This window comes from Hoplias malabaricus, chromosome 5 (assembly GCF_029633855.1).
Source record: "Hoplias malabaricus isolate fHopMal1 chromosome 5, fHopMal1.hap1, whole genome shotgun sequence".
Lineage (NCBI taxonomy): Eukaryota > Metazoa > Chordata > Actinopteri > Characiformes > Erythrinidae > Hoplias > Hoplias malabaricus.
This window is the reverse complement of record NC_089804.1, coordinates 10,249,484-10,472,016: the sequence shown is the minus strand read 5'-3', so window position 1 is coordinate 10,472,016 and position 222,533 is coordinate 10,249,484. Positions and strand designations below refer to the sequence as shown.

The 222,533-nt window shown below is 40.4% G+C and overlaps 5 protein-coding genes across 16 annotated transcripts; 3 read left to right on the top strand and 2 right to left on the bottom strand.

The window, feature by feature from the left end:
* The first annotated feature begins 4,477 nt into the window (after positions 1–4,477).
* Positions 4,478–35,211, top strand: cacnb3a (calcium channel, voltage-dependent, beta 3a). 2 transcript variants are annotated; one of them, XM_066670162.1, is made up of 14 exons: positions 4,478–4,831; positions 6,174–6,266; positions 22,364–22,483; positions 22,936–23,058; positions 23,403–23,518; positions 25,432–25,508; positions 25,817–25,836; positions 27,031–27,111; positions 27,211–27,269; positions 27,667–27,767; positions 27,945–28,096; positions 28,610–28,705; positions 29,675–29,845; positions 33,992–35,211. In XM_066670162.1, exons 1-14 carry the CDS (start codon positions 4,751–4,753, stop codon positions 34,388–34,390), a joined length of 1,689 nt encoding a protein of 562 aa, XP_066526259.1. In that variant the 5' UTR covers positions 4,478–4,750; the 3' UTR covers positions 34,391–35,211. The 2 variants fall into 2 exon arrangements, with proteins under 2 accessions (XP_066526259.1, XP_066526258.1); XM_066670161.1 differs by lacking the exons at positions 4,478–4,831; positions 6,174–6,266 and having other exon boundaries at positions 22,431–22,483; positions 25,432–25,514.
* A 2,430-nt stretch (positions 35,212–37,641) lies between these two features.
* ddx23 (DEAD (Asp-Glu-Ala-Asp) box polypeptide 23) lies at positions 37,642–48,653 on the bottom strand. Its single transcript, XM_066671905.1, has 17 exons — positions 48,525–48,653; positions 47,500–47,681; positions 47,267–47,380; positions 47,050–47,143; positions 46,900–46,965; positions 46,552–46,690; positions 45,763–45,896; positions 45,462–45,574; positions 44,963–45,106; positions 44,634–44,859; positions 44,397–44,542; positions 44,097–44,274; positions 43,628–43,870; positions 43,352–43,503; positions 43,145–43,253; positions 42,878–43,052; positions 37,642–42,218 (listed from the first exon to the last, which is right to left on the bottom strand). The coding sequence occupies exons 2-17, from the start codon at positions 47,679–47,681 to the stop codon at positions 41,995–41,997; spliced, it is 2,439 nt and encodes an 812-aa protein (XP_066528002.1). The 5' UTR covers positions 48,525–48,653; the 3' UTR covers positions 37,642–41,994.
* A 1,789-nt stretch (positions 48,654–50,442) lies between these two features.
* Positions 50,443–59,572, top strand: birc7 (baculoviral IAP repeat containing 7). Of its 7 annotated transcripts, XM_066670942.1 has the most exons (8): positions 50,443–51,193; positions 53,417–53,516; positions 54,071–54,149; positions 54,247–54,292; positions 56,139–56,357; positions 56,515–56,583; positions 58,135–58,199; positions 59,505–59,572. In XM_066670942.1, exons 1-8 carry the CDS (start codon positions 50,653–50,655, stop codon positions 59,511–59,513), a joined length of 1,128 nt encoding a protein of 375 aa, XP_066527039.1. In that variant the 5' UTR covers positions 50,443–50,652; the 3' UTR covers positions 59,514–59,572. The 7 variants fall into 7 exon arrangements, with proteins under 7 accessions (XP_066527039.1, XP_066527038.1, XP_066527036.1 ...); XM_066670941.1 differs by lacking the exon at positions 59,505–59,572 and having other exon boundaries at positions 56,142–56,357; positions 58,138–59,264; XM_066670939.1 differs by lacking the exon at positions 59,505–59,572 and having other exon boundaries at positions 56,142–56,357; positions 58,135–59,264.
* Positions 59,573–59,692: 120 nt separating this feature from the next.
* nkain4 (sodium/potassium transporting ATPase interacting 4) lies at positions 59,693–131,938 on the bottom strand. Of its 3 annotated transcripts, XM_066670946.1 has the most exons (7): positions 131,620–131,938; positions 105,442–105,579; positions 100,938–101,018; positions 93,055–93,252; positions 74,533–74,593; positions 66,224–66,308; positions 59,693–63,273 (listed from the first exon to the last, which is right to left on the bottom strand). In XM_066670946.1, exons 1-7 carry the CDS (start codon positions 131,671–131,673, stop codon positions 63,264–63,266), a joined length of 627 nt encoding a protein of 208 aa, XP_066527043.1. In that variant the 5' UTR covers positions 131,674–131,938; the 3' UTR covers positions 59,693–63,263. The 3 variants fall into 3 exon arrangements, with proteins under 3 accessions (XP_066527043.1, XP_066527044.1, XP_066527045.1); XM_066670947.1 differs by lacking the exon at positions 66,224–66,308; XM_066670948.1 differs by lacking the exon at positions 100,938–101,018.
* A 7,378-nt stretch (positions 131,939–139,316) lies between these two features.
* Positions 139,317–205,341, top strand: LOC136696925 (phosphoprotein associated with glycosphingolipid-enriched microdomains 1). Of its 3 annotated transcripts, none has more exons than XM_066671708.1 (7): positions 139,317–139,554; positions 175,910–176,099; positions 186,639–186,693; positions 187,286–187,373; positions 189,197–189,714; positions 195,610–195,738; positions 200,788–205,341. In XM_066671708.1, exons 2-7 carry the CDS (start codon positions 175,990–175,992, stop codon positions 201,292–201,294), a joined length of 1,407 nt encoding a protein of 468 aa, XP_066527805.1. In that variant the 5' UTR covers positions 139,317–139,554; positions 175,910–175,989; the 3' UTR covers positions 201,295–205,341. The 3 variants fall into 3 exon arrangements, with proteins under 3 accessions (XP_066527805.1, XP_066527806.1, XP_066527807.1); XM_066671709.1 differs by lacking the exon at positions 139,317–139,554 and adding an exon at positions 154,462–154,503; XM_066671710.1 differs by lacking the exons at positions 139,317–139,554; positions 186,639–186,693 and having other exon boundaries at positions 175,973–176,099.
* The last annotated feature ends 17,192 nt before the right edge of the window (positions 205,342–222,533 follow it).

The following is a 222,533-nucleotide window of genomic DNA, read 5'->3' as shown; positions in this document are numbered from 1 at the left end:
CTTCATCCTGATCAGGGTTATAGTGGGTCAGAAGCTTACCCAAAGGAGAGGAACACATACTCGACCGGACAAACCCGCAATTACTGCAATTCATTACAAAGAGAGCAGGATTTAGTGCAGCAAAGAAAGTGAAATATTAAAATATATTTTTTAGGTTTTTTATAGCATGTTCCTTTGTGTTGCACTGTTATTTTTTTCTTCTGCTCAAGCTTATCAAGGCATATTTTACACAGCAAATTCACCAGTGTTAAATCAACACTATTAGTGTTATATTAACACTGAGAGTGTTGACAAGTTTACATTTTTACACTAATGGTGTTGATTTAACACTGCTGAATTTGCTGTGTACAAGCTGTGTGTGCATAACTGTACATTTATGTCCACACTGGGTCAACTAAAAAAATAGGTAATTTCATATATAAGTAAATGTGTCTACAAATTTTTGGAAATATATGTCAAAATAATCATCAACTATTGACTAATGAGGTAAGAGTAAATAAGTCCCAGTGTTTTTAATGGCCTTTTGAACCTCATTTTCTATTATTATTAACATTACTCTTAAGTCAATTTTATCCAGTGTCCAGATATATAGTTGCAACATATTGCAATATAATAAATTACATTTGTATAAGAGGAAGCTTTAAATAAGGTGTCTTTAAATCTGTAAAGGACCTTCAGTGTGTGTGTGTGTGTGTGTGTGTATGTTTGCTGCTCTGTGGGGGCCAGTTGTTGCTTTACTGTGGAACAGCAGAGTGAAACGTTGAAAGGGTAAAGTAAATACAGCAGTATTTATCTACTGTTCAACTGACAAATGGGTCTGGATAAGCTGCCAGATCTTTGCCCTTCGTGGGTTCCCTGTTGCTTTAAGGTAATGTCGAGGAAGCCATGTTATTGAACTTGTAGTGCCTATAAGAAGTTAGTAACAGAAATACAATCTAATTGGTCTAACTTTGCACTGGGGATTGTAAAATATAATTCTTAAAATATTACAAAATGAATGGTTAAACAGTTTCTTGTTAGGAGCTATGCAACTTGCATTGTAAGTGTTCCTATAGTACAGTTAAACAATGTGGTAAATATATAACAGCACAACATTTAAAGGTATATACACTACATTGCCAAATGTATTTGCTTTTCTAACTTGAGAGGCATGCCACTGTTAATCCATATGGTTTAATATTATGTTGGCCCACCCTTCGCAGTTATAACGGCTTCAACTCTTCTGGGAAAGCTTTCCACAAGGTTTAGGAGTGTGATTATGGAAATGTTTGACAATTCTTCCAGAAGCGCATTTGTTAGGTCAGACACTGATGTTGGACTCGAGCCTGGCTCGCAGTCTCCACTCTAATTCATCTCAAAGGTTGTCAGGTTCTGTCAAAATCTGTCAGGTTGAGGTCAGGCTAGTCAAGTTCTTGTACCATCCCCAAACTGTTCCCACAAAGTTGGGAGCATGAAACTGTCCAGAACCTTATGATATGCGGAAGCATTAAGAGTTCCTTTCACTGGAACCAAGAGGCCGAGCCCAGCATCTGAAAAAGCAACCCACACCATAATCACTCACCACCAAACTTTACCGAACTGTACCAGACAGGTACAGTTCTCCGGTCAATCGCCAAACCCAGACTTGTCCAGAGTGCCAGAATGAGAAATGTGATACTTCACTTCAGAGAAAACATCTTCACTGCTCGTCTCAACAGCTCCACTATGACCCTCAGCATCCGCTTTCCCCGCTCGTACACTTACATGGCCTACCACTTTATGGCTGAGTTGCTGTCATTCCCAATCACATCCACTTTGTTATAATACTGACAGTTGACTGTGGAATATTTAGTAGCGAGGAAATTTCATGACTGGACTTGTTGTCCAAGTGGTATCCTATCATGGTACCAACCTGGAATTCACTGAGCTCCTGAGAATGACCCATTCTTTCAATTTCAATTCAATTATTTGGATGGTTAAGTGAATACTTTGGGCACTATAGTGTGTAATACTGATGAGAACATTAAGAACATCTGCCTAAGTTGTTATTTAGGTGGTATTAGTCAAAATAAATCACATTAATGTCCAGACCCAAGGATCTGTCTTCTTTCTGTGGACCTGGTGTAAAATACAGATTTGGCCAAATCCTTCATTGCTCCAAGGTCCTGTCCTGATGCTTACAGGTTTATGGTAGGTGATTTTGACAGTGGGCAGAAGTTAGCACTGGCATTCTGATTAGTCTGTGGCTATGCTGCCTGTAAACACCAGGGTAAAGAACACTGTGTATCTATCACTAAAAATTGATTTGACTTGTGTAACATTCACCCTTCTTTCAGCTGAAAAACACCAAGATATCTTTGTCAGTTTTACACATGTCTACTGGCCTCTCATAGCAGTGCTACAGTGTCCCAAAATCTCCACGATTAAAGACTAGAAATTCTCTTTTCAAGTGATTCATCTCATCTATTATCCCTACACTGTAAAGAATGTCTGTGAATTTTACGGTGGAAAACTGTAAAACCATGACAGTAAATGACTGTAAATTCCAAAAAGGTTGGAAACAGTTTCTGTAACAGTGAAATACCGTAAATATATTTATCAGCCAAAATACAATTTTTTACATCTCTTTACTGTAAAATATACATTATTTCACTGTTAAACACACAAACCATTAGGGACAGTACAAGTGTCCAAGGACTGGGAGGAGCTGAGACTCATTAGGGAGCTCCCAGCATGCTTTGCTTCTCCATATTTTCTGTGATTTTCAGAGTTTCTTTGTTTTTTTCTTTGTCTTTTTTTTTCATAACAGAAATGTACTGTAAACAAAACAATTCTTAAATGTAAAATTTATTATTGCCAACCTTTGTCAGAGGTGTTCACATTTGGAAGATTGACCAGATGTGACAAAATTATTGTCAAACAGGAGGGCTGAGCTTTAAAGGCAATATCTACAATTGTGGGGAACTGCAGTTCTCTCTGGTTTGTTTATGTTCAGAAGCTCCATGTCTTTTAAGGTGGAACAGTATGTTTGAGGACAACAATGCCTGTTGTTTGTACGTTGCTTAAGTTGAGATTGTCTGTAAGGTTTTATCCACTGTTTGAATTATCACAGAGAAGCGTTTGTACCTCGAGCTGTTTAGCTTTGTAGCAGTCTCTGGAATTTAGAGTGGGTTCAACGTTTTGAGGGCTCTTAGCCATTTCTCTGCTGTGAGCAGAGAGTGGACTCCTAGCATGTCCTACTGAGCAACTTTGTAGTTTTTCTGGTTTACTGACACCGGGGCTTTGTAAACACATTAGAACAGCTCTCAGTGCACAGACTGGAGAGATAGCAAATGGGGAGGAAACATTTTCTAAATTTTATACAAACCTGAATGTCACATTTAATATTAAAAAGATATTAAGTTACTTTACAAAGTCACACAAAGTTTGGCTCACCGTTGTGAGCGAAGTCCAAGGTTCCTGTTCCCCTACACAAAGGGGGAAGTATCACAATAATGTGGTTTATTTATTCCATAAACTTTTCATTCTTATTTTACCTCTGTTTGAATTATTTGAATGTGCTGCGTGCATCAAACTAAAACCTTGTATCATGTTTATATTTATAAAATGATATGTATAAAATACAATCAAGTTGGCTACAGAACTCAAATGAAAATCTTTATTTTGTTCGTTTATGAGTTATTTAAAGATGTTTGTTTTACTGTATACAGGAGTGTGAATGAGAAAATTGAGAAGCTGATTTTGAGGTTTGTAAGAACACTGGCAGCAAGTGGCAACTTTTCAGTTTTGCTTAATTATCATATTATTATACTATCATAAATTAAATTTACAGTTAAATTTCACTGATTAAAATTCACCTTTTCATGTCCATTCATCTCTGGACTCAGAAATGCAGCCCCATTCTTTCTCTTTAGTTTCTGATGTAGGCGTTTTATCTTTTCCCCATAAAGTGTTTTAAACATTGCTGATGTGTAGCCCTGTAAAGCACCTCGTGAAGGTGTTCCTGCCTTTCACCCAATGATTCTGGGTAGGGTCCGGACCCACCACTACCCTGAACTGGATTAGTGGTTACAGATAATGAATGAATAAATGAATGAATGAAAGGATGTGTATAGTTTGTTACTGTCCAGTTAAGTCATGTGTTTCTAACATATTCGATTACATGATTATCAAAATAATCAGTACCTTATAAATATACTAATATAATGAGTGGTGACAACTCTACAATTGATGCTGGGGCACCCAAGTGACAAAAATGTACTTGTGCCTGAATATTACACACACCTGTGTATTGCCTCTGTGCACTCAACCAACTGGATTTAAATGAACACAGACCAAATAAAAATGTAATCACTGCTATATATGTTGTAAACTAAAGGGGGTAAATTCTATAAATCCTACCCAGAAGAAGAGAATACTGCAACCAACCTATTCTATATATACTATTCATCTCAATACAAATGGTGGATGAGCAGGTGTCTACAGACTTTTGGCCACAGTGTGTGTGTGTGTGTGTGTGAATGAGAGAGAGAGAGAGAGAGAGAGAGAGAGAGAGAGAGAGAATGCGGAGCTATCACACGGCCATCTCTCTCACGGCGCGCTCTCTCTCTCCTGACCGGATCCCTTCCACAGGGTTTTTAATGGTTTCTTCAGCGTCGAGGACCGGAGCTCCTTCTCATCCTCACCTCCTCCTCTCCTGCTGCTGTTCTCCGATGCTCCCTGTCGTCTCTCTGCATGTGTTTTCTCTCCTCGCTCAGCCTTTCGCACATACATGGTGCAAGTGAAAATGTCCAAATCGGCCGCAGACCCGCTGCCTGGCGCCGAGAGCGGCTCTCAGTCTCATTATTTCCAGGTAGGTTTCACCCGCTCTTCCGCCGCTTAACACACAGCTAGCGTTAGCGCCGCCGTCTCGCTCGAGCGGGGCTTTTTTTTTTATTCACACTAGCTCTGCAGCGTTTCCTATCACCAACAACATCGATAACTCCGGCCAGTAAACCCAGCTAATCGCGCTCTCGATCAGAGTACGGCCCATTAACGGCCGTAATGACCGCGATAAGACGCCTCATAGCGCTGCCGAAAAGCCTTGATTCCTGCCTCAATTCACTCAGTTCAATTCGCACAGATTTCTCACCGCAGTCGAGAGCCCCCCCCGCCCCTCTCTCGCACATTGCTGTAAACAATGAACCCAGAATTGACTACTTATTCCAAATTTTCGTTCCACCTTAAATTCTACTGCTGTTCCATTGCAACAGGCTCTTTGTTTCCTTAATTGACTCGAAGCTCGTTCAGGTCAACACAGGCCGAGGACTCCCGAATTCAGAAACGACGACCAGCTTCACTTCTAACCGACGTTCACCTGTAACCAGCTTTGAGACACACAAGCCCAGACCGTCTATTACTCCATTAGCACCCCTAATGGTTGCTTAAAAAGTGTCGTTTTGTCACATTTTGAAGTAAAACATGAAGCTCTACCGGCTAATTAATCGATAACAGACCTATGGTTCATGTGAGGGCCTTTATTATTATTGTGGCGCGTAATGCCTGGTCCCTGGGTTTGGAAAATGGCCCTTGTTTGTTTGCCTCAGTTTTTAGATGATTACTGTGGTAACAACACTGTAGATACCCTAAAAGAATAGCTTTTATACCCTTCACAAGCCTGTTGAGAAACACTGTTCTCAAACATCAAGTACATATACTGTTGATAAATGTATCTTAATTAATTTTATTTATTTTATCTGAATCTGTTTAATTTAAAAATGCCACCTGCTTTTCTTTATTAGAGTCAGAATTGCTGAGGGCCAAAAAGCAATATAGAAAATGAAGAAGGCTGGGTTTCAAATATAAATATTGATATATATTCTTTTACCAAAATACTTGACAAAATGGTGAGTTTAGTGTGTTCAGCATAAGAAATGTGTTGGTTCTTGTGCGAGACAGTGTGGTTTTCCTGGTAGGACTTCTTATAGTCTTCTTTGGCCCACAGACTTCAGTTCAGACAGCCCTCTCTTTGAGAATGTGCTAGACTTTACCGGTTTGTTTCACTAGTAAGACCTTAGTGGGTACTCCAGTAATCAATTTATACATAAAATATGAGAAACTTCTAATGTCTAAAAGTCTATGTAAAATGAATAAGAATAAATAAAACATTTTTGAAGTCGTGTCATTGTCAGTAATATATCTTTATTTTTCTATAGCTGCCAAGAAAGTTACCAAAGCGCAAAAGCCGCTTTAAACGCTCAGATGGCAGCACATCTTCTGACACCACGTCCAGTTTCATTAAGCGCCAGGTAAGGGCAAGCACTTTATCAGCTGCAGTGCAGATTTACTCTGTGGTATGAGAACGGTTTGGTAACGTACTGAATCTGTAATTGAAATATTATCAGCCTTTGATATAGAAAGAATCCTGAGTGTCTAAACAGTGGCCCTGCAATTGGGAGATTCAGAGTTTGATTACCGGTGATGCCTCAGCCACGAAAGTCCAAGAGAGTGCAGATTACTTCTATGATGCTGAGGGAGAAAGATGGCCATCCCTCTCCCTCATTACTCAGCACAATTGCATGAGTTACAATAAGAAAAGAAGCAATTTCTGGCTTCTCAGAGGAGTAGACGCCTTGGAGGAAGTGTGGTGGAGGAAATGTGTGCTAATCTTCACCCTCCAAGCTTGGATACATCATGTGAATTGGGTGAGACTTCGCTCCAATAGGTAGAACTGACTATCAATACACTGGAGGTGAAATTTGGTAAGAGTGTTTAAATATTTTGAAGTAGAGTAGTGAAGGATTATTCCACTCTTTAGTGTATGACTCACGCTTATGACACTTGAGAAAAGTAAACCTCTGAAATCCCTCTTAAATATAAACATGAGCAATGAGTTCAGATTCATTGCATTGCTAGTTTCAAATAATATCACAGAATTATAGTTTACATTTTGTAGGGTTATTATATAATATTATCAATTGTCAAAGTCACAACTTGGTTTGGTCACGTTACTCGTGAAGGTTTTTTCTGTTCCAAAGAAGACTTGTGCATAATGAAGTTAGACACACATATTGTTGTGTTTATTTCACATCTGAAACACGTGTATGTTGCTGAAGATAACAGGTGTGTGGTGATATTAGCTGGTAACCTACCCCAAAATCAGGTTCTGTTGCAATTCCAAAAAGAGAGGCTAGATGGCAGCAGCTGCCTGGCCTTCTGTTTCTTTTACAGCATCTTGTTACAGGAAAATCCTGTTTCAGCCCAGTTTTTTAATTAATGTTTTCAGGTCAGCCAAGCAAGCAGCAAGGGTGGTGAGATCTGGTGTTATTTAAGAGCATGTTGTGAAGTGGTTAGGAAGGAAAATGGGTTGCAGCAAGCTCAGAAAGTTCACCATGGCATGGTTCAAAGTCTTTGCCGCTCTTATATTTGCATCAGCAGGCTTCTGAAATGTCTCCTGATTGCCCATGTTTTAACTCCCTTGCCTCATGCATCTCAAATGCAAATATAGGATTATGTGGAAAGGCTTGTGAAATGTGGGCCTATTTTGGACTTCCGCTTTTGATCACAAAAAGTGTAATACGTTCATACTGTCAAAAAAGGTCCTGTGTTCATGTGCAGACGATTAGACGATGTCTACATTTCTATGTTAAAGGACTTGAAGGAAAGTGAATTCCACTTATTTTCAAATATTCTGCACAGTTCTGACTACATAGATTGCATATAAATCCTCTGCATTGTCACAATAATCAGAGTGGGTAAGTCAGTTAACTTTGATGGACACATACTCAGCTAGAATTCCTCTGAAATAAAGGGTATGGACAGTGAATTTGTTCTTCCTTTACTCCTGTAATATCCTCTCCTATTCTGGGAAGACATTGCTGTGAGGATATGAGGATATTCTGGATTACTAAAGCCATTCCATTTAATCCCAAAAGCACTGGGTGGTGCTCCATTATTCCAGAGAACACAGTTCAACTTCCCCACAGCCCAAGCTGGGAGGGGGGCAGCATTGGAGTGCAGCTGCTTTGGAGCCTTCCATTTCATTTCATGCTTTTCTATGGAGATTATACAAGCTTAATGTGCACAATTAAATGCCTGTGTCAGCAGTGAGTGCATGTTAATGTAGCTGGATTCCCTCATTATTAGGGATATTTTTAGAGAACCTAAGAACATACCTCAGTATTTAAAAATGGTGCATGATCCATGCAAAACAGCTCAGGTTAAGTGCGTTAACCAAAATGTCAGTTATAAAGACTATAATGAAAAAGTAAAAAAAAATGAACTGGTGATTTATATGGGGAAGGATGTTAATTATCATAATCAGGAGGTAGGAGGAAATTTCAATTTTCTCCCGGAATATCACACCGCCTAAAATATTAATGGTGCTCATTTCGAACTGGAGCCTGTTAGTTGATGTTGACTTGTTCACTCTCCCTGTTAGCTCTCACTCGACTAGCACTCAGTCTAATTTATTGACTTAGATCAATAAACTCATTGGTGCATGTAATAGAACACATGTAAATGAGAATGTAGCACATTAAAAGAACACCTGTAGCAGCTTAGATCCCTATAGATATGTTACCGTGATAACGCTTTTGGTCATTTGTAGTTTTACCATTATTTACAAGGTGCAAATTTCATTAACAAGGTTTGGGCATGATCTCTGAGCTCATTCCTACTGATACAAGTTTTCATGGTCCAGGTGATGTGTTGACATACTAGTGAACATGCTCTGTTTTTGCAAAAGTGAAGACACCTTATACTTAATTAACACAACACCTTTCAAATGCAACCATTGTGAACACAGGCATTCAGTTGTGCATTCACAGCGTGTACAATCTCTGTAGAAAACCTCTGAAACAAAATGAGATGCTCTGGAGATGCTGTAAATGAACCTAAGCTCACTGTGCTCAGTTCTACATTTGGACTACAGTGGTATAAAACCCCCAAGCAGTGGGCTGTGGAGCAGCCTAATCAAATTAATCATACAACATCAATAGCTTACTCCGCTAATGTTCTCATGGTTGAAAGCCCACACCAAAACGTTTCAACATCTAGTCTAAAGCCTTCTGAGAAGAGCAGCAGCTGCTAACGCCCTTAATTTTTATAAGAACTGTTGGACAAACTGGCCATTTGTGGTAGATTTGTGTGATTAAGCCCATAGTAATATATGGAAAATCCATATACATGCACATTTCAGTAGCAATATCTGTACCATTCTGCAAGATCTCTTTTGTTTCATTTTTCTGGGCAAAAAGCTTCATGCTTAGTGTGGAGTCTTGAGCGTACATTGTCACAAACTGGATACACTTAAAGCAGATTCAGCTTATTTGTGAAGCTGCTTTGTTCTCAGTTTTCTGATTCTCAGTTCATTTAACTAACTAAATAAATAAATAAATAAAAAACCTTGCTTCTGACTCAGGTGGGCTTGTCTTGGTGGATTATGACTCATCTCTGCAGGAGAAACAGTAGCATCCTCTTTTTATATGTATAGTCTTCTGTTTCTATATCTAGACTGTGTTAGTTTTGTGTGCTTCGTCAATTCCTTCTTTGAGAAAAACGGCTCATAGGCTTTAATAATACCACAGTTGTTTCTCCCCAGAATCCGATACTCAAATTAACTCTTGCTAGAACAAACGACACAACTTTAAAATCAAATACTTGTAAGTGTAATATTTGTTTATTCGCAAACTATATTCAGACACCAGCACATCTTTGTATTTTCATGTGATAGTATCTTGTGGATACTGGTTTTATAACTTAACTGACTGAACTGCATTTTTCTGCTTCCCTCAATCTAAGTAAGGTCAATGATGTTGAGTCCTGGGCTCTGGGCTGGACAGTCATTTATACTGAGAACATTACCAGCTTCTTTATTGGATTTGCAGTTGCTTTTTTCCTTATTGTCATGTTCAAAAACACATTGACAGCTACACATCCTTTCAGACCTACACCTACAGCTCTGAAGCTTGTTTCTGTTGATCAGTTTTAATCATATTTTCCTTATTGTGGAAACTTCAATCTGTCCAGTGAATTACTGTCCTACAGGGGTTAGACAATGAAACTGAAACTCCTGTCATTGTAGTGTGGGAGGTTTCATGGCTAAATTGGAGCAGCTTGGTGGCCAATCTTCATTAATTGCACATTGCACCAGTAAGACCATGTGCATCCACTGGTTCAAACATTGTGTCCTGAAGGCGGTGCCGTGTATCAGGACGACAATGCACCAATACACACAGCAAGACTGGTGAAAGATTGGTTTGATGAACATGAAAGTAAAGTTGAACATCTCCCATGGCCTGCACAGTCACCAGATCTAAATATTATTGAGCCATGTGATGATGTACAGTACCTGTGACACATCACCAAGAGAAACCATTGTATGTATACTTACCTGTACTTACTCACCTGCATACGGGTCATGTGAGAGGGAAAAGAGTACTATCTCTTGATGCTGAGTTTTACTTACCTGGTTGAATCCATTCTCCACAGAGGGAAGGGAGAACTAGCATCTAGAAGAGGGAAAATATATTATCTAATAAATATTGATATTATGAATGAATGTTAAACATGCCATGGCCGTAGTTGAATCTTGGTACAGTTGTTAGTTCATTGTTAATTTTTATTGTTTATGAAACTTGTGTATCCAAGATACAATAACTTTTACCTCTTAAGGGAATGGTATATTCTAAGGGGCGGGGCTACCTATATATATACCACACAAGGGTAAAAGAGGAAGACTCTGCTAGACCGTAGCGAGAGGAGCATAACCTAAGGGCATAATAAGACTCAATTGATTTAGTTGTCTTTATCCTTTTTGTCTCTGCTTATAGAGAATTTTGTTTTGTTAATTTTTTTGTTCACAAGGAGCGCGCGTGTATATATATTGTAAATAGTAATTTAAAGTCTGGTGTGTAAATAAAGGTGGAAGGGAACCAAAAATCGAACCTCTCGGTGTCATTTCAAGTCGACCTTATAACATCTCAGGCCTCTCGCCCGACTCTACCCATAGAGAACACCTCCCACCATTTCACTTTGCGATGGTGTAGGGGTGAGCTTTATCACAAGCCACTTTGGGGTGTTTTGGAGGAGCGAGTCAGGAAACGTTTTCCTCCACCAGCATCACGTAGAGACCTGGCCACTATCCTGCAAGAGGAATGGCTTAAAAATCCCTCTGACCACTGTGCAGGACTTGTATATGTCATTCCCAAGACGAATTGACGCTGTATTGGCCACAAAAGGAGGCCCTACACCATACTAATAAATGATTGTGGTCTAAAACCAGGTGTTTGAATGAAACATTGTCCAAATCCTATATTTGCATAATATGATGGAGTGTAGGTTTCCATTTGGATAATGCTTTGGAAAAAAAACGTTGGAAAACGTTGGAAAACGTTTTTATATATTCATTGTATTTATTTAACATACAATACAACTACAATGGAACTGCAACACACAACTTAGCAATATAGCCAGACGCATTGTGTTTAGTGTTCATTAATTACAGCATTTATCCATAGCACAAGCTCTTATTATAGCTACATTAACACATTTACTGAAAACAATCATATTGTATTGCCTTTCCATCTCAATGTTATAAAAAGTCTGTTACAAAATGTACTATACAAATACCAGCAGAAACTACTCCCCTTCAGTGAATGGTCATTTAAGGACACCATATGGATGTAAAGTCAAACACAGTGATTCTACTGTTGTTGGTCATGGTCTAGTCCTTTATCAGTTGTTTTCACCCACAGGACGCTGTTGGCTGGATATTTTTGGTTTGTGGACCATTTTTCTGTACAATACTGACACTGAGGAGTGTAAAATCCACTCCTGATCCACTTCTACCATCACAACACATACGGACACAGCATTGCCATGTTAGTGTTGAGAATGGTCGACCACCCATACTGCTTTGTGGTGGTCTTGTGGGGGTTCTGAGCATTGAAGAACCGTGTGAAAAGGCGGGGAGGAGAAAGTATGTAGAGCAACAGGTTAAATGCACTCTGTGATTGTAGAACTGTTTGGTCAGTGGATTGGAGAGGATGGACAGTGTATTACGTGATGAAGCGACTGGCTCAGATCCTCAGAGTGTGTTGCATTCTTTACAAATGTTAGAATAAGTGAGAACTAAAAACATCTTGACCCTAAATATTATATAATGTCTGTGTGCCTGAAAAAGCTCCACACGTTCTCTTGCCAATCGCACTCCAGAGCGTTTAAGGACATTATCTGGTGCAAGACTACAAGCCAAACAGAAGGCATCTAATGTGTGAATTATTAAATCTCTGACACCTAGCTAAGCATGCGTTGCATTACAAAATGCTCATGTGTTGCGATTGTATTCCACTTTTGGGGCTGGAGGAACAGATGATACTGCAGCTTGTGGAGAGAATAACCGATGCTTTGTGCAAGACATAATCAGTGTTAGTGAGCCACTGTTATTAAGTCTGTCATAATATTACCTGAATGTATTTGTTTTTGTCTCATATCAGTTCTTTTCCCCAGCTGTTAATATTTTAAACATATGTTGTTTACTTCAGACGAGTTGAAGCAAATACATCTACAAAGAAAGCAAAAAAAAGAAACATTTAAGACTTAAAAATGTATGGGTCCTACTTTAAAACACACACAAATTCTGGTTCTGTAACACACAAACCAACTGACATAAACGTTTCATACAGGAATTATAGGTTGTTCAAAATGATTTCAAATATTTTGTACACTTTGTCATCAACAGTAAAACCTCCATTCTTTTGAAAGGGCTTTACGTAAGATGCTGAGCTATTTTGAATTAATGTCTCATTAAAGATTTTATTTGAAATCGGTTGCAATTTCAACAGCTTGGTACTACATGAAGTACTTATTTAGGTTACATACACACACACACCCCTAGGTCCCAGGAGAGGCAGTTAATGATGTGAAGAGGTAGGCGAGATATATAAGGGGGCTGGGATAGCGATCAGTGACAATGGAGGTAAGAGGGAGAGTAGGTAGTGATTTTTTTCCTGGGTGGAAGGACCAGGGAGAGGGAGTGAGCATATTGATATTAGAGCATTCTTAGGAATATTGCTGATATGCACATTATGAGTGCATGAAAGATTGCTGAGGAAGAACACTGTGTACTGTGGACACAGAGTGAGTATATCTTTGTGTTTTACTTTCCATCTGTCTGTTCTTTGAAAAATTAACTACATTTTATTTCAGATTTTCTGATAATTTGCCTGGTTTACTTTAAAACAGACGGTTTATATTTTTTAGTGGCTTCTGATTATTATTTTACATTACAGACGCTATACTTTACACATTATACTATAAAGTTGGATAGAAATTTAGTGGGTTTTTTTGGGTTGTTTGGGGTTAAAATTCATTCATTCATTCATTCATTCATTATCTGTAACTGCTAATCCAGTACTGGGTCGCGGTGGGTCCAGAGCCTACCCGGAATCTCTGGGCGCAAGGCAGGAACACTCCCGGTATTTTTACAGTGAGATGTAGGTTATTTAAAATTGACACAATGTGCAGAATATTATATTTTATTGTTTGCCTATATATTTTTTTCTTTTCGAATGATGTCATAGACTATGCCCATATATTTGTTGTTACCTCTTTGCTTCTACTTTAACGTGTACCCAGTGCTGACAAAGGCATTCAACTGTGCACACAGCTTGTTTAACCTCTGTAGACAAACAGAGTCCAACAGAATTGAATGCTCAGAAGCTACACATGAGCTTTGTTTCCCCCTGACCAATGCCAGGTGTGGCCCAAAGGAGCACAAAACCTCCAGCACAGTTTTGTGAAGCAGTGGAACTACATTTTCTGGAGTGCAGGAGGTCTGGCAGCAAAGGGATGAGTTGGAGTGGTGTTTGTTTTCCAGAAAAAAAAATCATCTCACATCCGTACCATACCACACCGATGCTCTTTTAGTTGAGTGCAATATAATCTTCACAGAAATGTTCCAATATTTACCGTAACGCCTTCCAGGAATCACAGAGCCTGTTACGTTCAGCAAAGGAAGGTCAGGGTACCTGTTAATACTAAGACTGGCCTGGATAGCATTTCACATAAAAAAACCCAGTGTTGTCTCCAGTTATTGAGCTCAACTGTGGAGTTAATTGATATTTATATAATTTCATAATGTACTTTGGATATGTTCATTCATTTTTTATTGAATAACATTTTACTCAGCTGAATATTTAATTAAATGTAACTTTTGTTTTATATTGGTGAATGTGTGAGTGTGTATTGCCCTGCAACGGACTGGTGCCCCCTCCAGGGTGTGTTCCCGCCTTGCGCCCAGTGACTCCAGGTGGACTCATGACTCACCGCAACCCTGAATTTGAAAAGCAGTTACAGACAATAACTGAGTATTTAATTTTTTTTATTTGTACAACAAAGCTTTTACACGTTGATACAGCCATTTTAAAAGTGCATGTCTTTATGGTTGAGATTAGACCGATCTACTCTACAATGCCTGAGTGTTTTGTTATTGTTAGTTAAAGTGAAATCAAAGTCATATTCCAGTGCTAAAGTAGTGCCCAAAATTTAAATTCTGTTGTGACAACTTCTCTTGTGGCAAATCTCTTTGAAATTGAAGATGCAGTGAATTATTTCCGTGTTTAATGTGCATGTAGTCCACAGTAAACAACTAAGACATTCAGCTAGCCTTTTCAGTGTCTCCAGTGAGTCCCAAGCAGCTTCATAATCCCTATGTAGTGCTCTATGTAGGTCATGAAATAACGAATGGAGAAGCCATAGTTTCATGCCGTGTAGGGCACTATGTAGGGAGAAGGGATTTGAGATTTGACTCTCTCAAATAGATTCTTCAACTTTTGAACGGTACAATATATACTGACAAAATTTTAATAGTTTATTTGAACAATACTTTCCAATAATTTAGGAACTGCTTAGATTTAAGAAAAAAAAAACAGTTCTTAATCCATTAACATATCAAAGTCCTCACTGTCCATTTGTACATAAATATGACTACATGGACTAAGGAATATTTTGGAATTTACGTTTCTTTCTGCAGCAACCCAACCCAAGAAGAAAGGCATACATTACTTTAATGCAGAAATACTTCTAAGTCCTCTGAGCCCAAGCTAAAAGAAAGTAGAAATGTGCTGTGGAGATGATTCCTTCTTTCAGCTTTGAGGCTGAATTTGAATGGAGAAGGAATCCATTAGCAAAAATGCAACTATTAATATCCTCAGTTCCCAAATGATTAAAAAGTGGAATTGAATTGAAATGCAAAAAGGTTGAAACCAGCTTCTGTCTGGAGTTCATCTGGAGGAATCAAGTTCTTCAGTGAAAAATCATTTCTATGTTTCTACACTTCAAGAGAAAGTTTTGTAATTTATTGTCATTTATTGTAATTTTCCATAAATATGAGGAAATACTTGTTTGTAATTGTCCAAAATGTCAAAATATTGTATTGTACCTACCAAATAATTAAATATATGAATGTCATTCTTAAACAAAAATTACAGCCACACAAGTCTTCACACACATCTTATGTACACGTGAGCATTTGGAATACAACAATGAATGAACTTCTTATCAGTTTGATACATTTTCCCTTTCATCCTCCCACTGGTTTCACTCTGAATACTTAACGAAAGTAAAGATAAAATGTAAAATGTTAAAATGTGTGTTTTTGGTGTGTAAGGCAGAATCTAGTGAAGAGAAATACAGTTCTGAGAACAGAAGTTGGGGGAGGTGTGCAAGAAAATGAGTGTGAAGCACTGTAGAGCAGCTTTTGAAACAAGTGCATGAATAATGGATGTGGAATGGCAGCTCTGACAGTTCACAAACAGCCATAACATCATTAAGGATCACTTAGCCCCAGCACTTCTGATCCACACTGTCCATAAATGCAGGGAGGGGCAGTGTGTGTGTGTATGTGTGTGAGAGAGAGAATGCAATCTGACCTGGGTAGTAAAAGGCTAGAAGATTTCCATGTCTGATTCTAGTGCCACACTTCTCAGAAAGGTAAGATTGTGTGTGTGTGGGTTAAGCCTGGACAGTAATATAAATAAATATTCATTATTGCAGTACTTGAAATTGTAGTATTTAATAAATGTATATTTGTATGAAGTATTCTCTTCTGATTTCACAGTACAAACTCATCACTGTTCATCAAAATGACTAGATTCAAAGTTGATGTCCCAGAAAGATTTCCCCAGTGCCTTAAAAATGCCTCGCTCTACATCTGCATTCAGTATGCGCAGATCTTTGCTTATTATTCTCTGCCTCTACCTCCATCCTCGGCAGAACACCTGCAGCTCAGGTTTGTGATGTAAGAAACCCTGGCTTTCTGATTTCACGCATTTGAGGCTGTGTATATATTTTGTCTTGCCCTGGTGCACGTCCACTCTATGTCCAAATTAATTTTAGACAGCTTTTCATCTGGTGTTTGTTCTGAAATATATTATGTTAATAGCGAAATCACTTCTTTTCTGCAGCCACAGTTCCTTTGAAGATTTGATTGCTTTCTGCTACAAGAGCAATAAAGAGGTCAGGCCTGACAAGTACCACTTCAGATTTTCTGTGGACATTTGACAGCGCTTCATCATTCCAGGGCCCAAGGTGTGGGCACCTTATATACGTCTAGTCTGAACTTCACACCAGGAACCCTTAGACACCTTGTGCGGTTGCTGAAGAGCATTACATTTTCTTGCAATTGCTTTTCCTTGGGGCTTGTACAAGTTGTGTGTGTTCTCAAATGAGCACTTGTACCAGGAAAGGGAACATCTTAAAGTAGCTTCCTGATTAGAAGTTTATATCGATTATTTTTATTCTGTTATGTCCCCACTGTGTGTTCATGTACTTTTCCTTTAAAACCACGCTACCAAGCTTTAGTCATGTGATCTGCCACATGGAATCAACCTAAATGCAGAGACCGACCAAGCGACACGAGCAGCTCGTACCAAAAAAAACACAGCATCTGTGGTTTGGACGTGCTGTGTTTTGACTATAATTTAAATGACACTGAACAAAAAGAACTCAAATGTAAACGCTGAGTAAAAACAGTTTCAGTGACCAAAGCACAATCACACACCAAATATAAACAGTGCTCAAAGAACAAGAGAGGAACAAGCTGAAAGCAACATTAGAAAATATATCCCATGTATAATACTGGAGCACATTTATAATACAAGCCTCGTCACTGAACTATGAGGGTCAAAAATGCAAACACAAAATAATCGTTCATTATTCGTAATTGTGGGAAAATCTACAATTAATCGTGATATTGATTTGCGCTCATATTGCCCAGCTCTGGCCTGTATTATGTGTGTGTGTGTGTGTGTGTGTGTGTGTGTGTGGTATGGTATGACAAATATAGTAAGATCTGGTGGAGTTCTGTGAGTGATTCTAATGTCAGTGAGATCTGTGTGTGTGTGTGTGTGTGTGCCCTCCCAGTGTGCCCAATAGACTGTTTAATTCACACCTGTGTCTGGCACTGTTTGTTCTCCTCTGCTACTGTAGCCAGGCTCCTTGTCTAGATGTTCCATTACACTCATTCCTGCTCCTTGTTTCTCAACACATTTCTCTCCACAAATTTGTGCATAAAAATTATTTGTTTCTAAGTTCACTTCATGTCCTTCTCTCTCTCTTTTATTTATTTATTTATTTATTTATTTATTTTTTAGATACTTCTACTTTAAAGTTTCTTACAGATTTCACTTACTTTCCCCTGGCTCCCTCCCTGGGCTTGTTACTGCAGTGTTGGCTGTTGGAGCAGAGAGCTGGTGAGAAACGGATCCCTCATGTTGTCTAGCACACAGACCCTGAGGAGAGGATGCTCTCTCTGTTGGCCGTCACCGCCACTGCAGGAAACTTGCCTGGCCTCACTGCTGCAGAAGAAATAAGGCGTTCTCTGGCCATTGACTAGGGGTGGGCGATATTGTTTTTATGAAAAGCGATCGATAATCAGAATAAGGTTTTTTTTAAGTGCTCCACGTGGGCTCCTGTATATGGAGGTGGAGTTTTTATTACCAAGATATTGCCGGTTCCCGTCCTGACAAACTATTATGGGAACTGATCCTGCTTAGCTGGATGTATTAAAAAATGCATTGTGTGTCCACATATTTGTAGACATTCCGTATAATTATAATGTAAATTAATTCCAGCAATATTGTTTTTAGCTGAGTGATCAGTTTTGTAAACTTTTTTGCCCCAGCCCTTTCTTTAGGAACTGTGCTGTTTTTTCCGAGTCACAGATTCCAGAGTGCTCAGTGTGCTCATGAACAGTGAGAGTTGTGTTGAATTGGCACAGCCTTTATCTTGAGGCATTATTTGTGTTGGAGTGACATGAAATGACTCTCCCAGTACTATTTTCTTTGTTGGATTGCACTAGTACCTGAAGTAGTATATTAGGACATACTTGCTTTCAGCAGGCATTTGCTGAGAACATCTTGGAGCATTTGCACTCCTGCTCTCTCTCTCTCTCTCTCTCTCTCTCTCTCTCTCTCTCTCTCTCTCTCTCTCTCTCTCTCTGTCTCTCTCTCTCTCTCTCTCTCTCTCTCATTTCCTCCCCTCCTTTGCGCTGTGCTGGCTTTGTTTGAGGCTGTTATTTAGAGCTGACAGAATCAGGGCTGAGGTTCCTCTCTAGAGCCAAATATAGGAGAGAGTGAGCATCTCTACCTAAGGCTCCCCACCAACACGATATAAGATTTCAGTTTCTTCCACCTCCAACTATCCATACGTTCTGGTGTCACAACTGGAAATGGGCTGCCACAATTTGTCATTATCATGTGATTTACCAGTGCGATCAGGCAGTTTGCATTTTTGTTCATTTTATTCATATTGTGCATGTATTTTGAGTCGTATTCAGGAGCTCATCGGATGCTGCACAGTTGCGCTGGTCATCCTTTCATCCGTCATCACTGGGCTCAGGATACAGTTGGCTGGGTGTTTTTGGTTGGTGGATTTTTATCCGTCCAGCTGTGACATTGAGAGGTTTAAAAACTCCAACGTCACTGCTGTTTCTGATCCAACCTTACCAGCACAACACACACCACACAACCACCACATCAGTGTCAGTGCAGCACAGAGAATGATCCACCACGCAAACCATACCTGCTCTATGGTGGTTCCTTGAGGGTTTTGACTGCTAACAAACATGCAAAGTATGCAGAGCAACAGATGGAATACAGTCTGTCGCTGTAGAATTACAAAATGCTCTTATGTGGAGAATGGGGGTGGCCATAATGTTATGGCTGATTTGTGTATGTTTCACTCTAAAAAAACATTTTGGTTATGTCTTAAATACCGTCTGAATAGACACACTGGCAAAATATGGGTGATTATTAATTAATGACTAACCCTCAACAACTCCATAGCCTTGGTGCTGTCGGTCACATTAATCATCACTCTGATTGTTCTGAAGCAATGCCCTAGGACAGTTTTATTAGAAGCAGTGCATGTGCCTGCTTGTCACCTATTATAGCTGCTTTTCAGCCCTCACACAATGGTACTGTAGTGTTCTGTAGTGTTGTGTAACCTCAGGAGTGTACTCATGTTAGAATATATCTGCAGTGTGTTTGCCTGTAAGAAACTCTACCGAGATTAGCCGGGGAGACGTGAATGATCTATGTGTGTGTAAGGAAAAGGTAGAGGGGGTTGATGGTTTTGTGCTATATTTGGCTTTGCAGAGAGAACAAGTGTGGGTGTGAAAGGAGCCACGGCTGCCACAAGAGGCTTACTGCCACTGCCTCTGCTTTTAGAGAAACACGGAAACAGAAATCTAGCATCCTCACACAGCTGTGTCAGGGCTTGGGGGAGGCATCGAGGGGTTTCATGCTTGATTATGCCAGAGACACTCAGTAGGATCCTTGTTAATGAACTTCAAGCCCAGAGTCACCGTAGTGTTAATTAATAAACTTGTGTTTTATGTCAATAGCAGATCGCTGAATGCTTTTACAGGCACAATAATCACTTAACATCTCACTATAGTTATTTAAGTTGGCCACAACTCTTTTTTTACTATTACGCTTTACAATTTTATGTTTGTTATGGCAAACAATTAAAATTGAGGAAAAAAATGATGGTGTGAATATACCTCTAGAGGTCAGCAATGAGTAATGTTTATTTAACTGAGCTTAAGCTGTTCTCAAAAGTAAATGAATTGAGAATGATGGTGGTGATAACTACCTTTGGCTGTTTTATGCATTATTACGCAGTTTTATAGGCCGTGCTGATGGTGGCTTTCATTGTTGTAATTAATTAATAATTTGAGACTGTCACATAAAGTCTAGCATGATTGATTTCCTTCTGAAGTGAAGGTAAATATTGTGTGATTCTGCAGCTGAAAATAAAGTACCTTATTTTAAATGACTTATGCTAGAAGTGATGGATATGACAAAACAACATATCAGAGGAGCTAAAAGTATTTTTATCGTCATCTTCGTCTTTTCCACGTGATCCATTTCAGGGTCACGGTTAAAGGCATTTTCACAATACTCAATAACATAATAAATTGAGACACACATAGAAATGGTGAACAAAGATTTGCATTCAGCATTTCATATACTGTGAAACACAAATTCAACATGGCAAAGAACTGCCAACTACTGCAGGAAAAGGAAATTTGACTGACACACAAAAGGACCAATCAGAAGTTTGCAATTTTGGCATGACATGTAAAAGGAGGAACTTTGGACCAATACCAGAGCCAGCTTTAAACAATACATTGAAGTGCGTATATGCAGAGGTAGAGAGCCAATCGGAATGCAACTGGCAGAACCCTGACTGTGAGGCCAAATTAACACACTGAAGGTATCAGACTCTCTGACTACTTGTGGGTGGAGCATCTGTGGCTGAGGCTAATTTAAGCCAAATGTAAATACAGGTTTTGTAAATATCAGTGAGTAATGTCATGATTATATTTATTATGACAAGGATAAGAAATCACTATATTGTAACACGAGTTATAACACGTTTAACAAGTTTATTTTTACTAAGCAGTCTTTTTTTAGTTCGCACCAGGTTAGGAATTGTTTGCAAGCATTAAACAAAACAATAAGCAATCTTTGTTTTGTGAACAGCATAAAAAGTTTGATACTGTGCTAAATTCATCAAACCATGTTAGGGCAATTATTGCTTGTGATTTTCGTTCTTTATGCACAAACTAGCACTAAACACACTTCATATTCAGTGAGAGCTGCATGAGGGATGGCACTGTTAAACACTGTTTAGTGTTAAAATATATTTCCGGTCCATGACCTGTGTCTTTGTCAAAGATGTGTGTCAAATATATTACTCTAGTCAAGCGCTCAAAGGAAAGTGAGAGGAAATGATGGATGACCCGCTGTAGACGCTGCCCAATTAACGGCCCCCGCTGTGCTTTCTGTGGAGCTGAAGTATGTGCGTATGCAGAAGAGCAGTTTCTATAGTAAATCTAAATGTGGCATGGTGCTTAATGCATGTTAGTAAACATACTGAAAACACTGCATATACAGCAACATCAGCTGTTTACAGGCATGGTACTGTTTATATTGTTAAGCGATATTAGGATCTCAGTTTACAGGCCCATTAAAATGACATCCTTAAGTCTGTCATCCAAATATGCTAATCGTTTACATCTGATGTGTAGATGTGCTATACCTTACAAACACTCTGCCTGGTTACCCAAGATGTCAGCACATATAATGGCCTCAGTCTTTGTTCCACCACTCAAACTGTATCCTGCCCTCAAATTTCCCTCTTCTGTTTTCCTCCCACCTCCATCCGTCCCCACTCTCCCTCCTTCTCTCTCTCTCTCTCTCTCTCTCTCTCGCTCTCTCTCTGAGGGCAGGAGGATGTTTGTCGATGTGTGTGCTGATTCTTAGTGCTGTGCTGTGTTTGCTACATTGCTGCAGCAGATCTAGAGAACAAAAACAGTCACAATTCAAAGAAGGGTGGCAAACACTTAGCATCTTTGCAGTCACATATGCATCTTTTTTAAAGCTTGAAGATATGTAGGAGAAGACAAGGCAATACTAGAAAAACGCTGGTAATCTACTGGCACGGTAAGAGACGGTGCTGACCATGCTGTAATGAAGGCTCCGAAATGAACGCGAGGTTTGTTATGTGGCATAATAATTGTAGTGTATTGGCAGTGCATGGGTGTTACTATAGATGAAGCGACTTCATTTGATGAGTTGATCAATGAATACCATCATTGCTGTTGGTTCTGTTAAAGTGGATTTTTGCTGCTGAGGATGATAATGTGTGTTTCCTGCTTTCTTAACTCATTTACCTTTAGATTTCCTATTCAAATGCAATTACAATTATATTTACCTCATGTTATTTTTTGTCTTTTTTCTCGTTTTGTTTAAACATATCAATGGAGCATTTTTGAAATTTGGAACTTTTTCTCTCTTTCTTGCTCTCCAACTTTTTGGATTTTGTGTTTCGATAGGGTTCAGCCGATTCGTACACAAGCAGACCTTCGGATTCCGACCTGTCAGCAGAGGAGGACCGCGAGGCGTATCGGCGTGAAGCCGAGCGCCAGGCCCAGCTCCAGCTTGAAAGAGCCAAGGTCTTACTCTCTTTCCTAGTCCTAAGCTCATTTCATAATATAAAAACCCATAAACCCACATGTCCTTCAGTAGGGAAAATAATATATTTATAACAGTGCCACTAATCTATAAATATCACAGTTAAAGCATACTGTATACTTACAGTATTTTATTGTGGATTTTTTTTGTTATTGCCAAAAGCATGCCGGTAATGAGTGTGTGTAATGTTGATTATTTCTTTGTTACATCGACCTTGTCCTAATCAGCAATATTTAGAAAATTCTATTTCACTTTTGCTCTTGTTGTTATAAAAATATATACAGTTAATACCTTCTTTTGCAGTGTAAAGATCGTGGCATGTTAAAATTGATTTTAAAATGATATTGAAATGAAATGACATTTATAGTTTTTGGAGTAATTCATTTTTTGTTAAACCTATATTTTTCATATTAACATAAGTTTTCTGTTGCAGTCAAAACCTGTGGCTTTCGCAGTGAAGACTAATGTAAATTACTGTGGAGCTCTTGATGAGGACTGTCCTGTTCAAGGTGCTGCCATAAATTTTGAAGCCAAAGATTTTCTGCACATTAAAGAGGTAAGACATGTAGTCTGTTAATAGTAAGTGCATTGAAAAGCAGTTACACTGATGTTGTGTAAACGGCATGGAAGTTTTCCAACTTGCACCTCTTCCATAGAACTTAATATTGCAGAAAACAGATTTTAAATCATTTAAAGTTATGTAAAATATAACACAGTGGTTTAATGTGTTTTTTTTACCATGTAATAACTCTTTCTAACTATTAATTTTCGTGAAACATTTAATTTTGTAATAATGTATAGGAAGATTAATACACTGTGAGTTCAGTAATTCAATTAGTTTAATAAAAGTTCCTGTCTCTATTACGAGCAAATCTAACACAGGATATTGTTCTGCTGTAGAAGTACAATAATGACTGGTGGATTGGGAGGCTGGTGAAAGAGGGAGCTGACATCAGCTTCATCCCGAGCCCTTTACGACTGGAGGCCATGAGGCTCAAACAGGAGCAGAAACAGAGGTGAGAACCTCCATTCATTCATTCATTGTCTGTAAGCGTTTATCCGGTCACAGTGGTTCCGGAGCCTACCAGGAATCACTGGGTGCTAAGCGGGAACACGCTGTGGAGGGGGTGCCAGTACTTTGCAGGGCGACACCCACTCACACCTATTGACTTTTTTTTTTTTTTTTGAGTTGCCAATCCACCTACCAACGTGTGTTTTTTTTGGACCGTGGGAAGAAACCCGGAGCACCCGGAGGAAACACACGTGGACAAGGGTAGAACACACGAAACTCCTCACAGACAGTCACCCGGAGCGGGAGTCGAATCCACAACCTCAGGTCCCTGGAGCTGTTAAAACCTCCATTAGTTTCCTTAAATCTAAATGCTGATTTAGCTGTATGTATGAAGAAAATATGAATGTTTTTAGTAGTATTAAAAACATTTTTTTTGTGTAACAATAAAAGGCTCCATCAACTTGCCAGTTTCTGGTGAGAGCAAAAGTGGCAGTGTGTAAGACAAAATAGTGTCAGCCTTCCTCTCCTCTCTAGTGTTTTTTTTTTTCATAGCATTTATTAGATTTCCATCCATCCATTATCTGTAAGCGCTTATCCAGTTCAGGGTCACGGTGGGTCCAGAGCCTACCTGGTGTCATTGTGCGCAAGGCAGGAAAACACCCTGGAGGGGGTGCCAGTCCTTCACAGGGCAACACACACTCACACATTCACTCACACACTCACACCTACGGGCACTTTTGAGTCTCCAATCCACCTACCAACGTGTGTTTTTGGACTGTGGGAGGAAACCGGAGCACCCGGAGGAAATTTATTTGATTTTAAATCATTTATTTACTACTTTAGAATTTTGGAAGTGTATAACTCCATTTTATTTTTTGCTTTTTTTATGTATTTATTTATTTTTTATGTAGGTTTCCCACCTACTGTAACTACATATCTCACATCTGTTTTTAACTTACATAAGACTATAAATAGCACATTTCACCCAGTACTCTGGCTGATGATGAGGTGTCTGTCATACTATAAGGTTTAACTCCACACAATCCTGCAGCATAATCTTCTGTAAATAGTAAATCTAATAAAGAACAGTCTGAGTGTCTGTTGAGTAGCTCAGAATTCCCAAAAAAAAAAGTCCTGAGGAGAGTACAGATATCATACCATGCCCCAGAGTGAATGGTAATGCAGACATTCAGTTAATTACTTTTACTGAGTGTGGTTACTTTAAAGTGCGTTTGTTGTGGAAACACACATTCAGTTTCACATGTATAGTAAATGCTAAATGTGACACATGGGCTAGAGAAGGGTATTAAACCCCTAGATTTTGAGCTACATGTCTGAATGATGGAGCACTAGTCATTATTCCTTAAATGAATTGGAGTGGCTTTTGTGATGCAAAATTAAGCATCCAACAACTGTAACCTCATCTCACTAAGACACTCGTACAGGAATGCCATCAAATTCTCACAGACTTGTCCCATTCTCTAGTGTAAATCCTTCCCAGAATAGTAGTGGCTGTTACTGTATCAAATAAGCTTAAGGTTCCCTCTTAATGTAATTGATCTTAAAGAAATATAGGTGGAACAGGTTTCCACAAATATTAAGAGGAATACAACGTGCACACATATCAATTAAGAGCATACATGTTATAAATGCATTAAGAACAGACAAATAAGCAGATATTAGGGATCCAGATGAGAGGAACCAAAGCACACGAATAACATGAACATTGTGCTAATTGCAAATATGTATTTGTGTGGTTGTGAACCCCTGTAAGGATGGGTATGTGAAGATGAGTGTCCAATGAGGTTGGTTTTCAGAGTGACTTTAATACAGAAAGATGTACTTCAAATGTTTTTTTTTTTTTTTTCATTTTTAAACAAAATTAACATTTCTGAAAAAGTATTTGGATTTGTGCAGGAAAAGTGGAGGTAATTCCTCTTCCAGCCTGGGGGACATGGTGTCAGGAGGCTGGAGACCCACGCCGCCCTCTGCAGGTGAGAGTGAGTATGACGAGGCATGAGCTCTATGCTGCTTTGCAGGGGGATGGGTGTGCCTGCCAAAGTTTCATCAAAGGGCAAATATTTGTTGGGCTGAAGCTCGCTGAGTGAGTTTAGTCTTATTTTGCTTTCCTTTTCTTTATTTTTCACTCATTTTCATGCAGGGCTTGTCAGTCAGTTCTAGCAGTTCTACCTAAAAATGTTTGAACCTTGCAGGAACAGGTCTATGACTGTCACAGCTATTCAAGGTATTGCCAAATCACTCTGTAAGTTGTTTCTGATTTGTGTTCTCTCATTTTTAAAAGCCAAACAGAAGCAAAAACAGGTAGGTTTTTCATGCAGCAACATTATGCATGGGATGGCTGAAACGTTTGTGTGTAACTCTTATGGTTTTCATCCCCCCATCCTTCCTTTTAGGGTACCACAGAATCAATGGTAAACTGATCTGATACATTACAGTCCTCTGCAAAATTCAGAGACCACTCATTAAATTTTTCAGGATGTGTAGCTGTCAAGTAGGAAGTAGAAAAAACAGTAAAATGCGCATATAAAACAAACTATTGAATTTTTCAGAACAATGGACTAATGACTCTGTTTGCTACATCCCTGCTTGTGCAGTTTGGCATCAGGGGCCAGAAACTAAGGGAAGCTGTGAAGGAGTTATCAGAAACAGCTGAAAGGTCTAGTCAGTGGTTGTGGATATGGAGAACACAGACTAGTTGGGGAAATGCACTGTAGAGATGCTATTGTGGTTGTTGGTGATGTAGCACATAAAGTTCACATGAAACTGGTGGCACTAAGCATGCATTAACGGTGCCAGTAGGGCTAGGTACAACCTTAGGCACCAGGGAGGCCAGTGTGAATTTACGGTTGTTGATGGTTAAGGGTAAGATAGGACTGTAAAAGTAGCTCGGAACGGGGTGGGTCTGAGATGCCGGACTTCACTGTTGAGCCTTCTGGAGGTGTCATGGGCTTAATTCAGCGAAACACAAAAGACGAGAGGAGGTGCCTACATTATGATCCCTGTGAAGCAGTGGGTGGTTTGGGTACTCATGTGCTGGGCTCAATGAGTGACCATAGTTGTTAAAGGTTTCAGATCATAAACATGTAGAATTTAAACAACAGAAATTGTGGCTGCAGGTAGGACGAGAGTGAGCTGGGCCCTATGTGAAGCTCTAATGGATTGGCATAGGATATTTTACATCTTATCCTGTGAATAATGATAATAATGTGTTTTTCCTGATTCTGAAAAAGGAATTACTTAATGATGAAACACTCAAGAAATGTATTAAATAAATGGTCCCTGAAATTTGCACAGCATTGTACAAATGTGCATCAGGCCAATTTCATGGTCTTCTGTACCACTGTCAGGGTTATGTATTCTATGTAAAGTAGTACATTGTAGTTAATATTGTACCATGCATCCTTTCAGATTCTTATACTATGTTTTATATTTTTCAGAAGGTCTTTAATAAAATACATTTTTGACATCTTTTTTATACCTTTTTTCTCCTGCCAGGCTGAACACATTCCTCCTTATGATGTGGTGCCCTCTATGAGGCCTGTGGTTTTAGTTGGACCTTCACTGAAGGGCTATGAAGTGAGCGTCCCTATTGGCCTCAAATATGATCTAATACACTCTAAAACACAGCTAAAACCGGCTGATTTTATTTTTAAATTATATCTGAATTTATTTCAGGTTACGGATATGATGCAGAAAGCTCTCTTTGATTTTCTAAAGCACCGCTTTGAAGGAAGGTAAGACAGACGTGTAGGATATTTTGGGTGCAATTTCTTAAAAAATCTGAAATCATCTGTAATGACCCTAGTAGTGGATAGAGGTATAATATATAAGCAAAAGTCTTCAGACGTCTTATAATAAGTATATTCGGCTACTTTAAGGTGCACAAATTGAGAATAGACATTTCCAACTCACTACATGGCAGTAGGAAAGCAGTAAATGTAATGCATGCTCTAGAGCTGCTGCATACCTAAGTTGCCAAGCATGGGCTAGAAAAGTCTAAAGCACCTTCTGTTGTGGAAAACACCTATAAATGTTGTGTAATATAAGTTCAGTCATTCATACATTAAATAACTTAAAATGCTTTTTGTGCATTAACTGTATTTTCACCTAAAATACCGTTTGTTCTGATAGGATTTCTATAACACGAGTCACTGCTGACCTCTCACTAGCCAAAAGATCGGTCCTCAACAAAAGACCTATCATGGAGAGGTCAAACACACGTTCCAGTTTGGGTAAGAAACCAGCACAAAAATACACACAGGATGTATATCACTTGGACCATGCTTTTACTGTATAGTGTTCATGCCTTTAAACACTCACTGGCGACAGGTCAGCTTAATTGTACATTAAGTGAGCTTTGTTCCTCTGATCCCTATCATTAAGCTTGTTTTTTCTGTTTCTATTTACAGCTGAGGTGCAGAGTGAGATAGAGAGGATATTTGAGCTGGCAAAAACTCTCCAGCTGGTTGTTCTGGATGCAGATACAATTAACCATCCAGCCCAACTGGCCAAAACATCACTAGCCCCCATCATTGTATATGTTAAAGTCTCTTCACCAAAGGTAGGTCCTGTTTTACAAACTTATTGTTATTATTAGTGTTGGGCAACGTGTTTGTTGTACTGAAGTGTGCAAAATTTAGAGACCACATTTCATTGATCAAATGTCCATTTAAAACAGCTTTTAATTAGCATTTATATTTAGAGAAATTTCTGTGGAGAGTAGAAAGGCAGCCACTTATGTAGACTAGTAAAGATAAAATGCAAGACCTTGTAGTAAATAAACAAAATGGTATTTACCATATAAGTATTAACCATTTTATTTTATTTCCTTAAAAAAATGTTTTTAAAAATATAGAGCAAATTTAAAAACAAGTTATCCTTTGGCTCTGTACATTTCCCCATTTCAGGTTTTAAGAAACCTTAGAAAAAGTAAATACAAGTACCATGGTTTATATTTTTGTGTAATGTTAGTATAGGCCACTGTACATTATATTAAAGGCTATATACAGTGTGTAGACAATGTCTGCAAATCTGCAATGTCTGAAACGTCTCCTTCCCCTTGTCCTTTTCTCAGGTATTACAGAGGCTAATAAAGTCAAGGGGTAAATCCCAGAGCAAACACCTAAACGTTCAGATGATGGCTGGAGATAAACTGTCCCAGTGCCCACCTGTGAGTAAACACATTTTCACTGTACATGCAATTAAATTCACAGCGCCATTATCTCAGGTCCTCCACATTTGCCCTAGAATCAATCACTAGGCACATGTGGATTTCTCAGTCTAGAATGAGGTTCAGAGTAGAGATATTGTATGCAAAAGTCACCCTCCTAATGTCACAATGCTAGCTTGAGTACCAATTTGTGACCATCAGATACATGCCCCAGAACAGTCTGCTGTCGTTGGTCAAGTTTGGCAATGTAAGATGAAGACATAGTTTACCATTCACAAAGCGAACTGTTCTGAGCCATGAGTGCGATTGTGATTCTGTGATGGTGAGTTGGTACTCCGGCTAATATTTTGACAATAGGAGTATGGGCTTTACTTCAAACATAAAAGGGCTTGTGTTTTATAGCATAGTGGATAAGACTGCCGCTGTCCATATTGCAGTTAGTTGTTTGAAACCCAACCTGGGCAAGCACAGAATGTAATAACAATATGAATTAATGAGCAAGGCTCCTACTGCTACATCTGCTTATGTCTGTATACTGATTAAGGTTATAAGTTGCTCTCCATCTGCCAAATATCATAAAAGTAAGTGCTAGTTTGAGTACCGTCTCCTGCTGTATGAATGGTATGAAAATTGCAGAGTTGGTAAATTACAAGTGATGGCACACTGACCGTCTGATTGTTACCGAACCATGTTTAGAGTGCACAGACTTGTAAATGCTGTCTTCAAAAATCCAAAGTATTTCATCTGAATTTGTTGGCCTTGGCAAATTTCTAGTGATTAAGTCTTTTGCTGTTACAAACCCCATTCTGACAAACGCTGTGCTGCCTGTTGTTCCATAGAGCCATTTTCCTACCTGTCGCTCAAACCCCATCTCCTGTCACCAGACGTCCATCCTAAGATATTTAATATAATATCTTTTAACTCCATCCCCCCACCTGTCATCTCTCCTCCACCCTGTCTCCCCATCAGGAGATGTTTGATGTCATTCTGGATGAAAACCAACTGGAGGATGCTTGTGAACATCTAGCCGAGTACCTGGAGGTCTACTGGCGTGCCACCCACCTGCCAGGCACCACCCCTCTGAACCCACTGCTGGAGCAAAATTTGATGACTCCACCCTCAGCCATCTCTAGCCTTCAGGTATGTTTCACATAGCATAGCATTGCATAGCATTCATATACTTTTTCACCTTTTCAGATATACAGTAAGGAAATCTGAAAAACAGAACACTTAATATTAACGTAAGGGTATTAAAGGCAACAATTATGATTTTAATTTTAAAATCCCTTTTTATAGACTTCAGAGGTTGTTTCCTCACCATTTGCTAGCTGTCCAGATGTGTTTACAAAGCCCTAGTGTCTGTAAACAGGTAAAAAAAAAAACCAAAGGGTCTCATTCTGATATGCTAGGTTTTCTCTCTGTCTGCTCATGGCAGGGTGAAGGCATCTGGAGGTGTTTAGATGGCAGAGATTGTTCAAATGTTAAAAATCATGAAAAGAGATGAGGATTTTGCTTTATTCCTGTTCCATAAGTGGGTAATATTGACTTATTTATGCTTTTCAGATTACTTAAGCTGGAACTGACTCTAAATTTGGGAGACCGCAGACCGATAAAAAAACTAAACAACTGGAGTTACAAATGAGTTTCTGTAGTAACTCAAACATTTAGTAAAAAGCTTACAGATGAGTTCAACTTCAACCACAAACAAACAGCTGTTGTTTTTTTCTTTTTCTCAAACATACCGTTCCACCTTAAATGTTTTAAACTTCCGAACATAAACAAACCAGAGAGTACAGCAGTTCTCCACTATCGTCGATGTTGCCTTTAATCGGTGGGAGCCCCCTTTGCTCCAGTAGCAGCCTCTCTTCTTTTCTGTGAAGATTTTCTGGGATTCAGTCATGTTTACACTAGCTAGGTCATGAAATGAAGTTGGATGTCTAGCTCACTTTGTCACTCATTGGGTACCACATAAAGTAGTTATGGCATAGTGGGACCTACAAATTTTGACCATTCACTCTAATTTTTAGATTAGATTAAAAGGCTAGTCATGTGTAACCAGGAAGCAAGACAAACGTATAACTCACACTTCTAGGATTTTCAGGGTCATTTGTGTCAACTAATGTGAATTGTTTCAAAGTAACTGAGAACGCTTTGTTCGTTCTTCCATTCTGTCATATTCCAGTCTATGTCTTGTCTACAGAAGCTTCTCTTGTTGCCATCTTGTAAGTCTTTCTCAATCTGTCTTTATCACTTATCCATGCCCCACATTTTTGCAGTTCTCTGAAACACAGGAATTAATTGAATGATCACTTACAAACTGTGGGTGAGTAGGAGGGATGCCTTTCATGCATTTCCCACTCTAAGTGCAAAAAAATATACACCCTTATTTTTCCTAACACCCACCACTTCACCTTCACCTCTCTAACCTGTCCCTGCCCCAACCTGTAAATGAAAACCTATGGCTGAAAATAATACTGAAAATCATATGTTAATGTATGATTTTGATGTACTATTGTATCAACAGAAGCATGACAATTGCCTGATCTATTCATATAACATGGAGACATAGTTTACTGTATGATTTAGGTATTTCGACATGTTTCACCTGGATACACTTAAAGAAATAGTTCACCATTTTATGAAGATGAAGGTGAATGGAACAGCATCCAAATGTAAAAATGTTTAACAGAATGATGACCAATGGATATTATGTTACTTACGTTTTCACAGAAAGAGCTTAGTGTATTGTTTATCTCTGCGCTTGATAGCCAGTATATTAGTAGTACTGACTTCAGTTACGTAAGGAAAATAAAAAGAGATAATATAGAAAAATACATCACTACCATAACAGCAAATATTATATAAAATCACTGATTTAGTTTAAACATCAAGCTGGAAAATAACATATGAACAGAATTTAGTCATATGACTGCTCGTGTTTCTGTTTTTGGTCAGCCATACCAACAATATGTACCAGAAGGTGGCGCATGGTTATTTGCTTGAATTTAATTTCTTAGATGTCTCCTGCTTACTGTAAGTGGGTTTGTTCTTTATCAGGTGCTACCATATGATGGAAATGAAATCACAGCAGCTTGAGAATATTGCACTGCTGTGTTAACAATAGAGATGGCAGGATACTACTTTTTCCAATACCACTGCTACCAAATGCTGTATTACCCCTCTATCACATGCTCTATTAACCCTCTAGAAATACAGAGAAATCAACACCACTTTGAGTCATTTACAGTGAGATTTGCTACAGGATTTGATTTGAACCAGATCTGAATGAGCCCCATACTGATATTAATTGTTACTGATATGCCAACTCTGATATGTCAGAATATTGCAGTTTAAAAATGGAATTGGTCTTTCTCTGTATCCTGAAATATATTAAAATAATAATATCTGGGAACAAGGTTTTTAAAAATTTGTTAAAATTCCTAGTATTAATTTTATCCTAACAGTGCATTTTAATTGTTAAAAGCCTTTTCACATCATAAAATGCAAACCTCCTGTGTCAAACATTTATGCTAGAATTACTTTTCACCATAGGCTATACTTATCTTTCACACATGACCACATTGGAATGTAACTCTGAGTAAAAGTAGTGTATAAGGTTGGCTAATGTTTTAAAGATTTTAAGTAGGCTTAAATACTAAATAATAATTAGGGAATGATAAATAACACATTATCTGATGATTTTCATAAAGTAATTCTTTAACCTAGCCCCAGTTCTTATACAAGCTGCTGTGAATGAAATGCACCACCACTATCCTATCCCTTGGCTGGTTTTCACATAGAGTTCTTCATGAACTCCATGAGATCAATTCACAAAGCAGGTACAGTGATGGATTTTCCACTGGGAAAAACTGTATCAGAAATGAGAAATGAATGCTTTGTGAATGTAACCTCCCTGATGATACCTCCTTTACGCAGTTGTCTCAAGTGCTAATGAAACCCCTTTTGCTCCAGTGGAAGGTTTGCTGCATCATACTGATTTTGCAATTAATGCTTGTTCAGTTGATCATGCAGATACAACTCATGAATGATGTAACCTTAAATCAGTGTTTCTAAGCCCTGGTCCTAGAGAAACATGCTCTGCACATTTTTGTGTTTTTCCTACTTCAAACATATAAACTCATTAACTGGACCTTACTAAGATAAAACATGTGTGCTGAAGTAGAGAGCGCTCTTAAATATGCAAGACAGTGTGCCTCCAAGACCAGGCTTGGAAAGCACTGCCTTAAAATAATTGCTGTATTGGTGATGCATATCTGTTCTTTTCACTTCATTTGTCTGTATGTATGTTTTAGGGCCTGACCGATGTTATTATTTTGTCACTAGAAGCTCCAAACACTGGTAATTTGACCACTGTGATGTCTTACTAGAAATGCCATACCTAATTGACCTACTTGTACCTAGTAGGAAGAGCACTGGTCATTTGACCGCAACGACTCGCTCATTTTGGCCAATATTATTTTATAAAGTTAACAATGTATTGGACTCAAACAAGTAATTAGGGATGCTTGCTGGATGTAACTGGACAATGCTTGTTAATTTGTGTGCAGTATTTTACCTACCAATCTTATGGTGCAAATGATCGAGTATGTTACTTAAATGTCTTTTTCAGATGTCTCTGCTTTTGGTAAGGAATATGTGGTGTCTTTAGCACAACACAAGAAATTGCATATAGGCATTAGTGAAAATTCGCACTGCATTGCAGTGATGTTTTGGTGAGCAAAATGTACTTAAAGATTTAAATATTTTAAACATACTGTCTTTATAATACAGTGGGAAAACAATATTAAATGCAACTAGTTATACTATTATGTATACAATTTGTCATGTACATAATTAATGTATAAATCCTAAATCACATACATAAGATATATCATAAATATTATGTATAAAGTACTTAGTGAAAGTATGTATATTTGTTATAGAAAATGTTTATGTTGTCTGCATTTTATAGATGCCATGATGTAACCAGCAGTCAATATTTTAGCCCTAATTTAACACTCAAAAGTCCTTAAGTGTGCTCAACATTGCAGAGAAATTTGTGGAAGTTTAGTATTGGCCAATTATAAGAGCCAAACCATATGTGTTGGTCAGGCCCTAGTGTATTTACACCTCTACCTAATGTATCTAGGTCTTGCCGTCTAGAAGTGAATAGTTTTTCTTTGGAATAGAAATAAAAGCTTCTGTAAGGTGGCCTGGATACCTATTTGGATGTCTCACTTTCTATTGTTTCCTTCTTTTCTCTCTCTCTCTCACACTCTGCCCCAGAACCAGAAGCAGCAGCTGTTGTCAGTGGGGGGTGCCGGGGGTGTGGAGGAAGAGGAACAGGGGGAGCAGGACAGCCTCATGCCATCAGATGAGGCTAGTGAATCGCGCTCACTTCGCCGCGGTGCCTCTCGCTCCCTGCACCCCCCAGAGGACGAGGAAGATGAGGAGGAGGAGGAGGAAGAGGAAGGTGAGGAGGAAGAGGAAGAGTACGAGCCCCCCCGCCACTCCCACTCATACCGGGATGCGTACCCACCTAACAGAAACCACCCCGGTGGCGTCCACATTGCCAATGGACACGAGGCACAGGACAGGCTACTCCAGCAACGAGACTCACATGACAGCCACAATCACCGTGGCAACCGGCAACGCCCACGGGCCTGGCCGAGAGATAACTACTGAGACAAGAGTGGAGAGATACTAGAGAAGAAAGGATGAGTAAAGGGTATGAGTGCATGGAAGTGAATGAATAGGCAGGAGGAAAGGGGTGTGTCTGTGCCGGTGGAAATGCTGCACAATTTTCCAAATGCTGAGGAAAGTATACACTAACACGAGGCATTGAACTGACCTGATGTGTAAATCATTTCTACAAATGTGGTATATATTTAATTATACAGTTATATGCAATTGGACAGTGCTCAAAAAAAGTCATGATGTTTTTTGGCTGGCTGTTATAATTAATGCTGTGTAGAATTGCTTAATTTTTATAGTGTATTCCTAAAACTAAAAGTGTGAGAAATCTTTCCTAGAAAATCCATTCTCCAACACACTGGTTTTGAAATTTATTTGCCTTCTGATATATGGTACTATATGAAATTACACACAGTCATAAAGTTACCATAGAAGTGATAAAATGTCGGAAAGAAAGATTCAACACACTGTGAAGTTATAGAATATGACGGGAAGTCTTTGGAAGCTGCGACACTCTGGCGGACCAAAAGTGAAAATCTCCCACAGAGAGAATGAAAACTCCACCCCTGGCCACATATGGGAGTGACATCATCAGTAATCAAACACTTCAGAGCCCACTTATTATTTGATTTCTTACTCAAATCATGAACTTATCACTGCTTGTTGTTATAATTTTGATAGCGGATATGTATATGTATAGTAAACGAACAAGGTCACTGTATATATATATATATATATACAGGAGGTCCTCGGGTTACGTAAGTCCCGAGTTACGATCTTTCGTGATTACGACACATCTCCCATTTACTGTATAAAGCCTTGTTTCGACTTAAGTGGTTTTGCGTCGTAAACTTCGTGTTTGGTGTGCGCGGCGGAAGAATACACGGTAACGCGGATAAGTGCTTACAGTATGTTATTTACGTAAAGTATGTACGTATGTTCCGACTTACACTGAAAATCGGTTTACAACGCGACGTAGGAACGGATCAACTCGTAAGTCGAGGACCCACTGTATTATGTATTTTTTATATAATTGTATTTTTATTGAATTTTACAAGAATACAAATAATAAAGAAAATATATAAAAACCAAAACAGAAATCTCACTGCAACTGTAACAAAGGAAAATTGATACACAGTATAAATTCTGATGGATAATTAAATTGTAGATATAAAAGTGCAAGATAATATGTAATATATAATGTAAAAATAATTTATCACCCAACAATTCCCAGACTGATAACCAGATTTCACAAAATTTTTGACGTCTGTTATGGATTTCAAAAGTGAGCTTTTCTATTGGGAGAAAATCTGAAATTTGTGACAGCCACATTTTAAAAAATATATTATAAATAATCATTTGTTTGCCAAGACTACTTTTGAGCACCATAGGCGAACAGAAAAACAAATTGTGTTGATGTAATAAAATGAACAGATGTAGAAATGGTATACACAGTTATATCAAGTTGGTTTGTTGCCTTTTTTCAGTGTATGACTGATATGTTGTATAGTCTCCACAGCATTGTACTGCAATTAATTGCAGTGGTTTATTTACAACAAGGCAGCTCAGTTCTAACAGGCCTAACTTCCATCTAGATTAAACAATTTGATAGTTTTCAACCAAGTCCAGTACTGGTTAACATACTTTAATCCCTGGACCCAATGAGGACCCGAGACTAAGGGGAGAGGAGAAGCACCTTTTAGCATGGGATGGAAACCAACCTAGTGAAAATATCTGTAGCATTTTGATGCATCTTAACTTTTTACGAGAGGTTTTCAGTTGAGGTGGTCCTAGCTAGTTTTAAAAGCATCCAGACAACTTTAAGAATGCAAGACATGCACATGAATTGTCACCTTTTCTCTGTGTTTATTCAGAGATGTAGCATACAGTGTTTGCCCCCTTACTAAAGATACCATGTATTTACAGATGAATATGAGACATTAATGAGGAGAGAACCAGAACAGGGTAGCCTTTTTGAAAAATGACGGATAGCAAAAAAGATGCTGTCATTTCCATATAGCCCTCCTTCCAAGTTCTTCCCACATTTGTTTTCTTCTCTCACATACCCCCCCCCCCCCTTTTTTTTATTTTATTATTTTTTTTTTTTTTGCTATGGAGCCTTCATTTGCAATGCTAATATAGCATGTGATGAATGTAAGAATGTGGTGAGTATCTAGGCCAGTTTTATTTGTGCAACATTCCATGGCCTGTACAGAAAATCGAATGGAGAAATGTTACTGCTTAATATCAGGCCAACTTTTCCAGTCCTATTCTTTAAAGCAGCCAATGTAGCCTGCAACTGTTCCATATCATTTTTATGAGAGCAAAAATATTCAGAAGCAGTTCTGAAAACTGAAACTGCTTTAGAATGGTAAAGAAATACTCCAGTGTTTTCAACTTAATGTCTTCTGCATGAAACTTTGGCATATGTTTACACAGTAGTTAGCTTATGAACCTTTAGAAAACAGTTTGATCTCATGGGCAGTGTGTGGCAAAATACCACAAAGACCAAAGAGCACAGCACCGTTCTCTCCCTGTCTGAACAGCCCACCCTCAAGCATATAGCAACAAGATACTCTGATTTTTTTTTTTTTTTTTTTTGTTGTATTTTTGCAGTATTTCCTCAGTCCTATTTTCTTCTCAGTTTTTATTTATTTATTTAGCCATTTTGTTTGTTTTATATGATTTAACCTAACTTTTGTGCTCACACAAAAATACAGGCCCAGGGCTGTTTATTGATATTAGGGTGTGGTACAATTCCGATGTCTCCAAATTAAGAACAGCCCTTTGAATCTATTATTTGTACTTAGACGGTCCACAAATAACTGGTTTATTTTCATTCACAACTTGTGGGTGGGTAGGCATTCCAGATCCCCAAATTAATGTGCTATTAATGTCCCCCTTAAATGAAAAAGATTATTTTTATATGTTCCTCTAGCCATATTTTAGATGTTGGAGATAGATTTGTTTGAAAAACTATGGAGTATTTCTTTTAAAAGTCTTTCAAATATTTTTCACCAATTTTATGCCTGATTCAGTCATTGAGATAAAAACACATTCATCCAGAGTGATTTGATAATGTGTTATTTTGGAATTAAAAAATTAAATAAGCATTCTTTGTGTCGTATAAAACCCTTAAATATAATTCACTGTCATATATAATATTTTTAAATATACACTATATTGTCCACTACGAAAAGGTTTGTGGATATTGACTCATTCAAATTTTTTTCTTAAATTAATTGAAAGCGTCCCATGTACTTGATCCAGAGGGTGGCTTTATACCCCTCTAACCAACATGACCTTAGGCTCGTGTACAGATGGTCCAGAGAGTCTAATTCTGTTTGACATTGCTTATGTATCTGGAACCATTTTGTGTAATTGTGAACAATTGACGTTACAATTTTACTCCAAAGGTGCATTAAATCTCAAACCACTCTGAATGATTTTGTTAATATCTTAGCCCTATCGTTTTTGTTGGAATTCCTTTAATCAGTGTACCGACCTGTTCATTCTTACTGCAGAATGTAGTGCATATTTGTTAGAGAGAGAGCTTACTCCTTCCTCTTTTTCCTCCTCCAGTGGAGGGTTGGGAACATTCAGGCTTTTGACCTGCTGAAAAAGAGGATGCTGTGGGCATGGAACCAAATGAAGCATTACTTGCAGGGTAGCTAGCCTCTTGTCTACTACTTTAATAAGCTTGAGTGTCTTTAAAGTAGCATGCGCAAAATCAAGGCTAATCCCGTAATAAGGTAAAGAAATAATAATTAAAAAAAACAAAAAAACAAAGACAATATCTCATTACCGTGACTCAACTTGGATCTTACCTGTAGCAACTCAGGCTAAGGTTTATCCAGAATAGGACAACTTCAACTGGCCTTAACTTTTATTTCTGTGTATCTTTAACATTGCATGGTTAATATATCATTATTTATAACTATTTGCACATTAGGGTTGGAAAAGGACCTTAAGAAAATGTATGAGTATATAATAGAGTAGAAGACTCTATTCTGTTTTTGGTTTTGTTTTTTTATTCAGGATAATAGTAATGCATCTGTGTATGCGCAAGTAGTGTACATACTGAATGGGCACATGATATCAAATATGATTCTTTAGTAAGTCATTTTACTTTGTTCTTATGGAACTGCACCTGGTTTCGAAGGGATGTTTGCAATGTTTACACATTCAGAATTGCTCTCAATCAAAAGTACTATAAGGTGAAACAAATCGGGACGTGTGTCACATCAGATGTTTTGTGGGCGTATAAAGTCATGTAAAGATGCAGTACACTTTTGTCATACTTCAAAAGCGCTGAAATGTGTTTTCCAGAGTAACTTTGAAGCTTTCAGCGCACTTTTCATAAGTAGTTCTATTGTGTCCTTCTCTTTGTCAATCAGGCAACCATACAGGGTGAATGTTCTGTTGCATGCCTTAAAAAAAAACCCTACATCAGTGTGTAATACTCCAGCACTGAAGGGGCTACCCAAGATATTCCCACATTGATTGTCCAAAGCATTTCTGATTGTACCGTTTCCACAAAGTCCATACTTTGTCTGCAAAAACTTCATTCTTCGGAAGAGTGTTCACTGAAGAATCAGCCGGATAATTTATTTGAATGTATCATAATGTATCCTAAACCACGTTTGGGTTTAAATGAATACTCCAGCATTTTTAAAACCCACTTTCCCCCCTAGATTTATCCATTAATCCACTTGATTCTGTATATTTTCAGTCTGCTGATAATACAGTGCAATTGGGCAGCTCTAAGCTAGGCATAGAACAATTAAAGAGGGTTTATTGTTTTGTTACATTAACCTAGTAGGGGTACATGCATGGTGTTATCAGTCCTATGCTTTAAAAACATTAAGCATTTTAAAAAATATATATTTCAACACTATTTCAGTCTAGTACAGTGGTTCCCAATTCTGTAGATGAGAATATTTTTGCACCCCCCACCCCATATTTGCTCCTAACTGCTTCCCTGCACAAAAAAAATTACAACACAGATTCCTGAGGTAAAAAAACCTAAAACCTGCACATTAGCTCTGCAAAAAAGTATACATTTAATCCCCACATCTCTTCAGTGACTGGTATGAGCTTGCTTTGACATATGCCTCATCATATTTTCTTGTTTTCCCTTTGAAACTGTGGCTTGAGAAAACTCATCTGCTGCATGTTTACCTCACAAACTTGGCCATGTTTTGCTAGCAGTGCTCAAACGTGCTTAGCTCATTTGCCTTGCCGCACCCTCCACTGCAAAAGCTCCACGTCCCCCTTTGGGAACCACTGGTCTAGTACTTGATAGTGTGTTTTTATACTTTGGCTGACCAAGAAATGTTTTGTTGATACTGGGCCACTTTACACTTTTGTCCCTTTAATGCTTTTCTAACCCTCCATGTATACGGAAATAAAATAAATATAGAAATAAAATTCTCTGAAGTGCTAATCCAGGTCGACAAGCTCCAACTCCAAAGCACTGGCAGATACGTAAATTTTAATAAATAAGTTTTACACATCAGAATTGGCCCAAACGTGCGTATTGTTGCAGCCCTGAATGGTTTTCCTTTACTATACAGAGCTGCACTTCCAGTAAAAACAGTGACCTCTAGTGATCACTTTCTTTTCATTACATTGGTATTAGAGATGACTTTTTTTGCGCGACATTTTGTACCATTTTTCCCCAGTCAAACATAATTATACAGTACACTTAATGCGATGGGGTGATCTGTTAAATGTAGGTCAACTAAAAAAAGACCATGCAGTTTTCCTAATCTTGCCTTTGTAATAAAGTCTCAAGCTGAATGTTTACCACTCTATAATTCACCATGGACGTTTTTACAAACCTATGTGCACTTACATGTCATGGTGCTTGGTGAATTGTCCCTCATCATTGTGCTTGGTGGTAAACACCACATCTTCACGAGTTTAGGAACAGGGTTAAACTGTTCTTCGTAACTGATTTAGTCACAATCACCGTCAGTGTACTGCAACTTTATTTGCCATCTCCGTGTCTCACTGGTATCTATCTATTGTTCTGTATTTTGGGGAAAAAAAGAAACTTAGCATGACTGGAAAAAAATGAAAAAAATCTATGCAAGTGTTGCATGAGACCTGATTGTTTGTTTCTACACTTTCTGATCTACTTTAGTAATGTACTGATTCTTCTTCTTCTCCTCCTTGTTACAGTTCTTATTATAATCCATTTTGTACTGAGCACAGAAAGATGGGGAACATTTCCCTAAAAAGCTGAACGGATGGGACTTGCTTCTTTTGAATCTCATGGTTTTAAATAGTTCAACCATTATTTTCAGTTATTTAAAAAAAATGGTGCAGTAAGTTACTGAAAATATAATAAATTCTGATCAGGTACAAGGTATGTTCAGTGTGTTAATTATGGATATGAACCTATATGTAATAACTTTTAATTGAAATTGTGGTTTAAAACACCATTGTTTACAAGAAGGGACGATGGAAAGCAGTTTTTCCTGCTGTGCTTCAGATTAAACATTTAATTTGAGACTGTCAAATGAGGGCATGCTGTTGAATATGGGCATGATGTGGTCCTGTTAAAAAGACGCCTTGCATGTCGTACACTTCAGCACATGCCAAGAGGTTTATTTTCTGCATTTAGGCTTCATTATTTTTCTCACAGACCAATACAGCACCTACAACGATCCATTTCTTTTCCTCATTTTTGGGGTATAAGAAGCACAACTTTTACAATGGGTATAATTTGATTGAATTCTTTTGTCTTCTATTCTGTATGCAATACCAATGTGGAAAGATACCGCCTTAGAACATCAAGACTTCCTTTTTCTGTGTAGTTAGAGAAAATATAAAAGATATATAAATATATTGCACTATTTTTTTTTCTTTTTTTGATGTCTGCTTTGTAATGCAATAAATGCACTAGCTATGACCCCAACAGACACTACAATGGTCTTCTGGCGCTGTCTACATGCCCTCTCACCCCATCTTTCTGAAGAAAAAAGAAATCTGCTTGATGCTGTATAGAATGCTTTCTATTTAAATGAACCTTAAAATGCTAATAGTTAAATAAACATAACATTTTATGTACTTTTCATTTAGCGGTGGTGGCCTTTTTTCCTTTTATATGTGCAGCATATAAATGTCTCACTTCTCAGAAAATGAGCAGATAGGACACTGACTCCAAACAAGCTTTAATTACTAATTCATAGAAATGAATGTAATTAGCTTTACGATTCTAACAGGTTTAGTAGACTAATGGAAGTCTAATTGACTTCTTATATTTTTTTTTTGCACAAGTTAAAACTAGCATTAAATTTCAAGTAAAAAAAAAAAAAACAACTTTATATTTTAGTTTGAAACACTGTCCATGTCCAAACTATGCATTAAGAATCCCTCCACATGCACAGTGCCAGTCCAGGATATTGGTTCTGCTCTCTCTGAATACAGCATTTACACAAGATAACCCTTTCACAGCTGAATGAGAGTTTTCGGTTGGGAAGGTACAGAACATCAAGAGACAAACATAAAAAAAAATTTGCGATTGAAAGTGGGGATGGGAAGTCACCAGAAGGAAAGACGGCCCTGTGAGCTGACCGTGTGGACCCTCAGGCAAAAATAGTTTCTTCTCTCCTCTTTTTGGTGAGAATGGTCCCAGGCTTGTGCTGAGCATCTGGATGGTTTGCGAGCTCTGGTGGGCATGTGGACACAGGGCTTTCCAGGATGGCCTGCTTCAGGTCGTAGAACACAGACGAGTCTTCTTTTGTCAGGAAGGTCATGGCCACACCACTCTTTCCAGCACGACCCGTTCGGCCAATACGATGGATATAATCTATGAGCAGACAAGGAAACCACAGTTACTCATAGGATAATTTCATGTTACTCAATGTTCTAAGCATCATTACATTTAGCCTTGGAAAAGATTGAAGACTCATAGATCATCTCCATCCATTGTCTGTAACCACTTATCCAATTCAGGGTTGCAGTGGGTCCAGAGCCTACTCGGAATAAGTGGGAACACACCCTGGAGAGGGCACCAGTCCTTTGCAGAGCAACACATACTCACACCTATGGACTACTATACTTTTTGAGTAGCCAATACACCCACCAATGTGTGCTTTTGGACTGTGGGAGTAAACAAGAGCACCCGGAGGAAACCCATGCAGACACAGGGAGAACACTCAGCTCCATCCATTGGAGTGTAATTTACCAGGACAGTGCCAGAGATTATTCAATAAGATATTTGTTCGGTTCTTCTTAATCAACCATTCCAAATTAATTAGAAATGAAATGCATTCACACTATAAAGAGAAATATGAGCTAAGTCAATTGCTAAGACAATTCTCTACTGTTCTTGACTTGCACCTCAGTGACTTTCAATTCAGCAACATACATTAAATGTGTTCAATTCAGTGTCACACTGTGCCACAAAGTATTAAAGAATGGATATGGAATTCATGAAATGCACGGAGCGTCTGCTGGTAGACTCACCCTCGATGTTCTTGGCCATGTCGTAGTTGACGACCATGGAGACGTCCTGGATGTCAATACCTCTTCCGGCCACGTCAGTGGCCACCAGGATGTCTTTGGCTCCAGCCTTCAAGTTAGACAGAGCGAACTCTCTCTGCTCTTGTCCTTTGCCACCGTGCAGTGTACAAGCATTGTACTGAGAAAGAAGGGAGAGAAACAGAGAAAGTCTCTAAACAACTCAATGCGCCCAAGTGTCAAGCTGAAGAAGACAGTGAATTTGGCTCTTACACCCATTTTCTCCAGAGACTTGGCCAAAACGTCGCAGCCCTTCTTTTGGTTGACGAAGATGATGATGGGTGGCTCGAACCCACATGAAAGCACTTCCAGAAGTTTCTTCCTGTTTACAACATACACGGAAAAACATAGTCGTATGAATTACGGACACATCCACTGATCAAACGAATGAAAATGTGCAAGGGTTTGGTTTGTTCTGACCTCTTCTCAGCTTCCGACATGAGGATGACCTTCTGTTCCACTCTCTCATGTGGTTTGCCTGCAGAGCCAATATACACCACCGCAGGACGCCTCAAATAACTTCTGGCCAATCGTTCCACAGCCGGAGGCATGGTGGCTGTGAACATGACCGTCTAAAGAATTGAAAAAACAAACAATCAGAAAATAACATTTTTAAAGGCCTACTGTTAATGTGAATGAACTACAAAGATGTACTGCGATTTTATTCCTATATGAATACTTTGAACATTTTATTACCTGTCTGTATTTGTGTTTGCCAGATTCAAAGTTCAGTGTCATCTTTTCTGGATCTTCAGCTTCATCTGTGTCCGGTTTCTGATTGGTCACTGGGATGTATTCTAGAATCTTCTGGACATCAGGTTCAAAACCCATGTCAATCATTCTGTCAGCCTCATCCAGAACCACGTATGTGCATCTGCTGAGCACTAGGTAGCGATTCTCCAACACGTCAATCAATCGACCTGGTGTAGCAATCACTATCTAAAAACAATCAAAACAAAGAAAATCCTTATATCTAGAGCAACATTAAACAATATTATTTAGGTTTTATTTTTGTTTTTATAGCAACTTTACAATTCACCTAAAGCTAATATCTGAACTACTGACAACAAGTGAACTACTGTTTAGGTGTTATATACATCACAACTTTCTACGATTTTAACCTAAAATTAAAGTAAGACATAAAACAGACAAAATGGCGGCTAACCTCACAACCCATTCTAAGTCTGAAACCCTGGTCCTCTCTGGAGATTCCACCAATCACAGCCACAGTCCGGATGCCCAGTGGTTTTCCAAACTTGATGGTCTCTTCTTCAATCTGCTGCGCCAACTCACGTGTGGGGGCTAAGATTACTGCATACGGTCCTTGATCTGAGTCTTCGATCCTGGTGGCAACACATACACACAGTACATGAGGTTTTTTTTTTATTTACGCTTTTGTATACAGTTGTGGTCAGGGTCATAAAAAGCACTCAATATCCCAGATATGTTAGCAGTCTGAACTCACCTGTCAATCTTTGGCAGAGTGGTGATCCAAACCAATAAGGGAATGAGGAAGGCTGCAGTTTTACCGCTACCAGTCTCAGCCACACCAATGATGTCACGGTTCTGTAAGCCAATAGGAATGGCCTGCCTCTGGATGGGTGTTGGTTCCTATCAGAATAGGATCACATAAGATGATGTTAGACAACTAAGAAAAAGGGCTATTTTTACTGTTTCAGCCCCAATGTAGTATAAGACCCACCTTGTAGCCACACTTGTCGATAACCTCCAGGATGTGGGGCGGCAGGTCGAACTCTTTCCAGTTGCGGATAGGGTTGGGGATTTTTCCTCCCTTGGTAGTGATGCTGTAATCCTCCCGAAAGATTCTCCAGTCTCTGTCTGTCATCTCGTCTAGTTTCTTTTGAGACCAGTGCCTGTCGTCCCAGCGCTGCTTGGCTTCCTTCTTTCGCATCTTCTTTAGACGCTGCCTGCAAACACACAGGAGAATGTGCTCGTTGTAGAATATTTCATTTGTGAAGCACCACAGTCAGGAAAACAATTCGGTTTAGAAGAAGAGATGGAGTTACTTACTCTTCCTGCTCTTTTTCCTCCATGGTGCGACGCTTCTCCATGAGGTCACCATAAAAACGAGACTGATCCCTTTTTTGCTGTTTGAGGTCAATGCCTGCAATGAAGCCACGACCATACAACTGAACTTGATGCTTCTCTTTATACCTTAAAAAAAATAAAAATACACATAAATACAAACTGTAAAGAAACAAAAACATCATTTACCACAAGCAAATAGAAATTATAATGAGATGTCATTTTTAAAAGCCGTTGTATACTATTAAAATATTGAACTGTAATTATTAGCTCACTAAATTATCTATGAATTGGTTTCAATACATCATCCCCAGTTTCTCTTACTCAATGTTGGTTACAAAAACTGAGAAGCCATGTAATTTATCACAATTAGTGATAAATCTATGTGAAATACACGAGAAATTCCAAAATTGTAAAACAAATAGGACAATGGTACGTTTCTTTTGAGCAGCACGGATCGTGGTGTCTTAACTTTGACACTTACAGCGGGTTATAGTCAATTGACGTGTCCTCAGAAGCATCCCACTCAAATACAAACTTCCTGTCATTCAGGTGTCTTGTGCGACGCCGTTTTTTCATTCCACCTAAATAACGCTCCTGAGAATCAAGCAAATGTATTCAATATTAAACATAATGACACAAACGCATGTTAGTGAAACATATCTTCACTTTCAGATGTGTGTTTCTGTGTACCTTCTTTAGGTAACGCTAATACATTATATACTTTACAGGTATCTCTTACACATTTTATTAATGTAAGTATTTTGCTAGGAAGAGAGCCTCACTTTGATGGCATGAAGTTCTTTACTCTTGTCCTTCTCCTCTCGTATCTTCTGTCGTCCTTCATCATCTTCATTGCCATTGTTCTCTCTCTCCATTCGTTCCCTGCGTTCTCGTCGCTCTCTCTCTTGAGGATCCTCTGTGACAAGCAAAGACATTCGTATCACAAAGAATCACCACAGACTCTCACTACTCAACTACAAGTCATGCTTCTACTACGGTATCTTTTACATCACAGTGAATCATGCCTTTTAAAATTAAATGAATGTGATTAATAGAATCATTATTTTATATAAACAATAATTTGCAGAGAAAGTACATATTTAACTCAATGAGATGACTTTCGAAATTGAATAACTTTATTGGCCACTGAGCTTGTAGAGAGGAATTTGTTCTAGTGACATTAGGGGGCACTGAGCACACACGCCCCGAGTGGGGGGGCAGCCCTAGCCATGGCACCTGGGGAACAGTTAGGTCTTACGTGCCTTGCTCAAGGACCTGCTGACTCTGGGGATCGACAGGTTACACGCCCAGTTCCCTAACCTTCAAATTTTACCACAATAAGAACTAAATTACAGCAAGCATCATTCTAAAAGGATACATTTTAAATAACAATTTAATTTTCTTTCTTACTGTGAATGAACCTGTCTTTGTTGTTGTTTAAAATTCTAATCCCATTTATTACTGATTATTAACAAATTAAACAAAATACAGAACAGCAATGTTTTTCAAATTGGGAGGAATAACTCACAGCTTCTAATAAAATTCACTATACATTGACTTGTATCACTCACCTAACATCTTTCTGCCAATATCCTGGAAAACCCTCCTCTTCCTCCTCTCCTCATCAATTAGCCGGCGGCGTTCTTCTGTCTGTAGCTCCCTGCGTTTCAGAGCTTCTGCCTCTCTCTCAGCCTTTGAAAGGAACTTAGGCTACAAAAAAATACACCGTTAATGTAAATACCACCAGCCAATGTGCAAACTGCAGATTTTGATATGAGCCAAACTTAAAAGATTAGAGCAAAGCTCAGTTAAACTGTCAGAAACAGACGTGATTGATCATTTGGTGGAAGTCAAACGTGTACAATAACACACTTACTGAACAAATCCATATTATAAAGATATCACTTTTTCCCCTTTACCTTGGCCTCTGCCTCCTCCTCTGCTTTTTTCTTAGCCAGCAGCTCCTCCAGAGACAGAGGCTGCACCTGTAGCAGAAAAAAATATAAAATCATGTAAAAGGCATTTGACATAAGTCTAAATCTAAAACGTTGTATTCTCTAATGGAGAACCTTCTCTTTCTTCTTTTCTTCTTCATCCTCTTCCTCTTTCTTCACATCTTTTTCTCTCTTGATTCTTGCATCTTTTGATTTAGGAGAAGTGCTCCTGGAAAAAGAGGGCAAATTTGTAGATTAAGTTTGGGACTCTAAATAATACTTTTACTTCACTTTCTCAGTTATGCAGACCTACAATTATTTAGACCACAATATATATAAAATAGATTTTTACCTGGATTTCTTACTCCGATCTTTGTCGCGTCTGTGACTGTCCTTATCTCTGTCCTTACGACCTTTGTCCCGGTCCTTGTCTCTGTCTCTTTCTTTGTCTTTCTGGCGGCGATCTCTGGAGGCAAAAATAGTAAACAAACAAAAAAATTTACTTCATTTAACATAAACATTAACATAAAATTAAAACTGCTATATCTTCTAGCCCATTAACAGCAAACTATACAGACTGAATACCTGTCTGCTGATTTGGAACGACTGCGAGAGCGTTTCCGTTCACGGGAGCGATGGCGCTTGCGTTCCTTCCCTGGAGAACCTTTTCTATCTCTCTCACGGGAACGTGAGCGACTGCGCTTTCTCTCTCGCTCTTTGGCCCCAGAGCCTTCCAATTCTCTTTTTTCAGAAGAGTCACCCGCCATCTGCAAAAATTAGGAAAAAAATGTAGGCAGACATTTTCACTAAAAATCCTCATGTAAGTCAATCTATATTCCACATATATGTATAGAATTACCCTTGTAATTTTATCTTTATGACATACCACTGTAACCCTCTCTATTTTGTGTATTTATATCTGATATTGTTCAAGGTCAGATACTGCGTCACTGCAAAATCTTTCAGATAACATACAATCTAACATCACTTAGATGTTACTGATAATTGATAATTACTGATAATTGTGTTGGTGTAACAGAGGAAGGCTACAGCAGGGTTAAGAGTCTTGCCCTAAGAGACTAACTGGTAAAGTGGAGAGTTTCTATTTGTTAATAAGAAGTAATTATAGTAAAAGTAGAAGTGGTTGTATTAGTAGAAGTGGTAGACGTGGTGGTGGTAAAACTAGTGATAGTTGTTGTATTAAAGTCATATATTACAGCAAATATTTATACACACACACACCGTTAATCCTGCATTCTCAACGACTCAACAATGTTAATAACTGTACAGTACACGATGTGCAAGGATTCAGGAAACCTGAAACCAGCGTCAGTCGCCGCAAAAGTAACCTGTATGTAAAGTAACAGCTTTGCTCGAAATGTTACAAGATTGTTTACGAGTCTTGTTTTAGTCTATTCTTATTATACCGAAAATCAGACCTCCCGCTAACCGTCCGATCTCTTGATTAATAAAGCAGCACACTCTCCGGGTCCACAGCCCGCTCAGACTCGGGTTTAACAGCAGATACTACGCGGGTTAAACATGAACACCGAGAAAGGTGCTCCGCTGCTCTGCGACACGTTTGTGCTGTTCTTCACACCATTACTCACCCTCTAAACTCAAACACAGGACGCTTACGAGGCCCAGACGTTTCACTGAGTCGCCATATTGAACGACATCAACATGTGACGAACTTCCTGTAGAGGATCACGGGAGCGGTAGTTTTACAGAGAAAGAACGCCACAAAGTCTCGAGCTACAACTTTTTTCTTTTTTTATTATTATTGAAGGTATAAAGACATTAATGCTAAAAAATAATTATGAAAGACAGAAGCAAAAAAAGATTTCTCTCTCTCTCTCTCTCTCTCTCTATATATATATATATATACTATATATTGGACAATGAAACTGAAACACCTGTGATTTTATTGTGGGAGGTTTCATGGCTTAATGGGACCAGAGCCTGGTGGCCAGTCTTCATTAACTGCACATTGCACCAGTAAGAGCAGAGTGTGAAGGTTGAGTTAGCAGAGGGTAAGAGCACAGTTTTGCTCAAAATATTGCAATACACACAACATTATGGGTGACATACCAGAGTTCAAAAGAGGTCAAATTGTTGGTGCACGTCTTGCTGGCGCATCTGTGACCAAGACAGCACGTCTTTGTGATGTATCAAGAGCCACGGTACCCAGGGTAATGTCAGCATACCACCAAGAAGGACCAAACACATCCAACAGGATTAACTGTGGACGCTAGAGGAAACTGTCTGAAAGGGATGTTCTGGTGCTGACCCGGATTGTATCCAAAAAACATAAAACCACGGCTGCCCAAATCACGGCAGAATTAAATGTGCACCTCAACTCTCCTGTTTCCATCAGAACTGTCCGTCGGGAGCTCCACAGGGTCAATATACACGGCCGGGCTGCTATAGCCAAACCTTTGGTCACTCACGCCAAAACCAAACGCCGGTTTCAACGGTGCAAGGAGTGCAGATCTTGGGCTGTGGACAATGTGAAACATGTATTGTTCTCTGATGAGTCCACCTTTACTGTTTTCCCCACATCTGGGAGAGTTACAGTGTGGAGAAGCCCCAAAAAAGCGTACCACCCAGACTGTTGCATGCCCAGAGTGAAGCATGGGGGTGGATCAGTGATGGTTTGGGCTGCCACATCATGGCATTCCCTTGGCCCAATATTTGTGCTAGATGGGCGCATCAATGCCAAGGACTACAAGGACCATGTGCATCCAATGGTTCAAACATTGTATCCTGAAGGCGGTGCCGCACCAATACACACAGCAAGACTGAGGAAAGACTGGTTTGATGAACATGAAAGTGAAGTTGAACATCTCCCATGGCCTGCACAGTCACCAGATCTAAATATTATTGAGCCACTTTGGGGTGTTTTGGAGGAGCGAGTCAGGAAACGATTTCCTCCACCAGCATCACGTGGTGGTGAAAACATTGAAAATATCAGCCACTATTCAGAATAGTTTTTTTCTTATTTTTTGTCTGTGTTAGTGTTCCTGGATTAAATATTAATTCATTCATTCACCCTGAACTAATCTAGATTTATAATTTATAATAAAACACTGATAACAGATATAACACATGGGAAATAAGGGTAGAAATGGGAGGGTCCGTTTGTCCATCACTATTGTTATTATCAAACTGCCACCAAGAAATAAAGGATTTAATAACAAAAAGATTAATGTTTGGTTGTAATCATTCTAAAAGTGTTTGTGCTGAACAGGTGTATTCCTGCACGTATCTTCAGATTAGGGAGGGGTCTTCTTGTTCCTCTGCCTTAACCTGCCTTGGCCTTTTAATAAAGACATCCGCCCTTTTAGAAACGACCTGTAGGTCTTGCTGGTTGTGGTTTGGTTCAGTTCTTTTTCTAACGTAAGGTTTCCTCTTGGATTCCTGACATAGTATTTCGCCTTCCTGACTTAAAGTTTAGCTTAGTTTCACTTCGCCTTTTCAGTTTTATTTCGGTGTCAGATCTCTGGCTTTTGGACACATAAACGGTGGGTTTTCTCATGTTCACGCAGAAGCAGTCGTCATATGTAAACAGACAGTGAATGTAGGTCAGCAGTGCCCGGGGGGCTGTAGTGGGTCAGCAGGGACTCTGTTATTGTGTTTGTTGTAGAGCGCTGCTCCTCTCGGGAGGTGGGAGCTATTCTAGAAGCGGGGAGCTGGAGAACAGGCAGCTCGCCGCCGTCACAGCGCTGAGTGTAATCTATGGCCAGCGGAGGCTTCGAGCCGCACCTGGGGGGTCCGTTATGGAGTGGAATGGTCACGGAAGAGTACCTGCGCAGTGCTACGCAGAGTCCGGGGATGTGCAGTGAGGAGGAGAGACTACGCTCCTACCGACAGTGGCCGGGGGACGCGGTGGTGCGTCCAGGAGAACTCGCCCGAGCGGGCTTTTTCTTTCTCGGACACGGAGACACCGTCCAGTGCTTTTGCTGCAACGGTGTACTGCGCTGCTGGGTTCAGGGAGACGACCCCTTCGGAGAACACCAACGACACTTCCCAACGTGCCCCTTCGTACTGGGACGAAGTGTGGGGAATATTCCTCGTCCCCCCGGATCCCCGGACTCTGTGGACGGCCAGCTGCTGAGCCAGCTGCAGAGGATTGGGGTCGACGAGCAGGGGTCGGGCGGGCAGGCCGTCTACCCCGAGATGGAGTCTGAGGACAGCCGCCTTACCACTTTCCACAACTGGCCGACGGAGGCTTCAGTACAGCCGGACACTTTGGCTCGGGCGGGCTTCTTTTACACAGGTGTGTTTATTTAGCAGCTCTTTAACTTCTGTCTGTGTTGTACGGTAGGTCTTAACAGGTCTGAACAGGTTGATGGAATATCTGAGGGTAACACGTCTGATAAAGTTTCGTTTTATCCAAATGGATTATCCCTTTCGTTTCAAGCACGAAGCGACGATTCGTGAACGAACCCATCAGCGAACAGACTCTTTTCTATTGCGGAATCGATTCACTAATTCAACTGAATCGATTCGTGTAGCCTTCACTGAATCATCCAGGGGCCGATTAATCGCTCGTTGGAAACGTGTGAGAGGGAGAAAAGTTTGCGTGCACCCCTAAAAAACGGGTTGCAGAAGGTGAATAAAAAACAAATATCGACATTGCATTTTCATTTTGACGAACATAAACAGCCCAGTAAACATTTTGCCGTTGATTCAACGTTGAAATAACGTAATGACTGCCGTCTAATCAACCTATTATTAAGGTTGAAAATGAAAGTTGAAAAGACGTCCCAACACAGACATTGAGAAGACGACTATTAGACGTATTTTGGACGTCCATTGACGTTATTAATTGGTCCCGAAATAAATGACTTGTTTGAAACGCATTTTGGACGTCCACTGACGTTATCAATTGGTCTCCATTTTTAAAATAGATTTTGGACGTCCGTTGACGTTTAAAATATGTCCTTGACGGACAGACTATTTTTAGACCTATTTTGAACGTCCAGGGACGTTCCTTGTTTACTGGGAGGAACCAAACTACCTCTAGCTTTTTAAATCTTTGCTTCAAATAGTAAATCAGTGACTTTTTTGACTGTCTGCATTTTTAACAATTAAAAATATACACATCTTCACAGTAACATATGAAATACAGTCTCATAATTTGAGATGTGCTCTCTGTGGACTGTTACTGTGTGTTCGGTGCATCATGCATTTGGGGTCAGGGATCGCTACTCAGGCTGGGATGCAGTCTCTGAGAAGACAACAAAGCACAAAAATGCCATATATGTAAATGTAGGATCCCAGTAAACAAGAAACGTCCCTGGACGTTCAAAATAGGTCTTAAAGTAGTCTGTCCGTCAAGGACATATTTTAAGCCTCAATGGACGTCCAAAATAGGTCTAATAATCGTCTTTTCAATGTCTGTGTTTGGACGTCTTTTCAACTTTCATTTTCAAACTTAAGAGAACGTTGATTAGACGGCAGTCATTACGTTATTTCAACGTTGAATCAACGGCTAAATATTTACTGGGAGTATCATCAGACCTGCTCACTGAGGCGAAAACTAAAGAATCAAGGAATTGTTCAGTTGAAGGAGCCGATTCTGAATTAAGTGACTCAATCTCTAGTGGAAATGAAACTGAGGCCAGTTTTCTTTTGTGTGTGTTGTAACGTGGTCATGTGTAGAGAATGCACGAGACCTAGCGGGGTCTATCACCACTGAGCGACTGAGGCCCAGTTCCAGCTTGGAAAATCAGCTCTGTGCCTTTCACTGGAACTGAGGGAATGTGGGGAGAACACTGTACACTGTAATGCTGTTTATATTTATTGACCTGCATAGTGAAAGCCACACTACAATATTCCTTATAAGAATACAATAACACTTGCACTTGGACAGAGTTATGGAGCACTTACAAATAAAGTTTCCCATTTCCTGTCGGCTGAATGTAGTGTCCTTGAGTCATACAAACATTCAACAGAGATTTTATACACTGTAATAACCTCAATGAAATTTAAAAATGCTCAAATAATAAAATTAGCTTATTTTCCATGAGTTTCTTGTTGGACTTTCGTACACTATACTCCCAGTAAACATTTAGCCGTTGATTCAACATTGAAATAACGTAATGACTGCCGTCTAATCAACGTTCTCTTAAGGTTGAAAATGAAAGTTGAAAAGACGTCCAAACACAGACATTGAAAAGACGACTATTAGACCTATTTTGGACATTCATTGACGTTATTAATTGGTCCTGAAATAAATTACTTGTATAAAATGCACTTTGGACGTCCACTGACGTTATCGATTGGTCACCACTTGATAACTAACTTATTAAGATGGATTTTGGATGTCCATTGAAGTTTAAAATATGTCATTGACAGACAGACCACTTTTAGACCTATTTTGATTGTCCAGGGACGTTCCTTGTTCACTGGGCTGGGAGTCAGAATGTGTGTAAGATTCTCCTCTTGTCCGGGTTGCTCCATGTCCAGTATTAATGCATATGGATGTTTCTTTTAGGGCACAGTGACAATGTGAAATGTTTCTTTTGTGATGGTGGTTTGAGGAACTGGGAGCCTGGAGACGATCCGTGGCAGGAACATGCTAAATGGTTTCCACGGTAAGATATTTATTCTTGTGTCTCTCACCAAAGAAAAAGCATGTACCAAAGAATGCATAAATGGATGTAGTTTCTCAATAACCCAACAACTCAACATAATTGCTTTATATTTGCCATGTAATGATTAAAAGTATTGCTCTTCTTAATAAGTTGTAATGTTGATAATTGTATAGTTAAAGCGGTGAATACATAATTTTACTTATAACAATGTAAATTTCTAACCAAAGACTGTCTGCAAAAGCTGGGACATGGACATATAACTGTATATGTATAACTCCACTTTATACGAGCATTTTATTTACCATTCATTAAGCAATATTTTATGAGAGGAAGTTTTAAAGTGCAGCTACCATTGGCTTCAGGATTGTAAATAAAAGACATAGAAAATTGCTGTAGCTCTGTGCTTCACACAGCATCACAGCAGTGCTGATATTCAACATAATGGCACACCCTCACATCTGATAATGCTTTAATACAGCTTATGTCATATTTGTTCCGAAATACATGTTCACTGCTAATATACATTTGTTTTCTTTTGGTTTTTGCCACTTTAGATGTGAGTTTTTACTTCAGTCCAGAGGACGGGAATATGTGAACAACATTCAGCAGTCGTACTTCAACATGTCGGAGACGGTAATATGAATAACATTCTCAAACATCGTTTTCATTTAAAATTCTCAGCTGTTTGTTCTGATCTTGGATTGTAAATATAAATGTGTGTGTTTTACAGGGCGAATCTCAGACCTCTACGGCAGCAAACATTACTTCAGGCAATGGTAAGTGAAGGCATGAACATGTGATGTGACATGGCGAACAGTTTGTCTGGAATTGATCGTGATCACAATGTTACTAACATCAGATTATGAGCTTAAATGATGTAAAATGTTGTCATGTTTAGATCCAAGAATTTAAATGTCTATGTTGTCCTTGCCTTCAGCAAACGAGGACGTGTCTGCATACATTAAGAGTAAAGTAATTTCACACACTGCAATCTAAAACATATATTGTTGTAATCATGTTCCTCCCAAGCAATGTAAAAATCGTTTTTACCAGGTTAAGTTTCATGTTGTTGTTCGTGTAGACATTTGGAACTATGCTATGGACAGTGTACACTTATGTAGGGAAATGTACAGCTTCCCTCTTCATCTAAGTCATTACAGAACCGCTTTTTCTGAAATGGCAAATATCTTGGAGCAACAGAAACATAACTATTATAACTCAGTGCCCTGATCAACTGGGAGTCTCCAGACACCTCACAAAATCATCTGATTACAGTTCAGATTTACAGTGATTCTCAGTGCATTTTCATTCATCTTGATTAGGGCTGAACGATGAACAGTTTTTATATCACAGTCGCAATTTCCAGTTCTCAGAGCACACTTTACCGTAGCCTGCGTCATCAACGATGTCATTCCAACAAGTTTTAATTTAGGAGATAAACCAAAGGGCAGCACAGTGGTGCAGCAGGCAGAGTCGCAGTCACACAGCTCCAGGGACCTGGAGGTTGTGGGTTCAAGTCCTGCTCCGGGTGACTGTCTGTGAGGAGTTGGTGTGTTCTCCCTGTGTCTACGTGGGTTTCCTCTGGGTGCTCCGGTTTCCTCCCATGTTCCAAAAACACACGTTGGTAGGTGGATTGGCGACTCAAAAGTGTGTGTGTGTGTGTGTTGCCCTGTGAAGGACTGGCGCCCCCTCCAGGGTGTATTCCCGCCTTGCGCCCAATGATTCCAGGTAGGCTCTGGACCCACCGCGACCCTGAACTGGATAAGGGTTACAGATAATGAATGAATGAAATTAACCAAATAAGACACAGTTTGTAAACTCCCTGCCGATGTGTTGCATCAGAAGCAAAAAAGACACCTATGTGCTCAAAGACATCTCATCCACAAAACAGATGTAATTTATATATTTATATTCCTTTATGCCTACATTGTTTATCATAACATAAGCTGTAAAGGTTTATTCCTTGATAAAATCAACTGGATATGGACTGAAACTGATTATTTAATGTTAGATTTAATAATGTAATGCAGAATAATATTGGAACATGGAATATTCTTTCATTCCTGGTTTTGAACTTTCTCACAACACATACTTAGGATAACAATCATTCAACTCTTCTCTCTTTATTGCAGACAGTCAGAGGTGTCAGGGCAGTTGAAACTACATTATGGGAAAGATTTTTATTTCGGGTCCTGAATATATCACCTGTGTATGCACAAACAAACTTGCCTGCTAATAAGTCCCCAAAGACATGTTTATGTGTTTTATTTATTACAAAACAAGGTGTTATTCTTTTTAATAATGGCAGTATACTGTACAGCAATAGGTGGCTGTGTCAATCTCCAAAATGTTATATTTTAATTTGAAAAACATTATGATTTAGAGTGAAAATGCCAGGCTTATATATAGACCAGATTATGCTGATTTGGGGTATTGTGAGATATCTGAGAACACCCCCCTCATAGCTAGACTTGCCATAATATGAGATATTAAGTGGCTCTGTTATTGATATGTTACTGCTTTCAATGTTTACGTAATGTGTGTTCTGTAAATAATTTTGAATGTATTTACAAGACATTACAACTGCACCCACATGCCCTCACTGTGTGCTCTCCCTGCTAGTAGAGGTGCTGAGTGGACAGAGTGCTGTGGCGACTGCCATGTTGTCCCCTGAGGTGCAGGCCGTCCTGCAGATGGGTTTTCAGCGAGCGCTAGTGGAGAGTTTGGTGCAGTCGCGCTATCTGCTCACTGGCTGCCACTACACGTCTGTGTCTGACCTGGTGACGGATGTCTTGTATGCCGAGGAGGAAGAGAGGAGGCAGGGCAGTGAGTCCAGACCAGGTGCGCAGAGCCATCTGCTTTCTCCCATGTGGGTGTGGATTTGTAGGAGTAGGACTGAGAGATAAAGACAGTCAGACAGTAAGAGAAACATGCAGGTGCAGGTTGGTACGTCCCTCTCTCTCTCGTCTCTAACCTGTGGATGGTTTGTTTTCTCTAGAGCCTGTGGTGAGGCAGGGCGGTACTAGTGCTGGAGGAGTGAGAACTCAGGCCTCAGTCGGGGAGAAAGGTTCAAGTTTAACTCTGTTTCACTGCTTTCTCTGTGTATTTGTCTGTGTACATGTTACTGTTTATAAACAGGGCTGTCACTGTTGCTCAGTTAAACTCTGCCTTCTCAGTTGTCTGGTACAGATGAGCCTATTCGCATGATCAAACTGCATATTTTTTATTACGTTTCGCATCTGATCTCTTTCCCAGAGCCTGACTGACACGTTCATTTATTTGTATTTTTGCCACATGGGGTTTAATGCTATTCATGGAGTTATCTGAAAGGCTTTACCAGGGGCTCCTGACTGGAGCAACCATCTATTTGTTGAGAGAACGTAAGGTCGACCCCTGATAATCATCAACCCTGTGTCAGATGTATCCCAGTGATATAACCTGGTGATTCTAGCTGTGGGTCCTCCTGGCTTCATGTGTTTTGAAGCATGTGCTAGGTTTTACTCTCCCGGCCTGGTACAAGTCATGATTCGCCAGACCACCATCAGCTGCAAAGAATTTGATTTGAAGCATCACCAATATATTTTAGTTATGGAGAAGTCATTCATATGTGTCTCAAATATACATCCTCCTTATTAGAAGCCCTTGACTGTAATCCTTTGTTTCAGCTAATGACATAAATCATCTATAAATGTCATGTAACATTTTATATGACTCTGCTTAATAACGGAGACGGGACTGTTCCTCAGAGCCTGAAAATGCAGAACACAGATCCAAATGGACAGGGAGGAACCCTTTTGAAGAAGTAATTTATAAAATGTGTCATTTGTTTTATGATGTTAAACTGGAACATAGTCATTCACGTTTTATTAGAATTATTTCACAAGAAAAGATGTACAAAATGTATGTAAAAAATGAAAGGAATAAGAGGGTTTCAATTTAACTTTTAATTCATTGGATTGTCTCAGTGCAAAGAATTGGTGGAAAAAACATAGTTCATGAATCACAGAGCATTTAAATCTCACTGTGTTTGTCCTGTGAGCTCTGTGGAATAATAAACCTTGTTTGCAAGCTCTTTTAGAGCGGTGTGGAGAGGTTTAAAAATGCCGTGCCCATTCCGCAACTAAGATTTTATATGATTTGAATAATCACAGTAGTAATGAAAAGATTTGTGCATTTAACATATGTCAGACTGGTTGTTCCAGTATTAAACGTTAGCTCTGAGTTTGATGCCGCGTTAGGCAGGAAATCCATACAGTTGTTGCTTGGCTATCCTCTTTAGCCTGTCAATAGCTAGTGAATGAACTGACTATGGACCCCCAATCATTTAATATCTGATCCCACCTCTCCGTTTGGCTATACCCCGTTAGGCAGCAGTAATACAGATATAACCTTCACAGTTCCACTCCAGTGTATGGTATAGTACAGTAGTGACAGCCCTATTCATAAGATTATTATCTGACATGAAACTGTTGCAGTTTCTATGTCACAGAGGTGGGCTTCAGAGTCAGATCATGTGCGCCGCGCAGACACAGAAATAAACAATCTTTTCTCCTGTCCATAAAAAAACCTCATATCTGTGTAACATCCTCACAGTACTGTGTGTGTGTGTGTGTTTCAGCAGTGCTGCCAAACCTGAGTGCGGAGGAGCAGTTGAGGCAGCTGCAGGAGGAGCGCACATGTAAGGTGTGTATGGACAAACTGGTGTCCATGGTGTTCATCCCCTGCGGTCACCTGGTGGTCTGCACAGACTGTGCAGCCAGCCTGCGTCACTGTCCCATCTGCAGAGCAATCATCCGGGGGAGCGTCCGCGCGTTCATGTCCTGAGACACACGTAAACGGCCTCTTACGCACACACACACGTGGCAGAGCATTCAGAAACACACTTTGGCAGAGCATTCCCAAAGCTGCGCTGTGGGAAGCATTAGCTACAGAATAACCTCTAGTGTCTTCACCACAAAGGAGCCTCTCTTTAACCCTTTAATCTCTAATGACAAAGTTTATACTGTAAATATCAGTTTATATTAATAGTTTGGTCAAGTTCTCTGCTTTGAGAATTGGTCGGCACTTTCCAAACAACGAGGAATTCTCTACATTTATATAATTACTTAATTATCAGTGTATTACAGCTTACTGTGACTTTATATAATCTTCTACAACTCAGAAATCAACACAGGTATAAACTTATTTACAGTTCTCAGTGATAGAGTCATAAGTTTAAGGCGTGACATTGCCCAGGACTGACATACCATTTCATAAAACTGTTTACAGAGGAAAAATAAGCCTGAAGTTTAAAGGTTAAACAGGGCAGCTGCCTAAAAATCACTCACTTTAGCGCAGTGTGGAAGTCAGAAGTCTGAAACCAAAATGTTTATTTATAAAGATGACATTAAGAAGTGCCCTGTGATTATTCTCTGGGGTGAAAAAGAACTGACTTTCATAGTAGATGAAACTAACAGATGCTTCTTTGTACGACAAGACGCTACTTACGTTATTTCACAACACTGCCAGAGACAGAGCTTTCAGAGATGAGGTATATGTTCCCTTTGATATAAAGCAGCTATAAAGATGTGTATTTATTTTTACTTAATTATTTTCCAGAAAATAGCTCACCTTCTTTAGCGCCATGCGTTACGGTTTTGAGTGCATTTATTTAGAACTTTTCTTCATAAAAGGAAATAAAAATACACAAAACTACGAGAAAAATAGTTTGAAAGTGAAACTGGAGGGTCATGATGCTTTAAAAATAACGAAAGTGCTTTTGTACAAATGTATTATTTTCTTAAATTAAAGTTTTGAATGAAGTCACGGTGTGTGTTTGTGTGTCTGTGTGTGCACACACATGGGGCAAAATTTCCAGGTCAGCAACTGCTCAGTAAGTGAATAATCCCAAAAACAAATGCATCAAAAGCTCTGTCAGATGAAATTTACACTTTTTTTTATTAACAAAGGCCTATTTACATTCTGAACAGCAAATATATGTGTTGACAGATAAGATAACATCATCAGCGCGGCAGAAATGGAGAACTATGGAGAATGGGCAGCACATTGGAGAGAGATACAAAAGAAGCCATTGTTAACAAAGAAGTCATCTGTAAAAAGCGACAAAAGGGGAGTGCAACCAGAGAGAGAGAGAGAGAGAGAGAGAGAACATAGGAGAGAAAGAGGAAATATATTCATTTACAACAATCATGCACAGGTGCTCAGCAATAGACAACAGTCACATGTCCACCACAGTTTGCCTAAATACAACGTCCAAAACAGGTTTACTCTAGAATTACAAATGTACACAAGTCTCATCTCAATGTAGTAAAAAAAGAACAAAAAAATAAAGAAAAGACAATCATTCTGGTCCCTGTGTTAACAGATACAGCTCAAATGCCTTGAGAGTTGCACAGAAGCATATTAAACACTAGAGGGCAGTATAGTATCTAACACTGACCTTGTAGCGTACTGACGTACAGTGCTAGTCGTACGCTATTCGTGAATGTAACTGATACGTGAAAGTTATATTTTTCATTATGTATCTGAACTGTCAGGTTTTCAATGTGGATAGAAGCCCCCAGATTTCTCTTACATACAGCACTGTGAAATGACGAGACCACACATCTATTTAATTTCCAATCAAAATTCCCATTAAATAAATGTTTTACATATTCAAACAAATACTGAAGATCCAGTCTGGTCCGAGTAGAAAGTTAAGCTTCATTCTAGGCTTAAACGGTCAACAGCCTGAACCAGTTGTGAACATGGATAACTTATAGCTAATAGCCATTTTGACTGGAAATCAATCAGGGCTGGGTTTCCCCAACGCATCTTAAAACAAAGACAGTTCTTAAGTGGTAGAGTGAGCATCACTGAACACTCTCTCTCCCTGTAAAGATCTTAACATTAGGATGGTGTTGGGAAACTGAGCCCAGCTTCTTAAGCGAGATGTGCTTCGGTTGATTTGGTCCACAGTTCCCTCCTGACAGCTCATTTCTAATCCAGTACAGTAGCTTCGCATCTACAGTGAATAGGACTGACAGCAACTCGAATGTGAACGCGTATTAATTAATGGTCTAAGCACAAACACTAATAAGAAGTGATCAGAGCCCAGAGACAGACGGAGACCCTCCCTCTAATGTCATAGTAAAACACAAGGGTATGCTATTTAAACTTTCATGGAGGGATTGATTAATTAATTAGCACGAATACCAACCCCTTCTGACACACATACACACACACGCACACACACACAAACTGTTTAACACTCTACTCTTTCATCTCAAGGTTCATTAATTAAAAAACACTTGCTTTGAAATATTGATCATTAAAGAAAAAAAGAGAGCGCTCATCCTTAGAGAGCTTTGTTAAAACACTTGTGAAACTCTTTAAGTGAATTGAAATACTGATATAAGACTTTAACATACAAGAAACAATCACAATTTTTTTGGATTTAAAACCTAAAAAAGGACAGGCTCCTACAATTAAGACTTCAGACCACACACTGTCTTTCCATTCGCGGAACATGTAACGATAAAGACAGCTTTCCGAACGGTCGTCCTCTCCTTCTCTTTAAATCTCAGGTCCATAAGGAATGCTCTTTCCATCCCCAAACTTGGCTTTTGTTGTTCTGTTATTGGCTGTGCAGTTTGGGCTGCTTTGTTTGTGGAACATAACCCTCCCTCCTCCCCCACTGCTGAGTCCCCTAACTCCCCCACTGCTTTCCTGCTCAGCCAGTGTATCTGCGCAGATCCTGTACAGATGTAAACTCCCACAACTATAAGTCAACCAAATTTCAAAGAACTCAGAGGCGCTGTCCACAAGGGGAACGGATATATACACCATCTGCACTATATCTGAAATAAACACTTAAAGTTGGATTTTTACTCTGTTTGTGTTTCGCTGCGCATACTTTGTGATTAGAGCATATGACACTGCACAGTGACCCAGACAATATTCGCTGGTAAAATGGGAGCTTATGGGAGATAAACGTGACTGTCTGTTTGATACCGTGTTACAGATGATGATTACAGCTGATAACTTCCATTGTTAATTTCAGCTGCAGTATTGTTAGAGGCTCCAGATAAATAGAGAGGGTCTGATAATATCAAATTTACTTACATACAGAAGAATGGGACTGTGTACAATGTCATGTGTCATATGGCTAAGGTATGGCGATGTAAGAGAAATCAATGATCCACCCTTACATTTCCACCTGGTTTACACTTAATGCAAAGTGGATTCTAATGAGAAGTCTAGGTCTGTTCCCAGTTTCATCACAGACAGTGAATAAAAAGTGGTTGCACTGTCCAACCAATGAGTGTATGTGTTTTATATGTAATACACCCTATATGGCCAAATGAGTGTGAACACTTGCTAACATTTAATCTGAAACCAGTCGTACTTAAACAACTTTACACGACTTTACACTAGATACTGGAACATTTCAGTGTCTGCGTAATGAGTGCACTTTAAAAAAAGCCAGATTCACTCTTTTTAATAGGTTTTTATACCCTACAATATTTGATCTCAGCAGCATACAGTGAGCAGACTGGGCTTCAGCTTGTGCAGCTACAAACGGTCTGATGTCTTAAACTAGAAGAGGTTGATCATTGAAGTATGTTAACCCTTGAACTCTGACTTTAGTGAACTGTAAATGATGAGTTACTAACTAGAGTCTCACAGTGAAGCGTTAGCAATAAGAAATATTAATGTATCCCTAAAGCCCAATTTATACTTCCTATGCCGAAGGCAAAGTGGCGACGCGATCCCTACGCTGTAGCCTGACCCGCACCTCTCCAGGAATGTAACTATGCGTCACGTCGAGGCAAACCGCACAGACTGTGATTGGTCAGTAGTCAGACGGACATTGTTTATGTTGAACCAAAGAATTACAAATATATGAACTCCTCCTCTCTACAGAGACCGCAGACAGCAGCAAATTCATACCATGAAATTTCCTCAGATATGGTACGGGCCTCAGGGATGAATAAAAATACGGATGTCTCCCGAAAAAAATAACTCAACGAGGAGCAGGAAAACGCGGGAAAAACATGCCGGCTTTGTATTTGTTACTTTCCTGGCACCTCATGTAAACTTTGCTCTGTCCCAAACAATGACCTCCTTTCTAAATAGTGCATTTTAAAGATTTATAAAAGTAATTCTACTGAACCACTGCATTGTTTGCAACATAGTGTAGTGGAAGATGTTTGAGATTCAGCCCTAGTGGTGTGGCAGTGTAATGAAGTATAAATTGGCTTTAACTATGGTGCTTTCTAAACATAAGACGTGGCGTACTTTTGCAGTAGTTCTGTGGTTAAGTAACACATTGGTGGTTGGTGTAGCACAGTATATACCCTCTAATACCCTCCACATGGCAGATTAGAATTTGATTTGCATTCTGGGCAGCACACCGCACTACTCAAAAAAAGAATCCCTGGGCAAGACTCCAAACACTACACTCAAATCTATTTCTAATGTGATTAAAACTGTCAAACTGTAAAAGTCAAATTCTAGAACAATAAATGTACAGCTGGAGCGCTTACTTCACTTGTTCCCAACTTTTTCCCAAAGGACCTTTAACTAAATGAAAACTAGGTGACAAAGAAGGTTGGCAGTGGGACCGACAGCAGGGCAGCTGGATGCAACTGGATGCAGCTGTGGAATGTAGGGAAGCAGGTAGGGATGTGAGATGAATGAGGAAGGAATCTGGAAGGATTCAGCAGAGAATTACTGTTGTTTTCTCTTTGAAGCACACAACTTCACTTACGTAGACCTAGAACAAACACACACACAAACACAAAGCCATTAAGATAGTTACTCAAAAGCAAGGTTATATAGACACAAAGTAGCAAAAAATCTGTGCAGACACACACATGCACACACACACACACCTGCCAAGTGATTTATTAAAATCCCCTCAACACCCCTGTGGCTGGTGTGTGTCAAGGGAGAAGACAAGCACCTCATCTCATTTGCAACTAGCCTGATTAAACTGTCAGAGAAAATGTCCTTGGGGTGAGTATATACATATACGGCTGCTTCACGAACAAGTGATTGAAATTAAAAAGCTAGTTCTGCACATGCTTATTACACATCCTGCATAATTTAAGGTTAACTCAAAAATAAAGCACTGAGAGTGGGTACTGATGATCTCTCCAGAAAGAGATGCATGAGACCTTAGAATGGAAGTCTTTGGAGTCGAGACACAAAGGGTATTTTGGATTTTGTTTTTTCAATGTAGTCAAAAGTCAGTAAACACCCACAAATTCATGTCTTTTCCAAAACGGAAGGGTATTAAGAGGTAGTTTATCTCACTCTGCAGCAGTTACAACTTCAACACTTCAGAGAAGACTTTATTCTAGATGCTGGAACATTGCTGTGAGGATTTGACTGAATTTGGAAAATAAACTCCAGCAGTACTGCTGTGTCTGATCCACTCGTACCGCCTCATCAGTGTCACTGCAGCACTGAGAATGATCGACCACCCAATCATACCCGCTCTGTCCTGCAGTCCTGTGAGGGTCCTATCCATTAAAGGAGAGGGTGGATAAGGGACAAAAAGTATGCAGAGCAATGAATGGACTGCACTTTATTACGGAACTATATATATATATATATATGTTGCTGTAAAATTAGGGTGTTCATAATCCCGCCAGCTCAGTGCAGCTCAGAAACAGAACCAGTAGCGGGGCTATTCTTAATCAAATTAGTGCTGTGGAACATTTTAATTCTCTGGTCGGCAGAGTGTCACCGTGTCTGAGCTGCAGGGAGAGGGCTTTCAGTGGAGGTCGAAATTAGTCACAGCATGCGAGCAAATGAGTGAAGAGGAGCTGGTGTGGAGCACTCTCATTTTCAGCAGAGCCAGGGATGACTTTTGCAATGTCTGAAACTGCTCTATTCACTGTATTCTACACTATTTTGGGGCTCCATTTTGTAGAGTGTCAGAAAAATAGTGGACACTTTTCAGTGCACTCATTCCCACAATGCACCACGTGTGGATAGCAGATACATATAATGTACATATATAGTTCCCTATAACAGAGCTCGGTATAGTGAGTTACATAGGGAAAAGTGCATAGGGAGCCATTTTAGACGCAGGGTCTGTTAACACTAGTGTGCTGGAGTTTTGATTTATGGAAACCTTTTGCAAACTTAGGTGTTAAAGCAATGTTTTTGCATTATATTCAATAATTCTTAGAATGTACAGTCTTCAAACCTGTAAAGTATGTACTCCATATAAAACCGTAACCAAAGTAAATTCATAGACGTGGTTTAGCATTTAGAAAAAAATAATCTTTGACTGCCAGTGTTTTTTTTTTAATCTGAACATGGCAGAGAAGATAAATTAACCAGGTCATATTTGTCCCCCAAATTTTAGTTTTTCAAATTAACCACTATTTCATCATTCCCAACACTGCATAACGTACCCAGAAGACACAAACAGAATCACTGGTCATTTCAGAAAGTTAATTAAATGACTCTGTTTGTGGTGTGTAGTTACATCATGACCCCTGGTTCCAATTATCAACACTGTAAAAAAATGTTTCTCTACAAAGCATCATTTCACAGATTTCATGAGGTCAATGGTATCTCAAAGATTCAATTATGCAGACATTTAAACAAACACGTGATTCCTTATTAATGTATTGAGGCCATTTCAGACCATTCACATTATGGCGTGCTTCAAAAGAATAAATAAGTAAAAACAGTTATAAAATGCTGATAGGACAGTGATGAAGAAGCAGTGACTCAGAAGCACAGAGAGCTGAAGAATGGCCTTGAGGTCTTTGTTATCTATTTTCCAGTCTCATCAAATTTTGAAAAAGAACACTCTGTACAGGGAGCAACACAAGCGCTAAACATGGGATCTAGAACGTTTGGTCTAAAAATGATATGCAGATTTGTTGAATTGTTAGTACTTTAATAGTTGTTTGCAGAGAAAACCTGTGAATTTTATTTCTGCTTAATTTGGTAAAAGGCTGAATAAATTGGGGATGTATCTATTTGCAACTTACAACGGTTCAAATTAGCAATAATTTCTGCGTTTTTTGGCAGATGAGACCAGTACGTCCCCTTAGTCTGGCTTCAGAACAAAGTATTTCTGGTGGCCGGTTGGTTGTGGCAGTCCCGTACATCTTGTGGGCCTTTGAATACATCTAACTCATCCACAGGCACTTCACGATCACGATCTGTGCTATTAGGTTAAATATTTGCTTGTAAAATATGCAAGTTACATTTTAAATTCCAGCTTTGTGATTAAAAACTGTGATGCTAATACACACACATAAAAATCCCTATAAAATATTTCAAGGTTAAATGTGGCAATGAAGCAAACAGAGTTTAAAAGTGCAATCAGTCATTTGTCGTGAAGTCAGGTAAGCTCTACTTGATAAACTTTCAAATCACTTTCATCTCATTCCCATAAACTGTGCTAGATAATGGTGGGAAAAGAACTGCTTCTTTAAATAGCATGTATGGTCTTCATCCTCATTACAGCGTATCTGAATGGACTAATAAAATGCCTAATTAACACAGAGATAAAGTTTAATTACTATGTGATGGACAAAGGGGTGGTGTTTGTTTGAGGGCTACAGCTGCAGGGTGAGCTACAGCACCGTGACAGACAGGTGCATGTAAAAGAATAGGAATGTATGAAAATAAATATGAATATGTGCACAAATGCAGGCACACACACACACACACACACACACACAGGTACTTACTGATACATGGGCTTTAATAGAAGATGGGATGGTTTCTCATTGACATGGTAGAGAGGGAATGGATCAAATCCACCAATAAAATCAACTGAAAACCAAAAAAAAAGGTTCAAAATTAAAATATGGGGAAAATATGACGTAGAACAATGAAAATAAACAAGAAAACAAAATGATTTGAACAAATAGGGAAAATAAAGATCAATAATGATACATAAAAAGATGGGTTTTCCTTTGGGATTGAAAACACACTTGGAGTCATGCTCCAGGGCGGAAACAAAGGTAGTTTAAATGATTAAAAGTGTATATAAAGATGAGAATGTGTGATGTGATAAGTGGAAGCTTTCTAAGAGATATAGAGGAACAGGGGAGAGAAGATAAAGAGAAAAGAAAAGAGAAGAGTGGAATGCAGGGAGAGGAGAGGAGAGGAGAAACAAAGACAGCACATGAGAAAGAAAGGGAAACCTTAAGCTGGGTTTAAACTTAGACATGACCTTGACCTCATGCATTCAGCCTTCAAACTTTCAACAGCTGCATGGAGATGCAATAAATCACACAGTGAGCCTCCAACTTCACCTCCACTGCCATAGATAGCTTCTTTTCAAATGAAAATACCTTGAATACAGTTCCCATATTTAAATGATTTTTCTCTGAATTCATAATATTCATAACATTTTTCTGAAATGCACGTTATTCAGAGTCTCTTCTGTTCTCCTCTGAGAAAGCTTTACGCTAGAAAACAGAACACTGCTGTGTTTATCTGATTCCATTCAGTCACAAGAACATAAGCAAGGTCAGGTGTGGATGTCGGATGATTAGTTTTAGATCTCAAACATGACCTTGACTCATCTCAACTACTTTAACTGATGTGCCATAATCAAATGCTAGGAAGCTTTTTGCCTATTTTTTGGAGATTCTACAAACTATGGCCTTTAAAAACTCATGTCATAAATGAGGGCACTGTAAAGCAGATGAATATTGCACTAATATCTGAACATATCTCCTATATTTAAGCAACAAATCAGAAAAGGCTAACAATTCTAACCTCTCAGCTTGGTGGTGTTGTGTAATGGGCAATGGGTAAGATTTAAAAGGAGGTAGACTATGCACCATGTGGAGAATGTCATATTTAGATGTGTTCCTTGTGAGGTTTGTGTACATTTGCATATGACCCTGTATATGCATTCAAAATGCTGGTGTTCCTGCTCTAAGAAGAAATACTGCCGTTCTCTTTAAGGAACACGTGTGATACTCCTAAATAGCAACACAGTTCAAACGCAGGAGCGTTTGAGGCTCCAGCATTTCTTTGCCAGTGTAAAAGACAAAGCTTGCATTCTGGCTATGTTTTTGCTAATCCCAGAGTCGTGAAGAAATTCTCCAAATTCAGCTGGAAGCAGCCAAAGAGCTTTTTATATTCTAATGGAGGAAAAGAAGAAGGATAAAAGCGGTCAACTGCCACAGAAAACACAGTCTGCTTAAAGTTTGTCCTCAGCAACATTTTCTTTCTTTTTTTTTTTTTTTAGTTTTTCTCTTCTCTCTCTCTCTCTCACACACACACACACACACATACAGTGTGGGAGAAATCTATAATCCATGACTCCAGAAATACTGGAAGACTCTAAAAATGCAATAAAAATAAAATGTACTTCTCTAAATTGCTTGTTTTTAACAGATAAAAGTACAAAGAAAGCATTTCTCTGACTAAAATAAGTGCATTTTTTAAATATATATAAAAACTGAACTGCATCATTGAAATTGATTAGGCTAAAAAAGATGATTGTGATGATGATGTTGATAAAACAACTGAATATAAATCCTACAAACACCAATAAATAAATAAATAAATAAATAAAATTGGGGCGGCACGGTGGCCCAGCAGGTAGTGTCACAGTCACACAGTTCCAGGGACCTGGAGGTTGTGGGTTCGATTCCCGCTCCGGGTGACTGTCTGTGAGGTGTTGGTGTGTTCTCCCTGTGTTCGCGTGGGTTTCCTCCGGGTGTTCCGGTTTCCTCCGGGTGCTCCGGTTTCCTCCCACAGTCCAAAAACACATGTTGGTAGGTGGACTGGCGACTCATAAGTGTCCGTAGGTGTGAGTGAATGTGTGTGTTGCCCTGTGAAGGACTGGCGCCCCCTCCAGGGTGTATTCCCGCCTTGTGCCCAATGATTCCAGGTAGGCTCTGGACCCACCGCGACCCTGAACTGGATAAGCACTTACAGATAATGAATGAATTAATGAATGAAAAAAAAATCTGGTACAGGTGCAAAAATAAGACTGAAAAGTTTATACACATAACAGTGTTCTGGAAGGTTCCACGATTAACAGTTCAACTGGTTACGAGTGAGATCATCAAGTCTTAGTCTCAGGCTTAGTCTGTGCAAGCAAGGGTGGGCCGTAGTTTACCATTTTGTGTCAAACACTGTGAGAAAATGGTCTGTCTTTTCGAAGACAAAGTTTCTCAGCACAAGACTGCAAAGACTAGATTCAGAGAGAAATCTCTGTGCGTAAAAACCAGTGGCAGAATCCACTGCTGAATTGGGCAATAGTTATTGTCTGCTACTTTAATGAAATAAATAAATGTAGAAATGTGGAAATTCAGAAATGAACCCAGAGATTTAATTAATTATGCATTTTTCCATTAAATATTTCTTTATTAACTTGCTTGTTTGTCGTTTTAATCCTTCACACATGGGCTTGGGAGTACTCTGAAAAACTGTCACATAACAAACTTTACAAATGCCCCTGCATCAAGAAAAATATTAATTAAAGCCCAGAAATGCCGAAGAGCTCTGGGCCCGACAGACTGTGGAAACAATGATTTATGGTCAGATGAGTCCATGTTTCGGCTTGTTTTGGGGAAAAGCAGATATCAGATTCTACATGCCAGAAATGAAAAAGACCATCCAGACTGTTACCAACGAAAAGTGCAAAAAATTCAGCAGAGCTATTTCAGCAGGACAATGCCAGGCCTCATTCTGGAGGAGTTACAGCAGTGTGGCTTCATAAACACAGTGTGTGTGTTGAGTGATCTGCCTCCTGTCCATGTGTCTCATACTGACAGCGCATGGCGTATCATGAAGAGGAGAATCAGACAACTATGACCACAGACTGTTGAGCAGCACAAGTCTTGTACAAAGCAAGAATCACAAAAAAACAAACTTGCAAACGTGCAACAATTGGTATCTTCAATTCCCAAGCAATTAAAATAAAAGAGTGGTAAAATATTAGTGGTATTTACGCCCCACTCGTTTTAATACAGGACTCTGTAGTACAAAGCACACACAAACTAAAAGTAAAAGTAAAACTTGTACATACTGCCCCTGCTGGGTGACTGTTCCCAGTACAGAGCACTACAGCTGTTCACATAAGTAGCTTCAACTTATCACTCATTATTGGTGTCATTATAGAAAGAAGCTGTGTGTTGTGGGCTAATGTGTTCACTTTGTAAATGTGGCTCTCCTGTTGATCCTTCTAAGATATGAATCTCCTGTGGAGATGTTAATCACACATTTATCAACCTCAATTTTCCTTAGCTGTTTCTTTTTCCTTAGCTTTTCTTTTTTGGACGGGGCCGGATATGTTTGGATCCAACAGTCACTGTGGTGTCAGCAAAGTCTCCAGACCCAGAGCAGAAAAAACCACTGGGTTTTTGCCAATCGTGCCCACACACTCATCACGCTAACACACACACACACACACCTTCTGTCTACAAGATTATGTTGGAGCGTGACTCAGCTCTGTGCTAGCAGGTGACATTCATGCTAATGTTCAGCACTACAGCACTTTGACCTAGTTTTTTTTTTTTTTTTTTAAAAGAGGATTTTCCCTTTCAGTTACTGCACATGAGAGTCTGCACAGCACTGATAACCACACACACACACAAACACACACACAAAACTGGATCTATAAGCTGAGTTTTCACTATCAGAGACGATGACAGTGCAGCAGGTTATCAGCTGTGTGTTCTCTCATAATGACGAAGGTCGGGATTTAGATTCATCACTGATACACTTCCACAGGAAGAAGTTCAAATAAATGAGCTCAAATTAAGAGATTAACAAAGACCACACGGTTATTAAAGGGTGAGAGCAAGTGAGACAGATAGATAGAGAGAGAGAGAGAGAGAGAAGAGGAGAGGAGAAGCAGAGGAGAAAAAGAAAGTGAAGAAAAGTAGAGGAGAGTAGCAAACTCAGAAAGTGGAATAATGATGAAGTCTGGGAGGCTCTTGGGGAAATATAATCCCCCAATTCAAATGAATGTGCAAGTGAACCACACACACACACACACACACAAATACACACAAATACACAAACACAAAAAATGTGTGGACTTTAATACACATAGACATAAACCCACACTCTCAAACACGAGGGGGAAAACTGCTTGGCCAAGAAAACGCATACATTTTCTCAGTCTGTCTGTGTCTCTTTTACTCAAACACACATACATACACAGACACGCACACACATTCCACACACACACTGAAAAACAGACCCACACACAGATTACAATGACAAAGCCTTTAGCAGCTGAAACCTCAGCAGGACCCAATCTCACAGGCCAGATCAGAAGAGAATGACTAAAAACAGTCCACTCATAAAGGATTGGTCAGGCGAAAACCAAACTGTGGTTTATTGCACCACGACTTCCAGAGAACTACAGACAACAGTAGAACTCTCACAGAGCAGCTGAACGCTGAGGACATTTTATAGAGGTTTTGTGTCCTTTAGAACCAGGCTCTCTAGGGTGTACATGAGGCTCTCTAGGGTGTACATGAGGCTCTCTAGGGTGTACATCAGGCTCTCTAGGGTGTATATTACAAACAATAACATCACGTTGTCCAATCTGTGCTCATATTTCCAAAACTCTAAACTAGAGATGGGCGATATAACGGTAATACTGTTTACCACAGTATTGTTGTGTCTGTATTATTGAGTACAAGGCCAGAGTTCATTCCTGAGCATTTAAGAGAGCCACAGGGAGGGGGCGCTGTCGGAGCTCAATGACTGCTTATATAACACTCTGAAAATGGGTGGGGGGAAAAAACACAAACCAAGGAGCCCATCACTTTAGTGAGTTTAGCGCTGAGCACTGAAAATTGATCATGAGGTCGACTGTAGGTCATATAACAATTGGTCAAGGGAGAGACTGACGATGGCTTTAACCATAATCATATACAACATTAATAAATAAGCATCATAGCCTTTTGCTGCCTCAACAAACAAAAGATTAGGCAACCCTGAAATGTACAGCACCTTCTAAAGTTGCAGTGGATGCCTTTAAACGCTCCCTAAACAGTGACTTTATGACACATGAGTAAGCATTCAAATTCTTATATAAAGACAACATTCACACTTTTATTTATAAAATTCCAAGGATGTTTCCTCACCATTTGCTGTAGATGGAACTGACTCTAAATTCCTGAAAGTGCTAACTGCAAACACAGTAAACACAGACCGAAAGTGCTACAAAACGAAACAACTTGAGTAACGATTGAGTTTCTGTGGTAATTCAAACAGTGAATATTCTTGAAATGGAATGTCAAACAAGCTGATAAGTTGAGTAGAAATCCCTATGCTAGTGCTGGGTGATGTGAGTGCAAATCAATATCACGATTAACTGTACATTTTACCACGATTAATAAACAATTATTTTCTGTTTGTATTTTTGACCCTCAGAGTTCAGTGATGAGGCTTATACTATAAATATGCTCCAGTATTAAGGGATTTTGTTTATGTTGCTGGGAGCTTGTTCCTCGCTAGTTTTTTGAGCACTGTTTATATTTGGTGAGTGATTGTTTGTTTTCAGCGTTTACATTTGACATCTTTTTGTTCAGTGTCATTTAAATTATAGTCAAAACACAGCACGTCCAAACCACAGACGCTGTGTTTTCTTTGGTACGAACTGCTTGAGTCACTTGTTTGGCCTCGGCATTTAGGTTGCTTCCATGTGGCAGATAGTGGCAGAATCACATGACTACAGCTTGGTAGCGTGGTTTTAAAGGGACAGTACATGAACACACAGTGGGGACATAACAGAATAAAAATAATTGATATAATTGATACAGACAAAATGATGTCAATTAGAAGTTCTGAATGTCCATGTTTATGCGTATGTTATGAAGCCACTATGTAGGAAGCTTTTTAAAAAAAAGTCTTACCAGATTTTTCATCTTAAAGTAAAAATTAGTTTTTTATTTTGACCAAGTAATGTATTAAAATATGTTTAGGTTTGCTGCATCACTCCACTCTTCTCTGGCATTTAATGAGACTCAAAAGGGCACCTCACATTGATTGTCAGCTTCTCAGGTGCAACAGCAGTTGATTAACTGCCAGAAACATTTACCCAGAAACATTCTATTGTAAACAGTCCATTGTTTACAGAAGTAAACAGTCTATTGTAAATCATATGAATTAAATGATCAAAATGCAACATTATTTTGCTGCCACTTCTCAGTTGCTTATTAGTGAAGAACTGCAGACAACGCAAATCAGCATGACAATGGAATTAAGCTGCCTACAAGCCGACGCGTAACCCATCATTTTCTACTGACATTAATTTTAATTAATAGCACTGATTATAATTTATTATTCATTTTAAATTCATGCCTCACTTTACAATTTATATTCTTTGCCTCAGTTAACTTTTTTTTGTCTGAATTAATGAGGGCCACAACTCTGGACAAGTTCCACAGTGATAATAAAAATGTACACTTTATTCCCACAGGCTGAACTCTGTTCTTGAAAGAAAGCCCTTGTTTTCTCACAGAACACCTGCTGGACACTGGAAAACTTTTACACATACACACATAATCACTAGGGCTTTGAGACACAAACACGCACACACACACACACACACACACACACACACACACACACACACACACACACACACACACACACACACAGATGACCAGACAGACAAGGACAAACCAACAGCTGGAGGCTCTTCTGTGCAAGACCTGCTGTCAATTAGAGGGAAAATAAACTGAGAAAAAAGGATAGAGGGACAGGGAGAATCAAAGAAAAAGAAAGATTAATCCGGGTCAGACTAAAGTGAGACTGCTGCGTGTATATAATTGACAGCAGGAGGCAGTAAAAATGCATCACAAAGAGAGAAAATTTGTCAGAGAAAGAGAAAGAGAAAGAGAGAGAGAGAGAGGGAGAGAGAGAGAGAGGATAGCCAGCTCGTAAAAGTATATGCTGTTATAAGTATTTAAATACGCTGCTGTTGTATTTATTTGGAATATAAAAAAAGAAGATTTGTGGGAAAACTAGCATTTAAAAGAAGGAAAACAACAAAGTTAAGCTGTTCTAACTGGATGATTTTACTTGGCAACATACTCCTGTGAAATAAAGCAGTGTTAGTCGTTAGTTCTGACAGATTAAACATGAACATTAAAAGGTTGTCAAAGACATTCCAAGTGTAACAGAATTTACACATTTACAGTGATTAACTCAGTAAAGAGTCATAATATATAGCTCCTTTTCTAACAACTAACTGACATCGTACAGTGTGTGTGAGGGACTGGTTCCAGGACCCCCCGCAGATAATAAAACCCCTGGATACTTATAGAAAACTGCATGGTATTTGCATATAACCTACCCACATCTTCCATATGCACTAAATCATGTCTAGATTGCTCATAATACAATAAAACAATACAATGTGAATGCTGGGTACATAGATTTTATACTCTATTGTTCAGAGAATAATCCCAACACATGCTGGAAAGAGACTGAGGATTGGCAGAAGTGGTGTGTGGCTACATCTCACTTAATATGCGTGGATTCAGCTCACAGCAAATTGAAGTTTTCTGGAACTTTCTGGAGTGTTTTTCAAATTTTTTTCAAACAATGGTTGGGTGAATCCACAGATTCAGAACATTTAGATATGGAAGGATTTTCTTCTAAAAGAAGCTGATTCTTCTAAAGCTATGGCAGGAGGGACGTCCTTACTTTGTGGAATCGTAGTTAATCTATAAATACTGAAAACATCAGTATTGTTGAGTATCACTAATATCAATACTGTGGTATAGAGGACATGTTGCCTTTATTGAGTGTGTGTGTGTGTGTGGGTGGGTGGGTGGGAGTGTGTGTGTGTGTGTGGGTGGGTGGGTGGGAGTGTGTGTGTGTGTGTGTGGGTGGGTGGGTGGGAGTGTGTGTGTGTGTGTGGGTGGGTGGGTGGGAGTGTGTGTGTGTGAGAGAGAGAGAGAGAGAGAGAGAGAGAGAGAGAGACAGAGAGAGAGAGAGAGGGAAGGCAAAATAAATTCAAGACGTTCAAGTAAGATAGAAAAATACAGGTTGTTGTACTCACAGCTGTCTTCCTCCTCTGTGATGGAACTCACTACATAGCAGGCGTACACAAATCCCAGCAGCTGAGGAGACAAAGAACAGCACATTAGCTTCTTAGAGTCTTTGTGAAAAAGACCAGACAGAGACACAGAAAAGGAGAAAAATGGAGCATGTTAAAATTCGCTTAGACTCTTACAGAGCTAATTCGGGAGAATATCGTGTTTTCCACCATAACATCTCCCTTCAGTGTGCATGTGTGTCCCAGACTACATGCGGCAGAAAATAACTAAGACACTTGTTAACATAAAAACGCAGTCAATACAGGAAAAGAACAAAGGCTCCCAACATAAGTCGGCTCTCGCACCAGTGCCAAGTTAACAGATCAGTGAGAGCAGAGTATGTACTCTGGCCATATTGATGGGAATGCCATGGCACAGAGGCAGATGGCACAGCTCTGTTGTAAAATACATAAAGGAGTGGGGTGGAAAGGCTCGGCCCAAAACTACGAGTGGCACTACGCCTGAGCGATTAATCCGTCGTTGGGCATGCTGCCATAAATGTACAGACTGGGTGTTGGTCTGAGGACATACCGCTATAAACCATCCTCTGTATGTAGTGCTGCTTAATGATATGAAGTATGTGAGCTATGTGTTGCTCTTGGAATGTATTAAACATTTTTATATGGTTTGTATCATGTTTGTGGACTGGTTCCAGAGATGGCACAGAGGCACTAATATGACATAGAGAAATTACAAAAACAGTTTGGGTTAAGCCAAATTCACAGACATTTGTAAAATCCAATCAGATTAACCCCTCATTCCCTTTGAAAAATCAAGAGTGTGCTAGCAACACCACTGACAATTTTGTCATGGCAACAAGCATGTAGGAATCATAATCAACCTTCTATAAATATGAATTATTTTCTCATCAAATTTATTATTATTATATTTACTATATGTGTTGTTAATAATTATTGATGTATTATGTTTATAATAATACTCTGTATATAAAAAAATAGCAGTGTGCACGTGGGTTTACTCCGGGTGCTCTGGTTACATCCCAACGTCCAAAACCACGTTTTTGCTACTACGGATTGGCTACTTAAAATTGTGCATAGGACTGGCGCCCCCTGCAGAGTGTGTTTCCGCCTTGCTCCGGACCCACCGTGGCCCTGAACTGATAAAGCAGTCTGGAGCCTACCCAGAATCACTGGACACAAGACAGGAACACACCCTGGAGGGGGCTTCGCAGGGTGACACACACTCACACATTTTTCCAAATCGCCAATATGCCAAACCGGAGCAACAGGAGGAAACCCACGTGGACACGGAGAGAACACACCAAACTCCTCACAGACAGTCACCCGGAGCAGGACAACCTCCAGGTCCCTGGAGCTGTGTGACTGCGACACTATCCTGCTGCACCACCGTGCCACCCATAAGGTTTATATATAATTATGTTTAGGTCACAGTGCCCACCATTCAGTGAAAACACAATAGAGGAAATGGCTGCTGGGCCAAACTCTGCTAAAATAAAGTAAAACTTGTTGCCTTTTGACACATCTCAAGTTAGTTTTGACTGATCTGGAAATGCCACTTCCATCACGGAAAATGTCAACAGCCAAAAATTACAGTGTGTGGAGAGGAGTGTGGTGGCTTAATTAACACCAAGTGTTCACCTTGATTACTTTAAAAGATGGGGCAGGGAGTATTTACGTGATCTCATGTCAGAGCTAATTAACACAAACCTTAAGCCAGGCAGGGAGCCTTGATTTCCACCTTTGTTGCAGTAGCTCTGTGACTCTGGGAATGATTTTTATTGAATGTTGAGAGACAGATGGTAAGAATTTGATGGTATTCAGTCACATAAATAGTAAGGTCAGGAACTGATGGGGTATGATTAGTTCTGGAACACAAACCTCACTCCAACTCATCCCAAATGTATTCAATGGTGCTCCATCACTCCAGAAAACAGAGTTCCACTGTTCCCATGGGTGGGGGTGGGGGTGGGGTCTGTACACCCCTCTATCTGATGCTTAGCACTGAACGTATTGAACTTACCCATTTTATTAGGAATGCATTCCTACTGAGATTCAACACCTCTGTCAGAAAGTAGCAGAAGTCACTAATGAAAAGAGGTTTCTACATAGTGTCGGACATGAAGAGAATAATGCTGTCATACAAATGGAAATTACCAAGGCCATATTTCCTTAAAGTGATGAAAAGTGAAGAAACTGAAAAGGGCATTTTAAGCGTTCACTCCAGCAAGAGCTGAAAGTAAACACAGGGTTATCTCCGTTCTTGTAAAAGCCTTGACAACCCAGCCATCCTTCAGTAGCACTTATTCAATAAAGCCTATTTCCTTTAATGAGGCCAATTAATGACTAATTCCTCTTTAGGGGATTGAGGCAGGGGGGAGGCACAAAGAGGACCACCCTGAACTTTAAACATTACAGTGCCCTCACGTTCATCTCCTCTGGAGAACCCTTCTAAACCTCTTTCATTAAAGCTATTAAAATGTAGCCACTCAAGGTCTTAAAGTCATGCTCCATTTATTTGACTGTGACACTGCCTCTCGTGCTTTTTACTAACTTGCTTTCTTCGCTTTTCTAAAGCTGAGAACAGCAGACTGCAACAGTGTCAACACCTTCTTTCTCCATAATTTATCCCTCCTTTTTTACTGCTCTCTCTCTCTCTCTTCCTCTCTCTGTCCCTAGCTTCAATTACTGCCTAACTTGTACAGATACAGCTTTGATGTAGGGGTCTTCTTGGGTTCAGAGTTTCTTATCTGACCTGATCCACACCTCTGCCCTGCTTTAAACTCAACAAAAATTTTACCGGCGCCAGCTCCAGAACTCTGGAAATAAATTAAATAAGCCGTGGTATCTGCACCGCTGATGTATCTTTGCTGCAAAGTATTCCACTCTTCCACACCTCAGTGAAAGAGTTTTTGCCTGCTCTTCTGAGACAAGATCTTCAAACTAATTAAATATGAAGAAAAGGCAACCTCAGTAAACGTATTCTCTCTTTGGAACGTAACCACTCCATTTATCAAAAGGAAAAGTATGTCCAAAGCCAAATGTTTTTGAATAGTCACTTAACCGAACTGATAACTGGGATTAATTTAACTAGACGTTCTCAGGCTTGATTACGGTCAACCACTTAATAAGAATGTTCCCAGCAACGTGAACACTGTGCCTTTAAACACGTGAGACAGAAAGTTAATAAAGTAGAAACATAAAAGCCTTAAAAGGGTTCTAAAGCCATGGCTATAGAACTCAAGCAGACAATGAGGAGGAAATAATTTTTCATGGTACCTATAAAAATCTCTACACCAGTAATTAAACCCATTTATGAGGATGAACAATGATTCGTATTTTATAACAGAATCCCAGTTTGTCATTTTCAAATTTCATTTTAGAGCTAACTTCTGATTTATTACTGAGGAATTCATAGGTTCAGATTTTTCTGATGGCTCTGAGCGGCGCAAATGCCTTACTGTCATTGGCCCTGTACTCAGGATATTATTAGTTCAAACCTGGCTGATGCCTATGCCATCTGAGGCTCAGTCTCTCTGGGTGGACAGTATGATCCTCCCCCTCCAACTCATCATCCCTCCACCACTGCCCCCAATCACCAGTATGGGTTTCTATTAGCAAATATATTAAAACTGGGGAGTAAGTGTTTGCCACTTGATGTCTCCATACTCTATTAGTGGCAGTTTGAAAAGAAGCAGTGGCTGGTTTCACATGTATCTGAGAAAAGCCTGTGCTAGCATCACCCTTCTAGCCTGGTAGCGTCATGTGACTGGGGTGTCCTTCTACATGGTATCAGCAACTGCAAATTGAGCAGTAAATTATAAAATAAATAAATCCATACACATATTGTTCTGGAAAATGTTCTTTATTAGTTAACACTTAATAAAATTGTAAGATGCGGGTAATTATCTGGTTTATTAGAGGCTAAATTACAGCATCACACAGCCATCTGAATGCACCACTTTCTTTTGCTTGCTCCTTTGAGCTTCGTTATTTTTGAGCATAAAGAAACAAATCCAATCCACCCTGAGGAGGGAAGACAAAGCCTGAATCACAATCTACTGTTCCAGTCTGTTGCTAAGTTCAACTCTAGGTTAAGCCTTTCTTCAGCACAAAGGACAATGGTGCACCACCATTTAGAATCAAACAGCCTTATCAGGCAGAGACAGGAGTGTGACAGACAGACTACTGCTGATGACTGCAGATTCCATACAGTTTAGGGTTAAATTCACAACAGTAGAGTATTACTTAGCCAGAACATCTCTCCAGTAGCTCCAGTGTATAACCAGTATACAATATGAGCCTGAAGTCCTAGCTCTTAAGCATAACATATGCACAAAAAAGGCACTTTCAGTATACTGCTCTTCATTATTGGGGCAGGTTAATTACTTGGCAGTGCTCCCCTGCTGTGCCTGAAATTAGTGTAAATGAAGCAGTAGCCTCAGACACCCATCTGTCCCCACAGACACATTCAGTAGAAGATACTGACACAAAGACACATAATTAGTCCAGCTACACAATTACACACATCCACAGCATGAACAGGATCGTTTTAATATTGTCACCCATATCTTACAATAGCATTTCATTATAAATATACTTTATGTTTTATAGTGAACAGCCAAAAAGTCTGGTCCAAATTTCATTCACTGAATAATTCATTCATTCATTCATTCATTCAATCATTCATTCTCTGTATCTACTTCAGGGGTGCAGTGGGTCCAGAGCCTACCCAGGATCATTGGGTCCAAGGCAGGAACACTTCCATTGTAAGGCATCACACTCAACCAGTGTGGTAATGAATGAATGAATGAAGCCATCTGAAATATTTTTAGAGCAATATCCATCAAATTTCCTTTTGTAAAACTATGTCATGTATGAATAGGCATGTCATTCATTCATTCATTGTAACCCTTATCCAGTTCAGGGTCGCGGTGGGTCCGGAGTCTACCCGGAATCACTGGGCACAAGTCAGGAACACACCCTGAAGGGGGCGCCAGTCCTTCACAGGGCAGTAAATAATTCAGTTTAAGTGAATACAATGTGGGATAAAAATTAGTGGTAATTTTGGGCCAATTTTATTGGCATATTGAAATTTTAGCAATTAAAAAAAGCTTTAGGCAAGTAATATATATATAACCTGATTTATTTTGGATTGAAACAATATATTAGGTGTACAAATATGTTTCAGAGAATGTCGGTGTGACAGCAATTCAAACATCAACACATTAACGTCAAAATCACCATTTTTCAATCATCTATTCCAAAACTCACATGTCCTTTGGATACAATATTATCCCCAAGAACAGAACAAATTCATGCACATGCTTTTGCAACGCTTTTACCTGATGCATTTTTTCCTAAATGCAGTGCTGAATACATTCTTCTTGCATTCCACTTTCAAATTACTGCTTTTTAGTTCAAATGGTCATTTTTAAAACAATGTAACAGTTACCAAAAATGACAAATGAGTAGGAGAATGTTCAAATTGTGTATTACAATTAAAATTTAAAGCACTTTAAAACTAGTGTACATTTAATGCACTCAGGCACACACACACTACACTGAAGTGCACAGAAGAGAAGTAAGTACATTTAAGTAAGTATCTGGCTGAAGTCTCTGTATCTTCCAGTCGCCTGAAGGAAGCACTGTCTGCATCACATCAGACCCAGGACACTCACATACACTCACACACACACACACACACACACACACACACACACACACACACACACACACACACACACACACACACACACACACACAATCAATCGAACAATGGAGCTCTCACTGTTCCCAAATAAACACTAAAATACAGCAGACTTTACACAGGCTTATAGAGTTTCACAGCACACACTTACACACCGACTGCAGGTAAAGAACTACTGAAACCTGAAACAGGGCAATAATGTTCAACCCCATCTCCATCTGCCTAACCGCTGCTGAGATTTTCCTGCAGATTTAAACTAACCACAAAATGTGTGTAAAAAAAACTCAAACAGTTAGTAATTTACCTCCCATCTGAGGTCCTTTGAAGTGAAATACAAAAGAGAAATTACCTCATGCTATTATGTTCTAAAGGAATCATCACTGCAATATGATAGTGCTGTGAATCACCTTAAATCTGTGATTTTCCTCATTACTTCCATGTCATGAATTCAAGTCCTTCTAATGACGTGCACAGTGTCTGTTTATATATCTGTATATATCTGTTGTGTTTACATTAATCTGAATTCACTCAGATGAGTGAAAAAAACCCAGATTCCTTGCATTTAGTGAATGGAGCTACTTTAAGATTCGTTCACTGTGTACACTGATGTTCAGTTGTGTATGCAGAGATTATATCATCTCAACTGAATGAAATAAATAGGACTGTAGCAGCTGTGTGTGAGCCTAAGGTCACCAGTGCTCAAGGCCAATGGCACATCTGTCTACAGTTATGCTCTGTCATCAGTTAGGTTCACTGTGTTGTTATAAATGGTATATTAATGGAAAAATATTGGCCTGTGCTGATAAGACTGCTTGGCATTACTGGCAAACACCCACTACATTCGTCTACATCCACTACCGGTCAGTGTTACTGGCCAGCGATATGTAGACAGGCTTCAGGCTTCACTTCTGACGATACACATAAAACACAGTGGGGTCACTGTGACAGTACTGCCTTGTTTCCGCTGACAAGATTTCATCAGCCTACAACCAAAACCAAACTATCACTAGAGAGAGAGAGAGAGAGAGAGAGAGAGAGAGAGAGAGAGAGAGAGAGAGAGAGAGATTTAAATTCACTTTATTTAACAATTAACCAACAGATCTCAATTTAACAAACCCTTAGCCCATATAAGAAACAATAAACAAACACGCACACACACATACACACACACAAACACACCATCACCACACCATTACATTGCCTGATCAGCACACCCCATGTTCAAATACTAAACAAAACAAAAATACATAATGTCCTTCAGATTCAGAACACTCCAGTCTCTCATCCAGCTCAAAGAGTCTGAATCCCCACTCTGTTTCTCCAACAAATGAGAGTCCAGTGGAGGTTCCTCAGACGAGGCTGTCATAGTCCGTGTTAAAAATCCAAAGGGGACAGTCAACTGTGAGCAGTCAATACAGAGGCAATGGACAGGCTCCGGCTGAGAACAACAGCGCCGGCCTGTCTCCACTTCCCGGACAGTACTCACCCTGGCAGCAGTAGCCCATGTCTGGTACGCCACCATGAGGCTACCGTTTCTTAGGGGCCGTTGATCCAAAACAGCACCTACCTCCAGAGTCCAGCAGTGCTCCCACCACACGAACAGTCTGTAAAATCCACTGTGCTGTGTGCGCTGTACACACTGTCGATATCCATCAATCCATTCGTCTTTAACATTCTCCACAGTGTTCACAGGGAAAAAACGGTAGGCCTCAGAGACACAGATGTGCCATAGAGACCTACTCAACGGAAATAGACAGACACTTCCGTGCAGTCGTCAGCCACTTCTTGAGTCTGAACCGTCTCTTAGGGGACAGTGACATGTAGTTCTCATGTTTAGAGGCGTACTGCACAGATCTGATGAACTTGTCAGTGTCAGAGAAGTAGTTTGTCAAGCTCACATTCCTCTTGCCTTTAGTGACATTCAAAAACCGGTTAATCTTCGCGAGAGAATACACATCCATTGGGGGGTCAGTCATTTCAGACGAGGCCTCAGACGGACCGGCCTGGGTCAAAGAGCCCAGTCTACAGGACATACTGACAGGTAACTCAGACATCCCTGAACAGTCTGACACCACGCTGTCCTCCTCAGAGTCCATCACAGCGTCCACCGAATCGCCGAGACACTCATCCCGCACACGGCCCACGATAACGTCATCTTTCTCCAAAACTGACTGTCCATCGTCCTCCACGGGTTTATCAGTTTTATACCGGGCCTTTCTGTGGGTGCTGACACTAGGCCCGACCGAGTCAGTGGGGTCACTGGGTGTGTTCACAGATGCAGTGCTAACATTCACATCATCCTCACCACTGTTAAGAGTTACATTCATGGAGGCCTCAGTCCCATCCCCATCTACCCCCTCCCCACCTGCAGAGCTGACGGGTTCAGGCCTCCTCTCAGGCCCAGAGACCTCAGCTACCACCTCAGCTACCTCCTCAACCACCTCCCCACCACTATCCCCTACCTGCTGCTCTTCCATCAAACCATTCCGTTCATTCTTACCACCCTCCTGCTGCCCCTCCATTAAATCGTTCTGTTTGTTCCTATCCCCCTCCTGCTGCTCTTTTCTGTGCGGGCAGCCGAACTGTTTATGGCCGATGTCTCCACACTCAAAACAGCGGAGTTTTTCCGTACTCGCGAACACTATGTACGAGCCCTCCTCGTATCTAACTCTAAAACTTACGTTTAAAGTCTGATCTCGGTTATTTAAAACCATGAAAACCTGCCTCCTAAAAGACATGACATGTTTTATCAGCGGGTTTTTAAAACCGATCGGAATTTTTGTCGTGGCACCGGCGAATTTGCCGAACCGAGCCAGTTCTCTCAATAACGCCTCGTTAGTAATGAACGGCGGGACATTTGAAACCACAACGCGGGTCGCGGGTGCACGCACAGGGCTGACCTGCACCAGCTCTCCCCTCACCCGGATCCCCGACTCAATCAGGCCGCTTACACAGTTCTCCTTCAACAAAAACACCACCACCGCTTTGTTCATTCGAGAAACCGATTCAATGTTCTCGTATCCTACCTGCTCCCCGACCGCTAACACAAACTCCGCTAACGTCGCCTCACTCTCCGGGACACACCTGACGCCATGGCGGGGAGTCGGCGTCTCCACACCGGCCTCAGAGGCCATGACTCCAGCCACAAACTCCTCACCACCGGCCAAAAACAGTTCGGTACCAAACACCTCACTAAGCTCTCATACAGAAGGTGAAATAAAGGATAGAAAGTAGAAAATCAAGAGAATTAGAAAAAGTTGGCAACAAACGCCAGAAACCTCCACACGCCACCACGGACAAACCGCGCGCACGCGCAGAGAGAGAGAGAGAGAGAGAGAGAGTAGAGAGTTCTAAAGAATATTTGGCAGATGTCATTGCATGTTATGCTGGTTTGAGATGTGTAATGTGCATGCATCAGATAAAGTGAGGAAGAGAAAGAGAAAAGTAGAGAAGCAAGTGGAAGCTAAAGAGAGAGAGAGAGAGAGAGAGAGAGAGATAGAGAGAGAGAGAGAGAGAGAGAGAGATAGAGAGAGAGAGAGAGAGAGCTAGTCAGTCAGAACAGCCTAAAGCCATCAATTGAAGCTTAAGTATCAATATTAGATTTCATAACAACAGTTTCTCTGTGTGTGTGTGTGTGTGTGTGTGTGTGCACAGTCCTGTGCCCTCTCTCCTATAACAGAAATGATATTCAGGGCAAGTTTTATTTGTCATCTCATCCACTACAACGTCTAACTCTTAAGGTCTATTAGAATTACTTGTGTGAAATGTTGAAGAGTCCACAAGCAGCTACTTATCTCTTTAAACACCAACATGCCACAGATCAGTGACAACCTAAATTCAACATTCCAAGCTGCTCCCATACAGTTTACTGCATGATACATTATAGCAATAAACATCCCACCCTGCTTTGTGGAGTGTATCAGCATGCTGACCAGGTCCGGCTGACCTCAGAGAGGATAAAAGATCCAAGTCACTTTGAAAGAGGGATCATTGGGGCATGAATAGTTGGAGCTTCAGACACAGGTATAGATCAGCTGTCTAGTGTTTCAAACGAAGCAGTGACTAAAGTGACACCTGTGTTTAAATCTATGAGTAAGACATCAGTGATTAGAGAAAACAGAAGAGCAACTGTTCTTCAGGCGACTGAGACCAGGTCGGCAACAACACCCCACCCACTAATGCACAGAGGGGTGTTAAACAAGGGTCACAACGTACAAACCTCCACAAATGATGAAGGCTCATTTGAGAGATCAGTCTCTTCTAAAGACGTGAAAAAAATGTCAATTCAAGCTTTCCTACGGCAAGACACGTATAGTCAAAGCATTTTCATATTTTGGCCACTTTGTTGTCAGTAGAGGGCGCCACGGTGGTACAGCAGGTAGTGTCGCAGTCACACAGCTCCAGGGACCTGGAGGTTGTGGGTTTGATTCCCGCTCCGGGTGACTGTCTGTGAGGAGTTTGGTGTGTTCTCCCTGTGTCCGCGTGGGTTTCTTCCGGGTGCTCCGGTTTCCTCCCACAGTCCAAAAACACCTCCAGGGTGTATTCCCGCCTTGTGCCCAATGATTCCAGGTAGGCTCTGGAACCCCCGTGACCCTGAACTGGATAAGCAGTTACAGATAATGAATGAATGAATGAATGAATGTTGTCAGTAGTCTGAATGGCCACATGCCCTGGAGAATTTTATTGATTTATTTATTTAAAAGGGGATGTCTATGATTGTAGGGAAACAGTGTTCTCTCTGGTTTGTTTACATTCAGAAGCTCCATGTCTTTTAATTTGGAACTGTATGTTTGAGGAATAAAAAATGACTGCTGTATGTACATGGCTGAAGTTTAAATTGTCTGTATGTTTTTATTCAATGTATGACTCTTATATGTAAGTTCTGTTGTTTAGTTTTTTTTAAGCATTTTTGGTCTGTTTACATTTTATAGTTAGTAGTCTCCCAAATTGGTCTATATCTGAAACAGCAAAAATAAGTCAATATTACCCAACTATGAAGCAGAAATAGAGCAACATCCTCATCCCAGTTTGTGCTTTGAAACTTTTGGAGTTCTCTTTGTTGTCTAAAAAACAGATGCCTTTCACTGCCGTGAGAAGAGAGAGGGAGAGAGAGCCTAGCATACTGGACTGAGACCCTTTGTTTTTTTCAGCCATTTACAAACACTGGGCCTTTGTAAACACACTGTTCAACAAATATCCGCACCAGTGTAATTTCCATACATTCACAAAACACAATTTATTCATTCATTAAAAAATGTCTTAAAAATTTAAATGCCACAAAGGTTTTGTCAGAATTCATCAACTAGAAAACAAATCAGAAAACGATGAAAAATGAAGGAAGTTTCAGGGCCAAGTGAAAGAACAAATTCTTGTGGCTCGAGTATGATTTGAGAAGGATGTGATGGAGAGAGGGCTGCCAGGTTCTGCAACAGGCAGGCACTACGAGCTCCTTCTTTACTGACACAATATTCAGAAACACAGCTGCAGCTTTCAACACAAGCACAGTTTCAACCCTGTGATCTTCAGCAATCCAAATAAAACCCTGAGGCCCAACTGATCAAAGCTTTATGAAAATGAAGGTGGGTGAAAAGGATTGAATGATCAATTTAATTACTGTAGTGTGAAAAGACATCATGTGATGGCTTTTTGATGTTTATGTCTGTTTGTTGAGTGTAAATATACACATTAAAACACACACACACACACACATTTAAACATATAAACATGTCAACATTTTTGGCCCCAAGGCTCGCTTATTTTGTGGCCTGAGTTTTTAAAGAATATGTTTATCGTTGTCTGTGGCAGTACAGGCTGAAAGACTGACCCCAACAATGAGGGGGTAAAATATATTACCAATACACTCTGTAGACAACAATGTTTGATAACAATTAACAAAATATGAGCCGGGGCGGCACGGTGGTGCAGCAGGTAGTGTTGTATTCACACAGCTCCAGGGACCTGGAGGTTTTGGGTTCAAGTGCAGCTCCGGGTGACTGTCTGTGAGGAGTTTGGTGTGTTCTCCCAGTGTCCAAGTGGGTTTCCTCCGGGTGCTCCGGTTTCCTCCCACGGTCCAAAAACACACGTTGGTAGGTGGATTGGCAACTCAGAAAGTGTCCATAGGTGTGTGTATGTGTGAGTGTGTGTTGCCCTGTGAAGGACTGGCGCCCCCTCCAGGGTGTGTTCCCGCCTTGCGCCCAATGATTCCAGGTAGGCTCTGGACCCACCGCGACCCTGAACTGGATAAGTGGCTACAGACAATGAATGACTGAAAATTATGAGCCAGATCTAGTCTGCACATATTGAGTTATTCCACAAGAAGCACTTGTCAACAAGAGCACATAACAATTTGGCACAGTACTCAATAATTTGTATCAACATATTTTTAATGAAGAAGAATCTGTTCTGGAAATTACACAAAAAGCTGATCACCTTCTGCCTGTTGGAAAGGTGTTCCTGTTCAACAACAACAACAACTAACAAACAAACATCCATCATTTCCTCACAATTCAGCACCTCCTCCTCTGGGACTAATTTCCTGCAACACTCTGGTAGAGGCAGCATTCCAGAAGAGAATTCCAAGTCAAATTCCCTATGTAAACTAACAGAACCGTTTCTTTGTCTCTGAGGAACTGTCTTACCTCCCCACAATGCATTATTAAAGAGGAGTGTGTGTGTGTGTGTATGGGTGTGAGAGAGAAGAATGGTGAGCGAGAGACAGAGACAGAAAGATGGAGAAAAGAGGAAGAAACACCAAGAAAGAGAAGGAATGATGTCATTCAGAAGACAAAAATAAGCAGTGCCGTGGAGGGAAATATTTACTAGGAAAAACATGAATGACAGAGAAAAAGAGAGAAACAGAAAGAAAACCTGACAGTCAGAGGGAGATGCAGTTGCTCCAGGCAGGGTAGAACAAGAAGGGATAAAAAAAAAGATAGAAAAAATAGAGGAGGTGAAGCCTGAAGGTCAGTTATTATGAGCTGTCTCAGGTAGCGTCCCACAGCACTGAGCTAATGGGAGAATCAGTCTCTCTGTCTGTCTCTCTCTCTCTCTCACACACACACACTCACACACACACACACACACACACATACAGGTGATGTCTCCAAACCTTGAACAACACAAGACCTTCAGTCTTTCTCACAACATCTAGCCATCTCACCCCTCTGTCCATCCTTTCCAATTACAACTCTCTCTCTCTCTCTCTCTCTCTCTCACACACACACACACACACACACACATTACACACACAGGTGATGTCTCCAAACCTTGAGCAACACAAGACATTCAGTCTTTCTCACAACATCTAGCCATCTCACCCTTCTGTCCATCTTTTCCAATTACTTCTCTCTCTCTCTTTCTCTCTCTCTCTCTCGCTCTATCTCTTTCTCCTTTTCTCTTCTCTCCTTTTCCTTTGATGGTATGAACTGCTGGAGCTGACGCTGATAAGCATAAAAAGTTGTTTACAGTTGTGGTGGGGGATTGACCTAGTTATATAGACACACAACACACCTTATATGGAATATTTATGACCTCCCGCAGCACCCTGTAGCATGCAGTAAAACGTTTAGTCACACAGCTCAAAAACCATTTTCTGTTCCAAGAGTTCAGACAACAGAACACATTCATCAGCTATATCCAAGCTATAACCCATCCAAGTTTAATAGCAGCTGTGTAGCAACTGTTACAATTTTACTAAACTCTGACAAGAATATCATTACAGCTAATAATGTTTAGCACTAATGCAAAATTGTACAGCTAAATATGTAGCACTGACCTCCAGATATCTAAAATTTCCATGTTATAATATTCAAATGTAATAAAACAATGTGGCTGGATACACAGGTTTAGCTAGCTAAGCTAAAACTTAGCAGCTAGCAACAAGAGAAACATGGCTGCGGGACGTAGAGGCTGAATGTTGGGGCACAAAGAACACAAAACAGGAAATGCTTTCTTCAATTATTCTTTCTTTCATTATTATGGTTAATATTACTACTCTTCGCACTCTTTATACCATAATGTCAGTCATTGGTAGGTAATTAAATTAGTAGGGTAATGCATGTGAAAATACAAATGTTTTACTACTATGTAGGAAAAACATCTTTTTAAGTTGAAATGGTCTGTTAATAATTTCATAACACGTTCTAGTTTTGGACTCAATGTTGGGACTTGACCTGAGACTTTCCAAGTTCTGGACATGAGACTTGTATAAAGTTTGTCAACACAGTTTAATGTAGAATAATATTTTTGCATGAAAACATAACTTTACAGAGAAAAGACTGCTATAAAAATTCAGAAAGTTTCATGGAATTTTTGCCACTGTTGTGAAAAGCTGTATTCTGTCAAGGACACATTTGCAGGCAGTGCCAAATTCTTTATAGGAAAGTCTGTCCACTTGGAGACCATCTTGGCAGTCTCCATGGGCAGTTATTTCCACTTCTACAACACCAGGCTCCTATCTCTTTGAAATAAAAGAGACCTTTAAACCCAAAATTGAAAGCCACTGTGGTGTTTTTAAAAACACATTTGAGCATTGGCTCCAGTAAAACACATGCACAAAAATGTTTTCTATGGTTATGGCTAGTGTGCATGCACACATCTTCATAAGAACAAAGAGCTTTTTCCCATCTGTGTCTGAACGAGGGAGCTGACTGGCACTTTTATTCAAGGGTGAGCCATTCTTTTCCAAACAGATGTCATGCTGAACTTTAAAAGATTTCCCACTCTTTGTTAAACCCCTGAAATGTCTCCTCCTTTATAAAACACCTGGCAGAGCACAGATAGGTCAATTACAAATCAGTGCAAAAATCACAAAAAGTGGAATCAATGTGCTTACAGTTCCAACAACCTTTCTCAGACATGGAAGAACACTGCAACCCTTTGTGTTTCCTGCCAAAGAGCGGAAAGCAATGCTGTACATCTGTCACTGAAAAAATATTCGGTTTAATCTTTGGCAGGCTGAAAATAGAGAGTAGGCCAGAGAAAGACAATAGCATGGAGACCACCATCCACAGCCAAAGAGAAACTCACAGAGAAATGTAAGAAAGTAGTCTTCGGTGCCTACTCTGAGCCAGTTCCTCAACTTTATTAAAAACGTTTCTCAGTGCACTGGAGATTACAGCTGGAGACGGGAATACCACAGAGGGATCATCAGCAGATAAAAATGGAGTGAGTTTGAGAGAGAAATAGAGAAAGAAAAAAGACTCTCTGTGTCAGGATCAATTCATTGCTGCATGCAGAATGTACTGTGCTTCCCTACTGTATCTGGTGACTAATCTGTTCTCATGCTTTTTAGGGGGAGCTTGTAGGAACTTGACTGAGGTATGTGTGTGTTTGTGTGTGTGTTTGTGTGCATCCTTGAGCTACAGAAGAGGCTAAGTTACTCAGCTCTCTCCCTGGAGTGGGTTTCTCATTGTTGGGGAGGGAGAGGATAATGATCGCCCTCGAGAACCTTCCGGCATTTGTCTGAGAGCTCTGAGAACAGCTTTGCTCCCTTAAACATGTAACTCTCCTGTTTTGTGATACACATTCTCTCTGTACCATACAAAAGCAAACAAGAGCTTTGAAAGAAGCATGAGGAAGTGTTAGCCTTAGCTGTAGGTAAACAGAATATAGCCAAGTGTTTGCTGACACCTGCTCATCCTTTCTTCTGAAATGAAGGACGAAAAAAGGAGATTTGTTCTATTTTGTTGCAATAACAACCTCAGCTCTTTAGGAAAGGCTTTTCATTGGTGTTGGATAATTATTTCTGGAGCACAAATGTCACTCCAGCTCATCCCAGTGCTATTGGAAAGAGCTCAGTCACTAAAAAGAAGGCAGTTCCAGTGCTGAGGTTACTTTATACCCTTCTAGCAGACATTTTGCACTAGGCATAGTGACCCTCATGTGCAGCTACTCCAGAACATCCCATTCCAACTTATACACTTCTGTGAAGGCTCTTCATGCTGTGCGTGCATAACTGAACGTGAGTTTCCACAGGGGGTGCACCTTATAGTAGCAGAAATCAATAAGTTCCTCTTCTGTATAATTTCACACAAGGCATTTAATGACCTTAAGAAAGCTTTGGGAATATAAACAGAGCAGGAACACATGGGTCTAGGGCCACCAAGCCTAATGCTAAGTGTAGGCTAAAGGGGTATAAACCCCCCAGAATTTAAGCCAATAAACTGGGCTCAGGGTTGGCAATCCTATTGTTCTAAAACACATATAACTTTTTTAACAGATTTTTTTACTTAGTAAATTTCCTTTTTTTCCCATTTTCTTTTTACAGAAAAATCTTCAGGTCTGTAGAAAACAACAGCTTGATGCTCTCCTGGCTCTCAAGAAGGTGGTTATCTGATAGTGAAGGTTACCATCAGCCTATCAGGCCTTTAAATGCATGGTTAAGAGGGTTTCTCTGTTAATCTTTAGTTAAACCATAGTTCGGTAAAATCTTTATTCACTTATTTTCATCAGATTTTTTCCCCCATTCTGCTTTTACTGACATGCAATCAATCTAACAATTCCCTTCCCAGATTACAAAACAAATCAGCCAGGCAAAAAATTAGAATCTGCAGACAGTCTAAACTCAAATGCCCACTGCAGCCCAAAATGACAGAGTGCACCCCCAGCTCCCCTAAATATCTATATATACCCAGCACAGTATAATCATGTGGCTGGCTGCGGAAAAACACCACTTCATCCTAAAACTGCTACCTATCTTTTAGGTTACATATAGTGCAGGGTATCTGCAAAACCTGCATTTGGGTGACACTCCCTCACAGCTCATGCTATTCACAGTGGATGTTTTATAACTGTGTAATGTTTGTGGCTAACTCTGTAAGATTTTTTTCAAGGCATCAGTTATTTATTCTCACATCTGTGGACTCTAGACCTGCAACTACACAGACAACATGTATTACAGGGTCATATAACCAGAATAAGCTATCCAACTGTTTCTGAGAAGAACAGAGCAGCAAAATACAGCTTCATATGAGTCTAAGATGGCCATGCCCAAGGGCATGAGTCAGCCTGTGTAGTATAGAGCTCCCAGTACTGGGCTGTGGAGCAGCAGAACTGTGTTCTCTGGAGTAATGGAGCTCCATACACTAATTTTGGGAAAAGTTGGAGTGATATGTATATGATCCAGAACTAACAAACATCAGTAATTGAGCTCATTAATATTCTGGCTGAATGCCATCAAATCACGCCCAAGGGTCAGCAATGTGTTTCTAATGGATTTGAAGCAGAGGCCATTGCTCTAAGACTGCAAGGGAAGCTCAGCTTCCCCTAAAATGTCAAAAAATAAGTGATCAAATATATACTGTTGTGTGTACATGTCGGTGAATAAATATGCACTACAACGCGATTAACTTTTGTTCAGAATCAGCTTCTTATCACTGGTAAAGACGCGGCCTTCCTCTCAATCATTCCCACGGCTTCACAGTGCTTTAGACGGTGTGGACGCTGAGCGTCCACAGAGTTCAATAGCGAGGCAGCGAAGTGCAGCGAAACGAGACGAGTGATTGGATAAATGCTGGGCTTTGTCCTGCCCATCGGACGCTGCATGATGATTGGATGATCTGTCTGAGGCTGAATCCCTTTTTGATTGACAGTGAAATGAGCAAATCAGCAATCCTTTGGTGTAGAGATCCGTGGGAGCATTACATTTTCATTCTGTTCTGCGTTGAACCGGAGACTTTCTTAAACCTCTTAGCGGCATTTTCTTTGTTAAAAACGACTAGCGACAAATCGAGCTTCTATTTCTGGTGGGGTTTTTTTGTAGCTGCTTGGACTTCTATCGCAGTTTCTGTCCAGCGGGTGCTGCTGAGCCCCTCCACCGTCACAAAGCACTCACAGGCGGACACACTTCACATGGGCCAAGGCCGTTTAAGCAGCCTAGCTCTGCTGGCCATTGAGAGGACACTAGTCAAGTCCCTGGAAAAGACGCCTTGTTGGTACGACAGGGTCACAGATCATTTTCTTGAAAAGGAACGGAGGGTAGAATTTACGTATAAATAAACCGACACATTTTATGATGTAGGCCGAAATTGAGCTTCCCCTCTTTGAAAGACCAGCATCCGCCACTGATTTGAAGGTATATGACAATTGCATTATATATTAACAATCACAGTATTTTTACTGCTAGGAAAAATTATCTTCGTCTAGGATTAGTTCATTTGCTCCAATTATTCTCTCCATTTATTTTTCAAATTTTGCAATGTTCATCACAAATATCAAATCATCCCAAAAGTGTTCTGTACCCACCACTTAATAACCACTTTTTTTGCCCAGTACAGAATATTATATACAAGAAAACAACATACATAAGGCTTTTAGTATGTTTTGTTCATTCCCTCTATGCTCAAATGTTTGTTCTTTCCCATCTTTTCTGCTGAGGTTAAGTTTCAAATAAATAATTTCCTGTGAAATCTTCTCATTTCTGTGAGGATCCGAAGGCATTCAGTCTCGAAAGCACTAGTGATGTCAAAAACAGATCCAGGGGTCACTCTTACTCATCCCAAGTATTGGATTGTACTCCATCACCTTACAGAATGCAGTCCCACTGCTACAAATCCAAAAGCTGGGGAGTTCTCAAGCCCTCTGACCCACACCTGACCCCAGGTCCAGCGATCTTAGATCATGTGCAGTTGCTTCAATGCTACCTAACTTGTTTCAATGATGTTAAAACAAATGCAGTATGTGAGCATGTGAATATCGGTGTACACCTTAAAATTCATTTCATAATTATACGGGGTTTCTCCAAACTTTTGTGCATACGCCATACTATGTCTGTGTTTGTCGACGTGGTTTTCACTTACAGAGAGGAGGATCTGAAATCCGCTGTGTAGCACTTCAATATACTGATATTCCAGCAGGCAGCCCATCACCGAGACGTAGGAGTGCGTGTCCGCATTTCTCATTCCGCTAGGGGGCATCTCACGCCTCACACACCCTGGACCATGCTCACTCCACCACGAGTGGTGAGCCGAGATGTTAAAAGTCAAGAGGTCGCTGTCCTAAAGGAAAATGGAGAGAGAGGAATCATCATCACCATTGGAGAGACGTCAATATTCCTGACAGGAGCTACACAACACTGGAACATGGTAATGCAGCACATACATAATTTAACAACAGCGATTGTGCTGACGGAGAAAATCATGTTCCACTACACACACACACACACACACACACACACACACACATATTCACACTCACAAGCAATATAACATGTAAAAAATTGCTCCAGCTCTAGAACTGATTTAGTTTTGGGGCAGATTTAATGAGAATCTGTGAAACAGCATGTTGTGAAAATGCAGACATTTAATTTGAATTCAGGAGGAGAATTTGAATTCAGTTTCAATGGCTGTGTGAGTTTATTTCGTCCTGAGTTTGTAGAAAAGTGCCAAATTACTCAGTAATATCTGCAGTGGGATTATACTTTTAATCAAACCACCAGAACTGCTGTAACAGACTCTGTAGTAAGGCCTGTGCCGTGGGTGCATTACAGCGCTTTAATAACATCATTCATATTGCTGGCAGGGTTGAATAGAGCTTGTCAATCCAGAGCATTCAGGAAGATGAATACAGACTCCTAAAGACCATCGTACTTACACTTCTGGCCTCACACTGGCTATTACAATGCTGGTCAGTTGTTACTCTCATCATCATCATCATAAACATAAATGTAACTTGTGAGAACATATATCACTATATACACACTGTTCAGAAAAACAGCTAAGAAAAGTAATGTGAGTGTGTGTTGTCAGAGAAGAGGTCGATAGAGACTGCTTTGTCTGATGGCATAATTAATCATGACTGTGGTGTGACGGACAGCTGCAGCTTGCAACCACGCATGAGAGGACCACCTAACCATAACACCTCAATCAATATGAGACAGAGAGAGAGAGAGAGAGAGAGAGAGAGACCCTTACAAACTGTTGTACCAGACATTACGCAGATTGTATCCTGCTAGCACCCTAGTACGAAGCCTGGGTAATCTTCGAGAGAGCCCCAGTGTGAACAGGGCTGGTAATGTTTTGGGAAATCACAGTGAATTCATGCCGTGCTTCCTGCACACGCTACAGACTCTGCTCGTGCCTAAACCGCATGGAACATTTCCAGCTCTAAGTACCCATCTGACACAGAAAATCTCTGGCTGTATGATATATGTGTGAAAAGGCTACTCCAGATTGCCGAAACCGGTCTGATTCTCTGGACATTTTCCGGATTGCATATGCATTAATGGCTCTAGAGCAAGAGAGAGTGGGGGTGGGGCTCCAAAAGCAATTAACCTATCCCAGCTCTTTTCATTTTCTTTTTTTTTTACTTACTCTCACTAGGGTTACAGCACATTAGGCTTAAATCCCATTCATCCTAATGAGACGTGTGCAGGAAATGTCTTGTTGTCAATAGAGTTATTTTTTAAGGACATGATTTACAGACTAAGCAGAAGTTAGCCACGATTTCCTTCATGTCCTTGTCGTATAATAGCTGTAAAACTGGAAAAAACAGTTAATAGTTTTCCCCATTAATCTGGGGATCTGCAGCCCACCAACCCACAAAACTAAAACAACAGTCATATTGTTTTTTGATGTCGTGTGGAGATGTTAGAATTGAAACATCCCCTCATCTTAGTATCTCCAGTCACTGCATCACACTCACATTTTTGGCGCGCACAAAGAAGAGGTTAGAGTGCATAAAACAGAGAACTGAGAGAACCAAGTGAAGATGGCACAAATGAGAGTGAAAAAGAAGAAAACAGAGCAAAAACAGAACATAAAAGTGAAATCAAGGACTTCTGTGTGCCTCTCATGACTCTGCTGCTTGTGTCTGTGTGTGGCTCAGTGTCAGATAAAGGACCATGCTGTGAAACTGAAAGGGTTGTTTGGATGGGGGGGGGGGGGGGTGGGGCGCTGTTGGGGCAGTGCTGTGTTGTTTGATCCTTGTGGTGTTTAGACAGAAGCATGTCACAAATGACAAAAAGCCCCTGAATTTAAAACAACTCTCTGTGAAGCTTTTAGTCATTTTCATTTTAATCTCTTTATTCTGCAAAATACAATCAGAACAACACATTTTATCCCATGTTTTCAGATTAGGCATCTAACATCTGACTGGGTTGTTTTAATTCACAGTTTGTGGGTCCCCAAATGAATGTGCTAATGCACTCAAAACGTGTGTATTTATATATATATATGGTAGGTGGTTGGATACTTAAAACTGTCCCTAGGTGTGAGTGAATGTGTGGGTGTGTCGCCCTGCAAAGGAATGGCGCCCCCTTCAGGATGTGAATGAACAAGACCAATATATTTTGAAATTAGGAATTAGAACTACATTTTCTCATCAGGTATGAATAAGATTTCTGACAATGTTTTAAAGCTTGTACCACCTGGTAACAGCTGCTATGAACAAATGCATTTTGGGAGGGATCATGGGTAGTTTACTTACATCAGCGATAACACAGACTCCTAATATCAGTGCCTTTACCTTGTAGCTCTATTCATTTTCTGACTGCCATCCCATAGCAATTCATTCACAGGATAATGTGATATTTATGGGGGCTATCTAATGAGGACACACCCTCAGAATCAGCTTTGGAACATTTCTGCACAGTGTAAGTGATTTTGGAATCACACTATTCATTTTTCTCATGGAGAACATACGCTTTGACCCAGAGATTCTATTGGACCTGAGGCCTGTGGTGATAGGTCAATTCAAATGTCAGGAAAGTGTTTTAAGGAAGAGGATTATTTCCTGCCATTTGAAGGGTCAAGGGGGCAGTTCTGTAGCAGCCGTTTGTGGACCCTCACCCAGGATTGCGCAGTGTCATTTGGAGGAGCACTGGCAGAGCTATGTCATTTCAGGGGTGAAGGTAGCATAGCTGAACGATGGGGTGCAGAGAGAGAGAGAGCAGCTGGCAGGGGCCAGACTGAAGCATTAATCCAACAGATGGACAAACACACACTGCTCACACAGCTACATATGGAGAGCTGAGGGAGAGACGGCTAATGGAGGACACGCGCACACACACACACACACACAGCCACCAAAAGGAGGAGGGGGGTCAGTGCTGTTACACCAGCTCATTAGCATAAAGGCAGGCATACACACACACACACACCGGCATAAACACAGACACTCAAATGCACAAAGAGCCAGACATGCAGACACACCAACAAACACCAGCTAAAGCAGATGCACTCTAAACAGCAATTTATTACTCATAATGAATATTCATTAATATGCACTTAAGCATGAATTTAGAACTCTATTGACTCAGTCCAGATTGAGGAGGGGCACAAAGTGGGGATGTTTGCATGTGTATGTGTGTGTTTTCACATTTTCAGGACAAAAAAAACAACAACAAAAAACAAAACAAAACAAACAAAAAAAAACAGACCAGAGAAAGCAGAGACAACCTGCAATAACAGGCAATACGGGCTGTCCGGAATAAAAGGAATACTCAAATATTTCATGTATAATATATATTTATTCATTATCTGTAAGCGCTTATCCAGTTCAGGGTCGCAGTGGGTCCAGAGACTACTTGGAATCATTGGGCGCAAGGCGGGAATACATCCTGAAGGTGGCGCCAGTCCTTCACAGGGCAACACACACACTCATTCACGGACATTTTTGAGTCGCAAATCCACCTACCAACGTGTGTTTTTGGACTGTGGGAGGAAACCGGAGGAAACCCACGTAGACACTGGGAGAACACACCACACTCCTCACAGACAGTGACCTGGACTAGGACTTGAACCCACAACCTTCAGGTCCCAAAATATTTCTAAGCTGCTAACGTACAACAATCAACCTTAACTTTATGACCAACTCCTTGTTTCTACACTCACTGTCCATTCTCTCAGCTCCACCAACCATTCCGGAGCAATCTGTAGTTCTACAATCACAGAGTGTAGTCAATCTGTTGCTCTGCATACCTTTTGCCCCTTTCATCCTGCCTCCTTTATCTGTCTTTTCTCTTTGATTTCTGGCTTTGCTTTCATCCTCCTTGCTTTCTTTCTTGCTTTTTTTTCTTCCCATATGCAGTGTTTTGCCTGCTTTGCATTTATCCCCACACCGCCAACCCAATATACTGTTACTCTTCAGATCCCCTTCCCACACACACACACAGGGGTCAAATACTTGTTGTATTGGTTTTATTGCATAACAGATTTTTGTCAAATGTATTAACCTTAGTAAATGAAGAAAAGCAAGGATATTGTACGTCCTACGTCATTATTAAACATTTTCATAAATATAATTTAAAAAATGTAATAAAAACAATAAAGACAGATCATGAAATATAAAGAGAAAAAGAAATACGATTCTCTTTGTATCCATCTATCAGTCTACACTTACTGGGCTTATGTTTGTTAAAACATGGACTTGATTTTTTTTCTCTGTTTTGTACCAATGTTTTATTGCGAATTTCACACTGAGTTCAATGATTTAAACAGTTCCCACATGTTCGCTTTTGGCCATGTTTGCTGGTGGCTGGTGGAAAGAAGTGCAGTCGTTGCTCTAAGAGGTGCCATGTGACTGAAATAGCTCGCATCTGGAAACCCTGTTCTATAAAATGTTTTATTGAAGAAAAACTGAGGTTTCCATATTTGTAGCTTCTTCATACTAAATTAAAAAAGGAAGTACCATTATATATTTGATATATATTATACAGGGCGGCACGGTGGTGCAGCAGGTAGTGTCGCAGTCACACAGCTCCAGGGGCCTGGAGGTTGTGGGTTCGAGTCCCGCTCCAGGTGACTGTCTGTGAGGAGTTGTTGTGTTCTCCCAGTGTCTACGTGGGTTTCCTCCGGGTGACTTTTTGTGAGGAGTGTGGTGTGATCTACGTGGGTTTCCTCCGGGTGACTGTCTGTGAGGAGTTTGGTGTGTTCTCCCCGTGTCCGCGTGGGTTTCCTCCGGGTGCTCCGGTTTCCTCCCACTGTCCAAAAACACACGTTGGTAGGTGGATTGGCCACTCAAAAGTGTCCATAGGTGTGAATGTATGTGTGTGTGTGTGTCTGTCTGTGTTGCCTTGTGAAGGACTGGCGCCCCCTTCAGAGTGTATTCCCGCCTTGCGCCCAATGATTCCTGGTAGGCTCTGGACTCACCGCGACCCTGAACTGGATAAGGGTTACAGATAATGGATGAATGAATTTTTACCAATATATTGTAGGGTCAGATATATCAGATATACTGAATTATCAGATTTAAGAAATTGTAAAAAGACATTGGTGACAGCCCTAAGCACCTGATCAATTCAATCCAAGCATCTGAACATTAAAGGCACGTCTCAGTAAAATAATAGAAATAAAGTGCAGTAAAAGCTTCAGCAAAAATATGTTCCCTGCTAAATTATTTTCACTTTGAAAATCAACACAACATGCAATCAGAGAAGGTGTGTACATATTAGTTGATTGCGTTCCATTACTGAGTAGGTTTAGCGCATTCAGTCGAATGAATGGAGAAGCTGACAATTGAGGCTAGGAATTACAGTGAGCCTCCAGTTCACACTCTTCACACAGAGCTCTGTATGCATTTCCACGACCTGTCAGCACATGCAGAAAGCAGAGCGTGCCTGGTTTATGGATGACGGAGGGATGGAGTGGCAGGGAGAAAGCTTAACGTCAGCTTTTCTTTCTCAGAAAAAAACACCTGAGGGGCCTTTCCTTAAATTCAATTCCACACTCCGAGGCAAAATCTGCGGTTTTATTCAGCTTTTATTTTGGGCATTCAGACTCAACCCAGGACTATAATAAAAAAATGCACACATACTCATTCGCTGAGCCACAAGCACATTTACAAGCTCTGTTAGCAATATAAACAGTCGTGTTTGCCTGTAAACATGGGCTATTAAAACTGCTAATGGTCAGAAATGGAGGGCAGATGGGTGTTAATGTTGAAGTTCAGAGGTTGTAGTTTCAGTGCAGTCAACAAATTGCAGGGATGACCAATATGGTTATGTTACCATTACCATAGCAAATGGCATCAGAATTTTCCTCGGAAAGCAAACCCTTTGCTGCAGTAACAGCTTATACTCTTCTGGGAAAGCTTCACACTAGATTTATATTTCTGTGAAGATTTGGTGACATTTAGCCATGAGAACATTAGTGAGGTCAGGAACAGATATTGGAAGACTAGTTCAGAACCACAGACTCCATCACTACAGGGAGTGCACTTCTCTGGAACACATCTCAACGCTGGGGGCTTTATACCCCACTAGCTAACATTTGCATTAAGCATGTTGTTTCAAAGGGACATCTCCTGTCATGTGTTTCTACAAAAATTATACAAGCTAAATGTCTGCATCAATAATGAGTACACAGTACACACAGTTGTACTTTCATGTACATTTACAGTAGGTTTCCTAACAAAAGGTACAGCTGATGCATGCCTTTTGTATGAGGTAGAGAGTGCAGAGGATGTTATGACTATAAAGAATATGTAAACAGTAGCTGCAGTACACTGTACAATAACTGGCTGCTGATCATTCATTCATTATCTGTAAGCGCTTATCCAGTTCAGGGTCGCGGTGGGTCCAGAGCCTACCTGGAATCATTGGGCACAAGGCAGGAATACACCCTGGAGGGGGCACCAGTCCTTCACAGGGCAACACAGACACACACACATTCACTCAGTTTTGAGTTGCCAATCCACCTACCAACGTGTGTTTTTGGACTGTGGGAGGAAACCGGAGCACCTGGAGGAAACCCATGCTGATACGGGGAGAACACATCAACTCCTCGCCGACAGTCACCTGGAGCAGGAATTGAACCCACAACCTCCGGGGCCCTGGAGCTGTGTGACTGCAACACTACCTGCTGTGCCACTGTGCCGCTCAGCCTGATCATTATGTCATTAAATTAATAAAACAAGATAATTTTCATTCATTTGTTCATTCATTTATTGCTTGTAAGCGCTTATCCAGTTCATGGTCGCAATGGGTCTGGAGCCTACTTGGAATCACAGGGCGCAATGCGGGAACACACCCTGAAGGGGGCGCCAGTCTCAAGAACACACTCACACATTTATTACATACACTCACACATTCACTCACACCTATGGACATGTTTTAAGAAGCCCATCCAACTACCAACCTGCGTTTTTGGACTGTGGGAGGAAACCTGAGCACCCGGAGGAAACCCATGCAGACACAAGGAGAACACACCAAACTCAGTCACCTTGAGCGGGACTTGAACAGACAACCTCAGGACCCTGGAGCTGTGTGACTGCAACACTGTACCACCGTGCCGCCCTTCACGTATTTTATTTTATATTAAATATTTAATATCTACAACAATCAAATGAATCAAAACACTTACTCTTTTGCTAGTCATGCTTTTTTCTTCTCCAACTTGCTCACAATTGTCATTATCTTTATTTAAGTGGTGATTTTTGAAACTCACTCTTTGCAGTCCAAATCTGTAGCCTTACTTATTGTATTACTTATTTTAGATGAAGGAGATTACAAATGTCAGAATATATCAGAATATTTTCCAAAGATTCGTATCCAGGATCTCTCATTATCTAAAATCATCTCATCATTTAAATAAATATGTCTCAGGAGCACTATTATAGCCTGCCAAACCCAGGTGCCCCCAAATGGAAAGATGATTAAAAAATCCACATGGTTTTTGAATCAAAATGAACAAGGCGACATGGAGTTTGTTTTAGGTCTGAAACAGTAAAAAGTTTAGATCCGTACCTTGGAAAGGCCCCCTACTTCCAGATAGAAACAGATGAGGAAGACGTTCCAGGCCACCCACAAGGCCGTCCACACAGCATACTGCAAAATATATCATACAAACTTAGACTCTCACAAGCTGATTACATATTAATACACTGTACATTCTCACATATGTCTACATTATAATGTACAAAATTGGGAAAACGTGATTTGTAGCACAAAACTTCTTGGAGCAGCAGTTTTCAAACTATGGCACTGAAAGAAAGATCTCAGCTGTAGTCATTTACCTCTGCTTTTGACTTTAGCCTTTGTTTGCTGTGGTGCGGCTAAATGCTACTAAGAAAAATAAATTTGAGCAAACCGTTCTCAAAGGTCATTTCTCCAGTACGTGCCAGTTCATAAGAGCTGTGGAGAAACCCTAGAATATAAACAAGGTTGCGATTAGACATGGTCCTTGTTGGTTAAGTGAAAACAATAGCGGGGAAAGCACACTGGCCTTTACAATCCACAAAAAGCAGTTTGACCACTGTTGCTTTCTTGGTCTTTTAAGTAACTGAATTCCATATGTATCAGGCTGGTCATGTGTTGGTGGCTCAGTAATGCAGATTCTTAAGGCAATTACCATGAAGAAAATGGTACTGTGCTTTTAAAATAATTAGCAAACCTGCTTTTTGCCTTAAAACAGAATCATTTGGCACGCTTCCTTTTCATTCTCTTGCAATTCTCACAGTACAGCCATATGGGCCATTCAGGTTATAATTTACATTCAAATTAGTCCCTGTGATAAACAGGTGATATTTAATGTGGCTATGTCTGCAGCACTAAGGAAATAGAGATATTGGTCTTATTCTGCCTCCTGCAGATAGCAGAATTATTAACCGAGCATTAAAGAAGACAAGAATGCAGCACTGGTACATAACATAATGGCGATTTGTGCTGAAAAGCGCAAATAGCCAAAGAATAAAAGATCTTTGAAAAATTGACCATTGTGAAAAGCTTGATTCGCAGTCACTGTGGATGAATACTCTTTCTGAAAATGTTTTAAATGTGTGCCAAAGTGGTCTTTGAAAGTGACTTCAGAAGAAACGGTCTTTAGATAGCTCCTTCTCTCACATTCTTATTTCATAAAACTGAGTTGAACTCAGGTCCTCATATAAAAACCACAATGACATAACCATTACCATTACCATTATAGTAACTAAATGACAAACGTCCACTGTGCTGAACAGATAAATTCACAGCTGTGATTGAGTGAAAAGAGCTGTAGGTTTCAAATGACAGTAAAGTGCAGCCTGTGGCAAAATGACTTCCACCTTTCAGTAAGATGACCTAAGATTAAGCTAATGCCCTGTTGGGAGAGGCTGAACTCTAGACACTGTGATTCATGCACTAAGTCATAATTATAGGTGAGTAATACACTGCTAGATGGATGGGGAGGTAAATAGAGAGATGCTGACATGCCAAGGCAAAACTCTCTGTGGATTCCCAGGAGTATCCCCGCTCACAAACTACACGTCACTTCACTGCAGGCTCATGTTCTGTGCCTACACTAATTCTTGCCCTGGTATTTTCTCTTAACATCTTTTCCTTCTAGTATACAATTTCCAAACTTTAAATAATTAAATAACTTGTAAATTACTTCAGTGCAGGACATTCACACACAAACATTATCAGATCTCTTGTACCAAATGTGCTCCTTCATAGTAACTGTATCAAGGCTGAACAAATTCCCATTTAATAATGCTTGAAAATGCTATACTACTGAGCTCACTATGTTGTTGTAGCTGATCAACATTTGTCAGTTTGACAATTAACTGACAAGCTAAAGGTAGCTTGATAACATGCTAACGACTGTTTAACTATATGCAAAAACTACACTCTCATCACATGGTAAAAGTGTGTACAATGAATTTAAAGAAATTGAGTGAAATGTTTGTACATTGTAAGAATAATTGGAGAAATGGTGGTTACAAATTAAGAAATGATGCGTAAAAATTGCAATTATCTCCCTCTATGGCTCATTCAATCCATTTGATGCACTTGGACTAAAGCGTTGTCAGTGTAGTCATTCATAATATATATTTCTACAAATGTCCTATTTCTATACATTTCTACAAAAGAGATGAGTCTTCTACAAATGTGCCTCAGAGTGTAATACCTAAAAATAACCTACTCATTTTCATTAAATCTAAGGTCAAACCTGTAAATATCCAGTAGGCTTTGGAGTGCTGTGGGTATTAGGCTTGAGTAAAGAGCCAGGGTGAGTCGGATTTTAATCATTTAATTAATAGTAATGAGAGACAAATTCTAGAGATTAAAATGCCAAAAAATGTGCTGGGACTACACGGATCAGTTTTGAGCTTTGGAAGGTGGAGATGTGAAGGTTATGTGTCAGGGTTCATTACCACTCTTGAGTACTACTCTTAAGTTTTTTTCCTTAAATCCTTCCATCTACTCCCCTCGCTGAATTAATGACTAGCAAATCTGCATAGACTGAAAAGACTTTTTCACTGAACGAAATGTTTTCTAATGAGAATCGTTCAAAAAAAGTGTAAAGGATGCCGACTGTCTTCATTTTAAAAAACAATAAACAAAAAAAAAAGAACAAACTACACTCTTTCTATCCTAACAGATTTTGTTCTAACTAAAAATGTGTGCAATTTAAGGAAAGATAGAGAACATTAGCATCGTGGTACAAACAGCACCTGTCACCCTGAGTCAAAAAGGGTAGGTAGCAATTCTAAATGATAAACTTCAACCTGTTGTGCCGAGGTGTGATTTTAGGTGCAGTGGAAACTTTACATCAGGACAAATGTATTTCCTTAAAACACTGATTCTATAATTTGCTTTGATTCCTTGAGTTGTAGCAGTGATAATATATTTTAAGAATTTCAAGTAGAAGGCTCAGAGTATATGTGCGCCATTCTGTATAAAATCGATCGAAAACAAAAATAAAAGCAAACTAAAAAAAAAAACACAGATAAATCCACATTAAAACCTGTGTAAAAAGTAGTGCTGTTGGTTGGTTAATGTCACGCACTTGTCCTGTCTTGTCTGTTTTCCCCGCCATGTGCTCTTGCACATGGCTCTGATTGTTATTGTTTATGTCTCCGCCCTAGTCCCACCTTTGTTCCTCCTCCTCATCCATGTCTCATTTGTAATCCTGCCCCCTCATTATCTGTTTCAGGTGTCCCTTTTCTGTGTTGTATATTTAACTTCCTTTGCGTAACTCCTCCTTTACTGGACACTCCACATTCGCTTGTCTGTCTCTGGGCTGTTTGTCTTGTCTGTTCCTCATCCTCCTCCCTATCAAGTCGGTTTGTGTCTCTCTAGTTTGTTTCTCTGGTCTGTTAGTGTTTCCTTTCCTGTGCTTTGTGTACTTTTGTGTTTTCTGTCTGTAGTCTATTAGTTCTCTCTGTTCAGGTCTCTGTATAAACTCTTTGTCAAGGTTTGTCTCTTTAGCTTTCTCTGTCTGTCTAGTTCCCTCGGTTTAGGTTTAGTCCAGGGGTATCAAACCAGATCCACGGAGGGCCATGCAGAAGCCACATCTCATCTCTGTTTTTAATCATTGGATCTAATCAATAGATCTTGACTTTCAGTAGTGTGGGGCTTTTGCGTGGTTGGAAAGAACACCTGCACCCACGCGGCCCTCCGTGGATTTGGTTTGAGACCCCTGGTTTAGTCTGTGTCTGTCTCTTTAGTCTAGGTCTCTGTTTAAGTCTCCCTGTCTAGGTCTTCCTTTGTCTAAGTAAGCTGTTGTCATCCAAGTCTGTCTGTCTTTGTTTTGTTATCTTTTGTTTAAATAAAAGTCTGTGTTATTAGCAAGTGTGTCCGCCTCTGTCAGTCTGCACCACGTTCCTGACAGTTAAATAAAAATAAACTTTTTTTTCTGAAATTAATCCCAATTAATCACACTGACCCTTCTTAAGACTGAAACTTGGAAATGTTTAAGTAATTACAAGAATCAAGGTAACAAAATGGAATTATATTAATTAGTATTGTCTATTGATTAAAAAATATAATCAATTAAAATGCCGGTACTTCCTAGAATTTTTTTGGAGAGAGATAAATGTTTAGGGTGATGTGCATGACACAGAATAGAGGAAATTGTTCTCATTTACTTTATTATAATATCCCAGTGCAGTCTGATTTGCAGTCTAGAATTTCTTAATTTGATGAGTAAAATTTTCAGGGAGAACTTTAGCATCAGTGTAGCTTGTGGCTCAAACACAGAGGGAAAAAGCATCTTAGGAGAGGAAAGAGGAGTTGTGTGTGTGTGTGTGTGAGAGAGAGAGAGAGACACTGATGAAAATTAATCCAAATTTCAGAATAAATACAATGTAATCTACCTTCTGAACTCAACTGTAGGGACCTTGTGTTTACATTGAAAAAGGAAGGAAGTTAGAGGTAGCTGTGGCCAAATTTGGTAAATGGTTCATTTAAAAGTAAATGTTAAATTCCTCTGTACGTTAACATGTTCATTTTGAAAGCACTGGTAATAAAAAAGCACACTGATACTCACCACTATTATGTAGCGAGGGCGGTACTGGATGGTGCCAAAAAGGCCCAGGATAACAACAATGATGTGGAAGAAGTTGGCCAAGATGGGCGCCCACTGGTAACCCAGGAAATCAAATACCTGCCTTTCAAGAGCCACCATCTGAGAAAGAAATAAAGAGATATTTCAGATTTAACAAGTGAAACAGGCCAGTGTCAGCAGAAACCTCTGTGCAACATGCACAAAGATGAAGGGCCAGAAACAGAAACTGTCCAAAAGTTCTTATGTTCTGTGTAAAAATAGCGCTGTCAGATACCAGACCAGTTTTGCTGAGGCAGGTGGTGAAAAGACAACAAATCAAATTCTACAAAGACGTAGGACCAGGACACAAGTCTGTACATTTCACAATCCTACTGTGACATGCTTTTAAACAAAGAAACAACTGCCGACAATAGTGCAACTCATAAAATTTCACCTGTTTACAGCACATCAGCTCCCTGCTGTGGTGCTTGTCACTACATGTGCATCAAGCATTTGGCGCCTTTCATCATGTGAGACTGCATTTGCATAAAACTTGATTAACATAGCGGCCCTTTGTACTCAAAGAGGCATGGTGCCTCTTTCTTATTCTCCTCCTACTCCTCCTCCTCCTCCTCCTGTGGGAAAGGGGCAAGAGGGTGGTCCAATGAGAATTTGGCAAGTGTGTGACAGCCAAAGAGATGAAAAAGAGTGATGGTGTGTGATGATGGATTGGGGGGGATTTGGTAGGGGGGCTGCATCAAAAGGAATTTCCTTGGCCCATATTAATGATGAACAAACATCACCTCTAGGCTAATGAAACAGAGTTTGGACATACTATACAACAAGGATGGGTTAGTCATAATTATTTCAGTGATGAATGAATCTAGCAGGGTATAATTTACAAGGAATATGTAGAGTAAAATTTGTAAAATATAATTGGTAGATATTGGGCACTGGGCAGCCCTGCTCCTTTTAAATGTGCCAGATACAGATTCATTGCCAATCTGAATAAACACACAACACCACTTCACTACTCCTAATATTAATGAAGCATAAGCTTTTCTCTGCCCAATGCTATAAATGTAGGACGCTACATAAGACATCAATTGATTACGTCTTTTATATACTTTTTGGATATTGTTAGATAAGCCAATCAACCATAAATTGTTTCTACACTCACTGTCCATTCTCTGAGTTCCACTGATCGTACAGGAGCACTTTGTACTTTTATAATTACAGACTGTAGTCAATTTATTGTCCTGAATATTTTTATTTTCCCCCTTTCACCCTGTTCTTCAATGGTCAGGACGCCCACAGGACCACCACAGAGCAGGTATGACTTGGGTGATGAATCATTCTCATAGCTGCAGTGACACTGATGTAGTGGTGTGTCAATGTGTGTTGTGCTGCTACAAATGGATCAGACAGCAGTGCTGCTCGAGTTTTTAAACACTTCGTCCACTCATTGTTCTCTCTGTTAGACACACCTAACTCTAGGGTGACCAGACGTCCTCTTTTACCCGGACATGTCCTCTTTTTTAGACTTAAAAAAATGTCCGGGCAGAATTTCACAAACGTCCGGGATTTTGTTTTTCTAGAGCTTACATAGAACTTCGAGAAGTTTCGTTCACAAACTAGTCCCGCCCTCCCCTACTCCGATTGGTTCGCTTGATTGAGAAGGGGGCGTGGTGAAGTAGCCTAAAATCTTCTGATTGGACGGTCTGACTGTAGAGCTACCGTTATTGGTCGATAACCTTCTCTGTAAGCATTTGCATGTCAGTAGTCCACCCCCCCCACCCCCCACCCCCCCCCGGAAACGTGTCCTCATTTTCACCATCTCAGATTTGGTCATCCTACCTAGCTGTCCACCGTGTAGATGTAAAGTCAGAGACAGTAGTTTACGTGTGGCTGCACAGTTTGTTTTGGTCGTCCACATGTCTTTCAACAGTGGACAGGATGTTGTTGGCTGGTGGACTATTCTCATTCCAGCAGCACTGTTGTGTTTGATGATGCTATTGTTAACATTGTAAACCTGTCTGATGCACTTTTTAAAATTAATACCATGAATAAATCCTCTCTTTTTGGCCAAGGCAACACAAAGATGCAGACACTGGGCAACATCCCATTCCACAAAAAAACTAATATGCACAGCATCAACTCACAAAGGATCTAATGCTCAGCAGCAACGTGGTGTAAATCAATATTGAGGTCTAATTATAGCAGCATTGAATATGATAGAAAATCTGAAATCATTTTGTTACAAGCTCTAATGGCTTCACAACAATGAAAACCCCCTTTGATATCCATTTATTCAGAGTGTTGAGAGAGAGGAAAACTTGAAATACTTACAAATGCTGAAATAATTCTAAAAGCTTGGCAAGGTTTCATACTATCAGTGCTAACAGGCACCATTTCATGTCTCATACTTCTATAAACAGCACACACTGTTGAGTGATTCATTAATAGAACGGTTGTGCGCTACATTTGGAGGATGATCCCTAGAATTTTCTGCCCTCTGCTTCTAGTCAAAACACTAGGGACTTGCTGTATCACAGACTTGGCACACCACCGTGAAGTCTCTGCCTCAGTACCTTGGCTTGATTAGACTCAGAACTGAAAAGGTGTGACGAGAGGTTCTCTGCGGAGGATGACCTAATGTCTGCTTAGAGATAATGACAATGTGAGAGGCAGAAAGGCAAAGAGAAGAGGGTATGACTTAGTAGGAGCAGATATAGAGACAGATGGAAAAACTGAGGATTATAGAGACAACCATGTACTGGAACACATGGCCAAAACAAGAAGCCTAATCTGACCCTGTAACAAACCTAGCCTGAAATTATATACATGGATTATACTAGAATTATGCTACTTTAAGTGGCCATCTTGTGAGAATTAATAACATTTGTGAATACAATATTTGTCCCATTAAATCTAATTTGGGTTTTCTACATACACTAGCTGGACAATATTTATCCTGAAATCAAGGGAGTGTGTCCATCTTTGCTGCAGTAATCTCTATTTGTATAGGAAGATTTTAGCCTAGATTCTACCCCCAATATTTGATCACAAATAAAAAGTGTATGATTTACATGTCTGAGGAAAATATTTCCTAGGATAAGTGACACCAAATTCAAATGGATTTTTGAAAGTACACAAGTTAGAGAACCATACAAGGTGTGAAGTTAAAAATCAAGTTTACTCAAGCAGAAAATACTGTGCCATGGCTGTCGTTCAGGAATATTACTGAGACTGTTTTGAAAGAAGATAAAACTACCGTGAAATAGTGACTGAACTCCTGAAAGCGTAAAGAGCTGCGGGGTGTAACAAGTCATTAAAAATACATTTACTGGACTACCGTCTGGAGTTTCTGCCTGCAAATATCAGCACTGTAAGTGATGAATACACCAAAAACATTCCATTAAAACATATCCAACATGGAAAAGTGGTAGAAATTGAAATGAAGCTGTAGTGTTTAGTGTTGATGTGGACTAAAGCTGAACACTGAAACGAGACTTTCCAGAGGTCAACACACACACACACATACACACATCATAATTTTAAAATGGAGTTAAAATGGCGACTGTAAGATCAGAAAAAAGTAGTAGTTTTAGGGTTAAAGGGCAGTGTGCAAAATAAATAAGTGAGTAAGTAAGTAAGTATGTAAGTAAGTAATCCAATGGCCTGAGAAATGGAATTTAAATACAGTTTGTTCCTCACCCTGTGTTGCTAAGCAAATTATCAAAATAAATAATTTGGGGACTTCCCTAAGAATCTTTGGGTTACATGTGGGTGGTAGGTTAGTCTTATTTGAACCTGACTGGGAAATTTCTAAAAAAAAAACCCTTTAGAAGAGAATGCATTGCTCAACTGAAAGACAAGCCTGATATTAGCCTCACATGTACAGTAACACATTATAGTAAACATAAACTTCTAATTTACAGTTCTGTTAGCAAACAGCAGCATCATGCTAGCTAGCTTGGTATGATTTTGTTTTGGGTTCCAGGCATTATTAGTACATGGACTTCAGGAAGGCAGGGATGGGTTTATACCTTTGTTAACAGCAGATATTTATACAATCCAGCTCTGAATATTTCACAAGTTGACATCGGATCATGTCTGGCCGCGTGAGACTACATCAGCAGACACCACAGACATGCTAGCAAAAAGTAGGCCAAACACTCATAACCTTCTGATACTTACGGCAATACTGTCTAACCACTACTGAAGATTTCCACCATTATGCTCTTCTTAACACGCCTGCGTTCAGCATGGTGCTCCAGTGTCCGCATGCACTTAGACGGCTGGAAAAGCTATCAAATATCGGCCACAGGTCGACCGCTCATTGACGATAGTACTTACACTCTAATGGCCTTCTAACTGAAGCTAAGGGGAACAAAAAAATCAGATATGCCATAATAACATGTAATGGGATAACACTCGCCAGCGTACAATAATTGATCCATAAATGGTTCAACATCATTCCATAGCCAACGGCAGCTTAGGGAAATGCTCTCATCAGCTGAAACTGGAATCAGGCCAACTGGCTGTAGGAATTTGCCAGGTGCTAGAACTCAGCAATGTTTTTAGCAAAAAGGCTGATTTATATGAGCCACAGGGGAGAGGTGGGTCCAGTGCATGTGGGTTTAGGACAGAGACTGAAGGTGTGAGGGTGTGTGCGGTTCTCCAGTGTTGAAACTGCTTTTTTGGAGCAGCCTGCTGATATATTACCTGCTAATTGAGATGTGAGGTTGTGGCGAAAAGGGAGGCAGCTCAGAGTGCACAGCTGTATCTGGCAAACTAGGCGTTCAAGGGAAAGATGATCTCTCTATTCCAAACCAAGCCCTACTGCGATCTCCACCTTGCTCCTGTGTATTTTCATACACATTAATGTGCCTCATCTTAAAGTGACTGACCAAAAGTTTCCTTTTCCTACTCTAGCCTAATACTGAAAAAGTACTTGCCATATTTAACAAGCAATTTACAGAGAAATTGCCCTTGATGTGATGCAGACAGATTATGGACCCAGACACGACTCTGCATTATGCAAATGTGTTTGGTGTGCATACGTCTTTCAAGAGAGCCCTAGGCTGCTTATGTAAGTAAATAAAGCTGTGCTCAAAATAACAGTGCAGCAATGTCTTATAGTCATGGATATTTATGGTCTATTCACATATTTAAAGTTGAAACTGGTCTAAAGTGTGTACGAAGACTTAGTGTCTGTAAATGAGTAAAAAAAAATTGTCTTGGTCCAGAATGCTAGACTTCCTCTCTCTCTCTCTCTCTCTCTCTCTCTCTCTCTGCACATTGCAGAGGCATTTGGAATTATTTTAGATAATGGAGAGAATGTTGAAAAGCATGAACCAAAATAAGGATGTTGCTCTATTCCTGCTCCATAGGTGGGTAATAAGGACTTATTTGTGCTGTTTTGGATCACTTACGTTGGAAATCTCAAGGGATTAACTAACTGCATTAAAAAAGTGCTACAAAAATAACCCCTGAGTTACACACACATTTTTGTGGTTGTTCAGCTTTTGTGAATAAAAATTTACAGACAAGTTAAACTTCAGCCACCTGTAAACAACTTCGTTTTTTTCCCCCTTAAACACACCATTCTACCTTAAAAGATGCAGAGCTTCTAAAGGTAAACAACCAGGGAGAACTGTGTTTCCCCACAATCACAGACACTCTCTTTAAGTTGCTGCTGTTTTCTAGCCTGAGTGCACTAAGCGGTATCATAGAGGTGACAATGGTAGAAGATGAAAACACTGTTCTACATTTGGCACACATGAGGAACAGCAAAGCCTCTCTTGCTCTCTCCCACACACACACACAAAAACACACACCTTTACACCACAACCTTGTACCTATGGGACTCATTAACACATGCAGAAATAGCCGAATGCTTTTAGATGCTGGAGATTGACAGACTATAGGTTCCGGGCAGAGTAGTTCTCTCTGCATCAAATTCACTCTCACTCCTCAATCGGCCGTATTCCCCTGATTAGCTCCCATTGGTCTATGGAACAACCTGGTTAAAGCAACTTTTGCACCTGATTGATTGCCATCAAAAGACCAATCATTGGTTTTCCCCTCATCATTCTAAGTGCTGATTCTTTTCTAGCTGCTGGTGACTAAAGTTGAAAGATTTTCCCATGGTCCTATACAAAGATGTGTAATGGCATGTTAATGATTTCCTCTGAAGAGTAAATCGCACAAGGGAAAACCACCATGGAATATGTATTACCGGAATTTGCTGTGCCCTGTAAAAGAACATAAATCTATAGCTTCAAAACATTGTCAAAGACCACAACAGGTTACTTTTTGTGATGGGGGAAGACAGCTACAATGATTCCAGAGCCTACCTGAAATCATTGGGTGCAAGGCGGGAATACACTCTGAAGGGGGCGCCAGTCCTTCACAGGGCAACACAGACACACATTCGCTTACAAACTCACACCTACGGACACTTTTGGGTCACCAATCCACCTACCAACATGTGTTTTTGGACTGTGGGAGGAAACTGGAGCACCCAGAGGAAACCCACGCAGACACAGGGAGAACACACCAACTCCTCACAGACAGTCACCCGGAGCGGGAATCGAACCCACAACCTCCAGGTCCCTGGAGCTATGTGACATTACCTGCTGCACCACCGTGCCGCCCTATTTGCAAAGTTGATAATCATAATAAACTGTAACCTCCGTGTCAGCATGCACATATTCACAGTAAAGCTTTCTATCACTTCTCTGAAAATTCACACTGTTCTTGTTTAAACTCTATGTCTCTGTCATTGTTCTCCTGTTTCCTCTCTGGGGTTCTAACATGCAAGCTGATGAGGTCTCTTATCAGCCTCGGGACTACAACACACACACACACAACGTCACAGCTCTCTTGCTGACTGATAGATAGGGTGAGGTTTCCTGATCATGACCCGACGAGTCATTCATCCCTCTCTCCATGCCTCCCCCATCCTTCCTGTAGCCCATGTCCCCAATGATGGGTCAAGCCCTCTGAACCATTCACCTTCTTTCCATTCTGTCCCCACTGATAAAGAGGTCACTCTGTTTTCTGTTCCTGATAATGACATTGCCTGCATGCTTGTGCATGTGCGCACAAACACACACACACACACACACACACACACACACACACACACACACACACACAAAGGCACAGGATCCCAGTATTCACTGTACTATTCATTTTCTAAAGACCCTCCATCAGTCTCTTTTCCATCTCCTGCTCTCTCTTCCTCTCTCAGTTGGAAATCCATTCCATGAAGTCATCAGCCGAGTCATTATCAAGGTCCAGGATGTCATTACGCTCACCGGAGACCACATCAGTGTGATACTATTATGTCTTACCCACCTCCAGATAACTAATTCATCCATACATAACAAATTCTGTTACAATAAGTAGGTTACTGGCTTTATTTTGCTGTTACTTCATTTTGTGCTATTTTAGATTTGATGAAATTTCTCAAAATAAAATCCAGTACATTATGTTTGTACTAATTGGGTTCATTTAATACTAACACGGATTTTGCGTTCTTTGTCTTTGTAAAATATACATAGATTTTATAATGAAAACATCAGTAGCGAGTGTGACACATTTATTGCATTGAATTTTCTCCTGGGAACGTTACAAGACATAAAGCGAATCCTTTTATTTATTTATTTTTTATGCTAGAGACGGTCTTTGCAAGGGTTTAGTCAATGTACTTATGTGAGTTGGTAAAAATTGTTGTTGAATAGTTTAACATAACTAATGCCACTCTTATAAATGCATTGAATGAAGCTCAGGCACTACAGAGAATGCAGTTCCACTGCTCTACAGTCCACAGCTGGGGCTTTTATAACCTTCCTGTCCATGCTTGGTATTTAGTATGGTAATCATTGCCTTATGTTCAACTGCTCTAGAGTGTCAAATTTCACTTTTATGTTTCTCTATAGAGATTTTACAAGGTGTCTGCGCAGCGGACCTTCTGTTCCCAGTATGATTACCCCTTAAAATACATTTTCTAATTATATGATAAAGACTGGGGAGGCACAGTGGCGCAGTGTCATGGTCACAGCTCCTTGGTCCAGGGGTTGTGGATTCAAACCCTGCCTCAGGTCACTCTGAAGAGCCTGGTGTCTTCGTGGGTTTCCTCTGGGTGCTGCAGTTTCGTACAAAAAACATGCTGCTAGGTGAGTTGGCTACTGAAAATATTTCACATAGATGTGAGTGTTTGATGCCCTGTGATGGACTGGCACTCTGCCCAGGGTGCGGCCCTGCCTTGAGCCCACTGACTGCAGGTATTCCAGTAATTTAGTTCTGTATCAACCATTAAGGGAAACATCATGTGAAATACCGACATGTGAAACGTATTGTTGTAACAAGTAAAGTATGTAACCGTCCAATGTAAACCAGAGAGCCACTTTCCATAAAGAGATATAGATATTTAGTATTGATCCATACTGTAAGTATGGGTTACTTCTGATTTCATCACCATACAGACCCAGAGCTACAACACATTTCTGAAGTGCTCTTCTTCAGTTCTTGCCATCGCACTGCCAATTAGGCCATCGCTCCTAAGCTTAAAAGCCAGAACAAGGGACTCCGAACTGAGATGACAGAATTGGGCTGAACGTGTGCATATGGAAATCCCTTAAAAACTTACGACTCTACAGCAAATGCAGAGTGGAATGACAAAATGAGAGCAGCTCACATTCCCAGATGTGTGAAACACAGAGAGGCAGATTTTGAGAGCTACTATGTGTCCAAAAATATAAATTAATAAATAAACAAAACAAAAACATAGACATTATTCCCACTGAAGCAAAAATTAGATTTGGGCTTTTCCTAAAAAAGAAAAATTCCAGCCAAAGAAACAGCTGGTAGGTGTGTTTTTAATTAGAGTTTAATGTAATGAAGTCTCAGCGGTATCCATCATGTGCTCAAACCATTGTACTCTATCTTGGTTTGTCATACAGAGCCATTAACTGCTTCAGCCACAGGCGTCCATCCAGTTGATGAGGGCTATTAATTAAAACACTGAATATGCTAACAGCTTGTAAAACAAAAACGACAGGAGTATAAACTATGGTTCAGTGTTCATTTTCTGGAGGAGGCTGGCAAAATAGGCTGCCACTGGATTTCATGTGGACTTTAGGGACTCAGGCTGTGTAGTCTCTAGTAAAATCCATAAAACATTCTTCTGAGCGTATGTCCGTACAGCTATTGCAAAACAAATGCACCATGAAGTCAGGGTATATGCAGCGCAACAGCCCTCACAATCTTTCACTAAAAGAGAACATATCCACAATGATAGCTGGCCAAATACACAATATAGCCAAACGTTTCAGGACATTGGCTTATCCTATATTTCATTTGAAATGAATGGTAATGAAAAGTAATAACAACTTCTTTAGAATAGACTAGTGGAACAGTTGTGAGTATCTGAAGTTATTCAGCCACAAGCCTGGACCAGAGCAACTTGTTCTGTTTAAGGCCTTCCTCTGGAAATTGTAGAGCTGCAGGTGCATCTGTGTCCACAGTTGAGTGCTGCTCATGTAGTCCACATGCAGAGCACATTAAACTAAAGCTAAGCTCAACAGACTGTAGACAGAGAACAGAAATGCTGACCTACAAGCTGAAGAAAGGCAGAAGTCAGTACACAGGTAAAAATAAAAACCATGGCCACATCTGAAACTCAGAGGGGGAATTTGGATTTCTGGGTTCAATGAGTAACTGACACTGAGGTCAGATGACTGAAATCAATGAGGACCTGACGCAGGTCAAATAACTCAATAACTAACCATTTTGGGATGTTGAAGCAAACAAATGTTAACACCTGTGCCAATCAAATTACTGGTTATGGATGAATTTTCTGCATTCTCAGGGAAGACTCCTGTACTTCAGTGATGCAACAGCAAGACGGCAGTTTTATTTAGTACACACATTTGATCTAATGACACACTGCTGAATGGAAAATGTCTTCCCAAAGTTATACAGAAAGACACCACTCTGCACGTTGACGTAATTGGTTCCTTTGGTTTATGACTTCAGAAACCCTTGCTGTATAAATCTGCCTGTTTGAGACTGTCTTTAAAAATTTTCTGCCATGGTGATGACTTTTAATTACAGTTAATATATATGTCATCTAGTTTATAAACGTCAACTTTTCCCAGTAGGAAGGGCGTTGTTAAATGGCTGCTTTTGATTGTGTTGTTTTAAAAACATAGCTAACAAGTAAATCACCTGCCAGTGCAGTAAAATTGCAATCAATAAGTTAGTGGGTTTAAGTAAAGTAAATAGAGGGATGTTTCAACATGGGACTTGTGGGCTGATGCTAATGCAAATATTTTTGCATGCACTGATGCAGTTTTGCTCATGTCCCACAGATGCGTCATCAAAAACGGGCTATATTTAACCCTCTATGGCATAGTGTTGCCCTCAGGCAACAAACTAAATTTTTGGCCCTAAAATCTTCCTTTTAAATGAAAATATATATTTAAATAACTCCACTGTCACATGACATGTCAGTGACAAATAACATGTGCTGAAGTGCTTGTCATTGTCTGTTTGAGGGTGGAGTAACTCTTTCAGTAAGCAGTGCTGCATAGGTCACAGTTCTAGCAAAGGGTAAGAAAAAGCATTATTTTTTCATGTTTTTAATAGACATACATTCACACAAAAATATTTATATGTACATAAATCTTTAATGAACTACATTTTATTGTTTATATACATAATTTGTGTATATTTATATATTCAAACTTCATGCATTCATTTGTTGCCTCAAGGCAACATTGTGCAACTAGACTACTTTTTAGTTCCATATGGATGGATATGTGCTAGGGTGAAAAATTATGATCACATTGAATGTTTTTGCTTTGCAATCTACCAGTTCTCATAGAAAATGAAACACAAGGACATTTTATGGCCAACAGGAACCTGATCAAGCAGTTAGCAGCGTAAAATGTTTTAAACAACTCTAAATGCACTACATTTTTTAATTATGTGCCAATACAGATACAAAAAAGATATCATCATCCATCTCTAATAAATACTTTCCCAAACAAGCTGAATCATATGCCTACAGAAATCTAATACTGAGAAATACTTGATTATTTTGATTTATTACTTGCCAACAGGCAGTTTTTTTTTTTCAAATTACAACTGACACTTCGTCTTAAATTTTGTAACATAAATAATGATCAGAGTTGGCCAGTGCAGGGGCTGGGGAAGTAGGTGGGGTACTGTGGTAATGTCCATATGGGACAGGGTGTATCAGAAAGATACTTTTGAGCTCTGGGATCATACTGGTAATTGGTCTTGGAGAAGGGAGTAGAGAACACAGATGGGGGTCCTTCTTCCTCTAACAACTGGCCCTAATGCTAAATCACAAATTGCAATCAATAATTCAAACATATGGAGAATGCAACTAGGTGGTGGTTTATTGGCAATGTTTTTACCAGATTGGAGAGAGAAACAGAGATGACAGAGATGACTGGCACAGGTAAAGGATGAGCGATTACCTTTCCATCCAAATGGGGTCCTTCCATCCTTCCCATCTGTTTAAACTGAAGCCTATGGCCACAGGACCTCACACACATACTCACGCCTGGTAATAGTTTGTTCCACTTGGCTGCTATAAGAGCATGTACTGTTCTTAGAGGGCTTTGCAGTAGATACTGAAAGCATAATGAGGTCAGGTACTGTCTTACATTATTAGTTTCCTTTAAAGAACATAGTACCACTCAGAACAGAGGTATGTCTTTAATGTTTACAAACCTTTGCCAGAGTGATTCTGTGACAAATTAGTTCTTAATGTCACGCCGGACTGATTCAAAGATCCAAAAAACCGCAGACTATCACACTGCTCTAAGCTTGGCTGACCACATTCCATTAGAGTCCATTAAGGAGTCAAGTCGTAAGAGTTAAAAAGCTAGGTCTTGACTCATTTAATATCTGGTGTTGAACTCTCCTAAATCATGAGGTAACATAATAGCCATGTTTGAGAAAACAATACCTCTCACTTTTTGTAGAAATGTCAAATCCGTGGACAGTTTTAGCCTTGCACTGGGTGAAAAAATGGTCCCCTCTATTCCCTATCGCTCAATAAAAGGCAGCCAATGCAGATTGTTGAGCTGTCCAATGATATGTTATGCGGCTGGTGTTTTTTCTATTAAGTAGCTAGAATCACATGCTCAAAAATCACTTGGTAGCTTAAGCCTCTTAGTTAATTAAAAGTGTGGGACTGGGAGAGGTCTACAATGTGTGTGAAAAGATCAATAAAAACTGACCAAAAAAGAAAAACAAAAGAAATGGTCATAGTTTTATGTTTTCTATCCAGGGCTCACACAGTTACATTGGAAGCAAGCATAACAACACAGCAACATATCCAAATGTGTTCATGTAACCTAAATATTTATGGTGATTGGAAATTTTCTGAAAAACCTCCTTCATAACACTGCTGCAAGTGGCTCAGCCTTGTTACGGTCTGAATACAGAGTGTTTTGTGGTGGGTGAGGAATGCTGGGTAGCTAGGTTTCTCACCATGCCTCCAACCTCTACACCCTGATCCTGAGATTACAGCTTCAGAGCAGTCAAACTCTTTGAACAACAAAACATTTTTGAAGGTAATCAACAGTCCTGTTTGTCAACAGCCCAGCCCTCACAGTGAGGGGTCTCACACAATCAGTGCAGAATTGAGGCCAGTAAACCTCAAAGTAATGTGACCCTTCAAAAGGAGAGAAGAGGGAAAATGGTGCCACGCTCCTCAATTTAGGCTCTTCACACATTTGCAGAGTATAATGCAGCTATTACTCCAAAGAGACCCTCGGATTACCGCTTCTGTTTATGAGCTGAACAAGGAGGCAGCACGCAAAGTAAAACCAAATCCCTCTGCAGACAGTAATGTGGATTCAGTTCAATTAAAACAAAAGACACCCACAGTTTGAAAAGTCCAAACTTTTAAAAATAAACATAAGTAAAAATAAAGACATGTAAAAATAGCACTGTTACACTGTTTGTGTAACACTGCCCACTGATTGTGGGCAATCACACTTTTCTCTGGTTGTTTACATTTTGAAGGAAGCATTGTTTAAGGTGGAACAATATGTTGGAAAAAAACGACTGTTTTTTGTACATGGCTGAACTGTAACGTGTCTAAGTTTTTATTCACTTTTAGAATTACCAGAGTTCTGTAGCACTTTTGGTAATGTAGTTAGCCATGTCCTGAATTTAAAGACATTTCCACCTTAAGAGATCAGAAACAGCAAAAATAGTGTCTGTAAATAAGCTGATAAATAAATTGGCTCTGTCTGGTATGCTAGTCTCTCTCTTTCTCTCTCTCTCTCTGCTCATGACAGAGGCATCTAGGGTAACTTTAGACAACAGTGTGTGTGAGAGAGAGAGAGAGAGAGAGAGAGAGAGAGAGAGAGAGAGAGAGAGAGAGAGAGAGGGAGAGAGAGAAAGAGAGAGAGGGAGAGGGAGAGAGGGAGAGAGAGAGAGAGAGAGAGAGAGAGAGAGAGAGAGAGAGAGAGAGAGAGAGAGAGAAGAGAGAGAAACTAGCATGAGCCAGTTTATTTTTCTACTCATTTACAGACAAAAAGGCTTCGTAAACACTGGACTGGACTAACTGCCAAACAGACTGGAGAACTTGCAAATGGTGAGGAAACTAATCTAATGAATTTTATTAAAACTGGTTTTGATTACAAATGTGAACTATGCCTTTAAAGCAACACAAAAACTCAAATCCAGTTGGAATACTTTGTTGGGATACTCAAATGTTTGAAAGTAGATGGAGCTACCGTTATTTTATTTAGCAATAAAATAACACAATACCATCTCCCAGAGTGAGTGAAGCTTATTTTGGATTACGAACCTCGGATGGCTGTGGCATTACCAGAGACTAAACATGTCTTTGGAGATCACTTTTCAATGTGGCAATACTAATACATTTTCTATTGTGAAAATAATAATATGATCTAAGAAAAAATTAACTCAGGTGTAGCATTCTTGGATAAAATGTATTTTTTCAGCTTTAAATATTATAATATCACAGTAATCACACTGCTAACCCCTAAAATAAGTAAAAGTGATAGTTTATAGGGTACACTCCTCAGGATCATATGATAACAGCTGTGTATGCTTCTCTGAGTTTGCTGGTAGTTTGCTGATAAAACCTTGTTTCTCATGCACAGGCAGTGCAGTCTGTCTGCTCCAGTAAGCAGTGCAATTGGACTCTAATCGTAATCTGGCATCGTCTTGTGTGACTGAGATGAGCCGCTGAGACAAGTACAAAACACATAAATAATGTCTAATCTCTCCTGCAGACATGAATTTGTCTAAATTATGGGAAAAAAGGGTCACATTAAACTGTTACAAGGACAAGGTCACTCCCAGCTCAGTGCTTTTCACCACTCTCCGTAGTGCAGAGGCAATAGGATTGCTCCAATTAATAGACTCAGCTACCACACACAGTCTCAAACTCACAAACTCCATTCATCTCAATCGTCCCATAGTTCTAATAGCTGTCAGAAGTGCTGTGCTGAAGTAGGGATACACGACTAATGTTCGGTAGAGTTACACTCTTTCTCCCTGCTGGGTTCCTCGTCACTGTGACTCATTCTCCATCACCTCCCTGTGAGCCAGGGTTCGGTTGAGTTATGAGGCAACAGTGAGGAACTGCTGTAGTCTTTCTCCTCCCCCTCGCTCTTGAGATGCAGCAAGGGCACACACTAGGGTCCCTTGTGTTTCCGCTTCAAGGCCTGTCACTGTTAATTAAATAATGATCTAGAATGATGAATTGTTTTTTTTTTTAAATTGAATGTATAAAACAGCATCATGCACTCACTCTGCATTATGAAGTTGTGAAAATGAATCGTAGTGAATCGATATTCTACTACTAATAAAAAAGAATATAATCTTACTGTCCAAATCAAAGACCAAAACAAAATATCTTTGTCATGTTATATTCAGACATTCATTCATTCATTCATTATCTGTAAGCGCTTATCCAGTTCAGGGTCACGGTGGGTCCAGAGCCGACCTGGAATCATTGTGCGCAAGGCGGGAATACACCCTGGAGGGGGGCGCCAGTCCTTCACAGGGCAACACACACACACACACTCACACCTACGGACACTTTTGAGTCGCCAATCCACCTACCATCGTGTGTTTTTGGACTGTGGGAGGAAACCGGAGCACCCGGAGGAAACCCACACGGACACAGGGAGAACACACCAACTCCTCACAGACAGTCACCCGGAGCGGGAATCGAACCCACAACCTCCAAGTCCCTGGAGCTGTGTGACTGCGACACTACCTGCTGCACCATGTTATATTCAGACATGTAAATTTCATTATCAATCATTCAGCACGTTAAATTCACAATGAGTACACCACCATCATTCAAATGTCCATGCAACGACACAGGACTCATCTAATTTTGTTCAACAATATAATGTTTGTGCATTGTCTGAACACCAAAGTCTGTAAATGAAGAGCACCAATCAACACCTCACTCCAGCGCTGCTCCTTCCTCCAGCTCTAGTGTCATTGAGCAACAGAGCCATTATTCTTTAGTCAAATCTTTGGTCAAAATCCCAAATCATCATGGTGGAATTTTTCATTAAAAAAAAATGAATAAATAAATAAATAAAGCCCAAGCTCCTGCTCTATATGCATTATTCATTCATTTATTACCCATAACCACTTAATCCTGTTTTGGGTCCAGTGGGTCTTAAGACTATATGCAAACACTTGGCACAAACCTGAACACACCCTGGAGAGGGCACTTAGAGCATCACACACTCACCTATGCACACTTTCACACAGCCAATCTGCTTAGCATTATGAGAATGTTGGGATGTGGGGAAAAACACAGAACAAATTCCTCACAGACCTGAGGCAGGGTTCGAACCCACAACCTCAGAACCCTGGAGATGTGCAGCAGAGACACGTTTTTTCATTCATTCATTATCTGTAACCACTTACATGTCCGCTTACATGTCCAGAGCCTACCTGGAGTCATTGGGTGCAAGGCGGGAATATAGACAGGGCGGCACAGGGGCGCAGCAGGTAGTGTCGCAGTCACACAGCTCTAGGGACCTGGAGGTTGTGGGTTCAATTCCCGCTCCGGGTGACGAGTTAGTGTGTTCTCCCTGCGTCCGCGTGGGTTTCCTCTGGGTGCTCCGGTTTCCTCCCACAGTCCACACGTTGGTAGGTGGATTGGTGACTCAAAAGTGTCCGTAGGTGTGTGTGTGTGTGTCTGTGTTGCCCTGTGAAGGACTGGCGCTCCCTCCAGGGTGTATTCCTGCCTTGCGCCCAATGATTCCAGGTAGGCTCTGGACCCACCACGACCCTGAACTGGATAAGCACTTACAGATAATGAATGAATGAATGAATAATATAGACAACAAATTACTGATGATTCAATGTGAAAATAAAAGTGAACTAATATTTTGTATTGTAATTGGGTTTCTTTAAGTAATTGTGATAGTCGCACTGCTGTTTCATTCACAATCAATATATTATATGCACCTCAACAAAGATGTGGTGCATTTGAAGTTAAGAATTCAGAGGAAGCAAATGTGTGTGTCTGTGTGTGTGTGTGTGTGTTTCAAAGATAGAGATACAGGAGAGCTGCTAGAAAGAATGAGCGCAACCTCCATTTCATAAATATTCATTCGTTTGTCTGGGGAAGGACTAGTGACCTGCTCTGAGTCTCTGTGGATGCAGAGAGGCTGCAGGAAATGATCAAGGAAAGGACAGCAACCCCTAATTTCCCACCCTGGGACTGGCTCCACAAACAAGGCTTGATGCTTCTACCTTCTGTTTACTAAATACCATAACTAATTGGGACACGTTAACCTTTAGACACGACATTATCAACACAACCCAGTAAACCCCAGCTACCCCCACCCCCACAATCCCACCTTTTATGGCACCGCCCACTGAAATTAAACCACAAATGACCCCTCCACCCTCTCCCCTCCTGTCTCCCTCTTGAGGTTTATGGGGGTGGCAAGCTTGCCTTTCAAACCCCAGCCCCCTCAGCGCAGTCTCTGCGTCTGTTCCCCCACAAAGCCTCCTCCGCTACACACCACCCCAATAGGTGCAGCATTACTGAGACAGCAGGGTAGGTGAAACACATGCTTTTAGTTTTAGCAACATCAGTAGATAACAAAAATTGTGTTGTTTTACTGCTCTGTATTGAAGAAACTATATGGCCAAATGTTTGTGGACACACTTCAACTCACCCTAAAGGTTTTGGATGGTGTTGATCATTGGTAATTGTTTATTGTACGACATACAACATAATGTGAATTGGTTTAACCCTTCCATGGCAGTGAAAACACTCCACCCCATCAACCCACCCACCAACCCACACAAGTGCACAAGGGGCTGTGAGTGCACACACACACACACACACACACACACACCTGGAGCAGCAGGCAGCCATTCCCAGTGCCTGGGGAGCAGTTGGGAGTTAGGTGCCTTGCTCAAGGGCAGCTCAGCCATGGATTGAGGGAGGAGTACAGCTCAGTTTATTAACCCCCCTCTGCCCCCAATTTTCTTGGTCGTGGGGACCAAACCACTGACCTCCCAGTCTAAAGGCCACTTCTTTAAGCATTAGGCCACAGCTGCCCCCATGCATTTCTGTTTTCCAAATGAGTGAAGAGTAAAGTAGCATGATTCATTTTGGAAATAAATGGTAGAACATTTGGCTTTCTGGAAACCTACTTTACTTCTGGCAAACATTTAATAATTTTATAAGGCAACCATCTGTGTACTTTTTAACAACATATTAGTCAGATGTACGGTGTGAATATACACAATATTTGCACACTGTATGATATTTATTTATTTATTTTCCTCTGGAATTTGTATTTTTACTAATTTCATGCTCTGACTGGCTCATTTCATAAAAATGTCTTTTTTCCCATTACAGATTAATGTTCCTTAAACAAAACATAATAAACTAACATTAAAATGTAGGCAATTATGTTCCTATACACAGTAAACTACATTGGCAGGTGGCAGAAAGGAATGATGATAGATTAGTGGATATTAGCCGTCTGTTGTGGAAGACAATCTCAGAGGAAAAGGCAATCTCAATGGCCATGTTGTCCGCACTCACAAAAGTTAACACATTTGTTTTCTTCTAAACACACGCAGAGACTCAAACACTACAAGACCCAATTTAGACCAGACATAAACCTCCTGCTATTAATCATTCTCTTGTGGTCACTGAATTCAATCATGTACAACTTTTACACTCGCCCTTTTCAAACATAACTCTGCAACTCAGGCATCAATCAGAACTTATTTCTTCACCGTATTAAAGTTTTCACTAAAATATTTAAGGTAAGGTTGGCTAGGTTCTTCATTACTGTGATCTCTGGTGATGCCAAAGCAGCTCAAGGTCCTCACTCAAACCCATCATTCAGTGTTCGCCAATTCAGATGCCTAACAAAGTCAAAAACAATCAGAGCCACCACTTAATAATGAGTGAATTCAGCTATTTTAAGGGGCATCCATTGTGGACCCAGACCTTCAATAGTGCACAGCGTGTTCTCAAGGTCAATATTCTCAATGACATTTATGGGCTAGAGGGGTATAAAGCCCCCAGCATTGAGCTGTGGAGCGGTGGAACGGCACTCTCATCTGAGATGACACACCATCCAATACTTTTGGGATGATTTGGAGTTTGTGTTGCAAAACTAATTACACAACATCACTTCCTGCCTTGACATCTTTACAGAAATGGACCATCATTTAGACAAATGCTTTCCCAGGACAGTCAGCTAAGGGAAAACTTCTCATTAATACCCTTAGTTTAAGAAGGCAGGAGTCCGCAAACAAAAAAAAAAATCCAAAACACAATACAATGAATCCTCTTTATGGATAATGCGATTAACAAAACAACTGCAAACCATTTCACATGCCTCGCTGGTGCAATAACAATCTACGCAGGCCATTAACAGCACAGAGAGAATTTTTAATCAATAAAACCTCATTATCAGGGGGTAGACAGGATACTGTTAACCATCCTTTTCTGTTGACAAAGAAACACCAAAATTCAATTATGCCAATGAGACCGAGAGAAAGAGGAAGAAAAAGAAAAAGAGGAAGAGAGAGTGAGCCTTTATAATCTTTATAACCAAGATTCTGTTGTTGAACATCAGTCATCCAACATTTCTACTCATCACGACATTTCTACTCATCACGACCTCATTGGTGCAGAAACAGCCCTGACTCTTCTGGGAAAGCTATATGTGTAGAATAAGTTCTGTGGGGATTTGATGGTGTTTAGCCTGAAGAACCACTCCTACTCATCCCAAATCTACTGGATGGCATTCCATCACTCCAGAAAACACAATCCGACTGCTCCACAGCCCACATTTTGGGGTACTACACACCACTTTTTATTTTATTTATTTATTTTTTAATTTACTTGAGCAGAGCTGGCAGAAGTAAAAGTAAGGATCTCATTCTACTTCACTTCCCTAATCATCTCAAAACGGCCTCAGAGGAGGTCAGGGAAGAAAATTCTGGAAAGGATTATTACATTCTGGACCTCTGTATGTGAGTAGGGTGACCTCAGAATTTAAAACACACTACGAAAAAAACAAGGTACTAACGTTTGCTGGACATCTACTAGAATTGATGCTTTATAGACAAACAATAACTTCTCAAAGCATAAAAATAATGAGTGCTGTCCCTTCTATGGGGGGCAATCTGACAATGTGCTACTGTTAATGTGTTTTGCTACATCTCAAACGCTCTTCATGAGTACTGTCAGAACTTCAATAACGGTATCTGCTGCATAAATCATAAACCACTGAAGACCAATTACAGTTTGTAAACAAGGATCGGTGTATAAGAACACAACAATTGGCTGAATATGTGTTATGATATTTAAAAAAGCACAGAGACTTATTTATCATTCCACCTGCGCACTCTTCAGAAAGTGCCATCACAGAGTAACTAAAGCTTCACTAAAGGTTCAACAGCTGCATTTGATTCAATAAATAAATAAAGTTATAAAGGCTGTACATGTATGTGTATATCTGTGTGAATAAAATAAAAATCATCCAGGCACGTCAGTGTGAGGGGTTCTCAGTGAAATTGTGTATTATACACAAAAAGAGAATGTGGATGTTGTTAGCTAACCTCATATGAAAGCTTCATTTCACACGACAACAGGATGCTTCTTTGGCCTCTTAAGACAATTGAGAATCATGAAAAAGTTATGTGATGATTGCTGTGATTAAAAATAGCAGTGCTGAATGAATTGCATAAGACGCACAACAACAACAAAAAGCATATGTGAATAATAGAAAACAGTGTAAAATATTACAGAATATTATAAGGAAACAATTAAAGTTTAACTGGGAATGAATAAAATATGTTGCTTTAACAGTATCACAAGAGGAAGCGCTGTTACACTGAGGATCAGCAGGGTTTTTAATAGGTCATGAGCACAGCCGTGCAGATATTCAGAGACAGCATGATTTTGTGTGTGATGCACCTTCACATATTAACAGTAATAAGTGACAAAATATTAGAAATTTATTTGGCTCTGCCCACACATATAGTTCCCCCTCCGTCCTGTTGCCAAGCAAAAATCAAACATTTTTTCTGCTCACTTGTGTGCTACTATGATACTTTGACTTCTGTACATTATTCTATGTGTATTTAGCCCTGTCTGAAAGGCCAAGAAAGATGCTGCTGGTGTAGAGCTCCACTTTAAACCTCCTTGTCATGACAAAGTGCTAAATGAAAGGTTAACAAGACACTCCTTTAAAGCAGAGTGATGCATGTAGAATTAAAACTGCTCCCACTGCTGTTATACTCTGTATCACTGCCCCTGCAATGTCTCTTATCCAGACAATTTACTTGGTGGGAACTAACGCCTGTAAAACAAGCATTGACAAGTGATTAATACCTAATTAAACAATTTCATTAAATCCCTTACTTCATTTAAAAAAAAACAACTGTTAGCTGGATCTTCGTCTTTGTCGTGTGTAAAGGAAACATCTATATGTCTAGGAAGACTCTTCAGGAAAGCTGCTGACAGCTTCATACTGGCTTTGAAATGTCTGCCTAAGTGTGTGGAAGCAATGAGATGAAAAACAGGTGTCCCCTACGGGGGTGAAAGGGCAAAGTGCAAGAGGTTTGTGTGTGTGTGTGCACGTGTGTTTATCTTTTTTCACTTCTGACCCTTCCGAGTTTGCCCTCTCCTCCAGAATTAGTGATGATTTACATGTTTCAAAACAAGTGTATAACAGCTCTCTGCTAGAACAGATTTCCTGGAAAAGGAATAAGGGATAAAAGGAAAGTGGAAGCAGTGAACCATTAGCCAAACACCCATTAACAGTTCTAACACTCCTGTCTCATTTATCAACCACTTTGTTCTCAACCATCCTTTTTTTCCACTATTAATATCAATTTTCAGAACTCACTGCAAACTATGGATATGATTGGTATAATACAGATGTTGAAATGAATTCCCTTAATTGAGGACCTTCAGTAAACATAAAGCTGTAGGCTATAAGCTCTAGCTACTCAAATACTCTGCTGCTCCACAGGTAGAAATAAAAAGCTCATATCATCAGACATATGTAGATGTTAAACAATTCCATGATGTAATTCAGCTACAAGAGCATTGGTGAGGTGTGGTACTGTTGTTGGGAGCTTAGTTTTAAATGACTTCATTCATTTCCACCACACTACAACTAAACTGAGTGATTTGTACCTCTTTAGCAAACACTTGGCGTTGGGCATGGTGATTTTGGGTCAATGTACAGGTGCTAGTGGGTTTTCTATAAGGTTAATACAGGCTGTTAGGGCACAGTTGAACACTTGTTTACCTTTGTACATGTTCACTTCATCATACACATTGATATATGTTCAGCAGTAATTACTGCTTTTTAAGTACTTACAATACCACATGTTGGTAGGTGGACTGGCTACTCCGAAGTGTCCATTTGTATGAGTGTGTGTCGCCCTGCAAAGCACTGGTGCCCCCTCCAGAGACTCCGGACCCACAGTGACCGAACTGGATAAGCGGTTACACGCGATGAATGAATAAACAGGACAGGTCTCGAGAACTGGGCCACAGATCAAACCGAAAGTGAAGTTCTCTGTGCATCACTTAGAAGAATGCCCTAAAAGCCATAAAAGTGAGAGCTGTTCATACACGCGCCTCATGAGTCATCTCTCCATGGGTACAAGGATGGCGTCATTCCTTCTGCCACCAAGGAGCGTCAGAGATAAATAAGGACTTTCTTTTATCACTCTGTCAGCCTACACTTATCTATAGTGAAAGTCTATCATAGACTGACACTAGCTAGGCCAGCTGTGCGCTTTTAACAGTGAGCTAAATAAGTGCGAACTGAGAAGCACACAACATCAAAGCAAAGAAGTCTGCTCTACCCCCGAGGCGTCTTAAATGACGGCAAGGGGGAATCATCCTGTCATGGGTCTGACAGGAGAGGAGGTCTGAACAGGGAGTATATGTGTGTATCCATTTACATAAAATACATCTGCAAACACCTGGCTGTAAATTTAATATAAACAACAGATAATAACACAAAAATATATACACATTCAACTCCAGATTTGGGGAATATTTGCTGTTTGAATTGTTGTTTTTTTCCCTTTAAATTGGCCATTATACATTCATTCATTGTTTGTAACCGCTTATCCAGTTCAGGGTCGCAGTGGGTCCAGAGCCTACCTGGAATCATTGGGTGCAAGGCGGGAACACACCCTGGAGGGGGCGCCAGTCCTTCACAGGGCAACACACACATTCACTCAAACACTCACTCCCATGGACACTTTTGAGTCGCCAATCCACCTACCAACGTGTGTTTTTGGACTGTGGGAGGAAACCGGAGCACCCGGAGGAAACCCATGCGGACACAGGGAGAACAAACCAACAGTCACCCGGAGCGGGAATAGAACCCACAACCTCCAGGACCCTGGAGCTGTGTGACTGCGACACTCCCTGCTGCATAATGCTTTTCATTAGTGTATATGCAGTACACGTAAATATTATTCTGTCAAATGTATGCTATTTTGTAGAAGTAGAAAGTTGCTCAAGGACAGATACATCTATAGTGACACACAACTTCCTCCAAAGTATTGCAAAAAAAAAAAAGTACAATTATTAGTCACTTTACAATGTACAACAAAATGTGTCTTCCGCATTAAACCCAATTTGGCCTTGCTCAAATTTACCTCTGCTATGGAGGGGGACAGGACACCCAATTTTCCTCCCCGTCGTGGAGATCAAACCAGTGACCGTCCGGTTCTAAGCGCTCTTCTATAACCATTCAGCCACTGCAGCCTAATAACTTTAGACTATCACAGGAAAAATATGACAAAAGCCATAGAAACACCAGAAGCTCAGTCAAGCCAGAGTATCAGAGATAAATGCAACAATGTATTTTCTCCTTTATCCAGACAAGGGGAACATACAATTAGCTCACAAAGTTCACCTAAATAGTAAGTGCAATAAAATTCATTCATTGTCTGTAACTGCTAATCCAATTCATGGTCGCGATGGGTCCGAAGCCTACACGGAATCACTGGGCGCAAGGCGGGAACACACCCTGGAGGGGGCGCCAGTCCTTCACACTCACACATTCACACCTATGGGCACTTTTGAGTCGCCAGTCCACCTACAAACGTGTTTTTGGACCGTGGGAGGAAACCAGAGCACCCGGAGGAAACCCACGTGGACACTGAGAGAACACAACAAACTCCTCACAGCAGGACTTGAACCCACAACCTCCAGGTCCCAAATTAAAATACAAAGGCTGTACCTAAATTGTGTGGTGGATATGCTGAAGTGGTGTTTCTAATTAAGAACTGATCATCCAACGTCAGTACCTGAGCTGAGGTTCATTCTTGTGGCGAAATGCCATCGATTCCTAACACTCATATTTCCACATCTATTCTTCCCAGAAGAATAGGAACTCGTTCTGCAGAAAACTGGGATACCTACCTTTTAATGCTATTCATTGCAGAAGATGTGAAAATGTCCACACACATTTGGTCATATAGAGTATGTGTGACCACATGTCTTGTGTGGATATACTGCATGACATTCCTTGGCCTGAGGTGACTGGTGTCATCGGCTCTTAATGGCTATGTCATTGAGAATTCAGAGAGGCAGCAGAGCTGCAGGTATCATGGGACGTAAGTGGTGAAGAAAGATGCGCCACCTCACACCAGATCAGTGACAGAACAGATCAACAATGCAATTACAGCTACTTTGCAGGGGAAAAAGGAGCCAGCACTCTTCAGACAACTGTTTTCCACATGTGCTGCAAGGTTTATATAGTGGTAATCCTACATTACTGCTCTGTGTTGACACTAGATTATGCTTTTAGCTTTGTGTCCATCTGTGTAATATGAGGGAATTTTAACACATTAATATTTAACTAGTCGATTTCAGCAAACCCACTGTGCAGTGAGTAGAGCTTGATAGATACACACTCCTAAGCCTCTTTGATGAGAGCAAGGACAGAATTATTAGGCTATTTTTAGCTAGAGGCTATAGATCAATTAAGTGCTGGAGAGGACACTGAGTGGGGGTCATAACCTCTGTTCTCACCATGGACTCGATTCCAATAAGCTTTTCCCATGGAATCAATGAACTGTTGGTGAGCTGAATAAACACACAGCAAATTTTAAAAGTTTACTGTTGAGCAGTGTTGATTCTAGACTCAAACCTGGTGTTACATATGCGCCATTCATTTAAGGCAGTAGCTACAAACGTATCTGTATCCTTGGTTTTATAAGATTATGTTAATTTGCTATTAATAATCCAGTGTTGCCTCATTTAAGTACTCAACGTGAAACATGTAATACAAATATTGGGAACATCCCGAAACGACAAAGAATCCACTGTTGCAGCGGTTAATGACTGTATATTTGTTATTCATCTTCCAAGAACTGATGTTCACTATCTGATTTCCTCTTTGACCGGCAAGCAAAATATCCACCCAGTATTGCATGCAGTATTTCAAAATGACCCACCACCTCCTCAATACATCGTCGTAAGCAGGGTTTCCTAATATTTGAACATGAAAATCTCGCTTTATAAACTACTACAAGTCCCAGGGTCGCGGCCCAACATTTCACATAATCATCATTTAATTTTAATTAGTGCAGACTTCTTTACACTTGTATAAACTCACTGGCACTTTTTGACTTAGCTAATTATTTAGTTTATTTGGCCTAATACATTCCCCTCACACAAAATACGTTTAGACATAAGCCAAAGACCCCATTGTTGTCTCTAGGGTTTTACAATTAACAGCCTCTTCTTATGCTCTAAAGTCGTAAAGTACTTAATGGGTAAGAGTTAAATTCGTGGACCTTATTAAGTGTAACTTGGCAAAACTGAAAAAAACAAAACAAAACAAAAAAGCAACAACGCAGAAATGGAAATTCACTCGAGAAGTAACTGAAGATTCCAGTGAATTTAGACTAATGGCCTTATGTCAGTAAGTTTAGACGCAGCCTGGTGACACACTGACAGGCTGAAATTGTACCTGTGTGAATACTGAATATATAATATATAAAATATTTAAATAATAATAAAATAATAATACAAAATATATAAAAATACTGAGTACCTGTGTGAATACTGAAGCAGGGGAACTACTTAATTTAACAGAACAATTTTATAGTACATTATCTATAAATGCGTGGGAATGAGATATTTAATGCGTGGGAACGAATTAATAAATTGTCCACCGCAGATATTTAAATATCGCGTGGCCACGCCTTATAATCTCGTTCCCAAGCCGTAGACTAGAAGACTAGACCGTTAGACTAGAATTGCTTAAAAAAACACTTGGAAACACCATATAATAAAAGTAATGCGGTAGTTTAGCTAAAGAAGCTTTAATATTCTGACTGAACCTGGCCAACCGCTCGATACCGAGGCATTTTATACTATTTACAGTATTCACAAATTAGCTGCGACCTACAGACACTACTTAGTGCGCTACTCGGTGTATTATTGTTGACCCAGTGGTCGGAGCTGGTTCGCTGCTCCGAGAGCCCCGTTGACTTTCGTGGTCAATGAACGTGCGACAATAGTGAGACAACGTTTAATTAAAAACAAACTGTTGTTCTCTTCACCGACACGTGTTTCAGACTCACCAGTTGGAAAGTGCAGAGGAATATCAAGGTGCAGCGACCACTGCAGCAGCCCATTTTACCCAGAAACACACACCAAAACAGTGTCTCGGGCGAGGGTCGGGCGGAGGTGGACTGGAGCGGTGCGAGTCACGGAGAAGTCCTGAACACAGACGGACAAATAACGGACAGCAGCATCAGTCCCTGGCCCCGAGAGAGTCCGTCCGCTCTGAGAAACACTGTCCCATCACTTTCCTCGAATCCCTATCTCTAAAAGTGCTCGGAGAATTGCGGGGTACCGGCGACGATCTTCCGACCCCGAGAAGTTCCGAGACCGTGGAGCCCGCCGAGGCTCAAAGACAAGAAACAAGAAGGGAGAGAGGGAGGGAGAGAAGGGGGAGTCAGAGTGGCAGATGAAGGGGGAGAGGGAGGAGGAGTGGGGGGCTATGGAAATTGCCCTGTGCCTTGTTCTCTATTTGCTTAACGTTAGCAGGTTTTGTTCGCTTATAAGCGCTGGGAAATGTTGTCCTCAAAGACACGTCTGCGACTAGTTCGGAAATAAGCTGCCTACTTGAAAGAGTATACAATATAAAAACACAGAGGTAAATATACACGATAAATTACACTATGAATATAACACGTTCCGAGACCTATTTGTTCCTCTGTAATTGTTGCAAAACTCCAGGGCTGTAAGACCAGGGACAGGACAGGGTTTTAGCGCCATCTTGTGGCTACAATATAACGGTGTTCGAAACTCCCGTCTTTTCGGGTTTAGGTCCAAAACTCTTAAACCACACAGTAAATTATGATAGTGGGGAATTGTCCACCAATTACTTATTATCTCATTGTTATAACAGATACTTAATAATGAGATCCAACCCTGTGTGAGTATCTGTCAACCTGTGAAGGACTGGCGCCCCCTCCAGGGTGTTTTCCTGCCTTGCACCCTATGATTCCCGGTACCCACCGTGACCCTGAACAGACAAGCGCTTACAGCCAACGACAATTTACAGACAACAGACAATTTCCATATCATTAGCATAATGCTATGCTAAAGAAGCTAGGGCTGCTATAAAGTGAAGAAAAGAGGCTTATATTCTTTCCAAACTTCACAACGTGTACAACCTGAAATTAACAGGCACAGTAAGCATTTGTGAGTAAGTCTAGCAATGAATTTTGCAGAAAAGGGTTGAATATGAACTGGCTCTTTGTTTTTACATGGAGGAGCCTTTATTTTTAACCCTGCACTTCAATTAGTTAACTCATTTTAGAGGGCATTGTTTGGAATCAGGGAAATTTTATAATGTACGTATCGTTACTGTCCATAGAAAAACATGTATCTCCAAAATAGTAACTATATAGGAGCAGGAAAAATCTTAACTTCCACTTAAAGTCAATGTAAAAGGATCTTATTCCACATCGTTTTGGAGCATTTCTATTGGTCAGTTCCTCATGATATTTTCACACAGTATGAAGGACAGCTGCTGTGTTCAAATGAAGTATTAAAATAAATATCCACAAAAATTAAAACATGTTTTTTTTTGGAAAGTGACAAAATTAGGGCATGTACTCGTGTATTCAAATGTGGTATTAGTTTCTTGTACAAAATAAACTTATAAATACAATATAATTTATTATTAAAGTTTTTATATAGTTTAAATTGTGAGTTGGGGCGACACGGTGGTGCAGCAGGTAGTGTCGCAGTCACACAGCTCCTGGGGCCTGGAGGTTGTGGGTTTGATTCTCGCTCCGGGTGACTGTCTGTGAGGAGTTGGCGTGTTCTCCCCGTGTCCACGTGGGTTTCCTCCGGGTGCTCTGGTTTCCTCCCACAGTCCAAAAACACACGTTGGTAGGTGGATTGATGACTCAAAAGTGTCCGTAGGTGTGAGTGAATATGTGTGTGTTGCCCTGTGAAGGACTGGCGCCCCCTCCAGGGTGTATTCCCGACTTGCGCCCAATGATTCCAGGTAGGCTCTGGACCCACCGCGACCCTGAACTGGATAAGCACTTACAAATAATGTATGTATGTAAATTGTGAGTTTAGTGGTATTTTACGGCATAGGAAAAAGGGGGCCATCACAGATTCAGCCAATATTGTTTGATCCAGTGGCATTTTAAAGGAGGAGTGGGCAAAATTTCCTATTAGAGCTTTGCACAATCTCAGGTCAATATACAGTTTCTTGTCATGAAGTGTATCATCAAAAATCATTTTGGGCCCGTTGTTGACCTACTATGTTTCATGCATTTATTTCCAGAAATGGAAATTGGAAATGATCACCAAGCGGGCTGAAAGTGTCAATAATTCAGATTTCTTTGGAGGACAAGCAAAGACACCAGGTTTTTTATTTTTTTAAACTTTACTAAATGTGTTTTCTGTTGAATTGCGTTTTATATAAATGTTGCCAAACAGTCTTTTCCAGCTCCATGTGAAACCCTTAATATAAATAGATTAACTTTATATTCAACTGAATTCCTATCAGTTATCCACCATTTCAGACATCAATATTTAATTGCAATATTAAGATAAATAATTGATGAACGTCTGAAGCTATTGAAACAAAGGCAGCGTGACAGATCTTAGTTAATTGAGGATTTATGGACTGTATGCATTTTTTATTAAATTCTTTAAGATATATTCTCACTTTTTAATTCAGAGGGAAGACATCTATATCCTGGGGTCAAAGTCAAAGTTCTAAATCATACATCGTCTTGTTCAAGTACCAGTCACTTCCCATATCTCTCTCTCTCTGTCTCTCTCTCTCTCTCTCTCTCTCTGCCCATGCCATCCTTCCTTCTCCTTTCTCAAGGTAGCTCTCACAGATCTGTCTATGTTGATTAAAAAAAGTGCTTTAAAAGAGCCTCCTCCCTCCACGCCATCCTTCTCCACAAACAGCGTGATAAATCTTTAACAGGTGAAGCCTGTGCTTTTCGGGCACATTTCACTTCTGATTACATCACAGCACCTTCTCCCACACCACACACACCCTCTCTTAAAAGCCTCCTTTCTCTTCCCACACACTTTCTCTCTCTCTCTCACACACACACACATGCACACACACACAAATGTACACGTGCATGCTTGCACAGGCATACACAAACACACACACACACTACTAAAAATAGCTGAGTGATATTTTTGGATGAAGGAACTGCAGCTCCTGTGCGAACACTGCATTCTTTAATAAAACAGTCTTTATAGCATTTTCAGATCAATCGTGATGGTAAGCTTTTACAGGGACAGCTTTTTTTAGCTCATGAAAAGAATCACGATTTCCTGATCTGAAAGAAAACTTTGATTTTGGAAGTGAGTAGTTGGCAGTTCGGATGGTAATAGTCTGTTTTACTCTGTCGTGCTTGGCTTTCTATCACAGAAAATAGTGAGGATTTTATTCCACGGTGCGAAAATAATAATGTACACCCCTCCAACCTATTGTCCATGTTAATCTTAAGCTCACATGCAGCTGCTCCATAGGGACCCATTAAATATCATGCTTTCTTTGGAGAACACACAAGCTCTCTGTGCACAGATATATATATATAGTTGTATATACAATGTGTGCATCGCAGTGGGCACATCCTTGTATTTCAATATTGTATTTCCTTTTTTACATAATGCCATAAACTCCAGCTGCTTGTTAGATTATGAAACAAATTCACGGTGAATGGACAAATAGAAACGATAAATAATAACTTGGAATGAAATATTGCTCCATTAACTTCCATTTAAAAAAAAGCCACCACTTTTGGAGTACATTAGCATATTAATTTGGGGCTCTGGAGCTCCTACATCATGATTGTTTGTTTTGGTCTGGTGCAAGTGTATAAAGCTTTTCAAACTTTACTTACACTGGTAGAACTCCATCATTTTCAAGACCTCAGTATGTTTTATCATGGCCACTGTTGGCTGGATATTTTTCTTTATTAGTGAGCTGTGAGCAAATGTGCTACTATTAATATCAGCTACTACATACTACAGTTAGTTTATTTTGGCTAAAGCTTAGAACATTCTCTCCCTGCTTTATCTACACCTCCCTAACTCCCTGTCTCTCTAAACAACATGTCTCTATCACTTTGTCTCTCCCTGACTCCTCTGTCCCTGAACCTCTTCCATCTCTCTCTCTCTCTCTCTCTCTCTCTCTCTCACACACACACACACACACACACAAAACAAACATACATTTTCACATGTTCATGTACAGACTCTGTAAAAACATTTGCTTACTACACTAGAGTCTGACACCCTTCTTGCTCAATCCAGACACCATGGGGGATGTGTAGCATGAGGACATTTGAAGTGTGTGGAAATCAGGTCAGATTAAGTGCTGTTTCAAAAAAAAAGGGCCTAATGGAACTTTCCTAGAAGTCTAGTCTTCGCAGGCCACAGTTTCATATCATCGTCTGCTTCCTGCACTGAAGTGTGAGATTGGCCGCTCCAGCTAAGTCAGACACTGCTAAATAGAGCCTGAGGGACACAGCCCGGGAGTCCTTCAATACAAATGGCAGACACATCAGCTCTGATTCAGAGTGACAGGCCACTCGTTGCTATAGAGCACTGGGCCCGCACTGCATTATGAACGGGTGTTAAGAGCAAGTCTGTGGGCAAAGGAGCACAATAAGACACCAACAAAGGAGGAGTGCAAAACAGACACAAGCATTCAGCCTTCATAATGTCACACATACGCACACACACACACACACACAATGGTGTCTAGAAAACTGGCAAAACCTATTCAGACTTCCTCCAGGGCCTCACACATACACATATAGGTAAAAGGTTTCTAGTTTCATTTTAAATCATATGTAAACTGTTAGGTGATTTGAAAAAAAATGTATATGTCACTTCCTTAAGACAAATCAAAAGACTTAATCATCTACAGAAAATGTGTGTTAAAGAAGCTAGTTGGGAGTAAGGATTTTAATCACAGTTTAACCCCTAAAAACAGATTGCATGCAGTTAGTCTCTAGTTATCTAGTCTATAACTGTTGAGGGCGATGAGAGAGCTCACAATATTCCACTTCTTAACAACTCTATCCGCTGCGTGGCGCTACTTCAATTAATCCTCTGCGAGCGGCATATCTCCCCCTTGTTGTTTTTACCCACCCGTTTTCGAACTAGCCCCGCCTCCTGCGCTCTGATTGGTTGTCGTTGTCCGGTCACTGTGTACTGATTGGTTGAATTCATATTCTGTTTCTAGCGCCACTCGTAGCAGTTACAGCGAGTTTCTCATTGACTTTCTCTAAGAATTAATCGCTTCAGACCGAGTGGACTAAATCGCCATTATCTACCCTCACTCCTAAACTAAAAACATTTATTATTGACTCATGTGGAATTTTCAGTAGTATCAAGGCAAAAAAAAAAAAAAACATTTAGAAGCTTAAAGGATTCCCTCAGTTTAATAATTAATTCCTCTTTCATTAGTGAAAAATTTAATGACCTGCTCTGGGACAGCTTTTATGGCCCTCGAAGCACCAAGACAGATCATTTTCAAGCATTAAATATTTATGGTGTTTTCTTGTATATTTTCCCAAATTAGTAAAAAGAAATAAAATCGTATTCATTCAAATCTCATTCCCCTCTACTGACAGAAACATCACTGTTATTAACCAGAGAACATGAAATGTTATCTCATCAGTGTCAAAAGATATGAAACAATGATGAATTATTTGTGTATTCTACCAGTAGGTAGCCTCCATTGCAAATGCTGGTATGAAATTTGAATGCTAGCCAGAGGCTAATATTAGCCATGGTGCTGACTGTTTACCCAGCAAGCACATCAGCAGGCTATCTAGCCTTAGAGCCTTTGTAAACAGAAGGAGCCATTCTTCACATTCAGTGAAAAGATTGAATTGTTAAATTATTTATTTGAGGGGGAAAATGTTAAAGATTAATGTAATGTTAAATTGAGGGAAGTTTAAATCTACTTTATTATACATTCATCAGAGAGTCTAACAGTTTTAATCATGCTGCACCTCTATGAGGGTGGCACGGTGGCGCAGCAGGTATAGTGCCTCTGTCACACAGCTCCAGTGTCCTGGGGTTGTGGGATTGAGCCACGCTCCATGTGAATGTGAGGAGTTTGGATGTTCTCTCAGTGTCGGTGTGGGTTTCCTCTGGGTGCTCCAGTTTACTCCCACAGTCCAAAAACACACGTCGGTAGGTGGATTGACTACTCAAAAGTGTCCATAGGTGCGAGTGAATGATTGAGTGTGTGTCATCCTGCAAAGGACTGGCTCTGGACCCACTGCAACCCTGAACTGGTTAAGTGGTTACAGACAATGAATGAATGACTACACCTCTACACTTATGTAAACCATGCCTAAGGACACTGAGTTTTGTGCAGTTGCCTGGTTCAGGCATTTAATCCTATGCAATCTGAGGAGCAGAAATATTAACCACTCACCCATTCTTCACAGATAAATTAATAAATTCATTGTCTGTAACCACTTGTCCAGTTCAGGGTTGTGGTCTTCACAGATAAATCATTTAACCTTTTAATTTTGGGATCAACTGACTAGCTTCCATCAACACAACAAAGATAGCCCCATTGTTTCAAAACTTTAAAAGCTAATTTAACAATAACATTTAGTAGTCAAGTTTGGTGCTAATGAGGGGAGAGGGGGTGCTATGAGCAGATCAGCTACTCTGAGGCATAACAATAAAGCCAGTAACCAAAACTAAGCAAGTGAAAATTGCTGTGTGCTTGTGCCACTAGTGTCTTCTTAATTGAAAGTCCGCCTCAATGCTTTGCACAAAGAGGTGTTAATTGCCTCAACGTGCACACACTGAGTTTATGATATCCAGTTGCAATTGCTGAGACCATGGTCTCTGGATGAGACTGCCCCTCTGAAAAATCCCTTTTTGTTTATTTAATGATGAAAACTGTCCCAGTAGTAGCTGGTAAATCATAGTAAATAATATCCCCTTCTTTTAACATTACAGACTAGTGTTACATACCCAACTTAGACAGGAAACCCACATTAGACCCATAAGAGTATTACAGCAAGATTGGTATCACTGCAATCACAGATTAGCCAGTTTTGTATTTTCCATATTGAATTTTAAGGTTGACACGTAAAGGATCCATACCACTTAATATTAATTCTCTGTTTGCAGGATGTCTTTGGTGTTTGGATTTTGGAGCAGGAGTGTGTCTTCGTGTGGGATGGGAGGGCATTGCCCACCCAGAGAAGTCATCAACCCACTCAGAGGAGTGGGTATTTATGAGAGGAAGTGTTCTGCTTTAAAACGACATCGCTCCAAAGATGGTCTGATACCCTCAAAAGCAGACGTTCAGTGTTTCTTACTTTATAAACCTAAGGAACAAAGTCTGTGAACCTGGTGTGGTGCTTTCAAGCTTCAGGTGAGTGATGGAGGGTGGATGGAAATAGAAGTGCGGACTAACTGCATACTCATAGCACAGTACTGAATAAGTATAGATCTAAACCACATTCCTGAGTTTAGAGCATTAATCAATGTACATTTATAATAACAAATGAACGAGTAATTAAATCTAAGGGGTGAGTTTTAGCGGATTAATCGATGACCGGATGGGTTTTTAATCGAACAGCCCTAATGCCTCCTTATGAGGATCAGCTATTAGCCAATAGTGTCTCAGAGGCCGGACACTATCGGCCAATCCGAGCCTTGGGGGCGTGGCGTTCCGTAATACGGGTGGAGGAAAGGCACCGCTTCTCGGTCCTCGGTCTGACTGTGGCGTTAACAGGAGTCGTGTTCCTCCCGTGTTCGCGTGGAGCTCCGTGAGCAGCGACCGAGCAGCGGAGCAACAGCACGAAGCAGAGACACCCCTATCCACGGCGGAGAGCTCACACAGCGGTATGAAGTGAGGAGGATGAAGGATGTCCAGGAGCTCAGGGAATGAAGTGGCGCCTCCGTAGAAGCGCAGAGCCGGAGCCGAGCAGCCGGAGGAGGGGGCTGCTGCGGGGGGCGTGAGGACCACGGTGAGGGGCTTGATTCTTTTATTCATCAGAACGGGACAAGTGTCTGAAAATGGCTCTAAACTTTAGAAAGTACGCGTGGAGTTCGTGGCGTGGCTCATCCGCTGGCTGCAGTGTTCAGACGAGCCCTAGACTACCACCTAAAACAACTGATCAATTCAGGAACGATAAACTCCTCTACTTATGGGCTGCCATTTTCGTTGCAGCATCAGATGGTCTCTCTCTCTGAGTGAGGACCAGTTGGATACATATAACTAAAAAAACATAAATATTAAAACAAACAATCAAACTATGTCTCAGTCTTTAATGTGTGAAATTGTAGTTTAATCTTGAGACAATATATAGAGACAGTATATTGAGACAATTCTGAGCAGTTCAGTTTCTCTTTAAAAATATAACCCCCTCCAGGAAATATTCATGGGCAGTATTTTATTTTGCAGAATAAATTAGTGAGTGCAGTCATGGTTGAGATTTCTGCTTTGAAACTATAGTGCTTCAGTGACAGTCTCAACCGGGCAGTTTCAGACAGCCAGAGTTTCTTATGTCATAAACCTAAGAAACCAATAAGAAACCTGTGAACTTGTGGGGCGGAGCTTTTAAGGGGCAGGCAATTGGCGGATGTGTACACTTACATAAGTGGAGATACAGGCTGGGACTAATGGCATATTCATATATCAGTGGTTTCTCGATTGCAAGAGTTACATTTAAGACACTTATATGGCACTATGGGATTGTATTTTCTTGGACATAACGCCTAAGTATGTCATATTGTTTAGAAGAGAGGAGCTTTTACGGGTTAACTCAAAGACTGAGGTGTGTGTGTGGGGGGGGGGATCTCGGTATAACTCAAATGTGGTCTTTAAAAGAGGGTATTCGCCTCATGAACATGTGTAATTCCCCTCATGATTCACCGAAACCGTGATAATGAGCAGTGTATAAATAGCTCACAAGAATCCCAGTTTGTCTCGAGCGCGGCGTGTGCACATCGCGGGCGCGCGCTCTGATCACTGTGAGCCAGTGAACTTCAAAAGTGTGTTTGCAGATCACACTGATGAGACGATCTTATCTCCATCGATTAACCCCCTGGCGGAGGGGTGCGCGCTCTGGGAGGAGTTAATGAGGTGAAAACGCGCACGGGTCAGAGCGAGCGGGTGGACTTAGATCAGAGCGCGGTTTAACGTGATCCCGTTATTTTACGGGAAGGGTTCTGTCACCCGTGAACGCAGGTAAATGGGCGGAGTTCCAAATAGACACGCAGTGCACTACCGGTCTTTACTTCACTGACTATGTAGGGCAGTATGGAGCTGTTCAAATGAGGTTACTTGTCTTATTCAGTACAGAATAATGCCATGGGAACACATACATGGGAAATGTAAAGTGCCTTTAGTGTGTGTGTGTGTGTGTGTCGGTGTCTGTCTGTATCTATGTGTGAGCCTGTACTAGGAACATATCATATTGGACCCTGTTTACACACTCACATTGTGGGTTGTGGGGACTTGTCTCTTTGGGGAGAATGCCAGCCGGTCCCCACACATTGTTTTTTAAATTTTTAGGTGAAGACATGTTTTAAGGTTGGGGTAAAACTAGGGTTAGAGTTAAGCTAATGGTAGGTCCCCACAGAAGGAATGGAAGGTAATGTAATAAGTGATTTTTTACACATGGATCTCTACTAGATGCTCTGATAAAGCCTGTGATTTGCGTCGTTGGTAATGAGATTGACAAGTCTGCTAAAAACAAGTTGTATGTCTCAATACCTTTATGAGCTTTCATTAGTGTCCTTGAGTTATAGGGACTCTGGAGAAGAAGACAGTTACTAGTTCTATTACTGCCTCAATAGCAGTTTAGTTAAACCACTCTCCATAACATAAGCATAATTCTCTACATGTGTTGTGATGTATTTGGTGGTATCTTTTTCTTGTAATATCACCCTCTAATACTCTTCTGGGAAGGCTTTATACTAGGTGCTACGAGTATGGCGTTAAACCACACAAGCATAAGTGAGGTTAAGTACAAATGTTAGATAATTGCAGTATATCCCAGAGGTTTAGGATCCAGTTCCACAGCTTCACAGCTCTGTGTTGGTCACTGAGCACCATGAATAGAACTCATGTGCAGTTGTTCCAGAGCAGGGATGCACCGATCCTATTAGGATTGGTTATTGGTCCCGATATTACCAAAATGAGTTGGATCTTGTATTGAATAAATAAGCTGATCCATGAGACCGGTATTTTGCACTAAAAGTCTTTGTCTGACGTCAGTGCTATGTCAGTGCACACTGGGGTTTAATGTATGGCTGCCTGTCTGTGTGGGGACCTGTGTGGACTGGTTTTTCCGTTGCTGGTCGGGGGATAGCTGTTTGCTATCTCTGATGCTAATATCTGGCCTGCTGACTAGAGGACCTCAAAGTCCATAATACTCTTCGGCAACTTCCTGCCTGCGTTTGCAGTTTCCCTTGGCCGGGACTGTAGACTGAAGAAACCTGCTGTCGTTGTCTGCGGTTCATGTTCTGCTCTCACTGTTGTTGGCTTTGGCTGATGTCAACTGAGGGAGCTTGTCACATTTTATTTATTTTATTGTCATGTTTATGATCTATTTTAAGAAGTTTGACTGTGCCAAGGTCCTGCACAACTGCTCATTTCAGTGACAAATAAATAGCATTTCAGTGTATTTATGTGTTAATTTGTTTTATATTGTTAATAATTTTGTTAGTAATGTTTAAGTCAATCCTTAAGCCTTGAGTCTCTCCCACAAGGTGAGGTATATGGTTTATTAATTCAACAATGGTATTGGATCGGTATCGACCGATATGCAAAGTAGTATAATGGAACTGAAAAAGCTGGATCGGTACATCCCTATTCCAGACAATTCATTTAATGCTCGTCTTTAGAGACAAACGATGTGTTCATAATTTTACATATATTTTTAAATCTGGCAAACTTTGGTCATAAACGGCGTATTTGATTTATTTACTGTCGAAAAATAAGAGCGAATCTACCAATATCTCGATGATGATGGCAGAATTGTAGGAAATAATTCATTCATTCATTCATTATCTGTAACCGCTTATCCAATTCTGGGTCGCGGTGGGTCCAGAGCCTACCTGGAATCATTGAGCACAAGGCGGGAATAAACCCTGGAGGGGGCGCCAGTCCTTTACAGGGCAACACAGACACATTCACTCCCACACGGACACTTTTTGAGTCACCAATCCACCTACTAACATGTTTTTGGACTGTGGGAGGAAACCCACACAGACACGGGGAGAACACACCAACTCCTCACAGACAGTCACCCGGAGCAGGAATCGAACCCAAAACTAGTCCCTGGAGCTGTGTGACTGCGACACTACCTGCTGCGCCACCGTGCCACCCTGTAGGAAATATTTTTTTTTAAATGCTGACTAAAAGAAAACACATTAAGAGACTTTTACAGGCATTCAGCACCTGATTCACTGCTTTATTCGCTGCTAGATACATTTTACACGGGTAAGTTTCTTTACATCAATCCAAGGTGATTTTTTTTTGCACATTATTGGTTGCATAATGCAGAAAATTTTAACACTTGGTGGAATTCCCCTATAAGCGCGCACATGTTGGCTCCATGCAGCACGTGAGAGCTGTTAATTAAGTGTCAAGTTATTTCAGGCGGAGTGCTTTAAAGCAGTGCGCACGTTTCATCTTCGAGACCCTGACAGTGAATACGAGGAATCAAATCAAACCTTCTTTGCCCAAGGCTCAAGTTCCCTGCATAGTGGGGAGTGTGTGCGTGTGTGTGTGAGGGCTCTCAACAGTACGAAGTAGGTGGAAGTAAATAGAGGAATGACTTTTTCACCTTTTTATAGCCATCAAGCAGGTTTAAGTACTTTGCGCACAAGACCAGGGACATTTAAAAATCTGGAGAGTGAGATACAGGCTGGCTATGCATTAATGTGTAGGTGTATACACACACATACAGGTACACACACACACACAAACACATAAGAACTCTTTTCACTATGGACTCAATCCCTGTCCATCAAGTTCAGACCACACAACCCTCTTCAGAAATCCCTGAAGGCTTTCCCCCTGTCTTAATCTGTCTGTCTTTATACATTAAACATACTGCCTCCTCACAGGCTGGGCACAGCGGCTGAATATTTAACCGTGAGTGGAGGGTGACTGAGCAGACAGAGCGCGCACTCGTGCTCTCTCTCAACCACATTCTGCATCTGCCTCACCCCTCTGAGAAGCCGGCAGATTATTGAAGGACAGAGTGCTCCCGGGGCAGTGAGTGAGAAGGGCCAGTTTCCTGCGCTTGCTTGTGGGGTGATTATCAATGTGCAGTGTGGTGTATGAACACAGATACATGGAATAAGGGAATGCACGGGTATAGTATGGTTGCAGTGGTCAGTTAGTTAGCTGGTACCGTTGACAATGTCACTTTCTGCCAACGTTAGGGAAGGGTGTTCTGTTCCTTTCGACTGAACTGCTCTAGGAGTACTGAGTATTCAAACACTGATTCAGTACCAAAATAGTTGGTGTTCCTGTATCAATGAGGCAATACATATGTTTGTTCCTATCATTAACAGTCCTTTCTAATCAATCTGCAGTCGGTCTCGGTCAATAATGATATGGCACACACTTTTGATTTAAAAAATATCAATCTGGATCACGTTAATTCAGGCTAAGCACTAGATAAGAACATGCCAATTGAACTATGCTTTTCAGTAACCACCCCAGTGATGGTTAAAACTATTTTACTGCTGTTATAAATACAATCTTTAATGTATTGATTTATTTCATGAACACCACTGCAGTACATTAGTATTCCCACACAACGTTTCAGCATATTTGTTAGTGTGATATATTATTTTAGCTCCATGTTTATTTTCACGAAAAAATTCATAAAAATGGGTGGCACGGTGGTGCAGCAGGTAGTGTCGCAGTCACACAGCTCCAAGAGCCTGGAGGTTGTGGGTTCAATTCCTGCTCCGGGTGACTGTCTGTGAGGAGTTTGGTGTGTTCTCCCCGTGTCTGTGTGGGTTTCCTCCGGGTGACTGTCTGTGAGGAGTGTGGTGTGTTCTCCCTGTGTCCGCATGGGTTTCCTCCCACAGTCCAAAAACTTAGGTGGATTGGCACAAAAGTGTCCGTAGGTATGTGTGTGTGTGTCTGTGTTGCCCTGTGAAGGACTGGCGCCCCCTGCAGGGTGTATTCCCGCCTTGCACCCAATGATTCCAGGTAGGCTCTGGACCCACCGCGACCCTGAACTGGATAAGCGCTTACAGATAATGAATGAATGAATGAAAAATCACAAAAACAGCTTTGAGTCTCAGGGTACACCTTTATGTCTTAGCTTTCACACAGTCTGATTTAGCCATTTCAAGACAGTACCGATCTCAAAGACCGGAGCCGGAGCCAAAAGAGTAAATGAACATTTGAAGTTGAAGTTTAGTCTTTGTGAAAAAAAGATGAAAAGGAAAAAGTTCCACTATAATATTTTCTTGCCATCATTATTTCTTCACACATGGCTACTACAATAGCTTCATTCTGTTGGCATCCAGTTGCACAAAATTATTTCACCATCATGAAATTGCTTGCCATACCAATGAGTAATAGGCAGAACTTAAGATAATGGAGGCGGCAAATAGAAAACTGAAGAAGGCCACCCAGTTTTTATATTAGTCAGTTAAGCTAATTACAGTTGATCAGATAAGCCATTATGGTAATAATAAGTTCCATAATATCCAGACCTAATACACTCACACACATATTGTTTTAATTTAATATCAGGATGTTGGATCACACATGACCCATATATATATATATAAAACATGGAAATATATGACCATTTTCTTGACTGATATTGTAGATTAGCTCTGGTTTCTGTGGTTTTCCTACAAAGTCGATCCATAATCACACGTAAAAACATGTAAATGCATGCAGACAGACACAAAGCATGGACGGAGAAAAGCAGCGCTCAAGTCACACCCTGACTGATGCAGATATGCTGAGTTATCTATGAGAGCGGGGGAGTTGGGAGAGGGGAGGGGGCTGGGGTAGTGCCCCCCGTGGATTAGAATGTCAGAATGGGAGATCTGAGAGTAGGGAGGGGGCTTTGGGCAGCAGCACCACTCTCTGAATAAAACTCCCTCAATAATTAACACTGCAGCGGGTAAAGACGTGCAGAGAGAAAGAGAGTGAGTGAGTTGGAAGAGGAGAGGAGGCGGAGGAGAGATGCATTACAAAGGGAGCGCAAACCCCACCGGTGCAGAACGTGGGCACGAGGAAGTGCTCCAGCAAAAGAAAAAAGAGCAACGGTTACGTAAAAAGGCTTCCCCCTCCCGAAAAAGATAGATAGAGAGAGAAAGGACAAGACCTAATAATGTGAGTGATAATTGAGTTTCACAGGTTTGACCATGGAGACAAGCTAAAACCCCTGAGCACAACTCACGGCAAGTGTGCCAGTCATTCAGCAGCTTAAAAGCTCAGATCATTCAGCGCTCCCTTTAAACTAAGAGGGAACGACCTGCTCCAGCGCTATTCATCTACATGAACGTCAGCTTTAATTCACCAGCCGATGAGAGACAAGAGCAGAGCAGAGAGGAGAAGCTCTCTCATCCCCCCTCTCCTTCTCTCAGCCCTCCCTGTCATCCTTAACTCTCATCCCTCTCTTCTCTTTCAACCCGTTCTTACGTCTGGGGCTGGGTGATATTGACAAAGTTCAATATCATGCTCCAAATACGGCACGATTCTGATGGTGTTGTGTTTGCTTTCATGAAATGAACAAACCCATACACTTATGGTGCTGTTACTCAGTTGTAAAAGTGACCTACAATGTTTTGATTCAGCTGTTTTGGCCTGTCATCGAATGACTACTTTGCTTCTTTGCGATACATATGAGTTTTAAGTCATATCCCATTCTTAATCCATAGTGTTTAATATGATGTTGGTCCACTATTTGCAGCTATAACAGCTTCAACTCTTCTGCAAAGGCTTGCCACAAGGTTTAGGAGTGTGTTTATGGGAATTTTGATGTTGGACGAGAGCCTTGCTTGCAGTCTCCGCTCTAAATCATCCCAAAGTTGTTGAGGTCAGGACTCTGTACAGGCCAGTCAAGTTCGCCTACAACACACTCGCTCATCCATGTCTTTATGGACCTTGCTTTGTGCACTGGTGCACAGTCATGTTGGAACTGTTCCCACAAACTTGGGAGCATGAAATTGTCCAAAATCTCTTGGTAAGCTGATGCATTAAGACTTCCTTTCACTGGAACCCATAAATCCCAACTTCTGAAAAACAACCCCACACCATAATTCCCCTCCACCAAAGTTCACACTTGGCACAATGTGGTCAGACAAGTACCATTCTCCTGGCAACTGCCAAACTCAGACTCATCGCATTGGATTGCATGACTCTCCAGAGTCCAGTGGTATGTGTGAAAGAACAACTCCAGAAACTGTCAAAATGATTCTAGTACCCAGAGTTTCCAGAGTTCATATGTGAAAACTGCTATTGTTATTGTACTTTAACTAGCAGGCCAGCAATAATCACATGGCCCAAATCCTGACCAGTTCACTAGTGCATTAGTCAAGGCGTGCTCCAGTGGACAAGCAGGAGAACCATAACAAGGACAGTGAGTTTTCAAACTGGAATTCTTAGATACAGACTCTAGTTTTGCTGATTGTTAAAATAAATAAATAAAAAATAATATATTAGTTTAGTTAGTTTTTTCTAACTGTTCAGTAAAACCTGCTACTGCACCAGAGCCGGAGTTGCTAATCGGGAGATTCGGGAGGATTCCCAATGGGCCAGCTCATATCAATCTCGAGTTTGGGCCGGTTTGGGTGTGAAAAATAATTCTGACACTTATCTTTCACTTATCTAATCTTCTTCTTGCATTCATTCTCCATCGCTCAGACAATGCAGACCCTACATCGCAGTAGATTAAATGGGTTCTACCATCTTAGGGAATTCTCCCCTCCCAAGTGTTTAAGTTGGTTGGGCCCATGAGTTTTCTTTTCTGGAGTGGTGAAATTAAATATAGCAACAGAATAGCGTGAAGCATCAGTCGGTGGTGATGAAAGGTCTGAAGAGTGGAGCCAAAAAAGGCCAGGATTAAAAAAAAAAGAAAGAAAAGAAAAGAAAGAAGGGCATTTGAAGAAGATGCTGCCAAATGTGTGAAATTAACGGACCTGTTTTCCAGAGGAGAGACCCCAGTTGCAGCTGGTAAAGAGAGATATGGAAAAACATTTGTATTGTCAGTGTAAGGCTATTGCGCAACGTTTGCAATGTCAACTTAGCGTAGTTTATTTTGTAGAGCCCAGTACACACCGTTAATCACAAATATCCAGTTTCAAGCTGAAAATAATAAACATCATTTAGAAGTGTAATATATTAAATAGCGTAACTCATTAATGGAATGTTTTTGAAGCAAAACGCAAATTTAATTTAAAATTATTTGAATTTCAATGTATTGCTCCTGTACAAAGGTAAATGCTTTTTCATCTTTATCACATTTTCTACCTTTTAAATCTTTATCTGATTTAAATTTGAATGAAACCTACTGTTTAAGTGAAGTGTTTTCTGTTAACTTATTTGCATATACCTGAACTTATACCCAATAAAAAGGCATTGTAAGAGCTAGCTGCTGTTTCATTTTTTCAAACTCCTCCTCCATGGAAAAAGTGGGCCACATTTGGGCTGAAAAAGAGGCCCACTCCGGCCCTGTATCTATTGCAATGCATGTAGATGATCTTATATATCATTTCTGAAATGTTTCCTGACAAATCTCCATTTTGACTGGATGTTTACTGTATAAAGGGTGGTCTCTGACTGTAGCTAAGTACGGTATACTGTAATTAATCAGATGTTATTGACTAATATATCTAAAACTAAAGATCAATATAGTTGTGTGCCACCCGTCGTGATAAACTGATATAAATATTATATCTCCCAACCCCAGTTTAATTCTGTGCTCTCATTCTTTCTTCTTGCTGTAGCCGATGACACAAAGTGATATTTATGCGCCTCTTTTTTCACATTCTGTCAGAAAGGAGGTCTGTCCTACTCTCTTTCTCCCTCACATCCCATCCCTCTTTCTATTTGCCTCTCATCTCTGCTCAGGAAATAAGCGTTGGGCTGCTTCAAAGTCAATAGGCATTTAAGCACTTAGGAGTATTTCAGGCTCTGTTGTCATACACATTAGACTAACAACGCTTCATCCTCGACACAATATCGATCAAGCTCCGCGGGGCAGGGGGGCATTGTGTTCACGCCAGTGCTCTCACTTCTCCTCCAGCCATCCCTTTACAGTATTAGTTAACTCTATCATTGACAAGTAGTTATTTGTACAGTGCCCTTTAGCACTGCCATTGTCCTCATTTAACCTCCTTAAACTGTAGGACTCTATATCAAGTGTGAGCATACACTCAGTACCCCTTACTGTAGCACCATTGCTCGCGTATAGTGGTGACCAAGCCTGCACGGGCTAGGTTAGAGTTAGTGTGAATGGACAATGGACACAGCGTTTAATATCTCCAGCAGCACTGCTGTGTCTGATCCACTTGTCCCAGCACAGCACACACACACTACCACGCCCAATCTGTGTCACTGCAGGACTGAGAATGATCCACTACCCAAATAATACCTGCTCTGTGAGCGAAAGGGGTAACAAAGTATGCAGAGCAACAACCAGACTACAATCTGTCAGGCTAAAATTAACCTTAACTTTTTGGCTGTTAAAATGATATGACTATATTCACCCTCTGGTGGCCACAGCTACCACAGGATGACATTGTCTGTATTTTTTAATAGTTTTGCAGTAAATCATTCATGTAAAACAGCTGCATCCTTGTTCCTAAACAGCAGACCCTCCTCTTCAGCTTTCCCCACAGATTGTCAGGAAGGTTGAGGTCTGGGCAATGCCTGTGAAAAGCTCGGTTTTAGTGTTGAACTGGAGGGATACTCACTGAAGGCTTCAGCTATGACCCAGTTTAGCAGGTTCGGCTCGAAAACTAATGTCCTAAGCTAGAACAAGCTGTGGAGCAGCCGAAATGTGTTCTCTGGAGTGAAAGAATATCATCCAATACCTTTGGGATGAGTTGGAATGGCCTCTGTGATCTACAGCTATCTAACATCAGTAGCTCACCTTGGTAATGCCGTCGGAAAGCTCAGATCTGCAAAGAAATGTTCCAGCCTCCACTCTAAAACATTTCCCAGAAGAGCAGCGTGTGGTAATGCAGTAAAGGGGAGCAAACTCTGTTGGATGCTGGATAAACTGGTGTCCGCAAATTTACGCAGATGGTTATTTGAATGTTTTTAACTCTATAAAGACAGGATTGATGTCACTCATTGCACCGTTCCCCAAAAAGGCCCCAAATGGCCATTTCCATCGCAATTAGTAGAATATTACTGATGAGGACTGAGATGGACGTTCTGTAGTCTGACTGTTGACAAGTGTCCTGTTATATTGTCTTCTAGTCAATGAATTATTAGCCAAAATGAGGAAACTGAAATGACCCACAGGACTAGAATAGCAGTTGGAGCATTAGAAACAGCCCCTTTGATAGCACCTGTAGTCTATAGTTATGCCATTTGTTCCATGAAGGAACCTCTATGTGCAATATGCCAAGTGAGTTATGTAATAACTGAACATTGATAGCGTCACACGTTCGTCACTACCTGTTTTCTGTGCCTTTTTACTTGCACTTTTCATCTCTCCGTCTCCTTCCTGCTTCGCGTTTTACCTTTTACAGGGAGCTTAGCCACAGATGTGCAGCTAGAATCTAAACTGTGTTGCTTCTGGGTCATTCACTGCATCTGTCATCAGTCCCTCTTCCTCTATGAGCTCCATAAAAGATTTTAAATGTAGCATCTGTGCTTGTGAAGTGACTCATACTGGAGGTTCAGGACAGGTAACCCTTTAATGCTGAGGCAAATATGTGGGTTTTTGAACTTTTAATCTGCTCACTTTAGCGAATATATCATATTTTAATGATGGAGTTCTCACGGCAGTTGCCACATTTAGTTTGAAACGTCAAGAACATGATCTTAAAAATTGGACACAGGCGTCCAGGTGGGCTTCTGTAATCTCCATTGATATTAGACTAATTTCCCAAACTCCAAGTGTGGACTAGATATCTGAAGCTCCTCAGCACTGGGACCTTTGGGTTGAGAAGGAGTGGTGTTTGCCATCCAGAAATTCTTTCTCGTCATTTGTTACCTGTCCTGTCCTAGCAGAAAGGATTTCACAGCTAGTCTGATGGCCTCCCAGGAGAGAAGAATTTGTTACTGCAGTAAAGGGGGTGGAATATTTGTTTTAGTACGTTTAATTTCAGAAGAGATTTTGGATGATCATCTGCAAACTTCTGGCCACTGGTGCACTTCACATTTTCATTGGTTCACATTATGGTTATTGACATTGAACACAACCATAATGAGCCCTAAGTGATGGGACCTGTATGCTGCATGAGAACACGTTCGCTCTGGAACTATCACAACGCATTCTGCCATAAAGACAGCTTTGTGCTTATTTTAAAAAGTGATCGAAAACACAGAGCACTACTCTGAAATTCTCCAGTTCCACGTGCTGATCCATTTTACTGTGTCAAATGTGAACATGCACCAACTTCTCTGGAGGCATGTTTCGGAGAGTTAAAGGAGACAGCATCTCTGAACGTATCGCTGAGGATCCGTTGGGTTGAGTAAAACAGGATTAAGAGGATATCAGGAGTTTCACATCAGACTCTCTCGCTGTTCCTTTGGAGCCGCACGCTGAGTCCAGGTTCCTTTCCCTTCTCTGTTCTGAGATGCTTTGTACTTTGCTCAGGATGTCTACTGCAGCGCATCTGCACAAACCCAACAGAGCCTCTCTGCTCCAAGGCACTAACACAACTGCAGATCAGAGAGGAAGAGAGGGAGAGAGAGAAAGAGGAGGGGGGGGGGCAAACAGAAAAAAGGTGGATAGTCAGGGAGAAAGAAAGAGAAATTCCATGGGAGGAAAAGGCAGAGTGAGGGAGGGAATGACAGACAGAAACACAGACAAAGGAGATAGAGAAGTGTGTGTGAGAGAGAAAGTTAGACAATGATAAATGAATGTGCAGGTGAGGAAAAGAGAGGGAATGAGAGAAATGTATAGAGAGAATAACAGCCAGGAAGATAAAGAGAAGCAAAGAGTGAGAGAAAGAGAGGGAGCAAGGGGAGAGAAGTAGAAAGATACAAAAGTGAAGAGAGGGAAATGGAGAAACACGACTGAGAAAGAAATTGAGAGAAAGAGAAACAGAGGGAGAGAAAAGGCAGAGAGAGAGAGGCCAGGGGCAAGTAAAAGAGTGAAAGTGGGGTATGATACAGAGGGTAAGAGAAAGAGAAGGAAGGATATAAAGAGAGAAAGAAATAGAAAAGGGGAACGACAGAGTTGAGAGCTAAGGAGAGCGTGAGGAGAGTTACCTCTTATGGCAAACTCTGAGTGCTTTACAAAGAAGTGCTTTTTCCTTCTATTGTATCTGTTTCCAGCATCTCAATGACTGTGTGACTGAGGCCTCTGAGGAGGTCTTAATCCTAGGACAAAGATTACTCCTTTTCTTTCTCCTGCCCCACTGACCCCTTCCCAGGGCGACTGGGCGACAGGCCAGGGACTGAGGCAGCAGCTCTCTGCTACTCTGTGCCTCTGGGGGCCTTACCTGCAGAGAATTTCTTAAAGTATTGATCTGTTCCAGGAAATAATGTACACAAAGAGATACTAAACTGTCCCTGGGTGGGCCCCTAACATCACTGCGGTGTGCAGTACCTTGTCTGTACCATTTGCTCCAAGCATTTTGTCCCAAGAATCCGCTTTAACCCACCGCTCCAAGCACTCTATCCAAACCTGAGAGAATTCTGACAACAACAAGCTGAAATTAACAGAGCCCACTTCCAAACACATGCAGGGAATTTACCCAGAGGAGCTGTACATATGAATGAAACCACCCGCCACATTCGTCCCGGACATTACCCGGATTTTATCCTCCTCAAGTCCTAGTAAATGTTCCGGGTAAAGGCAGAGTCAGCAGCTGTGTCCGTAACTGTGCCTTGTTCACTATATAGTGCGCTATTTTGAGGTTTTGAGGCACTATATAATGAATAAAATAGGGAAGAGTGAATAGGGAGCCATTTTGGACACAGGGAGCACATGTGAGAACGGAGCTGGAAATGTTCCAGGCTGCGTCCGAAATCGCCTACTTGAACAGTATGTACATCCACCATCATACCAATGCCCTTTGACCTATGATGTCACCACCAATAACAAAAGTCCCGCTAGTTGCTAAAAGCCCCGTTCACCAACTCTATGGTTTTAATGTTGTATGTATTTGCGAAAATTACTGGGGCTCTTTCCCTCATGGATTCTAACTCCACACTGAGACAGTATTGTTCTGTAGCTCGGAGAAGACGCACTGTGAGGAATTTATTGATTGTTTACCTCAGGAGAAATGTACGTACAATTAGCCTTCACTAATAACAACTTTCGCTAGTTAGGTTAATTCCTCTTTAAACTACAAGCAAAATGGGTTTGTTGTTTTCCACAGAGTTACTCATAATGTTACTTAATGTTGCCCATAATCATAATTAAAAAAAAATATGTATTGTTCTATCATGCTTACATGTAAAATGCCAGCTCCCCTCTTTCCGCCATTTTTCTTCCTAAGCTCCGCAGCTGTAGGGGAGTCATGGTAGGATTTGCATAGGGTTGCATACTTAAAAATTTCTCCCAATTAAATATGTCATCCGGGGACTTTTCTCGTACTGTTCAATGAATACTATGTATTCAGACACCCTAGTCATTCTCACATTCAGCGATTTCTCCTGCATGCGCCACGCCTAAATCACGTGTTTCATCTACCACTGCAAGAGCGCGACAGGCAGAAAATCTCCCGCTGTGAGCTGCAATGTGTGAATGACCGTTCTGGGACATCTCAGAAATTCTCTAGAAATTCTCCGGAGTTCATGCGTGAAACCGGCACTAATTCTCTTATTGTTTGAGAGGGTGGTCTTAGGGTTACTTTTATTCAGGCCAAATTAAACATCCCATAGCTACATGTTGACCATTTCTGGGTTGAGGTGTTGCTTTTAAAGTGGCCAATAAGTGACACAGGATATCATACAGTGCTTTAAATTATTTGATATGAAGCTCTAAAAGATTATTACAACTTTACTATGAAGTGTAATTCTGTAGCAGTGTAGAGCATATATCATTCTGTACCTACATAATTGGACACCTCCTAGTAAAAAAAAATTTGAAAGTACTTTTTTTTTTCTTTAATTGTGGAGCATTTGAGGATGGCTTTTAATTCAGTGCCCATATTTTCTCTGGTTTTTCAAACACACTAAATATTTCAAGTGAATCACAGAGTCAAGGCAAACATTCTCGTCTTTTTTTTTTATCAAGTGCATGCATTCAGAGTCTTTGCAATCTTTGTGCCACCGGCATTTCAAACTGTAGCTGTGTCTCTTTCGCATTCTAATGAATGTGACGCCTACGCAATCAAAAAAAAAAAAAAATATATATATATATATATATATATATAATATATAAAATATATATATATAAATAACAGAAAGTGGAGACGCCTCACAGTTTGCAGATCACGAAGTGAAGGGAGGAATGTTTGTGGTAGGAAATCAGTTGTGATAGTTTAAAGAGGCTGCGGTTGTTTTCCTGCACGCGGGCACACACCCACGCATGCACAAACACACACATACGCGTATAACAAACACATGCACACTGAACTCTTGCTGTCCCTTGTATCGGCTTCTCATCTCAGCTAAAGGCAGACACTAGTAGAGGCCTATATTTAGCAAGAGGCTGTAAGATTTGAGAACAAACATCACGTCTTTGGCTCGCTGCTGTAACACCGTTAGCTATTCTTGCAACTTTCTTCCACTCTTTCCTGCACTTCATGATGAATGTGACGGCTTCTAGAGCATGAGAATTGAGGATGTGGTAAGTGATAACCTAAGATTTTGCAGCTCTGTTGCATAACACACTGCATAAATTCAAATTCATATGGATTACCCCATACCAATGCTGGGTGGCTACAGCAGCACTGAAGTCTTGTTCACTGCCCCTTAAAGCTAGTGCTTCAGACTCTCTGTTTACGCCTCAGTTGTCGAGGCTGAAGTTGTTGCTGGGTCCTTTTTTGAAGGCTGGAATAATTGATTTTTTTTTTTTTTAACATTTCTTTGCCAAATTGATTCCTTCACTTATGCATGCACCTCAGCTTGAAAGCACATTGGGCTCCCCGGTAGACGCGATCTTTTGGGGAAGTTTTTTTGGGGGGTAAGCACAAATTCTCTTCCTTTCTGTTTGATTCATCTATTCATCATATTCACTCCCCCCACCCCCCAGTCTTTTCCTTACCTCTGCTCTTTCTCTCTCTGTCTATGTCATCTTTGCCTTGCTTGCTTCTGGGATGAATGAATGTTTTTTTCTTTCATGACCCTGCCTTGCCAAGCATAATGCTCACTTCTGTTGTATTGATTGCTCTGATCAATGGAGACGTAAGCAATCTAATAAGACTGTCAGTAACCCCATTAGCTGTGAAATCAGGCTTATGAATTATACAGTCTGTTCTGCTTGGCTACAGCATCAATAACAACGCGACTACATAACATTATTACTCCACTAGCAGAGCAGTAAATAACGCTGCATACGCTTTTCTTAGAGTGCTCGGCTATGTGGGTTAATTATGGTCTGGAATCTTGACATAATTTGATTAAACCTAATTACAGATATACACTCCATAGCCACTTAATGGAAACATCATTGCTGAAAGTGTACAGTTATCGACTGTTGACTCTTATGCACAGTTTGTGTTAGCCATCCTGTGGCCTTCTGACCTCTCGGCTACTTTGAGTTCCACCGACATCGTGAATAACACACTCAAAGTTTGTAGACACCTTCTCGTCCAACATTACGTTTTAAATGAAGGGAATCAGTTGGAAATAAATTGCTAGAGTAGCACCTATCTATTCTGTGAGGAAGGCCTTCAGCCGTATGAACATATACGACATCAGATGTTGATGTTGGGTGATTTGGATCACAAAAACACCCCAGACAATGAAGTGTGACTGATACACACATAAATGCTTGGGATTGAGCATTGTAATTTTAGGCTCCAGAGAGTCCCAGTTAATTTTATTATTTAATCTATTGCGCTCATCGTTCTCCACAAGCGATGATATTCATTTCTCCTCTAGGGTGTTGAGAATGGTCCCCCGGCCAAATATGATTTGATTGGCAGTGGTCCTGGGGACAGAAACGTTTTTTTTAAGCACTGCCTTCTAATATTATCCCCAGCTGACGATGATGGATTCTTAATTAGGCTCATTGTAATTAAGGATTTAATTAAGGTATATTCTTAAGTTTGAGGATACACAGTTTTGAGCAGATTTAAGAATCTTATTTATGTTTTTCATTACAGATGTCACCAGATTTTTTGGATAGTCTGTGTGACAGCTGGCACAAATGTGTGTGAAAGAGAGAGAGAGAGAGCACCGTTGATCAAATTCACCTGGGATTAAATTTTTTCATAACTCCGTCAGGCGTAAAGCTGCCATGGCTTTTAAGCTGTCTAAAATCAATGAGTGTGCCATTAACCCATGGCTGAACCTTTGCTCTCCATGTGTGGGCTCATCTTGTACATGAGAGACATAGAGAGAGAGAGAGAGAAATGAAAGAATTTAAAAACTTCAGAGCATCAGAGTAATATGTTTGTCTTGGTACATTTTATACATTTGGATCCATCCTTTAAAGCTATCAGTGTTTTTTTTTTTAGAACCGAATCTTTAAAACACTTTCACCATACACAATAGACACGATAGACAAAATAAGTCTTTTGTCTGATGTTGGATTAGCTGGGACAACTGCAAGACTCCAGGATTTTAATAGTATATATATATATTTGAGTCCCGCTCCAGGTGACTGTCTGTGAGGAGTTGGTGTGTTCTCCCTGTGTCTTCGTGGGTTTCCTCCGGGTGCTCCGGTTTCCTCCCACGGTCCAAAAACACACGTTGGTAGGTGGATTGGCGACTCAAAAGTGTCCGTAGGTGTGAGTGTGTGAGTGAATGTGTGTGTGTGTGTTGCCCTGTGAAGGACTGGCGCCCCCTCCAGGGTGTATTCCCGCCTTGCGCCCAATGATTCCAGGTAGGCTCTGGATCCACCGCGACCCTGAACTGGATAAGCGCTTACAGACAATGAATGAATATATATTAACAACTTTGAAATGTTCAGGTGTGAAAAGTATAAATATCTCCCTTTGGAGGTATCTTTAAATTTCAGAAATTGTAAACAAACGTAGACCATTAGTTCGTTCACGTTGTCATCTATCTTCAGGTTTTTTAGTGAGACGTTTATCTCCCCTTTGTTTAGGAAGGCTTTACACTACACAAGCATAAGTGACGTTAGGTACTGAGAGTAAATGATAATAACTTAATATTATTATCATAATAACAATATTTTAATATATATTTAATATATTCATAATGAATTATAAATACCAGACTAGCCCACGCTTGGCATTGACCATGTTAATCTTCGACTCATACAGAGCTACAGAGCAGCACATGTTATTGAGTGTTTTTCTATGGAGAAAACAGCCTGTATAATCTGTTTATATAAAAGCACTGTTAGCAGAGAGGGTTTCAAGAGGACATAGGAGAAGGGGAAAGAGTTGCTCATTATTATCAGGTCTAGGTCTAGGGAAACTTCGGATGAGTGACTGTGTCTGTATTATATGTGAAGACATATTTGTAATTTTCAAAACAACGGCAGCAGTTGCTCAGTAAGATGAAAATATGCTTGTTTATTAAACTCCCAGACCCAAGGCATATGATCATTGTGAGATGTATTCGCAGGATGTACGACTTATTTTAAACATAAAAAATGTGTGCGTGGGCGGCACTTCGGGTGAGATTTAAGCAGGAGATTGTTGAAACAACGTGGCAGGCGTCTTATGCATCATACAGGGCTTTCCAAGTGTCTGGCACTGTGCTTATTTTTTATTCATGCAAGCATTATGTAATCTCACTGGTGGAGGCTAATGTCATATACAATCTGGAAGAGGGAGCATTGCGTCAACTGATACAGCTCATCTCTCTCTGACTAAAGATGGAAATGACAGTTACACACCTAAGATGTGCAGTGTTTATCTGGTTATGACCTCTTATGGAACAAACTTCACCTGAACCTTGAAAGGCCTTTCTCTGTGTGTGTGTGTGTGTGTGTGTGTGTGTTTATGGGTGTGCGGTATACAACCTTTCACCTTTGCATTTGCAGTGTGTGAGTCACCCTAATCTACCCCACCAGAGTGGTAAGCTGTAGGCAGATCAGAGGATGTGCCTCTGCACGGCACGTACAGTACAACATACAGCACACACACACATATAAACAAATAGGTGTTTGTTGTCAGAAGTGAATTAATAAATGAAATAAAATCTTTTCAAATGAACTCATGTTGTAAATCAAGAATGTTTTCATTTCTCCTGTGAGGATATAATTATGTATTATATTCATATTAACTTGAAGTATGTCGAAGGGGAATTTTAATTACAAACACAATTTAAGAATATTGTTATATTATTCATTATATTTTTCATTTGTTGTTTAATCTAATAGGGTTTTAAATGTATGCTTGTGTCAGGTAAAAATGAACAAATCAAAATGTTGTTTTTATTACACCTTTTCTGGAAGTGGGGTTTGTACATTCTTAAAATGTGTGTTTCATGGCGTCAGTACAATCAAGGCATACTTTAAGTTTCTCTGGCTCTAGGTAATGTGAATTATCCGAGCACTACAATGAACATAAACCAAGTTCTTGTCTCCTTTTCGCTCTCGTTTGTTGGCTGTCAGTCCTGGTTGGCTCTGGGTTTCATACACAGTCTGGATCATTTTAACTTACATGGGTTTACCTGTACAGAACAACTCACACACACACACACACACACACACACACACACACACACATTGCTTCCTGGGGTAAATATACAGATTTCCATTTATTTCATGGAGACTTAAGCAAACCTTAAAACCACTGTCACATCATAATCTTTCTTTTCTTCTAACAAAGATGTGCATGGTTGATGTTATGATGTAGCTGAAGAGTTTTGAGTGATTTTTATTATTTTCTTATGTGACATCAGGTGGTTGGAAGAGATTTTTGCCATATATTTATGTCACTGCTCCTGATGCACAGTACAATGCCTTGCTATGGTGAGGCCACTGAAATCTGACAAGCCGTCACAGCCCTGAGCAGGCAGCAAAATGTTTAATATTTGTATAAAAATTGATTATATTATCAATCATAATTGATAATATTTAATTTGATTATAAAACAATTAAAAATACTGATTATAACAGGTGTGATTGCTTATTATGTGGCTTATGTTAAAGATTAAAATACATTTTTTTTTCTATGCAAAACCTATAGGACAAGAGTTTGCATAAGTGCTACCTGCCAAACCCTAACCCTGCCCTAATATTAACACACCTTCATCGTAAAATGTAGCCTAATGTTTTATGTTATGAGGGGATTATTTAAGTCCCCACAGCGTACTATATATCTAGACCTCACAGACACACACACACACACCCCAACACTCGTTAGGCACACATCAATTTAAATCCATGATTACCGCAGTGCTGAACATGGTCCATTCAGTTCATCCTCATTTTAACCCTAAAGTTCCCTGTGGAGTTGGCTGTGGCCTGCTGCCAATGTAATATACTGTACTGGAGGCTGCATACAGTAGTCTGAACATTTTATTCACAAATCTGCCGGCTCACTGCTGGTCACAATCTCCAACAGCTGTGACTTCAGTGAACTGCATATTAGGGGTGGGCGATATGGCCCTAAATTAATATCATGATATTTCAGGGTATTTTGGTGATAACAATATTCTTGGTGATATGATAAAACACTGAAAAATATTTGCATTCATTTTAAAAACAAACCATTGCAACAAAGTCAATGTTATATTAATATGAATTATAAGAAATTAAATATATTTAATATATATTAATAATATTAAAGGCTTCTTTCATTTCTAATATATACCATGGTTTATTGTACATCTGATGTTCTGTAACCAAACCACCTCCACAAGCCACTCCACTTTTGTGGAGCAAATTTCTCAGAGCCACTTTCCACCATACTTTACTGTGGCAACTCTTGTAAAGAACGTATGGTGTATTATGGGTGACTGCTTGACATCATTACGTAAACAAGTCTGAATATCACTAATATCACAATACTGATATTTTTTTATCGTTATAAAAATTATGACGATGTTATTGCAAACGATATGATGTCACAGCCCTACTGCAAATAAAATTACCAGTCTGCAAAACGTTGAACACCCTAGCTCAAATAACCATTTTTTTAAAAATACATTAAGACATCTACAGAGAATTAACTTAAATAGGTCTTTTACCCAGTGGCGCAGCAGGTAGTGTAGGACCTGGAGGTTGTGGGTTTGATTCCCGCTCCGGCTGATGGTCTGTGAGGTGTGTTCTTCCCGTGTCCTCCGGGGGCTCCGGTTTCCTCCCACAGTCCAAAAACACATTCATAGTGTTGGTAGGTGGACTGGCGACTCAAAAGTGTCCGTAGGAGTGAGTGAATGTGTGAGTGTGTGGCGCCCACTCCAGGGTGTATTCCCGCCTTGCGCCCAGTGATTCCAGGTAGGCTCCGGACCCACCGCGACCCTGAACTGGATAAGGGTTACAGATAATGAATGAATGAATGAATGGATATCTTTTACCTTTCAGGGAAAATGAAAACATGTTCTAACAAATCTGACCATTTTTGGACCATTTTTGTTTTTTTTCCCACGGTCCAAAAACGCACGTTGGTTGGTGGACTGGCTACTCAAGGGTGTGAGTGAATGTGTGAGTGTGTGTCGCCCAGTGAAAGACCGGCTCCCACTCCAGGGTGTGTTCATTTTAGGCTCTTTTCTAACAGATTTGTCTGTCACCTTACAAATGAATACTTGATCTAACCATGTACTAGATGCATTCTTTTTCTTAACCATTGTGAGTTTGTAAAAGCTTTTCAGATCAGTGGCAAAAAACATTCAACCATATGGAGAGCCCTAAATTAGTATCCATTTCAGTAGTGTAGTGTATTCAATTTGAAACTCCTACTTAAATCCATCTTAAAATGGCATTTTTCCAGTACTGTGTAAAACCTGACCAACCTCACAGCAGTAGCAGAAAGAAGACATGTCTATCAAGCCTCTGCTCTTGGTGTGTTGTGGTGAATTCCTTTAGGGCTACTTTAAACACTGCCTTTCCATTAGGCTCTTGTTTTCTGATGAAGGTGAAATTGTATGCTGACGAGTGTGATGTGTCTTGAGCAGAGCATGTACTTATCTGGTTGGTGGACGAGTGGACAAAAACGAGGGTACGTGTAGTGAATGATTGCTGCTTGCTGCCTGTGTGTATGATTTCCACAGCTCAAATTGCTTTCCATAGTCTGAGCCCTCTGGGAAATATGTAGCACCGCTATCAGCGCATCAGGAGAGCCCAGAGATGGGGTGGGATGAGAGAATCAAGCGTTTAGTTGTGTGTTTGTGCAAGCAGGGAGGTGGCATGGTCCATGCTTCGGATGTGTTTATATTTTGTGTTAAGTGATTATATACTGTGTGAAATGCGGTTTGTATCTATTCCGATCAACCATAACCTTGTAATCACCAGTTTCCATGTGTGTGTGTGTGTGTGTGTGTGTGTGAGGGAGGAAACTGGAGCACCCGGAGGAAACCTACACAGACACAGGGAGAACACACCAACTCCTCACAGACAGTCACCCGGAGTGAGGCTTGAACCCACAACCTCCAGGTCCCTGGAGCTGTGACTTTGAGACTGCTAATATCCTTAATTTCAAAAGATATGATGGATGAGTTAGGGATGGATGGAATAGACTAAATCAGACGTAGTACTCTATGAAAAGCTGTTTAAGGAGCTAAAAAGCTCATTAGTCCACTGTGTTTATTGACCTGACTCAGTATAAAAAAGAGATTAAATTCACTACTTGATCTGCTCAGAGTAATGGACAGGTCATGCTGGGATGTCAGAGATCTGTCCATTCCATCACACAAACGTCTATCAATCTCGGTCTGCATCACTGCCCTTCCACAATGATGGATTGACAGTCAGGTACGCTTTAACATCTTTTTCGAAATGGCATGCAAAGGCAGTCACATAACGATTGATAGCCTTTCGTTTGAATGACAGATGTTGGAAAACTAAGGTGGTTTTGTCTCTAAGAACCTTTTGACTACACCCTCCACTTCCCTGATGCCTAGGTCAGACCTACAAACTAGACTCAAGTATTGTGGTTGTGAATTGGTGAAGTTGCAAATCTGTGAAGTTTTGGGCCTTAAGCCTGGAAGCACTGGCCTCAAACCATCTAAGCCAGTATCAGGTAAGATGGAGGATGCCGTCTGGACCCAGGCGTTCAGCTTCATCTCCCTCCTCTTCCTCCTCCTCCGCGAGCGCAGGCTCTTGTCCTCTCTCAGGAGTTGTGAGTACAGCGAGGCAGCCATGAATTATTGAGTCGGCAGTGTTCGAGCAGAAATAGAAACATCCCCTTAGAAGTGTGGAAACACTGGCTGTCATTGAATAGGGCGACCCTACCTTGTGCTACGAAGGGGAAATTTGTTTGACTTTTTTGTTCTATCAGGACTTTTTCGCTTTTGTCAAGTCAGCGTGATTGCCTAATGTTGTTCAGCTAGCACAGTTGTTTACCAACACAAATTTTCAGGTTCTACTCAATTTGAAGATGGCTAGGTTACTTAATTCTTGAAGAAACCAATGAACTAATCTCATAACATTGGATTTAGAACTCACTCACTCACAAACTCTTTCACGTTTTACAAAATGGCCCCCAAAACCACTGTTCTGCTGTGCATCAGTGATGCTGTTTGTCCATGTTCACAAGGCAGATTTACTGCAGTTTTTTTTAAAATGACGTATATTCCACTCAGAACTTAAAGACAGTTTGGTTTGTTACTTCTTGAAGAAACCAACAGTTTGTTTTTTTGTACATGGAAAATGTCCTGTGGTTAGCTAATTGGGGCATTTGTGAAAGTGATTGTGCTAAATCCTGCTGAAACACAAGTAAATTAGGTTACACTGCTGCACTGGTTAGTCAGATCAACAGGCCTAGAAAAGATCCTCAGTTTCATGAATTATAACAAAATTTGTAAGTCTTCACACTCGTACACTGGAGGTCTATGGGGAGCTTTACACTGTGAATGGCAAGTAGTGTAGCTGTAGGGGCTGTGGCCAGTTGCATAAAATATCCAAAGCAATAAAAATTCCCCTCAAAAAAGCGGACACTTAAATATAAGTGAGTTATACAAAAGTCCTAAAGCTCCCACTTAGTGTTTTTTAATACTTGTGACATATTTTGATTCTCCTTTAAGGTTATGTTTATGTTTTCTTAGAAAACTTTTAACACCAGTTTTGGTGTTGGCCCTGGTGTCGACGACCTGTCCATAGGCGACCCTGAATTGGATAAGTATAGAGAGAGATTAGTCTCAAAATCATTTTAAATACATTTGTTTAAATTTGCAATGCATATATTTGTAAAGTCATAGTCTCGAATGTATAAACTGTTCGTTTGTGCATTTGTGGATCAAGTCACTCACCTGTTTTCCATGACCTATTTTTGTTCATTTCCTCTCGCGGGGTTTTTGGATTTTGAGATTGAATTCTGAGCATTTCACTTGATCCTCAAACAAATGCTAATTTACGCAAGATTTTTTGTTGTCAAAATAACTTCTAAAGTTCTGAGAACCAAAAAAAATGAATCCATAATCAATAAATGACATATTGAAATTGAGAAAACTGTCATTAATATTGAGACTTATAAAAACAGGCTTGTAAACAGAATATTTCTGTATATAATTGTCTACTTTTAGTTTAATAGTCTTGAAGAATCCGTTTTCGCTTTCATTTCACCTTTTCTCAGTATCAGTCTCGTTGTTGCCTCCAGATGTTTCTCACATTTGACTTTTGACCTGGGGGAGGGAGTAAAATCTAGACAGTCATTGGTTGCTGAATTTAAGCCCCTCCCACCCAGCACATTCTGCACACAATCATTTTAATGATTATGTCTTTTAGTAAAACAGTTCGTCATAGAGGCTTAGAGTCAGACTACTAACTGGTTAATCTAGGGTGTGCAGAATTGGTGGGCGGGGCTTAACTTCAACAGCCAATGACTGTCTATATCTTGCCCCCATCAAAAGTCAAATGCGAGAAACTTCTGGAGGCGAGAGTGAGACTGAGAGAAGCTCAACTGAGAAAAGGAAAAGCGAAAACGGAATTTCAAGAATATTAAACTCACAATAGACAAATTATATACTGAAATATTCTGTTTATGAACCTGTTTTTCTAACTCTCAAATGTTTTTAATTTCAAGCAACACAATATGTCCACTCTTACTGAGTGACATCATTTTCATAGGAAAGCATTGCCATTAAAATGGAACTCTCCAGAGCAGCCCCACGTGACCCTGAGGTCACCAAACCCAGTGCTCTGCATTAGAGTTAGAGGGGTATAAAGCCCTTAGATTTGGGTTTATTTTCAGATGTTTTATGGGTAATTATTTGAAGATATAGAACATGGTGCTTGTTTGTAAATGGACACAGTTTATAACAACGTGCTGGTTGTAAAATGTGATGACCTGGCTTTCTAGCACCTGCTTTGCCAATTTCTTGGTTCTAGGCCATTTGTAATTGATGACTACTGCCTTATGGAAATATATATATATTCTTCTTTTTCACTCAGAGTGGGTGTTGTAAAATTTCCCCAGTAGCCAGACTGTGGAGAGATGATCAGACATTGATTCACACACAGATGTTGTCGATCCTGTGCCCGACTGTGTCACAGCTGTGGAGTGGAGGAAGCAGAAGAAAGAAAGAGACAGAAACAGCTCCGCTAAACATGTTCTGTCAGCAGCAGCAGGCCAGAGTTAAGATGCTTTATTTGAAGTTAAGCACTGAAATCGTATTAATCTGCTGGAATATGGACTTATGGAGGCCCGCATGCTGGAATCAAATCTCTCAGGATCGGTTCAAATCCTGTTGGAGTCATTCGGTTCCATAGGGGACTTCTCAATACACTGGCAAAAAGCACCATGGGTAAAGGCCTGCTAATCAGTTTGTTCACAGGCCATGAACAGCTCTTCACAAAGCAGAATTACAGTGAGTTTCTGCATGCTTGCTCATCCAACATGTCTTCTGAAATGAATGGAATTAATAGGTTGTTGTCTCCCTTAGCTGCAGTAAGAGATTCTGCTCTTCTGGGAAGGCTTTGGGCTAGACTTTGGAACATTCCTGTGAGGGTTTGATGACATTCAGCAATAAGGATGTTCCATTTTGGATTATAAACTCACCTTCAGTTGAATAAAGCTCCATCACTCCAGAGAACGAGGTTCCACTGTTCCACAGCCCAAAGCTGCGGGGCCTTATACTTTTTTTCCGGTCACACTTGGAACGGAGTATGATGGCCAAAGCTCATGTGCAGCTGCACTAGAATGTTGCATTTAATGACATGCTTTTCTAGGATTAAACAAGCTGTAGCAGCCTCGAATATAAAAATTGCGGTCCACAGTTCCTGCACCTTAATGTGGCTGAATACAACTAGTATAAGGAATGTCCACAAACTTTTGGTCATATAGTGTATATATTTTTATTTATTTATTTTTAATTTGCCACAGATTTCTAAACTTAATTATTTGGCTGTTGTCAACATGCCGTATAATTACTTCCACTATTTTTGAAGTGTGTCGGTTCATTAATATTCATGAGCTGTGGACTAGACTAAAGGTTTTGTTACATTAAAAAATAACTAGGAATTATTTTAGTCTTTAAAAAGAAAGGGCCAAGCTGAAATTGTTTCAAATGAAGCAAAGCAAAATAACATTGTTCACTACATTGCAGCAGGTAGTACCTCAGTCACACAGCTCCTGGTACCTGGAGGTTGTGGGTTCGAGTCCCGCTCCAGGTGACTGTCTGTGAGGAGTTTGGTGTGTTCTCCCTGTGTCTGCGTGGGTTTCCTCCGGGTGCTCCGGTTTCCTCCAACAATCCAAAAACTGACATTGGTAGGTGGATTGTTGACTCAGAAGTGTCCATAGGTGTGAGTGAGTGTGTGTCACCCTGCGAAGGACTGGCGCCCCCTCCAGGGTGTGTTCCTGCCTTGCGCCCAGTGATTCCGGGTGGGCTCTGGACCCACCGCGTCCCTGATATATTTATATATACAAAGGATGCTTGAAAGTAGCTCACAAGAAGTTATCCCAACCCCACCCAACAAGAGAACACACTACACAGGTTTGCAGACACCTCTTATGATTGGAGGATTCAGCTATTTTAAGGTGTTCTCATTGCTGATGTTCAGCACACACACACACTTCCACAGAAAAGCCAGAAACAACACAAGACACTAGTAGTGCGTACACAGTGCATATTGTCGGCTAGAGGGCAAGAAGACCCCAGGTACTGAGCTGTGATGCGGTGGATGTGCATTCTCTGATGTGATAGAGCTACTTTCAGTACCTTTGGGATGAGTTGGTGTTGTGTTTGATCCAGTATTAATCAACTGACGTCGGTACCTGACCTGATTTCAGAAGAAATATTGGATGCGCACGTGGCCTAACTGTTCTGTTTGGTTTTTTTAATTTCATGTGGGTTTGCTCTGCTAAGAGATTAAACACGCGGGATGTCTAAATAATTTTGAATGGCATTTTCACTTTTGCCCTTAGAACAACCAGGATGAAGTTATTGCATAGAAATGCTGTTGTTGTATAATGCTCCCTAACGTTTTGGTTTTCCTCCATTTGCTTAATCTGTCACATCCTACAAATGTGTTTTTTTAAGGTTAGCAGTAGCTGTACTAAAAGCTCTAATCCAAGTGTTATTAAAGAAGCGTGTGTGTGTGTGTGTGTACTTTGTTTAACCTATTAACGGTAGTATGTATGAGCAAGTAATTAGTGGTATTAAAGGGCTAGTTAATATTCATTTGCTTTTGTTTACTGGAATACTGCAGGGGTCAGCATAAAAACGCACTCTGTTACCCTCATTAAAATAATGAGCATGCACTTCAGCACGGTTATTAGAAAAGCAGGAAGAGGTGTGCACACACATGCAAAAGCACACAGAGCGCAGAAAATTTGTTAACTAAATATAGCCCACATGCTGAAACGCTGTGAGTTAGCATGTTCTTCTTGCCTTCAGGCATTGCATAGTACCACGTCGTGGTCCTGAGCGTACTCTTCTTACACGGTTCATAAAGGTGTCCAGGTCGCACCTCTCGGCTTAGAGACCTGCACATGACCACAGTGTTACCACAGCAGCAGCACTGTTAAAGGAAATAGAGTAAAAGACTCTATTCTGTTGGTGAAATGTCAGTGTAAGACAGGTACTACATGTATATACAGGGGGAAATTAAAAGATAGTGTTAGCTAGAGAGAGAGAGAGAGGGAGAGAGAGAGAGAGAGAGAGGAGAGAGAGAGAGAGAGAGAGAGAGAGAGAGAGGGACAGAGAGAGAGAGAGGGACAGAGAGAGAGAGAGAGAGGGAGAGAGGGAGAGAGAGAGAGAGAGAGAGAGAGAGAGAGAGAGAGGGAGAGAGAGAGAGAAAGGCCATTCCGGGATTCTGAATCTTACATAGGTCCAATATTTGTATTCGTTTGTTAAAATAAATGGCTTTACCAGGGCTGTTCACAATAATATTGTTATCATTTTTAAAACAATAATAGAGATCAATATCGTAATAATAGTCATATATTTGTTTATTTAGTGACATCATGCAGTTACCTATGATACGGCATAATTTTAGGCACTTTAAGCACTTAAAGTTTACTTTTTATATAATTAGATTTTTTTTTGTATAATTACGTTTACTGTTTACAAGCGCACTCTCTCTCTTTTCTCTCTCTCTCTCTCTCTCTCTCTCTCTCTCTCTCTCTCTCTCTCTCTCTCTCTCAATAAGTTTGTCCAGGCTGTACTGTTTAACTTGTAGTAAAGTTTATTTACTTGCAGTGCAAGTACCACACCATTGTGCACACTTTTAGTCAGTACTGTGACGCGGGATGTGTTTTTATTAAATTTAAATTATGATATCCATGTTTCTACTTTTTCTATCCTCATAAAAGAAAATATGAACCAAGGGCACAAAGTCTGTTCTTTTAATGAAAATTAATTAAATGACAATACTCGTGATTTTTCCACAAGTCTTGTCTCTAACCAGTCCCAAAGTTGATCAGTGACTCCTGAGGGTTGAACAACCCATGCCCTGGGTTGCAGCAATGATCCATTATCTAATCTAGAACTGGTACAACTTGAAAATAAGACACTTATAAAGGTTTATCCATTCAGTTCATTTATTTAAGTTTACTACAGGGTTATTAATTAGGTTGTAAGCACTTTAAAATCATCAATAATCATTTATAACACAGAACGGAAGTGTGACAGTGACCTAATTTCTGTCTAATGTTGAAAGTGTCAGAGCTTGCTGCAAATATCAAGGTGAAGAATAAGCTCAGACCTGAGAATGCGAATTTTGTCATTTCACATGCACACACCACATTGTCATTGGTGTATAAAATGACACTCTGTTGGAGGTTAATTAATTAAATGGTTTATTATTAATTAACAAATATGTGCTGGAGCTGACAAGGTAAAAGGAAAGACAAAGTAAGTTCTGTATTTGGCATGATCTGAATTCACACTTTGGCAAACAACAGGACACAGCTGCCCTTTCTGTCTGTTATAGGTGATTATTAATGACTGTAAACGTATCAACAACATAATTAATTCTAAGGGGTGGCACAGGAGGTAGTGTCGCAGTCATACAGCTCCAGAGGTTGTGAGTTCAAGTCCCGCTCCGGGTGACTGTCTGTGAGGAGTGTGGTGTGTTCTCCCTGTGTCTGCGTGGGTTTCCTCCAGGTGCTCTGGTTTCCTCCCACAGTCCAAAAAAACATGTTGGGAGGTGGATTGTGGGAAAGTGTCCATAGGTGTGTGTGGGTTTTGCCCTGTGACTGACTGGTGCCCCCTCCAGAGTGTATTCCTGCCTTGCGCCCAGTGATTCCAGGTAGGCTCCGGACCCACCGCGACCCTGAACTGAATTAGCGGTTACAGATAATGAATGAATTAATTAATTCTAAAGCAGTACCCTAAAAGCTTTCCAGAAGAACGAAAACTTTTACTGCACCAAAGGGGGGCACACTATCCATTAATATCCTTGATTTTAGGAGAAATGTTGAACGCACAGATGTCCTCTTGGCCGTGCAGTGTTCGGCTGGTTGGTTGGTGGCTGGTTTGTTGGTCGTCCTCACATTTTGTTTATGCATTTCGCTATGAATTTTGTGCAAGTCCACGAGCAAGGTCTGCTGAAGCCTGCACTTTTCAGAAAGCGACGTTGCAAAAAAGACTGCATTACCTCCTTACTGTAGTTGAAGGGTAGAATAAGACAGCCCTACAGCCTTGTGGACTTTCTCAGTAATGCACACGTTAAGGCCACGTGTCTGCAAGTCTGAGAAAACTGGAGATTTAGATAGAGAGAGACAGACAGAGAGTAAGAGAGCCCCTATCATAATGTGATTTCTCTTGAAGCTGAGCTGAGCTCTAATTTATGGCGACGGAAGGGATGAGTGGATGAAGAGGAGGAGTGTGGACGGGGGGTTGGGTTTTGGTACACTGGCCGGGACTCTCTTGATTCTCTCTGGTGAAGTATGCTAATGCCGGCCACGCTTGGGTTTTAGCTGTCACATTACTGAGGGAGTCGCACTGGGCCGCCGCGCGATCACTGATGCGTGGGGATTACTCACTGTGGCTTCAATCTCCTGTACACACAAACAGCTGAGATGAGAGAGAGAGAGAGAGAGAGAGAGAGAGAGAGAAAGAGAGAGAGAGAGAGAGAGGGAGAGAGACTGCCATTTTGACTTTATAAAGCCACAACTGACCATTCCTGCCAGCATCAAACAGCGCTCATTTGTTGCTTGACTGTCTGAGTGTTGTCTCTCAAGCCAGACTTGGTCACAGTTTGTTGGGTTGTGTTGCTTACTGTGGAGAAGAGCCATTAACTTTGACAGGAAAGAACCACTGGACCTTAGCACCAGTAACTAGCAGTCGTCTTTTCTTGAGGATGACGATAATTAGCCTTTTGGAGCAAAATATTGTCACTGGGTGGAAAAAGAAAAAGTTTTATCCAAATAATTAATAACATACTGCAGGCAAGCATTACGTTTTTTATAAGCGGGTCTGTTTTTCTGGCAGCAAGTGCCATTTTAAAAATACTTACTCCATACACAGCAGAATATGTCATTGCTGAAGCGCTGCCCTTTGATTGTTCGAGAGAATTCATTTACAAGAAATTCTTTTAAAATTCTCTAAGAGAAACAGTGTTAGTCAAAAGCTCAACATCAAAACAGGAAACATGAAGGATGTTTTTTTTTGTTATTGTTTTTTTTTTTCCGAAAAAGGCAGAACGTATCTATATTAGCAAATCAGATCAGTGTGTGATTATTTTGTGATCTTTGCTAAAACACTTGTGAGATTAGTGGGCCCCTTTGCTTAGAACAAACAATGGGGAGATAGAGAAGGAGACTTAAGCAGATGTTTTCTGTATCTCTCGATCTGATCTCAGTGATATTTAGGACAAACTAAGATGTAGGCAGCAGACTTTTGCTCTTTTGCAGCCTTCAGCCTATTGACAGTGATTCTGTAAATACAGTTTTGCCAGTTATTCATGACTCAAAGTCAGTAGTAAAGAGCATTCAACAGCAATGCTCCACGCCATCCATCAACCTTTACAGGCAGCTTAATGTCAGCCAACAAAAACACACCCATTTGAAACAATGATTGAAACAGCGATCTGGTCAGTACTTCTGTAAACTTCTGTAAACTTCTTAATACTCTTTATTCTGGAACTCCTGCACCTAAAATAAAATATGTGAAGATTGAATAGTGAAAAGGGCGGCACGGTGGCGCAGCAGGTAGTGTCGCAGTTACACAGCTCCAGGGGCCTGGAGGTTGTGGGTTCGATTCCCGCTCCGGTCTGTCTGTCTGTGAGGAGTTGGTGTGTTCTCCCCGTGTCCGCGTGGGTTTCCTCCGGGTGCTCCGGTTTCCTCCCACAGTCCAAAAAAAAAACACACGTTGCAGGTGGATTGGCGACTCGAAAGTGTCCGTAGGTGTGAGTGTGTGAGTGAATGTGTGTGTGTCTGTGTTGCCCTGTGAAGGACTGGCGTCCCCTCCAGGGTGTATTCCCGCCTTGCGCCCGATGATTCCAGGTAGGCCCTGGACCCCCCGCGACCCTAAATTGGATAAGCGGTTACAGATAATGGATGGATGAATAGTGAAAAATATATAAAAATTTATATGAGTAATCATAAAGCTGGTCTGTCTTCAAAATATCTGTGAGGGCGACTCAATGGCAATTTACGGGTTTATGACCACAGTTGATTGTTGATTTGCTGTAGAGGCAAAGTAACTTTATTAAAGAAGACCTTTATAATGAACTCCTGGATAAAGCTCTCCACAAATGCTGTACAGTAGGTAGATAAAAAAAAGCTTTATGAATCTAGTGGTTACTGGTGGTATGTTTTATATGAGGTGACCAAAGAAATAAAACTCTTCAAAATTAGATGTCACTGTCAAATTAGATTCCTGATTAATTTGTACAGTTCAGTGTGCCAGTTGTCTAGACGGCTAGCTCTTAATTTGTCCAGTGAACAAAGCCCCTTAGAAGTTATCGCAACAACCCCCTACCCCCTGAAAGATTTGGCAGGAACCACCACTGGTAATGAGTGATTATGGCTATTTAAGGTATAGTAATGGCACACAAAGATATATAATATAATCTCCATAGAAAAGAACTGGCAATATTGGGATGCTCTCCAACAGCTAATCATGAGCCTTAGGTCGCCATTTCCCATGCCAAGCATCAGCACTGGGCTGTGGAACAGTGGATTTATAGAGCACCAGTTGATACCTTTAGAATGAAGTGGATGGATATTTGCGATCCAGAATATGAGCATGTGTTCTTTCCCAATTACAATGTCAGTGATTCACATCTGGATGTCAGGAGGAAATCACAAAGCTGGAGAGCCAAATTAATTCTCAACTAAAACCCTGATCTCCAGTTAATGTTCTGAAGGGTCATTACAGCACATTAGGTAAGTCCTTTGTTGCTGAAAATGGGCCATGACAGCGTAATCTGCAAGTAGATTTCTATTACAGTAATGCAGCAGGAAGTCGTAATGTCCTGGATGTTGCAGTGACTCGGCGATGAGGCCAGGGCAGGTCACACACAGCTTGTAAATTGCTGGCCACAATTAGGGAAATGGCAGAGGGATTCTAATCCCACCCATGGAGTTAAAAGGGGTTTTGGGCCTTGGTTGCGAAACCTGGAAAGGATCATGGGAGGTCAAACGTTTGCTTAATGGTTACGGGATTGTTGTACACATTGGCTTCAGAATGGGGCAATGTGACGTAGTGGTAGTTAGAAAAGGAAGAAAAACATTTTACATTTAGAAAATGACGTGAAATGAGCCTTGCTAGCAACTTTCAACACTTTTGATTGTTTCTCAGTTATACTCTGAAACTGTGTTTGCATTTGCTCATGTGGAAAACACAGCGATGCTCTGGTGCTTGTGGTACTTCGGGGAAAATGCACAATGCCTGCACTTTGCAGCCTTGCCATTTCCTCCTTGCAAAGACATTTACAAGTTCCACACTGAATCGACATCATTTAAAGTGTGTGATGGTACTTCTTCATAATGAGTGTATGTCTGTTCCCCTGTGATAGAGCTTGTCTCATTTCAGTTTCCCAGATGAGGTTTATTTGTGTTGTGGGTTTGTGCTTTTCATAAGTAGTTTTCTATACAGATGATTTTTTTTTGTTTCTGAATTGTTCCATAGTCGGAGGGAGCGGGCGGTTCAGACGGCGTTTCTCAATCCTGGTCCTGGCGGGCCACTGTTTTCCATGTTGGAGTTTTCTCCTGATTTCATCACACCCTCTTCAACTTCGGAAGGGGAGTTTTACTTTATTTAGCTCATGAGGTGTGTTGGGCCGGAGGAAGCTCTGAAATGTGCCGGGCAGTGGTCCAGGACTGAGAACCCCTGGGTTAGGGGATTGATGTTGAGATGATGAAGTAATACACCAGTGATAAAACATCAAAATGTTTTGGTGTTATAAGCTTTGTGTCTGACAATGATGATATTCATCTGTCAGTCTACATGTAAATAAAGTGAATCTGTTTGACGTGTCATCAGCACCCCCTCGGTACATAGGTAGCTTTTTGTTTAACCTCGAGTTTGTACGTGTGTTATGAATGAGCTTGTGTGTGTGTGTGTGTGTTCTGTGTTCGTCATTGCTGCTATGGTGAGAAGTATCTGCAGAGGTAGAAGCGTGTGTGCCATGTTGCTCTGATGATGCTTCCCTCAGGATTACACTCAAAACACACACTGTCCCGCGAGCTTCTCCCACGGAAGACCCGCTTCAAACACTTTTACATAACACCCTCCACAGTAGAACGCTCTGGAGTAATCAGTCTCTCTGTGGATGTAAAGTGATCTCTATATTTTTCTCTCCTGTGTGTCTCTCTCTTTCCCCCTCTCTCTCTCTCTCTCTCTCTCTCTCTCTCTCTCTGTCTATTCTTAGTATAAGGAGAGTTTTCTCTCACTCTGGATCTGGAGTGACTTCTCAGATCTATGATATTTCTTGTGCACGGATCTGGAGTGATTTCTCCACATCTGCAGTAGTCTCTCAGTCTCTGGATCGTCTTCCTCCGTTCTCACTTTTCTCTTTATCAGTGCGAGTCTGTGGCCACGCTTCCCTCTCCTTCCTGCAAGATGCAGACACAGGTGTGTGTTCACCCTCAGACCTACGAAGAGTTCTGTTTCATCATTCCACTGGAGGAAAAGATATTGCTGACTACAGCATGAGGCACGAGAGAGAGAGAGAGAGAGAGAGAGAGAGAGAGAGAGAGAGAGAGAGAGAGAGAGAGAGATTGAGAGAGAGAGAGAGAGAGAGAGAGGGAGAGAGAGAATAGAAAGATAAAGAAAATGAAATGGAGAAGAAGAAAAAGTGAAGAAGACATGGAGAGAGCGCTATAAAAAACGAATCGAAGAGAGACATGAATACAGCTGAAGAGAGACGGATGGGGGTAAGTGAGAAATCAGGAGCGTAAAGAAAGTAAAGTAAAGGATGTGTGATTAACAGAGTTTTGCAAGTGATGAAAAGACTAAGGAGGAAACTGAGAAAGCGAGAGAGAAATAAAAAAACAATAGAGAGAGGAGAGATAGAAAACCATGAAAAGACTAAAATGAGGGAGAGAGAGAGAGCGAGAGAGATCATTATACAGAGATGACGAGAGAGAGAAAATTTAAAATGAGGGAGAAATGGAGAGTACTAAAGAGACAGATATGGTAAAGCGTAAGGGAGAGAAAGAGAAAGACAGTAAGAGACAGAGAGAGCTGGGGTTAAGGAAAGAAGAGATAGCAGTATCTTAGAAACATAAAACTGGTGTGTGTCATGGCTCGCCCCACACACACACACACACACACACATACACGGACACACTTAAAAAATGAGAGTGCCTGAGTCTCCATGACCTCCTTTTTCAAAGCTACTCTTTTGTCATCTCTCTCTCTCTCTCTTTCTCTCTCTCTCTCTCTCTCTCTTTCTCTTTCTCTCTCTCTCTCTCTCTCTCTCTCCTTTCACATATCCTAATCCTGAGCTTAGCTTTGGCCACATTTCTCCTCAGTCTATCTTTATGTGATTGTATATATGTTTAAGGATGTGTGTGTGTGTGTGTGTGTGTGTGTGTGTGTAATAATGCTGTGGGCACACTGACAGTGTTACAGTGTTATATTTGATATGTGGTGGAAGGCTGATCAGTCCGGCTCACATGTGCTGAGTGGCTCTCTTCGTCCAGTGATGTTTCTGCTTAAGCACTGCTCAGGGCCACAGCAGAAAACACACAGGAGTCAATAAATCAGTTCCACGCGCAAGGCACGATGACATGTAAGAGACTTTTCCTCCGAAGCACTGCTGAATAAAAGCCAAGCATTAAGCTGCAGTCTGTCAGAGCGCAGCTCCATTTGTCAGGAGCGGTGCAGAGCACAGATGAGTAGAGTCTTCAAAGCCATGACGTGTGAAGCATCACTTTCCTCCTAATCCACACAAACACACACTAAACCTTCACAGGAACCAGCTCAGAGAGGAAGAGTGCACAAAACAATCCACTACCGGCAGGAATTTATCTCACTGGCCGAATTCTGACAGAGACACACTGCTGGCTTACTGTGTGTGTGTGTGTGTGTGTGTGTCTGCTTACTCTCCAGGCTCAGCCTTCATATTAAAACACCACCTAATCCCCCGCCTTACGCTTTAGGGTTACAGATTAGCAAGTGACCATAACTGTCATTGCTCTGTGTGTGTGTGTGTGTATGTGTGTGACCGTGTATATGCTTGAAAAGAAAGCCTTCGTATCAGCCCTGACTTTCTTTATTCTCTTTTTTATTAAGGCTTCAATGCTTGATTGTGTGTTCATTACATCTGGCCCAAATCCAAATCCCACAAATACATAAGCACTTGTTTCTTATGTTTGTATTCAGTTCCCTACTAATTATTCCAAAGCTTTGTTTTTGTTTAAACCACTAAAAATGTTCCCCATATAGATGCACACAGACATTAGAATTAGAATCACTTTATAGGCCGCAGAGGAAATTGTTCTCCGCATTTAACCCAATCTGTGCAGTGATACACACATTTACCCACACACTAGTGAACACTAGGGGGCAGTGAGCACACATGCCCCGAGTGGAGCAGTTGGGGGTTAAGTGCGTTACGTTAAGTTACGTTAAAATCCACTTGTTGGCACAGCTTTTTAAACACACAATTTTTTAGAACACACACAAATTGTGCCTTGCTCAAAGAAATGGACTGTCTGTAGCAGCTGCATAAACCAGAGGTCACCAAGCTCCATGCCTAGTGAGGACTAAAGGGGTATAAATCAGTAGGGGTACAAGGCAGTACTGGGCTGTGGAGCAGGTGAACTCTTGTGTGGAGTGGTCGACTCAGTACCTTTGGGATGAGTTGCAGTGATCCTGAGATAATTATCCAACAGTACCTGACCTCATTCAGCAGCACTGATATTAAAGCTGCTGAATGCAGTTAAGTCCTTACCGAAATGCTCCAACATCTTGGGTAAAGCCTTCCCAGAGGAGCAGCTGCAAAGGAAGGAAACTCCCGATTACTACCCATTTGTACTTGATTGTTTTGTACGTATTGTATAGAAATACATCAGTGTGTGTGTGTGCTTTGTGGCTAAGGCATTTATTCATGTTCACAGGTTTTGGAGAGTGGTGGGATCGTGTAGGAGTGGGAGTGTGTGTGCATGTGTGTTCCGCTGAGACATCACCCTCGCCCCCCATGGATCTCGATCTCCGCTACAGTAAAGTGCTGATCCTGGGCGCCATCGCCGCCGCCTCGGCCTTTGTCGTCACCATCTTCATCGTGCTGGTGTGTGTGGGCTGTCAGAGGTGAGTGCACACTCGGGAAGTGACAGCTGACATCTCTTGATTACACACACTGTACATAGATTTCAAACGTAACTCTCACGGTGCTTATAGAGGTTTGTAATTGTAAAACAAATTGTTGAATATTTTATCCGCCACTCTAATCTCATTCCGAGGCCAAGCAGACATGACGTGTTATGATGCAAGGGTTTGAAAACATTCAGATAAGAAGTGAAGCTAGAGGGCACTTCAGAGCCTCCATGTGCTTGCTTTATGAGCTAAGATTACAGGAGTATACAGTAGGAAGATGCAGAGTGTTTGTGTGAGTGCTGAGGCTTGTCTCCAACAAAATATAATGACAATATAGAATACATATAAAAAACATAATAATGACTTTTTTTTCTCAGTTTGCTTTATAATGAAATACTAAGTCATATTTAAGAGATGCTATTACATAATTATAATAAACATTCTCAATATTCGGAGTTACCAAAATACATCCATAGACTTTCATAATGTGTGTATCACCATGTCCGGTGCCAAGCATGAGCTAGAGGGGACGAACTGCCAAGCCATTGGGGTGGGGATCAGCAGAACTGCGTTTTCTAGAATTATGGCACTTCGTCCTCTACCTTTGGGATGATGTAGAGTGCTTCTGACATCCAGAAGTAGGCACTGAACATTAGTAACTGACATAAAGAATGCTCTTGTTCCTGAATGCAGTGAAGTACAGCAATGAGTCAACATTTAGTATAAAGCCTTTTATGAGTAGAGGCTGTTTTTGCTGCAGAGGTGGGCAGACTACCTCTAAATAATCTTGCTTCCAAAGGAAACATTAGAAGAGCAGATGTTTTGATTTCTTAAACCCTATTCGGACGGGATTAGTTTTACATGGGGAGCTGGGGTAATGTAATTTTTCCACAGGACGTCAGTAATATTTATGGTGGATTCGCACTGGATAAGAAATCGCTGTGAATATAACAGAGATGGGAGGGGCTACTCGATTTACACAGTGTGGATCAGATACAGCAAAGCGCTACTGGAGTTTTTAAACTGTTAGAGCTGTTCTGAGATCAGCCCTCCCACCAAAAACGTACAGCCCTAAACGACTTTATCTTCTAGTCCATCATACACAGCAAATTCACCAGTGTTAAATCAACACAATTAGTGTTAAATTAACACTGAGAGTATTGACAAGTTTACATTTTTACACTAATGTTGTTGATTAAACGCTGGTGAATTTGCTGTGTAACAGATAACGAGCGAGAAGGTGGTAAAAACGGTACTAATCCTTCACACACTTATTATAACTCATATTTTAAACTGTTTAATTTTAACGACACATGTTCATAACATGTATGGAGGCTACTAGTGTGGTAAAAACAAACCTACAGGTCGTTTTGTGCATTTGAGCGTGGTGCGTCTATTAGCCGCTGAGCTTTAAACCGTGTATTTCATCACTAAACGCCTTCAGCTCCTCCGTTATCGAGAAAACCCGCGAAAAACTCATTTTCTCCGGGATATGACGCAATATTCCCCCACATTTCAATTCGGACGTTATTAATATAACCTGGGGTCATTTTTACTGCTCGTTTTACAGAATCGGGAGCGTGCATTCCGGATTGAAACTACTGAGATACTCAAGTAATAATTATTTTCCCCCAACGTTCACAGGTTCACAAACTAATCCCGTCAGAATAGGGCTTTATCCTTAAATGTAAATAAAGAAAAAACACGAAAGTAATGACTAGGTGTGTCCAACGTTTGTGCGCTAGCGTACCTCATGATAAACTGTGAAAATACGTCACAGAGAGTCTAAATGAAATGGCAGTGTGAAGCTCACTATAGGCGTTAGAATCCCCCCTGCGGTGACTGGATGAGTTCTCTCTGTCCAGTGTGGGCTTATATGCATGCAGTAGGAGTACAGTTAACGCTGGTGATTTCAGTGGTGAGTAGGACGTGGTGAGACACTGATGGTTTCTGATTGGCTGAACTTTCACCAGTGACATCATTGTCACCCACTTCATGATATAACATTCCACCCTCTCAGATTCAAAAATATGAAAAACATAGTGAATGCTGTTTTTTTTATTCATTGGCCACATTCAGTTTTTTTAGTAATTCATAATGTACTGTGAACTCAACAACACTACTTCAATTGAATCATTTTAACGTTCTTATCTTTGCTTCATACAAAATATACAGTATGTAAATAACTGCTCATCCAACTAAGGGACATAATTGCCCACCTTTGCTGCAATAACAGCTTCTGGAAAGGCTGTAGACTAGATGTTGGGAGCATTTTTCTGAGAACTCAGAAGCTTCCAGTCATGAGAGTTTTAGTGAGATAAGATACTGATGTTGAATAAGTACTTTTCATTTATAAACTCATCTCCAACTCATCTTAGGGGTGTTGGAAAGATCTCCATCAATACAGAGAACACAGTTGTAAAGTTCCACAGCCCAGTATTAGAGGGTTTTACGTCCTTGTATTTGGCACTGGGTATTGGGCATGTGACAATAAGTTTATTTGCAGCTGCTCCAGAGTGTCTGTTTTTCATGCTTTTCTATGGACAGCTGGTGCACCTTAAAGTAATTGAATTCAGCAATGATCAGGGGGTTGCACAAACATTTGGACATGCTATGTATGTTGAATGCACAAAAATGTCCATGTGCCAACTTGCAGAGCAGTACTAGCCTCTAGGACATCAACTGTCAGATAAACCATGCAAGCATGAATAGTCATTTTTGAATAAATAATTAACTGACTACAGATCAGGTGTGTGTTTTCTGACAGAAATGCAAAGTCTGTGAAAGCAGACTCGTGAATAATAACAATTAATAATTAAAAAAACCACACTGGACAGCAGTTCTCTGTGCTATGTTGACTCGAATCTCATAGGAGTGGTCAGGCCCCAGGGGCCGTCTTTGGGCTTCCTGCATTTGAATGGTCTTGTTCAAGTGATTGTTGTTTCTTCCTCCCTCTGCTGTAAAGTTCTTGAGTAAAGTGAGCACATTTGTTAGACCAGTGTTATCTTGTGTTGAGAGAGCACATTTTATTGTGCCTTCATTCTGCAGATTGTGGGACAGAACTGGGATTTGTGACGTTGGTTCTAAGGAGATCCCATTCTCTCCTCAACACGACCCTGTTCTCTCTGTTTTCTTTCTTTTTTACATTTTAGCTTTTTTTTTTTTGCTTCCCCCTCTCCCCCGAGGGGAGTGGATGTGATGAATAATAAAATCTATCATCATATGGAGAGTTGTGTGTAGGGTGTGATTTATAGAGACCAGGCCTCTGCTCATTTAGGAATTGTAAAGTGTTGAGAAAGCACAATAAATGAGACCAGACCTCCAAAATAAATCACAATGTTAGTTTGTTATTAATGGATGTTTGTTCTTAATTACATATAGCAGGACAAGGTGATGACCTTCTTTTCCAAGGCCACAGGGTCAGCAAGAAAGTGTGAAATATGTTATAGTACCTTTGGGGGTTTTAAGCACTTTCTGAAGAGTGCATGGCCGGTTATCAATGGCAATGTGGTCCCAGCAGTGGCATAGTCAAGTGGGTGTGGGGAGGGGAAGAGGGAGGGGGGGGGTGGCATACTGAATGATTTATAAAATGAATTCTACAGTTAAAATGCATCATCATTTATGGCGGCAAATTTACATTAGATTAGTAGGTTAGGGTTTTAAATTACTTTCATTCATTCATTCATTCATTAATTCATTGTCTGTAACCACTCACACATTCACTCACACACTCACACCCACGAACACTTTTGAGTCGCCAATCCTCCAACCACCTTCCTGTGTTTTTGGACCATGGGAGGAAACTGGAGCACCCGGAGGAAACCCACGTAGACACTGGGAGAACACTACAAACTCCTCATAGACAGTGACCCGGAGGAAACCCACGTAGACACTGGGAGAACACAACAAACTCCTCATAGATAGTCACCCGGAGCAGGATTGGAACCCACAACCCCAGGATCCTGGAGATGTGTGACTACGACACTACCTTATAATTTACTTAGAGTTTAATAATTACATATAAAATGAACATAATTACATAGTAATATGTGAAAAAAGGCAAAGCATACAACAGAAGCTGCTATTGTTTCTGACGTCTGCTTGTTAGCTGGCTAGTATTGACTTTGTTACTGCACAAAATAATATTTAATGAGCTGTACTCTGTGGCAGTTGTGGTATCCCACCAAGAATAAACATTTAGAACTCTCAGAAAGTGCTTCAGTGAGTTCAAAACCAAAATCCACCTACTAGCTATACTCAGGCATCACTGACATTGAAACTTTCCCTGTTTATTTGTGTGGACGTTTTAGATATATCAGTTTACTTAGTGGGATACTTGGAGTGGGCAAAAACAGGCAAGTAAACCACCCAGTGACTGTAACATCTCATCTGCAGCTAAACAATTCAACAAATTAAAATGGTTTCTTTCATTTGTTTATTTATTGCAAGCCACAGAAAGATCAAAATTATCCCCCATTTTAGCCATTCCAAACACGGGAATGCTAAGACTCCTCCCAATCCCACAATGCTACCAATCTGGGAGAGTAAAGTTTAGTACATTCCTCTGATATATGTGAAGCCAGCTGCCTCTTCCTTTTCTATCATTGTCAACACCCTGGGAGGCATTAACTGCTAAGTTCTGCAATGCTAAGCAGTTGTGCAATTTAAATATTTAAATGAATGGGATCCTATATTAAAACCATATTACATAAAGTGTAACACAAATGGGAAGGTTCAAGAAACACAGCTATTCATTAATTTTTTTCTTTCATTTCACAAGATTAAGCCTCAACTCACTGCGTTTGCTTCCACGCCTGAGACGGTCTCAACATTACTGGAAGGAAAAGAGTGTAAAGCCTTTGTAGAAATAAAGAAATAATAGATAAAACAAAGTCAAAAAAATATGCCGCCCTAAAGGCTAGCCCTGCTTTAACCACTTATCGCAGTGATTTTCCACATGGTTACCTGAGTAAGAGGATTCTGTTACCGGCTGAGGCCCAAAGCCAAGCATCTTAAAGTGGAACTATGTGCATTTAGGGATTTGAAATACCCGCTTCTGAAATTACAGTACTGTGAAAAAAGTTTTACACACCCGAGAAAATTGCAGGATACGTCCAAAAGGTTTGTAGACATCCCTCCTAATGAGAGATTTCCTCTATTTTAAGGTAAACCTGACACAGGCTTTGCATTGTACACCCACAGAAAAGCACTGTCAGTAAAGTAGGATGCTCCGGAGAAGCTGCACATGAGCCTAAGGCCAAGCGTTAGCAAGAAGCTATTAGGCTATATACAATATAGTTTTCAATTACGGTTGTTAATATGCAATTAACTCTTCTGGGAAGGCTTTGGACTATGTATTGGACTATTGCTTTGAGGATTTTTTGGCATTCAGCCTCAATAACATTAGTTAGGTCATGTAGCAAAAGCTTCAGGTACCTGGAGGTTGTGGGTTCAAGTCCCGCCATTCATTACAGACAATGAATGAATGAATGAATGAATGAATGTCACAAATACTTCTTCAACTCATCACTGGTACTGGATGATATGCCACAGTGCAGTTCAGCTGCTTCATAGCCCAGTGCTGGTGAGTTTAGTACACCTCCAGCCCATGCTTAGCATTCAGCATAGTGACTTTAAGCTCATGTGCAAGTGCTCCAGACTTTTAATATTGCTCAACTGTGCACATATTGTGTAGCACAGTCATTCCGGCCTTGTTAAAGAGTCAAACCTTCCTAGCATGTGTCATATATTTGTGAAGAAACATGACACTGTCTAGATTTTGCCTGCCAGCACTGCCATTTTTGAATGAAGAATCTAAGCTTTACATGATGTAGTACCAGAGCATTTGTAGCATGTGCTGTTCAATATTCCATTTGTGAGGTCTTACCATTTTACTCTATTTCCTTTGGTCATTGCCATTACCACCCACTCCCAAATCACATAGCACCAACAAGCTGGGTGGAAGAAGTCCAGCATATGGTTTTTCCAAGACATGTGACGCCACCCACCTTTTAACTTTGAAGTATCACATACACAATGCCAACCCACCTGGAGAAGACCAGTACTGTTCCGTTAGGTAATGGAAGGGGAAAGGGGCCTACCCACCTAGAGAGAGCCTGGACAATTGTGCCCCCTACCAAAAGAACTAGCCAAATGTGTACATTCTTTACCATAAATAAATAAATAAATATCTTGTCATCATTCAGTTTTAAAAGTTTTAAAAAACAGAGAAAGAGACAAAGCAAACACTTTCATTTCCCAGTCATCATTGAAAGAGAATCAGCAGATGCAGACAGATCCCAATCACACAGAGCTGATGACACGGATGTTCTCCTGCACTCTGGCTCACCTGCAACACAGAAAAACTCTTTCAAAGTCCTTTTCTGTTTAAAGGTTCCTCATCAGGAAGAATGAATAACTTAGGGAAAATAGCTTATTGTGTGTTTTTTTTTTAATTTATTTTACATATTTAAATTCATTTAAATGTGTGAAATAATCTGTGGGCGACACGGTGGCACAGCAGGTAGTGTCACAGTCACACAGCTCCAGGGACCTGGAGGTTGTGGGTTTGATTCCCGCTCCGGGTGACTGTCTGTGAGGAGTGTGGTGTGTTCTCCCTGTGTCTACGTGGGTTTCCTCCAGGTGCTCCGGTTTCCTCCCACAGTCTAAAAACACACATTGGTAGGTGGATTGGCGACTCCAAAGTGTCCGTAGTTGTGAGTGAATGTGTGTGTGTGTGTCGCCCTGTGAAGGACTGTGTTCTTGCCTTCCACCTAGTAATTTTGGGTAGGCTCCGGACCCACAGCGACCCTGAGCTGGATAAGGGTTACAGACAATGAATGAATCAATGAATGAATGAAAGTGATTGTTCGTATTAATAGTAAAAAAATATGTTTAGTAAAGAAATATGAGAATTGTAGAATGTAGACTGCTAGTTATAAATTTACAGCAAGAAAAAATAAATAAAATAATGTTATTAATAATAATAATAATAATAATAATAATAATAATAATAATAAAAAGATCATATTAAGCCTACATTGAACAGTGTTGCATTTAATTAAACATCTCTTGTAATGTGATCAATGAGTTTTTAAAAACATCATTATTTAGCTCTAATTAAAGTTGTAAAACAATGATTAAAGAAGGTTTTTTTTTTATTTCACTATGAAGTTAATTAGCAGTGTTTCATACATTATTCTAATATTTTTGCCACTTCAGATGCATTAACTGGTGAGATACACAGGGAAGTTTGCTCATCAGAAATGAAATTCAAATCTCTTCTGACAGAGAAAAAGGCTGGCTGTGTTTGTGTCTGAATGCTTGTATCTGCTGAGGAAGTTGCTTTGCTTGAAGCATGTGTGATATAGGTGAGTTGGGCGGGTTGTTTAGCCGCAGGGTCACTGAGCCTCAGGTGCACTTGTGTCCGTTGTCTCCCATGAGTCTTTCTCAGCCTCCCAGAGGAACCAACCCTGCAGAACCATTGACCAGCAGGAGCTTCAGCATCATAACTACACAGAGCAGCTCACCACTGAAAATGAAGATGCTGTGCTCACACAAAAAGAAAATAGAAGGTCTCTGAGTGATTGTATTTCATGATAAATTGATCTAAATCAGCCTCTTGTCATTTGGAATATCACTTAGTACTGATATATAATGCATGTATACACCCAACAAGCCACAAGATTAAAACCACCAGACTTGTGGAACATTGACAAACTAATTTATAAATGTAATGTGTTATTATTATTACTGTTATTCATTCATTAATTTTCTGTAACCGCTTATCCAATTCAGGGTCGCGGTGGGTCCAGAGCCTACTTGGAATCATTGGGCGCAAGGCAGGAATTCACCCTGGGTGGGCCATCAGTCCTTCACAGGGCAACACACACACACACACACACACATTCACTCACACACTCACACTTACGAGTCACCAATCCACCTACCAACGTGTGTTTTTGGACTGTGGGAGGAAACCGGAGCACCCGGAGGAAACCCACGCAGACACGGGGAGAACACACCAACTCCTCATAGACAGTCACCCAGAGCAGGAAATCAAACCCACAACCTCCAGGTCCCTGGAGCTGTGTGACTGCGACACTACCTGCTGCGCCACTGTGCCGCCCACAGCTTATTTTACACATTTAAATGAATTTAAATATGTAAAATAAAAAACACACAATAAGCTATTTTCCCTTATTGTTATTTATTTATTATTATTATTTAGTATTAATAATTTAGAGACAAAGGTAGTGCAGGTAGGTGTCGCAGTCACACAGCTCCAGGGACCTGGAGGTTGTGGGTTCGATTCCCGCTCCGGGTGACAGTCTGTGAGGAGTTGGTGTGTTCTCCCTGTGTCCGTGTGGGTTTCCTCCCACAGTCCAAAAACACACGTTGGTAGGTGGGTTGGCGACTCCAAAGTGTCCATAGGTGTGAGTGTGTGAGTGAATGTGTGTGTGTGTTGCCCTGTGAAGAACTGGCGCCCCCTCCAGGGTGTATTCCTGCCTTGCGCCTAATGATTCCAGGTAGGCTCTGTACCCACCGCGACCCTGAACTGGGTAAGCGCTTACAGAAAATGAATGAATGAATTTAGAGACAAAGTCCAAACATTACACTATTGGTCAGGTTCCTAATACTCCTCCTAAACACTTGTTTGCAGTGTGGCAGGGCACATTATCCTGCTGCAGCCTATGCCACTAGGGAAAGCTGTTGCCATGATGGAGTGTACTCCACAGAAATGCACATGAAATATGGCCTTATTGATACGACAGGATTGCATGTGCAGAGATCCAGTGGAAATGGATTTGAAACCAGATCTAATGTGACTGAATCAGACCGGATGTATGTTCATGAATGTAAAGATAAAGTGAAGCAGATTAGCTGGTCTGGGGAACCTTGAAGCCGTCTGGCAAGGAGGAAGTGAGTGATGTAAAGCACGAAAGAGAATGAGAGAGAGAGAAAAAGAGAGAGAGAGAGAGAGAGAGAGAGAGAGAGAGAGAAGGTGAAGAATCTCCTTGTGCCTACATGCATGCATAGAGTGAGATATGTACGTAGGTGCAGATGTTAAAAATGGAGCGAGAGTGGGAAACACAGGGTGGTAGTGTGAAGGAATGAAAAAAAAAAAAAAGAATGTGAGAGCGTGATGAGAAGGCTGTCGGAGGTGTGTGAGAATGCCAGAGGCAGCGATCGCTGTCATGAAATGTATATGTGCGTGTGTGAGTGTGTGATAGTGTGTGTGTGGGATGGAGTGTGTATGGGAGAGCCGGAGATAATGAGAGAGCTAGGAGGAGGCCTCCCTTTTCTTCTTTCTCCTGCCTCACTCCTGCATGTCATCTCGTCTCCTGGTTACAGCCTCCAAAGCAACCAGTGAACAAGCAGATTAAAGCCAGAGTTTGCTGAAAAACAGTATTTGAAAAGTTTTGCTTGTAGTCCTAATACCCTAATAGTGAAGAAATAGGGCCTGAAGTTTGCCTTTGTGGCTGCTGTGGATTTACAGATCTCGTGTTAATATGAAGTAATGCAGTTGGCCAGATGTATTGTAGAACCCCCACAAAAGACACAGAGGCAGACAGCAAGTTATCGTTGTACTGGCTTTTTGATGTCATAACCAAACAAACAGCAGTTGCAATGTGGAAACTGGCCTAGAGCTAACCCTTAGCCTCACTCAGGGGTGGGTGGGGTGTCCATGGGGCATGTACAACAACATGAGCCTGAATAACAAGCACAAACGGTTGGTATTGTTGGTTAATATTACTTTTAAATAATGAAAAAAAAAAAAAAAAAAAAAAACACCTGTCCTTTACAATTTCATTCATTTATTCACTCATCCATTCATTGTCTGTAACCGCTTATCCGATCCAGCGTCGGGGTGGGTCCGGAGCCTACCCTGGGCACAAGGCAGGAACACACCCTGGAGGGGGCGACACACACTCACACATTCACTCACACACTCACACCAACTGTCACTTTTGAGTCACCAATCAACCTATCAACGTGTGTTTTTGGACCTTCGGAGAAAACTGGAGCACCTGGAGGAAACCCACGCGGACACAGGGAGAACACATTAAATTCTTCATAGACAGTCACCCGGAGCAGGGCTTGAATCTAAAATGGCTTATTTTCCTTCTCCTATACAATGACCATTCTGGGTATAAATTAAATTTTAAAAAAATTATATAAAATTAAGATAATTAAGTAAATTAAGAACTTTGATTTCACATGGACTCTGATTGCCTCGCCTGTTAGCTACGTGAGCTTCTCAGCTTCAGAGCAAAAGCAAAATACCAAACTGCAGTCGGCAGTGTGGAAATGTGTTTGTGTTTTTTAACCAAGCCATTCTCATAACCTTGTTAAACAACACACAGAGGAGCACACACTGCAGACTGCAGTGGAATCTTTGACTCAGTGATAAATGAAGCAGTGGTGTGCCTGAAAAGTGTTCCAATCCCCTAGATGACTCTCAGTGACTGGTCAGTCTGCCTTGTAGTTTAGTGGCTAATAGAGTGTGTAATTGTGGTCTTCTGTTTGCAGAAAAACCAAGAGTAAACATGCCCAGTCCAATGGGGGCAGTCACAAGGTGAACACGGTGAGTTCATGTGTTTTTTTGGGGAGATTAAGACAAGACAGGTTACACAAAGTGGTCAATATAGAAAATATCTTCACTGAAAATGCAGGAGTCCAAATAAATAAAAAATAAACAGTGAAAGCCTCCATTTTATCACTTTGAAAGATGACAGCCACTTACATGTACATCTCGAGTTACACTATATAGACCACCATCATCGTTTCGTCTGAAATGAAGGGTGTTAATAGGGAGCTTGTCTACGTTTACTGCAGTGATAGCTTCTACTCTTTTTGGAAGGTGTTATATATTAGTGTAAAAGGTGCTTTAACAGATTGTTTACTGCTTTTACAGCTCTTCCTGTACTTGTAATTTCACTATCAAATTTTTGCACTCAGCACATGCATGCAGTAGTCACACAAATAGGACATCTGTGTTAAATGCCATGCACAGAATTAACCCTGTAATAACATTGCATCTGTAACTGTAATAGGATTAAATGAAATTAAAATGTAATGTGTCACATAGAATTGTTAAAATGAATCAATCTGCCAAAAGTGTCCTCTGCTTTTAATCTATACATCGCACACATTACAAGGCATTATGTGTGTTTCAGGGTGTTCTTCGGCAGTCCAAGCTGAACTCCATGAGTAAGTCAGACACTCGCCTGCATGAAATGCACCGATTGCCCTGCAACGCTAATGGTGAGTTTAAAATCTGTCTGTGAGAGAAAGAGAGGGGGCGGGAGAGGGGGTCTCAACCTCAACTTCCAGTCGAACTAATTGAGTTTTAGACACTTAAGCGTTCAAACTGTTGGCCATACATACACACACACACACACGCAAGCAAATATACATACACTCTTATTAAAACACACACACACACACACACACACTCCTGCTCTTATGTGCGTGCTAAGGCTGATGTCTCCAGTGGCCTGTCAGTATTGGTGGATTTCTAGTTCAGTGCTCAGCTACTGCAAGTGTGTGGTAGGCTGGGCTTTAAGAAAAGCTCAATTTTAGAGACATGGACAGGAAGAGTCTGGTGGAATACAGCACCCACCCCCCCACACACACAAACAAAAAGACTCTGAACATTAATAATGTGGAGATTGTGACTAAAAAACCCAGTGAAACAGTCTGATCCATGTTCATCACTTCTTCTCCAACGCTTACTGTATTAGTTTTTCTCATTGGATGCAAATGAAAGATTCATCTGCACTGATCATGAGAACACCACCCAGGAACCGTGTGTCTGCATCTCCAAATCAGATTACAATTTAGATTATGTAAAGATTAAGAATATGGGAAATGCATTATATGATGAAACTGGATGACATACTGTAGATTTACTGTGCCCCCTTGTGTTTGCATTTAGCAACTGCAAATAAATTATTCTATTTATGCTAATGCATTGACGCTATTGCAATACCCAGTACTGTGCTTATTCAGCCCAACCTTCCATCTCTGTCTTTCATCTTTGTGGTTGGGCCTGTTTTGTCCTGACTGTGAATTTACATTTAATGGTCACTTTTGGGAAACAGATATATACAGTTAGAGGGCATTTCTCAATTGTTTCCATTCAATGTTAGCCAAATTCTAGCCCTTCCTCTGTGGTCATTTATCACAGGAACGCTCTTGGCTGGGCATTCTTGGAGGGTAGACAGTATGCTATGACATTGACACTGATGGACTGTACCTTCCTGTCACTTCTATTTCACTGTCACAATTAATATCTACAGCTGAAGCAATATGTAAGCTGCAGTGGTAATGTGCTCAGAAACACACCCTTAATGCAGACTGTCATGCAATATAATCAGGGACAGGAACTTGATAAAAGGAAACACTGGGATACCTTTTAAAGGCACAGTTCTATGAGCTTCACAAACATTATTAGAAAGTCCTGCTCAGAAAAGCTGTCATGGCAAATAGAGCTGGTAAATGATTGCAAATTTGGCTATTGTCAGACAGATAAAGACTGTCTGTGAGGAGTTGGTGTGTTCTCCCTGTGTCCGCATGGGTTTCCTCTGGGTGCTCTGGTTTTCTCCCACAATCCAAAAACACACATTAGTAGGTGGATTGACGACTCAAAAGTGTCCGTAAGTGTGAGTGTGTGAGTGAATGTGTGAGTGTGTGTCGTCCTGTGAAGGACTGGCGCCCCCTCCAGGGTGTATTCCCGCCTTGCGTCCAATGATTCCGGGTAGGCTCCCTTGAACTTGATAAGCGGTTACAGATAATGAATGAATGAATATTGAGTTGAAGTAAGTATCAGCAATAACATTTACAGAGAGTTGTTTAGATTCCTTTGTATAGTGATATTTACCAACTGATCAATGTTAGACAGGGTAGTGGATAAGTAACAGAAGACATACAGACTGTAATTGCACACCTATGCAGTGGACCTGTGATGTCAGTGGAGCTCAAAAGTGGCCACTGAGTAAAAGTATGAGGAAGAAATGTCTAATAAAGTGGATGGAAAATATTAGTATTATTGAATAAGCAACTTTTGTTGTTGTTTTGATTGACAGGTGCCCCTAAGAATCGTCCGGCGAGCATGGATCTGCTTCTCCTACACAGCCGTCGTTCGACCTCTGACCCAGGCTCGAGTCGGCAGCTGCCTCGCATCCCCACCAGCCCTGAGAAGGTGGAGCGAGAGCACACATACTCGGAAGTGGGCCGGCGCTCCTCTCCAGCACCTCGCTGTCTGGACGATGGCCTCTATGAGAGCGTGGGAGTGAAAGGACCACCTCCAGACCCATCTGCCACACCTTCAACTTCAACTAACACTCCGGCGCAGTGCCACACCCACAGCCCGTCTACCAATGGGAATGGACGAAGAGGAGGAGGAGCGAGGGCAGGTGTAAATGAAGGGCCGCAGGAGGCGGTGACGGCCGAGTACGCCACCATCAGGAAGGTGAGGAAGCTGGACAGAGGTCGGAAGAGGAATGGGTCAGAAGAGGGTGAAAGCGTGTCCAGCACAGAGTCGTCCTCCAGTAACGTGCAGCGGAAACCAGTGGAACCTTTTCACATGCCCAATTTTCCCAAGGTAAATGCGTATATCTGAAACCATGCTATGTTTCTTATAAAGTGCACTGTGCAGAAAACATGATTGGGGTAGTTTGTTGGGTAATACCACTGGTGGAAATAGAAGACTGGTGTTCAGTATCCTGCCCTGACAAGCACACCATGCTACATCAGTACAAGTCCTTGGACAAGATTCCTAACATTACCTTTGACTACATATGTTTAAAATTTGTAATGTTCTCTAGATAAGAACATCTGCCAAGTGCTGTAAAAGTAAATGGAGATCATCCAGTACACAATGAACTGCAATAGGCAGTGCACAAACAATGTAATATATGTAGTTTTATACTCTGTGTCAAGAGCAAGTCTGTGTAATGTTCAGCAAGTATATAAATAGCCACAGGTGGGTACCTTATTTTACATAGTGTACCCTATTTGGAACGCCATGCTACTGGATTAGGGGCCCATTCTAAGGCCATAACAAAGTGACAGAAGTGAAGTTAACTCTTCAATCAGGATATATGGCCAAATGTGGACACTTTGTCCTGGCTACAATAATTCAGCATCTAGAACATCTGTGATGTCAGGTACCAATGATTGGTAATGGACTACAATATTCCACATTGGTCGTGATGGCGTTAAACCCATGTTCAGCTGCTTCATAGCGTTACAGTTTGTTTCACATGTCTGTATGGTGTTTATACAAGCTTTGGGTGATTATACCACTGTGTGAAAAATAGCTTAAACCACGCATTAGTTGCTGTGTCCATAAAAGTTTGCCCATAAAGTGTAAAATTCTTGTAATTTTCACTCATTTTTTAACAATACTACAACAGTGTAGGAAACAAACGAATTCGTGTATTAAATCGTATAAAAGTTCCCCGTGTTTCCATGACATTGACCGTTTGCACTGTTGATGTGTAGTTGGATAGAAACACCACAAGAGTGCAGTATTTTATGTAAATATTCTCTCTCGTGTTGGCAACGCCTGAATATTTTGCTGAGTCTGCGGGACGTGATATGTACTCATCATTATTAATATTCAGATTGTTAATCTCATCTGGATGTTGCTATCAATATTTTAGTAAGTGCTTCAGTAAAGATTAAAATTTGATAAGGAGGAAAGAAAGGACTTTTATTTAGTATTATAGCATCAGCAATTCAACGGATTATGGACGGTAATTGTCTGTTAATTTTTTATAGAATAAAAGTATTGAGACACTTTTTTTTCCCTCGTATTATTTTGTTTTGTTTTGTTTATCAATCCATCCATCTATATATCTAATTATCAAATTAATTACTCAGCTTCTCAACATTGATTTTGAACATTTCAAAATAAATATCAATCACAACTCATTAGGTTGGATCAGTGAATGTTTTGTAAAAGTAGCACTTCCTGTCTTAAACATACAGTGGAGTTTTAGGCCCACGGCATTAAAAAAAAATAAAATGAGATTCAGAGAATAAAGTCAGAATTCTGAGAATAATCTCGGAATAATTCTGAGAGAAATCTCGGAATAATTCTGAGAATAATTGTGGAATGCAGTGTGTTGCTTAAGTCATACTATGGTCTAAATTTCATGAATAAACACTCCTGAATCGGTGCAAGAACCCGGCATGTAGTTTCACAGGATACAATTAATGATCATGAAAATTATCGATCCAGGTCGCGTAGAACTCCGGCGTGCAGTGAGGCTGGCTCCATCCCATACATTAAACTAAATCCGTATGCATCGCAGTCAGGGGCTGCACTGACGAGGGTAGTTGTCATGTGTGTGTGGATGCATTTAATATATAATTGAGTTCATTTTACTGACTGCTTCTTTCACAACTCACTCTATGAGTCTGTGTCTACATATTATAATAAATAATAACCCAAAACAGTGTTTCTCTAAATAGTCTTCCTATATTCTCTGCATTATACGGACCTTTTTCTCAGAATTATTCCGAGATTTTTCTCCGAATTCTGACTTTATTTATGGAATCTTTTTTTTTTGTTTGTTTGTTTTAGTTGGCCCTAAATCTCCTTCGTACTTACATCACTAGGGTCACGAGTATCCCAGATTATTAGGCATTAAAATAGACCAGTGAATTTTAATAAACCAGTGAATGTGATCAAACACTTGTCATTTACAAAATTGTGGTCACGTCTGGTCAAATAGTATTTTCTTGATTTTCTTAAGGAAAATAAGTGAACACATCATCTACAGGGAACACACAGGGAGTAGTTTATGTGTTTTGCTGTTAGAGAATTCATTGGAAAAAATAAAAATTCTTTGGGAAGAGTATTAGTCGTGCAGATATGCTGACCAGTGTGTGTTTAGCATTGAAGTCACAAGGACATTTATTTGCCTTCCTGTTAATGAGCTGCTCTACCTGCTCTTCGCTTTTGTGTGTGTGTGTGTGTGTGTGTGTGTATGTGTGTCTCCATGTTTGTCACAGAAGTCTATCTGATTAAGAGCTTGTTTACACAAGTCCAGTAGCTGTTCACTTGTCCAACTGCTTTTCAGCGTATACATTATATTCAGTTTTAAATAACCTTACCCTGTATTTACAGATTGTCCATTTGATCTGATTTACTGATCATAGAGCTTCATTTTGTCCTTCTACAATTACAGCTTGTAGATCTGTTATAAGCATCTCTGTATAATTTGATACTCTCTCCCCCAAATATTTTAAGCCCACAGCCCTCCCACTCTGCAGGTATTATTTGGGCGGTGGATCATTGTTGTAGACATGTTGTGTATTACACCATGTTCACTTTTTGGTGCACCTAACTTTAAATCCACTTTGTAGATATGAGGCTAGAGACAAAAGCTCATCTGTTCCTGTACAACCTGTGTAGCTTCTGGCCATAGGACACTATTGAGTGGAGTTGAGAGGAGTTGAGAGGAGTATTTCTTTCTTTTTATCTGTCCAGCGGTGACACTTAGTTTAAAAATTAAGTTGTAATTTAAGATTTTGATCTGAATTGTTTTGAACCATTTGTGTTGGTGCAACATTCATTAAATTCGTATACGATGAAAAGTAAAAATTAAAATCCTAAAAATGAAGATACATTTTGCAATAGTGGCAATAGCCAATAGTCTGATTTTTTTTTTTTTTTTATTATTACAAGTGAACAGCAATTTATCAGAATCATTTAAATGAGAATTTCAATTTTCTTTTTTTTTCTTTATAAATGTTATGTTTCTGTTTTTCAAAAGAGAAGCAAGTGCTCAAGCCTCCTAAACTCCACTTGGTCAACAATCCTAATTTGCTTGAATTTAAATAGTGACCTCAAAACAGTGCAGAATGCAAAATATTAATTCATTTTACTCATCATAATATTTCTTGGTTTATTTATTTTTTTATTTATTAGATCTCTTTAAGATTCTGTGGTCTCACACAGATGTGATGTCACTTAGTTTGTGTTTACTTCTGTATGTGGTTCACACTGAGCTCATACAAGTGTTGCTTCTTCTGCAAAAACTTATTGGGTATGCATAAAGGTGTATATAGGTGTGTGTGTGTGAGAGAGAGAGAGAGAGAGAGAGGCAACACAGAGGGGATGATTATGTAAGAGGGCTTGGCTGGCTGCCAGCTCAATTGTGTTGTTGTGTGTTAAGAATATCGGAGAGGAACCAGAGAGCAGGTAACCGGTTAAGTCAGAGGAATAAATAGCAGCACATATGGTAGATATTCACCCTGACATCAACGCTGAATCTTGACTCTGTCATATTCCTCACTCACACACACACACTCAGCGAATACACACCTGAGAGGGGTGTCTCCTGTCTCAGACTCGCCGCTCAAGTCTCATTAAAATCCCAAATTTATTCAGTTCAAACTTTATATTGTACGACTGCCAGCTCATTTCACACTCCAACTCCGCTTAGACGTCCAATCATAAGACTCTTGACTCAACTGAGTCTCCAAATTTTACAACTCTCCTAAGCTTATGACTCTAATTGCTCACAACTCACATCAGACTCACATCTTGCAGCTTGAGCTGTTAAAGATTTTAACTCACAGCTTGACACAGACTCCAAAGCTCCGAAGCGACTCGACTGGACTTGAACCGCAGTAACTCGAGACCCATGTGTGAAAGAGTGTATAAGTGAGAAAGAGACAAATTGAGAGAGACAATGTGTGTGTGTGTGTGTGTGTGTGTGTGTGTGTGTAAGAACACCTTTATAATGTGTCAAAGAGAGAGAGAGAGAACTGGAGACAAAAAGAGAAGAGGAAACACAAACGACAGAAATAGACAAGAGAAAGACACAACGAAAGAAAGAACCACATTGAGTAAGAGAGAGGAGAAAGATGCAGAGTGCTCATAGTGACATGGTTTATAATGCCTTATAGATGATTAAATGCATACACTTATATATTTAATAATAATATAAAAATGATATATATGCAATATATGTATATATATATATATATATATATATATTTTTTTTTTTTTTTTTTTTTTTTTTCAACTGTGTTACATAACTTTTCCTTGTAATTAGACTGCTGTTTAATTGTTTCCAAACTGTGGATACCCAATGTTAAAGTTTTGCAAGTGGGACTGTTTTTTTTTTACCCACTCTGACAAGTCTTAGTCTTGGTACAAGTCAGTACAGAATGAGGGCCAGCACTCTCTTGCTGAAATAACCATGGATTTCTAAGGAACAGACGTTGTCATGACAGAAACACCTTTCTCTGAAAACCCAGTATCACCTTCACACCAATGGAATCTTCCCATATCTTCCCACATGTGCAAGTCACCCAACTTCAGGTTGAATTTCTTTATGCAGAAGTGGAGTAACAACAGTTTTCTGAAGTACTTCCAGACCAACGTGTCTATATGTCTCATTGTAGTATAGTGGTGTTCAAGTGCCATCTGAGGACTCGAAGGTCACGCTCATTCAACACCATCCCGTCATACTCTACATTGATGGGTATTTCTCCAGATTTTCCAAATCATTTCAAAATATTACCCAGGGTCGATGATAAAAGACCTAAATTCTTTACATCTTTTTGATGAGAAACAATAGATTTTTGCTTGCATTCTTGTTGCTCTTACTCTTTCCCAACTTTTGTGGACTGTGTTGCAGAAATCAAATTCAGAATGTATTTATATTAACAAACAATCAGGTCAGTGAAGCCACTGGAATCCATTTCTTTGTACATCTGTCCATTTAAAAAAAAGAGTCAGAGGATGAATAAATTATTGATAAGTGTTTATATTGCATTGAACAAAATGTCCCAACTTTTCTGGAAACAGGGTGTGAGTAAAGAAAGATAGAGAGAGAGAGAGAGAGAGAGAGAGAGAGAGGAAAGAGACAAAGAGAGAGATAGACACGAAAAATGAAAGAGGGAGAGAGAAATGGAGAGAATTTGAGTAGCAAAGAGAAAAACAGAGAGAGAGAGAGAGAGAGAGAGAGAGATGAAGCTGCTGATGAAAAAGTAGTAAATCCAATTTCAGGACAGCATCTGATTTTCATTATGCTCCATATTAGCCGTGTGTGTGTGTGTGTGTGTGTGTGTGTGTGTGTGTGTGTGTGTGTGTGTGTGTCCGTTTGTGTGTGTGTGTGTGTATGTGTGTGTGTGTGTGTGCAACTGTGGGTGGACTCAGGATGTTGGCTGCTTGATCGGTCGGCGTGTTTATAAGGAACACACGTGTTTCATAAACAGCTTCAATTTCCAGAAGGCGACCTCCTGGCCCACCTCTCTCTATACCCACAGCGCTCTGTTCAAACTTTCATTATAAAGCAGCAGTGCCTCCAGCAGTCTGAGACACCTTCACTGTTATTTTTCCAATGTTTTATTTTCATACAGAGACATTATAAAAGCAAAATGTTTTGTGAGACATTTTTATTCTTATGTGTTATTGTAGGATAGGAATTCTGTGAAAAAAAACTGAATGCTCTATCTTTTTTCTGGCCGCTAGGAAGCAGTATTCATGGGCAACGGAGAACAGTACATATGGAAACCACCGGAGGAGACCGACGTTGTAGTTCCAGGTGGTTCTACGTCAGAGAATGGCCAAGGCCTTAACCCTAACCCTAGCGCTGTAGAGGTAAGAAGAACACTTTTCCCACAATTCCATGGTTTGAACATGGTCCTAACAGATGATTTTTATCATGAGCCTGGCCACTATGTCTTTTATTAAATATAATGACCCACCAGCCAGTCAAAAAAGAATGGGAGTGAAGTTTAGCTAACAGTATGCTACTAAGCAAAATAACATCAACGTTTAAATATTTAATGCTGTTCTGTTTTCAGAAAATTAGGGCTTTTTTCCCATATAAAACTGGCTCTATTTACAAAGTAGGATAGTAACTGAGTGGTGGACCTGTCAAATTAATGGCCCTGTCATTGGGAACTCATGGGACTCATGAGAACAGACCTAACTAGTGGTTGGAATTGGCAATGACAAGAAACTGGGGAGAGAAGTGGATATATTTGAATAAAGTCTGTCATCTGGCCAACTCCAAACATGAGACAGCACAAACAGAAGATGCTTCGAGATTTGTGGATTCCTGCTCGTCCCTCATCTGCACGTGCCTGACTGTCTCATCTAAACATCATCCATTGACCACTGAGACTGGGCTTTAATTAGAACTCTTCATTCTTCATCTACCTCAGACTCTTCTTTATTAAAGGGAACATCGACGACTGTAGGAAAGTGCGGTTCTCTCTGGTTTGTTTACGTTCAGAAGCTCTGCGTCTTTTAAAGTGGAACGGTGTGTTTGAGGATGAAAAAAGACTATTGTGAATGTACGTGGCTGAAGTTTAAGTTGTCTGCATGTTTTTTCCCTGTTTGAATTACCACAGAAACTTTAGTAGTTTTGTTTTGTAGCACTTTCCGTCTGTGTTTACTTTCACGCAGTTAGCCATCTTCTGAATTTGGAGACATTTACACGTTACGTTATAATCAATATTACCCACTTTTGGAGCAAGAATAAAGCATCCTCTTTGGAGGGCTCTCTCTTGTCTAAAAATCTCCAGATGCCTTTTCATTGTCATGAACAGAGATGGAGAGAAAGCCCAGAATACCAGGGCCTCGTAAACATATTAGACCCATTTCAGTGATTATAAACCGCCAGTTGCCATTTTCTCTGTTTTGCTTCAGTGTCGACCAGAGGGGGATGTTTTCCTGTTTTGAATCTTGGTTCCTCTAAGGTTTCTTCCTCATGTTCTGAGGGAGTTTTCCTTGCCACTGTTGCCTCAGTTTGCTCATAGCGTGCTAAGACTCGGAAAAAATAGGAGACTATTCATTCAGGAATCACTCAAGAGCTATGATCTCACTCTAATGCCTGATCACCTTATAAGATATTACTGAGTAAACAGGACGGAGCAGTTACAATGAACGAATGAACGAACAAACGAACAAACAAATGAGCACATTTTATTCACTAGAAATTCTGTACTGACGTCCCTGACGTTACAGACACCTAGATAAGGTTACAAGATAAAGTAAGAGGGTTTTCAGAATTTGACCTTTAACCTCTTCAGATGGCCGTCTTAGATACACACACACACACACACACATACATACATAACTCAGCCCCTGTTAGCCATGCACACCTCCATGTGTGTGCTTCCCTCATTTGTCCCTCAAGTCCCAGTGGAGTTTGATTAGAAGTAAAGGTCCAGGTCATTGTCTATGGGCAGGGATTTGATAGGATTAGGTCCAGCGTGCCAGATGTTGCCATAACTTCATTTCTCTCACTAGCAGCGTCAGAGTTAATGGCTGTGTCAGCCTGCCTCTCGTCTGTCAGTGCTGTTTACTCACACAGGAAGTGAATGGAATGAGCGGTATTAGAGGGAGGGGCTGTGACTGAGAGAGAAACCTCGCTGAGAAAACTCCTCTCTTTTCCTCCTTTTTTTGTTTGATCTCTCTGATCCAGAGGGCCATGGTCCAGTTAAAGCTCTGTGGACTATCTCCTCTGACTGCTTACTCTCAGGAATAGGATTGGCAGGACAGAGTTGGGAGGTCAGCTCTGACTCGGCCAGCCCATTTTTTTTTCCCATTCATCAGTTCAGTGTATCAGTTCAGGTATAGAAGGCCAGTGTAACATACGTTATCATGACCATGATCTCTTCAAAGTGTTAAACACATTCATTAGTGTAGGGCAATATGATGATGGTGGGCAATGATGTTATGAATCTTAATCTGAATCTTAAATTTGGAAATATATCACGACATGGACTGCATTGTTATTTTAGACCCATAACACAGAAAAACAACTGTAAACAAACACTAGAGTCAACCACAGCTATGGTATTGAAATGTCTTAAAGTTTTATGAAGTTTCCAAATAGCCTGTTTTAATCATGTTTTTTTACACTGACATTTTTTGGTTTTGAAGGTGTAGCAAAGTGCAGACACTTAATAACTTAAGCCCTGCTTTTGAGCTGTGGGCTTAAACATCAATAACACAAGTAAGGCTTAGGCTCAGATGTAATCCACGGGGCCAAGGCCGTAAATGGAAGCTTAGAGAGGTAAACACTTAAGCATTGTGACTGCTGACCTGGATTTATGGCTCCTCCCACTTTCTATCTTTATTCTTTCATTAGCCTGCACAGACACTCCCAGCCGAGTGTAACCAGGTGTGTGTGATTGAGTGTCATGTGCTCACTCACACACACACACACACACATACGCACAACCAGAGCCCTGTGCCAGCTTTCAGTAAGCACATAACGAGTATACAGTTCAGCTAAAGCTGCTGACAGACTATTACATAACAACCCTAACCTTTTGGGACATTTTGGGATACAAAATAAGTTGGTTGCCTGTCTGAAAATAGACATTATGACTGTGGATCTAGTTGTGGTCAGTGATTTTGGACACCTCCCTTAATTAGGGTATTACTGTAGTTCTTAATCCCAAATATCACTTGATCACAAATATCGCCCAGAGATATCATATGGTGTTACCATCACTCCATAAAACATATATACACTGCTCCACAGCCCGTTACTGGGAAGCTTTATACCTCCCTAGCCCACATTCGGTGAACTTAGGCTTATGCACAGATTGAGCTTTTCTTTTAGTGATTTTCAAGGGAGATTATATAGAAAGGTTTGTGCACAGTTGAATGTTCCTGTCAACAATGAGTTAAAGTGCCGGATTTCAGTACTTCTAAGGGGTACATACAATAATATGTATATGTTTCCTAATGCGACTACACACATGTTCAAACACACGCATATATACACACAAACACACACATACTCAGCCCACAAATTAGGTGCAGGTCATGCAGGGGGTGGGGGTTGAGTTGACATAATACATCTGTGTGTGTGTGTGTGTATGTGTGTGTGTGTGTGTGAGAGAGAGAGAGAGAGAGAGAGAGAGAGAGAGAGAGAGCGGAAAGTGGAAAAAAAAATCTCTCAAGGCTTTCTCAACAGCTGCAGCTCAGTTTTGAAACCTCTATCTTGTGACTTCCCCTCTTTTTCACATGCTCAATAGCTTTCTACAAAACACTGCACAGCCCACAACTCTCAACACAAAGCAAGGTGGAGTGCAATTAGTGCAGAGCAGAGAGAGAGAGAGAGAGAGAGAGAGAGAGAGAGAGGGCAGACAGAATGTCAGAAATATACACAAAAAGGGAAAGAGTGGGGAATAGACTAAGAATATGTGTGTGAGGGTGGGGGAGGGGTAATAACAGCTGTCTGATTATGTCTGGGTCAAGTTTTAAGCTGCTATTGTTATAAATCTTTGTGTTATTTATGTTCTTGCAATTATGACACTGACACGTTAAAAACCACACTGTGACTGTCCCGACTCTCCGCTCCACATTCTCCATATCACACATTCTATAAATTAATATTACTATAATATTTACAGTCAAACTGCTGCACTTTTTTTAGATGTGAAGAACATAATGGGACTGGCTTGTAACTTATTCACACACATTTAGGAACTGCTCCACAACTGTGTTCCTGTCAAGATATTGTGTGTCCCTGTTCCTGAAATAACTAAATAATATTCAATTTTCTCTCTCACTTTGTCTGTATCCCTTCCCCAGCTAGATATGTGTTGCCTCTGTGGGCTGTGGTGGTAAAAGTTTAACAGGATTATCTGGCAGTTAGCTAACTCCAGCCAGACTCCAGAGATAAGTGTGTTTACACTGGCTCTGCCTTTGCAGGTCAAAGTGGGTCATATTTTTGCTGTGTGCAGACAAATTTGGTTACCTTCCACACCTCTGCAAGCCACACTCACTCTCACAGATACACACACACACACACACACATGCACACAGAGAAACCACAGCATATGTTTAGACATGTTTAGACTCAAGGTCAAGGGGCTAAAGGAATACTTGGCCCAAAAAGGCTAACTGTCTTGCGTGAAATTGCACATTGAATTACAGATAGCTTAGCTGGTAAATTTGATCTCGTTTAATTATGAGTCACTGTACATCTGCACATCCAAACCTTTATAGAAATCTCTGCCAATAGAATCAGATGCTCTGGAGCAGCTGCACATGAGTAGGTCTTCATATATGACACCAGGGTCCAGCTAGAGGCTCTACAACCAGCCCTGGAGTGATGGAGCTTCATCCAACACCTATGAGATGAGACGGAGGGAAGTGGAGTGTAGATAATCCAGCATCATTACCCGACCCCACTGATGTTCAGTGCGGTCAGATCCTCAGGGCAATGTTCCAACGTGTCTTGTAAACCTTCCTCGGGGGTGTAGTGATTAATAATTCAGCAAAAGAGGACAGTTATCCATACACTCAGACATGTAGTTTACTTACTAGATTTAGCATAACATTTTCGTACCGCAGTTCAAGTTTGACCTCGTTTTGTTTCCCTGATCATTTTCATTCTATTTAGATTTCTACATGTCTTTTCTAAATTTAGCTAAGCAGCTTCACCAACAATGATTTTAAACATCTCCCTCCAAGGCAAGAAGAAGCTGGAATTAGTGTGCGTTTTGTGAATATAACTGGCAGCTTTTGTTTCCTCCCCTCACCACTCCAGCTGTAATATGAGTATCTCGCTCACTGGGACGGTTTTATTACGAAATCCATTTTGACAGTCTGGTTTCTGGCAGGGACCTTCTGTGTTTCTCAGCCTGTGGTTTGTGTTTTTTTCTTTCCTATCCCCAGATATCGGAGATGTACTCCACTGTGTGTAAGACCCTGAAGAAGAAACATCAGCAGCAGCAACAGCAACAGCAACAGCAACAACAAGGCTCCAGCCAGCAGGCCAGTGGGCAGACAGGTTTGGCTCCAGCCCTTGGGGTGGAGGATGGATCTAGTGCTTCTCAGGCTTGGCCACCAGGTGGAACTGCAGGGGAGGAGGCACAGGGCAGAATGGGGCCACAGGAGGAGCACTGCTACGAGGCAGTGGGCGAAAAAACATGGCCGAAAGCCATCGAGTCAGACCCAGCTTATGCTACCATCGACTCGCACCGTAAGAAAGATAGGCCGGCGAGCAACACGCTCAAGCCCAAGAAGAAGCCCTCTGCTCAGCCTCAAGGGCCAGGGAGGGCCATGACATGTGAGAACTTTTACGAGGCCATTGGGGATGTGAAGCCAGGGGGGAACCCCTTGAGTACCACCACCATTTTCACCTTCAACGATGGCATGGAGATGTATGTCACAGGGCTGTAGAGATGGGTCTCTGTTAAGCTCCTGGGAGATTGACTCATATAAGTATATATATATACACACACACACACACACACAATATTTCCCACATACATCAGCAATGTACGCATGGATGTCTCGGAGACCCATAAAATGCTGTTGATACACACACGTTAACACACAGACTTATCTGTACTAAATTAGCAAAAGGGTTTGGGTTACACCAGGGTACTTCCACACTGACTATTAATATCATTCCTTTGTAAATGCAGGGTGACTTCAAAAGCTGTGGTGATCCTCAAGATCATTCTTCTGCCTCATTCTTCCTCACATTTCTTTTTCCAACTCACACCGTCCTAGCAGAAAGTAATTTAGCTCAGTTAGATGTGTGCTCGTTAGGTGCTGTAGATAGGTTTGTACATTCCTCTCTGTGTTTTTAATCACTCTGAGCAGATTTAAAATCCGTAAAAGGATATAACTCTTGAATACAGTGGCAGCAGTTATTTTTTTCTTTCTTTTTTTTATGAGATGGCATGCATCCTCCACCCATTCTTTGGCAGGCGAAATGGCTCGAGCAACAGGGTTTGAAGACATGGTATGCCTTTTCCCACAGAGAAAAAGAGTCGAGCTGCTTTTCCTGTTGAGAGCCTGGACGACCAACTCTGACTAACTTTGACTTTCCAAGAAAAGAGAGAAAAGAAAGCACTCCATTAACAAGGAAAGCCTCAAAACAGGCAGATAGCATGTCATTTCCTAGGGGTGTTGTTAACATTTAAGTTTATGAGGCCTGCACTATATGCTGGACCTCTGGACTCAATGGTTTGTGCAGTGCTGAGGCCAGTAAAGACAGAGAGTCTGGCAGCAGTGTCTATACACTTTCTCCACAGGTCGCAGAACTAGGCCAGCTCCTCCAGCTCCCTGGGCCTCCGCCTGGCTGGCCTATCAGCGGCATTTAGTGGCGGCAGAGGCGAAAGAAAACAAAACCTGAGGCTTAAAGTCATTAGAGAGCGTCTTTTGGAAGGAAGCCTCCAGCTCTGGTCTCGACTGCGTGGCCTGACTCTACTGTAAACAATGACTTCTCCCACATGCCCCACAGGAGACAGGGTTTAGGATTTTTGAGAGCAATGGGCCCCATTGAGCCCCCCACAAAAAAGAGTGGAGAAATATGTACCCAACCTATTTGACCCTTTACCCTTTAAAGCTTCAACCTGCTAAGTGAGCTCCATGGTGGGCCTTCACTGGGGCAGTGTGGTTTCCACCATATTTAACCAGATTAGAGTCAGTGGAGTGGTCAAGGTTGGGGGCTGAGTGAATGAAAAGAACACAATATCAGCTCAGGGATAGAGAAATGATAATGAGTAAAGGAAATAAATGTCCGTTTCTTCTCCAACTTTGCATTTGAAAATGTTGGGTTATGTTGAATATTTGTTATGCCACATATACTGTAAATCAAGAGTAAAGATAAGATTTATATTGCACTCTATTTTCTTAAAAAAAATGAACTTGTATCATTAGTTTGTTTTCACATGTAGCTTTGTTACTAAGAATGCTAACATCACTGCCATGCACACGTGTTTCAATATGTTAGGTGGGTTTTGCAAAGTCCTTGCTTGCAGATGCATGCACAAAAATGTAATGGTGCAGTCCCCTCCTCGCTTGGTATTTTGTCTTAATTAGAATAAATGTTCCTTATTCTTGTAAAAATCTGGGCTCAGAAATGGCCTCATACTGAAAATATCAGTATGTATTACAACAAAAAGAAAAAAAAAAGGGGAAAGAGCAAACAGGGAGGAGACATTGAGGTAGAGGGTCATCTCATGGATTACACAATACATATCACCAGGAGTCGTTCAAAGCTGCACGGCTGCACACTCCCAACGAAAGCCTAAACCCTTCCCAGCATTATTAATCTGTGTCCTTGAGTCTCAGCAGTTGCCAGATTGAGGGAGGAAATGTGCTCCCCTTAGCTTTGGCTCTGCTTGGGTTCCTCCCACTCTTGAAGCTGTCAGGCAAAGCACAGGGCTTGCTTTGTGCTGTGGAGCAGATCAGGCCTTTTGAAGTTAAAAGCACACAGAGCAAGAGGAGTTTCAGTGGGGACGTAATGGTAATGCAAAACTTCGGTTTCAACGAAAAGGTCGGAATGAGCTCTACCAGGCTGTGATTTGTACAAGAAAACACAGACTGTTTAGGGTTTTTAAGCACAGTATTTTTGATTTTTTTTTTTGGGGGGGGAGATGTGTAGCCTTGAACTTCAAATGTTCCAAAAACATAAACAAGAAAATAATTACACAGCTATTATATTTATTTATAATATATCTGCTAGTATTACAACCCCCAAATCAGAAAATGTTGGTACATTATGTCAGTTTGTCAACTATAAAAATGTAAAATACTCATTGTTTTTTACATTTACTTCCAGACCGTATGAACCCACTTTTACACGACACTTCAAAGATATTTTGGCACCATGAAATGTTTCAGGTGTTTTTTTCCCATTCTTCCTGCAAACCCTTGATAATATATGAAACAATACATGGCTGTTGTTGTTGTTTCTGTTGCTTTTTTGGTTTCAAAATCCTCCCCACAGACAGGTCAGGACTAAAGCCAGGCCAGTCCAGTACCCACACCCTCCTCTTGCACATTCATAGCTTTGTAATATGTGCAGCATGTGGCTTTGCATTATCTTTTTGAAAAATTAATGGATGTTCCTGGAAAAGATGGCGTCTTGAATGCATCTAATGTTGATCTAAGATCTCAGTGTACTTTTCTACATCACTGCTGCCATCACAGAAGTGTAAATCACCTTTGCAAAGGGCAAAAGGCTCTGGAAAAGACAAACCTGATTTGTTTGAACACGGTAGACATTACGATTTGTGATGGTCCATCCCCCATGCCTCTGAGCCCAGAGAAGTCAACGCAGCATCTGGACATGGTTGACACTCTAAAGCACTTCTCTTTTGCAAAGTAGTTTTAAGTGCCATTTGTGAATGTAATTTTAAGTGGCATCTGCTTGACAACGGTTTGCCAAAGTACTCTTCTTGCCCATGGGGTTATATCAGCTATTGGTAAATGACGGTTCTTGATGCAGTGCCATCAGAGGGCTTGAAGATCACAGATGTTCAGCTTAGGCTTGCCACCTTATCCTTTACGCACTGAAATTCCTTCTGATTCCTTGAATACTTTAATGGTATCAAATAAGTAAAGCGCATCCAATCTTTCTCTGAGGAACATTTCAATAATTGTCTCACACATTTGTGGAGAAACTGGAGACCCTCCACCCATCTCTGGTCCTCAAAGACTCAGCATTTAATTGATGCCTCTATTGTATCAAATCATGATTACAGTAACATGTTGACATCACTTTTTCAAAATCACTTTTTTTAACCTCATTGCTTAATGAGGGCCCTAAAACCGCCCCTGTACCAATGTTTTTTTGGAATGTGTTGCAGGCCCGAAACGCAGGAATCAATGTATTTAAACAAATGAAATAATGTTGACCAGGCAAACATTAAATATATTGGGTTCAAACAGTCAAAGTGAATGTAAGAAACATTGCCTTGTTTATTATTATTTTTATGTATTAATTTATTATTTTGCATGTTTCATAATGTCATAATTTTTTTTCTGATATGGGGTTTAACGCAGGAGGTGTGATGCTTCACAGTGCACTACCCATTTACCGTTAACACAACAAGGCGCAATAGGACATGGAAACAGACTAAGTTGCATGTATATACGTTACAGATACAAAATAAATAAAAAATGTTAATAAAAGCTATGGTATTAATGTTTTATGAGCTTAACAGAGGTTTATATTTTGTTTGTATAGACTCTTGGTTGTGAACTTCAATCATGTGTAAGTGCTAAACTTTTTTGTCAGGTATTCTGCTGCCCATGAATATGTCTAGGCTTAACTTACTGTAACTGAGTGTAGGTTTTGTCTGTTGAAATGTAACACAGGGTTTGGTGTGTAAAAAAATCAACTTAGTAATATTATTCTGTGAAAGAAATTGTAATGTTTTCTATCAGAATCATTCATTCAAATGGTTGAATTTTTACTTTTGTAATAAAGTTGCACCTTAAAGCATTTTGCTTGCTGTTATGCATTTTACAAAACATAGTGCTTTTATAACTGATTTCATAGATTTAACATTTTTCCAACAATAAACATGCTTTTGTTAATTGCATGAGCTGATAGTGTGAAAAGTTACAGAAAAGACCTTCCATGCAAAACAAAAGTTTTATGCTATAAAGTTAAATTCTATAAGTGCAATTCCCTACATGTTTAAAATCAACTCTTCTTTATAAGTTTGTCATTTCTCTCTCTCTCTCTCTCTCTCTGAGAGTGTGTGTGTGTGCATGTTACATGTTCCGTACTGTCTGAAATTTTTCTGATTTGGGGTTTTACACAGAAGGAGCTATGATGCTTCACAGGGCACACACTATTCATTTACAGTTGCATTGGCATGCACTAGTGGATCAAACAGCAGTGCTGCTGAAGTTTTTAAAGCCCTCTGTGTCGCTGGACTGAGAATAGTCCACCAACCAAAAACATCCAGTCTATGGCATCCTGTGTCCACTGATGAAGGACTAGAAGACAGACAATCCAAACTGCAGCAACAGATCAGCTACTATCTCTGACTTTACATCTACAGTCTAAAGTTTTTAATGCAGTGGCCCTTGTATGTGCTGTGTTTAAAAATTCCAGCAGCACTGTTTTGTCTGATCCACCAGGTTCCAGTGCAACACACACTAATACATGACCACGTCAGAGTCAGTGCAGAGCTGAAGAGTCAGTCGCTGAAAGAACGTTTTATTTTAAGAGTGAAGGTGAAAGGAAAAATTGTCTGGGGGGGGGGCAGTCAATGTGTAAGGTGCTTTAGAGTGATACAAGGTAAAAAGAAAATTAATGTAAAAGTTACAAACAATATATAGAAGCCATTAAAAAATTAAGGAGTAATGAAAAATAACAATGTAATCGGTAACAGCAGAAATACTAATGCTAAAAGATAATGACGAAAACCAAGCCATGTTCGGAAAGCCTGAAAAACACATGTGAAGTCTATCTTCCTGTATGCAGGGCTGTGCGCTGAGCGGAGGCCGGGTTGTTTCTCGCTGTACCGGCCGGCAAATGGAGGAGACACACCTCCACACGTCGGCAAAAAAGAGCCTGACATTTTCCGAAACAGCCAATCAGCGGCCGTCATTCTGTGGCCGCGTGCCAAAATGGAATGTTTATGTCCGCCGGCGACCAATGGGAATCAATGGAGGGCGGAGCTCAGAGGATCTCGGCCGGCTGCACGCGCGGCGAAGAGTGGGCGTGGCGTGACTCTCGGGGAGAGAACTGCAAAACAGCAGTTTGTGCGCTTTTACCGGCGGCTCTCCGCGGGGCTTCTGACTCCAGACAAGTTTACTCTCACTGCAACAGCTAGGCTCGGTGTTCAACACCTCCATATTAAATGTATCTTTCCCCAAACAGCTCTGAAACCCTCCGAGAGCTCGTCTTCTGTCTTTAGGGCCAGTCGCCCCCTCTAAACATGACTTCCAAACGCCTGCTCGACAAATCCCCAGCCGGCGTGAGAGTGAGCTGCACCGCCGCCAACCACCTCGCAGCAGCCGGACACTGCGAGGGGGTCGCAGCCATGGAGTACGGGCTCTTCTGGCCAAGAAAGAAGGGGGCCATAACGGTCAACGGCTTTAACACAAAACTCTTGGATAAAGGCTCTCCGCAAGAGCCGAGTAAAGAGTACTCCCCCAATGGAAACGTTTTCTCCTCAGGAAGAGACAAGCACTACAGTAAGAAGAAGGTGAGTAGCTATCAGGGATAAAGAACAGTGCGTGGTCACTTTTATATCTCCAATCAGGACCGGTGTGTGCTGTTTGTTGGTGTTTGTGTGTGTGTTTGCTCGCACCAGGCTCATGTCGATGGCGCTCGGCATTTATCTCCAAACTACGTGTTGAACTCGTGAAACACAGCAAAAAGTAAACCGCCCTTCTTTAAGCCCAGAGTGGACAAAATTCTCTTCTTCTATGTGACACCGCTGTACAGTTGAAATGTTGTGCGTTTTCGTTTTAAAATGGCGACTTACGCATGCTGAAAGTTTAAGGGGAAAAGAGGGCCGGACCATTCTGCATGTATAACTGCCTCCCCTCCCCCACAGAGAAAGAGAGAGCAGGAAGAACATGGACGAGTAGTCAAATATGCTCAAATGCGTGGTAACGGGGCTCAGACCTGTCATATTTAAGACTGTTCACGCTTTTAAAACACCCCGCTGCTGACTGAAGTTAGCCGAATTCGAGCGCTGTCTCTCGGTGAGAGGCTCCAGGGCTTCAGCGCTGTGGGCGTCACGCCCCCTCCAACTTTTCTCTACAGTGAATCCAGTCTAATGCGAGAGGGCCATGATTGAAGCGAACGAGAGACCTCGGCTCATTTTTCACTTAATATACATATTTATGGCCTCGAAATAGTTTTCAAAACGACTTGTGCTAGATTAAGAGGACTCCTCATTAGTTTTCACATTTTCCCCAGTTTCACACGTGGAGTTGTAAACAAAGTCATATCATATGTTGATGTTATATGTGCCATTTTAGAAAAAAAAAAAACTACAGTGCTGGTGATAGGAACCTGGTGTCAATTACAGCGCAGATATTTTACTTATTATACAAAAGGGCAAGTGAATTGGCATGTCTTATCTGAATGTTTATTTAGATAGTGTTGGTAAGACTGGAGGTACATTATTTTAGTTTACCTTTACACCCTGCATGTAACTCTCATGAAGATTTAAATACCTCATATATAACCCAAACCCTAACTATCAGATATCATGCAACATATGCATGAGTGCCTGATATCTTCATACACAGTGTTAAAATTGATGAGCTCTCTAAAACAAGTTTTCAAAGCTAAATTGGAGGGGAGTGTATCTTTTGTCCTGCCTTTGAAAGATCACATTTTCATGCCAGCCCTAAATACTGCAGATTCCTGAACTACCTTAAATAGCATAATTTACTAATATTAAAAACCTGACACTGTGTCTGGTCTAACACTGGATCTGCCCATGCCTCCTTGTCAGAATGTAGGTGAGCCAGTCTTAGTGTATGAACTGTAGGTCACTGTAGGATTGTCTTCTCCTGTTTGCCTTCCAGCCACAGTTACTGTTATTTCTCAACGAGCAAATCAGTTTGGCTTGCGCCATTATGAAGATAAGGCTATTAGTCTTAAGGTTGATTTGTGAATTGCAGTATTTGGCATGTTTATGACAATGTTGTAAAATGCATTACCAAGTGGTTCATTTCAATTATTTATTTTAACTCTAGATGGGCTTTGCCGGTGAGGAGGATGAGAAAGAGATGCCTTGCAATGGCAGCATCCTGAAACGAGGCAGCCCCACTCATCTCTTGGTGTTGAATGGACAGAGGCCAGAGGACCACATGCACGTGGAGGCCATGACTCCAGTCAGAAGGCCACAGGAGCTGAAGTGTGCTGCACCGTTGCGTGTTACTGACCCCTCCCTTGAGGACCTCCAGGGATCCTCTCATATCCCCGTCCCACGCAACAGGTACGTTTTGGGTTGCTGCTGCACCATTGTCTCAAATGAGCATATTCTGTCAGTTAAATGTATATATTTTAAGTATGTTACAATATATTATATCAATGTTGTGGTAGTATGGTGTATATGGTATGATCTGGAATAACTTAATATTATACTGACGTATAGTATTAGTTATGTAGTACTACCGGTAAGTGATATGGACAGAATAAATCCAAGACTTTTGTAGAACATTTCTTGATGTATTAATGACTGCGGTTTGTGTATGCACTGGAATAGACAAAATGCACAAGCAAGTAAATAGCACATATACCAAAGATAATGAAAATGACAGTGGGTTAGCATCCAATTACTTACTTATTTCTATCAAATGTATGTAGCCGAGTACTGGTTGTTGTACAAAGCTCTGTAACTTATCCCGCTCTACTTTTAGGTGCGTTTGGGTATTGACAGTACCTTTGTACTAGAATATTTACACATAATTCATTACGATAATTCGAACATGTAGTCTTATTTTGCACCTCTATTGTATACAGCATGTTTAAGCTCACTAGGAAATGAGCACTGTAGTATGAGCCATACAGTTTAAAGTGTGGTGAATGAGTCACATAGAGGGAAACAGTGTTGTTTATAGTGTAATTGTAAACTGTCTGGTTGGTTTTAAGGTAGTTAATCTCAGTTATAATATAATTGGTTTATCTCCAAGCATGCAGAAGATATCTTACATGTGTCATTATTGCTGCAAGTTTATTCACACTTAGTAATTTCCCTGCCAAGTTTCTGAAGGCTTGATAAGGTGACAAGGAGTTTAACTTGCATTATGATTTTGGACTCGACCAGGCTTGTTTTTCAGATGCTGGTGTCATGGTAGGCACAGCATACTTTTCATCTCTATCTTGAATATCAACAAGTTATTTTCCATTGTTTATACTTAATGCATGCTAAATGTGTTACTAGCAAATTTTAGCATGACAACGTTAAATGATAAGTTTAAAGAATTGCTAAGAAACTCTTATTCCATAAACTCTACATGAGTCACATGTAAAAGGAACTCGAGTGCCTTGTTTATCAACGCTTTGCTGAGATGCTTCCTGTGTGCTACATCTGCAACATGCTAACAGTGCATTTACTTTATACACTGGGTATAGCTTTAGCATACACATTATATAATATCTGACGCTTACTACGGGCATTCGGGTAGGATTTCTTATTTTAGGTGCTGTACTGATCTCTGAAGGAATGGTAAACAAAATGCAGTGATGCATTTACTACCTTTTAGAAACTGTCTATAATAAAATATTACAGTATGTGCAATATTGCATTGCCAAACACTCATTTAATATATATATTTATTAATATTTATATTTAACATGCTTATAACTTGTTAGAATGGATTCTTCTCCTTATGAGGAATTGAATGAGGATGTTTTATATATAGATTGGCTGATATTAGATACTTTGCTTTCTAAAATATTTTTAGGAGCAAGTTAAAACTCTCCATAATATGTTTATTTAATCTGACCGTTCACATATAAAATAAATCAAGAACAGAAAAAGTGACTCAGTATAGACACCCTGTTTAGAATCAGTATTGGTCATATATAGCACCTGAGTTCTCATAGTTGTATGTATGTATATATGTAAATATCTCTACCAGTATTTAAATATTACTGTAGAAAAAGAAAGCATTGGTGCACTGACTGTATGTTGGCCTTTTGGTTACAGCAATGGCACATGCAAATCACTTATTTTCTTGTCATCTTATGGATATGCTCTATGAAACAATTTTGTCAATATCTTTGCATTACATTCTATGCATAATCCATTGTATTTATGTGTAACTTGGTAAATTACCTGCTATTACTAGACCCAGTGAATGTGTAATCTAATGTAACCTGATATGTCTGTAAAATGGAGTGTTTGTGTGAGCCTGTGTTTTTTTATATGTGTGTCCCTGTGTGTGGGAGGAAGGAGGAGGGGCAGCAGTAGCTTTTGTTGCGCATCTTTACCAGGCTATATTTTCTGATCAGATGAAGCTGTTTCATTCTTCCCTCCCTGCTCTTTTTTTTCCTTGCTGTTCTCATTTAATTGAAGCCATAACCCTGTGCCATCTCACTACCCAAAACAGCATCAAGGGATGCATCTCTCTCTGAAAAAGATCTGGCTTGCTTTGGGTTATGTAATATTGTTTAGGGCACTGGAGAGGAAAATATCTGTAGCCATCTCTAAAACATGGCTTTATCTTTTTGTTATTACAGCCATCAGTTATGAGGATTGTTAAGACGATTATTGTGCAGACAGGCCTGACGGGTCGGGGGTGGGTGGGGAGGTAGATGCTGGCAGTGAATGAGTGGTCTATCTGTGTTTGTGGTTATGTGTGGTTGCACTTCACAGGCCTGATTACTTATTAACCAATCCACTGAAATGGCAAGTTCAGACACATGGAAAAGGAAACAGCCTTTCTGAAGTGGATTCTGACAGTGGGCTGAATACACCACTGTTATTAACATAGATCATCTGTGGAATTCTTCACCTGAATTTCACAATTAAACTTGTTCATATCACACCAATTTTTCAACGTGTCAGAATGTGTAGGGAGGATTATTTATGTTTTGAATAGGCATTGACTAATATGTGAATGTTTGCCTGAAGAGCATACAATTGCAGTGGTATTATATTTGAAATTTGATTCAGGCTTATTGAGGGAAAATAACCTAATAAGTATAAAAAATAAGTGAAAATGTGCAAAAAATGTTATTCACTCAGTTTGACCTGACGTGTTTGCTAAGCTTATTTTCACACATCATTTGAAATGAAATATTACTTCCTGCTCAGTTGTACTTTAACTGAAACCTTTGCATATGGATTGATTCCAAAATATACACTGATGTGAGAAGTTTTATTTGATTTTGAAATTTCATTGAATAAATAATGTCCTATTGGTTTAAAATACATCAAAATCTAAAAAAGCAAGAAAATGTACTGCTCTTTTTTAAGAAAAACCTAAAGCAATATAAATTTTGACCGTATCATCCAGGCTTAGGTCACATTACCCAACATATTTGAACATTTCTGTCAAGAAATCTCAGTGCTTAAACTTACATGGGAGGTTAAAATGAAAAAAAGAAAAACAGGGAGATTCTCAACGACATTCGGTGCTTGACTTTCATAGTTGCCCAAGTTTTTGTGGTCAGGAGATAAATGTTGATGATGTAGTACTTCATAAGGACTTTTGCTTCTATTAGCCCTGTTGAGGGACAACAAGTTCAGACATGCCTGTGGAAGAAGAACCAGTAGAGGTTCACTCTGCCTTGCCTGACAGCTTCCAAGGTGGCAGGTCCTTGCCTGAATTCACAGCACTTTTTATATTATCTTGAGTATATAGAGTGGCAAAAGGTAAGTTCAGAAGATTGGACCCCTGTGTTTTGCTTGATAGTATTTTATGAAAGGACTTTTAGGATTGTCTTTCTTTCAACTAACTTGGCTTTTCCTGGTGTACCAGTAACATCATACATAAATGGAGAAATTTTTTAATTACAAGTGGAGGACAACGACCATGAGATTGTTTTCTGTGCTTTGCACATACAGGTGCCCTCACATTCAGTAATTTCCTGGTGCTCTGAAGCTCAGGATCAGCTGCACATGACCCTAAACTTACCCTACTCAATGTTAGCAGGGATTAGACAGATATAACCCCCAAATTTTGGAATGTTTTAGGTGGGTCTTTGTGATCCAGAACTAATTATCCTGCTAAAATATGTGCACAGACATCTGCAGGGGTATGAATGTTTACACATGTCCTTAAAAAATTCACATTTTCATGTCAGCCCTGAATAGTGCGGTTTCCTGAATGATCAGTCTGTACTTTAAATAGCATTTTGAACAAATTTTAGAAGTCTGAAATGCATTTTAAACTGGGTCTGGTCTTAGTGCTGAACCTGCCTATGCGTCTTTGTCAGAATGTAGTAGAGCCAGTCTTGGTGTATGACCTGTATGTAGTTTACAGTAGTATTGTCTCCTCCTGTTTATCTTCCTAGTCTTAGATTTCAGAATATGATTTGCATGGACTGGTGTCTACAAACCTTAGTGTACATTTGTATTCCTCATACAAGGGGTATAAACATTCCTCGGATTGGTGGACAATGAAAGAATCCAGCTAGCGCTGGATGGTGCAACAAGAAACGAATAAATCTACAGAACATTTCTGAACAGATGCATCGCTAAACCATGTTCAGTCCAACACGTGAATATATGAGTAAACAACACTTTACTTTACCACAGCCATTCTTGTGGTTTCCAAAGTCTGCAGTTCCCATTAGAGACAGTGTGTAGTGACGTCACCAGATATATTTTTGGGTAGTGGAAAACTAGCCTCGCATCACCACACTCACTAGGGAGAGTCTGGTGCCTTTCTGCACTTAACTTGACCAAGAACTGCCTACTACCGCAAGAAAAGAAATTTGACTGACATGCAAAAGGACCCATCACAAGTCTGATATTTTGGCTTGATATGAAGAGAGTCACGTTGGACTGGTACCAGAGCCCGTTCAAAATGAAACATGGAAGTGTGTATATACTGAGGTACAGACAGCCAGTAGAATTCTGACAGTGAGACCAGCTTAAGGCACTGAAAATATTAGACTATTCATCTACAGTCTGTGGCCGAGACTATGGGAAAATGAACAGGGACAGCGAGCAGTTGAGTAGTGTAGGTACCATGCAGTGGAAAAGCACCATTGTTTTTCTACAGAGTATGGAACCAGTAAAGTGTCCTTCCCAGGAGACAAATCCTTCATTCTTGATGAATTCTGATACTTTGTGACGCTTAGGGGTCAATGGTCCCTTCCCCCAGTTTCCCTCTCTCAATCTGGAACTCATTCTTCTGGCGAAGTCAAAATGCCAACCCCCATTACACCATGAAGTGTTCTGTGCATGAGTCTTTTACCTCAGTGTTCTTCGGTTTCGGCTTAATATACAAAGTATGTACAACGTGCTTGCAGTCTTTGACTGCAGCCTGCATTATGTCTATGAATAAGGTATATTTGTCCATGCATACCTGACCTGGCCAGCCATTGCTTTGGATGTCACTGTGCAGCAGTTAATTGCATCTCATACATTGTATTTTAACTATGCAGTTTTACTGAGGGCTTTCAGTCTTGACTAAGAAGCCTCATGACTTCATATTACGATTTGAAACATTATGCACTTGGAGACATTGAGGTCAAAACCATACCATATGTAATGACACCTCTTAGCATGGCAACTAGGACCCCATGCACACCTTGAACTGTCAGCGAAATACAGGTGTAATACATATCAACAGTAACAATGCATTCCTTCTGAACTGGCAGCAAATAAAAAGTACCAAACTAGAACTTTAGGTGATAAATTCTGAGCACAGATATGTTATAATATTTGTCAAAGCATATTATGTATTTTATTGAGGGTGACATTAAGAATCCAAACAAAACCCAAACATTGTAATTCTGACAACTCATATGTAGCTGAGGATGATTCATTCTTGAAGCCGAGTATAGGAACTGAAAGTTTCATAACCTGTATTAGAGGAGATACTTTTTCATGTTTACTGTCTAATGGCTGTGATAATCCCCAGCACCAACCCAGCAGTTTCAACATCTAGAAAAGCAGTCAAATGAACTCTCCTTTCTTCTGTTCCAGCATCATATAAGCTTTTAAAATATGTTTTGCTGATGTAGCACATGGAATTCTGTGAAATATAGTATAAAGTGTCTTCACTTTATGTATTTTATAGCATCTGTACATTTTAAAGTAACCGCTGTCACCTAATGGAATGATTTCACCAGTTATGTTTTTTTAATTACAAGCTGCATTTTGTGTAAAGAAAATTGACCTCATATGTGGAAATATTTTTCACTTATTGTTACAACGCAGAGTCTACAGAAATGGTCAAAACATGCACACATTTAAAATTCAAACCAAAACCATGCCTTGGTATATGATTCCATCCAGCATAACAGCCTCTAATCTGTTTGAGGAGACTTGTCAAGATACTAGAACAGCTTTGTGAGGTTTTGACTGCCTTTAGCCTGGCATTTTGTTCTAAACTAATGAAGCAAAATCCTGGCTCCTAATATGACTTGGCTGACCAATAGTTTGTGTCTAATGTTACTGATAAGCAGTGTAGCCCCTTTCACACATGCATGGTAACCCAGACACTTTCCATACTTTACGTGGAGGATCTGTGTGTGTGAACACAAATGTCCATTTGATTTGTACTGGACATTAGCTGGACTTTATCGTGCTAGGCCCCTAGTATACAGAATGCATGTGATGTGGAAAATCTTTGGCTGAATGCTACACCTGTGATAGTACAACTACAGAAAATGTCAGTGCTTTAAAATCCTCTGGACTTTTTCTGTCTTTGATATTTAAATGAATTTAGTCAACAGTAACTCAAAAAAACGGTGTAAATCACCGTGTAAAAACACACCACAAAACTTCTCTTAAACTGCATCAGAGTTTTAATAAAAGTCTCACATATTAGTCGATGTATATATCAGTGTGACCTGTATCGTCTTTAAAGGATGAGCATAGTAGTCAACTACATGCGGAGCATTTATTCACTTTTGTAGTTAACAGTAAGTCATAATGTTTCCTAAAATACATAGACTATTCTGTATAACCTTAATTAAGACATGGTTGTATGTGGAATCTGGCAACAAACTAGGTATCTCCTTGCCCTCTCATTACTCCTTCTAATGGTGTATTGGAGATTTTACCCTTAAAGCTGTATATAAACTGTGAATACCGGCTGCTAGAGAGAAGTGAAGAGGTTTGTTGTTCTCTGCAGTGATTCCTGAAGCTGTATAAGAATCCAGCATAATGTTTGCAGTGGCCTGCAGTACATACTAATATATCAGTGAATCTAATCCAATAAAAATCTGCTGAGTGGGTGGTATCAAAATTTGCCTCAGACATAAACATCAGTGTGGTCTCATGAGCTTGGAAACAAGAAAAGCGAGAAACAGACTGAGAAACAAGTGTGTTTTGTGTAACAGATCCAAAGTCTTGTATGGGTATTCTAGCGAGTATTTTGTTGTTTGTGTCGAATGACCATGTTTTCTTTGGCTTCGCTGCCTCACTTGCTCTAAGCTGTTTCTCTAAACTCTCTTGATTATTTTTGCATTTATATGTTGCTCTCATTTTTATCTTTTTTTAACGAACCAACACAAACCGACTAGATGCTATAAAGGCTCACTGAAGCATGGTGTGTTTGTTAAATAATGTATAATTCCCTTCAGGATAGTTTTTGCTTTCTGTTCCAGTCTTTACATGTAGTTGAACAGCCTGTGCAGTCAGTGGTTAACGATATTTTCAGTTAGAGGACCGTGAGTCGTATTTTGTACAGATATTTAATTACCTGCCAATATTGCTACATAAATATTTAAAAAATATGTTGAAATATATACCTAGATATGCATCAAGAAGAGGTCACAGCTGCTGTAATATGAAAGCAGTGCAGGTATTTTAAGTACAGAAGCCTAGCTTCATTTAAAAATCTCCTTTTCTAGACTTGGCAGTTTTTCTGTGGCTTAAGAAATATATTGTGATAAGAATTATAGCCATATTGTTCAGGTATCGGCAGATACCAACGGACTTCTATAATGTTGTGAATAGTTATGTTAAGGTGTTCAAACTGAGTAAATTGGCTTGATTAATAACTCATTTAAATGCTTAGAACTGTTTTAAGAATGAATATATTAGGTCTTAATACGATATGATAAGGTTTCTGTGTATTATTATGGGAAAAGGCTGGTATCGATGTTGTAACGTCTTTTATTACAAGGTGATATTTATTGCTTACTCTTCCTTCAAACAGAACAGAAAGAAGGATGTAATCTGTGCTCACTGTGCACATACCAAGTCTAGATTAGCCGTGTGATGACATCATAGGTTGCAAGGTGCTCCTGTCAGGAGTGCCTGTTTTACATCATATCTTTGTGACCATTTAACACCTAGATGCAACAGTGCTGCCATGCACGGTATGTTCTGTGCTGTAGTGAAGTGTGTAGTTTTCGATATCATCTCTTAGAATGTCAACATTTACATCTTTTTTGGGTGAAGTGTACAGTAAACAGTTTTTACACCAACACTAAGTTCTTCATATTTCGTGCTCCATGTAACTCAATAGATTTTTCCCTGAGATGTGCAATAGAGCTTCTCGATTTCTTGCTTTTTTATCTTTGCTTTAAATGTCATCTTCAGTAAGTGAAATGCATGCTGAATTAGCTTTGGAATGAAGAGTATTTCACAGAAACCAGATGCTTGTCCATGGATTAAATTGTATGTTCCAGTGTTGCTGCCTAAATTACTGAAAACCAAACTGGCAATCATTTACATTAGCATGATGACATACGTTTCCAGAAATAAATATTAAAGTATATGTATTTGCTATTGCAAGTTTCTCTTAATGATGCACCCCAGATGTCTGGACTGCAGGCAGGTCAGTCAAACACATATATTCTATGTCCTTGAAGCCATGTTGTTGAAAAAGGGTCTGGCGTTGTCCTGCTGAAAAAAACATGGACTTCCCAGGATAAGATATAGTCTTGTTGTATGCATACATCTCTTATACCCACCATTTGCTTCCACATCAGTGGAAACTTCTCACTTTTGTAAGTCACCAGTGCTGTGGTTGCTGACAGAGGGCTCAAATGTCATGCTCCTCAACAGTGTTGTCTTTCACACAAAGAGATTCTCAGGCTTTTTACAATATTATATACAGTAGATAATAAAATATATTTAAATGCTGCATCAAACAATTCAAATCTTACTCTTCAACTGTTTGACAATTCTCTCACAAAGTCTGGCCCAAAGTGGTAAGACCTGTTTATTGAAAGTTTTAAGATTCAAATGTGTCTTGAATATTTTTCCTCTTATTTTGTAGCCGTCTCAACATTATTTTTGTGCAGCAAGCATCAAATTTAAATGTATTCATATGTACAAAATAAAATTCAGGTGTTTAGTGAAAAGGCTGGATATCTTTCTTTTGTATAATTTCATTTAAATATAAGCTTCAAGAGAATTAACAAGTCACAGATTCTGATTTTATTGCATTTTACAAAGTGCACCAAATTCTCTGGAAATGCGGTTTGTATACTGAAGTTATGTAAGTAATCATAGATTGAGGCATGCTGATTTTTAACATAGAGTTGTATTTGTTGTGGTTTGAAAAACAGAAACATTTATGCCACTTCCTAAAATATACTATATTTCCAAAAGTATTCACTCGTCTGCCTTCGCACACATATGAACTTGGGAGGCATCCCATTCATAATCTATAGGGTTTAATATGATGTGGGCCCACATTGCAGCTATAACAGCTTCAACTCTTCTGGGAATGCTTTCCACAAGGTTTAGGAGTGTGTTTATGGGAATTTTTGACCTTTCTTCCAAAAGCGCATTTGTGAGACCAGACACTGATGTTGGATGAGAGCCTGGCTCTCAGAAAGAACTGAAAGATGTTCTGTTAGGTTGAGGTGAAGGCGAGTCAAGTTCTCCCACACCAAACTCGCTCATCCATGTCTATGGACCTTGCTTTGTGCACTGGTGCACAGTCATGTTGGAGCAGGAAGGGGCCATCCCAAACTGTTCCCACAAAGTTAGGAACATGGAATTGTGCTGAAGCATTAACGGCTCCTTTCACTGGAAGTAAGAGGTCAAGCCCAACTCCTTAAAAAAAAAACAAAAAAAAAAAAAAAAAACAACCCCACACCATAATCCCACTTCCACTAAACTTTACACTGGGCACAATGTCGCTGGACAAGTGCTGTTCTCCTACCAAAGCCAGACTTATCTATCGGATTGCCAGACAGAGAAGCATGATTCATCACTCCAGAGAACACATCTCCATTTCTCTAGTGTCCAATGGCAACGTGCTTTACATCATTGCACCCTGAGCTTTGCATTGCGCTTGGTGATGTAAGTCTTGGATGCAACTGCTCAGTCGCGGAAACCCATTCCATGAAGCTCCCTATGCACCATTCTTAAATGAATCTGAAGGCCACATGAAGTCTGTAGCGATTGACTCTGCAGAAAGTTGGTGACCTCTGCTCACTATGTGCCTCTGCATCCACAGACCTCGCTCTGTCAGACCACCCCAATCACGGTTAGACCACCTCATTCTTGTCCAAAGCATGGATAGTTTGGAATTGGAATGACTGTGCTTTTGTGTGACCAGTTAGTGTATTTGTATTGCTCGGTGGAAAACCCCTTTTAAGATATAATTCATAAACCAGAGACAAACCTGCAGGGAAAAAATCTCTGCAAAAAAAACCAAACCAACAGAAACTGAAAATGTCCAGATGCACCTGAAACACTGTCACTAGGGAAGATGTATAGTTTCTGATGTATAGGCAAAGTCATAGAGTACTTATGGTCTACTATTGTTGTTTGCCTGACTGGACAGTGCTTCTTCAAATACATGGAAATTCTCTTCCATAGAAATAGTTTTTTTAAAATGCCCACAGTTTCATGTGAAATTTGAATGATTTGTTCAGGTATTATTTAACAGTCTTTCAGTGAATGTTCAGTACACAGAAGGGTCTAGGGGTCTTTTGTGTTACAAGATTGTGTAATTTATTCATCTGCTCCTTCATCCAACCTTGCGCTCTTACATAATATCCTACAGCACATGACCGTTGGAAGAACCATATCTTTGTTGCAGAATAAATGGCAGTATCAGCTGCATTGTTGAAAAAAAAGAAAAAAAGCAACAGCTGCAGTTCTTTATTGATGTGCCTCTCCCTCCTTTTTTCTTTTTTCTTTATTTCTAGTCTCTCCAGCTGAAAAACAGGCATGCAGAAGACTTCCCAAGGGCCTTGCAATATTCTGAAGGGATTGTTTTCCTGCTTTTCTGTATTCTGTGATGTTCAGAAATGTGTTTGTAATCTTTAATACATTTTGGCCCTTGAATGAGTGGCTTCTCAATGTTTTTCTCATCTTTTCTCCATCCCTGTGCCTAATTTAGTGCTTCACGTGTCCTGACCTACGCCACAGCACCAGATTCATCTTTAAATCTCAACAATATGAGAACACTTGTTCAGGATCAAGATCCTTATACTGTTGTCAGTTATTCATTCGGAGCCTTCGTGGAAACACACACATACACGTTTTGCGAAACACACAGCCATAACCTCAATCCCAGTGAAATCAATTTTCATATTCTCTGGCTTATACCTTTCAATAAGTCATGGTAACTGTGAAATCAGGCACAGCCTTAAGAGTTTGCAGGGCCTTATGAGAGAGACATGACACCTCCACCACAATAATCTCAACATTCTCTCTGATTTGACTTAAAAATGATAGTAAAATCTGAGTTTATTTCCCTCAAACTCTGCTTGAAGATTAGATTAGATTAGATTGGAATTTGACATTTAATCTTACATTGAATTTGCATTCAACTAAAATCTATTGTGGCAGCTCTATGCCACCCTGGGAAGGAAGCTGGAGGCATATTTGGCCTTCTGGCCGTATATTCACACAAACCATTTTGCAAAATAAAGCACAGCACAGAAAACAAACAGAATTTTTGTTCATCTCTTCCGTTTCCTACTCTTAGCCTTCCCAAGCCCTATAGACTCAACTTATCATCTTAAGATGACGTGTAAGTCATATTACTTACAATAAATAACACTGGTCTAGGGCTGGACAATAATTCAAAATCAATATATATATATTATATCATTATTGAAACATTTTAAATTGTGATGTATGCATATTTTTTAATATTTTCAATATAAATTATTTACAGTATCTGTCACGGACTGCCGGTAAGTACAGGGCAATGCCATCAGTTCATTGCCCTCAGTTTTAAAATTAGTTTAGAAATATTAATATTGACAAAGCCAAGAGGATTATGTTTGGTGGTGATGTTTCTTTCCGTTCTTGGCAGTTTTTCTGTGGCTTTTTTATTGTTCATATCGATATATTTGGCGTTGAGCAATATTAAAAAATATATTGTGATGTAAACGGCTGTATCGTCCAGCCCTACGCTGGTCTAATCCTAACACTAACCATAACACTAAATGTTCTGGGTGTGCAGTACTAATACATGTCATTTAAAGGGAACATCTACGATTTTAATCAAAACACACTTTGTATAAAATTCAGAATATGTTTGCTCTCCGGTGTGTTTACGACTGGAAACGGGTCTAATGTGTTTACCAAACCCTAGTGTCAGTAAAAAGGGTTAAAAAACAAAGTAGCTCTGACATGCTAGGCTTCCCTTCTCTCTGTTCATGGCATATAAACAGCCAAGAGTCCTCCAAACCTTGAAAATCATGAAAACATATGAGGATATTGCTTTATTTCCAGTCCATAGGTGGGTAATATTGACTTATTTTGGCTGTTTCAGGTTATTTAGGTAGGAACCCACTCTAAATTTGGGAGGTTGTTAACTGCATAAAACAAACACAGCGCACAAATGTTACAAAACTAAACAACTTGAGTTACAAACATGTTTCGGTGGTAATTTAAACAGTAATTAAAAAAGGTACAGACAAGTTAAACTTCAGCCACATAAAAACACTTTTTTTTTTTCTCCATTTTCTCATTTTCTTCTCTTATCATTCCACCTTAAAAGAAGCAATTTTGCAAGAATAATTTTGCAAGAATGATCATTTGCATATTGTCATTGCGATATAAGATATCAGTCATCAGATGACTGAATAAAATTTTTACATGTCTCACTATGTAAGTATACAGTTGTACTTGAATACCACAGCAGAAAGTAAGAGGTCTTGTAAGGGTTAACATTTAAGAACATTTGTCTGTCTCTTACACATGTAGTTTTCTTGGGTTTGATTTGCATTGTTCTGTGCTAATTCAGCCCTGACCACCCTCCCTCTGTGGCTACAGACATAGGCAAGTTTGGAACGGGTTTGGGTGGTTTTACTACTTTTACCTTCCACCGCTCGCTGTATGTGCAGACACTGCACTTTTATAACAAACACTGGTCAGAGTCTTGCACTCCACACTTACACAACTGAGAATAATCCTACTGCAGTTTATGCACTAAATTTAATGGTTTACTACCAAATAATGAATCGGTTAATAGTTTTCTTAATTAAACTGCTTGCATGTCTTAAGGATGAGACATAAGAGACGAAATGGGCACTGGTTTCATTATGAGGAGTATTAAAATCTAGGCCCATGTTTAATTAAATCTGGTAAAATTCTTCAATGTGGACCATGTGCACTGCATGAATATACTCCCATAGTATTAGACACAGATATTTCTCTTCTTTTATTGACTGAATTACCTTTCAGCCCCTGATCATTTCAAAAGTTAAAGATGGGCACATTTATTTTCATAAAAAAAAAAAAAAGTGAGAATATTTTTAAATATTAATTATAATATTTTTTAATATTTTCTGGAATTCTTGTGGATGTCATTGATATATAATGTAACTGTCAGAACAAAACATTGCATCTTCTTTTTCCCTTTAACCACTTTGGAAATAATAGGTTTTGTTTTGACTTCACTAATATACTTGGAGTAGAAAATATTTCTGTGGCTGCCACAAACTCTGTAAACAGCAGAAAAAAACAAACAAACAATGCAGACCACCCGGCATTCAACCAACAATAAAGCTGGCATATTTATTGGCCTGTCAATCATGTTTCACATCCAGACACATTCAAGACAGACACTGGTTATCCTCAGCAAGC

What these genes read in the sequence shown, in the direction of transcription:
- birc7 (XM_066670938.1), top strand. Translation starts at nt 50,653, where the DNA reads ATGGCCAGCGGAGGCTTCGAGCCGCACCTGGGGGGTCCGTTATGGAGT. An exon ending in GGCGGGCTTCTTTTACACAG is followed by an intron (nt 51,194 to 53,416) that starts GTGTGTTTATTT and finishes TGTTTCTTTTAG; the next exon opens with GGCACAGTGACAATGTGAAA. An exon ending in CATGCTAAATGGTTTCCACG is followed by an intron (nt 53,517 to 54,070) that starts GTAAGATATTTA and finishes TTGCCACTTTAG; the next exon opens with ATGTGAGTTTTTACTTCAGT.
- cacnb3a (XM_066670162.1), top strand. Translation starts at nt 4,751, where the DNA reads ATGGTGCAAGTGAAAATGTCCAAATCGGCCGCAGACCCGCTGCCTGGC. An exon ending in ACCCACGCCGCCCTCTGCAG is followed by an intron (nt 25,509 to 25,816) that starts GTGAGAGTGAGT and finishes CATTTTTAAAAG; the next exon opens with CCAAACAGAAGCAAAAACAG. An exon ending in CAGCCATCTCTAGCCTTCAG is followed by an intron (nt 29,846 to 33,991) that starts GTATGTTTCACA and finishes ACTCTGCCCCAG; the next exon opens with AACCAGAAGCAGCAGCTGTT.
- ddx23 (XM_066671905.1), bottom strand. Translation starts at nt 47,681, where the DNA reads ATGGCGGGTGACTCTTCTGAAAAAAGAGAATTGGAAGGCTCTGGGGCC. An exon ending in TCGACAAGTGTGGCTACAAG is followed by an intron (nt 44,543 to 44,633) that starts GTGGGTCTTATA and finishes CTATTCTGATAG; the next exon opens with GAACCAACACCCATCCAGAG. An exon ending in GCAAACACAAATACAGACAG is followed by an intron (nt 43,504 to 43,627) that starts GTAATAAAATGT and finishes TCAATTCTTTAG; the next exon opens with ACGGTCATGTTCACAGCCAC.
- nkain4 (XM_066670946.1), bottom strand. Translation starts at nt 131,673, where the DNA reads ATGGGCTGCTGCAGTGGTCGCTGCACCTTGATATTCCTCTGCACTTTC. An exon ending in TCCTCTGCACTTTCCAACTG is followed by an intron (nt 105,580 to 131,619) that starts GTGAGTCTGAAA and finishes TTTCTTTCTCAG; the next exon opens with ATGGTGGCTCTTGAAAGGCA. An exon ending in GCCCTCGCTACATAATAGTG is followed by an intron (nt 101,019 to 105,441) that starts GTGAGTATCAGT and finishes TATATTTTGCAG; the next exon opens with TATGCTGTGTGGACGGCCTT.
- LOC136696925 (XM_066671708.1), top strand. Translation starts at nt 175,990, where the DNA reads ATGGATCTCGATCTCCGCTACAGTAAAGTGCTGATCCTGGGCGCCATC. An exon ending in GCAGTCACAAGGTGAACACG is followed by an intron (nt 186,694 to 187,285) that starts GTGAGTTCATGT and finishes TGTGTGTTTCAG; the next exon opens with GGTGTTCTTCGGCAGTCCAA. An exon ending in ACATGCCCAATTTTCCCAAG is followed by an intron (nt 189,715 to 195,609) that starts GTAAATGCGTAT and finishes TCTGGCCGCTAG; the next exon opens with GAAGCAGTATTCATGGGCAA.